This window comes from Thermobia domestica, chromosome 4 (genome assembly GCF_964235325.1).
Source record: "Thermobia domestica chromosome 4, izTheDome1.hap1.1, whole genome shotgun sequence".
NCBI classification, from domain to species: Eukaryota; Metazoa; Arthropoda; class Insecta; order Zygentoma; family Lepismatidae; genus Thermobia; species Thermobia domestica.
The window spans coordinates 303,175,491-303,398,390 of NC_137457.1; the positions used below are offsets into that span (position 1 = coordinate 303,175,491).

General features: G+C 35.8%; 3 protein-coding genes and 2 non-coding genes across 8 annotated transcripts; 4 read left to right on the top strand and 1 right to left on the bottom strand.

Moving 5' to 3' along the window:
• Nucleotides 1-21,475: 21,475 nt before the first annotated feature.
• On the top strand, nucleotides 21,476-82,135 carry Faf2 (Fas-associated factor 2). The gene is made up of 8 exons (XM_081756402.1): nucleotides 21,476-21,791; nucleotides 42,009-42,327; nucleotides 46,171-46,357; nucleotides 49,610-49,783; nucleotides 57,159-57,254; nucleotides 62,603-62,774; nucleotides 72,839-72,982; nucleotides 77,937-82,135. Exons 1-8 carry the CDS (start codon nucleotides 21,735-21,737, stop codon nucleotides 78,114-78,116), a joined length of 1,329 nt encoding a protein of 442 aa, XP_081612528.1. The 5' UTR covers nucleotides 21,476-21,734; the 3' UTR covers nucleotides 78,117-82,135.
• Nucleotides 82,136-92,379: 10,244 nt separating this feature from the next.
• On the top strand, nucleotides 92,380-157,871 carry LOC145684268 (serine/threonine-protein kinase RIO3). 4 transcript variants are annotated; one of them, XM_081756404.1, is made up of 12 exons: nucleotides 92,380-92,534; nucleotides 99,684-99,819; nucleotides 101,147-101,340; nucleotides 105,282-105,394; nucleotides 108,529-108,708; nucleotides 110,791-111,002; nucleotides 115,486-115,612; nucleotides 117,887-117,956; nucleotides 122,138-122,283; nucleotides 124,350-124,520; nucleotides 146,265-146,369; nucleotides 156,881-157,871. In XM_081756404.1, exons 2-12 carry the CDS (start codon nucleotides 99,686-99,688, stop codon nucleotides 157,082-157,084), a joined length of 1,656 nt encoding a protein of 551 aa, XP_081612530.1. In that variant the 5' UTR covers nucleotides 92,380-92,534; nucleotides 99,684-99,685; the 3' UTR covers nucleotides 157,085-157,871. The 4 variants fall into 4 exon arrangements, with proteins under 4 accessions (XP_081612530.1, XP_081612531.1, XP_081612532.1 ...); XM_081756405.1 differs by lacking the exon at nucleotides 92,380-92,534 and adding an exon at nucleotides 92,579-92,865; XM_081756406.1 differs by lacking the exon at nucleotides 92,380-92,534 and adding an exon at nucleotides 92,579-92,755.
• A 19,508-nt stretch (nucleotides 157,872-177,379) lies between these two features.
• LOC145683547 (uncharacterized) lies at nucleotides 177,380-186,062 on the bottom strand. Its single transcript, XM_081754889.1, has 2 exons — nucleotides 185,951-186,062; nucleotides 177,380-180,302 (listed from the first exon to the last, which is right to left on the bottom strand). The coding sequence occupies exons 1-2, from the start codon at nucleotides 185,999-186,001 to the stop codon at nucleotides 179,127-179,129; spliced, it is 1,227 nt and encodes a 408-aa protein (XP_081611015.1). The 5' UTR covers nucleotides 186,002-186,062; the 3' UTR covers nucleotides 177,380-179,126.
• A 7,077-nt stretch (nucleotides 186,063-193,139) lies between these two features.
• TRNAQ-UUG (transfer RNA glutamine (anticodon UUG)) lies at nucleotides 193,140-193,211 on the top strand. The gene has a single exon. It is a non-coding gene; the product is annotated as a tRNA-Gln (tRNA).
• Nucleotides 193,212-198,686: 5,475 nt separating this feature from the next.
• Nucleotides 198,687-198,758, top strand: TRNAQ-UUG (transfer RNA glutamine (anticodon UUG)). The gene has a single exon. It is a non-coding gene; the product is annotated as a tRNA-Gln (tRNA).
• The last annotated feature ends 24,142 nt before the right edge of the window (nucleotides 198,759-222,900 follow it).

Genomic DNA, 222,900 nt, shown 5'->3' on the forward strand with positions numbered 1-222,900 from the left:
AAGGAGCAACGTCTGGTGAATACGGCGGGTGGGGTAAAACTTCCCATCCGACATTTTCTAAATAGGTTTTGACCGGTTTTACGACATGTGGGCGAGCGTTATCATGTTGAACAATAAGTTTATCATGTCTGTTCTCCCATTCTGGTCGTGTTCTAGCCAGAGCTTGCTTCAAACGCATTAATTGTCGTCGATAACGTTCTCCATTCATAGTTTCACCCGGTTGCAGCAGCTCATAGTACACCACACCTTTCATATCCCACCATATGCACAGCATAACCTTTGCACAGTGAATATCTCGTTTTGGTTGTGATGGACCTGGTTCACCTGGTTTCACCCAGGCCTTTTTTCGTTTAGGGTTCTCGTAATGGATCCACTTCTCATCACCCGTAATAATTCGATGCAGAAACCCCTTTCTGCTCTGTCGTTGAAGCAGCAATTCGCAAATGGTTTTTCGTCTTTCAACGTCTCTGTCTTTCAATTCATGTGGAACCCAATGTGACATTTTTTGAATCATTCCCATGGCTTTCAAGCGTTTGGAGACTGTTGTTTGATCAACGCCTAATGCTGCTGCAAGTTGTTCCTGCGTTTGACACGAATCCTGCTCGAGCAATGCTGTCAATTCTTCGTCTTGAAATTTTTTTGGCTGTCCAGCTCGCTCTTGGTCTGCCAAGCCGAAATCACCACTTCTAAACCGTGCAAACCACTTCTGACACGTTCGCTCAGCTAGAGCATGGTCACCATACACTTCCACCAAAATACGATGACTTTCAGTCGCACTTTTCTGCATGTTAAAGTAATGCAGCAGGACACCCCGCAAAAACACTTTATCAGGCACAAATTGCGCCATGTTCACTTAACTACAAACTGGTGTTGTTGACGCTTTAATCCACTGCCCTATACTACGAACGATACGCGATGACAGGGGTTTGCAACACATGTGTGGATACACGGAACTGTGGGACGCTCCGTTCGTTGCGCCATCTCTTGTCCACCCGCACGAATTAATTCCTAGACCAAATACTTTTATACCTCATACTGCATGTACTGAAACAGTTGTATCAGGTCAGTAATTGTGAGAATTTCCCCCACCAGTTAGTGCTGGCTAACTGGTACTTTACTGTCTTCCTAGCTGCTCCCCATTTCATCTTCTAGTCTCTGTAATGTAGTAACAACTTTTTACTGTTCAACTTTGTGATCTGCTATTTCTTTACTTCTAAGAAATGTAAATTGTGTATTTTTGGGCCTTTAGACTTATGCAAATAATATTATTCGTTTGAGTTTGCAGATTTTAAATTTGATGATCTATTTTTTAAAACGAATTTCTTGTATAATTTGTTTGGCTTTGGGCAGTTCTCTGAGTGCTTAATTTCAGACAAATTTCTGCTAGATGGATAATTATACTCAGAATTAAAACTTCAAATGCAGTATAGAGTGATTAACTGGTAAGAGCAGGCCCGTATTTTGGTAAGTGCTATTCTGTGCTCGAGCACAAGGCGGCAGAATTTTAGATTCTTTCTTTAAGATTCACAATAAGTGATATTTAAGATTAGCAACCCGCATAGTTCCGATGCACCACTGATGGTAGGGGTTTATTATTACTAATGGTAAATTTTTATCGCCATGGTCATGAAAATTTGAACAAAAAGGTCATGAAAAGTTATGAAAAAGTCATGAATTTACTTTCTGGTATTCCAGTAGACACCCTGTTATTCCTTTAGTATGCCCTCAGGCTTTTTAAAAACATTTTCTTTCTCTAGATCCAAACAAACGCGAATATAACTTTTACAGAGTGTCTACTGATACTGGAAATACTTGAATTATACTGGAATTTAATTTTGATACTGGAAATACAGGAAATATACTGGAATTTTGATCCACATACTGGAAAACTCATGAAACTCATAATTTGTCAACGATATTTTTTTGTAATTGTTTTAATAGTCTTAGAAACAATTTTGTATTCATTGAGATAGTAAATTTTCCCAAAGCAAGAGTTGTGTATATATTTTGTAATTAGACATTTAAAGCAATTGGTAGAGTGAAGGGGTGTGAGGGGAGTTGGGAGACCCTTTAAAAAATGTTAAAAAAAATTATTTGTATTTAAAAATTAAGGGAAACTAAATTTATTAAAAATAAAATTATCCTTTTGATGATAAAACAGTTACAAACCTGAAATCATCGTCATTATTCCTAAAGAACTTTTAAAAATCATTGTATTAAGTACTGAAATTTTGCTGATAGTTATACTGAATATACTGGAAGTATACTGGAATTTTGAAAATGAAACTCAGTAGACACCCTGTTTTAACACGCTTCAACTTTTTCTGTCGTAGAAGATTTATGCTTCATAACAGACAGCATTTTATATCTACATTTACAAATATGTGACAGCTTCTGTAAAAATAACATGGAACAAAAACGTTTAGAAAAATAATTTGGTTATCTACTTCCGTGAGCGAACAATTTGATGGCTTTGCCAAAAGAAATCTTGAGGTTAGTCTTCAGAAGAATCCGAACGTTGTCGAATTTGTAAAATCTACAGTTTCACTCCTTCGAGTGAATACGAACTCGTGGAAAGAAGCTTTAAAATCTGTTTGTTTTATCTTCAGATGGAAATAAGCGTACATTTAACGTAATAAAATACAATAGTTATGTTTTTCCTTAATTATATAGAAAAAATATTAATATAGGTATGTAGCCTAGAGATTAAGTAGTGTATATTAAGCAAGGAAGCTGTTCCTTAAAGTCCTAACCTTGACTGTCATAATAATGGGAACACTGAAGAAAATGCAACCTACCTAATATGGCGTGTCAGCACCGTCACCCACCAGAGCAGCTTTGGTAATGGAATTGAGGGCCTAATATATATTTGTACAGGCAAGTGAATTTCAACCTTATGAACCAAATCAATACGATGATGGCAAAACATGCTATGTACTTTTTGGTTATTTTCTGTTTTTCATTCTGGTAGTTGATTACACTGAGATCTACCTAGTCTATCCATAAATTCTGTCACATACTTTTTTGTGAATATATGAAATACGGTTTGAGATCTTTCAATTTTCTTTTAATATGTTATAACCACATACATCATTTACAATTGGCACCTATCAAACTTCAAAATGTCCACCATTGGCACGCACACAGGCTTTGAGTCTCCTTGGGCCAGTCATCTATTGCAGTATGGAGGGTATCAATCGGAAAATCCGCCACTGCAGCCACCAAGGAACGCTTCAAACTTTCAAGTGAAGGGTGTCTTTTCTTGCAGACCATGTTTCTAACACTGCCCAGAGTTTGTAGTCCAGAGGGTTTAAATCGGGGCTACCAGAAGGCCACTCAGCACTGGAGATGAAATCTAGTACATTGGCCTCCAACCACTGTTGTGTCATCCTTGCCTTATGAGCTGGCGCAGAATCCTGCTGGAAGGTCCAGTGATCTTTGTTAAACATGGTGTCACTCAAGTCCTTCACAATAGGCTCCAGAACAGTTTCCAAATATACCCTGGCACTTGTTTTTACACCTTGCTCACAAAAGTGAAGTCTGGTGTGGCCTTCATAGCTCACCCCCCACCAAACCATGACTGAGGAGGGGTGATGACCTCTCTGAACCTTAGGAACTCTCCCACGAGCTTCTCGAGAGCTTGCTGCATATATCCTATAATTTTGGCGTTTAAAGCTCTTTTAAATGGTAAAGATTTTCTCGTCGATAAAGAGGATTTGCCGATGTCCATTGTTGGCGTACCGCTGTAGGAGCTGTCTTGCTTTCAGTTTCCTCTGCTGCTTCAGCTGTGGTGTCAAGAAATGCCCCGTGCTCCACCGATAAGCTCTGACCTTGAGGTCTTCAGAAAGTAACCTGGACATTGATCTTGGGGCCATGTTGAGCTCCCGTGCCATGATCTTCTGCTTCCGGAGTGGATTTCGCCGCACACGAGCAGCCACTGCTTTATCAGCTGCCACTGTTCTCACACTGCGAGGACGACCATCCCTTGACCGGTCTCAGTAAACCGCTGGATTGTCCGGTAAACAAATCTTTTGCTGATTTTCATATGTTTCAGCAGTTTGAAAATCTCACTTGATGAATTTCCACCCTTATGCAAGGCAATCACTGCAACTCTATTTTCGTACTCACCCCACTCCATGCTTAAGCGAAGCAGATCCACCCGTTCTCTTTCCCTGTTCGACACACACTAGCCAGGGCTGACCTTGAGCTAAATTGTACCTTGCCACCTGCACAACAGGTTCTACAGTCAAAGCCAAAAGTTTGTGACAGTATTTATGGCTAGACTAGGTATATTCTGGAAAAAGTATATAATGACTTGATTAAAAAGTGTCTATTTAGCTATATATACATGTGGTAATTTTAAATGTTCACATAATCACTGGTAGTAATGTATCCTGTGAGCTTAACCGCAAAACCCATGGAATATCAGAAAACTGGTTTCTACAGCTAGCTCTGAAGACCATAATCTCTTTCTAGACTATTCCTCGTGACATACCGAATACAGTGCCCACCGTATATACACTTGTGCCAACTATCTGCCTACCTCAATTTTGCCTAGGGGCCGTGGTGGCTCAGCGCTCGAGCGTTCACCTCTGGTGCATTGTGTCCTTGGTTCGATCCCAGCTCGCGCCATGTAAGCTTTGTGGTGGACAAACACTGTGCACATGGGTTTTCTCGGAGTTCCCCCGTTTCCCCCCACTTTCTTCTACCATTTCATTCATTTCTCATCATTACCGTCTCCTTTAACCTAGCCGGCATAACCACAAAACCCATGTGCACGTAAAACTTAAGGATTTTTTTTTTTTTTTTTTTTGTGAAACTGAGATTTACATCACTACCGTCTGCCCGCTTCAACACATGCTTTCGTTGTACCCTACTTGACGTACTATAACAATAATGTATCACATTACCAGGGCCGGCGCGAGGGGGGTCGAGCCGTGCTACCGCCCAGGGCGGCAAAATTTCAAAAAAAGAAAAGAATACTATCAAAATATAATGCCCATGTGGAAAAATAAAATTGTGTTCATCTGAGAATGTAATTGAACATACAGGGTCAGTCCTTAAAGTAGTAGGACTGAGTCAATTAAAAATAAGATATTGACAGAAATAACACGCTTAATATTTTCGAAATATGATCCTCCTACATCCACCCACCGCTGCCAGCGGGATTTCCAGTTTTCATACGCTTCCTGGAAGGCGGAAACTGGAATGCTGTTCAGCTGCCTCGTCACGGCCTGTTGTAATGCTTCCACCGAGCCGTGATGATGCCCTTTCAGGGTGGTTTTGAGGCTGGGAAGAGGAAAAGGTCTGGTGGGGCAAGGTCGGGACTGTAGGGTGGCTGAGGCAAGGTTGGAATGTTATGTTGGGCCAGATACACCACCATTCGGAAGGCTGTGTGGCTCGGCGCATTGTCATGATGCAGTTGCCAGGAGTTGGCGATGGCTGGGCGGACGCGTTTCCTCAGCCGTTCCAGGACCTGGAGATAAAAAAACTGCATTGACAGTCTGTCCGTGTGGAACAAATTCCCTGTGGATCACTCCTTGTGAATCGAAAAAGCAAATGAGCATGCTTTTCACTTTTGATTTCGTCATGCGCGCCTTATTGGGGCGTGGGGAATTTCGGGTGTGCCATTCCGCGCTTTGACGTTTGGTCGCAGGGTCAATCAAACGTCCACGTCTCGTTCTCAGTCACCACATTGTCTAACAAGTTTGGATTTTCACTGACCTCTTCGAGAAGGTCCTGGCAGATCCGTTTGCGAACGTCCTTTTGCTCGCCTGTCAGCACTCGCGGCACCAACTTTGCACAAATTTTCCTCATTTGCAATTGTTCGTGCACAATTTCGTAAACTTGGGCTTTAGCAATGCCAAGTTCATCGGCAATCATGCGAACAGTTAATCTTTGGTCACTGTCCAGCAAATTCTTCACTCTTGCAGCATTTTCCTCCGTTTTGGAGCTCGAAGGTCATCCTGACCGTGCAGCGTCTTCAACTTCTTCTCTCCCCTCCGTAAACAGCTTGTGCCACTCAAACATACTCGATCTTCCAATGGCGTTATCACCGTGCGCCGTCTTGATCATTTCATGAGTCTCTTTCCCAGTTTTACCGAGCTTCACGCAAAATTTGATGACGTAATGCTGTTCCAAAAGATTGGCCATGACGCAGCGTGACGAGGGTCACTCGCAGAGGTTACGATGACGAGCGATCTTTACCCTGCTATGGCTGGCAGCCGACTGGCGCTGCTTCCTGTCTTTCCTTAAACCCACCTCAACTAACAACAGGTGGAGTAACCGCCGTCAATCTGTAAAAAGAAAAGAAAAAAATCAGTCCTACTACTTTAAGGACTGACCCTGTACTTCACTCACATTCAAGAAAATACTCACTCAAGAAATTCAGAGCATTCCCCCTCATTTTCAATTATCAAACTACTAGCCACAGGTATCTTGTTCTATATTTCCCTTGCAGCCGCGTAGATAAGATTTTCATCTAGGATGGATAATATTATCAAGGTGTCTTTTATATTTTTTTTTCTATTCAGCAATGTTCTAACACTCCACTCCAAGTATGCAAAAGGTACACTCCCACTTGAGACAGGCCTTTCTAGCCTACAGCATCTAGAGACATTTAGGTTCTAGCAGCGAGTTCTTAACCAATTTACAAATTGTTCATTCCGCATATAGGAAATCGTACAGCATATTTTTTTAACCGTCGGTTCACAGGTAACTGTCACAAGTACACATTATATAATTGCGAAACTGAGTTCAGAAAGTGCTTAAATTATTCGGAAAGTAAGAATGCTGTTTTCTGTTTTTGTTGCAAATTATTTTCCACAAGTAAAATATCTTTCACAGTTGGTGGCTATAACAATTGGACCCACATTTCTGAAGCTTTGACTAGTCAGGATAGGTCTCCTATTCACCCTGAGTCGCAAAGAAGGTGGATGCAGTTTTCGGTAAGAGTGGTCTACAATCGATGCAGAACATTAGAAAATGTTAAGATGCCGAAGCATAACATTGGAAGAACGTAATAGAACGACTAGTTGCAATAATACAGTTTTTAGGTGAACAATGTCTACCGTTACGCAGAACATCAGATAAACTTTACACAAGTTATAATGGTGATTTTCTAAACTGGTAGAACTCTTTGCAAAGTTTGACAGCGTCATGGTCGAATACATTAAAAGAACAATGGGAGGACAAAATAAATACCACCATTACTTAGGAAAAGATGTCCAAAATAAGATTATTCAAATTCTTAGCGAACAAATGGAAAGTAAAGTAAAGTCTTTGTTGAGAGCTGAAAAATATTATAGTATGATACTAGACTGTACGCTAGATATTTCTGGTACAGAGCAAATGACAATCGTTCGTTTAGTGAAAATTGCATACAGTAATGGAGAATACCTTTTAAAAATTTCCCTTGGTTTCGTACCGGGAACAGACACCACTGACAGAAGGAATAATTAAACAGCCAGAGGAAATGAAAATTCCTATCAAAGACGAGAGGGTCCAAGGATATGACAATGGTTCCAATATGAAAGGCAAACATTCAGGCATTCAGAAGAGAATTTTAGAAATAAATTCCCGAGTCTTCTATGTTCCTTGCAGCAGTCATTCACTAAACCTTATCGTTAACGATACAGCCACAGCATCTCAGTACACTGTTTCATTTTTGTATAGTTGAAAAAGTTTATTTTCTTCTGCGTCAGTTCAACGTTGGGCCATACTAAAGATACATATTAGCAGCCTCACTTAAAACCATTAAGCACCACAAGATGGGAGAGCCAAATTGATGCTCTGACTCCACTTATATATCAAATAGGGAAGGTTTATGATGATTTATTCAAATAAGTAACGACAATAGAACAGATAGAATGATCGCCTATGATGCTCTGTGTATAGCAAACTATTTGCGTGACTTTCCTTTTCTTTGCTCACTCGTTATCTGGTATGACTATTTACTCCACATAAATATAAGCAAAAGTCTCCAAAGCATTGATTCTCATGTGTGGAATGCAGTCAGGTTTCTTTAAAATATACTCTGAGTACTTTGAGAGGAGCAGAAAGGATGCAAAGTTTCAATCTTACTTAGTTGATGCGATGGAGTTGTCATCAGCATTGGATATGGATGGTCCACGGATACAGTGGAAGTTCGAAGTCGAAAGGAGAAGAGACAGTTTCAGTACGAGGCAGAAGATGAAGCTATTGAAGATCCACAAACAAGACACAAGATCGATTTTTATTACAAAGTTGTAGACATGATTGTGTTAGCTTTAAGAGAAAGGTTTGAGCAACTTAAACTTCACAGCGAGTATTTTGATCGACAACGAGTATTGAAGATATAAGTAATTTCAAAGATATGCCACCTGAACTTGTGTCTGAAAAGTGTACTAAACTCATAAGCATTTTAAACACATGAAGATTCGAAAGATTAGCCCCAGATTTGAAAGACGAACTGAAAGTGTTATCCGCTATAATTGAGCCTAAAAGTTCATCAAAAGAGACTTTAAAATTAATTAAGGAACATGACTTTGCTCCCAATGAAAATGTTGCACTTAGGATTTTGTTAACAGCGGCAAGTGGAGAAAGAAGTTTTTCGAAACTTAACCTTATTAAGAACTATCTATGTTTTCCCACGTCTGAAACAAACTGAGTGGTCTAGCGATGATATATCAATAGAACACGAATTGGCTGAAACATTAGACTACGCGAATATGATAAAGGAATTTGCCCATATCAAAGCAAGAAAAGTTTCTTCCAATTAGGGTATGTTAAATTTATGTATCTCTATTGTGTTTTAGTACATTATAAGACTTAGGCTAATCACTTAATTTTGCCGTAATGTCTGATTCACTATATTATCTTCATGCTCCATACGCTATTGGAAACACCTTTTGATATAAAATATTGAGAGTGGTGACTAAAACATATATTTATTTTACTTTCTGTAAGCGCTGCTTAGATCACAGATATACAGCGAAATCAAGCATACTAAATATTGTGTCATGTATGGAGTCGTTTAAATATTACGTAAGCATTCGAGAGAGGTAGTTCACTTTTTTTGTTTACTTTTCAATTTCATATATGTTTTTAAATGGGGCATCTTACTTCTTCGTGACACTTGAACGTCTTCTGTTAAAATAAAGTTTGCGGATTAAAGGGGGCGGCATGTGCAAGTACCACTCAGGGCGGCAAAACTGTTAGCGCCGGCCCTGCACATTACTAACAAAGAGTAGGTACTATATACGAATGCACAGTGTTAACGCCGCACACATCTCAAGTGTTGTAAAAAAAAAAAAAAAAATAGAAGTCAATTCATGCTAAGTGATCGAGAAAAAAGGAAAATTGACTCACTCGCTGTAAACACTGACTCGGGATTGTAGATCAAACAAAAGGACAACAGTCTCCTGCATGAGTTGACAGTTAAAACAAGAATAAATATCATTGAATATGATATAGCAAGTAGCAAGAGCAATGAGTACTTACGGACTTTTTGTCAAGTGTACATTTTTAGTTTTCTCGCCTTCTGCTGATAGAGGCATTCTTCACTAGTGCTGCTGTGGGTGTTGTAAGACAGTGAGTCACAAGTAGAGGAAAGAAACAAGCTTGAGAACCTTGACTAGACTAACCATTCATCCTACTCTATTTTACGTCACAACAACGAATTTCCAGTTGAATTTGTGAACAAAACACCTCCTTGAGTATATCATTCCTTAATACTTTGATCCCCTTCCGCTCAAAAACACAAAACGCGCTTTGTTGTGTGTTATTGTATACTAAAGTAGTAACTATTCCCAAAATTTCAGTTTCTTATTTTATTTATTTATTTATTTATTTATTATCTAGGCCCATTGTAGATATTGGACAGTAAAATATGCCAAATTGGCATAATTCCCTAACTTTACGATTTTTTTCCAGGTCTTTGGGAGCAGCTACAGATCTGCAAATTTTTGAGTATAAAGTTATGACCCCGGACTACATGCACACACAAATTCAGACCTCTACGTCAGTTGCTTCCTCTTCCCAAACATGTCTTCAATGTCCAAAAATGTTGCTACTATAGGCCCTGATTTAACCCCTTTTAAGTGGTTTTAGGCAAAAATGTTAATAGATCGAAGTTTTAGCTCTGCACAAGTTGGAGAAGTCCAGATATTTTCAGTTTGGTAGGACAAGTACGTGCTGAGATATTGAAGATAACGTAAACGCCTGAAATCGAGAAAACGCAAGATGGCGGCAGCTGCTACGTCGCCATGCGATGTTGAAAAGAATAATTAATTGTGGTTTTGAAGTACTTTTATATAGGATAAACTTTTTTTTTGGGGGGGGGAAGGTTGAGCGGCACATGCTTGATCACTTAGAATGGATTGACCCATAGATCTTTTCATTATTTTGATAACCATATTAATCTGCATTGCGGTTTCGATAATCTGTTGTGCCTTCATCGGATAGTGTATCTGACGAATGCTGTGACAAATTGCCGAAAATTTAACACAAATTATCATTAATATGTACATAGTTCTTTGCTTATGTTTTATTTATTCTTAGAATGTTCGTAAAGTGAGACCTCGCAGAATATGGAGGTATCCTTAAATCTATTTATAAAGAATTTTACTCACTTTTTTTTCTTTTACACACTTGAAACATAATAATAAATCTTAAGTAATATCAGTTCATATACAACCAACGACGAAATTGTTATCCTTGCAATTTTCGAAATCGCGAGGAAAGGTCCAGGAAGCGAGTTCTGAGATTTCATTGAATGAGATTAGGTATACACATACACGTGGATTAGCGAAATACGTATTTTGCCAAATTCTCTTTGAGATTTTTTGTCTGGATAATGGCTTGATATTCAATATATACTTCTTATTCAATATATCAAGAACTGATTTACTTTTTTTTTTTTTTTTTTTTTTTTTGCTTGCTTGTGAAAACACTTATGCTTGAGTAAAAAATATATAAGATTATTCCTTATTTGTTGGCAGTCATTTACGAGGAGGGCTATATAACTTTCCGGATTCTGCAAATTATTACTTCAAGCACAAGTGTATCCTCTTCATACTGAATTTTCAGATTCTTTGCGTCCCAAAGACAATCGCAGTCATTCGACGATTAGAAGTTGAACAGTTTGTATCAAAGTCAAAAGTAGCAACTTGATGCGCGTTTGATTACTTGGTACTGTAATTTATAAGTAGAAAAAAAAAACCTTAAAAATATTCTTACTCGAAAAATCTTTTTGGACGTAGATGTCTAGATCAGAGGTCCCAACTTCGTTTATCTGACGTCACTCATTGTAAGCCGAAAATCCATCATACTCCACGGGAAGAATACATTTAATTTTGGGCATAAAGGGCTGAATTTGGATTTAAACTGCATCGGAAGTGTCACTGTTCATCTCAGCGACCCCGAAAACTAGGGGTTCGACATTAATATCAGTCATTTTCATATATCTCCCCCTCCCCTAAGTTCTACCGTCAAAGTGAATGATAAAAATCGGGAAGAGGAGACATTTAAAAATGATAGTAAATGACCAATATTAGTGCCGAATTCATAGTTATTAGGGTCGCTGAGATGAACAGTGCCAATTCCGATGCTGTTTAAATCAAAATTCAGCCCAACAACTTGCGGAAGGGAGATATTTAAAATTGATTGAAAATGGCCGATATTAGTGCCGAATCCAAAATTATCGGGGTTGCTGAGATGAACAGTGACACTTCCGATCCCGTTTAAACCAAATTCAGACTTGCTCTTTATGTCCAAAATGAAATCTATTCTCCCCGTGCGAAGAACGGGTATTCTGCTAGTATATTATAGATTGTAATTATTCACTGAAAATTTCAAATTAAGAATTATATTCAGAAAGGCCGATATTTGTTAAAATAATTTTGAATCAAATAATATTTTTACTTGTAATAATTGCGAACTACAGGAACAGAACAATAAGGCAAAGTAAAATATTAACAACTACGTAAACATTACATAATCTAATTGCTGGAGAATGTTAATGTTGAATAGTGTTTTATCTGTTTAGTAGCTTGAACGCCCTTTTTTCACACGGGGAGAATAGGTTTAAGCAAAAATGAAATGAAATATTTCACGTTTACGTCCCACGATTATCCCGGCTAGGTTGATTTTGAGTTTAACGTCCGTTTCAGCAGCGAGGCTATATGGGACGGGACCTACTGATTAACGCGGAATCCGAACCACATGATCTCCAACTGGGAATCGAACCCGGGTCTCCCACGCCAAAGGCGCATACGCTAACGAAGGCGCTCTTACGCCGGTTAGTCTAAAGGAGACGGCGATGAGAAATAAATGAAATAGTGGAATGAATAAAGTGGGAGAACCCCGAGAAAACTCACGAACACAGTGTTTGTCCACTACAAACCCCCATGGCGCAAGCTGAGATCGCACGAGGGACCCCATGCACAGGAGGTGAACGCTCTACTACTGAGCCACCGTGCCCCCAGGTTTATTTAAAGTATTTTTGATCCCTTTCCTTTCGTTACATTACACATGGGCGATGAATTTGTACTTAAACTGCATCGTCAGTGTCAAAATTTACCTCATGGATTGGACACTAATATCAAACATCCTGGGAGGCGCGGTGGATTAGTGGTAGAGCGTTTACCTCCGATGCTTGGGGTCTCTGGTTCAATCCCAGCTCACGCCGTGTGGACTTTGTGGTGGACAAACACCATGCTCGTGGGTTTTCTCGGGGTTCTTCCGTTTCCTCCCACTTTCTTCATTCTGCCATTTCACTCATTTCTCATCATCACCGTCTCCTTTAGCCTAACCGACATAAGCGTGGGACGTAAAAATTAAAGATTTCATTTCATTTCTCAAACCTCTATTATTTTTATGTCACTCTGGGGGCCGCGGTGGCTCAGTGGTAGAGCGTTCACCTCTGGTGCTAGGGGTCCCGGGTTCGATCCCAGCCCCCGCCAAGTGAACTTTGTGGTGGACAAACACCGTGTGCATGGGTTTTCTCGGGGTTCTCCCGTTTCCTCCCACTTTCTTCATTCCACCATTTTCATTCATTACTCATCATCACCGTCTCCTTTAGCCTAACCGGCATAACCGTGGGACGTAAAACTCAAAGTCATTTCATTTTATGTCACTCTCTTCCCACCCCAGCCGATATCGATGGATATGAACTTTGACTTCAACGGCGTCCAGAGTCTTAGTAATAATCTCAGCAACCCCAAAAACTATGGATTAGACTCCAAGATCGTTCATTTTCGATTATTTTTACATATCATGCCCTCACGCCTTCTTTTCCCCTTGTCGAAAATGTACTAAAACTTAGCTTAGACCAGGGTCACTCATGTGTCAAAATACCTTCAAAATCTTGTGTAGCAGTCTAGAAGTTTGTCGTTACACATATTTTTACGTCTTATACCCTTTACCCCTTTGTCGAAAATATGCTTAAAAGATGAAGTAGGCTAAGCTACACCCATGTACCAAAAATAATCAAAATCGACGCAGTTAGAAGTTCACGGACAAACATTGTTACATTAAGTGAATAATTTATACAGTGTTGGGTAAGTTACTTCCAAAAATGTAACGCGTTACAAGTTACTTTACTTTCTCTTAAAATGTAAGGCGTGACTTTCCCCCAAAAAGTAACTGTTACTTTACTTCGAAAGTAACGCGTTACTTTTAGGTCCGAAACTTTAAATATGTGAAAAAATTATAACTTCAATTTTCCGTACTATTATTACTACTGCTATAATAATAATAATAATAATAATAATTATTATTATTATTATTATTATTATTATTATTATTTTATTATTATTATTATTATTATTATTATTATAACAACACTATATAAATATGAAAGGTAGGCGGTTTGTATTTGAATACTAAAAAATTAGTTGATTGTCAACCTCAGTAGTCGTGAAGTCTAGGAGTCAAGGACATTGTTAACGAGCTTCTGAATTTGGCCTTAGGGTCTAGGTTGAGTATTGGGGCTCAAGCCAAACACTGTTAAAAGTTATAGGGCACTGGCCAAATATCTTCAAAAGTGCTCGGCCCGGGTTTAGAATTGTCAACGACTCGAGCAGCTCGTCTCACAGCTCATTCAATATTGACCCGAACCGAGAAGTGAGCCGAGCCAATAGCTCACCCAACCGACTCGGCTCAGTTGAGCCGAACCGAGCAAATGGCTCATCCCTACCAAGCCAGCTCGAGCCGATGTTTCACCCCAATCGAGGCAGCTCGAGCCATCTTCTCAGTTGAGCCGAGCAGAGCTGAACTTATTATAAAAAAATATCTTGTGGTCTCGCTATCGAGACGAGTTGAGATGCGAGCAGTCAGTGTCCCCTCTCGTTAGCAACAGTAAAAGTATTCCATATTACTGCTTAGCTTACATTTCTTATGGCTTTCGCTTTCCAGTGTAATCAGGCCATGATTTCAAGACGAGTTATTTATAAAACTCGACTAGAGTTGAAACTCAACGCGAAAAACTGAATCGGCTCGGAACTCGACTCGAGAATATTACCTTTGATTTGACTCGAAACTCGACTTGAATTCGAGTCGAGTCGAGTTTTAGCTTGACTCGTGCTCATCCCTATGCGTTAGAAAATGGTTGCTTATTATTATTCTGCTAAACAAATTATATAATAATAACAATGTTGCTATGTAAAATTAAAAATACAGAATATAAACAAACATTAGACTACAACTAATAATATGAGAGCACATGAACTGGGGTGAATCAAAACTTGCCAGTAACTCTAAAATCGATAAAGCTAGTTTCAAACTCTATAATCAACGGGACTCTAGGATAAGCAAACTGATCTGAAAGAACTCCAATATTGCATACCATCAGCAAACTATTTTCTAGTAATAAAGTAGGCTTATTCATCAGAACAGAGTTTATTTATATTAACCCCTTACTGTATATCGTTAATTATGGTACCCTAGTTGTTGATAAATATTTTCCGCCGGGGCACTTCAGACACTTTATTTTTAAATTTTGTCCAATATCATCAGCTCTTAAGAAAAAATACCGGTATTCTTTCACATGTTCGAACGGTAAAATATTTTCGTTCCCCATCTTTATAAAAACAACACCAATCAAAGTAAAATAGACTACCGGTATCAATGCACTCATAGTTCACTCACTGAATGTATTGATTTGGAGCTGTCAAAATCTGCGACAAAAGCTTCCAGGTGCTTGCAATCAGTACACGTGATTTCCCTAAGGCTGTCCTCATCTTCGAAAAACAGCAAGTGGCACTACGAACTTATCTGTTTTTCTGTGTTCGTGACTGTCGGTCACTGACATACGTAGTTCACGCTCGATTGTTTCATTCTGAGAAATTCACTTACAGGAAAGAAACATTTGTTTCCGAAAAAAATATACATATATTGTAGTTACTCATCCGAAATGTAACGCGAAAAAAGTAACGCAAATTAGGTACGTACGTTACTTAAAAATTTGTAACGCGTTACCGTTACAGTTACGTACTTTGGAAAAAAATGTAACGCGTTACTAGGAAACGTTACTTAAAAAGTAACGCGTTACTTGTGTTGCGTTACTTCCCAAGACTGAATTTATATACCAAGTTTCAAGATTCCAGTTTCCCGTGGCGTGAAAAATCCCACATTTTGTGACCAGAAATGTACAAATAATAATAATAATAATAATAATAATAATAATAATAATAATAATAATAATAATTCACGTATACTAATTGTACTCTGTATATGGTTGAAGTGAGACAATTTGAACTACTGCTTCTTCAAGTGTTCTCTTTTTCACTTAATTCGTTAGGGAACACAAATATGGTCTTTTTCCGTCTATGTAACATAAATCTAGTAAACCCTAACCAAAAGGCAGTACCGTGCCGTAGGGGGGGAGAGCAGGGCGCCGAAGTAAGAGGCACAAAATTCGGGAGGAGGAAAAGGAAATTTTACATATATATATATATATATATATATATATATATATATATATATATATATATATATATATATATATATATATAATGGAAGGAAAAAGAAATAAAAAGTGCTCAAAATCAAGGAAAAGCAGGGTTTATTTTTGAAAAGTTTCGTACTTTCGTGCCAACTGGTGGTGGCGCTTCGTTGCTGGTCTGTTGACCTCATTCATATGCACGAAGGGGGAAGCGCCATCGTATATTCTCGTCCCGACCCGTTACCCGAATTGACTGACCCGATCTGACACGGTTGAATAGACCCGACAACCCGACCCGAGCTGACCCGACAACCCGACTCGAGTTGACCCGGCCCGACCCGAGCTGACCCGATTCGAGTCGGGTCGGGTCGGGTCAACCCGATCCGTTTGAGAGCACTATGGTCACGACACTGGGTGAACGCCAAAATGCACTCCTATTGGGAATTAAACCCGGACCACGTGTACCGAAGTCGTACACGTTAACCACTAGCTAGATCAAGCGGGGGATTTGTATATGCATCTTAATGAATATTTGGCACTTTTGAGGTTTGGTTATTTCTTTTTATAACTGATACCAATGTCCGACGTGGGAGAAATTTATTTTTTTCTTGCTTTAGTTCTATGTGACGAAATTTTTCTTCAATGTCAGTGTTCTCACCTGCTCGGACGGCAGGGGGTCTTCTCGGAAGGCAGTAGCAAGAGTCTCTTGGCGGAGACAAAAGGAAATCGTTTAACTACAATGATAAGGGTTGAGGAAACAGGAGAACACCTGTGATTTTTTCCAAGCCTTCAACTTTCATTCCAAAATAGGTTCTTATGATTCCGGGACCCGTGCTACTTTGATTTTTCTTTCTCGGTAATTAAAACGTATTTTACAGTATATATCGTTGCACGTAAGAAGATACATAATATGAATTTTGTAATTTAAAATTTAAAAATACAGTATGATATTTAATTATAAAGTACTAATTTTATTTCATCACTTTCAGCCCAACAAATGAAATTCAAACAATTCGTTCCCTGGGTCTTGGTAATCAATACTGCGTCTTATTCTTTGTCTTGCAGTCAAGTCTTGGTCCTGCATTTCATAGTCTTGGAGGTCTTTCATGCTATACAAGAGCCAAGAATGCTCGCCTCATCGGTACAAATGAAGACCAAGTGTGATTTTGATTATGGTCTTTCATACTATACGGAAAGCAAGAAAATACGCTCATCGCTACTTGGTGATAACCAAAACAAGACCAAGAATAAGATTACTATGCAATTCGTCTTGCACTAGCACTAGCTGCAAGTGTTCAAAATAGATTTATAGTTTCTATAAAATCAATTGAAAATTGCTATTTTTAATTAGGCAGCTAGTGAAAAATAGCAGTTTTCGACTCCAGCCGAGTTTAAGCTCAACCTAAACTCAGTTGACCAAAGTGAACTGACCCGACCCGACAACCCAACCCGAGCTGACCCGACTGACCCGACCCGATAACCCAACCCGAGCTGACTCGATTGACCCGACCCGACAAGCCGACCCGACCCGACAACCCGACCCGTTTGAGAGCACTAGTCACAAATCTAACGTTGCCTTATTCACTTTCGTGGCTAGGAACTATATTAGGGTCTATAATAAAGGTTGGCACGGAATATTTCATTTATGAATTTTTTTAAAATAAACCTTTCCAATGAAATGAAATTGAAGGTCACATTGATCAACTGTAAGTACCAATGTTCCTATAATTTACCGGTTAAAAAAAAACTCCGCATGCAACAGGGCCGTAACTTGTGGGAGGGGGCAATGGGCAACTGCACTTCCCAGGGAAGCTCCCCGCCGTTCGAGGTGGGGCCACTTTAAGACAAAATTATTTTTGTCCGTATCCGATGTAAACATGAAATTATAAAGAAGCATCAAACAGGTTCACTACATAAACAAAACAGCACACAAAATGTAAATGAAACAAAAATGAGTCATTGGCCCAGTTCATCAAAAAAAAAAATCTACTATTAGGGGCCCTAGAAATAACATTTATTCGTATGGTTTTGAGATTTGTCAATATTGTCCCCTTAATTAATTTGTCATGTATGAAAAGGGCCTTGGATGTAACTAACAAACCCGCAAACCTTGCCGTGCGGAAGGGCCCACAGGTGCCGGAGAGTATATAAGGAATAAGAGGAAGATGGATTAGGGGCCCAAGAATTAGAGAAATAACTTTTCGAGGGAGCCCAAATACGTGTATTAATGCTTACCCCCCAGAAAAATCTAAGTTACGGCGCTGGGTTTCCGCCCCTCAAAGGCTGCGCCCCTAGGCACGTGCCTAGTGTGCCTAGTGGTAAATCCGCCACTGCATATATCGAATTGGTATGGAAATGAATAAGAGAAAATAATTTATTTTTTAAACATATTGGGCCTTATGCAGAGTCGCTTTGACGTATGATTAGCGTCAGACTAAAGGCCTGACTACTGCAGGAAACATGTTAGTCGAACTCTTTAGTATGGCACTAATAACGCGTCAAAACGACTCTGCATAAGGCCCATTAAGTTGAAAAACTTAAAAGAAATTTAAATAACTAGTCATGCATGCCGATCCTGTGGGACGAGCAAAGATGTTTTAAAAGAGGATTTGTCCCCATAACTCGGTGAAGCTGAAAAATAAGCGAGACAAACCTGATTGGCTGCTCTCTTCTCCGCCAGTAATGCTCGCTGAAAACATTAGGTTTTCCGCATGCCAACATGTAGTGTTCATTGTATTTATTATTATTTAAATATTCGCTTTGACGTTGGGGGCGCGGTGGTTCAGTGGTAGATTGTTCACCTTTAGTACTTGGGGTCCCTGGTTCGATCACAGCTCGCACCGTGTGGACTTTGTGGTGGACAAACACTGTGCTCGTGGGTTTTCTCGGGGTTCTCCCGTTTCCTCCCATTTTCTTCATTCCACCATTTCCCTCATCTCCTCCTTTAGCATAACCGTTGGACGTAAAACTTAAAGATTTCATTTCATTTCATTTCGCTTTAACGTTCAAAATGGCTACATGTGCAGCTTACGGTTAGTGTTCATTACCTTCAATGGGGCTTGCGTTCTTATTCCCGTTGAGGCTCGTGCTCACTTGGGCTAGGACTCATCCTCCAATGAGATTCACACTCACTAGCCTGAGTGCTGGGAGCTAGCGCTAATTTCATTTGGGTTCACGTTTATTGGGTTTGAGCTCACTACACTTAGTAAAGCTCGGGCTCACTAATTTGAACTACAGTCGGGTCACTATCACTACCATCAATGTAGTCGTGTTCGACGACGTCAGTGAGACTTGCAATGATTTGCCCTCGAGTTCATTACCCTTCAATCGGGCAAGCGTTTATTATTCCCGTTAAGGCTCGCTCTTATTCCAGCTCCGCGCTCACATCTTCAATGAGGCTCGCGCTTACTCGGTCTTGGTCTCACACCCTTCAGTGAAGCTCACTCTCATTAGGCTCCTTGGTGATTGCGCAGCCTTATCTCTTTCGAGCACGCGACTAGCTAGGCTCAGGGTCACTAATCTTAATTAGATTCGTGTGTTCAATCGCGTGGGCTCATTTCCGTCAACTGGACTCGAGCTCACTCATTAATGGGGCTTAAATTCACTGACACTAGTGTGCACTAATGTAGACTCGGGTTCATTACTTTTAGTGGGGCTCGCGCTATTTATTCTCGTTGAAGTTCGTGTTTATTTGGCACCGGGCTCATATCCTTTAATGAAGCTAGCACTAACTGGGTTCCTAGGAGCTCGCGCTCTCTGATCTCTGGGCGCGCGCTTACTTGGGCTCGGACTTCTATACTCAGTGGGACTCGAACACACTGGCATTAGTGGGGCTTGTACTCATTTGTGCTTGGGCTCACATCCTTCATTCAGGCTCGTGCTTAGTCGAGTTCTGGCTCAGATCCTTCAATGAGACTTGCAGTCATTAGTCTCCTGGCACTTGCGTTTACTAATTTTGTTCGGGTACATTTTCATTTGAGTTCGGGATTTTTACCCCTCATTGGGGATTTGCTAATTTCAATTGTATTCCCGCGAACTAAACCCAAAATATAGTAGAAACATATCTGAAAACAAGAACATTTATTTGTGTAAGCAATCTCAACCTAAAATCTAAAGCCCAAACAATGAAGAAACACAATGCAAAGAAAAACAAACAATGCATTGCGGGTTCTGTGACTTCTTTTGAGATCTGCAATTAGAACTAACACTAACATTTTCTATCAATATTCAAAAAACTATAAAAATGAGTGAATTTTAACATTAATATGTATTTATTATAATATAGCAATTTACTCTTCGTATTTGTAGTGTTAGAATTAGTAATATTTTCCTCTCTGTGCAGTTTTAAAAAACAAATGGAATTATGATAGAAGATGTTCGGAGCATACAAAAAGTACATGCTAAAGGCAGAAGATTCGATTTCCTCTCTTCCGCGTGACGTCTCACTTCCAGCGACCAATACCAGTTCGAATCGCATATTTAGAAGCCCCTTTGTCCTTTGTGTGATCTGTCCATTAGGCGTTTTGTCCAAAATGATAGTTGGAAGATTTGTCTGGGTGATTTGTCCATTTTCGCGTATGAGGCATTTTTTTTTCCATGGGTAATTTGACCAAAATGATAGTTGGAGAATTGGCCAATTGTCGAATTTGGTAATTTGACCATTGGGGAATTTGCCGATTGGGGAAAAGTCTTGGTCTCACATCTTTCAGTGTAACGTTGAATGATTTATGCCCTATATGCTAAGGGAGACGGATGATTAAGGCAAGCCAATGGTGATCAAAGAATTGGCAGAATGAGAAAGTGGGAGAAAACGGGAAGGTGTAGTTTTATTATATGGATCCACAGATTGTAAAATGTACGGAAAAAATTGGGGAAGTTTGTAATTTGCCAATTTTATGTCGAGAACAGAACCCAACGAACCCCTGCGGGGCTTCTAAGCCATTTATACTACTACTGCTACTCCTACTTATACTATGGATCTGTGTAGTAAAACTACACGAACGGGAGTACCCAGAGATAGCCCACGGACACGATTGTCCACCACTAACTTTCTTGGCCGGGGATCGAACCACAGACCCACACCCCCGAAGTAAGCGCTGTACCACCGAACACCGTGCTCGTTTTCTTTAGGTTAGCGTGACTTTTTAGCCTCCCATTGTGTATCCATATTGTAAGTCTGACCAACGTTTGGCGTAATAAGAGATGTAAAAAGTCTCAAGATGCCTTTAGAGGAAGCATTATTCTGTAGTAGAAAATTACTTGTATCAGAAAAAACGCAAATGTGTATCATTTTCTTGTTGCCGACAGCTCATCTATCTGCAAGTGCAGGGTATAGATTATTAAAAATTTGGAGTTAAATATGGACATAGGGAAAAGAACAGCAATATCTGTTCTTTTCTCGATTATGTGGACCAATTAAATTTTCGAAATGTATACATATATACTCTAATTTCTATATAATCTTTCCAAATTATAAAATAGCTTTGTTATGTGCAGTCTAAGGTTGTATAATATCTTTGATCACAGCTGTATTAACTTGTTTTTCTGGCATCTGGCACCTCTTGCAGTGAATTGTCGAAAAAGTGTTTTGTAGAAAGTCGTAGAGGAAGTTGCGCTGGTTGCGCAAATTTGATTATATGTGTCGTGTAAACAGTAAACAGATAGTGTAGGAATATTTAGTGTAAAAGTAACACTATATTTGTGAAACTATAATTATGTTATTGGATGTATTACGTCCGTCTTGAGTGTAGCTTCAACATGTTATGATTTTTTCTTGTATTTAGTAGATTGAGTTGGAATAATAGAAATCATTATGGCGGACAACCTGGATTTGACTGCCGAACAGACTGAAATTTTGCTACAATTTCAGGTAAGCAAGTTACGTTAGAGGCTTGGAAGACAGGAATGCCTTTGATTATTTGTTGTAACTCTTTTGTGATCATTATTCTGTTTCTGTTCATGTATTTGTAAGCGATAACAAAGTTTCACCTATTGTCAGAGTGTAGAAGGAAGTAAGAACCTAACGTCATAATTAATAGCAAATTTTGAAAGTACAGTTCAAATCTCAGTACTGTAGTTGGTTTTAAAGATGAACTTCGTTGATAGAAGCCCAGTTTATGGTACTATGCATAAAGTTGGTGTTATGTAAGTTTAAATATCAGTATTTAAATTAATGAATTACGACTTCGGTGTCACACCATTTTATGGGCGCACAGTTTTGTAAATTTCACGAAAAAAATATGAATTCTGATTTCGAAAGAGAAACATAAGAAATCAGTATATGTATATCTAATCTGTAACAGATGTAAAATGTAAGAATATGTGGGCTGGTGTAGTTTTGGTGCACCACATCTTGGAAGATTTATGGGTAAAATTCAATACTTTGCATGAAAAGACATGTTTATAAAGAACAAATTGCTGTAGACGACAGTATTAAATACAAAGTAATACAGCAGCATTTTAGGTTTATAAGTGTAGAGTTATTAGTATAAAATCATTACAAGTGCTTTGCGACGGATAAAATGAGTGAATGCATATGAAAGATGACTCGATTAGATGCTATTTTCCACCGGCGGTATATTTCTGCACGCTATACAGAACCTGTATTTTATGTTTACAAGTAGGACGTTACTCGTATGAAATTGTGACAAACGCTGTAGAAACACGTATCATTGCCAAGGCCAACTTCTTTCTACTACCCTAGCTTGCGCGCATATTCATCACTGTTGACGCGAACCTATGTTTTATATTATAAGTGGAACGTTAGTAGTATGAAACCATGACAGATGCTATTGAAACTCGTATCACTGCCAAAGAACACTTTTTTCTGCTATCCTTTCTTGCGCGCATACTCCACATTGCTGACACGCCTGCTCCCTTTAGGCGCACCTGTACGGGCCCACCGGCTTGGCCCTGTCCTGACTCGGATACGTAGCATTCGTGCATTTTAGTGTCCACCTAATCCCTGTTCAGCGTAAGCTCAAAACTCCGATAAACGTATCCTTCCGCTTGTCACAAAGACGATTGGCTACTGATGCATCACTCCCATTCCCCACAGGAATGAGCAAATTGTACACGTGTATTTTGACAATACTGTCTCTTGTTGGCAGATACTTAGGGCAGCAGCAGAAAAGAAAAATTAAAACAAAAAAGTTTAAATTTAGATGGTAAGCGATACCTCTTAGGGGGTCAATAAGAAGGAAGTTAGTGAAAAAGTATTTTTCAACAATTCTTTCTAGTGGTGCGCCAAAAGTAAACTTGTACGTAATTACTTACGATTCTGTTAATATCTCTTAGTTACTCCTCTTTCATTTCCCTATTTGGATTGTAATTGTATTTCACAAATATTTTTTAATTTTCTGCTTTCTTCAATCTTTCTTAAGTGTCATATAGGCCTATATTGTGTTACTGTGCAAAAGTAATGCATTTCAACTGTTCAGTATATTCAGAACTAATGAGAGCAATGTTTCAATGGAATTATAAACTTGTTCCCCTACCTTATCAGTGAGGGAGGAGTTGCATTAATAGGTGCAGATTGTTTTTAGGAAGTCTAAGTATAAATGCAGCCTGTGGACGTATGACATAAAACACAAACCAACTTAAAAACAAACAGTGTTTTGCTAGGTGGCCACTAAAAAACATGAATATTATCTAATCGAGGCTTATGGGCTGCGCGGGTGCATCTGATGGAAACAAGCGCGTCAGCGACGGTGAGTAAACGCATCAACTACGATAGTAGAAAAACACTTCATATGGTATAAAAATAAATGCTTATGTGTAGGAATGTAGCGATACCACTTTTTCACCGATACCCGATACCGCCACCGATACTTTTGGACACATTTCTTATATATTATCAGGAATTTTCAGAATAATGCAATGATCAACATTATAATAAGGTATATTAGATATAAGGCCAATTGTGACATATAAAGACATAAAGCAGAACTTATCTTAGGTTCCACACAAAGATTATAATTTCTCTAAATTTAATCTTAAACAACGAAGATCTAAGAAAAGATTTGATTCCCTGCGCATGAACATCTTAAAATTCTGTCTGGAAAATTGTGAGATTTGGCCAGTGGCCAGCGGTCACTATTTGGTACCAAAATGTTCATCGTTCTCGTAGGTATTGATCAGTGATGGAAATTTTCGGAAAATTTTCCGATTCATAAAAACATACTCCATTTATTCCCACATCGTTGTTTAGCCGTGATGTAAAGTGCAAAATTTTCTGCTATATTTTTTCGGAAAATTTTCCGTTCTAAATGAATATCAGTGATCAAGTAACAATTCCTCATTAATCATAAAATTGATTGAATTCATGTGTAGAAATGTTAAAAAGTAAAAGAGCGTTTAAAGACTGAAATTTTTTATGGTTCAGACCAGGGTTGATATGTTTAAAACGAGGGCTGTTGTTTTATTCAGTTTGTTTTAAACGTTTTAAAAAAATTGTTTTAAACGTGTTTTTTTTCGATGCTGGTTGGACATGTTTAAAACAACTAAAATATCAGATTGAAGAAGCTAATTTAATTTTCTAACAAACAACCCATCCTCCGCAGGATTTGTGCATGGAGTAAATTACAAGCAGAGTTATATTCTTATTATAACAGCAATTACTGAACGAAATTCTGCACAGCAATGTGCGTATAACTAAACCAACAGAAATTCAAGTGAAGTATTTCAACATTTCTTAATTTCCAAGAATAACGGAGGTTAAACACACTATACACTATTCTAAGATACAAATTCACAAATTCAAAACTTGGGTATTTTTGATCACTATCATTTCCATAATAATGAAGAGTTTTCACATCATAAGCTAGAAGAAATACTCTGACAAATACAATACAACTCATAGAAAAGAGCAGTGACTAGCCTACAAGGAGCAAATGACATTTTAACTAAACAGTTTTCAAGATACATCTCTATCTGCAACATGGGTAGCTAATAATGATTAGTGTCTACGGCATAACAACACAATTAACTCTAGACACCCGCCAGGAATTTTAACAAAACAGTAGACTCTCATGTTCGGGGCTCTGGTGCCCTCCCTAATTATCACTGAGTCATGGGTTATACACCATTGGAAAGCTTATAGACCACAAATTCCAACGAGGTAACATTCGTGAAATTCCCGCCGTATTCGTAGAAAAAGAACAGACATAAAAAAATCATTAAAAATATGAAAATATTGACTTTGGGGGGCCCTGGCAATCCTTGAAGTCTCCCTACGCTGACAAAATGATGCTAATGTGTAGGCCACATACTTGTGACAATAATATAAGAAATGGTAGCCATTGCTGTCATTGCGTAATGAATTCGTTTTATGTAGGAAATATTTAAAAAAATATACGCAGAAAAACATTCATTGAATTAGAAATTCTCTTCTCTCCCCCATTATAGTATCACGTCCATATGCAAATCATTTTTGCTGCACACATCACGTATAGGAACAATAATTATGCTTCTAGACCACTTCAGTGAAATATATCTTGTGTTATATGGGACCGTCCCGAAAATAAATGTAAATTAACCAAATTTGATTGACCCCCTCTTCCTCTATAAACAACAAGTACACATACAGGTTACTATCATGTAGGGGACTACTTCATTGCTTCACATACCAATTTTTAGGGATTTACCACCAGGGTTGGCTGGTTTAAACCAAGGTTTAAACCAGCTGGTTTTTTCAAAAAAAAAAAAAAAAACAACTGGTTTAAACCAAAAGCAAAAAAATGTTCGTAAAAGTGTAAGTGTTTGTAAAATCTTGATGAACACACATTTGTGGGTTATCACGTTTCACTCCCGTATATTATTCGTATTATATTCAGACCTAAATTCCCTATTCATTACTCAAAAAGATTATACTACAAAAGCAACTTTTTTTTACAAGTTTATAAATGTTTATTTTGTGATTTTTTTGTAGTTGTTATTATTGTTATGTAATTGCAATCGAAGAAAAATTCTAAATATTGTCACGTTTCAATGTTTACTATTGATAAAATACATCGAAAATGCCGTACTTTTTTTTTGTGTGTGTATGTGTGTGAGGGGGTCATACAGACCCCACGAGAGGCATTTAGTGAAATAAGTATCTTTGGTATCTATTTATGTATAAATGAGTCTGAGCCAAAGTGGACTCAAATAATTCGTATCTTTATTCACTTTTCTTATTGATATGCAGATTAAGTCGGTGTATTTCTTTAATTTGGACCAATAAAAGTCGTTGTTAACTAACTTGAACTAAATTAGTTCTTCTGTACTCCGTAGTACTTTGAAATTGTTCATATGTAATTCTGTGTAATGGTTTCACTTGTGCAACTGTTTATCTTTTTGTCCTTCTGAAATGACTCTTGACAGTTATATTAAGAAGCATGTAAAGATCAGTACAACGTATTTTTTATCAGATTTCCTTCGTGAGTGAGTCGGCAGAAGTATCGCATTTGTGGCCAATTAGTCCTGGATCTGAGTTCAAATGGAGGACAATTTCTCTCGGATGTAACTCTAGAAGCGGTTTTTATTCCGCTTTAAGCTTATGTGACCCCTTCCAGCATAACCCGGTTGTTGCATAATAACATCGAGGCGAAACAAACTTATTTCTGTCCATGTATGATATGAATATATGGAGCAAATCATTTAAACCATAAAAACCTGGTTTAAACCAAAGAAACCTGGTTTAAACAAAAAAAACCGGTTTTTTAAATAAAAACCATGATTTTTGCCAACCCTGTTTACCACAAAGGGGGAGAAATACCCTCCAAAACCTGATGAAAATTAAAAAAAAAACTTCATCCTCCCTCTCTCGGCCGTACATACGTACCTCCTATATACATAAAATGCAACTGACGGAAAGCTTCATCCCTGAAAAATACTTTGGTACCAAATCATCGTTCTAGCTTAATTAAGGACTGAGCTATTGATGTTTGTTGTAAAAATAAATGTAATTTACGTAAAAAAAAAAAAAAAAAAAGAAAAAAAGCCTACTTCATTACTTCACGTAACAATTTTTATGAATCTATCCCCCAAGAGGGGGATTGGCCCCCAAAAAACTGTTGAGAAACAAAACAAAACAAACAAACAAACAAAAAAAACACGATATTTACCCTCCTCCCACATACATAAAATGCACATCAGCAAAGTGGCATCTTTCAGGAATAAATTGGTACCAAAACCATCTTCCAGCTTAATTTGAGGTTTAAGACTGAGCCATTGAGGTTTAAAGCCTTGATAGAACGTAACACAAAGAAACTAAACTACATATTCTGTGAACGGAGATCGGGAAAATCCCGATTTCTTTCTCCGGAATTGAACATTTGGGCGGATCGAGATTAGGGAAGTTCCCGAAATTTGATCTAGCTGTTGAATATAGATGACAAACAATACCTAAGAGTGTAAAAATGTACTATATTTGCCTATTTAGATTATTGTTTTAAACAAAATAAACATTTTAAACACGTTTTTTTTTGGTTTAAAACAAAGTACTTTGTTTTAAACTTTTTAAACAAAAAAAACGTTTTAAACATAAAAAACGTTCTTTTTGATTTTTTTTTAAAAAAATCATGTTTTTTTCAACCCTGGTTCAGACGATTTCCAGTACTATGTAGAAACAAGGTAAACAATTTCTCATGAATCGAAAAATTTTTGAGTCGAAAACTTTCATTGTTTTGAAGCATAAGTTAAAACAACTTTTTGTAAATCGGAATGGTTTATTCCTCTGTAGAAACAAGTGAAAGGAAATTTCATGGATCGGAGAATTTTTATTGCGATGTAGAAACAAGTGGTCATAAGCCGGGCAATTGTGAATATTATGTATAGTGATTTTAGGTGGAAAATTTTCCACTATATAAACTGCACACTGAGCTATAAAATTGAATTCCTGTAGAGGAAAGTTAGACAGCAACAAATTATGATTTTCCAATTAGCTTTCGAGAACCAAAAAAATTTCTAATATTATGTATAAAAATGTATTAGAAGTAATAACGATTCGATAGAACATGTACATATATATAAAGAAATATGTTTTTTTATTTTGTAAATTAAAATGAAATTGTTGCTTTTTACGTTTCTTTTATTATTTTATTGAAAGAACAACTACACAAGTCAGTTCCTTATTAGTTATATTTCACTCTCTCTTCTGAACGAATATATGAATAAATAAGTTTATTTCCACAAAATGGTCAGTATGAGTTACTTAAACCCGAATTTTGGGTAGTCAAAAATTTACAGTAGGCACTTTATATTATTTCTACTTATTCATAAATGTTGCAGTATGTAAATCTGGGAAAGTAATAAAGCTATGAAAAAACTTCGTCTTACGTGTATTAAACTGACGAAATATAATTTTGTGAGATCAAAGGTGGTTTCTGAGGTAAGAACGCATTGAAGTTTCCGAAACATTTTTAAAGAAATGATGAATCGTTAGATTTTCACTTCATGAAACTTTTTAAGACAATATTTATTACCAATAAATTTTACGGCTAAACAACGATGTAGAAATATGTGGATTATGTTTTTACAGGGTTTAAAAAACCCGGGTTTTTCTGAAAAAGCCCAACCCACCTGGGCCCATATGGGTTTTTTCGGGTTTTATTGGGTTTTTCCGGGTTTAATTGGGTTTTATCAAAATATTTCAATGTCTTTGGGATAAAAGTGTTAAAATGTGATGTATATTTCAAGATTATCATTATCACAACTTGCAACAATTTTCTATTCACTGCTGTTTTGAAAAAATGGCCGCCATTTTGAAATTTTACGTGGGATCATCGCCAAAATTTATACAGCTAATTTAGAGTATCTCGTGCTTTTACTCTAAAAATTTCGACTTAAAAGACCGAAAATTGCGCTTTGTAGCGTGCATATCTGCTATTTTGAAAAAAATACGTCACCATTTTGAAATTTTACGTTGGTATGCCGCCAAAATCTATACAGGAAATTTAGTGTGTCTCGTGCTTCTAGTCTGAAAATTTACACTTCAAAAAAAACAGAAGTGATTACCTGTAGTATGTGTGGTACAAGCAGACGAACGAACAAATACAGATTGAATCATCCCAGAAGCCTCAGTGATGTTTGCCAAATATGAACACCAAATATATTAATTTAACAGCGTAAAATAAATTGCTTTTATTGTTGAAGTTCACTTTCGATACCTTGTGCGTTCAATTACGGGAATTTCCCGAGCACTTGTTGCAAGAGGGATCTTTCCAGAAAATTAATTTAAGACCATTAAGAAAGATATAATTCATATTTTATAAAATAAACTAGCTTTTGGCCCCCCAGACCCCCGAATTTGCCCGGCCTACGGCCTTGCATTTCTTATCTATCGCCCTTTGCATCAACAGTGAATTTCGTGAACTTGCTCTTCATATTTCCTGAATCTGCCAATCCGGGGGCATCGTTCCCCACACACTGTCTTTGCTCGGCCTACGGCCTCGCATCTCTTTAACCCACAATTCTATCATTTCTTTTCCTATTTCAACTATTTAAAAGATAAGATTTTGTATACCAAGAAAACGCCTATTTAAATAACAAGGGAATTTCTTCATCACCCTTTATACCCCTAAAAATATTTAAAATATTCACTTTTGGCTATTTTCCTGTCGGTTAGTCCTGGAATGCTATAATCATGCCAAATTTCATCATTCTAATCATGCCGGAAGGGCCTAAACATTTTGGGGTGTAGAAGACGTCCCATACAAATAACATGGGAAAGATTTTTCAGTTCCCCATAAAACCACTCTATGGTTGGAATTTTTTATTTCTGATGTTCACTTAGGTAACGCTTACGAAAACGTACAAGCATACCGAATTTCAAGATTTTATTCCAATTTTAAGTACCTAAAACATGAGATTATAAGTTTAAAAAAAGGCCCATTTAAATAACATGGGGAAATTCTTCATCCAATCTTTAGACCCCCTCAAAATTAAAAATATTCACTTTTGGCAATTTTTCTGTCGGTTAGTCCCGGAAAGCTACCATCATGCCAAATTTAATCATTGTAGCCCTACAGGAAGTGCTCAGTAATTTGTCAGCTCATGTAGTTTTATATATAGTTAGGGTGTTTCAGAATGTCTTAAATGAAATTAAGTATCTTCCACCATAAAATACATAGTTTTATTGTTGAAGTATTCAGTTCCGATGCTTTGTGCGTTCAATTGGGGGAATTTCCCGAGAACTTTCGGGACGTTTTTTTTTTTCATCCTCCCTCGAAAATGCAGCTCCCTTTACTGTACATCGAGACTTCCATTAGTACGAAAGTTCGAATTCAACACTTGAAATAGAAAGCGGTACGTAGTTTGGAACTCTGAGTATCGAGTTTCTTAAACTTGGAGAAGTTTTACGCTTTTGTTGGTGTTGATTCTACAGAATGCTTATTTGAAGAGTACCTACAAATAACTGCACTAAACTGTTGTTGTTGGAAAACTAAACTTTACTTAAGAATACTTGTGTTACCATCAAAGGTAAGAAATAATACTAATAGTTTTACTAATGTACTACATGTTTACTGGTAGTACCGGCATCTATGGCTTTAAACGCGTCAAACGTATGAGGGACGCCCTCGGCGTCGCCGAGTTGGCGAGCACACTATTCACGGAAAGTATTTTCTAAAATATAAAATTGCATAATTTTTTCTTTCAAATAGGCTATAAGCATAATCCATACATTAATTTGTTACTTAATTATCTCAGTCTAAGGTAAGGTTTCTTTATTCTTTCAGTGCAGTCAGAACTTTATAAAGGTCTTATGTTGAATGTTGTGTACCTTAACGGGAAAGCATTCAATTCGTTCAAGGAAAGTCCAAAATCTGATAAAAATTACTTTCAATGTGATCACCTTGGTTGTATCAATAATATATTAACAAAAAGCTCAAAAACCCAGGTGGGTCCAACCCGAAAAAACCCAAAACCCGGTGGGTTTTTTCGGGCTGGGCCCACTTGGGCAAACCCTGTGTTTTTATGAATCGGAAAATATTCATTACTTTTAATAAATTTAAATTTTAAATAATAGAATGGGATATTTGTACTCTACGAACTCGATGTATGTTCTCCGCACTTTACACACACAGAGAGAGAGAGAGTTGTATTGAGTTGATTTTGAGTTTAACGCTTTCAGCAGCGCGGCTATATGAGACGGGACCAACTGATTAACGTAGAATCCGAATAACATGATCTCCCGCCGGAAATCGAAGCCAGGTCTCCTATGCTAACCGCTTAGCAACGAAGGAGCTCGCAGAGAGAGAGAGAGAGAAACACTATGTAAATTTTTACCCCCCAACTTGAAATATTAGAAAATTTTCCGGTTCCCGAAAGCTAATTGAAAAATTATGTTTTCTTGCTGACCAACTTTTCTCTACAGAAATTCAATTTTGTAGCTTAATGTGCAGTTAAATATAGTGGAAAATTTTCCACCTAACATCACTACACATGCCCGGCTTATGAAAAGTTTTTCCACTTGTTTCTACATCGCAATGAAAATTTTCCGATCCATGAAAATTCTTTTCACTTGTTTGTACAGAGCAATAAAACTCTCCGATTCACAGAAAGTTGTTTTAGTTTTTGCTTCAAAATGATGAAAATTATCTGATTCATTTAAAATTGTGTCACTTATTCCTACATAGTACTGCAAATTTTCTGAGCCATGAAAATTTTCAGATTCTTTAAACGATCTTTCACTTTTTATTATTTCTATACATGAATTCAATCAATTTTATAGTTACTGAGGAATTAATACTTCATTACTGATATTTTTTTTAGAACGGAAAATATTCCGGAAAATTTTCCACCTCACATCACTAGTATTGATCAACACCAATATCATCTCTCTATGACTTCCATTTCCCAAGATATTCTCCAAAAAAAAGTTCCGATTTCGGGAGATTTAAGAAGCCATATCTTGGGAACCGTAAGTCATAGAGAAATGATATTGGTGTCCACAATACCTAAGAGGAGGGTGAACATTTTGTTAACAAATAGTAACCGGTTTCCACTGGTTATATCTTCATTTTCAATATATATACGGTGATAAAAAGCAGTGTTGCCAACAACTTCTGAAGTAAATAAGCTAGATTGTCTTCAGAAATAAGCTTTTTTACGCAAAAAAAATTGCTAGATTTTGAACTGCTAACCTATAACCCACATTGTAGATTTTAAACCCCCTTTTTGTGTGTAGGATTATAAGTGAGTTATAGTAAAATATGAAATGTTGAATTCTATTTGCAGAAGACTAACAAGCAACAATGACTTTAAATTACAATAAAATCCATCAACTCATCTGATTTGTGATCAATAACCATATTATCAGTTTAATTGAAATAAGTCGTCATCGATGACATCGCAGCTAGCCGAGGCGCTGGAACTGGATGCACCATCGTTGGATTGTGGATTGGTTGTTTATGTAGCCTGCCATTGTCCGAATTTTCATTTTCTCGGCAGGTCATAGTTCTTGTAAACACTTCTTATTTCTCCATACATCCACATGAATCATCATGATTGCATTGAGAGTTTTGAAGCTAATTAGGTATCCTATTTGTTTCCTTAATAAAGAAAAACAATCTTCGTAGCTTGAAGAAACGAACTGCTTACTAAATTTGTATTAGAAAACTTTCATTCTTGTAATGAAATGTGAAAATTAAAATAATTAAAAGTAGCAAATAATGGGGCCATTACGGGAGCGACGTTGAAATTTTGAGTCCATAAATATTTATTAAATAGTTGTAAATCTGTGGGTGGGGAAAGAGAAGAAAAATGAAAAAAAAAATGTTTGTTGCGTAATAAAATACCCTCTGTTTAGAGAAATCAATTAATACAATGATATAGAATGACAAATAGGCTAATTTTTAGAAAATAATTAGCTGAACCTGTGCTCTCTACACAGCTCATCATTCACATATGAATGAGCATGAATATCCTTGTTATTCCTCACATCTGTACATGTCCCTTTACAGACACAAGTGAAAGACATCTTCGTAAAAATTGGTAAGAGATACCATAAAGGGGAGATTTTTTCGATTACTTTTTCAATATCTCGGACCGTTTGCAAGATTTGAGCCTACTTCCGGTTGGAGTTTTTAATTCATGTATGATCAGTGTTTTGTCTTTCTTGCATGCAGTATGTAATAAGCAAATACATTACACACACAATTAATTATAATGTCAGTGATATATGGTGTTCATTGGGCAAAAGATTCAACTTACAGTGGAGAAATAGTTATCCTTAGTTTTTCATTATCATTAGACCTTGAAAGAAACACCTGAGATGTATGCAACCCCGTATACAATTATGTGGTGTTTGAATGTATAATGCGTAGGATATGATGATTTAGTTTTTTTTCTAATTTCAACACTTCCAGTGTACCCGTAAAAATGTAATAAAGAAATAATTGCCATGTTTTTTTAAATATCCAATTAGAACTGGACAATCTACATATAATTTGCAATGGATCAGTGAAAACATAATCTTTCTAGAGCGTGTAGTTTACGAGATCTCATTGTCGAAAGGATTGGCCACAAATATATAAACGTCGACAAACGTATAGTTTAAAAGGACTCCAAAGATGACAGCACAATTCATTTGCAATGATTTTGGAAAAGGATTATTAAAATACAAAGGCTTTGAACAATAATTTAAACAACATAAACTTTTTGATAAAGGTCTATTTAAAAGGTCACACAATTTAAAACATTTGTCGTTGTTGAACGTGAAATTACAAATAATCGTAAATCAAAGATTTGGAATCCAAAGTTATAGGTTGGAGCTCAGGCGCTTTTCTTATTGTAGCATTTTAATAGCTAGATACTTTATTTTGAAAGAAAAAGAATTTTTACAAGTAATTTAATGGTTAATAAAAAAAAAAGGCAAAAGAGTTTCATAAAATAAGCTATATTTGAGGCTATAAGCATTTCGTAAATTTGTATGGCTAAATGCCTCTCCAAATAGGTTAAATTGGCAGCACTGATAAAAAGTGAGAGCTCAATGTAGCTAATTCAACACATCCCCTAATACGCAGGTTCAAAATATGTAAGTGTATTATCTATGTATTTAATCAAATACATTTAATATAAAATTTCATGTAAATTTCGAAAAAAAAATAATTATTTTTCAGTTCGTCCTGGCAATGCTCTTCAAGCATTCTCAAATGTTTCTTTGTTGTTTTCTGTTCAAAGAAAAAGGCCAACGAAAAGGGCTTTGCTACGTCTGCGAAAAGGGCATTGTTGTGTCTGCTAGTGAAAAAAGAGACTTTTTTTCTTTCACCACCAATTTGTAACTGCGGAATATCATAAATGCTGTAGGCAAAACAAGAAAAAGGTAGAAGTTGATTCTTATTAATCTTTTTTTTTTTTAATCAATATTCCTTAGTATTAGAAAGAAGAAAAGACAATTTAGAAACTGTCGGTTTTTGTGCAATTAAAGAATAACTTGTGCACTTTTTTTTATTTTTTTGCGAAATGTTCTTTCAGTTAATTTCAAAGCGGCTGACTAACATATCGGACCCTTGTAAGTAGAAAAGAAAGTACGCTGGAATTATTCCGCTCCAAAAGGTTAATTTTTGGGCCATTTCCGTGGCAATTAAAACCAATTCATGTTCTTTCTTAACTCCACGGGAAGACAAATAACCAATACGTACACATGCATAAAGAAATCGATTGTACAAATATTAATAATTTAGATCGACTTTAAGTCTAAAAGATATCGATTAAATATAAGTGTCACTATTAATATTAAACAAATTGAGAATAGTTCGGAAAATTTATCGGTAAATATCGGTGTCCATTTGCCGATACCGATATATCGGTACATCCCTAATTACGTGTGGCACGTATTTATTTTACATCCATGATCACTTTGTAGGGTACCTTCACATAGCACTTTGCTTCGTGTCTTATGAAGTACTACGGGGTTAAGTGCCACAGATGGCGGACCCATCATACAAAATTTACAGGAAAACAAACACAATCAAACGAAATATCAGCTTGTAAGTAACAAAATAGGTACCAGTAATAAATGTCATCAGTGTGGGTTGATTAATTAGATTAAAAAAAAAAAAAAAAAAAAAAAAACAGTTCTGGAATGTATGAGTTCGTGTATTGATGTGATGTTAGATAATCAGGTAAAAGAGCATATAGTTTCGCAGTGTTTCAAACCGACTGTCTTATTAAATAACCTATTATGTGTATACGGTACTGTGGTAAAGGAGGGAAATACAAAAACCTAAAGTAGAAGCTCAGAAAAGTGGACTTGCATCTGAACCAAATGTGCAACTGAAATGGGGCAAAATTTTGCATGCTGTTTCATTTTATGGGTGCACAGATTTGTAAAGGCACGGAATAAATACGTCCGAAGGAACAAGCGTATCACCGACGATGGGTATTCGTGTTAGCGAAGATAGTGCAAACACACCGGTTTCTCGTTAGGTGACGTCATAGGTTCGGTTTTGTATGTACAGAGTGTATTGGTATACAGCCTTTCCCCTCATACCTATTCCGTCTATCAAAACAAAACTTGGTATAATCATTGTGGTTTTACCCGGGGTCACTCCAGAGGTGGCCAAAATTGATGGGAGGGATTTTTTTGTGGGAATTTTCCCAATATTCCCTGTTCAAGTACGTTATGGGACCCAATACATAGCAGCTCTGGAAAGCTTGTTTCATGCTGAAGAGAATGAACTATAAACCATTAATAGTGTTGATGCAATAGCTATTTCACTGCGAGTCTACGATTTTCTTTATACTAACAGGGTTAATAGGCCCTAGGGACTTACTCCGTTTTCCGTGTCACCTAATTGTTTGTGCATGAACATATCTTTGTTATGTTTATCGAATGGACTAGGTTTGATTCAGATGTCCGGGTGACACGTCCATTCCTTGTGAGTTAAGTAATAGTTTGGATTTGACTACACTATATGTAGTTCTTCAGATATAAAGCGTACAAGAAAATTTTTGATTCAAATATTTGGTCTAGGAATTAATTCGTGCGGTTTTACAAAAGATGGCGTAACTAGTTTATTGTCCCATAGTTTCGTTGATCCAAACATGCGTTGAAAACTACTGTCATTGCGCATCTTGTTTTGTATATGTCAGTTGGTTGAAGCGGAAACAACATTTTTTATTCAACTGAAAATGGCGCATTTTGTGCCTGATAAAGTGTTTTTGCGGAGTTCTTCATTACTTTAGCGTGAAAAAAAGTGCTACCGAAAGTCATCGTATTTTGGTGGAAGTGTATGATGACCATACTTTAGCTAAGCGAACGTGTCAGAAGTGGTTTGCACGGTTTAAAAGTGGTGATTTCGGCTTGTTGAAAGACCAAGAGCGACCTGGACAGCCAAAAAAATTTGATGACGCCGTTTTCCGTTTTCTTACGGACTTACCAGCAGACGCATCTGCCCCTAACTCTGCGATAATCTCTCTCCTTTTTTTTTTTTTTTTTTTTTTTTTTGTTTGTTTATCTCATCTCTCTTTTCGTTTTGTATACCCAAGTGCTATGGGGTGGGGCTTTTATGACCTAAGTCCTAAAGGGCTTATCTCAGGTCTTAGTTTTCTTTTTGTTATGTTGGTATTCTTTACTCTGGAAATAAAAGAGAAAGAAAATTTTAATACATACATACATAACATAAATACAACAACACAAGATGTCTATTCCAAATTTTGCAGCGGTCCCGGGTTCGATTCCCGGTGGGAGCTCAGTTGAAAAGTGTAAAAAGCTTTTTCAGGTCAGCCACCCTGAATGAAATTTTCCTGGGTTTTCCTCATTCATACCAGGCAAATATCGGGATGGTACCTAACTTGTAGGTCCCAGGCCGCTTCCTTCTCTTTCCCCGGATAGTATGCTCACCGAGGGACGTTATCCCTCATACGTGACGGGCTAAATGTCCACAGATGCCGAAAACAGAGAAATTCAATTTTTCCACCATTAGATATAGGGTGTGATAGACTGCAACCACATCTCGATAGGTTTGAGCATGTTTATTGCAGTACAAATTCCTGAGGAGAGAAAACTTTCTACATTCTTCACAGTTATAGGAACGTCCGCTTGCGATCAATTAAGGAATATTTGGTTACTAGCTTTACCTGTCAACAAAGACTTATGATGAAATTAGAAAGGATATGAAAGAACATTATGCCACGAAGATTAACATCATACCTAAACGATACCAGTTCCACTCCATAAAACAAAAACATCTTAACTAGGCGCAAAACATTTCCATCAGACGCATTGCCGGCGGAATCCAAAAAGTATGGTCGCCAGTATCTCTAACGTACAAAATATGAGAACACCGCCTCGCCCCGCCTTTGGTTTGACAAAGAGATTACATCAGGGCATAAAATTTCAAAACCAGACAATTAGATTCAGGATAATTAATTTTGAATTAGACAATTCATATACATGTTAAAAAAATATCTTAAGACTTCACTGAAGTACCAGTAGTCGATTGCAGTTTTCGGATCAAGTCCTTAAGTGAAGGGCCATTGGTGGAAATCGTCAGCAAATCATCCAGTATGTCAGTCTTCAGTGAATTCCTGGAGGCAGTCTTAACTTTAAGACTGATTAAGCCTCTCTTACATGAAGCAGTACTCACCGGTAAAACTGCACAAAATATGACAATTGGAAGCGAATTTGGGTATCTCGTAATGAGAGGAGGGGCAAATACAACGTTGTGAAGACTTCAGTTTTCATGTCCGTTTTGAAGACTTCACATTCCGTGTTTTCTCTTATTCAGTGGCAATTATTTTCGTGCGAAACAGAAATTGCGCAGCTCTGTGAATTTAGGCAGAAACCATTCCTCCTGAACCTGATCGCCAGGTCTAAATTTCTAGTCGCCAATGGCAACCTTTCCCCCCCCCCCGACGGAAATTTTGCGCCCCATCATAAAACATAGTCCCAAAACAAAAATTTCATTGCCCCTCAAAAGAACAATATCAGAACTACAACCGCCTACCAATGTAGAAACTGTATATTTGAACGAATACCCAACTGGCTGGTGAACTGGACTAGTTTATTTTTATTAACTAACGTCAGTGCTAAAACCCCCCGTCTTTGATGGAAGTGATACCTAGTATTGATCCTGCTTAGCTATGGGGAACAAAGTGTGCAACCACATATTCATTTACAACTTAATGTTCATCACACTTTTAATAATGTAGTATTATAGTGTTTTCGGTGCTAGTAATCAGTGTTACCAATGTTTTTTAGTCTGAGCTCCATCAAAAAATAATCTCTAAGATTATTTTTCCCTACCTGGGGGTGCATTATCTCCTCGTATTAGAAGTATCCCGTATTAGTAAACAAAACCACGAGCTTCGGTGCAAACACCAGCAATAAGACGACGGATGCCATCACCGGTGGAACACGAAGATATACGAAGAGGACCCCTTCAACCCGTCCACACTCTCCGAACACTGGCTGTATAAATGGACACCTCGAGGTAGAAGTGATCAGTTGTTAACTGGTAATTTCCTACCTATCTCTAGCTGCAACTGCAAAAGACATTCCCCTTTCTTCTCTCCAAGCCGCAACCGATTGGAGAGGTTCTTCTAATCCTACTGTGTGCTGCAACGGACAAGAGATATCCTCACCTATCTCCGAGCTGCAACGGGCAAGAGGTTCTTTTGGATCCAGCTACAGTACTGGGTGCAGTTGTACTTAACTTAGAGAAAAGAACTTTTAAGAGACAAATAGAAAATTACGTACTTGTGATCTACTTCTCGGCTGTATAAACTCCGCTGTATATCTCCGAGCTGCAACGGGCAAGAGGTTCTTTTGGATCCAGCTACAGTACTGGGTCCAGTTGTACTTAACTTAGAGAAAAGAACTTTTAAGAGACAAATAGAAAATTACGTACTTGTGATCTACTTCTCGGCTGTATAAACTGACGATAAACTGTATAAATATCTTTCATAATAAAAGGTGAGGGGTGGAGAAATATGTACCGTTACCGATATTACAGTATGTATATATCGTTATAGTAACAAATGATCCTATGAAAAAAAGAGAAAAAAGGAAATTACAATAATATATCATAAAGCAAAACTCCACCGTTTAAAATAATAAATTTATAAGATCACCAGAAGTAAAGCGACTAGGATTTCCATTCGTGCTTGAAGTCAAATCCCAGGAGGTGAAAAAAGAAAGAAAAAAAGGTTAGAACAATGCATATTTAACTTGGATCAATAAAAGACAATTAAAGTTTAGTTTCCTAATAACTAGCACCCTTATTCGTTATTGTTTTATGATATTAGCAAACTAAGCTCAAGTCCCCCAAATTATGTTCTCTCAGAGGTGACATTCGTTCGCTTGATGCGGTTATTGTGAGCCCGGAGCGTGGCAAATTCGCAAGGTTCACACAGGTTCAGGTGTACTACCTGGAAATGTTACTACGGTCGATACAGACTTAACCAAAGGCGAGCCACCACGATTCAACAAGGGAATTCTATAGTTTCATGTGTACAATGGAACATGAATGCTTAAATTGTATGTAAAGTAGGAATAATCCTTGAAATGTATGTGCAAAATTTAATAAAATTTTTTGTCCAGTAAAACCCACTGGACTGGGTTAAAAAAGATGATTATTCACAACCCTGACAGTAACACATGCGTCATCCTTGCTCAGTAATTCACGCTACGGCCGCTAGAAGTACAGTTAACCTGATTGAACAATAGTGAAATATCACGTGATAAAAAGTGCGTTACTTACTGATCTGCCTTTATATTATAAGGTCGTCACATTGTAGATAAGCTACTTGAATATCATCGGTATGGCTTCATAGGCGATAGGACAGATCCAAAGGAAAGATGGAGAAAAAAGTGAAAATGTGATATATGTTCGCAGTTATTTATATACCAAGAAATTCTATAACCAGTTTAAAAGGGATACAGCAATATACGTATATTGAAAGAATTTTAAGATGGCTGCTTTTTAGTTCATTTTATGTGAGCTGGATTAAATGTAGAATATATATTATGTGGAATCTAATATGAAATTCTGTTTTTTGTCTTTATATGTCAAATTTTGGCCTTGTATCTAATTTACCCTATTACCAGGGTTGGCAAGAACCATTTTTTAAATTTATTTATTTATTTATTTATTTTTGTTTAAACGTTTTTTAAATAATTTGCTCTATGTATTTATATTATATATGGACAGAAATAGGTTAGTTTCAGCTTTGTGTTATTATGCAACAACAGGGGGATGTTGGAAGGGGTCACATAAGCCCAAAATCGGAATCCAAACCGCTTCTCAGCTTATATCCAAGAGAAGTTGTTCATTTGGACATGAAACCGTGACTAATTGGTCATAAATGCGATATGAGTTTGCCGACTCACCACGAAGGACTCCCAATAAAAATACATTGTACTGATCTTCACATAGGCCTACTTGTTAATATAACTGTTAATTAAGTCACTTCAGAACAAAAAGATAAATAGGCCTAGTTACACAAGTAAAAACATTATACAGAATTATATATAAATCGGGAAATTCCCGCCTTAGCCATTGGGAAAATCCTGTTATTACTTAAATGTATTTGCATGTAAAATTTTAAGGTCAACGTATCATAATCAGTACGCTAAAACTGGGGTATTAAATTACAAATTTAGTATGTAGATATCATTCAATAAAATTGGAAGTACAATCCAAGCTAATGTTGGAAGCTACGTAGGGAGTTGAGAAATTTTACCAATTTCTATCAATATATAAAGCAATCTAGGCTTCTTTTTAAAACAACAGGCATTCAGGCAAGCAAAAATACATAATTTGGTTTCGATTTGTGTTTTTAGGCTTAATATCCTTATGAAATACCAAGGTTATGAAGGAAGACTCGCTTTAAGGGACACCCGAACCACTACTTCGTTTACACTTGAAAGAAGGGTTGTGGTTCGACTGAGAATTGAACACGGGACCTCTTGATTAAAAGGTGAAAAGTTGATAAAACTAATGTAGATGGTTTGATATGTGGAAATGTCAGCACGATGTTCACACAATTTAAAACGTTTTTCATTTTTTTTTTTTTTTTAAACCAGCCAACCCTGCTTATTACGATGCCCCGTAGCAGAACATGCCGCGGTCTGCGATGTGATCGCAGAAAATTTGCCGTGCCTGTGCAGATTGCCAGAGAGGGAGAAAGAGAGAGCTAGCCAACAAAAAAGTATAAAAACATACCTGTTCTGTGTAGATGTCTTAAATGTACGGACGACTCGCATAACTTCTTCAAACTTCTTTGACTTTATGAATATATTCCCATTTCAGTTTTTGATAGATTATAGACCAGGATAGATTATTTTTTGAATGCAAGCTTTTCATTAAATCTGTGCAGGACTTGGTAACCAGCTCAAGAAATAAAGGAACGTTTTTTGAATTGAAGACTCTCTTTAAAATTGCAGTAACAGATTTCTGAGACAAATACTCTGTTGCAGTAAAGCTAACGATGTTTTGTTTTGAGTATACCATTTTCTGAGGACATATCTGAAAGCTGGAGTTCAGTGGTTACTAATGTGATGGAGAAAACACCAGCAGCAAAGGATGAACTTAGTGATGATAGTGGAACAACAGACCTCCTAAATAAACTCCCATCTGGATTAAAAAAAAAAAAAAAAAAAAAAAAAAAAATCCCTAACGCTGCTCTCATTACAAAATACGGTGTATCGTATCATAAACATTTTAAATCTGCTCTTAGCAAAACTCTTTCAAAAGGTGTGACTTCACAGGTTGTAACTCGAACTAGGAGTACCGCTGAAAACTGCTTACCATGCTTCATGTAACGTTGTAGTAAAAACTTGATAGTATTATCTTATTTTTTTATTTTGGAATTCCTGCAGAAATTTTTTGACTTAACAAAAAAGCTCATCGCAGAAAGACAAAGAAAGTTCTGCCATCGGGTTACGATGTTTATCATTTTATTATTCCGAAAATTCCTGATTATGTATAAGAAATATGTCCAAAAGTATCGGTATCGGCAGTATCGGTACATTCCTAATATTAGGTTTGTTTATGGATATTTGAAGAAGTAAGTTTTACTTGGATTATTAGCTTTTATAGTATTGAGTATTTTTGATATGTTATTTTTAGCACTAACTGATATTCTTGTGTATTTCCAGGATTTGACGGGGATAGTTGATATGGAGGTATGCCGCGAGGTGCTTCAGAGGCACGGATGGGATTTAGAAGTGGCTGTTCAGAATCAGTTGAACATTAACGAAGGAATTCCATTAGTGTTCGGGGACTCGAATCACGCCCCAGCAGTGGTGAACGATCGTACTGCTCAACGTGTATTTTATTCCCCACCGTCGGAGCAATACAGAGGCATTAGCGGACTTTTTCGTTTTGTGGTTTCTCTAGTCTATCAGTTCTGTTATAATGTATTTACACGGTTCATGCAGACTGCACTTAGTTTCTTTAGAGCTGATCCCAGGCGATGTAAGTATGAGAGAGAAAGTGCTTTAAAAAAAAAAATAGTGTTTAACAGTGATAATTGCACAATTGAATTTGCTGTGGAACTTCGTATATTTATATTTTTTTTTTCTTTTAGTCGACAAAGAAGGAGATAAAAGTTGTAATCTTAAAATCCTCTGCTATAAGATTTAGTCACGGTTACCAGAAAGACTTTTGGCAGTAAGGTAAGATACTGGCAGACTTAGAGAGAGGTGGCCAAGATAAGAGATTTTACTTTAATAAAGAAAATGTCTGGCACGTTATCTTTGACTTGTTTATATTCCTTGAGTACTTCATGGGGAGTTTTTCGTTAGTTATATGTAGAACTAGGAATATTAGGTGCTGTACCTTAACATTTTTTATTAAAATGCCCAATTAGCTTGTCTTGTAAAGAGAACATGAAGTTAATAATCCTAACTCTTGTTTTAATTGTATCTTTTTACATTTTTTTTTCCAATGCAAGAACCTGTTTGCATCTTTTCTCAATGGCATGACCTATTTGGACTTTAACTCTTATAAGATCCTGGCTTTTTGAGGTAAATTTTAGACTTTCAGTTAAGTAGGTACTGCTTCATTTCTATTTATCATAGGATCATGGTTCATCTCGTTTCTTTTCACAATAGAGAAACTTTTCCAACGGTACCACTCGTTTGTCCGTATCATACACCACAAACGGGAAATTAGGGAAGATTCAGGAAATTTTCCGATGAAATTCCTTTTTTTTTTTTTTTTTTTTTGAAAACTTTGAGCACCGCAGGCCCAAATCTGTTGACATAGAGATCTCAAAAGCACTGGAAAAATACGTAGTTAGGTACACAATACGTGTGCAAAGTTTCAAATTTTGAAAACTGAAGGCGGGAAATCGTTTTTGAAAATCTCAAGGTGACTATATACATAGCACGTCCAGAAAGTAAGCTCCGTTTCAATTTATCTCCGCTACAGCGCTGCGATCGCAGTTCCGCACATGCGCGGTAGACGCTCTGTATCAAGGAGAAGAAACGTGCGCCATTTGGAGATCGCTGTCAGTCACGTACGCTTTGTTGTGCTTGTTTACAATGTCGGTGTTGATTGAAAATCCCGCCGCTTGTGAAATCAGAGCGGTGATTCGTTTTCTGAATGCGAGGAAAGTGAAACCAAGTGAAATTTATCGGCAAATTTGCGATGTTTACGGACAAAATGCGATGAGTGATTCAATGGTGAGAAGATGGGTCCGACAATTCAATGAAGGACGTAGTGACGTGCACGATGAAGAACGAAGTGGGCGTCCATCTTTGGTTACAGAAGAACTGGTTCACGCGATTGATAACAAGATCCAGGGAAACCGCAGGTTTACAATTAGTGCTCTCGGTATGGAATTTCCCCAAATCTCACGATCAACACTTCAACAATGACGACGAGCTGAAAGAAACTGTTTCCAACTGGTTGAAGACACAGGCGGCAAACTTCTATGAAGAAGGTATACAAAACCTTGTGCCACGCTATGACAAATGCCTGCAAAATTTCGGCAGCAGTTATGTGGAAAAGTAGTTTAAGAGTTGTAGAATTTTGTGCAATAAATAATTTTTCTGTATCTGTATACAATTTAATTTTATTACCAAACGGAACTTACTTTCTGGACGTGCCTCGTATATAAATATATTCTGGATCATGGCTCATACCTCGTTCTCTTCAGAATAAAGCAACCTTTCAAAGGGTACCACTCGCATGCCGATATCATACACCAGAAACGGGAAATTAGGGAAAAGCCGGGATATTTTCCGTAAAATAATCCCCTTTTTGAAACCTTTGGCCCGGGTTAACGTGGAGATATATATATATATATAAAAAAAAAAAGTATAAATGCGTATGCAAAATTTCAATCTGATATCTTGAAAGCTAAAAGCGGGAAAATTTTTGAAAATTGCCTCAAGAAGAAATGTGATTTCACGCTCCCTCTCCCCTATTTGGCGCCACAAAGTCGACCATCTGGTTCTAAGCAGGATCTAGGGCGTTCTTTGGTCCATGTCTGACTTGACCAATAAGAACATCCGCTTTAAATGCCTGTTACAGGACCTAAAGAAACGATTAGAGACAACATTGCAGTATGATACGAAAACTTACCATGGATCGTATAGGGGTTAAATTATTATTATTATTATTATTTGCTTCTTTTCCACATTTTATATCTATATTAATTAAATAAGGAACACCGATCATGTGTGGCATCATATTACTTTCGCATCAGTGCAGTCCCATTAGGCAAGAGCTATTGCATAGAAAGTAAAGGAAGCCGGTAAGATCAAACTGACGAATCATACCTATCACCAATTGGTGTTATTGAGTGTTTTCGTACACACAAATATTTACTTAATGACCAGATGAGTTGATTTGGACTTTAGCGTCCTGGTTAACGCTGAGGTTACATGAGGCGTAAACTTACAGCATAACATGGGTTCCGAACCACATGAGCTAACACCAGGAATCGAACCGTAGCCCTCTGCGTCGAAGGCGCGTACGGTAGCCGTATAGCTACGAGCCTTATTCAGTGACCTGAGATGCTTACTAAAAAAAAAAAAAAGAAAGAAAAAAAAGTTGAAATGTTATCTATTTTAACAGTTTTCTGGAGTTAAGTTGATTTTGAGTTTAACGCCCCTTAAAGCAGCGAGGCTATATGAGGTAGTTGAATATTTAGTGTTTGTAACAGTTCATGTTTTGTCATCAAACGTGTGTGAGGTTCTCTTAAAGTGTACTGTTGCAAGGAAGGAGTTTAGAACTGAGTTTAGCTGGGATAGGTTTGTAGGAGCTGCCATTGTCCAGATAGGTGAACAGTATTCCAATTTAGGAGAAATTTTTGTCTTGTAGAAAGTTGCTAAGGAAGAGATGTTCCGTATTTCTGTTAATCCGTATAGAAGTCTTAGAAGACACATCGAGTGCTTAATGATAGTGTTTATATGTTCTGTAAAAGTTAGTTTTGTGTCAAAAGTAACTCCAAGACTATTGACTCTCGTAATGTGCAAACCATTTATGTTATATGAAGTGTGTACAATATTTTCCTTTTAGGAAAATGTCATGAATTTACTCTTCTCGGGATTAACTTTTAGAAGCCATGTGTTCCACCAGGAGGAATAATATCTATGTCGTTTTGAAGTAGCTCAGAGTCTTCTATACTGTTCACTTCTCTGAACATTTTGCAGTCATCTAAATAAAAAGGCAAGAGGTATATATATATATATATATATATATATATATATATATATATAGGGTTGCAAAAGGAAACGGGAAATTTTGAATCTAGGATTAGCAGGACTTAAGCGCTAACATTTGTTCTTCAGGATCTATGCGATGTCATTGAGATAGCTTTGTCATCTAGTAATGATAGAGCTTTGAAGTGGTGCGGAGTGTGCATTTGCTGGAAGGCGGGCATTTTATATGAGGGTGATATTCTAAACTCAGTTTCTTCGAATGTTTTCCTGTAGGGAGATTTCAAAAGTAAAGTGTACAGCACATGTCCTGAAAACATAGTTGAATTGAAACAGAAAAAATGTAAGATTGAAAAAGGAATCGTTGGCATCTCGAAACATTGATACACTGAAAATTGAAGAGGTTTTCATGTGCAAAAATGGAACTTACCTTCAAGAAGAAAAGTGACATGAAAGTGTCATCGTTAATAGCATTCTCTGTACATTTCCATCATTAAATTTATTCGTGTATTTTACGCCAATTGAAATTTCCCCGTTCCTTGCGCCACCTTGTATATGTTCCGCAATTTTAAATATTTGTTGAAATATCTGGTAATATGACTATAATTATTTGTTTTCATATTCTGTGATTTGTTTTCTCTCTTTACAGATGTTACTGACCCCTTAAATGATGTATTATCTTTTATTCGAGATTATGAAGCCAAATATGGTAATCAGCACCCCGTTTTTTACCAAGGAACATATAATCAGGCACTTAGTGATGCTAAACAAGAACTGCGATTTCTTTCAGTGTACCTGCATTGTGATGACCATCAAGATACTGGCGATTTTTGCAGGTAAGGAAATTGTGTTTTAAACGATTTTGGGGAATGTGCGTGGTGTTATATATAAAGTTCTTTAACCCTAGCAAGTCCAGGAGGCCTATAAAGTGTCAACACTTTTGGAATTTAGGTATATATTGTTTATATACGTTACCTTGTACTCCATCTTTTAATTTTGTATCAATAATAGTGTACAAAAGCGTTTCTGAACCGCTGTGTCGCTACATATTGGTGTGTCACGAGATTTTCTGATTTCTTTCTCGTATTCCTGCTTAAGAGGCATATGTTTCTTTAATATTAATATGTTTCTATTCAAGAGTCTTACGTAATTTGCTTGTGATATATATGTATATCACTTAGTCGTTCCATAATAAAAAGTATATATAGTTTTATGTATTTGCTTTTTTTCATCTAGGAAAAAGCAATCACGTACAGAGGTGTCTCGAAAGCTTGAAACATACTTTGGCCTGCCCCAAAGGAATAAACACTAGTGTAGAATATTTACTTGAACTAATATATATATATATATATATATATATTTGGATTGAAGGCCTGTGGCCAATAATACAATTCTACACATTTATGACACACTCCTAATGTGAATATACACAACAACAAATACAACTGAATAGGTACACTAAAAGATTAATTAACAAATGTTTGTTTTCTTATGATGGAGTAGAGGGTGCATTGTTGTCCTCAACCTTTTTCAAAGCTTCTTCCCGTAAACGATAGAATGACTGCAAAAATCTCGCCAGAGTTGATAGCTTCTGTTTATCAATTGCATTTAGAATTTTGTTTAATTCTAAGTTTTTGTCACAGATCCTATCCCCTATCCTTCCCCTATTGCGTTCTTCCTCTAGCACCTTACATTCGAATAAAATATGTATTTCAATTTCAATCTCTCCACATAAACTACATAAATAAATTCCGTTTTCATTTTTCGGACTTTTCCACCTGTACATCCCCATTCGAAATATTGCTATGGCGCGTCTTTGGTCCCTCCCTAACTCGAGACATTTTTCTGCCCCCTCATTTGTTTTAAATTTTACATATGTTGTCAAAGATCGCTTAGTCTCGCAATCAGCTTTCAAATTTTCAGTTGCATCTGAAATTACTTTTTTTCTAATTACTTTACACATTTCTTTTGATTTCTTGTTTCATTTTTCTAATAAGTCGAACATATTTAGCTCTTGCAATAGTTTCCCTACTCCCATTATCCAAAAGTTATTACTTCTCTGTTTCATTTGAAAATCAAAGCATTGCTTCTGAATTTCCCTTCCGTTTTCTGATTCGCACAGGTATAGTCAATATTTTAGTACCCTTATTTTTATGATTGAGCTGACGGGATACCTCCCTGTATCGAGTAGGACCGCGCTGTTAGGTGCCGATTGTGGTACCCCTAATATTTGTTTAATGAACTTGGTTCCTGCTTTATTAATTATGTTATCAGCACAGTTTGTACCCCAAACTTCACATCCGTACAGTAGTATGGGCTGCAGTAGTGTATTAAATGCACGCGTGGCCAATTTGAACGGAACGTTGTTGTGTCTGTTCAAGGTTTTTCGTGTTGCGAATATGCTTTTTTCTGTGATAGCTGCCACTTTTCTCTGGTGGTCGATCCAATTTCCATTATACTATATGTTCACTCCCAGACGTTTAAAACTTTTAACTTTTTCCAACTCTTCCCCCTGATATGGCCACCTCTCTCCTTTTGCCAGTTTGTACCCCTTTTTAAATACTACTACTTTCGTTTTGTTTACGTTGAACTAATATTGGTATACGTCTGTCATTTAGTAACTGTCGAAATTTTCAATAGGAATTCTCAATCTTCTTCAGCGGCGTTTGTTTAAAGCATCTGTGGCAAACTCCTCACATCATATATCATCCATCGTTGTGGTATATAAGTGTGGAAACAACAGTTTTATCTAATAATACAAACATGTAGGAATACCTCGATATGATCAGTAACAAAAGTTGCATTCGTAAGAATTTTTCTAAACTCTTAAACGTTTCTTGACTCACTTTCCGAATGGTGCAGATGTACTGTACAGTTTTCACCTTGAGACTAGAAACTGAGCTAATCTTCTACTGAATAACGTGATGCGTTTCTCCTGGTTTTAACGTACCGAAAGTGTTCACAAACTAATACATGATGCTTTCATTTCTCATGCGATATAATTTGTTAGCATACTTTCACTAGTTCTTTTGCACAAAGCTCTAATTGGAATTCCTTTACAATATTTTTTCCGTATGCTACCCAGGATTCTCGTACTATCCTTCAGAACGGTTTCTGTCACCGTTATTTGTACTTGTCTAATTCTCCATTAGAGTTCGCTATTTCTTTATCAAATTATAATAACTTTCGAATTTCCTTATCGTTCCTGGATCAGCACTGAAAACTCAGTACTCTACTGGAACTTGGACCTAGGATCACATATTTCAGTTTGTAAGTCAGACTATTGGCTGTCATAAGTTACAATTACAGATCGGATGTTAATCAAATTGCCTACTTCTTAATGTTAGAGATATAATAAAAATGAACATTCTAATGTTCATTTCAGGGTTTTAATTTCAATTGGAGCAAAATTTGTTTTGTCTCTTTGACTCTACAGTGCATTCCGGTAGAATGTGGTAATACTTTGGGAAATTGTAGTATAGATGATTCCAAGCAGAAAAGTTCATATGAACATAGGTCCTATTCTCAATGGTTTTAGAACTACAGGTTGTAAACCATTTTTTGACACTATATTGCTTATTGTTCACCTTGTAGTTATTCTACATGAGACATAGCATATTTGAAAGGTGATGGAATGGCCTTTCCAGCGGTATGCAACATGTGGCAGTGGGGTCTTTGGAAGGCAATTATTGCTAGAAATATGAAATATTTAAGGTTATTTAAGGGAATTAAATTTCAACACTTTTTCCCTAATTTTCCTCAACAACTTTCCTTCCAGAGGCATCACTGCCACATGTTGCATACCGTTGAAAAGGCTATTTCATCACCTTTCAATCTGTCTCACCTCCGTAGAATAACTACGGAGTGAGCAGTAGCAGTGTGAGGTCAAAAATTGTTCACAACGTTTAGCTCTCAAACCGTTGAAAATAGGGCCCATCTTTATATTAACTTTTTTTTTTTCCATAGAATTACCCAAGGTATTGCCACGTTCTCCCCGAAAGAGAAAGGACGTCAGTTCCATGAATTGTTGCAGTACGCACCTCGCAGTCTGCTTGTGTATTGCTTAAAGTATTTAATTTATCTTTCAGGAATACTCTTACGTGTCCAGATGTAATTGAATTTATCAATGCCAACATGCTATTTTGGGCGTGTTCAGTGACAACGCCAGAAGGATACCGTGTGTCTCAGGCAATGAGAGAAAACGGTTACCCATTCCTGGCGGTGATTGTTCTTCGGGATACTCGGATGACAGTTGTAGGCAGGTAAGAAAAGTTTCTCTCTCTTTCTCTCTCTCTCTTTCTCTAAATTACATAAATGGATAATATAATTTAGTAATAATTTATGGAAGTAAACTGATGCATAACTACAAATAACTTAGCACACCCTTTTATACATTGATATATAGAGGTGATTTGATAAGGAACTTGGTTCGCATACTAATAGATAAGGCTAACATAAACTTTGTAGTAGTTATATTGTTTCCTTTCTATGAATAAATTATCTGTGGTCTCAAGTCATTCTGACAGTAATTTGTTGTTTTACAGTTGCTTAAACAGAAATGTTTTGAGTAATAGTGAAAAATGGGTAAAATTGGAATTCATGCCGTGATTGAATTTTTTTTTTTTTTTTTTTTTTTTCTGAAAGGGAAAACAGCGAGCGAAGGAAATTCATGAGAGGATTGTACCTACGTCCTTTCTGTGAAACTGTCCGACTTCGGGTAAACATATTTAAGCGTGGCAGAACAATTTCCTGTAGCCCCGAAATCAGCTGTGACATCCAAAATCATCGATAAAGTCCATGATTTGGTTTTAGCTGACAGACAAATGAAAATGCATGAGTTAACAGAAGCCACAAGCATCTCAATTGAACGGGTTCACTTCATTTTACATAATAAATTGCACATGGAAAGACTGCGCAAAAATTAGCCGATGCAGATTGAACTGCTTCTGCATCCTACCTTATTCACCTAATCTAGTTCCCTCGGACTACCGTCTATTGCCAAAACTTGAGAATTTCGTGACAGGACGAAAATTTGAGTGAAACGAAGGTTTCATAAATGAAATAAACTAGTATTCTGAAGCCTCGAAGAAACTCATTTCCGCGAAGCAATAGTGAAGTTTGAGAAACGTGGAGCATGTACTTTGAAAGGAACTATGTCGAAAAATAAAGTACGTAAAAAAATCTAACTGAGTTATCAACCACCCTGGATGACTGAAGTTTTTGCAGCAAGCTGGCCAGCAGTTTCGAGTTTTGAAGTGTTTTACGTGATAAAAAGTCGTGGCCAGCTTTCTGTAAACTACTTTAACCCCAACATTTTCCGTTAGAGAAAGACGTATGTTGTTGTTATAAGTTATTTCAAGCTTTCGTGACGAGAGTTTTTGACATTTCTCCTTTTTTGTCCTTTGAAATATTCGGTCGTGTGTTGAAATATTTTTAAACCGGCGATCGTTCTGCTGGTTCTGTCTCCAGTTTCTTCAGACCTATCACCCGAGGTAGAAAAAAAAAAAAAAAAAAAAAAAAAAAAAAAAAAAAAAAAAAAAAAAACAAAGAAATGAGATATGTTGTTCTGTTGGGTGAATTCATCTATTTTTCGACATCCGACTAACGAAGGGAACAGTGAACTTCTGAAAGGTTTCTAGACTATATCTTGGGAGGTGAAGCTTCGGTCAGTGCCCTGTTTACAGTAACTTTCGACTATCTAGCGTAGGAAAAAAAAATTAAAAAAAAAAAAAAAAAAATGAGACACTGTCGAAGGGGCGATTACATTCGAACGTGACATTATTGAATCATTCACATAATCGTTGATTACTGATAACTGGCCAACTCTTGTTCCCATGGTAACGATAGATACAGTACATTTAAAGGCCGCAACAAAGTGAAATTTAGCAACAGTGGAAAGTGCCAGAAATTCCTCTGTATAAGATTCCACATTATGATACAATCATTTGCATTCTCAACAGCTAATCGATGGTATACCTACAACAGATCACAAAATCATTAATAATTAAGTCTCGTTGCCATAGCAATAGTAGCAATAGCTGCAATTCGTATAAAGGCCGAAACACAGTCAAAAGTACTAACAAGGGAACTTGCCAGACATTTCTATGCACATAATATTAGTATACTATGCATACAATAATAGAATAGTATACTCAGCAGTAGACTTACAACATCTGCTACTCTGAATTTTGTATTACAGATAGACATGAATGCTAATTGTTTTAATTCACTCCTGAAAAGCAACATAACTCCTCCGTAATAAAATTAGGAAATTTTTTTGAATTAGGAAAATTAGGAAAATCTACAGGACTTTTAATACCACTGTAAAAACATAGCTTTGCCAAGGTGTCTTTATATATATGTTTATATATAAACTAGACATGTTTTTAAGAGACCCATATTTTTTTGTTTTGTCGAAAAAAAATTTTCCCGCCAAGTAATGGGCCATCAAAGACGGGGAGTACAATTTATGAATTGTAAAAGACATGGAAAATGGTCAACTTCGGAGCCTCACCATTCGGCTATGGAGACAGGTAGAGTTATAATTATTGTTGTGGTATGTACATAGGGATATAAATAAACTATATTTTATTATAGTTTGGATTGCGCATGCGTATCTTTTTGTACATAAATTAACAAATGAACGTCAATTTATCTGAAAAGTCGAAGTTTGTGAATTTTTTTTTTCGAGCACTTCCGGTTCGAATTTTAAAATTCTGTTTTCGCGGTTGGTAAGACCTAGCTACCCGCTTTCCAAAAAAAAAAAAAAAAAAAAAAATCGCTTCTGTGTGCAACCGTTTTGTCGCAGAAAATTCGGGAAATTGTAAAATTTTCAAAAATCGCCATTTTCTCGAAAACACCATCTTTTAAAATTCTGAAATTTTGTCAGATGGTTCAACTTTACATGAAAAATAAACACACCTAATACCATTCTCGACCAATGCTTCATGAATTAACTGCAGCCTTTTAAACTTAGCGAAGTTTCGTTAACTTTGGTGTCACAGTTAGCAACACTGGGAACAATTAAAATGCAATGATTTGATGATGTTTGTTATTCACATTTACTAAATAAAGAATAAAAGGTTTTCTTGACTGTTTTTTTATTATTATTTTGATCAAGAAGGCTCTCTGAAATAGTAAAATGAGCCTCCCCCTACTCTTCCATTTTCTTAAACCGAAATAATCTGAGGTGGTAATTACGATTACGAAACGCACACATTTCAAGTTCACTTACTTAAAATGGTCTTCGGAAACAAAATTTCACTAATTTTATTATTATTATTATTATTATTATTATTATTATTATTATTATTATTATTATTATTATTATTATTATTATTATTATTATTACATGGACCAAACATTTGCTTGGCTGATGTCTTCTTCACTAATAACATGTAACTGTGCAGGTGCTCCAATAGGTGTTGGCTCACTCACAACTCGTCCAGGAGTGGATCTAGGAGGAAGAAACTTTTTTATTTTATATATAAATAAAACCGATCTCAGAGTTTGGAGCTTTTAAAAGTACCTCTAAGTAGCAGTATTACCCCCCCCCCCTCCAGAAGTCCGTCCTGGATCCGCCCCTGCGTAGCACATTGTCGATAGTCACAAATGCTGAAGGTCCATGTAGAATCATAAACAGCACTTCAACTTCACGTAATTCATGATTTATTCATAATATTTCTGTTACGCACCATTGGTTATCATACATATATGTTTGTAACAAAAGTTCCTTTTTCTTAAATCTACACTTTGAATTGCAGAAGTTCGATTTTGGGGGAAGCATGAAGTTAGTTCATGGTGACCGTTACTGCTATAAGAACTTCATTTTCCGAAAGGCAAAGATGACTTCGTTGAATACCAGTTACCAGTCGCATACTTTCCCTTTTTTTATTCCGGCAGTCGTGGAATTCAGTTCCAGGCAACAAAACAAGAGTAATACCTGAAGTTTGCACTTGCACTATACTCACGAATTCTTCTACGGTTTTAGTGGGGCCGCGGTGGCTCAGTGGTAGAGCGTTCACCTCCGGTGCTTGGGGTCCCTGGTTCGATCCCAGCTCGCGCCGTGTGGGCTTAGTGGTGGACAAACACCGTGCTCGTGGGTTTTCTCGGATTATCCCGTTTCCTCCCACTTTCTGCATTCCACCATTTCATTCATTTCTCATAATCACCGTCTTCTTTAGCCTAACCGGCATAAACGTGGGACGTAAAACTTAAAAATTTCATTTCATTTTTTTTTTCTTCTGCGGTTTTAATACTGTGTATCTGTTTTTGCTTAAGGTTACGCCGCGTTGCCACATTCTTTACACCTCCCCCCTCAATACCGTCGCACAGACCCTTGCATGGCCGGTTTCACTGCAAAACCACTGCTTTATCGGACCTGTCTGCATCTCGAACATCTGAAAGCGATTTTTAAAGTGAGATGCAGCACCATCAGAAATCATTGACACGGTTTGGGAAATTGTAGACACTTATTTTCACGTAGCTTTCTCTATAAAATATATTTTCGCTTTTCTTTGAGTACTTTTAGAATCTTGTCTATGGCTTTGAGTACATGAGCCGAATCGTGTGTTTTATCGTCGTTTATTACAACAAAACTGTCAGTTGTTTCATATTCCGCTGAAAACTGTGAATTTCACTTTGCAGAATAACAGTCCAGTTTTCAGCGAAGTCCACATAAAGTAAAATAGAATTTGTATCTTGAAATTATTAGCTTTTCGGTAGCAATTAATTCTCTTTGGATTTTCTTGATGTAGTCATGAATTACAATTCTTACAGTTAAACCACCAATGTACGATACGAAAACAGAAAGTGGTACAGTTTTTTTTAACGAGATTATTGTTTTCCCATATGGCATACGTAACACTTTCATTTTCATCAGGATCAATAATTAAAGACTCCACACTTATTCCTTCCACTCCAGGACATTCACCACATTCTTGAAGACGACAGCTGTCATTTTCTACGGATCATAATACTAAAGGAAATAGGTCACTCATGACCGCTTCAATACAGGCTGCACCTTTGATTTGTAGCAACGCAGTAGCAGCTAACTTAAAATTTGCACACACACATACACACTTCCCTCGCAGGTTGCGGACTGACCCACTTTAGTCGAATACTGTAAAATTCCGAGTGACCCATTCTTATGTTGGAATTGTTCTGTTTAAAAAGTCAGTAAATTTCTTTAGAACGCGTAAGAAAACGTTTCGATTTTTTAAACTTTTTTGTCCTTTTTCGATCACTGTAATGACATCGCACTTAATTGAGACTTTGTCTGGAGCATTCCAAATCATCACTGAGGTAATAGTTCAGGCTTTTTGTAGATCATCAGAATTTATTGGATAGCCATTTCAAGTAAATTTAAAATTTGTGTGTTTCGTAATCGTAATTTCCACCTAAGATTATTTCGGTTTAAGAAAACGGAGGAGTAGGGGGAGGCTCATTTTACTATTTCAGAGAGCCTTCTTGATCAAAATAATGAAAAAAAAACAGTCAAGAAAACCTTTTATTCTTCATTTAATGAATGTGAACCACAAACATCATCAAATCATTGCACTTTTATTTTTCCCAGTGTTGCTAACTGTGACATCAAAGTTAATGAAACTTCGCTAACTTTAAAAGGCTGCAGTTAATTCATGAAGCATTGGTCGAGAATGGTATTTGGTGCGTTTATTATTCATGTAAAGTTGAACCATCTGACAAAATTCCAGAATTTTAAAAGATGGTATTTTCGAGAAAATGGCGCCCAAAAATGGCGATTTTTGAAAATTTTACAATTTCCTGAATTTTTTGCGACAAAACGGTTGCACACAGAAGCGATACATTTTTTTTTTTTTTTCGGAAAGCGGGTAACCAGGTCTTACCAACCGTGAAAACAGAATTTTAAAATTCGAACCGGAAGTGCTCGAAAAAAATTCGCAAACTCGACTTTTCAGATAAATTGACGTTCATTTGTTAATTTATGTACAAAAAGATACGCATGCGCATATAGTTTATTTATATTCCTATGTACATACCTCAACAATAATTATAATTCTACCTGTCTCCATAGCCGAATGGTGAGGCTCCGAAGTTGACCATTTTCCATGTCTTTTACAATTCATAAATTGTACTCCCCGTCTTTGATGGCCCATTACTTGGCGGGAAAATTTTTTTCGACAAAACAAAAAAAATATGGGTCTCTTAAAAACATGTCTAGTTGCTATTAAAAAAAAGTTTCATCAATATCTGAGATGGTGATGTTACATGCTCTGCCTGAATTGAAATGGAAGGCACCATATATATATATATATATATATATATATATATATATATATATATATATATATATATAAAACTAGTTTTGACTCTTGAATCTTAGGCCTTTCTTTTCGCATTTGTGTAATCATTTATTAGTGAACCGTAGAATAAATCTTAACCAATTATCTACGAATTGAGTGTATACTTTGCGTTAATGTTTGGCTTATTTTAAAATCGTATTTGTTCATACTGTACGGTGTTCTCTATTATCTGTTTCCTGCAGTTAAGTTAGAGGTTACAAGATTAATCTTAAAATTTGTACAATATTTTTAGCCTTGGACTCCCTTTTTCTATAATAAATTTTAAAATGCTCAAGGGGGGCACGGTGGCCCAGTGGTAGAGCTCTTATCACTGGTGCATGGTTCGATCCCTGGTCAGGTAAGGGTGGTGGACAACATCATGTCCATGAGTTTTGTCTGAGTACTCCCGTTTCCTATCACCCCCAGTGGGGACACTTGGTCGAAAAAGTGTAAAAGCTTTTTCAGGCCAGCCATTCTGGGCGAGGTTTTCCTGGGTTTTCCTCATTCACACAAGGCAAATGCCGGAATAGTACCTAGTATACTGGTCCCAGGCCACTTCCATCCTTCCCTTTTCTCGAATAGTGTGATCGCCGAGGGACGTCATCCATCATACGTGACGGGCCAACATGGCCATAGATGCTGAAAGCCCAGAAATCTAATTCCTAATCCCGTTTCCTTCCACATTCTCATTCCACCAATTTATCCATCATTCATTTGCCTATAATCATCCGTTAACGTATGAGTCATAATAGTGAGACGTTAAATTGAAAGATTTCATTTTAAAATATACAACATAGTACATAACAAACATTTATAAAATACTATGCTGCACCAAGAGATCAGAAAATATGAATAAGAGTGCGTTTTGATATAACAAGTGTATTTTTTAATGGTGCGAGTAGGGCAGGAAGTGAATAATTGAAGAGTAAGGGGAAAAAATAAGGAATGTCCATATATGTGCTTTATCGGGTGCTTTGTCCTATCTGTTGGTGACTTTTGGTACTATTTGACTATATATGCCATGCATGCGTAGATGTAGAAATGTCCATTTAAAAAGAGGCAAAAGATTTAATATCCCTATTCTTTTTACGCGGTTTTAAGTATTAAAACGCCGTTTTCTTGAAAATGAGTTATGTGACATTCCTTCTTTTATTCCCTTACCCTTCAATTATGGAACTGCCTTATCGTGTCCTTCCTTCATATTAGACCGGATATTTGGGAGTCTGTTGTGTTCATTGAATCATTACTATCATGCAGAGAGAGTATAGTGACGTAAGGCTGATTTTATTTATTTATTTATTTATTTTCATTTCAGATTGGAAGGTCCAATGGAGCCTTATCAATTGATACAGCGTTTACGTACAATTATTGCAGATAATGAAGTTTCTTTAACAGCTGCGCGAGCGGAGAGGTAAGCAGTCTCTGAGTTTTATTGTTATGCATGTGATACACCTACTCACACTGGTACGTGTTCCATTATGAAAGATTGGAAGTTCGGTGTAGTGAGGAAAAACTCCCAGAGTGAAATACAGGATTATACCATTCTCGACATACATATGAATAATTGGTAAATAGATGATCAAGCTGTGCTTAAAATTGCATGAATTGTCAATCAGATTATGCAGTACGAATGTATATGTTATTTATTTGACTTTCAATCCAGTTCCTTCTAACCTTTTAACAGCCTTTATTAAAAGATATTTTACATTCGAACATATTCATTAAGTATTATTATCTTCCAATATTCATCATACGCCCATAATCGTATGATTTTTTTCATTACATTAAAAACAATTCATATTGCATCATATTAACAAATTAACGTTAGATTTTTAGAAGCTATTTCCAAAGTTAGCATTAAACGTCTGATATAGTCATAATTAAAAACATAAATTATTGTTTCTCACCCATCATCTTAACTGCATATCAACGACAAAGAATTAATATGATTGCTCCAGCTCAACATAATATCGATTTCCGAATCTATATGCACATGACTTATCCATTCTTTGAAACAGATCTTGAAACCGTTTCTCAATATTTTAAATTTGCATTAAAAAAAAAAAGGGATTTTACTCATACAAATACTAATACAATTGGATTTTTCAGACATGTTAATCCGAGGCTTTGCTTAATTTATAGCCACATTTTTCTTACCTAAATTACTGATCCAAAACATAAACTTATTTTCCGTATTTAACAAGCTGTAAAAACCGTGTATGAAATAAACTTTCAAGGAAATATTTTAATCTATCTTCCAACTTCTAAACTTCAATTATATTTTTATCTGCTTTTTTTTATTGTGATTCGAAAAAGTTTCTCATTTAAGATTTAGATCTTAGGGTACAGACTAGAAATCAAATTGCCACTTGTTCAAATATCAAGTAATGCGCTGAAGTGTAAGTACAGATTAACGGCGCATTACATGTATTTATGCGTAGAGTAGAAATGAATAGTTAATGCACGTAGGATCGTAAAGTTTGACAGACAGGCCCTATTACTTTTGATATAAACATTTTTCAACTATGATACAAATATAATAAAAGTTTCATTGTGTTTTCTCTTCAATAAAAATAGTAACGCATTTAAGAATGAAGTTGTTGCACCCAAGCTTTCAACCTGCTGTACACTATAGGCTAGAGTTGTGCATAATTAAAAGCTCTCTAATTGTTTACATTTAAATTTATTGGGCCTTACGCAGAGTCATTTTGACGTATGATTAGCGTCATACTAAAGGCCTGACTACTGCAGGAAACGTGTTAGTCGAACTCTTTAGTATGGCACTAATCACGCGGCGGCAACACAAATATTAATGCTAAATCTAGATATGGTTATTGTCCTTGTCTTTTACTAATAAATAGCAAAGCAGTTTGGCTTTAGTATCATTACTATCCAGTTTTAAATTGATAACTTGAAACAGTATAGTTTAATCCTGCATCACAATATACAGAGTTGTTACAAATGATTCACCCGATTTCATAAATTCACTGTATTTTTATTATTTGACATATTGTCTCAAACCTTTGCAAGCGTGTTGATTTTTTTTTTCTGATTTTTGCTATGAGAGCATAGAAGTGATCATTTATTCAAGATAGCGACAGGCACAAAGAAAGCTTATGTTGTGATCGAATTTTTCACATTCTGTTCTAACAGTGCAGCAACTTTTCCGAACGAAGTTCAACGAAGATCTACCACCTGCCAAGTCAATTCGACGATGGTATACATAGTTTACAGTTTCAGGATGAATCTGTATAAGGGAAAATCAAGTGGTTGGTCTACAGTGACTGAAGAAATGGTTGAGCGCGTGCGATACTGCTTGATTTGCTCTTACAGAGGCATCCTGAAGTTGTAAACTGTGTGTACCATTACCGAATGGACTTGGCAGTTGGTGGATCTTTTTTGAACTTCGTTCGGTTGCACTGTTCGGACAGACTGATGTGAATGAAACTTGACCTCAACGTAAGCTTTCTCTGCGCCTGTCGTTGTCTTGAATAAATGCTCACTGCTTCGCTCTCGTAGTAGAAATCAGAAGCGAACCTGTAACACAAAAGTATTTTCTGTGTTTTTCAATACGTCTGCAAAGTTTCGTTGCTATTCAGTACAGCGTTTTAGAACATTTGAATTGTTATTTAGTATTTTAAAGTAAGTCTAAATAACTGTCAGAAATGGATATATTTTATGGAGTTGTATTCAAGTCAGACTAATTTTGCGAAAGCAACTTTGCTGTGTTACATTGTGTTATCTTATGTTTTATATGAATGCAATTTCTAATCAGATAATTGAGGCGTATAGTTTCTAAATCCGCCATCTCCAATTTAAAAAAAAAAAGATAGATAAGTAGATTTAGTGGTATTCCTTTTCATGCCCGACACGATGAGAGAGATTTTTGTCATTTGGTAGTTATAATTAATGTCCAGTAAGCAGGAAAGTATTCCTAAAAAGAAAATTTTATCTCACATAATCTCTGAGTTATCAGTTTTTCCTGTTATATCTCAAAACATTTTATGATGGAGATGGCGGATTTAGAAACTATACGCCTCAATTGTATTGTGTATCAACAGGATCAATTAATTTGTAATTTTCGCTAGAATTCACCTCGCTTCTCTCCACAAAATCGCTACGTATTAGGAACTTAGTATTGTCATTTTCATGTTCAGTAGGGTCGATTTAGTTAAAGTGGTCGGTCTAATGGTAAGGACTCCATGTGGTACACAAAACCTGTATTTGTTGGCTAGTGTAATTACACTAGATAGACGTCCATTTCCATGTAGTCTTTATATCAGCAGAGTTTAAGAATTAGGAAAGTTTTGAAGTTGAAAATACTATCCCCATCTTCACATTTGGATGTCAAAATGATCGGTTAAGGAAATAAAATGCATTTCTTATGTATGAGCGCGTACAATCAATATGCAAACTTTAACATTTTATTTTCACCTTGGTAATTCTTTCTGAGTGCACAGAATTACCAGATTGTAAAAAAAAAGTCGGAATAAATTACAGATTGTGCAATGTCTGGAATTATTGCGTGTGTGGGATGGGGGTTACGGGAGACATTCCACTTCATATACATTTGCAGCTAAGTAAACGTTGGTCGGAACTCGAAGCACATTTCCATAATTTATATATAATACAGGGTGTTTCAAAATGAATATCGGGGTTTTAAGGTTTGGTAGTATTAATGACAATTAACTTACAATTGTAAATAACACATCAAATGAAAGAGCAACTCAAGCAGCATTGTACGCACGCATGCGCATGCATTGTTTTCTATGTCTGCCGTTAGAAAGCGCTAGTAGCAAAGATCGCGACTAGTGAACAGAAAGCTTTTTGTGTTTTTTTTCATTTTGCAAATACTGAATCTGTAGTTCCAGTGCAACCATCTGTGTCGAGAATTTTAAGGAGACGCTTATAAGTACGTCCTTATCGTTTGCAGTTGCTACAGGCTCCAAAGCCTACAGACTACGATTTACGTGCTAACTTTACAAATGAAATGTTGCTGCATGAGGATGAAGATATTCTGAGTCGTGTCGTCTTCAGTGTTGAATCGATATTTCACCGAAGTGGCGATGTGAACACTCATAATGTTCGCATCCGGGGGTCAGCAGATCTCCAGGAGATTGCACAGTTACAACGAAACTCCCCTAAATCGAATGTATTTTGTGCTATATCTCGGCGAAAAGTTTATGGCACTTTCTCATCTATCAACTCGATGTTTTCCGTGTGACGATTAGTGCTTACATTGAACACTTGTAGCAAAAACTGTTTGAGTTCCTCTTTCATTTCATGTATTATTTATAATTGTACGTTAAATGTAATGTAATAAATGCTACAAAGCATTAAAACCCTTATATTCATTTTGAAACACGTATTTTTATTGTGAATAGTTTCAAAATTTTGGAAACTAGAAATTTAAGGGAAAGGTTATGCAAATCGCGGAATTTTGTGAAATGGGATCAAATATGACAAATTGAAGTCTAATAGTGTTCACAAATTCAATGTTATTCTTTTAGTTTCTTTATTATCTCTCAGCGACAACAAATGTACAACAACAAGGACACAGCTAGGAAACACAAACCTTATTCATGTCTTTCTTTATATTAAAGATACGAGGGAGGATCAGAATCTAAGGTTACAGGGCTGATTTCGTCTATTATAGAGGAATGAGGAGTGTGCGGTAATGATAATACATGCAGTTGGCAACTGTGCAGAGTTTCAGCCATCTGCCACGTACGGTACTAGTTGAAGGTAAACGCAAATGCCGACTCGTTTGGAAAACGGGTCTTGCGAAGAAGTCTGCTCAGTTATTCGATTTCTGTGGGAGAAACATGTAACCGCGGCTAAAATTCTCCGGTGGCTGGTAGAAGATTACGGAGAGACTGTAATGTCTCGTCAGCAGAATGGTGTCGAAAGTTTGGGGCTGGTAGAGAAAACGTCACCCACCGACGAGGAGCGCAGTGGGCGACCCATGACGGCATCAACAGATTTGAACACCAACCACCCTCCCTATAGCCCGGATCTCGCTCCAAGCGACTTTCATCTGTTACCGCACTTGAATGAGCATCTAGGAGGACGTCAATTCTCTTCAGACAAAGAGGAGAAACCTTTGTGATAACGTGCCTGAACACGCAAGGAGTATTTTTAGCAGAAGGGAATCTTTAAGCTCATCCCGGTGTCTCATACACGTTTCACTGCAGGAGTTGTAACTTTACTTTCTGATCACCCCTCGTAAAATCAAAGGCAAAGGCTGTATGTGATATTAAAACAGCAGTTCGAATTTTCTTGTAAGACCATCAGCTCTTACGAAGACTTCAGCAAACGTGTGGAGTCAAAATCGAACGGAAAAGAAAAGAAATGAAATGAAATCTTTGAGTTTTACGTCCCACGGTTATGCCGGTTAGGCTAAAGGAGACGGTGATGGTGAGTAATGAATGAAATGGTGGAATGAATAAAGTGGGAGGAAACGGGAGAACCCCGAGAAAACCCACGCACACGGTGTTTGTTCACCACAAAGTTCACTTGGCGGGGACTGGGATCGAACCCGGGACCCCAAGCACCAGAGGTGAACGCTCTACCACTGATCGAACGGAAAAGAATCAAACGCACTTAGGCTAATTTATTGTTATTATATACTTATTCCGTATGTTATTTATATTTTATTTTGGGATATTTAAGAAAGTCTTTTTCAGTATTTAATCGTTTCCTATTTTAAACTTCGTATCTTTATTTTCTTAATATGGTTATTATCTATGTATGTTGCAGAAATGAGCGAACGTTTAACCAGACGTTGCGCCAACAGCAAGACGAAGCGTATATGGAATCGTTACGTGCTGATCAAGAGAAAGAAAGGAGACGACGAGAGGAAAGAGAAAGGAGGGAGACAGAGGAAAGATTACAAAGGGAGAAGGAACAAGAGGAAGTTAGAAGGAAAGAGGTAAATAGTAAACAAATCTCGCTCTTGAAATTTAATCGTACAGCCCTCCCCAATGTGTTTTGTGAAATTGGTTAATTCCTCCTTTTGTCATGTATTAGTTGAAGTTACTGTTCTTCGCACGGAGAGAATTAGTTTATGGAAAATATTTGAATCCCCTTCCTCCCCCCCTCCCTCATTAGGATACACATTTCAAAGTGTAACTTTATTTTTTGACGTAAATTTTGAATCCCCTATTCTCCTTGGGATACGTTCTTCAATCAAAGGGATATGATAAAAACTTAGCTTAAGATTGGCTAATGTTCCAAAATGTTCCAAAATTTATTTCAAACGTAACTGTCCATAGTGGTATCACGTCAACTGTGTATCCATAATGTTATCGCAAACATAACACTGCTTTCAATGTGGCGAAAAACATATAGAAAATGGCTGTCTTAAAGCAGGAATTTTCTAAAATGCTGAGACAGGTATCCGCTTATTTTTAATTAGGAGTTTTTATATATCAAGTTTCCTCATCCAGCTTCAGAGGTTCGTAAGATATTCTTATCTATATATATATAAAATTGAAAGTGACTATGTTTGTAACTTAATAACTCTTGAACTACTAGACCGATCTCGATCAAATTTTCAACATAGATGAGGTTTGGGCTTGGATATTTTTTATCATTTCACTTTGATGGTAGAACTTAGGATATATAAAAATGATCGAAAATGACTGATAATAGTGTCGAATCCATAGTTTTCGGGGTCGCTAAGACGAACAATGACACTTCCGATGCGCTTCACTCCAAATTCAACCCCCATTAGTATTCTTAAGAGGGATGGTGACATGTAAAAATAATTAAAAGGACCGATATTAGTGTCGAGTTCATAGCTTTTGGGGGTCCCTAAGTTGATTGGTGACAGTTTTGGTGCCATTTATTGTCGAAAATGATACGTATTCTCCCCGTGCGAAGACGGGCATTCTGCTGGTTTTTGCATAAGTTTGGAACTCTTTGTCCCCTTAGGATACATCCTTTAATAAAAGTGTCATTGCATCATCCTGGCTTCGAAGTAGATGATAACGATATTCCAAAATGTATTTCAAATTGTGTAGCCATTTTCACGTGATTCGATCTCACACTGGATCACTTCCATTTTGACATATTAGATAATATTATCAGACAGGCTCATCTTCCGTAGTCAAATCTGTGTTGTAGAAGTTGTTAAAAGTTCGTCATTCATAGGTAATAATTTAATTTTCAATATAAAAGTAAGGTAATGTACATTTAACCCTTAGATTCATGGTATGAAAATTATACATAAATGCATATGCAGGGCCTCCGAGGCCCTGTAGATTTTTCAATGGAAAAAATACGCTTTTAAATCATTTCACCTAAATAACATGCTATGGCGTTTGTAATAATGTATTTTATTAGAACTATAGTCTATTATATATATATATAAAGCTTTTGAACTCTAACTATGCAGCATGTATACCAAGAGCTTTAGTGATTTGATTAATATTGGGATTATAAGCCTTTTATGAGCCTTTATAAGCCTTTATTTATATTATCACTATAATGACTTAAGTAACATTAGTTCCTATATCACAATACATAAACTTTTCTAAGCATGTGCCGTCCAGTTTGCAAAGTTCAGTAGTTCAGGAAACACTGTTCACTTATGAGAAGCATGAGTTACAAACTAACTTACTGTGTTGCTTACAAACGTTTTTTCCACACTTGGAGCATGTCAAGGTACTTTTTCTGTGAAGATCGTAAGGACAGAATCCGCATCTCCTCCTTTTCGGTTCTTGAGCTCTGACTTCTTCGGTTGGCTTGGAAACTCCACATCTTTTCAAGGCATCTTGAACTGACTTTGGGAGATTAGGTATTGGAAGTCTCGAGGTTTCACTAATTCTTTTGCGAGTTCTCTAAGAAAAAGACGACGTTTGTCTTTTCTGTTAGGAAAATAGCCTGTATGTTGAGCGGAGAAGACAACATAACTGTTCAAAGCTGCAACATCCATCATATTCGTCCATAATACAAAAGGCCACCTTCGACTTTGTCTTTTGGAAGTATAGCAACGAACTTTCTGGGCCATTCCGTCGACACCTACCTTTGTTGAGCTATAGAAACTTATTATTTCCGGTTTCTTCTTCGGATGGTCTTCAACAATGAATTTGTCATGATGCATTGTACTAAGCATAATTACTGATGTGTTCCTTTTGGGTACGTAACTTAAAAGAGTGAGGTCATTTTTGAAGGCGAAAATTGAAGATCTTACTTCTCTTGAGGGGGATGCTTTCAGCTCCTTCGGGATATCAGGTTTGTTTTGTCTTATTGTTCCCACTATTGTGATTCCTTGCTGAAGCACATCCTCTGCAAGACTAACACTGGTAAAATAATTATCCATTGTTACGTTTCTTGAAGAGTTTTTCACGGTTTGAGTGAGTTCTTTGACAATATTTGCTCCCAAATTTCTTTGAACTGGCTCATTTGGTTTCCTGCCTGTATACACACACCCATCAACAGCGTATGATGATTTGGCATCGCACAACCAAAAGATCTTTATGCCATATTTAGGTTTTTTCGGCATATATTGAATGAAACTACACTTTCCGCGAAATGGCACTAATTGTTCATCAATCGTTACAAACTCACTGGTAATAATTATTGTCCGTTTACTGTAGCTTGGCACTGTTTTGACACAAAACCTGGCCAGCGAATCTTAGCAGTCCTTCCCCTACTTTCCCCTTATAGCAGTGGTAACAGTGGCACTAACTCATCAATTTTAGCACTAATTGGGTTTGGTATTTTCAAGTTGCGTAAATTTCGAAAGAGTTTACTTTTTCTCTAATCAGGACCGTAACTTGTGTGGGGCAGGGGAGGGGCAATTGCCCCCAGGGAGGTTCCCCGCCGTTCGAAGAGGCCCATTTGGAGACAAAATTTTCTTAATCCATATACAATACAAACTTGAAATTATAAATGAAGCATCAAACAGTTTCACTACATTACATAAAGCAGCGCGCAAAAGGTAAATAAAACAAAAGTGAGCCGTGGTCCACTTCAGTAAGAAACGTCTATTATTAGGGGCCCTAGAAATAATATTTATTCGTATGGCTTTGAGATTTGTCAATATTGTCCCCTTAATTAATTTGTCATGTATGGAACAGGCCCAGGGGCGTAAGTAACGGCCCCGCAGACCTTGCCGTGAGGGAGGGCCCACAGGCTCCGGGGGGCATAAATAGTGAGAAAGATAGAAGTAGGGGGCCCAAGAATGAGAAAAACAACTTTTTCTAGGAGGCCCAAATACACGTATTAATGCTTTCCCCCCCCCAGAAAAAATCTAAGTTACGGCACTGTCTCTAATGTGAATTTATTGATACCGTTCTGCTAATAGTTAACTATATCATGTTGGTCTCTTTAAACCTTGGGCCGTGGAGAGAAACAATCTTCAGGAGGATAGTATTCAAATTTTAAGAAGGTGGGGAAAGGAGAGCGAGGATGAGAAAGATGAGAAGAAAGAAAGAAAGAGAATGAAAGAAACACTTCTACATTTACTTCATAATGAATTTAAGCACATATAAACGAAAAAGGGATATCGGAACCCACCACCATAATGTTTGTGGAAGTGTTGGCAACATAATATTCTGAAGGAATATATTTCCCGCCAATTCTGGGCCCTCAGTGTTTTGCCCAATTCTGGCCTTACAGCAGTGGCGGGATCCAGGGGGCGATCGTGGCGATTGCCCCCCAGGAAAGGAAACGTTCTCATTTTATATATTTAAATAAAACCCAATCCCAGAGTTTGGAGCTCTTAAAAGTAGCTCTAAGTAGCAGTATTAAAACCCACCGTCCCCCCAGAAGTCCGTCCTGGATCCGCCCCTGCCTTACAGAAGCTACCATCTAGGCATTCACCTCGTGGGACTGAGGAAAACCTTAATAAGGAATACCGGCCAGAGCCGGGTTCATGCCCTCGCTCAATCTACCTATTTTAATGCCTTTTTTTGTGTTGCAGTGTCTGGTAAGGGCACCCAAACAGGGCAAATGTGTACAGCTTTAAAATGTTTAAATGTTAAAATTCGCTTTATACTGTACTTTGAACACGTAATTCAATGTGTATTATATTCTTCTTACAGGAGCATGGTTTATTTCCTAATACTTTAAGTCTATGGTTGTTAGTATTTATAATTATTGCATCATACTAATCCTTCGCAAATCTCGTTCAATTAGTATGAAATTCTAGACTTAGCAGTTTGCAACATTGCAAACCTTCACCAACAGGCAATATGTGGCGAGAATATTTTTACCATACTCGCATCGAAATTCCCAGCCCTTGTTTACAATCAGTACAATATGTTTCTGTCGCCTTATCATGAAAACAACGTTGTCCAGCGAACCTAACGGTCTCCGCCCGCTCTGTTTATTGTTTACAACACAAACTGCCATCTTCCAATATTGCCAGGCGTACAAGGTTTTCGCACACTTTCGAACAAGAACACTTGTACGAAATTGAGTGTGCATTATATGTAAGATTGTATTACATAATAACTAACTCGATTTGTCATAAGTTAATAACTCAGTCATGTCAAAAGCAGCAATTTATGTAGTAATAGCACTGGGTCCAAGACTGTGCAGAAGTAGGTACATTCGGTTCGGCGATTCATGTGCCTGGCAACCATGAATTAACCATGTAGGGGTGAGAAGCAAGGTTTTCACGCTCGCACTACAATTGTTGTTTGTAAACAATTTTCCATCCTAGAGTGAACGGACAATACTTTTCTGCAATTATGAAGAAAAAGATTCCACACATAACTAATTGGTGCAATCTTGTCCGTTTGCAGACGAACACTTCGTGTACGCTTGTCGTCAAATCTTAGTGCTTTACGGATATCTTCAAACCGGTTGACAGATGTTGTTGCTTTGTAAAGAGGATTAGACCTCTCGTCCAGGAATAGCTCACGAATAGGCACATCCTAACTCTTTTCAACTCCTGCTTGTAACAGAATACCGAAAAACGCATTCATTTCTTCAACGGAAACGTTCTTCCACTGCTTCCCCTTTTCCGTTGCTAATCTTCTCCCTTCCAAATTAGTGCAATGTATAATTTCTTCTATTATTGAATGGGTTATGAAACAATCCCATGCGTCTTTGGGACACGATGTTTTCACTTTCCTTGAAACACCGGGGGTACACTTTACAATATTATGAGCCCAGGTACGTGAAGTAGACGGAGCGTTCTTCTTCCATACTGTTCCATTTACACTAATGAAGGTATCATCTTTCTGTGTTTGTTGTATGCACTCACTGTCACTACAATACTCTGAACCTGATGAAGAATAGTCCTGATCACTTTCCTCACGAGCACTAATAGGCTGAGCAGTACTAGAACAATCCTCAACTTCAGAGTCGGTCGCTCTACTATCGGATATCACTGTCTCTTCGTCAAGACACATACGCACAAAACTGCTGAAGTCTTCGTCTGATGCTTTCCTTTTCTGAGTAGAGGCCATTGTAGCACCAAGTGTAATACGAAACACAAGAATCTTCACCTTACAACGGCAACACAAATACATTCCTAAAGTACCAAAACCTTCGGTAATTTATAAGTGCCAAATAAAACAACAAAACTCATAATTACATCAATATCTATTACATTCTCCAAAATTGATACAATTTACTAAACACAAGTTGGATACAATTTACTAAACACATTTTATTTCTTTGCGAATTTACAATGTAAAATGTATAAAAGCACCCAGTTATTCAATGCCAGGTCTGAAAATATTATAGAAAGATATATTTTACGTCAAAATTTTGAAAATAATGCAATGCGAACGCAATCTGGTCAAGGGCCTCGCAGGCCCTGCATATGCATTGATAGGGTATAAATGAAAAAATGCAAATTACTAAAAATCGTTGACAGCTAATGGGTACAGAAAGACAATACAAAATGTACATCCTCAATCCGAAGATTACGCAAAGCCACAGCCTTTTACACAATAAAATATTTCAAAGGCTAAGGAAACAAAACTACATAGGGCCTCGGAGGCCCTGCTTATGCATCCAAGGGTTAAAATAATGTTCTGTTTTGACACAGTGGTGAGTACTGTCCATTTTTATTACTATCTTGTGAATGCGTTTTCTGGAAGCACTTTAATACACCATTTTATAGCATTCAATACTCAGATATCCTAGGAGAAATTGTCCTTGGAAGCGTGCTTTGAGGTGAAAAATAGCCAAAAGTAACAGAGAGAGGAGTGAGACTCGGTGCTCTGTTGTTTAGGATATAAGAACTGATATTTATTTCCAGAAAACTAACACATGTATGATCTAATAAAAGTGCCAACGTCCTAGCTGCACTGGAGTACCGATCATTGTGAGACCAGCAAAGTCAAGGAGTGCTGGGTGCGGTCCGAGGAAAGATGGATGAGCATTCGTAATCACAAGATTGTGTTGGCATTACGGCGTCCACCCAGCGTCGTGAGGACAGTTGGGGAGCTATTAAAAAAAGAAGTAGCGAAGTCCAGTCTAGAAAGCCAGCATTAACGGTGAGCGGGAGGCGATGTGCTAACCACACATCAGTCCAAAGGCGTGAGTGCCACAAGTCGCCTTGTAGATCTTGGCCTTTTACGGGTTGTGGTGCCAGGAGTTAACTTATGATCTAATTAAAACTAAATGACAGCCTTGTTGCATTTCTAGCCTCATGGTGTATGTTAAGGCGAGCAAAAAAAATTCAGTGAGCGGATACTGCACAGCTATGTCAATAGCTAGGAAGTCGCACGCTCAATGCAGGGTCTCCAATTTTTTACTCGTGTGGTACCTTAAAGGTGTAAAAATTGAACCTAAAGAAAGAACAAAAATAGTTCGCATTAAACACTATGGAAAAGTTACAAGAATATGTTACATCAAATATATTATGCACAATATTAATTCTTAGTCAGCGTAATAATTTGATATGGCTGGAGAAAAAAATCCATATTTCCAAAATAATAATTAGACATGTCTTACATCATTAATAAGTGTTATTGATGTATTTACTTATTTATACATTTTTAAGGTTAATGCGGACTTGTAAGATTAATTTGCGCCTGAGTATTAAACTCAATACCATGCCCTTTTCCAAATTACTGCAATTTTTTTAAAAGAAATTTAAATTTCGAATTTTCGTTGACAGTTGTTAACATTGTCAAACCGTAAAGTAATATAGTAAGTGTAAGGGTACGGTTTCCAGTCATAAATAAAAACATCTTGCGAGCTTCTTCGTGGCTAAGCGGTTAGCGTACACGCCTTTGGCGTGGGAGACCTGGGTTCGATTCCCGGCAGGAGCTCATGTGGTTCGATTCCACGTTAATCAGTAGGTCCCGTCTCATATAGCTTCCTGCTGAAAGGGACGTTAAACTCAAAATCAACTCAACTTAACTCAAAAACATCTTGCTGCTCTCCACAATACCCATCGTAAATAGTTTTGGTTCTTCAGTAGTTGGTACGATGGTGAAGGTATTAGTGATACTAGTCCAACTTTGTCGAAAATACCCATTTAGATTCCTTCATTGACATAAAAAAAAAGTCTTGTGTCCCTGTCTTTCTATGAATGATTAAATTTTTTAGTCGGTCTTACTCTATTGGAGTTACGCTTTGTTGTATCTTTCAGGTGTTTTGAAAGGTCCAGCATTGGGGCATCGTTTTATTTGACATTCCGAATACCGTATTTGTGCGAATATAGGCCGCACTCTTCCTAAATTTTGGCTTGAAAGATCATGGTGCGGCCTATAATCGAGATTATTTTTTTCTCAGATAATAAATCGTCAATTTCAAAATGGCATGTACACTCATGTCCAAAATTATTGTTGCATGTTTATAAATATGTTGTTGTAGGAATATAATTTGATAACGAATTCGCCCGTATTTCTTATAATGTTAGTATGTGTATAATTGGCAAAGACATGTATGTGGCAAATATCATATCACAAGAGCAGTAAATAAGAACAATAGAACGAAAGTAAAACTTGCTTGTCCATTTAACAACATTTTGTTTTACTCATTTTAATTTTCATATTTATAATTCTTTTCCTGTGAAATTCACCACAAATATATATTTCCCGATTATGCACATAGTAACAGTATTAAAAGTACCCTGCAAAATCATTATCAAATTATATTCTTATAAAAAGACAGTTATAGATACGCGACAATCATTTTGGACATGAGTGTACATGTCTCTTCTGGGTTAAAATTAATACCATTATAAGTCACTGCAGTTATTTTTGAAAACCATCAAAGACTTAAGAAGAAAATAGCAGAAAAACTTCCTTGTTGGCAAAAATTGCCACCTTCATTGGGTACCGGTAACATCTTACATTGACACAAAGCCAACACTTGTACACTTAATACTTTTATTAACAGGAATACGTATCTTTCTTATACGGTATATTTATATACAGTACCTGTTCTTGAGAAAAGAAAAGCAACTTTGTTTCGCAAAACTGCGTCAGCTTGTTTGTACCCACCCAAATCAAGCACAATTACTTCCCACCATCTCAGCATCACCAGTGTCTGATTCTTCACCCTCGCTAGACGATCCAGAATGCTACTTAGTCATTATCACAAAGAAGGTCATCTTCAGTCCCATCAAGATTATTGGAAATTCCAGTTTTTTTTAACTTTGCATTAACAAGTTCTTCCAATAATACCGCCAAGCAGCTAAAATCCAACGGCACACTTCTGACACAGAGGCACGTTGCAAACTGCCTCATGGCGTCGAAGTAGCTCTGTTCTTGATGTAATTTCTATAGAATTATCTTACACTGGAATTGAATGGATGACTGTTACACACAAGTTTGTCGTAAATTTAGTGGTGCGGCCTATTTTCGAGATGTACTTTTTCTATAATCTTGTGTCAAAAGTTTAGGTGCAGCCTATATTCGCACGCGGCCTACATTCGTTTAAATACGGTATGTTCTTTTAGTTTCACATCATTGAACCTTTCAAAATACCTAAAAGATACAAAGCATAACATTGATAAAGTAAAATTGATTCCAAAAATCTTCACCATTAATTGAATTCGGACATGAAAACTTTAGACGAAAGTTGCAGTAACGTCATTGAAATCGTCATCGTTGTCACAAAACACTGAAGAAGCAGCACAAAAGTGTGTACTTTGTAGAAAGCAAGAAATTTTATTTACTACTGTAAACATTTGAAGGGTATGAGGCAAGAATATGGTAACCAACAAATTTTCAATTGATGACTTATGCAGCACCAGATAGAGAGCAACGCATACCGCTTCGTTTAATCTTATCCGTTTAATCCTTCATTTATAGTCTTAATGTGAAAAATCAGCTTTCCGACTTTGAAAATGAATTGTGCAACAGAAAACCTCTTATTTCTTAAAATAACATTGTGGGTTACGATGTTGTTGCCTCACACCCTTCATTTAATTCCCTTATATTCTGTCTCCATCAAAATCTTCCTTTAACTAAGGTTTGACAATGTTAACAGCTCTCAGCACAATTTCGACTTTAGTCATGATTTTTTCAACAATCTATATTAGTTTAGAAGAGAAGGCAAGTACCATTTGAGTTTATTGATAAGATTGCTTCTGTTGAACATGTAACCGATCCTGATCCGATGTCAGTGCCTGGGTCGATTTGTTTGAATCCATTTATCAAAAGCTATCTTCTCCCTACTGTGTTGACGTAGTATGTGCCGCAGGTAATCATACTTTCTATCCTACTTTTGGTGTTACGTTCCATTTTGACCAGCCTCTAAATTTTTCTGACTGTTTACCACAGCTTGTTACCGTTCGCATATCTTAGTGTGACGTACCTAAAACCCAGAGACTATCACGCATCGTAGACAGACTCCTAATCCGAAATCGTTAAAGCTAAATCCTGAGCATTTGGTTTCAAATTATTTATTTATTTATTTATTTATTTATTTATTTATTTCCAAGTTGTGTGAGGTAAATTGTATTTATGTCCACCATGTATGTGAGTAATTCTCTTTTTGTGAGTGTTTAATCTTATTATACTAATTCAAATCTTGTAAGAAATTAATTTTAATTTTTCTTCCTTCAAACAGGAAATTCGGCGGTTGAAGATTGAGTCTGTGAATAGAGTACCAAGTGAACCACCAGCTTCAAATCCCGACGCTGTTCATGTAGTAATAAAATTGCCCACTGGCCAACGTCTTGAAAGACGATTTTTGCAGACAGACACTCTAGAGGTGCGTAATTAAAATAGTTAACAACTAAATAAAAGAAAGAAGAAACAAAGAAAAAACTTGAGAAGGGATGGAAGTTCTTTTAGAGAAGAACGGCCACTTTTGGAGGCCAAACAGACATTTTTGCCTTCTTGCATTATGCGAGGTGTGTTAGCATTTTTTTTTTTTTTTTCGGCGAATTTTATTATTTTTGCAAATCAAAGTTATCTGCAGAATAGCCCACTTGGGCGGCTATATAGCGATGAAGGCATTGTATTCAGGACTCGCAGCAGTCGTGGAAGCTTGTGTTGGAGTATCTTACAGCTCGTCGGTTACACTCTTCTGGAAATTATCCAAAATACTAAATTGCGTCCTTTCCAATGTCTTTTGAGCAAGGGGAATAAAAAGAAGTCACAGGGACTGAGATCCAGCGAATAGAGGGCTAAGAAACCACAGTTTTTTTTCTTTCTTTCTTTTTTTCTTTCAGAAATTTATTGAATGGAGACTGTTCCCGTGTGACATAGTGCGTTTTCGTGGTGCTGCATCCAAGTGCGTGCAATGGTTGATCGCGCACGTACCACTTTTTTCTGAGTCTTTTCAACTACTTCCTGATAACAAGTTCGATTGACAGTTTGTTCTAATGGCACACATTCCTTGTGGACGATCATCCGACTGTGACGAAAAACAAATGAGCATCAGTCACGAAGTTTGTCGTCAGATTGTTCCCTATAAGGCCTGTGCCAATTTTTGTTAGTCACAGTAGCAGTGCGCCAAGCTTTACACAAAATTTGCTGCTATAATGCTTCTCAGATTTTTGCCAGTCCATTTTCGTAATGCCCTGACAAGAAAGCTTCACTTTAAAAGTTCTCAACAATCGTGTGGCAACTGAAGTAAGTTCGAACTTGTACTGAATCAACAGCAAGGGTTTTACTTAACTGCCGTGCGAAGGTGGAGCCAACAGCGTTCTCGGTTCGTACAGTGTTTCTAGTCTCATTACGTTTCCAGCACACCACGTATTCTACAATTATTATAAAGACTACAGTAAGATACTCGTGAGTCTTAGGTTGGACCTGGTGTTCGCTAGCTGAATAGGTTTACAAAGTTGCATTGCCTTCTTCATCTGGAAGATTAAGTTAAGCAATCCAGGTTGTCATTAATATAAAATCTCGAAAATTTAATACTTTTTATCTTTTGCAATTAAAACTATACGTAGTTCAGGCATTATTTTGCACTAGCTCCCAAGTTTTCGGTTTGAAGAGTAAATTGTATGTACATATCAAGCAACTTCCATTTTTAATACATTGTGAGCAAGTTATTCATCATCGAAGATTAACTACAATTAACGATTGATTTTTAATTAACAGCATCTTCATAAAGTAGCTAAGTAAGGAGTAAGCAAGATGCCTATGAACTAATACAAAATTGTAAGTTTCCATAAAAACCTTATGCAAACGTTTTTCCACAGAAATAACACTTGAGTTTATAATGCACAGATGACGTTTATTACCTTCAATTCTAGATACTAGCGACGGTTCTTGTAATAAAACATGAACACCGAATTAAAAACTCTTTAACCATTATTTCTACCAGGAAGAATATTTTGCAAACATGTAAATCTTCGAGTAACGACTTTTTTAAGTAGCCCCTGATGATGGCGAGAATTTTTCACAAAAACTGTCTGAGACTACTTTTCGCTTATATGCTTCAGGTGACTGTTGGACTAACTAAGTAACTCTATGGCCTATGGAACCCGGAGATACAATGCCACGTTCACTAAAGCTGTCCATTAACTTCTGTCCTTAGCCAACTGGATTCAGTTTCTACTTCCTATTTGTGTGGGATCCATTTTAATATTGTCTTCCCATCTGCACCTAGTCTTCCTAATGGACATTTTCCGCAGTCAAAACTTTGAAAGCGTTTCTACTGTCTTCCATTCTCGCTACCTGTCCATCTGAGCCTCCTAGACTTGATGACCTTAACAATGTTTGGTAAACGATATACATTATGCAGAGTTTTAATCTCAAATACTTTCAGTCTACGTTCTTCCCTTAAAGTAAGCGACCATCTTTCGCAACCATACAGCATAACAGGCATGATTATCGTTTATATATTTTAAGCTTCAAGTTCGCGACGGCAAAAAATGTTGAACTGAATTTCTTCATGGATATGATTTTGGCCTGTTAATTGATCCCAGGTATTTAAAAGTATCTACTTTATCGACAGTAATAATTTTATTCTTTGATGCATTCATAATTTGCACTATTATGATCCCAGGGCTCATAGCGAGTCACTTTTTTTTTTTTTTTTACTAAAAGTTACTTTTTTTTTTAAAGTTCTGAGTTACTTTTTTTTTCCAATTTGTCACTAAAAGTTACTTTTTTGGGGAGGTAAAGTGGCTTTTTTGTAAGATTTATGTTTTACATTGGCAGTTTTCTAAGAAAAATATAAAAATTAATGGAAAAAGGCAGACACTTGTTAGTCATTACTCTTCTGAAAGCTTCAGTACTTGCTGCCACATGTGAAACAGTCAGCTTTATTCTCACTTCAGCTTTTATTCTTTCTAAAGCACAGTAAATGGTTGGTGGATGCTTAAGTGCTCAAGGTGGGGTTGAGAACTCTTCTGTATCTATTCTTTCTTTTATCATAATAATCTTTTAGTTTTCTCTCGTAATAGATAACGCTTCTCTCAACGTTATGTATGTGTGTATTTGTGTGGCTCATGTTCGTCTTGTGTTATGCTTCTTGTATGATCATCTTAAGAGTAGGTGATGAGAATTTGAATATTTCATGACTTTGAGAACTCGCAATGCTAAGTTAAATATAATGTCTGGGATGAAGAAATTCGGAAATAGGCCAGAACTGGTTCCACTTACTCAGAAGCTTCTTACATCTGCTAAGTCGGCTTACCGTAACTACAAAGCATACTTAGAAAACCTAAGAAAGGAGGAAGCTCGAAGAAGTAAAGAAGAAAAGATGAAACAAAACAACAAACAATGAGAGAGGTGCTAGAGAAATTGACAAAGGAAAAAAGGGCATGATGGGATTTTGGTCACTTTTTCGTGTGCTTTTGGTCACATTTCAACTATTTACAAGAGACCGGACCACTATGAGCCCTGATACCACAAATTCCGTGCTCTCGGTCGACATTTAATTTCTTCATGGATATGATTTTGGCCTGTTAATTGATCTTAGGTGTTTGAAAGTATCTACTGTATCGAGAGTAATAATTTAATTCTTTGATGCATTCATAATTTGCACAATTACGATCCCAATGAACTTCCATATATTTAGTTTTTTCTTCATTTGCTTCTAAACTGATGTCCCTGCAAGCGTTTAATAAAGCCTCTAAATTTCTTTCGATTGTTCTCCTATCATCTCCTGTCAGATTTACATCATCAGCATACGCCATAACTTTGTAAGTACCATCAGCTCTAAGCCCTGGTTGCCATCTTTGATTATCCTTATGGCGTACTCCAAAACAAAGTTGAATAATAATGGCAACTGTTGGACTTCTGTTATTAATATGTATCCCATTATTAGATTTCCGAACTATGTAGTACATAAATATGTGAAACTTTACAGTACGGATATGTCCGTCCATCTGTCTACAGGTGACAAAACAAGACTGATGAGATACAGTAAGGAACGCTTGTCTGGAATTAATTCATCGTCCCAAGAATATGTTTCGTCTCCTTTCTCGACTTTCTTCGAACTGGAAGTGCTAGAAATCGACCATTTCGGTTTTTTTTTTTTTTTTTTTTTTGTGTGTGTGTGTGTAACATTAATCATAAAACAAAAACGGTAATAGATAGCGAGAAGTGATTTTCTGCAGTTGATTAGACGTCTCAACAACAACTCATTTCATCTCCATCTAAAACCGGAAGTGGTAGAAATCCACTAAAACCAGAAATTTTTGTTGGCAGTTGTCCAAGCTTTGAGTAGACCAATACTACGAGCCACTACGTCTGTGCAGTGTTAAACGGGTATTATTCTGCACTCGAGAAGACTATAAGTAATTGCAAAATATTTCCGCCTATATTTTCAGGAAAAAAACGATAGAACTTTTTTTTTTTTTTTTTTTTATGAGAGAAAGAGTCTATATGAATTGTGAGATCAAATTTTCATTGTACATCAATTATATTCATGTTAAACAAGTATAATTTTATTGACAAAGTGTACAAATGTATGTTAGGAAGTTTTGGGGCGGAACTGAACCCAGTGGACTTCCCCCCCCCCCCTTCCCCCGTGAATATGCTCCTGGCTACAATTTTCGCTTTCACTTGATTTACATGGTGCAAAAATGTTAAAAGATAGCGACAAGCGTTTTTTTTTTTTTTTTTTAATCGATTAGCGTTCCTCATTCTCCCTCAACTCTACTAAAACGGGAATTGTATAGAAATAAACTATTTTCTGGTTATAACGTTGCTCGCCATAGAGCAAAAATGGTAATTTATAGTTAGAAGTACTTTTCTGCTACTAGTTACCCGTTTCAAGAACAGATTCTATCTACACCTTAATTTCCCTACTAAAACCGGAAGGGATACACTCCCAATTTCAATATTAATTTTCAAAGAGGAAAAAGAGAAGAGATACCTGATATGGCTTCAAAATGGCTTCAGCGACCCAAGAACAAGTTTTATCTCCGATCTTATCTCTAGTAAAGGCGGAAGTTGCATATCCACTACTTCTGGTTTCAGTATTAATTTTTAAAAAAGCAAAAAAACAAGCGATACGTAGAAGTGGCTTTTTATATGGTTTAAGCGACCCAAGAACAAGTTTTATCTCTGAACTTATATGTCTTTAGCACAACTGGAAGTTATATATCTGCGACTTCCGGTTTCAGTATCAAAATCTTATAGTATGTAAGTCTATTGTAGTTTCATAATGTACAAAGTAATGTTCGTAACGTTTAGCGTAAGTCCCTGTGAACTTGTTATTGTGCTAGGATAACTTGCTTATGTGTTTATTTGTGTTCCAGGACATCTATCATTATGTGTTCTGTCATCCCGACTCTCCAGATGTGTTTGAAATCGCAACGAATTTCCCCAAGCGGATTCTTCAGTGTAAACCATCAGCGGAGAGGCCCCAAGTGCTGACACTTCGAGAAGCCGGCTTCCAAAGGGGTGAAGTCCTCTTTGTATATGATTTGGAAGCCTGAGATAGCTCCCTAATGTGGTGACTTATTCGTCTAAACAATAAATAACGATAAATAAATAAATAAATAGAAACGGTTGTGATCAGGTAAACAAAACAAACGCATATAGGGAAAAAAAGGCATGTTTCACGTAAGAAATTCAGTCACCAGTGTTCCCTTACGATGAAACAGTGCGTTTTGTTAGTTCTTGTTTCCTACTTTACTGTACACTTACTTAGAAAACAATGTGGTAACTAAAATGACGATGATTCTACGTTAAAAATCATTAACAGCGGGACTTCTTATCACTCAAGAAAAGTGGGTGAGTGCAAAATTTGTTCCTTTTTTGCAGTGTCCTGCAAACGAACCCGTGTGTACAGGTGTTGTATAAAAGTTTCTTGATAAAGAAAGAATCGTTAAAAAAAATGTTACTAATTTGGCTAAAGAATAATAATTGGACTTTTATTTGTAATTTAGAGCAAAGTCTGTGGATGTAGTGTGTGTTCGAAAAAAAAAAAAGAAAATTTTCGTATGTTATTTTTTAACATGAAATATTCTCTCAGGAATAAGTGGAAACTTGCTGTCCATGATAGCATGTGCAATTTCATTAAAAAAGAGAAAAAAACTTTCCAACAATCAAGCATTTATTTTTTCTTTTTTGCTAGAAATCCTGTTTTTATATATATATATTATATGTTCACATACATACATACATACATAGTACACACATAGGAAACTAACCAACGTAATTTTTCTTTTGAAATCTTGAATGTCAGTAAAATTACCAGATGAATAATATTAGATACTATTATTGCATTTCAGTGCGTGTGTGTGTTTGTCTTTTTTTGTTCCTTTTTTTTTTTTTTTTTTTTTAATTCATGCCTTAGCGTTTAACTTATGTCATGAAACAATTATTGAAGGAAAAGGTATCAGAAAAATAAATACCTTTACTGAATTAGAAAGGTTTCAAATGTATTTGGTGCACAAAAATGGTTTTAACATCATAATTTTTTTTATTATTGATAATTATTACGGTTTCAAGTGTTAGTTTTTTTCGTTTTTTTCTGCCACACCGTAGAAGTCTTTTTTTGTGTGATAAAAATTATATTGGTTATTTGCGAAATCCAATTAGTGTACAGTTTTCCATTCAAAACGGTCGCAAGTTTTTTTTTTTTTTATATATTTTATTTTATTTTTTAGTTATTGCAGCGAAGCTATTCAACAAATGAGGTGTAATACTGTGCAAATCATAACATCATTACTTATAATTAACCCTTTGATGTATACTGGGTAAGTTCCCACGAAATCAGCAGGCTTTCACCAAACAGAAATCCAAACTAATGAATTTGAGTGAGAGTTTGTCTTATTCCCTAGTTTGATGCGTTAATAGTAAAATATTAAATTTGGAGTAAATTCACATTAATTAATTCTTAAGTGTTCTTATTTTCCCTCTAATAATGATGTTGCTTAATAAATACATTGTGTCTCCGTGTGAGAACAAAGCAAGTATATCTTCTTTCAAATCGATAGCCATGTCTTGTTTTTCGAGAAGTAATAAGTCAGAAATTCTTACGAATCATTAAAAATTCAGCAAACAAGTAACACTTAAATATAATTAAAATTGCATTTGTTTTGAGCTAATAATCGGAGGAACAGTCAGAAACACGAAACAATTAAAAATCCTATTAATACTAGGGACGGGAATATCTGCTCTGTATTTTGGAATATACTGGAAATATGGTTTACATTTTGCCACAGTCATTTTGTGTATACGTAATCTCTTGTATGTTATTGTCAGAGAAAATAGTGAATATACAGCTTTATTCTATTAAAAGCAATTTATTTATTTATTTATTTACTTAAAAAATATTTCAAAGATCAAAAGAAAGAAAAAATAGGTTTTCTCTGTCTAATTTTTCAGTACAAGATATACTGTATAAGCTAGGCATTTTTTTTTTTTTTTTTTTTGAGATCTTCATACTTGCTTAATTTGTTATTAAATTCATGACGTCATAATACATTTGAAGACGTATTCTTTGACATCACTATGTAGTATTTTCTAAGTACTAAGTAAGTTTGCGGAGTAATGTTAGTACTAAATATTTGTTTATATGCTTTCAAGGTGCATTAAACTCACAACAATCATGAGTTGTACTGTACTGTATCAGAAAAGAAAGAAGAAAAACGTCAACAAATTTTATACATCAAAGGGTTGATTACCAGTATACAAGATGGTGCGGAGCTGAGCAACACATTTCAAAGTTGAATATTGCGCAGGCCCGATAGATTGGAGTGGGTTACGGATTGGAGATTGGAAGAGCATAGGATGCCATTTTATAGGAATACCGTAACAGTTGCCATAAACATCGTTGGAGTGTTGAACAATGTGTTTTCTGTCTTCGTACTTATTAGTGTTTTCTGTGTTCGTACTTATTACAAAATGAAGTCGGTCCTTAAAGTGCAGCAATTGTTGAGACATTTCATTGTTATCTGACATTAAGCTAAAGTTCCATTGTGACTGTTGCAGTGTTCTTATGAAGTGACATCCTTCAACTTTGCGTCCCCCGGCTGCAACCCACCCCAATCTACGGCGCCTACGCAATATTCAACTTTGGAATACTAGTCGGTTCCACGCCATCCTGTACCTCTTACAATTTTTTTTTCTCCTCAATTTTTGTAATTTCATAAATGTTGGTGAAGTGATATGATTACGTTTTTATTTTATGAAGACTTTTTTTTTTTTTTAATATATAACACACGAAGGTTACTCAAGTAATGTTTTTTGTGCTTGAAAGCAACAAAACCGTATTTCAAAAGAGTAGCATAAAAAGTGGATGGAACGAATATATATTACAGCAAATTCTGTTAAGTTGGATTTCCTGCTTCATTTGACTTGAACAAACGATCGTGAAACCTTAGAGACATAGTCTTACACCATTAATTAGCCCATATTGTGGCCACTTAAGAGCCTGACTTACCATTTTTCTTCTGCTTGTTTTTCATAAGTGAAGGAAGATAATGAAATGGAACCTGTAGAATTTTTAAGTGTTGTCATCTATAGAAATTACAGTATTGCTAGAATAACATTTTCTCCAAAATCTAAGTTAAGGCAGCGACCAGAGGAACGAACTCAACTGCATTTGATTACGTATCATGTTGGTGTGGAATTCTGTGAACTACTTTTTAAATAATAGTTGTATTTAGTTTGTAATAAGCAAAATAGGTTTAACATACAGCTATTAAAATTAAATAATAATGTTATTTTAAAAAAAAGTAGTTCATAGGATACCAAAACAACATGATACATATTCAAATCCAGTTGAGTTCGTTCCTCTAGTTGCTGCCTTAACTTAGATTTTGGGGGAAATGTTATTCTGGCAACACTGTAATTTCTAGAAGAGGCAACACTGAAAATTCTTGAGGTTCATATTTTCTGCTTACGTTATCTATGATTGTGGTAAGTTTTTTTTTTTTCATTATCCTTTCACGTATGGAAAACAAACAAAAGAAAAATGGTAAGTTTTGTATTATTCTTTGTAACTCAGGCTCTTAAGTATAAATTAAGGATATTTTATAGGAAAGCATGGTGGCTTCTCTTAGGTTTCATTATTCAGGATTGCCAGCTTGGACTGAATAGATTAACTGTTTATTCATGGTGTTGAAACAAGAAAGAAGAGAGAGAACAACTAAAAAGTAAAGAGTGCCTTGTGCTAGAAAGGCTCGAAAGAGCTCACTGCCATTATTAATAAAAGATAAAAGATTAAAAGGGAGGAATAAAAAAGACGAGAAAAGAACAATGATGACTTCCAATTGTGTTGAGCTCTTCGCCTATCAAGCAGGCTCACATATTCATGTGTGGCTTTAAAACTTTATTAATTTGAAAAAAAGAAATTTTAATAATTTAAAAGATGTGTAATTTGTAAAATAAGACTGTTGCTGTGTAAAAACAAAGAAAATAAAACAAAATTTATTTGTACATTACACTTCAAACTTATTGTATAAATGATAAGTAGTAGTAAAACTAAGAAGTATTCAGAGTAAAATTGTTGTTTTTTTATTGTTTGTTCTGTATTTAGTAGTCATTTAGTTACCATATCAGTACGAGTGCCGTCCCAACTCACGTATATTATAGACTAGTCTTGTTAAAATTCGAATAATTTTAACAGGTGTCAGTAGAACCCTTAAGTTTGTGAGATGATTTTAATGCAAAAGTTAATAAAAACTTATATACTAAAAAGATTGTATACGAGGTGCACACCTAAAGTACGTACCGTTTTGTTCTAAAGTCATATTGTGTCATTTCGGGAAAGCAACTTCGGCGTTGGAGATCTAAGTCTTTCATCTCTAAGCAGTGCAGGGTTTGTTTGCTAAGTGGCAGCAGTTGAATCACAGCGCCTGAACGAGTAAGATTCGGTTGAAGAGCAACGGGTAATACGAAATTCCTTACCGCAGCTGGCTTTTGTGTAGTCGTTATTCATTGCCAATTGTGTGTGTGTGTGTGTGGAGAAATGCTCTTGCAGAAAATACTGTTGAAAGTGGGTACGTGAGTTCAAAGCAGGGCGAACGAATGTGAAAGATGAGCAGAAGTCTGGACGTCCAAAAGCAGTATCAATTGACGCTGATATTTCCTAATACACAATAACACACTGAGCAAGGCTATGTGATAATATGTAGAAAAAACAGTATCACGTAACAGTTTCAACACAATAACGGTCTTCATCAGACTTCCACTCTAAGCCAGAAGGAGTGGAAGTCTGATGAAGACACAGTTATTGTGTTGAAACTGTTACGTGATACTGTTTTTTCTACATATTATCACATAGCCGTGCTCAGTGTGTTATTGTGTATTACTACAAAATGGAAACAAGGCCTGATAGATTTCCTGTGTTGAAAATTTCATCATGGAAGATAAACGTGTTACCAGGTAGATTTGTGATACACTGGGGCTAACAGTGGAACGAATAATTACAAACGGACTGGGCTAAGAAAAGTATCTCCTCGCTGTGTTCTACGTATGCTTAATGAGAATCAGAAAGATTCGAGAATGCGATCAATTGTTGCTAATTTGATACGCTTCAGAAGAGAGTGATGCAATTTATTGGACAGTGTTGTGACAAAGACGAATTACATTTCATTATTCAACCCAGAAGCAAAAAGGGATCGAAATGGAGGAAACACAAAGATTTACCACCCCGAGAATTACTGCCAAAATTGACTGAGAAACTATGACAAATGGCAAATGACAATTTCATCCTCCACATGGACAATGCACCGTGTACCATACTACTGATTTTGTGACCTCAATCTTGTCTGGCCACGGTATTGAACTTCGGCTACATCCATCCTGATCATTAGATTTAGTCCCGAGTGAATCCTAGTTGTTTCCAAAACTAATCTCAAGGATTCTGTTCGTGGACATCATTTTGCCAGTAGATCTTCCCTCGAAAGTGCTATTTTCTAGTATCTGAAACATATCCACATGCTACACAAAATGGACATAGCGATAGTAACTGTGTAACAATAACTGAAGATGAAATTGATGTGCGTTTTTTGAAACATTGTCACATGCGACGAAAATAATTTTTTCCGGAATACGAATATTCAAAAACTGTGGTTGAGCACGTTCCAACTTCAGAACCGGTCGTCAAACGGCCGTTTCGAGCATCAAGTTATGCTCTGTAGTGAAATTAGGAGGGGGTACTTTTGAGTTTCTTCCTAACAATCGTACCATCAATGCCGAACATTATTCCGAATAATTGGAGCAGATGTATGTTGCACTACACCAAACATGCTGCTTTGCTGAACGAAAGCGTGCCCTGCTGCAACAGGATAACAGAAAACCATATTCGGCTCGAAAAATGCAACAAGAAATGAGGAACTTCATGACATCGAACTGATGCCACACTCGACTTATAATCCTAACCTTGGACCTTCGGATTACTCTTTTTTTCGTCCGTTGCAGTACTTCCTGAAATCACTTCACCAACCAGCAAGAGCTGAAAACAGCATTGACTCCTTTGGCCTCTAAGGACAAGACGTGGTATTTACTTCGAGTAGATGAACTGGTATGTGAGTAGTTGCAGTCTTTAACAGAGAGTCTATACTTGGAATGTTGACCTACTTTCAATTTACTGTACAGTTACACTCATGTCCAAAATAATTGTCACATATCTATGACTGTCTTCTTGTAAGAATTAAATGTGATAATGATTTTGCAGGGTACTTTAATACTTATACTATGTGTATAATCGGGAAATGTATATTTGTGGTAAATTTCATAGGAAAAGAATTATACATACGAAAATTAGAATGATTAAAACAAAATATTCCTAAATGGACAAGAAAGTTATTTTCGTCTTATTTATTGCTTTTGATTTGAAATTTGCCACATACATGTCTTTGCCGATTATACACATACTAACATTATAAGAAATACAGGGCGGATTCTTTATCAAATTATATTCCTACAACAACAAATTTATAGACATGCGACAATAATTTTGGACATGAGTATACATACACGTATGTTATGTACCAGAATATTGCAAGACTTATAACCCAGCCTTGTAATAAACTTTTTAAAAGTTGGTTTAGATACGTTGGCACATGGACGAAAAAAAGAACTGAACTTAATACGTGCAAGCCAATTTTGTGAGGTTGCTAATGTTCTTCACTTATCTTCATTGTGAATAGAGCTGCTAGTTTAAGTGGAATGCGGACAGTCAGAATTAAGAACCTGTCTCATTACTTAAGCATAACTCTGGTGAAAAGATTTATAAATGAAGTTTGTTCTAAATAAAGATAAAACCTGTGGATTCAATGGTTTAATAAGATGGGCACTTTATTCCCCTTTCCTATTTATTTCACTGTTATATTTGTCAATCCTACAGCATAAAAACTTAAAAAGGGTTGTAAAGTGCATAAAGCTGTGAAAATTTCTTCGATCTGACAAAAGATAGAAGAAAAATTGTTAGATCTAAAGTGTCAATTGCCCTACAGGCAACTAATGTCGAGCTTTACTTAAACCATGTGCATTAGTTAACAATAGTTCGTCCTAAAAAATTGTAATTATATGGTTAAAATGATTAAGTACATATGAAAGAGGATTGGCTAGGATATTTCAATTGTCGAAGCATTTCTGCATGTAGGAAAATAAATTGTTTTCCCCTAAAAATTGAACAACTAGGAAAGTTTTGAATTGGTTAATAAGTATTGGCCTTTACTTCTGAAATAGTAGCAGTACTTAGGGAGCAAATGGGAGAAATAAACCTCACGCTCTTAAGAGAGATGGCGTCTGCTCAATAGAATTTCTCTCCCCAAAATAAAATTATACAGAGAATTTAATAGCGACTAAACTAGGTGCTGTGACTTACAGATGTGAAATTACCATTAAAATTATTAACATGTTTTGAAGGCAGAAGGTGAAGACCAAAATTTCGACAATTTTCGCTGCCCCCATAAGTAAATCGTGAAATTTGGAGAATACATATAAAGTGTATCTTGGACACAGAAGCTGAACTAAATTTTGTTAAATTATAATATTTGGACATTTAAAATTTTTTGAGTAGGAAAGCTTAAACCTGTGTCCGGGATTCACTTAAACGTCTTCGCAGAAAAGGATAACTTTCAGAGTGAGGGAATTAGCTAGAATTAGCTTTGAATATACAAAATAATTTATTCGACGTTCCTATTTTTGTAAAGACATGAAAGCTAGTTTGCCGTTAGGCTCTACTTTCTTTGTGAAATTTTGTGTGTTGCTAGTGAGAATAGAAAATTGGTGTTCAAAATAATGAAGGTGGTTACGTTGGATATATCGTACCCTATAATTTTGCTTGTTCAACTAGGTAATGACCAAATATTTAATGACACACATCTTCCCAACCTAAAGATGATTTCGGAAAGTGACATTCGTGAATGTGTAAAAGAACTTCAGACTTAGATCCTTAAAGAAAATCAAAATTGTTAACTTTATTAACCAAGTATAAACATTTCTTGCGAGTATCCTAAACTAATTGTGAGCCATACAAAATTGAACTAGTCGATCATGTGCCTGTGGTTGGAAAAATTTATACAATAACCCAGGTGATGCAAAACATTTTGAAGCGGAGCTGAATAAATGAATTAAATTAGGTATTGCAGAAGAGAAACCTAGTAGTTATCGAAATCCTATACATTACGTTAGAAAAAAAATATGGTGGAGCAAGGACTGTAATTGATTTAAGCCTACTAAGTAACAGTAATCTCACCTAAAATTCAGGTGGAATCAATAAATGAAATTCATCCGCAAATTCCTGGAACGAAAATTATCAGCTCCATGAACGCAATTCCAGAATATTAGAAATCCTGTTACATTTTGACTCTTGAACGTACTAGTTTAGTCTATTTTGGACGTCAACGCGTACTCTTTGTCCTTCAAAAGGGTTGGAAGTCTAGTCCAAGTGTTCCAAAATGCAATGATTTTCTATTTTGGGTTAGATAGAGACTCTTGGTGGTAATATATGTAAATTATCTTTTGTCATAGCTCTAACATAGTGGAGCATTTTGCGCATTTGGAACCAATCTTTAACATTCTCGAAATTGGAAATGTTGCTTTAAATTTTGAGAAATGTCAGTACCTGCAAACTGAAATTCTGTTTTAGGTTATGTCGTAAGTTGAGTTGAACTGAAACCTAATCCGTAACAATGAAGTGATTAAATATCTCCCAAAGCCTACAACTAAGAAACGATCCTCTCTTGGAATGTTATCGTGGAGTAGGAAATTTATTCCATAGTTTGCTGCATTAACTGTACTATTATATGAGTTGTTGGGGATGAATTAGAAATTCTGTCTAACCCCTGAATTACTAGTTATTTCAACAACTTTGGATATTGATAAGATCCTCTGGCTTCAAGTCAGCCAAATTTTTCAAATCCTTTTCATTTATTTTCGGATACCAGTCTTGAAAATTTAGCTGGTTATTTGGCACAAAACGACGAATCTGGAGAGTTGCTTGTGATTGAATATTCTAATCGGAAGCTAAAATTGTATGAAATTTCTTATTCGGTTATTCAACTAGAACTATTTGCTATGCTATTCCTATGTGAACATTCTTCGAATTACAGTGAAACCTCTACTAACGGACATATTTTGTAATCGGAAAAATACATTGACACATCTCTCTAAAGCGGACACACTCGTTTGGGATGACATATTATTCTACTGTCCCGCTGGAATCTAACCAAGCAGAAAACAAGTTCAGTAGTTTTTGCCCGCGGGTACGCATATTGTCTCAAACAAATTAAAGCGACATACTGAAAACGTATTAAGTAGTGATAAATTTAAAGTTCAGAGAATTATAATTTTATTTCCAAGTTGTGCCTAGAACATAGAGTATTGGATGGCGAAGGATAATGCAGGCACAGTAACATTTTGGTAATATTCGTGAATACATGGTTCATGCAAAAATATCTTTTTCTAACTGCATATTATTTACTAATTTTCGTAAGAAAATATTTAAACCTCTCTATAGCGGACATTCTTTCATTCCCCGCGGCTGTCCTCTTTAGAGACGTTTCACTGTATATCCTTGGATGGAAAAATCACGGTTCACTATGATGATAGCGCCGTGACATATTCGTTTACTCTTCAAAAATTTAGCGGACAACTAAAGTTTCGTTAAAATTACAAAGATCCGAATTACAGTTTTAACACATAAAAGGAACTGATAATAGAATTGCGGATATTTTAAGTAGAAACACTCCAGAAATCCCTACTGAATCAGAATAGTATAAAATGAACTATCGCGTTTGATGATTAAACTTAGTTCGAGCAAATAGTGTAATTACAAAGGTTGGATCATTACGATTCTAAGTTAAAAGACATCTGGAGGTAATAGTATTAGGCTTATTGATGATTATTTACGAAATTCAAAATAAAACCTTTGGTTGATAGTTATTTTAAAATCTTTAAAACAACGTGTGACAACACAAATACACGAAAGGGGATATTTTGGCGTAATTAAATGTGTAAAGCTTGCAAGACACTTATTCTTTTAGAAGAATAAAAAATAAACTTTTATGCAGTATTTCTAAATTGTTAAATCTGTGCTTAAACGAAGTTCTCAAATCGACTCATTGCTAGGGGAGATCTTCATATTGAAGCGAAAAAGCCTCATCAAAAGTTATATGTAGATATCGTAGGAAAACTTTCTTGTAGCTAGAGTTACTATTGTTTTATCAACAGTAGATTTTTATGCTAGGTTCATCTCTTGCGTTTAAAAATTCATATGCGACTGAAATCACTAGAGTCCTGGAGAAAGAATGCTTTTTATTTCCGTGTCCCAATCACATCATATCTGTCAAAGAACCACAGTTTGTGTCACATCATCGGAAATAATATTGCATGGAACATTGAATTCACCATATCCTTACAACCTGAAAGCCAATGGAATTGTCGAGTTTTCCCATACAGTTTTCCCAACCGTATAGTACGTGTAATGTGTAATAATAATCATAGCAAATGAAATAATATATTAAAACCTAATTGATAGAAATTCGGTTTTCTTGAATAACCTCAAGGGGAGAAACAAAGCCAAATTTGTCAAACAAAACTTTTTGATTGTTCGATTGAAATGCGAAAGAAGTTGCTAGAAAATTTTAAATAATAATTATTCGGTAAAAATGTTTTCTCTATAAAAGAAAACATTTCCCAGGCCACTTTTTCCCGGTTACATAACATTAAGCATAATATTGTACGGTGGTATGTCCATGTACAGTAGTAAGATTATGCCATGATCGTTTAGAGCACCTTTTATTATTGATCTGCGTTAATTCGATTATTTGTGATTACCTTAATTTATTTGTGTTTGTATACGTACTGTTTGTGTTTTCCTTTCAATGGTTCTTCCATTGAACAAAAATATATACCGGTATATATGAAGGAGCAAAATATGTAATAGAAGGTAGCGTGCATTAGGTACAACTTCGATAACATTTAAACAGTGTAGATAGAGACACTTATCAGGCAATACAAGAGATAGGGATAGTTATCCAGCAGTGCAGGTAACGACATCTAATAGTGCGATTACCTATTAATATTAGCCTTATATACAGATTAAAACGATTTATAATTCAGTTAAATTATTTTCCACGAAACTTCTTTTGGTGTTAGGTAGAAGGTAAGCAGTGCAACTGGCGACAACTTTAGCATGACTAAACTATTGTAATTTAGTTTGATTAATAGACCGAGACGTCTTGCGTTTTTAATTATGAGTAAGAATATCTAATTATGGCAATTACGATTATGCAACAGACAATTTCTAAATGTTTTAAGGGTTGGATATGATATTCACAGATAGCCTGACATGATTTTGTTTTTGATTGAGAAGTGTAAAGAGGGATTGTTCTGAACTAAAGGCTATTTTATACAAATGTTTCATTATATACTTAAGTATTGAGTGTTAAATTTTTCGTCGTGCTTTTGCATTAAGAAGAACAGAATATGTTAGAAAAAAGTAGAAAATATTAACTTTAGTTTATAGAATAGTAATGTTGTAGCAGTTACGGCATCTGTTGAAAATCTTTGTTTTTTTGAAAGGAGAAAAACAACTTTATAACGTACCGATAGAGACTACTAAGAAAGAAATAACAGTTGTAGAAACCGAAGTTTTAATTCTGCATTCACAAAAAAATCACTGACTTTGGTCTTGAGACAAACTGATTTAGTTTCTACTTTGCATTCCTATTTCTGGGAGATCCCTTTTAATATTGTCTTCTCATTTGCGAATAGATTCTTATTTTATTCCATTCTGGCTACATGACCTGCACGCTTGAGCCACTTTAGCCTCCTAACAACGTTAGTTAAATGGTATAAAACTATACAGTTCGTCATTGTGACTTTTCTACCATTCAACGATTCTTGTCTAGCTTGGGTTTGAATACTCGCATCAGAATTACATCACAAATATTTCCACTTTAATTCTTCTTTCAAAGTAAGCGACTTCTTTTTGCAACGTATAGCATGACAGATATAATATTCGTTGTATATATTTAAGGTACAAACTCTCACGTAATTCGTGAAGACAGAAGAGTTTGGGCTGAATTATAACATGCATTTTCTGTTTCCAGTTGCCAATTAATGTCTTCATGGACATGGTTTTTGGTTTTATCTTAAATATTTGCATGTATCCAATTTGTTGAAAGTATTGCTTGATGATTTAACGTAGTATCAGTAATTTGCTGTATTATAGTTAGTTCGATTTTTTATTAATTTAATTTTCTCTGTTTTTATTTAACTCATGTGTTGCATGCGTTTAATAAATCCTGTGCACTTCTTTCTCCCCTAGCAGATTGCCATCATTAGTAGGAACTATACTGTCCAATTCAAACCTTTTGACATTTGGTGAACGCCAATGACGCGCAAGAGCGACATATGAAATTTGTGTTACTTTTCGACATAGTCGCCGTGTAAATTTAAACACTTGTCATACCGTGGTACAAGTTTTTCTATGCCTTCGGCATACACAGTTGCCGCCAAACTGTTGAACCAATCACTAACAGCTTCCTTAAGTTCATCATCACTGCCGTAGTGGCTTCCACCCAAAAAGTCTTTCAACTTTGGGAATAGGTGGAAGTCACTGGGGGCTAAGTCTGGACTATAGGGTGGATGCTCCCAAACTTCCCACTTAAACTGCTGAAGCAAGTCCCTCGTCAATGCCGCGGAGTGAGGACGGGCATTGTCGTGGAGGAGGATGACGCCGCTGGTCAGCAATCCGCGCCTTTTGTTTTGAATCGCGCGGCGAAGTCGACGTAACGTCTGACAGTAGGCATCTGCATTTATGGTCTCACCTCTCTGCATGTAGTCAACGAGCAAAACACCCTTACGATCCCAAAAGACCGTAGCCATAACCTTTCTGGTGCTCAAAATTTGTTTGGCTTTTTTCGGCTTTTTCGGAGAATTTGAATGGTGCCATTCCATGGATTGGCGCTTTGTTTCTGGAGTGATGTGCGAAATCCACGTCTCATCTCCAGTAACAATTCGATTTAAAAGTTCATCGCCATCCTTATGGTAACGGCTGAGAAAAGTCAATGCGGCTCCCATTCGCTTGGTTTCGTGTTCCTCCGATATCAGTCGAGGCACCCACCTTGCACTAATTTCTTTGTAACCAAGTTCACCACTGACAATTTCGTACAACACAGTTCTTGAAATTTCAGGAAAGAATTCGTGCAGCCCATCAATAGTGAATCGCCTATCCTCTTGAATTTTCCGCTCAATTCTTCCTTTGAGTTCGTCAGTCACAACAGAAGGCCGACCCGAGCGTTCCTCATCGTGCACATTCGTCCGTCCGTCATTAAACATAATGCACCACTTACGAATTGATGCTTCATTCATTACATTTCCATACACCTCAGTGATTTGTCTATAAATTTCTATCGGACGCACTTTTCTTGCATTCAAAAATCTTATCACACTACGATCCTCACACTTGGCGGGATCAGTAATTGTATCGCACATTTTACAGTCGCACAGCGAAGCAATAACGGACCGTAGCGGATCGCAGCTGGTGCCAGACTGAGGCTAAAGCATGCCCAGGTCAATAACCCAGCGGCAGCGGGGGTGGGGGAACGCGCACCCGCTAGCGCAAAACGTTCTTTACTTTCCGAATGACCCTCGTACATATGCATCAAAAATGTGTGTATTTGCGACTGTGTTTATTAGTCTTTTGCCTCCTTGGAAAATTGGTGCGAACGTCTCTTGGGATGCTTTATTTTATAATAATTCCGTAATGTAGGCTATTTCAATCCTAGGAATTTATTATTTATGAGTTTGCGTCAATGCAATGCAAAATGGGCGTTTTAGTCTGCGATAATCGGTATTGCACTTATATAATTGCTTGTTCCATTTTTGTTTCATTGCGGTGCGCAAAATTTTGCGAAGACTACTACGTAATGTTATGTAATTTTGCTCCTAATCCACATCCTTCGTTTAGTGACATTTTTTTGATACGTTAAATTGTTTCCTTCTGCTCTAAAAGTAGTGCACTTTTACTATACTGATCCACAGAATGTAAAACGTACAGACAAATTTAGTTTAGACAAGTCTTTAATTTGTCTATTTTATATCGAGAACAGAACCCAACCAACCCTTGCGGTGCTTCTAAACCGGTTTTACTAGTACTACTACGTATACTATGGATCCGTATACTAAAACTGCACGCGGAAAGTCATGTACCGATCTTTTTGGATGATTTTTTAAATCCTTGCTTGACCATGTTTATGTATTATATAAAGCCTCTTAATCAATTTTGCATTTATTGCTCATAGAGATATCTAACCCGGGTTTCTTTTCTTTGTTTTACTTTTATCAGTGAAGAAGAAGAGGAAGAATCGTATAAACTATTTCAATTCCAATTATTAGTAGTATTAGTAGGTGTGACGTATACTAGCAGAAGGGAATTCGTAGAGGTAAGTTTCACAATGAGTATTTGTTTTAGGCAATGTATAAATATGTAGTTTATTGTATTCATAGAACTTTCCGTAGCAACTATTATAAGCTTATCGTAATTTAATAAGAGAAATAACGAAATGTTACTTTCTTGATATCGATATAGCTATTATATGTTTTCTTTTTGTTTTGACAATGGCAGCTGAAGGACATATTACGCGACTTGTGCAAGCGTAATCAGGTGATACTTATTTGCAAACTTGCAGAGGCTTTGTGAAGTGTCAGTGCCGCTGTTGCAGCTGACGTTTGGTGTAGTTTATAGTATTCGAAAGTATAAACAAAAGCTTATACGTAAGTCGAAAGTTACAGGTTATCCTTTTGTAAAATTGAAAGTCTAAATTGAGGATATTTATACTTGAATGCTCCGAAATTAGGTAATAGATTTGCCATTCAGTTCTCGTTACCTGAGTAGTACTGCTTTCGCTTTAAAATTAATAACATAAAAGTCATGTTAGAAACTTTATATGTGGAATGGTAAGTTTTAATTATTCGGAACATACACGTTCATTATTATTATTATTATTATTATTATTATTATTATTATTATTATTATTATTATTATTTTGTAATCTTTCTATATGATTAGAACAAATACTATATATTCTAATAATACGTACTATTGCATAACCTGAGTTAAGTTCCAAAAAAGATTCACAGACATAACCTAAGTGACATTTGATGCCAAAAATATGTGGAGCCTTTTATGAAAAGCTGGTGCATAACTTATGTAGTTCCATGTCTAATTGATGAGCTATCGGCGGTGAGAATTTACAATCTGGGACCAGACATTAATTAATGCACTCGTATTACCTTGGAAACTTGGGGTAAACTTTATAATATACGCTGTAGCTTCACTCAAGAAGTAGAAGAACCGCTTTAAAAGGGTAGTCAGGTCGGGTTAGCTTAGCTTAGCTAAAGGGAAGTTTGGACCTAGTCGGTTAAACGAGTGTAATTTGTCATGACCAACTGTAGCGGGAGTGTCAAAAGTCCACTCAAACATCCGTTTCTTAAGGGTGGAATTGCATTTCTGAGTGCAGATTTACTTTAGGAGGGCTTCATGGAAATAAATTATCTGTACTTGGTGTCCTCACAAGGGAAATCATATACCAACCTTACAGATTAGAGGGTGCATGTTAGCGCGACCGTGCGCCGAAGGCTTAAATTAAAATGATACCCATACTCCTACTAGGATGCGTGATTTAAAAATGGGCTAATCTTCCGCAGATGGTGGCCCAGGATTAGACCCATATGAACCTGTTTACTGTTTACTTGTTATTTTAATGTGCCTTATGTAGAATTACTCTTTCATTTTCGTCATTCATTCTTCACTAGATACGTAGGAGTATGTTTAGTACAAGGGGTCCAGAAGCACGTAAGAAACACAAAATTTACAGGAGAAATGAATGATGCAAGTACTTAGACGTAACATAACGTAACCAAAGCTAACCTGAGCAAACCTAAACTAACCTAATATTAGTGGAAATCAGCGAAATTCAATTTTTTTTTTTTTTGAAAATTATGCGGGACCCCTACACTAATATAACGTAAACTAAACTAAACTAACCGAATATGAACAGAAATTACCAAAATTGTAACATTTTTTTAGAGAAAAGAGCTGGACCCCTTCTGCTAAACATAGTCCGATACGCATCCACGTGTTGTGTATTCCTGCGCAAAATTAGTACCTTCCAATTGTTAAGTGTTGGAACAGCACCCTACTTAAGCACTATGTGAATATATTTTTAGAGGGGGATTGGAGGTGGTGCCCCTTATCAAATATGTGTCCCTGGAACCTCAAAAGTTAGGAAACGCATTCAAAACTACTACTTTCCTGTACTGGGTTGCCACACTAGGGAATAGTTATATTCATGAAATATGAACTCCTTTTAATTGGGAATCACTCTTACTGCGTTAGAAAGTGTTTCTTAAAATAGGAGTTGCATTAATCGTGCAGACTGACTTTAAGAGGGCTGAGTATAAGTACACCGTGTGCACATGTGACATAAGAACTGTAGTGCACAAAACACAAACCAACTTGCACTACGTGCCAAAAAATAGCATGAATGCTATCTAACCGAGTCAGGGCAGGAGCGAAGGCGGGGAAGTGCGTCCGTAGGATGCAGGCGGGTCAGCAATGGTGGGTATACACGTAAACAAGGATAGTAGTAGAATCCTTTATATGGCATAAAACAACGCCTTCTTTGTGGCACAGCTTTGCGACACTTCTTTGATCACTTTGTTCACTGCCTTCACATAGCACTTCACTTTATCATGTCTTTCTTATGAAGTACTACGCGGTAAAGAGTACACTTTCCTTTTCGTATATCTATCTCTATTATGCATGTAAGGCTATGGTTACAACGCGTCTGCTTTTTTACATTGGCCTCTGCAGCCGACTAGTCTGCCAACTGCGTGGTCACACTGCAGCCTATCCGTCGTCAGCAAGACACACTTCTTGCGAAATACAGTATGGAAGAGGAATTGCTCTATTAGAATAGTCTTAGAAACAAAATTTTGATTAACCTTTCTAAATTAAAGTATATATGGGGTTCTCAACAAAATCGAAATAAAACCTTTTTCGGAGAAATACCTAACGGTCATTGAGGCTAAATTCCATAGTTAAGTCGGTGTTGGACTATGGAAATGGGAAATACCTTGAAAAATAAATGCAGGGTGATTTACAAATAACTTTCAGGTAATATCAACTGGAAGCCCATGTTGGTGAACGGCGTAGTCATCTTGTGAAACAGCCACAAAACCCTCTCTAGAGTCCTAATCCTAAGTGAAATACAGTACCTCGAACATATTGAACAATTGTTTCGTTTGATTGTTTGAATAGTGATTTTTGTTTGATTTGTTGAAATGCTTTGCATGAAAATGAATCTCAGTTAAGCGGGAAGGTCTAGAACACAGGTCCTCCTATATAGGTTAGTAGCTAAGTTGATTCCTTTCTGTATCTAAGTTTAATATTTAATTCACGCAGTATTGCAGAGCGAGCGTTAGCGAGTGAAGGCCGGTTAGAGCCCCGCAGGGCACGTTGTTTTCTGTCTTTATTACAACTAAATAGGAAGGGGGACCTGTGTTCTAGAACCTTGCCCAGTTAAGCAGCCTCGCATTGTTGCACATGTCATGTAAAGGGAAAGGATTCTGAACGCGAATAATATAAGATCTGGCAGAATGGAATGGTATATTGTGTTGGTACTTGGAAGAGTCACTGCATACCTTATCTACTATATTAGTACTGTTATTGGTTTCTTCCCGATTTTGTTTGTCCTTGCTCAGATTTTTACCCTATCTTTCTTCCTTTGTATACAGGGTGTTTCAAAGCATCATCATTTGGGAGGGGATTCCTGACATCAAGATAAGGCGAAAAGTATATACCAACTTGGTGCACAAATGTTTTTTTTTTTTTCTTTCTTTCTTTCTTTCTTCGGAGTATAGATTGTCGAAAACATGAAAAAGATGAACTTTAGAGGTCCATAGCTTCAACACTATGAAACCTACCCTAGTTAGGTAAAGACTTCACTTAGAAACTAGTATGTACCCTATCCAAATATTCATGTTTCAGAATCCTGCGGTACTTCCGCAACAATTTTTATAGAGCTAGTTAGTGAGTACTTCAAATTATATGCTCATATCCAAACTGCGCGCATAAAAATTGTTGCGTGAGTGCCTTAGGATTCTGAAACATGTATTTTTGGATAGTGCACGTATTAGTTTTTACATGTTTTCGGCAGTCTTTAACTCCAAAAAGAAACATTTGTGTACCCAAGTTAATCTATACTTTTCGTCTTATTTTGGCGTCAGGAATCACCTCCCAAACATTGTCGGTGTTGTGTTGAAACACACTGTATATATGCACCCTTAATAGTGAATAACGTTTCTAAGAGGAGTATAATATTTTTTTTCTTTCTCCCGCAAGAAATAATTGTTATAAAGGGTTGGCTGGTTTCAACCAGCAGTTTTTTAATAACCAACTGGTTTAAACCAAAAAACGGAAATTTTCGCGCAAGTGTAAGTGTTCGTAAAATCTTGATGAACACATATTTTTGGGTTATCACGTTTCATTCCCGTATATTATTCGTATTATATTTAGACCTAAATTCACCAATCATTACTCAATGAGGTTATACTACAAAAGCAATTTTTTTATTTTATGAATGTTTCTTTCGTGATTTTTTTAAAGTTCGTTATTGTTATGCAATTGCAATCAAAGAAAAATTCTAAATATTGTTTCGTTTTAATAATGTTTACTTTTGAGAAAGTACATCAAAATGCCTTTTTTTTTTTTTTTTGGTGGAAAGAAAGGGGGGGTCATACAAAACTCACGAAAGGCATTTATTGAAATCAGAAGTATCTTTGGTATCTATTTATGTATAAATGGGTCAGAGCCAAAGTGGACTCAGATAATTCGTATCTTTATTCAGTTTTCTTACTGCTATGCAAATTAAGTCGTTGTATTTCTTTAACTTGGACTAATAAAAGCCGTAGTGAACTTAATTGGACTAAATTAGTTCTTCTGTACTCTGCGGTGTTTTGAAATTGTCTATATGTAATTCTGTATAGTGGTTTCATTTGTGCAACTGTTTATTTTTTTTTTATTTTTTTTTATTTTTTTTTTTTTTTTGTCCTACTGAAATGGTTCTTGACAATTATATTAACCAGTATGTAAAGATCAGTACTATGTATTTTTATCAAGAGTCCTTCGTGAGTGAGTCGGCAGACGTATCGTATTTGTGGCCAGTTAGTCCTGGCTTCCAGTTCAAATGGAAGGACAATTTTCTCTAGGATGTAAGCCGAGAAGCGGTTTGGATTCCGCTTCAAGTTTATGTGACCCCTTCCAGTATAACCCGGTTGTTGCATAATAACACCAAGGCGAAGCAAACTTATTTCTGTCCTTATGTGGTATAAATACATAGAGCAAATTGTTTAAACCAAGAAAACCGGGTTTGTTGTTTTTTCTGCCAACCCCGACTGGAAAGGATTAATTCACTTTATCTTATTTGCTCTCCTTTCAAGATCTCTCAAATTGTTATTCTTAGAAATGAATTGAAATTGGCTCCATGTATATTACATCTTTCCTTTTATTGTCTCCCTGCGCAGATGATGTACTCTCCTTAACTAGTTTTTTTTTTTTTTTTTTTTTTTTAATAACTTCTAGTGCTCTTTATTTTGTTTTGTATGTAATCTCCATTTGTACATATTTCATCTCTTCATTATATAATGTGATTATTAGTAGGTTAGGTAGTCTTGACCTGATTTTCGTTTTCTACTTACAAAGATAATTCAGGATCACCTATTATTTTCCCGGAGGTAAAAATCATGTTGGGCAGTGTATTAGTGATTATTTTTATCATCAACCATATTGAATAGTATCATCTATTAGATCAAAAGATCCAATATATTTCAATAAAAAATTTTCCTGTAGCCCTTATATCTGGAGAGCTATATATAATGTAACCAAACCCAAACTATCACTTAACTCGATATGATATCCTTATTCCGCAGAAAATAGGAAAACTCGAAGGGGCCCGTTCAAATATGTTTGGCCCCTTATACAAAAAATTGTTGGGCATGATCGCAATCTTATGATCCATTTTTTTTGATCATTCCTAAAATTATTGTTTAAATATTTATTTATTTTATGTAATATTACAATTTTATTTTATTTATTTATTTTTTTTTACCTATGCAAGTAATTTTTCCTTCTAAGAAATAGTCATGCTTTTCACATGCAATGAAAAATAAAACTTGAGGACGCCATAATCAAATATGAACAAATTTACCCAATATTTATTTATTTCAGAAATTGACATAGAAACATATGAAGATGTCCAAAAGAAATCGCTGGTAAAAGTTGATGTATTGTCATCTAGATCAATTAGGGGGCCGCGGTGGCTCAGTGGTAGAGCGTTCACCTCTGGTGCTAGGGGTCTCGGGTTCAAACCCTGCTCCCGCCAAGTGAACTTTGTGGTGGACAAACACCGTGTGCGTGGGTTTTCTCGGGGTTCTCCCGTTTCCTCCCACTTTCTTCATTCCACCCTTTCATTCATTACTCATTATCACCGTCTCCTTTAGCCTAACCGGCATAACCGTGGGACGTAAAACTCAAAATTTCATTTCATTTTCATCTAGATCAATTATGCTACAGAACTTTTAGGGATTAGGAGCAAAATCAGATTGAGTGAATCAATAGCATAATAAAAGAGGACAAATATATTGCAGAATGTACCATTACAAATTAGAAACTAAAGAACTGATTAACGAATTATAAAGTAACACACATGATAACTGGAACAGGAACTATTGGAATCCATAAAGAACCGTGAAATGGAACGAATGGAACTATGTTTGCCATAAATTATAATAGAAATACTACTGTATATCCTTTTATGTATTACTATACTAAATAGGAATAGTACATTATCCAGTCACACTGCCTGCCTTGTAAGTGGCTTTTATATATATATATATATATATATATATATATATATATATATATATATATATATATATACAGTGGCGGATCCAATTGGGTCTATAGCCCGCCCCCCCTTGACGCTCAGATATACACTGGATAAAATGGACTTCAATCCTGCTTTACACTAGATAAAACGGCAAAGTATGGTTCAGCCCCTCCCTTGGTCATATCCTGGATCCGCCCCTATATATATATATATATATATATATATATATAATACATCGCTATTACTGTCTGTACATTAATTCCCGATGGAGGGGGAGGGATGGCACGGTGGCTCAGTAGTAGAGCGCTTACCTGTGTTGTGAGGTTCATCTGTTTTTATCAAGGCCTTCATGAGTATGTGATGGACAACCTCGTGTCCATGAGATTTCTGGGTTCTCCCGTTTGCTTCAACTTTCTCATTCCACCGATTCTTTCAGAACCGTTCATTTGCATTAATAACTCGTCTCGTTTAGCTTAACAGGCATAACCGTGAGACGTTAAATTAAAGAACTGACCTCAGGGTGGTATCTGTGCTGAGGGTGACAATAAATTCGGGCCGAAACGTTTACAGTTGAATAATAATTTGATGTTTTTGGGTAAACACGGTTGTAATAGGTAGATTTAACATATTCTTTTCTTCTAGCCATGGACGCTGGAGCTACGGAAGTAGTGAATCCTGTGCCTCCCATATCACCATGGGGTCAACCAAGAAAACAAGAGGAACCTGTTTCTTTGGCGGATATTATGTCAGAAGAGCTTGCTAAAGACATTCAACAAAAGTAAGTTTGTCTTCTTTTTTTGGTTACACGGTGCACTATATTATACCCGCGTTTTGTTGCGATTGATTACATGTTACTTTATCAATTATGTCGTTCCGACTCAGGAAATGTACGCTAGACTCCCGAGTATTCGGCCTAGTTTTCTTTTACCGCAATTAAATGAGGAAGGCAAGGCGTAGCATTGGCAACATTGGCAAGGCATTAGAAGCGGGCGTTTTGCTACGATCCTCCTACGTGCCATCTGCAAAATACAAGTTGTGACAAGAAAAGAGCAGCGTTCTGCTTCTTGTTCATTGTACTGTACGTATTCTTTAACTTTTTCTCCAATAATTTTTTTGAAACGGCACTGCAATAGATAAACATCTATAAACTACCAGCACAGAGCCGAATTAGAAGTGAGAAGATACGTACTCTATTATAAAAGTGTGTTTTGGTATTAAAAAAACTTTGTCTTCTGGTATTGATGGGGCAAAAAAATGAGTTCATAGAACGCCGGCCTATCCGGCCTGCCGTTCCGCCACATTAGGCCATATACTCCGGAGTCTACTGTCTTGTATACAGTGTATTATAATGAGGTTGCTAGCTTTATTAAGAAATATTTTCTTAGAATAGCAGCACAGCGTTGGAAATAGTAGAGGAGAATGCAATATTAGATGTATTTGCTGATGGACGCTATTAGGATAAATATTAAATGAATCAACTGTAACCTACCTCTGTGTCCCGTGGTGATTTTTCTGATTATTAGTTGATATATATCGGTCTGCTGTGAAACCTCTCGCGACATCTACACGGCTATAGGATTCGGCTTTTATTTGTAATCGTAGTTGAAATTGTTGCCTTAGGAAATTATGAAAACGCAGTACTATTTGAAGGAGACAATACTGGTGTATTGTTCTTTCCGTCCCAACTTCTGCACTTTAGGTAGTCAATCCGTTAGAAAGAGACATCTAGTTTTTTCCTCGTTTGGATAGGAGGCCTTGCAAAAACATTAACGCTGATAGTTCAGTGAAGAAATAGAAGAAAAGTAATACATTAGAAGTTGTTTTTTAGGTAATGATAATAACGATAAAATAACATATATATAGGCAACCATATACACTTAATGTGACTATGGTTGTATAACAACACAGGGGTTGTACCTCAAAGTTTCGGAACACTTTTCATAACATTACACTGTCTGTTGTTTCTAACATTTTAAACAACTGAATTGTGTGTTTTGAGGTTGTTTATTTTTTTCTTAAAGAAAATATTTAGAATTATTCATTTTTCTTTATTGTATAGTACTTTGATTTTTGTTACTGATCAGTGTGTGGTGATTGATTTTCAGAGAGGAAGACCGATATGCAAGAGAGCTAGACTGTGATAAACTTGAAGATTTGGATATGCCGGCTGACCTCTTGGCGACCTCTCCTGACTGTGATAGTGACCATGTCATAGCACAAATGCTTCAGATGCAGTTTGATCGCGAGTATGATGACATGCTCAAGAGGACAGAGGATAAATTCAATGGATCTTCAAAAGGTATGCACTTGTAATTTTACTATTTGCGAACCAATAAGTCGACAGCATTTGTTACCATGTTTCTTATGAAATGACGAAATCTTATTTCAGTTCGTACTGCTTCCTATGTTTATATATAGGATAGATCATTAATCTTGAAATGCCGTTATATGTTTTAAACTAACAATTAGCGACAGGATGACATTGACACACTCCAAAATATCACTAGATTGACAATATTGCAAACTTAACATAAAGTTGTAAAGTTTCAGGATTTAAAAACTAATTGAATGGCTTACGGAACCGGGAGGTTCAATGTCGCATTGATTTTTGTCCTTAGCCAACCGAATCCAGTTTCTGTTTTGTATTCCTATTTCTGTGAGATTCATCTTAATAATGTCCTCCAATCTGCACCTAGGTCTTCCTAATGACCTTTTTCCGATTGGATTTCCAGACAAAATTTGAAGGCGTTCCTACTTTCTTCCATTCTAGTCAACATGACCTGCCCACCTGAGCCTCCTAGACTTGATACAAGGTTGGTAAACCGTATAAATTATGCAGTTCATCATTATGAAGTTTCCGCCATTTCTCATTCCCGTCCCACTTGGACCCGATTATTCGCCTCAGGATTTTATTCTCAAATACTTTCGATCTGCGTTCTTCCCTAGAAGCAACCATATTTCTCAATCGTGTGGCATAACAAGCATAATTGAAGACTCGTTGCAGAAAACAGTGCCACCTTGCAGTTGTTTCACTTATTTTACTTTTTTAATACGTTTATGCCTTAGTTAGATTTTCATACTTCGTTATATGCTAGGTTATATTTCTGAGCAATAATATTTTCTACTGTGTGACATTTGGGCACAATCTACTATCTTTTGTCAATACTATTACAGTAATTTTTGTTTTGGCATTTACAGGGTTTTCTACAGCTAATCTTCGATTATCGTTTTATGTATTTTAAGCTTCAAATTCTTTGACAGGCCTCGCGAAGACAAAAACTTTTGGACCGCTTATACTAACACGAGTTTCCTGCTTTCACTTGACATTTAATTTCTTCGTGGATGTGATTTTGGTCTGTTAATATTGATCCTAGATATTTGAAAGCATCCATTTTATTGCAAGTGTTATTGAATATTTTAACGTGTCCGTAACTTGCAATATTATGATCACGGCAAATTTCCATGTATTTAATTTTCTTTGTATTTACTTCTAAACCCATGTCTCTCCTTTATCAATTTTACATCATCTGCATAACCTAGTGAGTAGTTTTAACTCTAGGCCTACTTTCTACCTTTAATTTTCCTAATAGCGTATTCCAGAACTTAATTGAATAATAATGGCGACAGCGCTCTTTGTTTTAGGCCATTCTCGACGTGAGAACTCCTGGACAAGTATTTTCCTTTGGGATTCATTTGAGAATGAAATTCTGTCTTCATAAAATATTTGTCAGTTGCCAGATGTTCGTTGTCAAATCTAAGAATACATGAATTTCCTTTCATTTAAATTCCAAGAAGTAACTAGAACTGGAATGCGTTATATGTATTTTATCCAAGATTATTCGACAGTTCAATAGTAATTTTGAAATGTGAGATTATATTGATTTATTGCTCCCCAAGAGACCTCTCTACAAGGATACTTCATTGGATGGGTGAAGCATGACGTACATTCGGGATTGTTTGTGTCCGCTAAACTCCTGAGAAATGTGCTAAATAGGCGTTGAACTATACACATTATAATTATTATAATAATAAAATAAAATATTTTTTTGTCCAAGTCCTCTGAATGAGAAACTTTACAGAATAAATAAACGTATTGCTTCAAGAAGTAATGAGGCTGGCCGCCGCCAGCGCTCCAGTCGCCACCAGAGCGCTCTCAGTGGTAGTCTCGGTGGTGGGAGTTTTACCTAAGCATCATACCGCGCGGCAGTCGCTTCTGAGCTGTGAGAGAATGAGGATCGATAGTTGTGCAAAGCGTGTTTTTTTCATTTTGGTCACGGGATAAAAAGCGAAAAATGGAGCGGACGATAGACAGCGATACGCCATCAAATTCTGTGTTCACTTGGGTAAAGCTGCTTCAGAGATTCTTGCGTTGATTGAGCAGGCCTACGGAGACAGTGGCATGTCGAAAGCATAGGTTTCTCGCTGGCATATGGACTTCAAAGACGGTCGGGAGACAGTTGAGGACAAAGATTGATCTGGACGCTCTTCGACAAGTTCTTCGTATGAAAACGTGTCAAAGGTGAAAGAATTCTTGGACTCTGACCGTCGGTTGAGTCTGCGATTAATATCGGAAGAACTTAACATGTGTAAGTCAACGGTACACAACATTGTAACCGAGAATTTAAACATGAGTAAAGTTTGTGCAAAATTGGTACCAAAAGTGTTGAGTGATAAACAAAAACAACGGTGGACGAGTGCCGTGAAATGGTGGGAGTTATGGAAGGTAAAGCAGACTTTTTCCTGTTCCCCAAAGTGTAAACCGCCCTGAAATATCACCGTTTTGATGACGTTGCCGCCATCCAGAAGGGCCGTAACCAAATCTTTTAAAGACATTTGGGAAGCGGACTTTCAGGGAGCGTATGAATCATGGAAATCGCGCTGGTAGCGGTGCATCGGCGCCCAAGGGGACTATTTTGAAGAATAGTGAGGAATTGTTAAAATCGGATGAATAAATTCCTGTTTATAGACCCAGTCTTATTACTTCTTGGACAAATCCTGTATACGGATCTGTGCTTTCTCTACGTAGCAGCTATACTGTTTTGAACTGAATATGCTACTTTTGGAACCTTGCACTTTCGCTGTCTCTGAAAGTAACGCGATTACTTGACATAATAATACGTAAATTGAGACTCTCATATTGTTATGTCTACAGGACTCACATATTTTTAATTCGTACAGAAGAATTTTTTAAATCTTTTAATTCTTTCATAAAGAAATCAACGTTTTAAAAAAGTCTACAAAACCAACCAGTTTAACAAAAGGTATCTTTTCAACTTTCAACCCTTGCACTAGAAGTCCAAAACTTTTTTATAAAGTGATATGATCGTCGTGTAAATGACTTTAACCTGTTGAGCAAGGCAACATTTTTTTAAGTGGCCGAAACCGTCCAGTAAAAACCATACAAACCCAACGGAGTTGGTGTTTTCACTTTTTTTTTTTTTTTTTTTTTTTTTTTTTTTTAATAATAATATAATTTGACCAAATTTGTAGTTCACCAATTGACAAAACATCAGAGTATAACCCATGTAGATTTTGTTTCATTTGTCAGTTTATCTGTATTCAAGGGTTCATATCATTTAAATTTAACGTTACGGCTTTTACTGAGATAACCTAGGATAAAAGCATCCACACAAGATACAAGGGCTGTCCAATAAGTTATCTACCTAGACAGGAAGAGAGGAGCGGACCATAATGACCCCTGACACGCATACCAAGGCCACCCTGGGGAACCCTGCTGTGCAATTTGAGGTCAGTCGGAGGAACGCAATGGCCATGAATAGAGTGTTTGTGTTGCCCGCGTAGCGAATGTTTGTGTGACGCCGCGAACAATGGACAAATTCCTGGCTCAATTGATGACAGGAGACGAAACCTGGATCCACCATTGGTATCCTGAGAGCAAGCAGAGTCCATACATGGAAACACCTGCTCGTCGGACAACGAGGTCTAACAGGCTGTTTCCCAGTGGTTGCAGGCCATGACAAAGACTACTTTTTCTCTGGGATTTATTCACTGCCCACTACATAGCAACGGTTCGTAGACCTCCACGGACACTGCATCGAAAAACAATGAGCCTTTCTGCATTCTTTCTTGTCTAGGTAGAGAACTTATTGAACACCCCGCGTATGTTTGGTTTTACCTGTAAGCATAGTAGATACAACAAAGTGCGGTGATTTTATTTAAATAGCAGAACTTCATGAATGATACACTATCTAATTAACTTTCTTTTTTCCCATTCCACAGTGTCCATTTCCTATTCTAATTATCGCGTAATGCCTGAAAATATGTTGTATGATAGCGATTCAGACACATACGAAGAAGTGGATGACAAGAAGAGAAATTGGGACATATTTGAGGTTTGTTTTCTTTTTTAACCTTTTATTTAGTCTATGAGGGCATAATTTCTTTGTGTTAAAATATATTCAACAATAATTGGGTATTGAACGTATGGATATACATCATCATAATAATTAACAAATCACGCGTTAATGATTTTTCATTCTTTTTCCTTTTTTTAAAAAAAAAATATTTATTTATTTTTTTAAATCTTATATTTCAAGTGCCTCCTGCAGGTAGTTTTGTCAGAGCTTAGGCTGAAGACTTTCCTCTGTTTAGGACTTCACATTGTTCTTTTTAAGTAGTGATATATATATATTCATTCAATATACAGTAAAACCTGTATTCAACGGACCCTTTTATTAAACGGAGATTTTTCACTGTCCCATGAATTTACTAGCGAAAATCGTATTAAATTCCCTCTTTTAAATGGAAACCATTACGCGGCCAACGGAAATCAAAATAAGCCTCTTAACGGAAAATTTCAAGTTTCGGAGTCAGCATTTAAAAAGGCTTTAGATATTCTATGAGAGGTTAGATATATTTTTAGCAAAACTGACAGTGATGTACAAACCGAAGCACACACGACGGATATACATGCTTTAGTTGAGAATTATACGGAAAGCCTGAAAGGAGAAGAGGAGGTGGAGGAAAAAGAGAGATAAGGTATTGAGTTGGAAGAAGAGTGTAGGCTAAAGACGTATCAAGATTCTGTCAAAAGTTTAAAGGAACTGCAATATTTGCCTTACTTAGAAATGACACTGATATGCTTAGTGTAGTTCCTCAGACTAAAGTCTCTGTGGGAAGTTGAGCAGACAGTGAAAATTAAGTTGATTATTGGAAAAATTAAGTTGATTATTGGAAAAATTAAGTTAACGTATGTACAGTTTTTTTTTTTTTTTTTTGTTCATTGTAAGTTTTGCGTGAACAAATGTGTAGGAGACATAAATACTGTAAAGTGACTAAGGTACGTACAACATCTTATTTTATCTCAGTATATCTGTTATATGCATTTTTTTATTTTTATTTTTAAGATCTGCCTTTGTTAACCGGCAACCTATCCTTAACGGAAATTTTTGCGAGTCCCGTTTGATTCCGCTAAAGACAAGTTTTACTGTAGTATAGTTTAGTAAGTGCACTAACAACTAAACGAATCTTTTCTTTTTCTTCTTTTTTTTCGTATTTTTAAGTAATTCTATTCTGTAATTGTCTACCTTTCATATTACTATGTCTTCCAATTGATGGATACTCATATCCCTATATGTACAATGTTGGTAAATCAAGGTTTAAGTTTGAACCTATCTCGTTTTAAATGTTTTAAAGTTAATTCAAGATTTTTTTCAATAATTAACTAGCTGAACCTGTGCTCTCTACACAGCGCATCATTTACATATGAGCATGAATCTCCTTGTCATTCTTCACAACATCTGTACATGTCCCTTTAAAAACGCAAGTGAAAGACGTCTCGGTAAAAATGGGCAAGAATTACCATAAAATTGGGAGATTTTTGAGTATTTTATTCAATTTCTCGCACAGTTTGCAAGATTTAAGCCTATTTCCGGTTGGAGTTTCTAATTCATGTATGATCAGTGTTTTCTTTCTTCTTGCAAATTTGTGCGTAATGCAATATGTAATAAGAAGATACATTACACACACACAATTAATTATAATGTGAGTGATATATGGTGTTCACTGGACAAAACACTCCTAACAATAAAGATCCATCTTAGACCGGAGAAATGGTTATCCTTCGTTTTTCATCATTTGGTCACGAAAGAAATATCCGAGATATGCAACCCCTGTATACAAATATGTTGTGTTGGAATGTATTACTTGCAGGATATGATGCTATACTTGTTTAGAATTTAAGCAGTTCCAGTGTATCCCTAACGGCTATGTTTTATTGTAAATTTTCAATTAGAACTGAACAATTTACACAAAATTCACAATCGACCAGTGAAAACGGCATCTTTCTAGAGCATATGATTCCCGAGAACTCACTGTCGAAAGGATTGGTTACAAACATATAAACGCCCACAAACGTATACACTTAGCATTTTAATATATAGATAACTAATTTAAGAGAGTAATTTCTGATGGTGTTTTCTGAATGTAGAACGCATGCTATTGGTTCTGAATTTAGTAACTCCGAAGCTAGATAGTATGGCCATACTAAGATCAATTAAGAACTAGAAAAGTGGACTGTTCGTGAAATCTTTGAGTTTGAATTTTGCGTCGTAATACAACACCAATATTATTAAGAACGGGACCTACCGTTAACACGGACTCCTGACCATGACCGGGACCCGGTACAGTTGGCGTGTGCATAGACCGTTCCCCGCCACACTATCTCGCTTGTATAATCTTCGATAGTATCTGTGTGGGAACGTGTCAATGCAGGTTTCTTTTTAATTTTATTTTCTTTTGTTCCGTTGAGAAACGTAACGGTGAACTTCGCGTAGGTTCGCAAGGCACCTAGTTGATTATGTAAAGAAAATACGAATACTAAATTGTAATCGAGTACCTCGTGTGTATATGATTAGTGTACGCGTCTTTGGCGCTCTAAACCCGGGTTCGATTATTGCCGGTAGAAACTCCCACGTTTCGATCCCACGTTAAACTATAGGTCCACGTCTTATATAGCCTCGCTGCTGAAAGGGACGCTAAATTCCAATCCAACCACTTATTTATGTTCTGTGTATGTAGCAAACTACAGTGTTAAGTAGCAGATTGAATCCGTTGTTCATCTTTTTCTAAGACACGCATAATTCTAACGGTAATTATGTACATATTCCGTATGTGTAAGTTAGTTCAGTGGTTATGTTTTTCTTTATACATTGGACTGTTAAGGAAGAGAGCAGAAGAGGCTTTCACAAACATATTGCTGGGATAAATGCATTGGTTAAAGCATTTAGTTAATTCTTATTATAAAAGGGAAACGTCTTAATCTGTAAGTAATGCTGATTCCTAGTAGTTAACAATCGCGCTGATAGGTATCGCTGCCTGCTTAATGCCAGTAGATGGCGCTAACGTGCATTAAATTATAAATCAAGCCATTTGTAGTAATGAACACGTTAAGTGTAGATGATATCAATTGACAAACAGAATAATAATAATATTGAGGTACTGGTCTGATATATATGAATAATTACAGAAATCTGAACGAGAGTTTCCTGCTATCCCGAGATGTGGCTACAAGAAACAAGGAGAAACAATGGTAACGAAACATGATATCACAATGGCTGGCCGTCGAAATGCATGTAGAGTGATGGAATTTCCTCCTGAGTTCCAAACAGGAGATGGTGGTGGCTTCGACATGAAACTTTCTAACAAGGTAAGTGCGAATATTTTTTTTTTTTTTTTTTTAATAATTTTCTAAATTATTCATCTACGGTTTCGAAGAAAACCCTTAAATTTACAAAGCTGACCGGTTTAATAAAATCTATAAGTATTTTTCTGTTCACACAAAAGTATGACTAACTTGAACAACAACAACAACAACCAAAAAAAAAAAAAGAAAGAAAGAAAAGAAAAAAAAAACAGAGCGACTACACTTATTTTTCAAAATATTTTATGTTCTGCAGACGTAAGTAATAACATTGAAGTCGAGGTTGTACTATCAGGTTGCCGAAATGAGGAAAATCCTATACAGAGTGAATACAAAAGCAGTCCCTGGTTTAGAAAGGGTTTAATATCAAAAGTACTATTCTGCTCAAACCTTCGTAGTAGTTACAACTCAAAAGTTTCTGGTGGTGTGATTAGAATTAAAAATACATGATGTGCGCGCCACCCGTTACGCGGGAAACTCCAACCACATTTTGTGAATCTTAACCGGTATAATGGAGTTTATAGCTGCATTGATTCCTTTCTGCCCAACGTAAAACATTGAATTTATGTAACTGCTGAGAAGGTTTGAGAAGAATAGTACTTTTGCTATTAAAGTTATACCTTTTCCAAATCAGGAACTGTTTTCGTGCTCACCATATATATATATATATATATATACCTCATTCACTCATTCAGACTGCTACTTTTGAGAATTTCTCACACAAAATACACTGTACCAGTTTGTTTCTGTGCCATATTTACACCGGTTTGTGACTGTCTTTCAAGAAGACAATGTTCTGTCCGACTGATATTTGCAAGTACTGAGCAATTTTCCGCAGATAATATCTTTTCACACACAAAATAACCACTTGAACACGTGATCTGACACTTAATTCATAGTTTTTCTTCCTCATTTTATACTGCTTGCACGTTCTTCACACCATTTTACTGGTTCATACGAGTGAAAACAGTACGATCAAATACCACAGATTTGTATCCAATTTTACCCATATTCGACAGAGTTCAATAGTAGATATACAAATGTATGTGGTAGTAAACATACAAGTCCTGATGAGGATTCGTACAAACACCACTAGATATCGTTGAAACAATGCATTAGCAGACAAAGCGTGACGTTAGTTGTCTGTTCGTTACGTTATCTGTTTCTTGTAAAGCAGTTTTCCTCAACAAATGTGTGTCAATGTAAACAGGCTCACATGCAGTTTTGGATTGTTGTAAGAACAATATTGTTTATTTTATAAAACAATACCAATAAACAGGCTTTTATATTCAGTCAGGACATCAGAGTGTCGCACGTTCGTTTTGCCCTTACGTTTTAGAGAGAACGACTTATACGCTGTTGTCAATACAAAAATGGTCTGAAGACCGTGAAATGCTACTCCTATGCTATGTTAGTATTCAGGTATTTTTTAGGGACCGCGGTGGCTCAGTGGTAGAGCGTTCACGTCTGGTGACTGGGGTCCCTGGTTCGATCCCCGCCCAAGCCAAGTGAACTTTGTGGTGGACAAACACCGTGTGCGTGGGTTTTCTCGGGGTTCTTCCGTTTCCTCCCACTTTTTTCATTGCACTATTTCACTCATTTCTCATCATCACAGTCTCCTTTAGCCTAGCCGGCATGACCGTGGGACGTAAAACTCAAAGATTTCATTTCATTTCATTTTCAGATGTTTGTTAAATGCAAGGCATCAAGAAAATAATGCCAGGTATGTTCATCTTCACAAAAACGAAGAAGACTATTAAGAACAGATTTTTTCCGGCTTTTTACACCTTATTTTTTATGCTTTTAACAATTGCTGCCTCTTCACATTAACCTCCTGTGTGATACTACGTGCGACTTGGATGCTGTTGGCACTTTTACTCACAAAGAGGTGCCTATCATATAGCATGTGTTTCATTGTTGGTCAAGTCATGATATTTTCATTTTAGAAGGGATATTTATCTTTCTGACATGATAACGCAGTGTATTTTCTCGGGTAATTACATTATTTCTGTGTCGATATTAAAGAGCTTATAACTTTTCGTTTTTACTTTATTATTGTTATTTTAGAAATGCATTTTTATTTTGCAGGTGTTCAATAGTTTGAAGTTGTATTCTCAGCATGAACAGTCCAGGCGGCACAGGGTCCACGACAAGTCAGAACAAGCCACAGCAGAATTATCTGTCGATCCAAGGACTCGGCTTATTTTGTACCGTTTGTTAAATCAGGAAGTGCTGGACTGTGTGAATGGCGTTCTCAGCACTGGCAAAGAGTCGGTAGTCGTCCATGCAGATGGTGGCACGTAAGTTATATTTATTGTATTTGCGCTTTTTTTTTATTTGTCTCAACTATTTTCGCTGTCTTCCGTTATACAGTACTAGAGGCAAATACCTGGCGCCTGATAGCGTCTCGCCCTTAAATTATCACCGCTCTCGGCAGTTCGCATCAGTAAATATGGGCACATGCCCGGCACTTGATGATGCCCACTAAGGATGGCCGGTACCGGTTCCTGGTGGAACCGGTTTTCGGCTCTGAATGGATCCTGTTCCGGAACCGGATTTTAGGATCCAGGTCCGGAACCGGTTCTGAATTTATGTACGATGTCTCGTAAGGAGGAACATGTGAATGTAATCGAACAGAATTTTTTGTGTGTAAGCTACAACTGGTTTGATTTTTCGGATAAGATTTCCGAAACTAATGGTGTAATTCAAAATCACTACTGAACATAAATAGCTCGGACTCATTCCAGCTTTCACCACTCAAGTAACTTACTTTTCCTGTAGGTATTTAAGTATTTCCGATGAAAAATTACCACGGTAATATATGTACTGACAATTTCGTTTCCATTCAAATTCTAAATACATTGCAATGCAAAGGCAAATTTACAGCTACGGAAAAAAAAAGACTAGCCATTTTTTGTTGGAACCGATTTTCGGCTCTAAACAGATCCGGTCCAGGAACCGTGTTTTTCGGATCCGTCTAGAACCGGTTCTGGAAACCGGATCTCCAGGAACCGGTTTCTCGTCGAACCGGAACTTTGTGGCCATCCCTAGTGCCTACCTTAAAATTATGAGCAGACATCGGATTCTTATTCACTTATGAAATGTGCATGCCACTATGCTGTGAAATGTGTTAAAATTTACAATTAATATGCACTAAGAATACGATAAAAGAGAACACTTTGAAACATGCAGCAAAGTTGTGACAGAAGTTTTGTAGGTGAAATATAACGTCGAAAGTATACTTTTCAGAGACTTCTCTTCAGAATTTATTGTTATGATATTTACAGGTTATATACCCATTTTTTATACACATAGATTAGGAGATTAAAATGTACACAGTGATATGAGAATATGATCTTTCATTTTTCTTCACAATTGTATTTGAGAGTGACGAGCCTCACTTTTCTACATGTTTCCACTATTCAAAAAAAACATTTTTTTGTTTTTAAGGATTTACTTCTCGTAATTAGTCTTACAATATATATCATGAGACGCTTCTCTACATTTTCTAGTGTCAGTTTGTGACGTTTATACCCAGAAAATGACCTATCAACAAATGTTACTAGAGGACCAAGTTTAGTATCTATATTTTCCTGGCAAATTGGAATTTAACCCTTGAAGGTATTATTTTATGGCTTAAATTGTTTCGTAGTCGGAGCTTCTGGCGAGAACATTCGTCATTTTCTTCTCGACAAAACGCCTGAATTCACAGGAATTGTCTGGAGTTCATGCAGAACTTTATCAACTAGAGCTTAGTGAGCAGCATCCCTTCCTTGAATCTCTTGTTTCTGGATTGATGTCGAAATGACCTCTTCTATAAACTAGACATGTTTCCATTCATTCGTGCAAAAGACTATTTAGTTGCATAGATATTAAAATGGATTGAAAATACAATCCAAAACTAGATCTATTGCATGCTATAAGCTTATGTCTGAGATAAAAACTTATAGAATATGCTGAATATACTCTTAAGTACTAAACACTAAGAGTTTCGTAGTCAATAAAGGAATGTGAAGATGAAGTGTGGCGAGTGAAGCGACTATATTACTTAGTCAAAAGAAACATGGAAACGCCATAACAATATGTTTCTGAAAGACAAACAGCGTAGATGGATCAAGATTAAAGTGTCACGTAAGCGCGGTGCACAGCAATATTTTCAGGGACTTCGTGACGATCTTTTCGTCAAAATGAAGGAAGCACTACGACAAAAGAGAAGCTAACATTTGTACCATAGATCGGTCCTGAGGGACACCGACAAAGATTGACTCTCTGACTGTGTGCGATGACTTCCAAACGTGTGGCAGAAGGTTAAGGAAATGGAAGGCGATTACATTGAAGGAATGTGACAGGTGTTTTGTACATAAAGCAAAGTACGAATTATAACGACATTTCCATTACTTTTTATACAGACCTTGATGGGTAGATGGCAGTGAATGTGCTTCCATTTGGGCGCTGTCCTTACAAAGGTAAGAATTGAACAGAAAGATAAGACAGGGAAAAAATGTCTGAAGGTGAGGCATCTCGTGTACCTACCGATAGACCTCGTTGAGCTCTAGACAGTGATTTGGATGAATGCAGATATACAGAAAGGAAGAATCAAAGTGCATCCCTTTACGAGTCATCATACTTAAGTTCTGCCTTAGGCGAAAGTGGAAAAAAAGTTAAAGGAAAGTTGGATAAGGCGCTTAGATCGAATCAATCAACCCCACCTGCATAGGGTGAGATTATAAATAGTTACCACGTGAAAGTTCCGATTAAAAAAAAAAAAAAAATCATTGTACAAGCATTGTCCAATGACGTCAGTTGATGCTGAAAAGTCATTTTCGGGCTATAAGCTTATTTTAATCTTATATATAAAAGAGAACGCACAAATCCTTTGTTCCCTCATCACGCTAATACGGCTGAACCAATTTCTTTCATTTTTGGGGGGTTATTAGGATTTGGACCCTAGATGGTTTTTATCATATCACTTTAATTTTCAATTACCAGTGTCTTGAGATAATTGACCATTCAAGTGTCCATAACGTACAAATCCTTTGTTAGTTCATCATAGGTAAAAATAAACGTATTTATATGCAACCCGCATGACCGTGTCACTCGGCGGGTTAACATAAATGACAGGCGATATAATGTTAACATTTACTGCAATCTACTATGGTTTTTATCATATCACTTGAAAGCGAAAAAGTAAAAATTATCTCATTAACAAGGTTTATTGCGTTCCAGGGTGACCCCAGCGAAGCGGGGTGAACGCTGCTAGTAGAAAATAGACAGAGTTTGACGCCAGAAAACTGTGAAAAGCTCCTTGTAGTGTGCTGTAGCCAGGATGGAAGAAAGTAGGAACACTTTCAAAGTCTTAATTGAAAGACCAATCGGAAAACGACCATTAGGAAGACCTAGGCGCAGATGGGAGGACAATACCAAGATGGATCTCACAGAAATAGGAATTCAAAATAGAAACTGGATCCAGTTGGCTAAGAATTAGAAGTCAGTGGAGAGCTTTTGTAAACGCGGCATTGAGCCTCCAGATTCCATAGGCCATAGAGTTAGTTAGTTACAGTAAACACTATGAACAAGTGAATCTGCGATGAATAAGCTGTTTTTAAAGTGTATATTATTGGAGCGAAGCTTTTCCTTTCGCGACTTCTGTGTTTGTCCGGATGCCTGAGCCGTTTTTAATCAAATTTGACATGGTGATTCGAGAGCGTGCGCTGAGTGTCGTAAGGGATCGTATGTCCCGATCGGACACACCATTGAGGAATAATCACCGAATAAACAGGATGCCCATAAAGTTAACATTAGAAAAACATTTGGCGCACGAATTCTCATTGTAAACAATGGAAAATAGAATTTTCAACATTAGAAATAGTTCGAAGCCCTTTTCGTTTTGTTCTGCGAACACAAATTTTCAAAGCGATGCAGGGTAGCGAGCGAAGCTCCTCTTTACTCCACTTAGGCGTTCGTTTGTCGGGAAGCTCCTCTGAACCGTTCTTAACCAATTTCGAGGAGCACCGTGACTCAGTGGTAGAGCGTTTTACCTCTAGTGCGTAGGGCCTCTGATTCGATCTCAGGCCATGTAAGTTTGTGGTGGGATTGACATCATGTCCGTGTTTTTTTATAGGGGTACTCCCGTTTCCTCCCGCATTTTCATTCCACCAATTCTTTCAACATCATTCACTTGCCCTAATTATCCGCCTCTCATAGCGTAAAGGGCATAATCGTGGGACGTTAAACTGAAAGATTTTTTTTTTTCATTTTTAAGAAGATTTGATATAGTGATTCGAGAACATGCACTGAGTGTCATAAGGGGTCACATGTCCCGATTGGACATACCATTGAGGAGTAATCACCAAAGAACGGAATGTCCATAGACTTAATTTTGGAAAAGCATTTGGAGTGCGAATTCTCATTGTAAACCATGTAAAATAGAATTTTCAGCATTACAAATACTGCGAAGCCCTTTTCCTTTTGTTCTGCGAACACAATTTTTCAAAGCCATTATGCTTTTCGTTGATATGCCAAATTCAACTATTTTCATGTCGTGTTCGTTCACGAAGCTAATTGATGCATTAAAAAAAAAAATCTATGAATAATCAATGAAGGTCGATCGCTGTGCTCCAACTTTGAAATTATTGCATACCTAATTTTATTTACACTCCATATTTAGTAACATTTTAGTGCATATTTCCATAGTCTTCAATGCATAAAAATCTGGATTATAACCGTTCAGTATTTAAATGTGGTAATTCTTTTAATGTACTCTTTATTCATTTCTCCTTTTAGGGGAAGAGATACGGTGGTGCCAAAGGAGTGTGCTATTAAGATCTTCAAAACAACGTTGAATGAATTCAAGTCACGAGATAAATACATTAAGGATGATTATCGCTTTAAGGATAGGTTTTCAAAGTTGGTAAGTACACTATATATGTAGAACTTGGTTTAATTAAATCAATGCAATATTTAGCTTTCCGTCGTACGTAGAGAGAATATTATAAACCAGTTAAGTATGCTCCAAGAGCATTGTTGCCAAAACGAACTTAAAAAGAATGGAGAGATGGAGCGGGAAGGATAACTGTGATTGTTCGTACGTCTAAAAGTATATCTTTGTATCCACACCTTCTTCTCTTTCTCGCGAAAATTCGCGGCTCCTTAACTCTTCCGAAATTCGAACTTTTTGGCCAAATGTCTGGAAAACAGTGGCCAGTTTGTCAATGGCCACCGGTTACTATTTGGTATCAAAATGTTCACCATTCTCTTAGATATTGATCAATACCAATATGATCTCACAATGACTTACCGTTTCCGATATATAGCTCCTTAAATCTCCGGAAATCGGCCATTTTTTGGCCAATATCTCGGGAACGGTAAGATTGACGCGAAAAATTCCGTCACTTTCTCAGATAATTTTTGATCCCCTATCAAATGGAGGGCTCAAAATTGAAAAAAATCGCAAATAACAAATATATACACAGACATAGAGAATTTAGTAACGAACTTTTTAAGTTCGTTGAAAATTAAGTATTTTTGAACCTGAATCAATGTAGTTATGAATGTTGTTGAAATAGAAGTTCCATCAGCTGAGATAGATATTGAATATGTGAATTAATAAAGAACAAAGATCAATTTACAATAAGTCCGTTTGATTGAGGAGCTGTAGCTCAGTAGTAAATCGGTTTGCCTTTGGTACGAGAAGTTTCTGTTGCGATCATAGTCTGTGTGAAATTGTGATTGACATTTTAATAGGTTTATGCCCGCTTCAGTTCTTTACTCCTCCATTTTTTTCATTCATCATACCTTTTTAACATTATTGCTTGTAATTAAAAAAAAATACTTGGAAAGCTTATCCGTACCTAATTACCGTAGATTCATAGTCTGTAGGATGAACCAGTTTTGGATGACACCATACACACATTTCATGATCCATAAATTCGGAAGATTCTTTGGAGTTTTCCCGATATTAAAAAAAAAAAAAATAAAAAATAAAAATAATAATAATAATAATAATAATAATAATTTAAGCGTCCATGTCGGGATCCCAGGTGTAGCTGCACGAAAAGCATTTTTAAAAATTCCTAGGCAATATATATGATTTTTTGATTTGAGTTTAACACGATTGTTCTCCGAGGTTAAGGAAGACGATGATGTGCTGAACAAAATGGTGAAAGAGAAAAGTGGGAGGAAAAGAAAGAACCCTGAGAAAACTTCACGAACATTGTCTTTCCACCACAAAACCCGCTTGGCGCTAGCTGGGATTGAACCAGAGTGTACAGGGTGTTTAAACACTGACAACGTTTGAGAGGTTTTTCCTGTCACCAAAATAAGACAAAAAGTATAGACCAACCAACTTTGGTGCAAAAATGCTTCCTTTCGGAGTCATAGGCTGCCGAAAACATGGGGAAAAAATGAACTTTTAAAGGTCCATAGCTCCAAAACTATGGGACCTACCATAGTTGGTTGAAGATTTCACTGAGGAACCAGTAGGTGCACTATTCAAATATCCAAGTTTCAAAATCCTGTGATGCTTCCGCAACAGTTTTTATAGAAGGAATTGGTGAGTACGTCAAATTATATGCCCGTAGCCAAATAGCCTTTATAAAAATTGTTGCTTGAATACCTTAAGATTTTGAAACATGTATTTTTGGATACTGCATATACTAGTTCCTAAGTGATGTCTTGACCTGACTACAGTAAGTCCTATAGTTTTTGAGCTATGGACCTTTAAAGTTGACTTTTTCATGTTTTCGGCAGCCTATAACTCTGAAAGGAAGTATTTGTGCACCCAGGTTGGTCTGTATTTTTTGTCCTATCTTGATGACAAGAATCACGTCCCAAACGTTATTGAAGTTGTTTTGAAACACCTTGTATATTTGCTGAGTTTCAGTGAAATATATGTAGTAGGTATGAAGAAAGAAAAAAGAATTTTTTCTTCAACTTTCTCTCTCTGTTCTCTATTCTTTATGTTAAAGAATATTTTCAACTGCAGTTGACTACTAACTATGTATAATGAGTTAAAAAAATTAAGATTCCACCGGCAAAATAATTTTATCTCAAAAGACATCTCTCATGTTTAATATTTTTTTTTTCTTTTTTTTAAAGTACATTTTTCTTTTCGTAACGTCTGTAAAATAAGTTGGAAATGAAGGCAAAATCAACTTTTTCGTTCAACGTAATATTTTTATTTCAGAATCCAAGAAAAATCATTCATCTGTGGGCGGAAAAAGAAATGCATAATCTAATGAGAATGCAGAAAGTGGGTAGGTGTGTTTTTATTTTAAATTGTTTGGCAACATTTATTTGTAATCGTCCATATTTGTAAGTTCACCAAATTCTACGATATTACTGCCGTTTAACGGAAAAAAGATACCGTATATCCTTATACCACTTGATGGACCTCGTTAAGCTCAACAGAATAATATGAGTGACTCTAAATCCATATTAGCTTTCTAGAACATTTCTTAAAAACAAATAATTTTGTGAACCTAAAACCTGATGCTGTACGACCTATGAAGATTTTGATTTGATTCATTGACATATAACACAACAGGCATAGGCCTAATTACAGTGTTACATAGTACATCGTTATACAGATTATATAGGTTAATAAAGCTATGGGTAATAATTACATTTGTCTTACAAAGTTAATAGACTTCTTAAAACTACTTACATCCATTGCCAGTACATCCAGGTTGAAATTTTCTTTAACTAACCTGTTGTAGGTTGCACTAACTCTCCATATAGGAGATCTGCTTAAAACGTTTGTTTTCGCTGTCATACAAAAAAATGTATTTTTCGAAGCAGTGCGCAATTTAATGGATGGTACCTGGATACATATTTTTTCGTTAAGATCAGGACAGTCTATTTTGCCATGAAAGAGTTTGTATAAAAACAATAAATCAATATTTCTTCTCGTGAGTTCTAATGTTTTAAAATTAAAATTTTCAACAAGGTTAATGTAGCTTTCAAATTTTGGATAGAATTTTGTTTTCTTAAGGGTAAGAAGCCTTAAAAACTTATTTTGAGTACGCTCAATCAAGAATGAGTATTTCTGTATATTAGGGTTCCATATATTACTACAATATTCTAATTTCGACCTGACGTATGCATAATACAGCACAATTAAAGTTTGATCATTTTGAAAATCTTTACTGACTCGATAAATATATCCCAGATTTTTGTAGGATTATATTGATACTAAAGTTTCTCTCATTAAACTTTTCATGAGGTTACTAGCGTCATGACAGTAAACAGTGTGGTTAATAAAATATGGTCCAAAATGGTTATTAACTGTTAGGCTTGAATGTTTGTTTAATTGTAATTTTACCCAGTGATTTTATATATATGTGTGTTTGAAAACAACACCGACAACGTTTGGAAGGTGATTTCTCACATCAAGATAAGACAAAAAGTGTAGGCCAACCTGGGTGCACAGATGCTTCCTTTTGGAGTTATAGGCTGCCAAAAAGATGAAAGAATGAACTTTAAAGGTCCCTAACTCCAATGCTGGGGGGTCTACAGTATTCGGGTCAAGATTTCACTTAGGAACTGGTAAGTGCCCTATCCAGATATCCATATTTCAGAATCGTGCGGTACTTCCGCAACAATTCTTATAGAAGTAGTTGGTGAGTATTTCAAATTATCTGCTCGTAGCCAAATTCCCTCCATAAAAATTGTTGTGTGAGTACCACAGTATTCTGAAATATGTGTTTTTGGATAGCGCACATATTAGTTCCTAAGTGAAGTTTTGATCCGACTGCGTAGGTCCCATAGTGTTGGAGCTACGGACAATTAAAGTTCTTTTAATGTTTTCGGTAGCCCATAACATCCGAAATGACGGATTTCTGCACCCAAGTTGATCTAAATTTTTTGTCTTATCTTGGTGCCAGGAATTTGTTTGACTAGATTTTCCCTAGTTTTCTTCACTCACATCAGACGAAGACCGGGATGTTACCTTCTATAAGACCAGGGCCAGTTCCTTCCCAAATCCTAGACCCACCTAAAAGACTGATGCGACCCCGGAGTTGGATGTCCGAACCCTTCTTTGAGTCATTCCCTTACTTAAACCAATAGCAATCGAAACCAATGACAGCGTACCGACGTACCACCACCAATGGAAGTCCGTGTTCAACTCTGAGTGACTGAAGTGATGATCACGTTTATTTGGAATCAACATGGGGTTTCCAGGCAAAGGGACCACAATTACCAGGATATACTATGCCTCACTGCTGCGTGCGTTGAGGGATTCTATGAAATCCCAGAGCGTGGCATGCTGACAAAAGGTGTCTTGCCTCCTGGAAAACAACGCACCCGTTCATTGCTTGAATGATGGCCAGACAGATGCGCAATCCTGAGCACGAAATCACTCATAGTTCTAGTTTTCTCTTGACCGCACACTATCTTCATTCCACTTCTTCCCAACCACGTAGTCATTTCGTAGGGGCAAGTACTTCTGCGATGTTGCCAAGCTGATTTCTGAGGTGCAGTAATGGAATTTGAACCACTACACCTTACTTCACGTTCGGACCTATAACACAGCAACAGAGCAGAGATACGAGTTGTACATTACCAGGTGACCTACATAGGTATGCAGGATAACACATGCAAACTTTCATCGCTCTACGATATATGGAAGTGGGTGAGGGCAAAACTTTCTCGTGCACGTGTCGTTAGCCAACAAATTTCAAAGAAATCATACATGTGCAAATTACTCAGAAACTATTAATTTGCGACCTCCAGTTCATATAGGTAAAAATGTTCCAAAATACTTGTAGAATATCCCCTTTCAATGAATGCATCGAATTACCAGACACCCTGTATATATCATTGTTATACAGGTTATAACAATGATATATGTTTTCACGAGCTGTTAAAAACAAGAATATTGTATTTATTCTAAATATTGCATCTATTTTATATACTGACGAGTTCTATACCATTCTGTACAAACGTACATGTAATATGGTCTACAGAATGATTAATAAATCTAATCTGAAAATGTAAACTTAGGATAGAAAATACTTTGTACAGTTTGAAAATAAATTTTCATTTAATTGGATTCCTTTAAGTGATCCAGCAGTTAAAAGCAAGTTTCGATTAGAAACTCGTGTCCGCAGCATCACAGTGTAAACAACTATTGCAGACGTTTTCCCAAGGAAATTATAAACCGCCAAGATTACTTTACGTCTATTTACATTCTCAGTATTTAATAATTATTATCAAGTCATGTTCTGATTGGGTTATTTTTTTAACTTTTAATACAGTCACTAAGCGAATTAAGAGACTTGTATATAAATATGACTTCTACACAAGAAGAAAATTATCACACAACCATGATATTTTCCACTACCTGCCCATATGAACATATCGCCTAGCGATACTTTTTTTTTTCTTTCTTTACAGAAAGGGATTTCCCAGTAGTTCGAATATTGTTACAGTATTTTTATATTAGCCTATGTTTACTGTATTTACTGTATACTCCATACAGTTATGTGAACTGCGAGTCTTCTAAATTGCCTTTGTAACGGACACCTCTCATCTATCTATCTATAAATATATAAATGAAAATGGCTATGTTTGCGACTCGTACTTCTTGAATCATCCAACCGATCTCGATCAAATTACCAGCAAGATGAGGTTTGGGCCTCAGATGGATTTTATCATTTTACTTTGACGGTACAACGTAGAGGAAGGGGAGGTTATATATATATATATATATATATATATATATATATATATATATATATATATATAATATAAATAAATGAAAGTGAGTACGTTTGTGATTTAATAACTCTTGAACCACACGACAAATCTCGATCAAATTTTCACCATAGATGAGGTTTGGGCCTAGGATGGCTTTTATCATTTTACTTTGACGGTGCTTCTTAGGGGTGGGGGAAAGAGGAGATATTTAAAAAATGATCTAAAATGATCGACATTAGTGTCGAATCCATAGTTCTCGGGGTCGCTGAGATGAATAATGATACTTCCGATGCCGTTGAAATCCAAATTCAGCCCCAAAACTTGAGAAAGGGGGAGATACGTAAAAATGATCTAAAAATGACCGATATTAGTGCCGAATCTATAGTTTTCAGGGTCGCTGAGATAACAGTGACACTTCCAATGCAGTTTAAATTCAAATTAAGTTCTTTCTGTCCAAAATAAAATGTATTCTCCTCGTGCGAAGAACGGGTATTCTGCTAGTTTATAATAATCATGATCCATCGGTGTCCGTTATTGAGAAGTTTTACTGGATTTTCGATACACATGTTTTTTTCATGCAAATAACGAGTGTATAATAACATATAATGAAATATAAGATCACAATATATGGCGTTAATATTAGTAGATCAAAAATTATAATAGAAGAAAACTAGGATAGTTTTTAGGTTCCTTGTGTTCGAGTTAACAAATTTCGTGTTATTTTTTTCCGTTCTAGGAATTCCGTGTCCTGAGGTAGTGACGTTAAAGAAGCATGTACTTGTGATGTCGTTTATTGGAGTGGAACACAGGCCAGCACCCAAACTGAAGGATGTTTCTTTTAAGAAAGATGATGCTATTCAAGCCTACAATCAAGTGTACGATGTAAGTACTTATCTCTTATTCCTGCCGTTCATTTAAGATTGTGTCAAACAGAATAAAATCCAATTGATGGATAAGTTCATACTTTATCCATGAATTAATGGCATGAGTTAATTTTCTAACATGTCAGGATACACATGTTCTTAACAGGTTAAGTGCCACCTATTTCGCAACAAAAACATCCCCTATCGCCAAAATGTATTTTCTTCATGTCTGTCTGTCTGTCTGTGTGTGTGTGTGTGTGTGTATGTGTGTATGTGTGCGAGCGTCCGTCCGTCCGTCCGTTCTAAGTAATAATTCAATCATTTTAGATAATTCTGTAGTATCGGTACTATGTACTATTGATGCTTTTGTGATGATACGTTAATCTCACGCGACCCCAGACAGACTGACGCCCAGAATAGGTTTAGTGGCAACGTTAGACTAACATGTCACCACGAAAATTTTAGCCAATTCTGTCCGGATTTCCCCGTTAAAATGCGAACGCATACGTTAGTAACGAGTTTAGTATAGCGGCAACTTCTGCACGGTTTGTTGTACTTCTACTTTACGTGATTGTTGTCTCGCCTCAGTTTTGAGTGAATTGAATAATACATTAAACCTTTGGGTAATGTGAAAAGCACGATCTACTTTTGCCACTGTGGCTACAGGCATGTGGGACCACGTTGGACTCACAATTTCACAGGCCAAGGCTGTGTCTTGTACTACCAGAACGATTACAATTCACTGCAATAGGTTTTAATATAAAGAGTAAAATCAGTGAGTCACCACACGTCATAAGCTAACAAGAAGTTGTGTGAGACCAACCTGGCACCACGTGGTCGTAAGGAAATGTTTTACGTGAGACCAACGTGGTCTTACGCGGCACTTAACCTGTTAATGGTTTGCTCGCTGAACGCAAATTAAATTTTGAGTTCTCACAAAAAGTATGGAGTTTCAGAAAGTCACAAATATGCTCAACGAAACCATTGATGTACGTATTAGGTATTCCAGATATGCACATTGTGTCTGTTCACTATGTCATTAAGGCAAAAGTAGCATCATCACTGAGCACAAGTTTATCATAAATATCATCATACTCTTCAAGAAGCTCTTAAAATCTTTGCCCGTGTAGCGTAGTCACTAACGCGTCCGTGCGAGCTGTACCAGAATGGGACATTCGGTCGAAAAGGAAGCATTCGGAAGCTTTTTCAGGCCAGCTATCCATAGTGAAGTTTCTCCGGGGTTTTCCTTATTTACACCTGGCATATGCCGGGATGGTACCTAACATATAGGTCCCAGTCCACTTCCTTTCTCAGATAGTGTGCTCGTCAAGGGATGTCTTTCCTCAATACATGATGGACTTAAGATCATGAAAGCCGGTAATACTCAGAAATATGTGTAAATAAAGAAAAGAAAATATACCTCTTGAAATCGGGTACAAAACTGAAGGCAAATATCTTTGTCCTCAGGAGAGTTAAAAATAAGTTTTCCCTCATTTTTGTACTGAGAAATAATAAAGCAATGCAGCAAACAAGACATTGGTGTAATACGAGAGACATTCATACGTTATTTTGTGATGTACGACCAAGATCCTGCAGATGGCGCTCTCACAGTGCTGACAGAAATTTCGTATTAGCGGCCCATTATGCACCTTCAAGTACACGCGAAGTTGAAACAATCAATGCCCAGCTTATTGTAAGACATTGACAAAACTGAAGTATGCTATTCGCAGCAAGCGGCCTGGCCTTCTGACATCTAGCGTTCTCTTTTGGACGACAATGCGAGACCACACTGCGTGGGGATAACCCAAAACTAGCTTGCCATCGTCCGTTGGAAGAACCTCATTCATCCATCGTACAGTCCCGACCTCGCGCCCAGCGACTTCTCTCTGGCATTGAATACGGCAAAATTCGATATTTACATTTTCCTTCGTAACTTTTTCACTTCGGAAGGCACTACCAAGTAAATGAACGAAAATTTTAGACGTTCGAAAAATTCATTTAAGTACTTACAGTGTATTGGAGCTGTCTGGAAATATTATTTAAGTGCACACATTGTATTAAAACTGTTTTCTGTTTCTTTTCCAGTGCATGAAGAAGTTATATCATGAAGCTCGCTTGGTCCACGCAGATTTGTCCGAGTACAATATCCTCTGGCATGACAAGAAATGCTGGTTCATTGATGTCAGCCAGTCAGTGGAACCTACACACCCGAACGCTTTAGAGTTTTTCTACAGAGACTGTACCAACATATCAAACGTAAGTGAAGGCCAAATTAAATCTCTTTCTGTCTTTCTTCCTCTCTCTCTCTCTCTCTCTCTCTATATATATATATATATATATATATATAGGGTGTTTCAAAACAACACCGACAACGTTTGGGAGGTAATTCCTGACACCAAGATAAGATGAAAAGTACAGACCAACCTGGGTGCGCAAATGCTTCCTTTCGGAATTATAGGCTGCCGAAAACATGGAAAAATGAAATTTAAAGGTCCACAGCTCTAAAACTGTGGGACCTACCGAAGTCGGGTCAAGACTTCAGTTAGGAACTAATATGTGCTCTATCCAAAAATCCATGTTTCGGAATCCTAAGGTACTCACGCAACAATTTTTATAGAGGGGCTAGGCTTCTGGCATATAATTTGAACAACTACATCTATAAAAGTAGCATGTTGACCTAACTACGAGCGCACTTTTCCCCCCACCCCCTAACTAACAAAAACTATGAAGCCACCACTGACCATTGTACTTTAACACAGAAGGATAGCATAAAGCCCCCTAACTGCCCCAAAAATTATGAAGCCGCCACTGACCATTGAACTTTAACACAGAAGGATACCCCCAAGTGAGATTGAATATGCTTTTATGACATTTGAAATCATAAAAACTTACAATGGAATCCTACACAAAATATATTTATTGCATCTTAATCTCCAGTTTATAAGCTTTCATTTGACACTTGAATCATGAAAATCCGTTAATAATTAGCTTTAAAACTCGATGAGAAGGAATACATACAGCTTCGGAACAGGTGATCTGTCACTGATTCATTTTGAACGATTCCAGTACTAACATTAGAACACCACAACACGAGATCATAAGAAATATGTTTAAAAAAATCCGAGTTTATTTCAGCAAAACTGCCGTCGCAGAAATCCTAGGATCCATCCGAGAGGTCAGCGCTGATGTTGTTGTTGTTGTTTTCCCCCCAGATAGATCCTAGGATTTTTTGTTCAATTTCTATGTACCTTTCTTCTTTCTTTCCTTCCTTCCTTTGAGGTCTGTAAGTGAACTTGTGGCTTTCCACCCAGCCTCAGTATAGCTACCTATCTGAATACGAGTCACAACATTCACCCACACAGCTCACAATCTTATTGCATCCATCCCGTCCCATCCCTGGCGCCAGGTTCCCCTTCCTTCCCCTTCCCTTTTTGCTGTCCCAAGTAACAGAGACGCCCAGCCTTATCCCACACATGAGTCAGAGGTGAGGACACTGTAGCCATCTGTGATGAAAGACAGCCGTATAGCTCAGTTCACTTTACAGTTCCTTGAGAAATTACAAATTTATACCCCGGCCGTAGATATAAATTTGCAATTCCATGGCGAGGATTCGAACCTACGTTATCAGTTTACGAACCACAAGCTTTATGGAACTGCGCGCTAACCAACTGAGCTACGGGTTAACGCTGTATATAGGAGAGAAAATTGGTCCTTATATATGAACAAATACTTCTACAAGTAACGCCATCTATTAGCAAAGTGATAAACTAACTGATATGTAACGCCATCTATTGAGTAGGCGAGTAACTGCTTGAATATGTTCGCCTGCCCGGCAAATTTAAAACGAAAAATAAGAAAATTGTGGATATCTTGGTTCCTATAAGAGATAGAGGGTTGATATTTAATTTTTGGCAATTAGTGTTTGGCTGACCCATAAGTGTTGCCAACCTATAAAATTAAAAAATCACTAAGTCTAGTAACAAATTTGGTCCTAAGTTTGCAACACTGCAAAAAATAAAATTCATAAATTTGAAAAATAAAAAATACTAGCATAATCTACATAAAATTCTAAGACTTTTTTAAAGAATAACATTTTCCCGAAAACTCAAAAATAAACCCGTAAAAAATTCCCGAAATTTTGAATTGGCTGTAACATTGTCAAATATTAACCGATTTTCAAAATTCAAACGTCAATCAATAGAGAAATAAATTGAAATTTTTTGAATGTGTTGTAGGTTGCATAACTCTAAGGATATAATTACAAAAAACTCAAATAAATCTCTTATTTATACATGTATCTTTAAAACTCGAATGACATTCAAAAGTACTGCTTCTTCTTACGCATTGTATATATCCAAAGATCTCAGTTTTATGGCTTTATTACCATAAAACACTTAGAACATACTTAAAATTACAAGTTCGGATATTGATAATGGAATCTTCTGTTAACCTCGTTCTCAATAGGAAACAATGACTTCTTAAACTCTGTCCACTGATCGTAATTCAAACTGAATAGACAGCCGTTAATGTCAAAAACCACTTGAACTTCGGTTTGCACATTTTTCACAATTACATTAAAGTTATTAGTAAGAATGAACTTTTTTTGAGGATCCATTTCTAAACACTCCATTTTTTGGTTCTGACAACATATTTTTGTTCATTTTCATTCATTTTTGGATTTACATACAGAACTCAACAGTTGGATAGTTTTCTTTTAGACCAGTGTATTTGATTTTTATTCCATCTTTAACGATCTCATCAATCATTTTATCTGTTAAGTGTTTTGTAAATCTAGGTGGAAGAAATATCTTAAACTCTTCACATTCAACTAAAATGCTCTTCCCAAACTTAGTTTTAATCTTTTCTATTTTCACAATCTTATATTCTGTATTTAATTCTAATTCTCTTAATCCAATAACTTGTTTTTGCTCAAGACTTCCAAGCTTGTTTAAAAGTTCAATGTGACTCGCCATCGTATTTATTATATAGAAAATAAAAAATATTTAATCATTTTCGTCAATTTCGTTTGATGGAAAAACTTCCATAAAACAATCGTTAATGAAAACAGTTTGAGGGTATCTTTTCGATACCCTTATGCCCGTTGATATTTTGCTAACTAACTAAAACTCTTCTACTACTTTCTCATTCTTAGGATCATATGTAAAGTTCTTTCGCCCAATTAAAATCGCATAACAAATAGTATTAGCAGCCACAACTTCAGCAAAGTCTACAACAATCTTAATGTTTGTTCTTTCATTTACTGATACATTCTTCCTCTTACTACAATTAATCACATACATTGGTCTGTTGTCTATAAACTCTTTAGGGTCATAGTACATTTCAGTGTTGCCACATGTTATTCTCTTAAATGCAGTATAATCTTCGTACATCTTAAAGTAATCCTTGTTAGCAATATCTAAGTTTCTTGATTCTTTTGGAAATACCTCATTCCTTCCATTCTTAAGATAGATATTCTTCACCTTACAATGATCAAACTTACTTGCATCTGCTGTTTGTTTGCCACTTCTATCAGTTTGGAACATTACAACTACGAAATCAGGCATATCAAATTGTCTAGAATTAAATTGAGTAGTAACATCAAACTCCAAGAAAGAACCTACAACAGTCTTCTGAACACATTGATAAGTATGGAATGAAAACATGATTTTGGGTTCTTTAAGAATATTCAATTTTAACTTGTTTTCGTAATTAGACTCATATTCAACAATAGGCATTCTTATCTCCATACTTTTTATTGTTATTTTTCCATCGTGAGGAGCTGCTCCCGATCCAGTCCATTTGTACAAGACATCGTTATTGTTGTTAGCTTTTGTAAATGTTATTCTCAATCCGCCTTTCCACATAACCTCTTTATAATCACTTAAGAAGCCTGGAATTAATCTCAATGGATACAAAACACTAAAGTTCTTTCTTAGACCAAGTTTATCATCTGTTTCAAATCCTGCTTGTTTTAAATATTCAACTTCTGGCTTGGAAATCTTTAATGTTCCGACAGCTGTAGATGTAATTCCAGGTAGCTCGATTTTATCTATAACAACTCCATGCTTTCTAACCTCAATTTGAGAAAAGAAGAATGGGAAGAAGTTATCTACAAGTTTTATAGTATCGTTTGCACCAAATGTTCCTCCAGCTGATGCACCAACAACTTCAAAAGTCATATGACAATCTGCTTTGTGTGGGTGTATAAAACCATCCCCCACGTTGAAATCGAACTCAATATCTTTGTTAGCTTCATTCAAATTATTAAATGTTCTTGTGTTAGCTTTAAAACTCTGTAACTCATAACTCTCAATATCCATTTATTATAAAGAAAATCTTGAAACAGCGCTTTATGGTAAACACCATCAAGCTATATAAATATTAGCATTGTCGTAAAGTCGACCGAGGAAAAATTTTCTGAAACTTACAACCCCCATCCCAACTTAACCTTAGCATTCATAGCAGTACCAACCCCAAAAGCAGCTAATCGTTCACCAATTGGCGCATCACTACTAAATGCTCTTTTCCATGCTTTAGTTTCCAGTTCCTTATCTGCAATATGTCTCGACTCTGTATCTTTATTGTCTCTGTAGTATATATCGTGTTCTTTACAGGCCTCATCTAATGGGTTAATACCTCCATCACCTCTTTCTAACCTTTCTTGAAGCTTCGTAAAAGGCCCACAAAATCTGAAGCCAGGTATATGTAACTCTGGTATCCCCTTCATGTTTAAGATCTTATTCATTAGTCCTTTTCTAAGCTTCTCATCATTCCAGAATCGTGGCGGTAATGTATTTAAGATCTTAATCAAATAACCTATACCTTTTGGATCATTAGGAATAAACTGTGAAAGCTTATTATTAATCATACTCACTATACCTACTTTCTCATTGTAAAAGTTATGATTTCCAGCCCTTTCTTCTCCATCTATAACTATTAACCGATCAATTAACTTTCTCACATCATCCATCCATACATATTCTTTAGGTATCTCTGTATATTGTTTAATTCCTTCACCACTCCTTTTAGGCGTCGTGTTCTTTTTAGGAGTTGGGGGTAAAGTTGGTTTAATATAATTATCCCAAATAGGCTTGATAATATTAATGTACTTTGAACCTCTACTAGATGCTACCTTTTTATCTCGATTATATTTTTGGAAGGCAGCATCTGATTCTATAATTATTTCCTTGTACTGTTCAAAATCATCATCATCATAATCTTCAATGGTTTTATTAGTATTCATCGTTAACAATTCCCATAGACCTTCTGTTCCTTTATAAGTTTTACCATTAATTATCAAATCATCACCATTCACTTTAACTTCCAAATTTCCTATCTTGTTTATTATTTTTCCATCTTCTTCTGCAGCTCTTATTCCAAACACAGTATCATTTCTTTTACTATAATATTTCGTTGCAATCTTACCAAATGACTGTGCTGTTGTTAAAGGTTCTACTCCTTCCACTTTGTCTTTAATTTGTTTTCTCATTTGTTTTATTTCTCCCGTTATAGGTGTATCACTACTGCTTGGAGAACTATCATAAGGTATCTTTTTAGGTGTTTCTAGTAGACTAGGATCTATTGAAGCCGTCTTATGTACAACTGGAACAAGTTCAGTTATTAGATTTTTATTTTGTTCTGCTACTTCTTTGATCTCACTTCCCAAGTTTTGAATAGCATCAATTACAGGCTGTTCTTGTGTCTTAAATTTATCGTATATACCTGCTCTTTCTTTCTTCCAAGATTTGAAGCCCTTTATCAAGAACTCCTTCAGCTTAATATTCTTATCAATTTCTTTCTCATCCATTTATTGTATAGCAAACGAACAAACGTCAATGAACGTCAAAGAACGTCAATAAACGTCAATAAACGTCAAAGAACGTCAAACGTTAAAACGTAAAACGTCAATAAACATCAAACGTTTAAGAAGTGTTTTATCTTGTTCCTATACTTACCATTGTTTACCTTCCTTGTCATATCAATTACTATGAAACCATAATCTTCTTGCCAACATTTTGAACATATCTCTTTAAATTTATCATAAGACATATCTCCCCCAACAAACTCATTATACACATGTTTAAGATTAGTATCATCTTGTCTGAATATGCATAGGAAGTTGACGTTATCTCTTATAAGCTGTTTAGGTACTTTTGAATATGTTTGTGCAAGATAGAAACAGTCTAAATGTCTATGCCTACCTCTTGTAAAGTAATTTCTAACAGTATCTTGATTCTCCAAAATGTAATCGTCAAACACAACAACAGAGTATTTTTCACATTCATCAATAGGTACAATAGAATCATTACCGCTTAAGAACGTTGCTATTTGCTTCTTAAACTTTAGTTCTGCTTTCTCAAATCGATCTTTTAACTGCTCATACTTTGGCTGATTCATGCTTTTAGAATATATGTAGAAGTAATTATTGTTTAACCAACCTGGCTGTAATAAGAAGTTAAATAACAAAAAAGTTTTACCACACGCCGACGGACCCACGATAAGACAACGAACATCATCAGGTATAAGTTCTCCATTTCTTTTCTTAGATGTTGTTTCTTTTATCATCTCTTTTACATCCCAATTAATAGTTTTCTTACTCATTTATTATAGAGAAAATCGTCACCTTTTATGATTAGAGAGTACAGACCCGGTTCGTTGATGAAGGTTGTATGAGGATGTACACTTGACAAGGTCCCCGAAACGGGACCTTGATTTGTTTGTATGTAACTTTGTCTTCTTCATCTTCGTCTATGTGTTTAGTCAGTGCTTGTACGTTTACAAGACTTTCAGGTCCTTCACATGTGAAGGGCCAAGGATTAGAGACTTGACTTGTATTTACATAGCCTATCTTATATCTTTAAGTTGTTCTCTGATCTTAAGCAACGTATCTTTTATATATTCGCTATCCATTTCACCATTCAATGTTATTATCATCTCTAACTGTTCTTTAAATGAGTTAATACAAGTGACAATGGTTTTATATTCGTCTTTTCTTTTGCTTATGTTTAACTTCGAAGACAAACCTGTTATTATAGCACTTCCAGTTGCAAGAGACGTTGTTAATATCGAGTAAATTGTTACAGGTATAAAAATATTAATAAACCCAGTTGTTGCAGAAAGAATAACTGATAACGTGATCAAAGTGTAGTATGCATACTTAACAATTCGTAGTTTTCTCTTTTTCTTCTTTAAACTGCATTCTAACTTTCGAATGACATCTTCTATTAACTTGATTACTTTCTCTCTTGGAATATCTCTAGGTAAATCAAACTCATTCATTTATTATATAATAAATGGCTAAGGTATTTAAGCTAACGAGCGATACTTCTGTTTTAAAGAAGAAACTCCATTACGAATTAGACAACAAGAGCAACTATTTAAGTATAGGATTAGTTGGGTTTTACAGTACATATCTGACACCAAACATAACAACACAAAAAAACAGTTTCTCATATGGTGATAGACAAGTTTTTATACCAGAAGGACAATACAGCTTAAACAGTCTTAATGAATATTTAAAATCTCAATCCATCAACATAACATTATCAGAAGACCATTTAAGAAATAGAGTTAAAATTGAAACTGATAGTAATGATGTTACAATTGGGAGTATAGGCACTGTCCTCGGGTTTAATGTTTTTGAAGTTTTAGAAAAGAACAAAACACATATTGGAAGTAAGTTGCCAAAGTTTCATCCGTTTGATACTATAAATGTTCACTGTAATATAGCAGATGGCATGTTTGTTAAAGATACAGAATACACGCATAGAGAAACGGGGATCATAGCATCATTCAAAACAGATGCTGAGTTCAAACATAGTATTATTTACGAGCCTACTTATCCATTATTTTTCCCTATATCCAAAGATAAGGTTGATAATTTTGAGATAAGGATAACAGATGAGAATGATTCCTTAATTGATTTTGGTGGAGCAACAACAACTGTACTTTTACAAACTAAGATTTTCTCTTAGATAAATAGGAAGATGTGTTCTATCAAAGGTTGTATGTTTAGTGTTCCTTATAACGAGCTAAAGGATTTAAATATTGATCATGTATTAACAAAGAAACAACTTAACGATAAAGCCAAGAAAATTAAAGAAGGTAAAGGAATGGATTTAACTTTAACTACTGCACAAATGAAAAAGATTAAGAAAGAGCATATTGGCGGTTTTATCTTTACAATTCCAGCCATTTTAGCAGCTTTAGGAGCAGTTGGTTCATTAGCAGGTGGCGCAGCAGCGATTACTAAAACTGTACTGGATGCTAAGAAGAATAAACAAGAACTTGAAGAACAAAAAAGGCACAATATGGCTATGGAAGAAAAGCAAGGGGCGGGTAAACCAAAGAAGTCAAAAAACTAAAACCATTGACCAACTTCGATATAGAGAGGTTGGCTAAAGAATTAAAGATAAAACGATTTAGAGGTGTATTTATGAGTGATGAACTTCCACAAAAACCTTATGTAAATGAGTGCGGTGTAGTTAACCTTGATAAATCAGAAAACATTGGTACTCATTGGATATGCTATTGGAAAGATAACAACATAAAGTACGTGTTCGATTCTTATGGTGGTGTTCCTCCTAAACAACTGGCACAATATCTTGGTACCGAAAACTTGCTTTACAATGACGAACGAATACAAGACTTTAACTCAGTTATATGTGGTCATCTTTGTGTTAAGGTTTTAAATCTTCTAAATCAAGGGTATTCTTTTAGCGACGTTATGTATATGATTAAAAATGATTAAACGCTTTTATGGTTTTGTATCCATAAAAGTTTTGCTTTAAGATAAATATGGAAGCTATACATAATAGACTTTTAGATTATTTTGAGAAGCATGAGGATGAACTAGATGTGCTAGATAGATATAATTTTTATCAGTATTTTGAGCAAGTTAGTGAGATAGACTTAAAAGATAAAAACAACGTATATAATGTTATTCATCTATGGAAAATGCTAATACCAAAATTTTTGTACACGGAAGAAGAGTTGGAAAAGTTACGTCCAATAATTACCTTAAAGGACTTGTTGTCAAATTATAGCTCTAGACCATTACAATGCAGTTATTGTGGTAGTAAGTCATTACAATGCAGTTATTGTGGTAGTAAGTCATTAACAAAAGGTATGAGTAGTTACATTTGTAACGATTGCTCTGTAGAAAATGGCTGGGTTTACAGTACTTGTGAAGAAACGAAAGCTGCTTGCGTACGAAAACCATGGTATGATACTATAAAAAGATTTAAGTTACAGTTATCTCGTTTGCAAGCTTTACAGGATAGAATTATTCCCGAAGAGGTGCTCAAGGTGTTAAATGATGAACTTAGAGATATACCAAGACATTTAATATCAACAAAACATGTTTTAGAAGTACTAAAGAAAAACAAATACACAAAATATTATGATGATGTCTATTTAATACACTATCACCTTACCGATCAAAAACCATTAAAATTACAACATATAGAGGAAACACTTATAAACGACTTTGAAAACTTACACGAGGCCTTTAGGGAACTGTATCCGGAAAGAGCATTGTTTATTAACTTGAAATGTGTATTGCACTATCTGTTGAGAAAGCACGATGTTCATGTTGATATTGATTTTAAACGATCGCCTAGACAAATAGAGATGTTAAAGAAATGTTTTGAAAAACTAGGATGGGCATTTTCTGTATAATAAATGAGTATAGATATATTTGGCAATGTTAAAGATAGAAAAGGTGATGTTGATATTAGTGAGGAAAAATTAAAATTGTTGGAGAATTTAAATGATGTTGTTAGCGTAAGTCAACTTAGGTCAATAGAAGCCCAATTAGAGAACAATAGAAAACGATTTGAAGATGCATTAGAAACGTTACAAGACACATACATCAAGAAAGAAGATTTTCAAAAGATTAGGATGGATACTACTAGATTGGTTATGCAGAAAGAAACCATGCCTCTACTATACCGATTAAGAGCTAAAAACGTTAAGGAGCCAATCTTTAGAATATTTAATCTCTCTAATGGTTACAAATTTCTCTATAATGGAAAAATAATGCACATGGACTTAAGTTTGGATAAATACTTTCTAGATATATATTTGGGTGATACTTTGATTAAAGAGATACCTTTTGACTTTAAGAAGAACGATATAATTACGATTAAACCAAATAAAAATTCTGCTATGGAAGAAGGACAATTATTGTTTGTTGTAATGTACATAGAGAGAGAGCTTTCCTAAAGACGTTTGCTATATAATAAATATGGATATCTTTGGAAATGTTAAAATGACACCAGAGTTAGATAATGCAGTTGTGAGAAAAGATATTGCTATGTTGAAAGAAGAGCTTAACTTCATCAAACGGGGTTATGTTATAGAGCTTCATAGTCGATTGATATCGGAAAATGTTGAAACTCCGTTCTTTTTAATACATAATCTCTCTATCACATACAAATTTCTTTATAAAGGTAGGTTAATGCATATAGAGTCATCTTACAATACGTATTACATAGATCTATATTTAAATGATTCTCTAGTTGAAACTTTTCCATTGCACTTTAATACAAATGATAATTTGGCAATTAGACCTTCTAAAGATTCTGGCCTGAAACATGGTAAACTACTATTGCTTCTTATGCATGTAGAAAGAGAAGACGAAGATAGTGATGATGATGGTGAGAATGTTGATAGCATAATATTAAGCAGCGATAGTTATTGATTTTCTATATAATAAACAGGATGTATTGTGTTAAGTGTAAGAAAGTGACAGATACGAAGAAAGATACCATTAGAATTGAACAAACAAAGAATGGAAGATATCTAAAGAAAGGTATTTGTTCTGTATGTGGTGTTACTAAAACCCAATTCGTTAAAAAGCCTGATTGACTAGAAGAAGGTAAAGGTGTTAGAGAAGACATTGTAGAAGAAATTCACAAACCATCTAGAAAAAACTTTGACAGATTAAGCGTAGTTATAAAAGGTATCGATGATCTTTGGCAGGCTGATCTTGTAGAAATGGATAGCGGAGTATTAAAAGGCGTTTCCAAAATCAATAAAGGTTATAAGTATTTGCTAACGATTATAGATGTGTTCTCGAAATATGCGTTTGCTGTTCCTGTTAAAGATAAGAGTGGGAAGAATGTTACAGAAGCATTCGAATCCATATTAAGAACGAGAAAACCTAGTAACTTACAAACAGATCAAGGTAAAGAGTTTTACAATAAAGAGTTTAAGAAGTTGATGGAGGAAAATAAGATTAATCACTACTCAACCTATAGTGGTAAGAAAGCTTCTGTGGTTGAAAGATTCAATAGAACGCTTAAGCAGAACATGTGGAAAAGGTTCACAACACAAGGAAACTACAAATGGATAGAGATATTACCAACACTAGTTAAAGAGTATAATCATCAAATTCATAGAACAATTGGTTTAAAACCTATAGAAGTTAACAAGAAGAATGAGCGAACAATATTGGAGAAAGTGTATCAAAAAGAATATAAACGTGTTAAGCCCAAATACAAGTTAGGTGATCATGTTCGTATAAGTAAGTCGAAAGGGTTATTTGAGAAAGGATATACACCTAATTGGTCAACAGAAGTATTTGTTATTAGTGAAGTTATTCCATCTAATCCGCCTACCTATAGAATTAAAGATTTAGAAGAAGAGGATGTGCAAGGTAGATTTTACGAACCAGAACTATTAAAGACGAGGCATAAAGATGAATACTTGGTAGAAAAGGTGTTGAGAAAGAAAGGTGACAAAGTATATGTCAAATGGCTAGGGTTTGATGATTCGCATAATAGTTGGATAGATAAGAGTAATGTTGTAGTGTAAATATAAATGTTTGTCTTTTATGGTTATTATGCCATAAAAGGGTAGTTTGAACGAAATAAGGGTATCGAATACCCTCATAGCATATATTTCCAGGGTCTCTTACATAAATCAAAGCCGGTGCGGGATATCTGGCGCCGGCTAGCTGGTAACGAAAATGAAGTTAAAAATCAACATTTTCTATATAATAAATATGAGTACTATGGATAGTTCTAGTTTAAACGATATTTGCTACGAACAGATTAAAGACAATTATTGGTATGGTATCTTCGGTGATTTCAAGTTGATTATAGATAAGAGTACAGGATACTTTAACGCTACTAAGCTGTGTCAGAGTGGTGGTAAGAGGTTTGATCATTGGTTAGAAAACAAACACTCTAAGGAGCTTATTGAGTATTACAACAAACTTCGAAGTTCCCGGGGTTCTGGGGACTTCAGAAACTCATTTTACACAATAAAACTAGCTGGTAACAAAAATGAAGTTAAAAATAAAGATTTTCTATATAATAAATATGGGTACTATGGATAGTTCACTTAGTCTAAATGATATTTGCTACGAACAGATTAAAGACAACTATTGGTACGGCGTCTTTGGTGACTTCAAGTTGATTATAGATAAGAGTACAGGATATTTCAATGCTACTAAACTGTGTCAAGATGGTGGAAAAAGGTTTGATCACTGGTTAGAAAATAAAGGATCAAAAGAGCTCATAGCATACATTTCCAAATCCGGTAATCCGGGTCTAGAAATTATCAAAAAAGTAGCAGGCGGCAAAGGAGAAATATGGAATGAAATAAGAGGAACGTATGTTTGTAAAGAATTGATTCTAGATATATCACGATGGTTATCTCCAGAGTTTTACCTTAAATGCAATCAAATCATTATCGACTATTACACAAAAGACTTTAGACAATATAGAGAAAACCAAGAAGAATTGCAATCAAGAGTAGAAGAGATAGAACAACAAATGGAGCAATTACGATTGTACAATCAAGAATTAGAAAGCAAAGTTGATTATCTTAAAACAGTTGCAGCGCCATATACAGAAGATCCAGGAAAGATACATAGGCTATTCATTATCAAGAAAAACCTTACTAAAGAACAACTTGAGAATGTACTCCTTTACTATGACGAAGAAGAACGAGATCAAAAAGAAAGAATAGAACGATATAAATATTGGGTTGGAAGAGTACAAACATGCAATTACGAAAGTAGGATTAAACAACTCAAACTTAAGTATCCAAGTATGAGTATTTTGCTTAACGTCGACGATCCAAACTCTATCAACTTATACAACAGAGCTAAAGAAAGATGTGATGATAGAATAACTTGGCACGGTTCGCATATGAACACAGATTTGAGCGATATAGATCTTGTTGACAGGTTTATTCAGTTAAGAGACATTTAAGTACGAGAAACTAAAGTTACAACTGGGGGTCTACCAGCACTGGACCCCTTTCAGACATACAACTTTTATGGTATAATAGCCATAAAAGATAATTAGTTATGCATTAACCCTCTGCTGCAACAGCGAATGCTACATTCAACATATCACCTAAATTGGGATTATTATGATATTTTCTTATTATAGCTCTCCAATCTACGTAATGTCTAAACGAATATATAAAGTCTATAGATAGGTCTTGATAAGTTGAAATGTTACGCCAATGAACTCTACCTTCGAACTCTGCAATAAATTCTTCTGTTAAATTTTGAGACATTGAAATCATTTCCCAATCTACTTTGTCAGCGTAATCTCTTATAAGGTTTTCTGATAATTGTTTAGCTCCACATATGTACCACCAATTAACTCTATCTGCGTGTTCTCGTATAAAGGCTTCAGAGAGTTCGTTTTTGTAAGATATAGCATCAAAATCAACTTTATCTATAAACTCATTAATAAATTCTTCAGATAGCTTTTGATGATACGATACTTCTTTCCAATCAACTCTATCTGCAAATTCTCTTATAAAGTCTTCTGATAAGTCTTGGCTTCCTGAAATAATCTCCCAATCAACTTTATCAGCAAATTCTCTTATAAACTCTTCCGATAACTCTTTCCATAAACATATTTCACTCAAATTAACTTTCGACAGATATTTGCGTATGAAATCTTCTGTAATGTGATCATAGTTATATTCCTCCTCATAATCATCATGACCTATAGATAGCCATTGTTCATCAGTCAGTGAATCTAACATCTCTTCGGACAAGTTCATAACGTTTGCATAGAGAATGTTTTGTGTAAGAAATGAGTTGTTTTCTTTAGTGGCCTTCTTGAACAAATGATCTAACATACCTATGGACACGCTAAAATTTATTTTGTCTTCATCGTTATAACCACCAATATCTAAATATTTACATACACAATCAAATACAGGTTTGTAGGATAATATTTCCTTAGCACTAGTCATGTTTGTTTTTATTCTTAGATTTTAAAATTTATTTCATTTTTGTTGGTTTTGTATATAATAAATATGGAGAAAGAATTTGATTTATTACATGATAGACTTAACCTTATTCATGAAGATCTTAAACTTTTAGCAGCACTACTAGAGAAGCAAATACTGTTGAAGGAAAAAGAGTTATTAGTAATGCAACAAAAAACATCTGATTTGAGTAGTGATGATGAATACAAATATGGTAGTGATGATTATGATGATGATGATGAGTAAGCTTACAAAAATGATTCAGTTTTAAATGTGTATATGTGACTTTGATGGGTTAATCCCATGAAAGCCGTGTTCTAATACAACGCTTAATATGTAGACAATGGCAGGAGTGTACAATGTTAAGCGTTGTACTAGGATAAATGAAAATGAACTGAAATAACCCGGTGAAGATAAAAATTGAAGAGTAATAAAGATTTTCTATATAATAAATAGGATGAATAATTATAGTAAATTTACCGTAGTAGAGTTAAGGCGCCAATGTAAAGAGAGGGGAATCAGAAGATATTCCCGATTAAGAAAAGCAGAACTGATAGACCTTCTTAAACAATATGACGATGAACAAAGCAGGAGACAGATTAGAGATATATTCCCATTTAAACAAGAAGTAATTGAAGAACCAAGAATCAAAGTTGAATCACAACCAATCGATGTAAAACTTAAAAGCACAGCATTCAAATCAAGATTAGAAACATGGAGATTTACAACAGATTACAAACCACAAGATCCACTTGAACAATATATCACCTCAACATCGAAAGCTTTAATAAATAGATTGAACATCAGCTTAGAAAAACATGGATCGTTAAAGGCTAATCTCCTAATAAGCTGCCAATATAAGAAAGGTAAAGAGATTCAAGACATTTACTTCAACATTAATAACAAAGAGGTATTCCAATCAACCAATCTAAAAGAATTCTTAAGTGATGCTAAACAAATATTACGAGCAAGAATGGATGAGTTCCAAGCTAGAGGTTCTGGATGGGCTCTTACAAATATAAACTACTTAGAGTTAGCTCTTAATAAATATGCACCATATAGAGGATCATCATATATAGAACTACCAAATGAAATCAAAAGAAAACAAGCTGTTATCAATGTAAAGAACAAAGATGAAAAGTGTTTCTTGTATTCAATTGCCTCTGCATTGCATCCTGTTGAAAAAGACCCACAACGACCGCCAAAGTACAAGCATATCGTTATAGACTTAGAAGAAAAATTAAAAGATATTCATTTTCCTGTAAAACTAAGTGACATCCCAAAAATTGAAAGACGACTCAATATATCATTTAACGTTTATACATATAATGATAATGGAAAGTATATAGTGTACGTTTTATATCATACTAAAAACAAAAAAGACACCCATGTGAATTTATTATATATAAAAGAGCAAAATGAAGACCAAGTTAAAACACACTACTGCTGGATAAAAGACTTGAGTAGGTTAGTTAGCAGTCAAATGACAAAGTGGAGAGCCCGAAAATATTTATGTGATAGATGTTTGTTATATTTCTACTCACAAGGTGCATTAGATAGACATGAGAAAGATTGTTCTAGTCATGAAGCTGTTAAAATAGAAATGCCACCACAAAATACATACGTTGAATTTAAGAACTACCAATATACGATGAAGATGCCATTTGTGATTTATGCTGATTTCGAATGTCTGCTACATAAGGTTATGGGATGTAAACAATGTTATCCGGAAGATGAATCATATACTAAAAAATATCAGCAGCACAAACCATCTGGATTCTGTTACTATATTGTAAAAAGTGATGGAAGTAAAACAAATCCTGTTGTGTATAGAGGTAAAGGTGCAGCTAAGAAGTTCATAAGAATGTTAAAGAAAGAAGCCAAACAAATTTCGAACATATATAAAGAAAACAACGAATTACCATTAACAAAAAGTCAGAGAAAAGAGTTCAACAAATCCGAATCCTGCTCTTACTGTAAAGTAAAATATACACCAGAAAACCATAAAGTTAAACATCACGATCATATAACAGGAGAGTTTGTAGCTGCATTATGTAACAACTGTAACTTAAAAGTTAAAATGCCTAAGTTCGTACCAGTGATTATACATAACTTATCTGGATATGACTCTCACTTGTTTATAAAAGAGCTAGGATGTAATAAAGAACAAATAGAATTAATACCTAATAACGAGCAACGCTACATATCATTCAGTAAAAAAGTTGGAACTATCAAATTAAAATTCGTAGATTCATTCAGATTTATGGCATGTAGTTTAGACAAATTATCATCAAACCTAACGAGAGAACAAATGGTGCACACACAACACTTCTATCCTGATGAAGAACAATTTAACCTTGTAACAAGAAAAGGTGTTTATCCGTACGATTATGTTAACAATTGGGATAGGTTTAGAGAAAGAAAATTACCACCAAAGGAAGCATTCTACAACAAACTTAACAACACACATATAAGCGATGAGGATTATAAGCATGCAAAGAAAGTGTGGAAAACATTTAAAATTAAGAATCTCGGACAATACCATGACTTATATCTAAAAACCGATGTGTTGTTATTAGCAGATGTGTTTGAGAACTTTAGAGAAACATGTCTTAAAGCTTATGGTCTCGATCCAGCTTGGTATATGACAGCACCAGGTTTAGCTTGGGATGCAATGTTAAAGATGACAACTATAAAACTAGAGTTATTAACTGATTACGATATGGTATTAATGGTAGAGAAAGGTATAAGAGGTGGGATTAGTCAATGCTCAAAAAGATATGTGAAAGCAAACAATAAGTATATGGAAGATTACAATAAGAATAAAGAAGATTCTTACTTAATGTATCTAGATGCCAATAACTTGTATGGGTGGGCAATGAGTCAATATATGCCGTATAAGGGATTCAGATGGTTAAGTGAAGATGAGATAAGAGAAATAGATTTCACAAACATACCTGATGATTCTGATACTGGTTACATATTAGAAGTTGATCTTGAATATCCTAAAGAATTGCATGACTATCACAAAGACTACCCATTAGCACCTCAAAACATGTGTCCACCTGGTTCAAAACAATCAAAACTCTTAACAACCCTATATGACAAAGAAAAATATGTAATTCACTATCGAAACCTAAAACAATGTCTTTCACTTGGATTAAAACTTAACAAGATACACCGAGTAATAGAGTTCGAACAATCAGATTGGTTAAAGAAATATATTGATTTAAACACGCAGATGAGAACTAGAGCAACAAATGACTTTGAAAAAGACTTTTATAAGCTCATGAACAATTCAGTTTTTGGAAAGACTATGGAAAATATTAGAAAGAGATGTAAACCTATAAAAATAGAATGTGATCCAACAAGAGTAGAAAAACTAATTGCTAAACCAAATTTTAAAGATAGAATTATTTACACTGAGAATCTGTGTGCGATCATAATGAATAAAACAAAATTAACTTTCAATAAACCAATATATGTTGGAATGAGTATCTTAGATCTATCGAAATATTTAATGTACGACTTCCATTACAATGTGATGAAACCAAAATACCAAGACAAAATAGAAGTATGTTATACAGATACTGATAGCTATATATATCATATCCAAACAGAAGATGTGTACGAGGACATGAAAAACTACATTGATTACTTCGACACCAGTGACTACCCTAAAGATAACAAATATAAGATACCGCAAATCAATAAGAAAATACTTGGTAAGATGAAGGATGAGATTAAAGGTACAATCATAGAAGAGTTTGTAGGTTTAAGAAGTAAGATGTACAGTATAAAAGCACCTCAAATAGATTTAACAGATAAAGACTTTAAAGGTAAGTTCGATAAAGAAAAGTGTTGTAAGAAGGCTAAAGGTGTTAAGAAGAGTGTTGTGTATAAAGAACTTTCATTTAACGAATATAAGGACTGTTTGATTAGCCAAAAAGAATATTATAAGAAGATGAACTTGATTAGAAGTTATAAGCACGATTTGTACAGTATAGAAGTAAATAAGTTAGCATTAAGTTGTGTAGATGATAAGAGATGTGTTTTAAAGGATGGAATCAATACCCTACCATGGGGTCATTATAAGTTAGAAGAGTTGTAGTTTTAGATGTAAGATTTTAGATTGTAAGTTTTTATGATTTTAATGTCATAAAAGCATATTCAATCTCACTTTATGGATATAAAGTTTTCGCAGGCTATATAAAAATGAATTTAAATATAAAATATATATATATTTCTACAAATATGAGCAAGACGCTTTGTGAACCATGTAACAAATACTTACTAGATATAGAAAAACATAATAAGACTAAAACACATATAGAAAATAGTAAAACTAAAATTTGTAAGAAATGTAAGAAAGAAAAATATAAAGCCCAGTTTAGATATATAGAAAAAGATTCTCTTTGTCGTGAATGTCTGTACGAAACATTACCACCCTTAACATGTTTAATGTGTCAAAAAGAATTTAAAATAAACCCAAGATGTGTAAATGCTAAAAAATGTATAGAATGTAGAAAAAATAAACCAGACTTTAAATATACAATAACTAAAGGTACTCATTTAGAAGGACTACAAGATATTTTTGATTATATAATTATTAATGGAGAAATTTATGCTGTTTTATCATCACAAGAACAAGAAGAAAAAACTTTATTAAAACTACCATCCAGATACGAAAAGCACTATGATCATCTTAAAAAAAATATTAAAAATGGAAAATTACATATATATCAGAATGAATATAATCGAAATTGTTATAGAATTATATTTATTAACTCCAAGTCTTTATGTGGTAATGAGGATTGTTTAAATTGTAAATGTATATTCTAATCATTAAAACTTTATGGTTATAACATCATAAAGTCCTATTAAATCTCACTTTAACATTGTAGTTAGGGGGATACTTTGCGCTCTGTAACTTTGAATAATTAGCTGGCTCCTTCTGCGCTAGTTAAAAGTATTGAGGGAAGGTAAAGTGCGCTCGTAGTTAGGTCAACATGCTACTTATAAAAATTGTTGCGGAAGCACCGCAAGATTTTGAAACATGGATACTTGGATTAGTATATATTTAAATTTATACTAGTTCCTAAGTGAAGTCTTGACCTGACTCCTGTAGGTTCCATAGTTTCTGAGCTGTGGATCTTTAAGGTTCATATTTTCGTGTTTTCGACAGCCTATAACTCCGAAAGGAAGCATTTGTGCACCCAGGTTGGTCTATACTTTTCATCTTATCTTGGCGTCAGGAATCACCTCCCAAATGTTTCAAAACAACACCAATAACATTTGGGAGGTGATATATATAAAATATGTTTCTGAGTGACTGACTGATCGTTGCCTAGGTCAAATTGCTTAAGCTAGAAACTTGAAATATGGGCAGTACAGAAGATTTATGACGTACTAGGAAAGAAGGATTTTTGGAAATTCGATTTGAAAGGGAGTGGAGATAGATAAAGTTGCAATTATTATAAGAGTATGTCCAAATCTCAGATTTCTCTTAGGATTCGAGGTATGAAATTTGGTATTTGGACTTTTCATTTAAAATAATTAAGGATTTATTTAAGTGTTTGTTTTAGATGTTTAATCTAGATTGGAAGAAAAAGGGGTGGGGTGGCTCTCTATGATGCCCATACGTCCTAATGTTGTAAGAAAATTCTTACATTAGGAGGTATGGGCGCCCTCGTATGGGCATCATAGAGAACCACCCCATCCCTTTTTCTAATTACCGCTTTCCATTCATCAGTTAATCATCCCGTGTCCATTTTTTTTTAATGAATACATTTTAAATTTACACTGTTCATAGTTGGTTGAAAGAAGATTCTGAAAGAACAGATACTGGGTACAGTACGCTACTATAGATATATGGACGACGTACTTTTGTAAATCACAGCTGGATTTTTTTACTTGATGAATTGAATTTATTGATAGTAGTTTGAGATTTACAGTTGAGGAAGCAAAACAACTTAACTTATTTAGGTCTCAATAAAGGGAGATATAACAATAAGTTTATTACCAGTGTCCACCATAATGGAGGACACTAACGGCCTACAGCCAGTACACAATACTTACATTAAAAATCTGTCCTTTCTGCAAGTACTAAAGCAAATATTTGGAAGAATTTCTTTTTACGTGCCGTTCGACTTAGCTATTTCAAAACAGACTTTACAGGTAGAAATTGACCATTTACTGGAACTAGGTAGTATGAGTAGGTACCCAGTACCATTATTAATTAATTGGTATAACCAGGTTAAAAGGAATTTACGTTCTGATAGACCTGAAACCGACAAGAAAGAGAGAAAATGGGTAGGATTGTCTATTCGTCTTAGATTGATGACTGCAATGTATACGCAATACGTTTTCGTACAGCTTTGAGGGGCCGCGGTGGTTCAGTGGTAGAGCATTCCCTTCTGGTGCGTTGGGTCACTGATTCGATCTCAGCTCGCGCTAAGTGAAGTTTGTGGTGAACGAACACCGTGTGCGTGGGTTTTCTCGGGGTTCTCGTGTTTCCTTTGACTTTATTCATTCTACCATTCAATTTATTTCTCATCATCACAGTCTCCTTTAGCCTAGACGGCATAACCGTGGGACGTAAAACTGAAAGGTTGTCTGTACAGCTTTGAAACCTTTGGAAACCTTAGAAAAGAACATTACCCAATTTAAGAGTTTATATAGATACCAATGAAATATCGGGTATTTATGAAATAAAATACAGTTGCCATAAAATGAGTTACATAGGCAGTACCATAAGAAATGTAAAGATTCGTGTCAAGGAGCATACTTAGGGATTCAAAAGCGGAAAATCCGGTGTCCGGTCTGTCCAAACATCTGTAAGAAACACAACACAAGATTCAGAAATTTTATTAGGGACTAGAAATGAAGTAGAGAGACTTGTATTTGAAAATTTATTTATTCGTTTAAAAAAATAAATTTAGACAAGAGACGGTTAAGTAATGAATGGGATACAGTAATTACAAAATTCGTACAGCATTGGCATAACAACGAACATAATAGCACGAACTGGCAACTTTTCCCTAAAGAATAAAATCCTCCCGGGTTCGATTCCCGATGGAGGTACTCAATCGAAAAAGTGTAAAACACTTTTTCAGGCCAGCTATCCTGAATGGGGATTTCCTGGGTTTTCTCATTCATACCAAGCAAATACCGGGGTGGTACCTAACTTACAGGTCCCAGGCCGCTTTCTTCCTTTTCCTCAGGTAGTGTGCTCGCCGAAGGACGTCATCCCTTAAATGTGATGGGTTAAATGTCCTTAAATGCCGAAAGCCCAGAAATCTAAATCGTAAATCCCCTAAAGAACATAAGGGGCTTAGTCAAAATTAGGTCACGTCTAATAGCAAGCTTAACTTATTAACAAATTTAGCGATTGTGTCCAATAGGCTATACATAATAAGAATAAAATTCCTGGCAACATTGGATATGGCAAGAACTGTTTTCTTGCAATTATAGTAGAATTTATCAACAATCCTCAATAACAAATTATGTATAAATTTTAGATTTAAAAAAAAAAAAAAAAGATTATGTAGAAGATGCACTTACCTGCAGAACTAAATTGAACCTCCGAAGATGTCTGCAGGCAAATAGGTGGACGAAATACAAGGATCAATTAAAGAATCATGCAACATAAAAGTTAAAATATTTTATTGTATTATATGTACAAGTTGCGTAAAAGATCAAATCTGTAACATTTTTGTCTAAACTAACTTGTTTGTATTTCTTATGTGTTTGCAGTTCTTCAACAAGATGGGCGTACCAGATGTCAAGTCTCCAGTCGAGATGTTTACTGAAATTACGGGAATGGAAATGAGAGGCGATGGAGCTGAAATCCTGGGTCAGGTAAGTTTGCGTTAATGTAAAAAAAGGCCGTACACAATTCAAGAGGCTTTATTTAATCCTTTTCCGACTGAAATATAACTTCAAGACAATAAGCCGCTTAAATATTGAATTTAGATAAACGAAGGGTATTTTTGATTATTTAGAAAAAGAAATTTCTGTTCTATTGTTGTTTAACAATACTCAGTGGAAAAGAGACTCTGAAGTCCCGTCAGGGGATTAGGCTTCGACGTTTATATACAGGGTGATTAAAAGAAGAGGGAAATTTTGAAAGTTAAATAATTTCATGAAAACAGTTTTAAAAAGTATTTTTCATTTAATAGTAAAAATAATGCCATTTTAGAATAGATACAGTACAATTTATTTATTTTTTAAGATGGCATCTTGCAGGTGAGCTTCTTTACGCAAACATTTCTGCAGTCTCTTCGTTGTATTGTTTGGTTCGCACACGACCTGGAGGTTTCTTTTTCATTGCCGAACCAGTTTGCTCGAAATTACGTATCCATGTTTTAATTGCATGTGTTGATGGAACATGATCATGGCGTCCTAAGTTAAAATGAGGGCGGAATTCTCTTATAACGAAATACTTTGGATAGATTAATAATTACCTGCACCTTAGGCAGAAAGTGCTCATACACAAGCACTATACCTAATATAATGTTAATGTAAAAATAACAAAAGAAGAATGTTTTTAATATATGTAAAAAAAAAAATATATTATGGGATAGTATTATGTCATTAGTTGCTATGTAATTGTTTATGGATACCTAATCATCATGTCTGTGTGCATGACAGTTTGAATGAAAATATATTATAAAGTGTATCAACTAATAAACCATTTAGTACCGTTCATCAACTTTATAATTCTGATCGAAAAGGTGAGAATAATAGTATATAAAATTATTAAAGATAATTTTACATGCAAATGATTACTACCACTCAAGATTTATATATCCTCGATCGAACCAGGTTGACGACTACCCTTGGTGAGTCGTTATAAAAATTTTGGTTTACCTCACCCGGGATTTGCTGTAAATTCATATCCCGAAGCAAAGTAAGGGTGAATTTACTTTTGTAATAAAGTTAATGAATACAAATTTCACAAGACTGAGAAGTGGTAGAATAATTATAAGAAAAATGAACGGTGAGGCAATAGGAAATGAATCCAATGAGGGTGATAACGGTGAACATAGTGTAGCACCAGGAATGACATTCGAAGAACGAATCTTGCTAACCTTACAGCGGCAAGAACAATGTCGAAAGGACGATTTTGAAGCCATGAAACAAAATTTGGTCGAATTAAAGCAGACGATAGAACAGAAGATAGAACAGAAGTCTGAAGAATCCAATAAGCAATACGAGGAATTGAAGCAGACGATAGAACAGAAGTCTGAAGAATCCAATAAGCAATACGAGGAATTGAAGCAGACGATAGAACAGAAGATGGAACAGAAGTCAGATGAAACGAAACAGTCAATTGTCCAGGCGATGAATCACATCTCCTCGCAGTTCGAGGAAAAGTTAAAAAGAATATCCGAGGATTGTCGGGATAAGCACAACCACCAAATCCAAGAAATCAGTGATGTAAAAAAGGATTTAGAAGTAATAGAATCTTCTGTTCAACAGCAAAAGATTCAGGTTATCAATAATTCTAACAACATACGTGCAAATACGCAATTGATAGCTACTCTACAGGAAGAAATTAGGACGCTACATGTTAAGGACAACACATACCACAATAATATGGGTAGTGAGCTCTTGGAGTTTCCCCACTCACCAGAGATGATTTCGCCTTCACCTGTGTTTGATGAGGATATTATCTTGGAAGAAATTCATCCGAAGAGTACAGATGGGCGGAAAAGGGATGGTGCAACGACACATCACGGCATGGATAGGAATTGTCACCCAATAAGTACACGGAATGATAAAAGAAAGGTAAAGTTAAGTGTTAAGATGAGTGAAATACGGGCTATGAGTAAATTCAGTGGTAAATGTAATGAGAACGCTACTTCTTTCCTGGAAAAATTTCAGGACGAATGCAATATAATGAGTATAGATAGATCACAATATATGAAATTAATCCCTCATGTATTACTCCCACCATGTTCTTTATGGTTTAAAGCAGTACGCGATCACATCAATACATATGAGGAATTCAAAGCGGCATTGATCGCGAATTATGAAAATGACTTTTTGCTTGCAAATCGAGATGCCACCATTAGAAATCAACATTTCAATCCTCGTTTGCACAAATCTGTTGTAGAGTTTGTTGTAAATACATACAACGAATTAAAAGTCGTTAATCCCTTGCAATCGGAACCTAGAATAATAGCATCGATTCGAAATTTGCTCCCATTTAAGTTACAACAGATCTTGTTTTCTACACAGTGTATGAGTTTCAACCATTTATTAATGCTTGTCCAATGCTATGAAACTCAATACCATGCTATGAATCAACAAGCAGGAGTAGGTAAAAATAAGAATAATACAGATCATTTTGTACCTGTTCGGAATCTAAATATCAGAAGTGTGAACGATACGGAACACAACCTAAGCCGAGTAAATTCTAGCAATCAAAACGAGCAAAATAGGCAAAGTTATGTAGGGAATCCGCCTAACCTAATTAATCGTAGCAATCCTTATGTTAGACCATATAATCAAAATAGGTTTAAAAATAGACGGAATGTATGGCGAAATTCCAGGAATACAGCAAACTACGTGGATAGACGTAATTGGAGGTCAAGAGAGGGCACTTCGCATCAAGATCCAGGTATCGAAGTAATTCCTGTACAGAACAGTAATACGGGACATAATCATGATTGTGCTGTACAGTGTACTTTATTAGAACCATACACGAGTATGAATTTAAACTAATTGCGGCTGATGTGGTAGGGGTTAAACCCATATCAGCTTTAGATTCTCATGAACATTTATCTACAAATTTAAGCGATAATTCTTATGAACATTTATTTTCCAATTTACATGTTCATGTTAATGATGAAAATGATCTTTCACAGGACGTCTCTGTAAATAATTATTCGGAAATAGCAATTAATAGATGTCAGTACCAATTTATACCTGTTGTAAATCGTTGTTGGTTCGAAGATGATACTGTCAATGATGGTTTTGATATTGAAAAAAATTTTGTATTTTTAAAATCATATAGTACAGCTAAAATACCTATCAAAGTCAATGGGTTAAACACTGAAGCTTTACTTGATACAGGAGCAAATGCCTCTCTATTATCGTATTCGTTGTGGAAAGCAATTACTAGTAATTATTCGAACCCTAAGTTACAAAAGGCTGAGAATCTTATTATAGTTGATTTTACCGGTAAACATAAAAAGAGAGTAGCTGGAATTACTCGTGTGACAATAACTATTCAAGATTTTGAAATATCAATCCCTATTCTGGTAATAAAGGAACTGAACGAGAAATTAATTATGGGTTTAGATTTATTATCTCAATTGCGTGTCATGCTTGATTTTAAAAACCAAACGTTGACTATACCTGGTATACCTCAGGAAATCGTTCAGAAACTGCTTCCAAAATTAGATAATATTGCTTGTCAATATAATAATATTTCTCATGTAGTGAATAATGTTTCTGTTAGTGCAGAAAGTGGTAAATTAAATGATCAACGAATGGAAGACACACAAAATTTGGTGAATTTAAAAGACGATGTATTGTTTTCTGAACGTGTTAAATCACTCGAAAGCAGTCTTGATTTTACAGATAATACAATAAAAGCTGACTTTAAGAATATCCTATATAAACATAAAAATGTATTTTCAGAACGTCCTGGGCGTTGCAAGGATTTTGTTTATTCTTTTAAAGTTAAAACAGACAAACCCATAGTAACCAAGCCTTATATAATTCCATATAGATACAGGGAAAATGTACGTCAGCAAATTACAGATATGTTAAGAGATGGGATCATTAGGCCTTCACGAAGCGTGCATCTTAATCCATTACATGTTGTTCCAAAGAAAAATGGTTCTCTACGTGTGGTATTAGATTTGAGACGCACGAATTGTCACATTGATCTGGAACAAGTGAGGTATCCTCCAGTGGAAGAAATACTAGCTTCTTTACAAGGGAATGCTGTCTTCGGAAATTTAGGCCTAGTAATGGCATATAATCAGGTCGAACTACATGAAGATTCGAAACCGTACACAGCATTTAGTTTTGAAGGTCACTTATACGAATACAACCGTGTAGTTTTTGGGCTTATCAATGGTAGTGCGGCGTTAGCATCCTGCTTGAACAAAGTCTTGGGTCAAGACTTACGTAACAACGTGATAACTTACGCTGATGACATCTTAATAATGGGAAAAAATCCACATGAATATTTAAAGTACTTAGATATAGTTTTAGACAGATTGGAAAGTTCGGGCCTTACTGTTAACCTTCAGAAATCAAAATTTCTACAGAATTCTATAGAATTTCTTGGATACCAAATTGATGCCTCTGGTTTACAATTCAGTCAATCTAAAGTACAAGCCATAGAAGATCTGCCTGTCCCATTAAATGTGAAACAGACACGGCAAATATTAGGGCTCTTCAATTGGTTTCGCAAAGCCATCCCGCGATTTGCCGAGATAGCCCAGCCTTTATTTATGATTATAAAGAAAGGAGTACCATGGCAATGGGGTCCGATTCAAGAACACAGTTTTAATAAGTTGAAAGAGTGCGTAAAACGAAACATCCATTTGAATCACCCCCGATATGACGTTCCTTTGTATGTTCAGTGTGACGGTTCCCAACTTGGAATCTCTGCAGTACTCTGGCAACCTAATCCAACTATTCAGGAACCGGCTGTGATTCATTGCGCTAGCCGTACTTTAAAAAAAGCTGAAAAAGGATACACCACGACAGAAATCGAACTTTTGGCTGTACGTTTTGCGATACAAAAATTTGCTCCATACCTTAGCGGATGTCATTTCATAGTACTTACTGATCATAATTCATTGCGATACCTTAACAGCGTGCAGGGATATAATAACAGACTACTTCGCTGGTCGTTAGATCTTCAAGCTTATGATTTCGAAGTACGACACATTAAAGGGGTAGATAATGGACCCGTAGATACCTTATCACGTCTGTTTCCTGGAGAAGAACAACATATCTTGTCCATCAACGAATTTAAGATCTTACAGGATGAAATAGCTACAATTTCAATAGAAGATCTACGAGAACATCAAATGAATTATCATGAATATAAACAAATTATGGAACATTTATCTTCATGCAGTAAGGAATGTAATTGTCCCAAACATTGGAATTCCAGATTTAAATTGACCAACGGAATTCTACTTATTAAAGATTTTAAATTCAAAACTAGAAACAAAATTTGTATTCCACCTACGCTAACAACACGCATATTAAAGGTCTATCATGACGATTTCGGTCATTTTGGTTATGTAAAGGTATGTGCCTTGATTAATAAATCCTTTTACTGGAGGGGAATGAGAGCTCAAATCAAAAATTATATCAAGGACTGTATTGAGTGCATGCGAATTAAACATAATTACCAGGCTGTACAAAAACCAATGCTCTCAATAACGCCTGAGAGACCACATTCGTTTCTGTCAATCGATCTATATGGACCTTTACCAAGAGCAGCTACTGGAGAAACTTATTTACTAACAACCATGGATATCTTTTCACGTTATGTAGTAGCTTATCCTCTGCGTAGAGCAACTTCAGCTGCTATCATAAATAAAATCTTGAATGTATATATTCCCCATTGTGGCCCTATCGAACACATATTATGTGATAATGGTTCACAGTTCAAAAGTGATGTGTTCATCAAAGCCATGAACAAGGCTAACATTAAAATTCATTTTGTAACTCCGTACCATCCTAGTAGCTCTGTTGTAGAAAATGTACATCGCAATTTTGGTATGTTGTTTCGACACTTTTGTAAAGACAAACATGCCGAATGGATCAAGCATGTCAATCAAATCACGTACCTTTTGAATCATTCTATATCAGATACTTTAGGCGTGTCTCCTGCTAATGTACATAATGGTTCTGATTTGATTTTCCCTGTGGAACAACATTTTGATGTCAAGTTAGAAGATTCAACAATCATAGATTCTTCCAATTTAGTGAATATGGTAAAAATCCGAAGACATAACAAATTTTTGAAACGTAATTCTCAAGTAGAATCTTTGCAAGAAGGAAAATATCGGATTAAGGTCAATGACTTAGTTTTTGTTAAACAACATCCACAAAGTAATATGTTGTTAAAGAAGATTTATAAATTTTGTGACATTTTCTCAGGTCCTTATTTATGTTTTAAGGAAATAAATCCTAAAGTTTTTGAATTGTTGAACGCTAAAACGGGTATGTCAATTGGACTTCGTAATATAGATGAGTTAAAGGTTTGGAAACCTACTCAGTATACAAAAGAAAAATAGATGCATCTAGTGAAAGAATTAGTTGCGCCTGACATTCTTGCTCAAATAAATAGGAATGAAGAAGACTGAAAAAAAAAAAATATATATAACTAAAGGGTGTCTTCTGTTTATGTAAAAATAGATTTATTTTCTTCCTTTTGGTCCTTCGAACGTAGGTTATGTTTAATTTTTTGATTTTTATTCAATTTAATTTTCTTTGATTTTCATTAACTAACGATAAGTTTCCAATGATTTTAATTTTTTTCTATTAACGTGAAGGATTATAATTTAATTCATGATTGATTAAACACAGAAATTGTTTTCATTATATTAATTTGTGTTGAAACTTTATTGTCAAAAATAAGTATTAATGAAATGAAAGATTTGTTATAAATGTATCTATATATATGAAATGAAGATACATACGAGGTGCGATCAAAATGTGAAAGGCATAAGTAGTGTAAGACCATTATTGTAAACGGACCAGTGGTTCTTGAAGATAAAAGCCAAGCTTGCTTATGACTTTTATATTCAGTCCAATTGTCGGGCGACATTTTATATAACGAAATACTTTGGATAGATTAATAATTACCTGCACCTTAGGCAGAAAGTGCTCATACACAAGCACTATACCTAATATAATGTTAATGTAAAAATAACAAAAGAAGAATGTTTTTAATATATGTAAAAAAAAAATATATATTATGGGATAGTATTATGTCATTAGTTGCTATGTAATTGTTTATGGATACCTAATCATCATGTCTGTGTGCATGACAGTTTGAATGAAAATATATTATAAAGTGTATCAACTAATAAACCATTTAGTACCGTTCATCAACTTTATAATTCTGATCGAAAAGGTGAGAATAATAGTATATAAAATTATTAAAGATAATTTTACATGCAAATGATTACTACCACTCAAGATTTATATATCCTCGATCGAACCAGGTTGACGACTACCCTTGGTGAGTCGTTATACTCTGCGTGCCAACACTGTCATTGTTCTTGTAAAACGCTTTGAGCGCGAAAGCACGTTGCTCACCCCTCCAAGCATTCATAACAACTAAATGGCAGGGTGTCGTTGACAGGCTGTGGCTGGCGTATGGTATTCAGTGTTACCAAACGCCCACTGTCACCAACATAAATTTCAGAATTTCCCGTTTCCTTGAATCACCCTGTATTTATTTGGAAAAGTACTGAGCAAAAGAAATTAAAAATGTAATTAATTACAATAAGTATTTTAAATATACGTGTACAAAGCTGTCTTCATTCTCCTACAAATTAGATACATATTGATGATATTGTACGAAAGATGGAAATGTCCAAAGGCTATAGTGAATTATGAGTTGAATAGATATTATAAAAACTATCGCAATTTCTAAAAAATGTTCTATGAGTATTAACTAACAGTGTAAGCCTTCTAAACTTAATTATTATAAGTTCATAGGTTCAAATATTCATAAGTTAGGTGGGTTATACATAGCAAGAGGGATTCTAATTAAATTAGGAGAAATACTATTGGAAGAACAAATCTCAGCTCGTGCCAATGGCTTGTGTGGTAGACAAATACCGTTTCCTGTGGATTCTGCCATTTTAGTCACTCTCATAATCACTATTTTCTTTAGCCTATTCTACATAACGTGGACCGTAAAACTGAAAGATTTCATTTCATTACATGGATGAGATCTCCGTTACAGACATTCGTATGAAATCCCGTTGTTGAACCCTCGTGTTTTTTTTTTTTTTTGGGGGGGGGAGGGGGGGGGGTTCTTCTTGTTGAAACAAGCATTGGGCCATCGTCATTTGTGCATACTCTATAGTCCTTGGAAAGTTTGTCAAGAGGATTGGAACAGGCTTGATCAAACTGTGCTTCAACGGAATATGAAAAAAAGGTGCGGGGCGATTGTTAGCGGAAATCATCTGCACATCAAACGCAGCCGCTTGCGATGTCGCGATATTTCTGAAGCTGGTAAGGGTGCGGAATTCTATTCCATAAACCTAAAACGACGTTTTGTGCATAAATTAATTAACGCAAGCATAGGCGGTCAAATAAAACATTGTATTATATTCTTCGTTCATACAGCACAACACTTAGTCAGAAATGTACTCGCCTCCGTTGTTAATGAACATTTGCCAGCGATGTGGAAGGAGTTCGATGCTATAAAACTGCTGCTGTGTCTGTGAGTTGAAGCAATCAGGATGCAGTTTTCAAGAGCGGCTTCATGGGGAAACATTTTCCTGAGTGTGGATAAAGAGAAAACAAATATGGTGGAAATTTGTAGGTGTAAAGTCAATGGAAAAGAGGAAGTGAGGGGATAGTTTCTGAGACGAGTTCTACAATAACTACTTTGGTCAGTTTGGCCGAAAATTTTGTTGTGCTTCCAATTTTTTACATCTTATACATAGAATGCAAATTACGCACGATAGTTGAGTGGTCATCATTCATAACTTGTGTTAAATTCCTCGTTGTGTGGCGGGGGGGTTTCGTGAAGATCATATAAGCAATCCTCGTCAACTTGTCTTGACCTGGAACACGTGGTAAGTCAAATCTTGCCGTTCTTTTAGTTAATTAGCATCGTACATATCACAAATTATTTTTGCCCCTCGTGCTGCATTTGATCCTCGGTTAAACTTGAAGAGCAGACTGAGGCGAAAATATTAAGCTTTGTTCACTTGACACTCCAGTTTATTTTGACTTCAAAATATACAAAAAATGTGTGCAGAAGTAGAAAACACAGTGTGTTCATCAACATGAAAGAACAAACGAGACATTAACAGTGCAATAACGGACAAAGAATCCTTTGCAACGTACGAGGGAGGATCAGAAACTAAGGTTACAAGGCCTATATTTGTGGAGTTTCGTCTTTTATAAATGAATGTAGTATGTGCGGTAATTTTAATAGATGGAGTTGGTAACTGTGCAGAGTTTGTTATGCACCACGAACGGCGCTAGCTGTAGGTAAACATAAATGGCAACTCGTTTGGAAAACGGATCTCCGCTCAGTTATTCTATTTCTGTGGGCGAAACATGTAATTTTCGCTGCTGAAATTTACCGGCAGCTGGTAGAGGTTTATGGAGAGACCGTAATGTCTCGCCAGATGTCGCACAGTGGTATCAAAAGTTTGCGGCTGGTAGAGAATACATCACAGACGAAGGAACGTAAACAGACCACCATCGCTGTTGAAGCAGTTTCGCTGGGATATCATCGATCACCCTTCTTACAGCCCAGACCTCGCTTCAAGGGACTTTCACCTGTTCCCGCACTTGAAGAAGCACCTAAGAGGCCGTCGCTTAGCTTCAAACAAGGAGGTGAAACACTTCGTGACAACGTGACTGAACACGCAAGAACAGGATTTGTACCAGGGAGAAATCTTGAAATTCATCTCACGATGCAATAAGTGCCTCAACCGGAGACTATGTTGAAAAATAACCTAATGTATGTGCTATCTGTTGGTCATATCGGTTGTATGAAATAATTTATACACGTTTCATACAGTTTGTAATTTTACTTTCTGATCATTCCTCGTATTATTACCAACCCATAAACAAAACACTACCAATTTATGCAGAGACTCAGTGCTTTTTAAATCAGAAGATCCAATGTATTTAAATCAAAAATTTTCTTGTACGCCTTATATCTGGAGAACTACATACAGTGTAGCCAAACCAAAACTATTTCTTAACTCAGTATGATGTGCGTATTTCGTAGAAAATACGAAAACTCGATTTAGGTAGGGGCCGTTCAAAAAATTTTGTAGCCCCTGATCCAAGATCCAATATATTTCATTCAACCAAAAAAATTTTTTTACACCTTATATCTGGAGAACTACATAGAGTGTAGCCAAACCCAAACTATCACTTAACTCATTATGTTGTGCTTATTCCGTAGAAAATATGAAAACTCGATTTAGGGGCCGCTGAAAAATTTTGTGGCACCTGATCGAAAAATTAATTATTGGTCAATATCGCAATCTTTTTATTTATTTATTTATTTTTTTTTATTTATTTATTTTTTTTTTGATCTTTCCTAAAATTCTTGTTAAAGTTTTTATTGTTTTCTCAGCTGTGTTACAAATAATGACTAATTATTTCTTTTGTTCTAGATCCAGGACTTCGATCGAAACAAGGAGCTTCTAACCCACGAGCAGCATGAAAAGTTATATCCGTTTGACTATTGTTGGGAACACTCAGAGAAGGAGAAACCACAAAGACACCGCCCAAGACCTCAGCACAAGAAACACAGCGGAGATTTTCGTCGAGGACGAAAAGATTCTGAGAGCGAGAAGAAGCATAACAAAGTTATGTGATAATGGGCTCACGGTTCTTCCAATAACTATTTAGCTTTGTATCCTATGGATAAATAAAAAAAAAAAAAAAAAAAAAGAAGGAAAAATCAATAGAACTCTAACCATATTGAGAAGAGAGGATGGAGTTCTAAAAGTGCACAGAAGTAATACAGCAGCTACAAATCGATGAAAATATGATTCAGTAATTAAAAGTTACATATTTGGAACAAAGCAAGCAATGTTTTAACATTAAAAGAAAAAAAAATGGTATCAACTTTTTTTTTTCTCCCGTATTTCGTGTCTTGAATGAAATTCTCTCTTGTATCTGGTACTTAACTTCAGTGCAGATAAAATAGATTTGTTTAAATGTGTGTGTGTGTATATAAATATGCCAAAGAGTAAAGCTTAAAAAAAAATATACAAAACTAAAAATAAAATGTCAAATAAAAAAATCGTGTGTGTGTGTGTGTATATATATATATAAATATATATTTGTGTGTGTGTGTGTGTTCAGACATACGAAAAACATATCCAAAATAAAATAATGAAAAGAAATCTGTGATTAGATTGTTTTCTTACATTAATGGCATTTTGTTGATAGTTATACAGGGTTTACTGTAAATATAAATAAAAACATGGGCATCATCAAGACATTTTGTGTCCCAAAATTAATGTTGTAATTACGGTAGCACATTGATTTATAATACGGTTAAATTATAGCCTGAAATTAAAATTCCTTAAACATAAAAAAGAGAATTTTAATAGCACGGTATTTTCGAGGGGCACGGTGGCTCAGTGGTAGAGCGTTCATCTCTGGTGCGTGGGGTCCCTTGTTCTGGTTCGATCCCAGCTCTCGTCAAATGGGCTTTGTGGTGGATAAACACCGTGCTCGTGGGTTTTCTCGAGGTTCTTCCATTTCCTCCCACTTTATTCGTTCCATTACATGTAACCGAAGCTGATTGACAAAGGTGATAACAAGCCATCTTGGCCTACATTCTACTGCCAAAGAAATAGATATTCCATAAATAGTGAGCATCAAAAAAAAAAAATTTTTTTTCGAACAAAGGAGGCCGCGATTTTCCCTTCAACAATGGAAGAAAAAATTGATTTGCTCTTGATAATATTAGATACTGTTTTACGGACATATATTTAGAAGATCTTTAAACCAAACACATTGACTTTCATAACAAGAAATGAAAAATAATACGGTATATCCAAGTTAACTTCAAGGTAACTATATGTAGTTGCTTGGTACGATCGGGCCATACTTGGAACTAACTATTGTATATATAGTTACTTGGTAATCAGAAGGTTAACTGCAGTCATATGTGAGATTCCTAGCTTCTTGTGCAATCTTTCTGAAACAGAGTAGCAACCGCGCTTCTTAAAAGCCGAAATGAACTAGGCTTTTTGAAGAAAGTATGATGCACAGTTTATATGCTTATCACTGTTTTGATTTAATGTCCTTCTGAAAGTAAAAGTTGGAATGAATTTCCTAATAACTGTAATTCACTTCTTCTCCTGTTGTAGAAACTAAACGCAACATATTCGTGAAAAGTTTACAAATATCATGAAATTTGGCTAAATAGTAGCATCCTCGCTTTGAGTATGAGAGATCCAAGTTTCTTTTCCGATGGGAGTGTATGCGATTTGGATGTAAATCCGTGTCTTATATAGTCTTAGTAGAGGAAAAATACTTTAAACTATTAATCACAATTTAAGGCAGTGTTGCTGAATTTATAATATTTCTAACTTCGTTCTGGCAGTAACAATAGATAGATAACCCAAATTGATCTACCCTCTGTCCAAATTAGGAAAGGTGCTGGTGAACTTTTAGCGCACCACATTTTGGAAGATTTACAGGTAAAATTCAATACTTTGCATGAAAATACTTGTTTTGTAAAATACTAATTTCTGCAGGCGACAGAATTAAACGAATTAATAAGCTGTATTTTAGGTTTACAGTTGTGTACGGTTACTAGTGTAAAATCATTCCAAGTGCTTTACGACGGATAAAATAAGTGAGTGCATATGAAAGATGTCTCTATTAAATGCTAATTTCCACCTGCGGTATGTTTCCCCACAACGTAAAGAACCTGTATTTTATATTTACAAGTGGAGCGTTACTAGTATGAAATCATGACAAGTGCTATTAAAACTCGTATCATTGCCACAACTCACTTTTTTCATTACGCTCGCTTACCCACATACATACCATCGCTGACGCGCCTGCTCCCTTCGGACGGGCCCACCAGCTTCGCGCTGCCTTGACTCGGTTAGATATCATTCGTGCTTTTTGTGGCCACCTAGCACAGATTCGTTTGTGTTTTTTGCACTGTAGTTTTTATGCTACGCATCCAAAATCCGTATTTATACGCAAATCGTAAAAGAATTCTAAATTTTTAACAATTACTTCTGGTTATTGTTAAAAAACCCTTGAATTTTATCTATGTCAAGTGAGATATTTTCATGTCGGCCAGCGGAAATCTTTTAGGCGACAACAGGAAGGAAATTAGTGAAAGAATTATAATGTTTTCAACAATTCTTTCTAGTGGTGCGCCAAAAATAAACCAGTACGTTAGAAAGTTCAGAGTTTTATCATCTTTTCCTAATGGGCAAAATAATATGGTGGGGAAAGGATTGTTGTGTCAAATCTTTTTATATCATAATATGTGCTCCCGCATACTGCATCCATTTCAAGTTGCTGTGTGATTCCTAGCCCACATAAATAATAAGTTCTGTTTTTATAATGTCTGTGTTGCATAAAAATATGAAGCAAAATCGGTCAGTCGATAGCACTATGTTCATATGAATTGCAAGAGAGGAAAATAGTATTGTTCCGGAAACAAACAAAATGTTGTAATTTCTTTTATAGAACGCATTGTATGATAAACTAAACAATAATATTCAGGTTATCATTTATGATTACTCTGTATAACTACAAAGGAAGGGCAGTCAAAAAGTACCAGGAAGATTGTTATTCTGGCATTTGTGATGCGATTACAATGAACTTCGGTTATTACTGTCCTTAGGTTGCCTAATTCTGAATTTAACAAGGTGAACACTCTGAACAGGCAGGGTGCGAGTATTGTAGCTGAACGGAAAAATGTCTGGTGATCAGTTGGCGCAATTTTACAGATCGAGCAACGCGTAAACATTAAGTTCATGTGCAAATTGGGGAAAACCTGATTCAGAGAGTCTGATAGCCTTAACAGCAGTTTATCACCATCAGATGTTCGGCTTCTCAAAGCTAAAAAATGGATCTTTTTCCTTTCGCCAACGTAGAAGAGATCAAATCTAACGCGACGATTGAACTTCGAAAGATAACAAAAGAGGACTTTTCGTCGTTTTCACCAATCGCAGCAGGGGCGGATCCAGAACCGACTTCTGGGGGGCCGGTGGGTTGTCATACTGCTACTTTTGAGGACTCCAAAACTTTAGGATGGGTTTTATTTATATATATAAAATAAGAAAATTTTCTTTTCTGGGGGGGGGGGGGCGATCGCCCCTCCCCCTGGATCCGCCCCTGAATCGCAATAGCAATTTAACAAGTGTAAGAGAGAGAGTCTGTCTGTCTGTCTGTTTGTTTGTTTGTCTGTCTGTCTGTTTGTTTGTTTTCCGAAGGTGCCTACTTGGAAGGCGATTAAGTAAATATGTACTTATATTGTGATAATAAAGAGCTACAACAGAATTCCGGAAACGTTTTGACTGCCCTTCTTCGTATTATTTCATTACATAATTTTTCACATAGAACTTACATTATGATTTTGTATATATTAGAACAGTATATCGTGAGATAAATAGCTTTACTTTTTAGTGTTGTAGCTTATCTTTCACTTAACAAAAACACGTGTGAAAGGGATTTTTTTTTTTTTTTTGTTTGTTTAATTGTGGATTTCTCTTCAAAGTCTATGACCAATACAAACATTTTTTCACATAGTAACCTAAGACAATAACTGAGCATAATACTGTTGGAATTAATATTTCTTAAGAGAAAATAAATGTTCTAAATTTTTGAGTGTGAAAAATACCTATAAAAGAAAATTTTTAAAAAAATGAAATATACAAAAGAAAATTTATTTACAAAAAAATATTTTTGTTTACTGAGTATTATTTTGACAAGTTACCTTATGTATATTCTCCTAATAGTAAAAAGTAGCAAACTAAACCCTACGAAATTCTTAAAACTTGTTTACTTTTAAGAAATTAATATAATTAATATCATGATAGCTTGAAAGTATCCTTTACAAAATGTTTTCTTTTTTTTAAAAAAATAAACTTTTATATGGATCTTTTCTCCAAAATCTCTACTTTGGATATACGAAATGTAATTATGTACTGTAACAATAGACTAGTTTTTTCTAAAACGGTGTTATTCCTATACATTCTTGTTCTAACCTAAGCTCTTGTCGCGCTATACTTAACTGTGAGGACAAGAAATTGAACAGTGAGTGATTCTCCAGACATTCTAGTTCTGGAAGTGATTTAGTGGTGTGTTCATATTTTTAATTTTCTTCTTGAATGTATGTAGAATAATATCGGGTTAGCCTAAATGATTCATCGGGTTTCAAAGCACTGTTTAATGACAAGTAAACGGCGTACAAAGACGAGTGTTACATGAGAAGGTAGATACACTCACCAAGTTTAAAAGAAAAAATGGAAGATGGCAGGCTTATGACATCACTCTATAAGATGGCGGCAATGCCGGAGAAGAATTTTTGTGTGTTAGAATATGCAAAGTGTTCGTCGGTCGGACAGTGTTCGGTTACAAGAGTCAAGCATGCATTTGTATGCAAATATGAAAAAGCTACACCTGCTTACCAAAGTATTTTGTGTTGGTTTTGCCAGTTTCGTGATACTAGTTGTCTGTGTGAAGGAAAAAGCACGAGGCGATCACGTGTCCCAGAGGAAATCTTGTAGTGCGTGAGACAGAGCTTTGTGCACAATCCACAAAAAATCTGGAGTCACGTGTTCTATCAGTTGCAAACGGTAGGGTTTGAAATGCAAACACCACCGCCAAACATTCAGCTTTTTTTTTTTCTTTTTTTTCGGAATGCCCAGTTCATGGCTTGCATGAACGGTTGAACGTTCGTAACCGACGCATATTCTAACACACAAGGAACTCTTCTTCTGCATTGCCGCCATCTTGTAGAGTGCCATCACAGATCTGCCATCTAGTGTGCACCCGAACCACGAGGCGGTAAATATATCTATCTTTCATGTATAACTCGTCTTTGTACCTCATATACTTGCCATTAAACAGTGCTTTGAAACCCAATGAATCATTTAGGCTAAACTTGTAACAGTAGGCCAACCTTGTATATTAGTAGTTCATGTTATTTAAAGACTGGATCTTGTAGTGCACATGCTAAAAGTATATTCCTATGCAGCTGTGTAGTTAATCAGATTATATATATATATATATATATATATATATATATATATATATATATATATATATATATATATATATATATATATAGTAAAACTTCTGAATAACGGACACCGATGATAATTTTTCCGTACATGACAAGTTATGCATGTTTAGATTACTCAGCTCATGTAGTAATTGTATGCAGTATACAGTAAACACGCTAATAATCAATGTAAATATAGGTTAATATAAAAATACTGTATCAGTGTTCAAATTGTTGGGTGATGAAGGGGATATCCACTTCTGTAAATCAATAAAAATATTGGAGGAAGTGTTTTATGTGGGCTGCAAAGTCATTGCATGAGTGGTAATTTTCTTCCCAAGCACACGTCATCCTCCTGTAAAAATTCCTTTAATTAGCACACTAACTGTAATAAAAATGGTTGAATAAGAACATCATTTTATTATTAAATACTGCAAATTTATTCTGAACATGGAAACGAATTTTAAGCTTAGTTTTGCAGTGCGGTGATTCAACATATAATCTATTTATAACAAAGACATTTTGTGGGTAAGGGGATTTTCTGTCTACTGTGCTGCATCACATATTTATGTTCAAATTACAGAAAGTATTTTCTGTACTGAATGTGTATGAAAAGAGAAAATTCATGTTCGTTATGAAGAGGTTACTATACCGTTGGAAGGAAGACTGTTCTGTGTGCGTAAGACGGAGAGATTTGCCCCGTAATATTACGTACATTTTTGCCGTGACAGAGCTGTATTATGAAGGTGTCCCCAATTGGAGGTTTTACTGTATATATATATATATAATAACCATATCTTCCAGTAGCCAGTGAAAGAAATTAGATCGATTTCTGGTTTTGTTTTGTTTAGTTTAAGTTAAAGTTTCATTCCACACTACAGCATGGTAGATGGATGTTCTAATTGACAAGAAAGATGCTATGAAAATAAATGTACTTTAACAATGAAAAATTTGTAAAAATGATACAATGATATCGGTGGTACCGTAGTGTCTCCTGTGTGACGCCAAGCACATTGATGATAATGTAAGTCCTACGATAAGCGATAGAATAAATGCTTCAGCGATGCTCATGATGTAAAACAAGTTACTGTATAGTAACATAGTAAAAATATTGTAAAAGTTTTTGAAGTATGTTGGTTTTTTCCAAGACTTTTTCGTGGACTACAGGTTCGGGATTTTTGTTCTTTCGTTGTGTCCTGTACTTCTTGTTCTTAATTACACATACTAATACAGAAGTTTATGTACAAGAAAAAAAGTAAAATTAAAGGAATTTGAATTGTATCAGCAACAAACAACAATCACACAGTTCAGTCAGTCTTATTTTACCTTCCCATGTCCCATCTCCTTCTCATGTTTTCTACTGCTTCTCTAACTATAATGGAAATACGAGGTGTGTTCAGGAAGTATCGAATTACCCGCGTAAAGTAATGAAGAGTGGCAGACTTTCGTCAGTGTAGATGCAGAGGGGACATTATTGCATAGTCGTGATTTTTTTTCCCACCCGCAGAAAGCATCACTCGGCCAGCGGTCGTCGGATTTCAGTTTTTGACAGAAAAACTTGAGCAGCGATAATGCATCAAATTTTGCCAGAAGCTTGGCGACACCCAAGTGGAAACCATTCGCAAGATTCAACAGGCTTTCAGGAACGATGCTGACCGATGCTGTGAGCACCTAACGCATAAAGGAATGGTGCAACCGCTTCAAAGATAGCCGCACATCAATGGACAGTGAACCCCGTTTAGGTAGGCCCTCAACAATCCGGAATGACAGTGTCATTATGCAAGTGTGGACTGTGGTCTTGTAGAACCGTCGTATCGCAATCCGAGAAATTGCGAACGATATAGGGGTAAGCATTGCATCGGTACATTCAATTTTGAACGAGAATTTGAGCATGAAAAGTGTGTCCGTGATATTTTGTACCGAAGCTGCTAACAATGGAGCAGAAGCAATGTCGTCTGGACATCGCACACGACATGCTGAACAATGCAAACAGTGACCTCAACTTTCTGGACACCTTGATCACAGGTGATGAAACATGGATTTATGGGTACGATCCGATTCGAGTCCAGACATTATGCGGAATGCCACGGCATGGTTGCTCACCATTCCGAAAACTGCGTTTTAAAATGTTTCCAACAATGATGGGAGCACTGGGAGGTGTGTGTACATCACCAAGGAGATTACTTTGAAGGGAATTAGCGTTTCGGATTTCAAAATCAATATATTTTTGCCAACCGAAGGTTCGATACTTCTTGAACACACTTCGTATACTGCTAATATTCAAAGAGTGAACATGGATGTTTAGGTTTTTCGGCGAAGTTACAAGAAGCGATACAACTACAGTCATGCAATGTAGCCCCCCCCCCCTTCCAAAAAAAAAAGTACGTATTCAGTACATTTCAAAAGGTTACGGATAAACAAGTTATTTATCATACAGCCAGAGCCGGCTGTACCATATGTGCAACACGTACATTTGCACGGGACGGTAAAATCTGTCATAACTATATTTAAAATAAATATTTCTTGTTGGAAAGAGACTTTATGATGATGGTAGTTAAATTTACTTAAGCTGATACTAAATTCGTAAATCATATTTAGGACACATTAGTTTAAGGTCACATGGACAGTGCTAAAGCAAATGGTCAAGAAATTCCAGCATTAATTGCTTAATTGTTGTCAAACACCAGAACTCAATCCTCGAGCATCTGTTCCATTTAGTTAGTTATCACAGTTTTCATATGAAAACTCGTATTGTCTTTGTCACAAAAGTTCCTTATCATTGAGGTGGAAACGTTTCTTTTAGCAGACGTAGAAGGAAAATCTAGAAAGATAACAGTTAGTTGCATTGGAATTGCAAACTAATATATTTTGATAGAAGCTCGATATTGAATTCTATAAAAAGGATTTCCTCTTGCAGGTGTGTTTGCTTTCACTAACATAATAGAATATTATTTAAAGAATAAAACAGACAGAACGAGATTGTATTTATAGTGTTTACGCCTTTCTGAGTGCGAATGCTTTCCCTCCTCTTAGTTGCTCATGATGAGGGTTGATTACTTAAAATCGTGGTTTTTAAGATTTGTTCTTTCTGGAAAAACGGGGCGGCATGCAGCCTTGCTATTGGCAACAATATTTTCAATTTTTATTTCACCAGTGTTTTCGTTTGCAACTTACAGCCTTAAGTCATGTATCACATGATCTTATTTCGCGAAATTTTTGCTTGAAGATAGCAAATTGTGTTGAGTGTGTGTGTATCCATTTACCGTTGAAATCGATTATTTCTGCCCTATAGTCATTCTTAGTCTCTACAGTTTTCTAAATAAATGTCCTGTCCAGGTTTCTGGAACACCGTGTATGTCTTATTACTTTGACTCGACAAAATCTATGTGGTCTACCTCGGAATCTTATATACGACAAGAAAGAATCAAAGTTTATGCATAACCTTTTGAAATATCCTGTATGGACTGTATTGAATAGTCTGAGAAGTTGGTTTTTATATACAGTAGATGCATACACACATATATATATAATATACAGTGGCGTATTTACGATTTTGTTTCGGGAGGGGCTTTGCTAACTTTCGGGGGGGCTTTGCCTGGAAATGTGAAAATTCTGCAAGATACTTCATTTACTTTACTATACCAAGTAAGATTTCGGGGGGGGGGGCTTAAACTCGGGAGCCAGCCCCCTAAATACGCCTCTGTATATATATCATCCTCTTGCAAAGGACTAGCTCGGAAGAGTAACGCTCCCGGAAGTAGAAACGAGAAACACAGTTCTGATTGGTTGGCGTTATCCACTTCTTGCCACGTTGCATTAAAATTGCAGAAATCAAACGCTTCCTGCTGTCGGCCTTGGTGGCCGAGTGGGCTAGCGCTAGAGGCTAGTAATAACAGTCTCTTTTGGCGTAAGTTCAAACCCGGCCCGAGGAAAGTTTTTTTAAACATTTTTTTTTACATTTTTATAACATTAAATTAAAATAATATGAAAATAAGACTTAAAAAAGTGATTTGTTTACTTTTGTGCAGATAAGTAGTTGTAGTACTTATCCCTTGTACTCCATGCTATAGGGATCGTTTTGTTCCCCTTGTACTTCATGATGTAAATTTTGTGACCAACTTAAAACAACTGGCTAGGATAGCGCGTAAAACAGCTGGCTAGAGTAGCGCGCGGAAAAAAACGTATTTCCGGGAGTATTACTCTCCCGAGCGGGTCGTTCTTGCAAAGTCGTTTTGAAGTATGATTAGCGTCATACTAAGGGCCGGACTACTGCAGGAAACGTTAGTCGAACTCTTTAGTATAGCACTAATCACGCGTCAGAACGACTCTGTATAAGGTCCTATGTGTTTTTCCTGAGACTGTATTGCAATGCTGGTGCCCATATGAAGATTATTTTATTGTTGTTCGTATAAAGAAATACATTTTTCAAATTCTTGTCAAGTTAAGAAAATGTATAGTTTATTTCAATTTATTAAATACAGAAATACATCTTTAAATAATAAATGACTGTTTAATAGATATTACTGTACTTTGTAACCATACAAAAGAATAATAACTTTTCTTTTTAAAAGAAACTAGAAGTGAAACCAAAAATGCTTAAGTCAAATTTACATGTATAGAATGTCCACAAATTTTCACATAAAGTCATCCTCATGTTTATATCTGAAGGTAGGGAACTTAATGTAAAACTTCTAAAAGTTTTCTTGGATCAGTACACCTTTTATCAAGCAGAGAATCCGACAAGTTGTTAGTTTAGTTATTTCATCCAATGAATCGTTCAATCAATCGATTCGTAGGGAACTGGTTCCTCGAAACAATTCATTAAATATTACTAGGAACCAGTTCCTCAACTAACCTAACCTAACCATCAATAGTAAATCATCACGCGACTCCATACCGGTAACGAATCTACAAGAACAGATACGTTCTCAAAACCGGTTCCAAATCACTGAATCGAATAAAATGAAGGAAATGACCAAAGTAAAAACTTGTCAAAGTTCTATTTTTTAAAGGAAAATTTCTCATTGGAACTACACTTTTTATAATATTTATCATATGTACATATAATAAAATTATATGATAATATTACAATCTGTCAATCTGTGCATGTATTACCTGCCGCAAATAAAACGTACATCTGCCGTGATCCGTACGAAATCCCTGCATTGGAAACCAGTCTCCAACCAATAATTTGATGATGGGTGCTTTTATATTTCACTGGACCAGTCTTGGGAAGTAACGCGTTACATTTTCGCAAAGTAACTGTAACGGTAACGCGTTACAAATTTTTAAGTAACGTACCTAGTTTGCGTTACTTTTTTTTTCGCGTTACATTTCGGATGAGTAACTACAATATATGTATATTTTTTTTCGGAAACGAATGTTTCTTTCCTGTAAGTGAAATTCTCAGAATGGAGCAATGTAACATGGACTATGTGAGTCATCGACACACAGAGAAACAGATAAGATCTTAGTACCACTTGCTGTTTTTGGAAGATCACGTGTAGGCTACTGATTGCAAGCACCTGGAAGATTTTGTCATAGATTTTGACAGCTCCAAATCAATACATCTAGTGAGTGAACTATGAGTGTAATGGTACCGATAGTCTATTTTACTTCGATTGGTGTTGTTTTCATCAAGATAGAGAACGAAAATATTTTACCGTTCGAACATGAAAGAACACTTTTTTTCTTAAAAGCTGAGGATGATGATGGACAGAATTTAACAATAAATGTCTGAAGTACACAGGCGGAAAATATTTATCAACAGCTAGGGTACCATAATTAATGATATACATTAAGGGGTTAGTATGAATAAACTGTGTTCTGATGAGCAGGCCTACTTTATTACTAGAAAATAGTTTGTTGATAATATGTAATATTAGAGCTCTTTCAGATCAGTTTGTGTATCCTAGAGTCCCGTTGATTATAGAGTTTGAAACTAGCTTTAAAAAGCATGTATCGATTTTAGAGTTACTGGCAAGTTTTGATTCACCTCCAGTTCATGTGTTCTCATTTTATTAGTTGTAGTGTAATGCTTCTCTACATTCTGTATTTTTCATTTTACATAACATTGTTATTATTATATAATTAGCTTAGCAGAATAATAATAAGCAGCCATTTTTCTATCGCATAGGGATAGGACGAGTCGAGCTAAAACTCGACTCGAATTCAAGTCGAGTCAAAGGTAATTTTCTCGAGTCGAGTTCCAAGCCGATTCACTGTTTTTGACGTCGGGTTGAGTTTGATAAATAGCTCGTTCGTTCAGCTCGTTTTAACTCGTTGTGAAATTAAGGCATGATTACGCTGAATAGCGAAAGCCATCAAAAATGTAAGCAGTAATATGGAATACTTTTAGTGTTGCTCACAGAGGAAACACTGTTCACATCTCATATAGTCTTGATAACGAGGCCACAAGAGATTTTTATAACGAGCTCAGTTTGGCTCGGCTCAACTCAGCCAATGGCTCGAACCGGCTCGCTTGGGTGAACCATCAGCTCGAGCCGGCTTGGTTGGGATGAGCCATCTGCTCGGTTCGGCTCGATAGTGAATGAGCTGTTCGGGTTGACAATTCTAAACCCGGGCCGAACAGTTTTGAACATATTTAGCCAGCTCCCTATAACTTTTAACAGTGTTTGGCTCGAGCTCGAATACTCAACCCAAATTCAGAAACTCGTGAACAATGTCCTTGACTCCTAGACTTCACGACTTCCGAGGTTGACAATCGACTAGCTTTTTAGTATTCAGATACAAACCGCCTATCTTTCATGTTTACGCACAGTGCTGTTATACAGGGGTGCCCACAAGGGGGGGCTATGACGCAAACTGCGTCATTGAAATATTTGGGGGGGTTAAAATCTATATAAATATGTTTGATGAGGGGGGGTAACATTAATCGAAAAGAAGATTTTTTCATGGAAGAACACCTACGGATAGACAATTGGGGGGGGGTGCGTCATAGACATAAGGGGGGGTGGGCACCACTGTGTTATATATAATAATAATTGTAATAATAATAATAAAATAAGTAGTAGTAGTAGTATTGCTAATAATTATATTCTCTATGTTGGATACTTGAAGTAGTTTCAAGTAATCTCTTCAAGTAACTCGCTCGTACCCATCCCTACGAGTAATGCAGTATGACATTTTAGTCAGTGTTTCATTATATGAAAATGTTCATATAGCTGTCAAGTAAGAATTTGTTCTTGCATTTACATAAAGCGATTAAGAACTGCAATAGTAATAATAATAATAATATTAAAGGGTCTACTGATACTGGAAATACTTGAATTATACTGGAATTTTGATCCACATACTGGAAAAATCATGAAACTGGTAATTTGTCAAAAATACTTTTTCGTAATTATTTTAATAGCGTTAGAAACAATTTTATGTCCACTGAGATTGTATTTTTTTTTTCATTTAGGGGATAAGAGATGGTGCTGTAAGCTCTAAGTATTGGGGAGCTTTGCTCTCAGTTTTTTAATTCAATTTTTACTATTTACATTTCAATATTTTTGACAATTTTGTTATTTGTTACAATTTTAATATAGTGCGATTCATTTTCAATATGTTCATGCACCGCTTATCCTTCCTTATTACACTGACACTGTGAAAAACAATTATAATTAAAACAGGCTAATTCGGCCATTTTGGTACGAGCCATCTTAATTAATAATTTTTATTTCAAACAATTTTCATTTAAAACAACATTAGTGAAACAGTCCACAGGGCTCTAAGGCCGGGACTTCCTTTATATAAATCTCCCATAAGGGAGGTAACTGGAACTGGAAATTTTTCCAAGACAAGAGTTGTATACATTTTGTAATTTAGCCATTTAAAGCAATGGGTGGAGTAGAGCGCTGTGAGGGAAGTTGCGAGACACTTTAAAAATGTTTTAAAAAAACATTGTATTTCAACAAAAAAAAAAAAAAAAAAAAAAAAATGAAGGTTAACTAAATTTATTGAAATATTCTTTTGATTGTAAAACAATTACAAACCTGAAATCATCAAGAGTGTGATTATTCCTAAAGAACTTAAAAAAAAAATCATTGTATTAGGTACAGGAATTTTGCTTTATAGTTATATTGAATATACTGGAATTTTGAAAATGAAACTCAGTATACACCTGTAATAATAATAATAATAATAATAATAATAATAATAATAATAATAATAATAATAATAATAATAATAATAATAATAATAATAATAATAATACGGAAAATTGAAGTAATAAGATTTTCTTCACATTTTCAAAGTTTCGGACCTAAGAGTAACGCGTTACTTTCGAAGTAAGGTAACAGTTACTCTTTTGGGGCAAGCAACGCGTTACATTTTAAGGGAAAGTAAAGTAACTTGTAACGCGTTACATTTTTACAAGTAACTTATCCAACACTGCACTGAACTACTTAGTTAAGAAATCAGAAGTTTGTGGATTTGGCGTTCCTTCCAGTATCGAGTTACATGAGACATGGGCCTATATTTTAATGCGGAATCTGAATCATATGAGCTCCACCGGGAATCGAAGCCGGGCCTCGTTCCAAAGGCGCGTACTCTACAGGTAACCATATAGTCACGAGAATAATTATCATAGGTATTCTGCCATTATTGGCAGGTCACTGCAACTAAGAATCTTCCTGCTCTACGGTCTTCCGCTAATTTCTTCATCTTCAAGTACAATTTTTCTGTTTTTGATATCGTCCATCAATTCTAGCCCCCCTTCACCCTCTCTTTCCTGCCACCATACCCTCTATCACGTCCCTCATGATACAGTTCCTTCTTGGCCAATGTCCCAACCAGTTTCTCTTCCTCTTCTTAATAATATCTAAAATTGTTATTTCCTCCCTCAACATTTATAACATCCTCTCATTCGTCTTCCGCTCGACCGAGATAATTTTCTTCATTCTTCTTCACACCCACATTTCGAAAGCTTCCAGTTGTTTTTCACGATTTTTGCGTAATATTCATGTTTCTGACCCATCTACATAGTTATGTTATTCTAATTTTTTAACAACCCGGTTATATATATATATATATATATATATATATATATATATATATATATATATATATATATATATATATATATATATATATACTAGCAGCGTTCACCCCGCTTCGCTGCGGTCACCCCGGAACGCAATAAACTTTGTTACTTAGATAATTTTTACTTTTTCGCTTTCAAGTGATATGATAAAAACCATAGAAGATTGCAGTAAATGTTAACATTATATCGCCTGTCATTTATGTTAACCCGCCCCGCTTCGCTGCGGTCACCCCGGAACGCAATAAACTTTGTTACTTAGATAATTTTTACTTTTTCGCTTTCAAGTGATATGATAAAAACCATAGTAGATTGCACTAATGTTAACATTATATCGCCTGTCATTTATGTTAACCCGCCGAGTGACACGGTCATGCGGGTTGCATATAAATACGTTTATTTTTACCTATGATGAACTAACAAAGGATTTGTACGTTATGGACACTTGAATGGTCAATTATCTCAAGACACTGGTAATTAAAAATTAAAGTGATATGATAAAAACCATCTAGGGTCCAAATCCTAATAACCCCCCAAAAATGAAAGAAATTGGTTCAGCCGTATTAGCGTGATGAGGGAACAAAGGATTTGTACGTTCTCTTTTATATATAAGACTAGCAGCGTTCACCCCGCTTCGCTGCGGTCACCCCGGAACGCAATAAACTTTGTTACTTAGATAATTTTTACTTTTTCGCTTTCAAGTGATATGATAAAAACCATAGTAGATTGCAGTAAATGTTAACATTATATCGCCTGTCATTTATGTTAACCCGCCGAGTGACACGGTCATGCGGGTTGCATATAAATACGTTTATTTTTACCTATGATGAACTAACAAAGGATTTGTACGTTATGGACACTTGAATGGTCAATTATCTCAAGACACTGGTAATTGAAAATTAAAGTGATATGATAAAAACCATCTAGGGTCCAAATCCTAATAACCCCCCAAAAATGAAAGAAATTGGTTCAGCCGTATTAGCGTGATGAGGGAACAAAGGATTTGTGCGTTCTCTTTTATATATAAGATATATTTAGAGAGAGAGAGAGAGAGAGAGAGTAGATGGTAATATTGATAAATAAGTATCTCTTTTAGGAAACAAATCGTACAAAGTTGACTGAAGCAAATTTTTTACTGGATACCACAAGTGACAAGAAGTGACCTACACAGCATCCAAATACAAAGCGGTGTGACGAAATTAGGCACTACTGCGAATATCTTGGAAACAAATAACCCAAGATAGATGGCTGTCAAAAAGTTTGAAAAGACCTTAATCCAGTAATGGATCGACAATTATTGATAAAGATATGTATACGTTTCAAATATGAATAAAACCCTCACCGCTACACTCATGTGATCCAAGTTCACGTTCTTGATATCTGAGCGTTTGAGATTAAGAAATAAAACCACCTTATACTTTGTTCTGGGGGAATCAGATGTTTAATCTTTTAGCTGTAAGCATTTCTAAAAAACAAAGATAGTTAAACTAAAATTTCTAAAAACAAAGATAGTTAAACTAAAATTTCTAAAAAAACAAAGATAGTTAAACTAAAATTTCTAGAAACAAAGATAGTTAAACTAAAATTTCTAAAAACAAAGATAGTTAAACTAAAATTTACTGTTCCTGGATATACGAGTTGGGTAAAATTTACTGTTACGTCTGGGACCACTAGCTAGCGAACCAGTGCGAACTGGCTGAATAGCACCACTGCATCTACAGTACAATTCTGCACACGAAGCATTTTATGAGTCATGAGAAAGCTCATATAAATTTATGTATAAGGAATTAGATTTTAAGGGTGGCGAACGTGTAGTCTACAGTATATTACGTCGCGCACCATAGAATGAAGGATAAAGTGTATATTTAAAATGTAAACCCTTTTAATATTAAAATATGTAGCCGCATAATTAAAAAGCACGATGAAGATATTCCTTTGTAATTTCTCTACGTTCCGGTATAAGCCACAAATGTTTTTCGGATGAATCTAGTAGGTAATAAATAACCCCAAACCAAGAAGTATAACGGCATGCACCTTAGAAACCCACTTATTGGGAAATTGTATTTTGAGCAAATAAGGTACCAGTCCGTTTTAGATTCACGATGGGTACCTCTGCTTTATGATACTTATCAATGTAATCTCGTATTTCAACTCCATTGCTAGTAACGTCAACAGGCACTATTAGTTTCTTGCATTATAACATTTCGTGGAAGCTGGTTGATTGGAATATAGCGATCATTTCCAATGAGATGGGACCTAATGTTTTAAAATAGGATTAGGACCACTCCTTCGGTTTGTATCCCCAACGGGAATCAAGCCCGGGACTATGAGCACAGATTGTCGTATTGCATAGTAGGTAAGACAAATGACTTCGTTTTATCTATACTTTATGTGTAACCTCTGTTAAGCACACCTTTCTGAAACAAATTAACACTTGTTCATTTTAGTTTTCTCTAATCCTTTAATTCAGGGTTTCTCAGGCTGGAGGTCGCGAGAGAGTTTCATGAGGGTCACGAAGATAAGCGGAAGATGAATGAACTGACCAAATTTGGTTTTAATCCATTCGCTTTTAGAGAAGTTATTGTATTCGGTATATGCAAGAAATGGATTCTACTATTATAGAAATAGATGGATATCGTGAGATCTCTGCAATAGGTATATTAAAAATCCAACACAAGCTTATTACAAAATAGAAATTATAAGGGGGTCGCTGGCAAGAGGATGTGACAAAGCAGGGGTTGTGGTAGAAATTAGGTTAGAAACCACTGGTTTAATCTAATTATTCTGTAACTCGTGGTGAAAGAGCCATTTAGGGGGAAGTAAAGTCTGTTTGGTGGATTCTTGAATAAAGAGGTAAGAAAAAGACTCGAAATGTTTCGTGTGGAGTATAGTACTCATGATGAGACACAAAAGTGACGAAAAATATAGGAAGCTTTCAAAATGTGGATGTGAAGAAAAGTGGAGAGAATTAGTTGCATCGAACGGAAAACGAATAAGAATATATTATAAATATTAGGATAGAAGAGAACAATTTCAGATGTAAAAATGATGAGAAACTGGTTGGGACATTGGCTGAGTAGGAACTATATCACGAGAGGCCTGCTAGAAGGTATGGTAGCAGGAAAGAGAATGAGGATGCTACAGTTGATGAACGATATCAAAACAGAGAAATCATACTTGAAGACAAAAGAAAGAAAGAAAAAAAGATTAGCTGAAGATCGTGCAGAATGGAAGCTTCCCAGTTGTAGCAAGTGACCTGCCAATAATGGCAGAATACCTATGATGGTTATGATGTTTGGCAATTGCACGACTATTTAATAGTATATCGTCGATCCAATGCCAAAACCGCGAATGTGCTAACTTTGACTTTGAGTTATAAGCATTTTAATATTCAACTTAACCACGACAAATCAGTATATAGACTTAGGTACATGTTTTAGGAATTGACGATAACTTCTAATACTCATATTTCACAAATGGGACTTTGTTATTGGAATCTGTGTGCCCCAAATAACATGAAACTGCACTTAGGTGAAAATAGCAAAATTTGCACATTCGCGGTTTTGGCATTGGACCAAATGTACGTATATTTATTTTCTTAATTGTTGTTGCATACTTTTTTTTTAAAAATATTATATTATGTAACTGTTGTTTAAATATACCTTTTTCCAGACTGACTTAGAGCAGCCAATATACATAACATAGTTGCATTGTGAAACATGGGTTGATAAATTGGAAATAGATTACTTTAATATAAGAGAATATGTATCAGTACATGTGAATAGAGATAGGACTGGAGGAGGTGTAGCAATATATATCCATAACTCTTGGCAATTTAATATCTTAAATAAAATTGAAAAAGAACACAGCATTTTAGGGATTGAAGTAAAAAAAGATAACATAAATATGATTGTAATATGTATATATAATCCCAGTAACAAAAGTAGTCCACTAATGATGGAAGATCTTGAAAAAATATTGTCACTATATTCTAATAGAAAAATAATATTAACCGGAGATTTAAACGTTAATATAATTAATTATGTAGATACTTATAGAGTACCTTTACTTGAGTTAATGATGTCCTATGGTTTGTTACTATGTAATACAAAGTACCCTACTAGATCTGGTAACACAAATGAGTCACTTTTAGATCATATGTATTCTAACAATTATGAATTACAGCATGTTGTATGTACCATTGAAAATGATATTAGTGATCATAGGGTATTAGTAACAATTATTAAAGGATGGAAAACTGAGCATAGAGGAAAACATGAAAAGTCAGAAGAGCGGGTTTCGCACCAGATTGACCATAATAAAGCTAAAAAAAAAATTTTGAAACGCAAAACTTTAATAATGATGATAATGATGTAAATAAGCATTACAACAATTTTATTTCATTCTTAAATAATGGAATAACAACTTCCACTTCGGTTAAAAAGAAAACAATCTCAAACACTAAACACTATACACCAGTAGCACCTTGGGTCAGTAAAGAATTACTTAAATTAATCAGTAGACGAGATATCCTCTTCTCAAAAACCAGGAGAAATCCTAGTAATGAAATATTAAAAGAATATATCTTTTATAGAAATAAAGTAACAGAAGAAAAGAGAAAACTCAAAAACATATATTACCAAAATAAATTTAATAATTCGTTAGATAATCCTAAAAAGTTTTGGAAAAACGTGAATGAAGTAATAAGAAATACAAACGATTTCCCTAACAAACATTTCACAATAAAAATCGAAGGTAAAATAGTTCCTCCGGAACATGTAGCAGACATTTTTAATGATTTCTTTGTCACTGTTGGTTCAAATCTTGCTAAAAGTATTAACGATTCAAGTCCTATCAAATATATGAAAGAGCCAATAAATAACAATTCGTTTTTCCTAAGCCCAATCACAGCCTACGAAATTCGAAAGATAATAGGAATGTTGAAACCAAAATATAGTGCAGCTAAAGACAAAATAAACAATAAATTTATGATTAATTACAAGGATCAATTAAGCACATACATTGCTTATCTTGTAAATCATTCATTCACAACGGGAACAATGTCCACTAATTGTAAAATAGCTAAAGTAATTCCAGTTCATAAAAACGGAAACGTTGAAGACCTAAATAACTATAGACCTATATCAATTTTGCCTGTGCTCTCAAAAATAATTAAAAAATGCGTAAAATTTAGATTAGAAAATTACTTAAAATCTGTCAATTTCTTTTACGAACACCAGTATGGGTTTAGGGAAGCTTCCTCAACACAATCAGCAGTTTTAGACATTAGTGTTAAGATAGAAGAGGCTTTAGATAAAGGACAGGCATCAGCAGGTTTGTTTATTGACCTTCGCAAAGCCTTTGATACAGTTAAACATGACATTCTGCTTAACAAACTTAGTCAATTAGGAATTAGAGGACTTGCATTGCAATGGTTTAAAAGTTATTTAAATGGACGAAAACAATATGTTGAGGTAAACGATTTCACAAGTGCAGAACAGACAATTACATGTGGGGTACCACAAGGTTCCTGTTTGGGGCCTCTCCTATTTTTAATATATATAAATGATGTGGCAAATATCAAATTAAATGGTACGTTAGTATTATTCGCTGACGATATGTATGTATCATACACAGCGGAAAATAAAAATACACTAGAAAATATAATACAGCAGGATCTAAAACAACTGCAGGATTGGTTGAATTGCAATAAACTTTCACTAAATGTAGAAAAAAACGTATATATAAGTTTCCACAAGAAAACAGATATTCATGTAGACCATAATATAAATATTTATTTGCAAGGTCAACAAATAAGAAGAGTCACTGAAACTGAATACCTAGGAATAATAATTAATCAGCATCTTGAATGGGGACCACACATAAAACTTTTGTGTAGAAAAATCTTACCAATAATAGGAGTGCTTAATAGATTTAGAAATATATTATCGCCGAACCTTAAAAAAAATATCTACTATGCTTATGTACACTCTCATCTAACTTACATGAACATATTATGGGGACGTTCGAACAAAAGTGCACTGCATCCACTACAAATTTTGCAGAATAGGGCATTGCGTACCCTCTACAATCTACCACGCTTAAACCCAAATGTAAATACCTATAGCACGTCTAAAGTATTACCAATAGATTATTTAGCTAAAGAATCAACTATGTATTATATGTTTAATGTTATGAATAATAATATACATCATAATATAATAGTAAATAGAAATAGTCACTTTCACAATTATGAGACAAGACATAAAGAACAAATACATGCGGAATCTTATTCTTCAAAAACATACGGAACAGAAGGGATTAAGAACTATCTCATAAAATCATTCAATGAAATTCCAACGGAATACAAACAGTTGAAATCAAAATCTTTATTCAAAAAACGGATAAGAGAGTTATTATGGCAAAAACTAAGAACATGAAGTGTAATTATATAAGGAACAGCATTTAAAAAAGTAGCAAGTAAATGGAAGGATAGACTCAACAGATATTGCATTACTTTTATTCTTGTTTATGTATATTATGTATCAGCCATTTAAATTTGTATATCAATATGTATAAGCAATGTAACTGTATTGCCCCTTAAAGTGAGTCCAAGACTCGTTGGGGCCTGTAGTCTGAAATTAAAATATATATATATATATATATATACATATTGTTTATGATGAGCACTATTTCTTCTTTCATGAGCGAATGAGATCGAAGTTTGTGCTGCGGTGAATCAAAGGTGTGGAAGAAAATATGTTGAAAAAGTTCTTGAGTAAATCCTATTTCAATCTGGGTAATTTGATTAGGGATTAGTATAGTTGACTTACAATAAGAATATATATTTAAAATTTACCTTGTATTTCACTGATATTATTTCATAGAGTTCACAAAAATGTAAGGGAAATATATTTTTGAAACCCTTATTGTCGTAGAACAAACAAGTTATTTTATTATCTCTTTGCCTGAGGATGCAATAGATAGAGATTTTGCAGACGCATGTGCAGAAACGATATTTTATGTCTGTTCAGACCCTTATACTTAGACAGGGTGTCTATCGGTCACGAAAGTCACGAAAGTCATGAAAAAGTCACGAAATCAGAAAACGATCATGAAAGTCAAGAAATTTAGCTTTCGGGTCACGATTTTTTTATCTGTACAAATATAAGCAGAGACTGGAAAATTTTGTTCTATAAAATTTCAAAATTCACCACCAAAAATGGTCTTTATGATAGGCTTTAGACGCTACTGATTCGCAAGCAAAATATTCTATCGTATGCATGAAAATTCGGCCTAATTTGCACCCGAATTCGCTCTTGAGAATGTTAGGAAATTTTATGGTCTGGTAAAGAAAAGGTCACGATAAAGTCACTAAAGTTCATTTTGGAATTTTAGTAGACACCCTGTTAGAGTTTACTAACAAAGAATCGTTAAAGGAAATCAATATGAGTATAACCGTTAGGGGTAGATATAACCGTCTTAAGATGAATATGCACGGATCTGAATAGAATATGTACATGAAAAATGGTGACTGGAATACTATTAACAGAAATGTGAAAATCAGAGCAAGCTCCAAGTATAAGAAGTAAAAAAAAGATCAATTTCCAAAACCCTTGAAAAAACCACCAAAATCATTCGTCATAAAACCTTTCTCCTCATTGCCAGATTTGCCAGATCCAAGCAGTCTATTTTTCACGATGTTCGTGAGTAACTTTCGACCAATTTTTAACAATGGGAAAACAGCTTTCCCTCCATTTGTAAATAGAGAATTGTCATTGTCATGAGAACGGGAGTTAACAAAGCCATCGCGTCCAGATTCATGAAAGTTCGTATGTTGGTTTTTGACAGGGATGTCATATGGAAGAGGATCGTCTCTGGTAGGTGCCTCGCGAATAGTAAATTCTTTGGTCGATAGAGTAGATTCTCCGTTGGCAATCGCTTCTTCTTGTTGGCGAATCACTTCTTGAAGAAGGTCAAGCTCCGAAGATAATCGATCTAAAATTCCACTATCTTCAGAGATAGAGGGATAATCACGGATAGTGTCTGTATTTGAATAGAAAGGACGTTTTGGAATCACCAAATCATCAGTCATTTCCCCACTGTCAATAAGCACACGTATATTTTCATCACCTATGTTGGGAATAACTAAATCGTCGACCAGGACTTTAAAATTGCCTGCAGTATCACTGTAAATTAGCCCAGGAGATGGTCGTTCAGCGCGTTCTCTTTCTAACAAAAGCTTATCCATCAATTCAACCGCTAGTGGACTATTGAACATTTCATCTTTATGTGTCATTTCCTGATGTTTGACGTTATCTTTTAAAAGAGGAGTTTTATCCAAATTAGATGATTTTTTCTGTTCTAAAGGATCATCGTGAAAGCGGAAAACATTGAATTTTGCTTTTTGGAGGGCTTCCTTAATCATGTCAACGGGTAAGCGGGAATTATCATTATCATATTCATCAATTATTTCAAGCTGAAATGGCGATCTGTTTGGAGAATGATCTTTGTCCTCTGCGGAAAATTCCATTTGAATGATTGGATTATCACTATCAGAGGTCTTTCCCGTTGTGCTAGGACGAGCGCCATTTTGAAAAGATATTTTATCTTCCTCAAATGGCAGGAAACGAAATCCGAAGCTTTCTTTCTTTTGGTCTTCTCCATTATGAAATGCGCTGCTGGTTCTTACAATTTCTGGTGGTGGTCGATCTCGTGGTAGATCATGATTGGCCAATTTATCGTGGACAAATGACTCATCACTGACTACTATGTTCTAGAAAAGAAAAGAGAAAAAAAATATATTTTAGTATTCAATCTGAGACTTACCATAAATTTTATAGAAATGCAAGGCCGACCGGTTAAAATGAAAGGCACAACATGAAAGCTAGGCTAATTATATAAACTGCATCAGACTTCTTTTCAAATATTCTATATTTATTTCTATACTAAAGGCTTGAATCCTTGACTCTACTCGATTGTCCCACAGGCCAGCCTGACCCAGTGGCGTATTTAGGGAAGGGGGCTTCCGGGCTTAAGCCCCCCCGAAATCTTACTTACTATAGTAAAGTATTCTTGCAGAATTTTCACATTTTCAGGCAAAGCCCCCCCGAAAATTAGCAAAGCCCCTCCCGAAACAAAATCGTAAATACGCCATTGGCCTGACCCAATGAAGTGTGCGTGCAGTCTCATTCCAGGTAGCAGAAAATGTTTGAAGTAATGTTGTGATGACAAGAATATAAAGTTGTTTTTAAGTTTACCATGCAGAGTTTGTAATCCTGTATCAAGTAATATTCAAAGAGACTATTTACCATCCGACAAGCTTATCACAAGGTTGTCTTGTAAGATTAAATAAAGCTTTTGACATTATTGTTATCTTAAGCTTATTTACAGCTTGCAGCTCAAGCTTACTACATGTTTGATATCAGTATTGTTTATGTCAAGCTGATGACAGGGGCGGATCCAGAACGGACTTCTGGGGGGGGGGAGTTGTACTACTGTTACTTAGAGCTACTTTTAAGAGCTCTGGAATGAGTTTTATTTACATATAAAATAAGAAAGTTTCCTCTTCTGAAGGGGGGGGGGGGGCAATCGCTGATGAGTGTAAGTTCAAATCCAACAGCAATGCTATATGGATATGATTTAACATGAAACCTCAATGCAGTGTGTCGCGAAATTTTAGAATTTAAAATAAATCTTGTCATTCAGAAGACTTATAAGTACACATCGGATTTTCATGCACTTAAAATTCATGAAATATGCATGCAATTATGCAGTTAAATGTGTTAAAATATGCATTAGCAATACAATAAAAGAGAATACTTTGAAACATGCATCGAAGTTGTGATAGAAGTTTCGTAGCTGAAATGTAAAATGCAAAGTGTATTTTATGGTTCAGGGACTTCTCTACAGAATTTGTTTTTATGATAGTTACAGTTTATATACGATTAACCTTTTAAAACACATCAGATTAAAATGAACACAGTAATATGAGAACACAATTTCTAGTTTTTTTTTTTTTTTTTTTTCAATTGTATTTTAGAGTGCATTTACTTTACACGAAATAATATAGAAGCCTCACTTTTCTACATGTTTCCATGTACAAAAATTAGATTTTCGATTTTTAAGATTTATTAGCCTTATAGTATATCGGGAAATGCTTCTCTATATTTTCTAGTGTCAGTGTTTGACGTTCGTAGCCAGAAAACGGCCTGTTAACGTCAACAGATGTTACCGGGCAACATTTATAGAGGGGAGCAAGATTAATATCCATATTTTCAGGCAAATTGGAATATAACCCTTAAATTGGGCGCAAAATTTCAAAGTCAGACGCACTCGCCAATCCAAAAATGATAGTCGCCACGGCCTTCGGTTTGACAAAGAAAGAGATTACTTCAGAGCATAAAATTAAAAACAACAACAAAAAAAAAAAAAAAAAAAACAGACAATTAGATTCAGGATAATCAATTTTAAATTGCATAATTCATATACACGTTAAAAAATATCTTATATCTTTCTGTTGAGGGTGGGAAAGGAGGGGCGGATTACAACGTTGTGAAAACTTCACTTTCCGTGTTCATTCTGAAGACTTCATATTCTGTGTATTCTCCCCTTAATGACAATTATTTTCGTGCGAAACAGAAACTGCCCTGTGAGTTTAGGCAGAAACCATTCCTACTGAACACTGGTCGCCAGCTCTACATTTCTAGTGGCCAACTAGAACTAAGCATTCACCGAGCAACATTCCTCGCGTCTCTTGTTCCTGAATTTATTTTGACACAATATTACAATGAGTCTTTATTATTATTATCAAATTTGTTAATATCTTGACAATTGAAAGCATCTGCTTTGCTGATCAATTGCTAACAATATTAGTCCTCCATATTAGGTATTCCTCCATCTTCCCATGCAAAAAGCCTTTCTATTACATACACATTTAAATGCATTAAAAATACAATCTAAAATTAGATTTATTGCATGCTATAAGCGTATATCTGAAATAAAAACCTACAGAATATGCTTAATATGCTCTTAGGCATTAATATAGGCTTTAACATTTAAAATATGCATTTATATACTTCAAATTCCAACTGTATTATTGTTGTTAGAAGCACCTACCAAGTTTAACACAGATGCATATAAGCAAACAAAATATGCATTTGCATAAACATCCGATGTCTACTTATAAGTCTAAAATTATTGGGACATACTTATTTTTACCAAGTCCAAATCAATTTTGAGACTATTATACTAGTCAACAACCACAACAATGCTCAATTTTATAAAGATAGCCTAGAAAGTTCTGTCGCTTTTTCACCCACCACCTTCGAACATCGATATGTTACATAAGACACACCTGGAAGATCAAAAATAGTATCCACCAGCAGGACCATGGATCTGCCAACGATCTGGAAGGCCATGGATTCCATTGTGTTAGAACTTGGTGGGTCGTGAAGCGAAGAAGGTATCAAGTGCATTTTGCACCTCTACTAGAGATTTGAACTGGCGTCCTCTAAGGTGTTCGTCCAAGAAATGGAACAGGTGATAATTGGACAGTGCAATGTCCGGGGAGTATGGGAGATGCAATAGTGTTTCCCCCAAGGCGTAAAATGGTGTCCCGGGTCGTCCTGCCCAAATGAGACTTAGCGTTCTTCTGTAACAAGAGGACCCCTTTGCGATTCAGAACTCCAGAGTTTTGAGTTTTTCTTGAACACGGCTCAACTGCTGACAGTACACAGTTGCATTGATGTCCTGACCATTTGGTAGCAGTTCCCGATGCACGATGCCGCGAGCAGTCCACCAAACACAAAGGAAGACTTTCTCCTGGTGCAGTGCTGGTTTCGGCTGTTTTGGAACCGGTTTATGGGATACTAACCAATGACGATGGCGCCGTGGAGCTTCATACAGGACCCACTTCTCATCACATGTCGACACCCTGCCCAGAAATGGCTCCTTCCTTACACGAGACAGCAAAGAAACACAGGTGTCTGCTCGCGTTGGCTTCTGGCCCGGAGTCAAATCATGGGGGAGTCATTGACCCAACTTGTAGTGCTTCCCAATTTGATTGAGGTTCTGCCGAATGGTTTCTCCACTCACACTGAATTGTAGTCCCAGTTCCTCACATGTCTGGTCACTGTTCGCCTCAATATTGCTGCCTGAAGATCTTCATTTTGTACGTGTGTTGGTCTTGCGACACATTGTGCGTCTTCAAATATTTCGTCACCTTCCTGAAACTTGTTAGACCACCGCTGCATTGCCCGCGTAGTCACGACACCCTCAACAAAGTCCTGGCATATCTTCCGCCCCTCTGCAGTGGTGTTTGACCCCAGTTTGAATTCGTACAGCATACACACCCTTATGACGCTCTGTGGAGGTCCCATGTTCACTCTGTCCTTACGAAAATTCACGGTGTTATTGAACTGCCACAACCAGTTAGTATATTGGATATACGCACACGAACTGACCTTCGCCTTATCTCCATTCGCATTTAACTTACGGTGTGAGTGCCACTTGAACACAGACCTCCACGAAAAGCGATAGATCTTTCTTGGTTACTTTTATATAATTTTTGTGTTATTCCTTGCCAGTAGTACCTACATAATTTCACATTAGGCGAATATTAAATTCAACATTCATTTACATTTTAGCTTGAGATTCCACATTTAAATTTCATTGCCAGAGGTTATTAGGCGAAACTTAATATCACTGTTCGGAAACCATACCCCTTTGACGAACCCTATTATTGAGATCGTCTTCCGCCACATATTTCAACTCTTGGCTTGCCATGTATATCGGTAAGTCTTTCTTTTAAAATGTATGTAACTATTATTTGTGCACACAGCATTCACTTAAATGTTCCCGTCATAATTCTTAATCATTTGACGACGAATTGGCTGCTGAATTTATCCTTCCGGTTGCAGAAATCGAATTACAGTATATAATGCAGTGCACAATTGGCGGTCGCTCCTATTGTAATCAATGAGGTTTCGCGCTTGCCACTTCACAATGGTATGTTAGATGAATTGTCTTTAATCAACCAGAGTTGCAAACCATACGATAATTTAAGTTTTAATGCTATATACGATAGTGAACTTGCGATTATAGATGGAATATCCGATAACATTAGAACGCACTTTTTTTTTTTTTTGCAGTTTTTGAATGTGCAAATAATTTGTAGATGTGCATTAAATAATTATAAAATACACACACTGCGATTTTTTTAAAACAGTCATTCCTGCTAAAAATAAACTAAAATAACGATTTTAGAATTGGCGAATGGCAACCCTGCATCCATTCTTTAAATTCAATTACGTTTATGAGGGGATGGAATGTTTTTGTTACTCAGAGTAGTGTTAATAAGGATTTAAAAATGAAGAGAACAGTGACACCGATTTGGAGTTCGAAACTGTAGATTACTAGATGAGTGTATTATACAGGTGTATATTATTGGTATTATACTTGTTTCTACAATTTTCATGTGCATAACGAATATACGATAATTTTAAAGACGCAAATCGATAATTTTGTTTCCTGAGGTTTTCAACTCTGCAATCAACAAATTTGGTTAATCCGCGTTCCGACATTTTACTTGTTCTCCTTAGTGTAGTCAATTTGGGGATTTTGTCTCTAAACGTAGCGATTTGGTAATATATTTTAGAGACAACATTTGTGTTTCGTTTAACAGGATTCGCATTGTTAAACAATGGATTTGGCAAACTTTTGAAATGTCGTACAGCGAACAAACTAGCATTATTTCAATTAAAATTAAGGTTTCTAGTGACTTTTCGCAGTATATTTAGTGACATTATTGTTAATGTTGTTGGCAACACTGGTCTCCACAGTTGACTTACCGGACGTTGAAAAAAAATTGAAGGGGCGGATTCCAAAAGAGCCTAAATCAATTTCTGTCAATTTTGAAATATTAGTTCTATTAAGTACTATTTCAGTATCTCCGTATATTGAACACGGTTTCATGCCAAAACTCCATAAGTCAAATTAATTGTAGGCAAAAGAAAACAACGTTGTTTTCCAAAATGTCCTTAGTCAGCGGTAATCTTTGAAGTTATTTTCTGACTCATGCCTAAAAACACTTATAAAACTCTTGTTGTAGATGATTATTTCACAGTTATGTTACGAAGAGTAGGCAATTACAAGTTTGTTTTATGTAGATTACTTTTCTTTTACAGAAATGGAATGATGTTAACACACACAAAATATTCGTCTCCTGGAAAACTTACTTTTTGATTTAGGCTCTTTTGGAATTTAGCTCTTCAATTGTTCATCCTCGTTATGTTTATCTTGAAAGTTTTCTTAATACTTGATTTAACTGCTGGAACTTATAGTAAACTACATTAACAATGTACTGGAACTGTGCTGGTACTTCTAGCAACTGCATTAACACATTTACAAAACTAGATTACTTACTAGAATGTGTGTAAACAATAATATAATGGAACTCCAAATTTTCACTGCCATCCCACTAGACAATCACACAACTGAACATAACAGAAAAGCCCTACTCCATCAGATATCTCTGCTAAATATCCTTTGTAAGTTCCTCCTTCCGATAGAATGTTTGATTTCTCTTCATACTCAAGACTAAACATTATTATCATTGAATCTAAAGAATGTCTTTGGATTTAATCAACATGGAACAAAGAGAAAGAAGATTTTAGTTGGACAACATGTATTGTTTATTTATAATCTGAAACTAGTGTTCTAAATAACATTGTTTGTATGATGTCATCACCTCATTCTTCAAACGTTATGAACTTCGCTGATGGTTTGAAAACAAGAACAGTGTCCTTGATGGTCAAATTATAGGATAGGCTAAAGGATACTTGTTGTTGCGAAATAGAAATCTTTCAGTTTTACGTCTCATAATTGTATCTTGTATGCTGAAGGATACGGATTATAAATTAGGGTAAATTTCAAGAAAAATTTGGAAAACCAAAAATGGATCAAAAGATTGCGATCTTGGCCAATAATTAGTTTTTCGATCAGGGGAAACAAAATTTTTCAACGGCCCTAAATCGAGTTTTCGCTTTTTTTCTTTTCTTTTTTCTTTTCTTTTTTTCTTTTTTTTTTAACGGAATAAGCACATCATACTGAGTTAACTGATAGTTTAAGTTTGGCTACACCATATGTAGTTATTCAGGCATAAGCCGTACAAGAAATATGTTGGATCTTTTGATTCAAATTATTAAGAGGAATTGATGGAATGATGATGTGGAAGGAGAAATGAAAATGAAATTAAATATTTCAGTTTAACGTCCCACGTTTACTCTTTAGGCTAAGGGAGACGATGATCATGGCAAATGAATGATGATTTAATAATTGGTGAAATAAGAAAATGGGATAAAATAGGAGTACACTGACAAAACCCACGACCACGATGTTGTCCACCAAAAACTTACTTGATCGGGGATCGAACCAAGGACTCCACACTTTAGAGGTAAGCGCTCTATCACTTTTTTTTTGTTTGTTTTAAAGATCAACTGATCATTCCCCAGTTTTCTGAGCAACCGAGTTTTCCCAACCTCTTTTTTCCATTATTTTGCCTGCAATAGACCCCTTTTTCCCCAGTACAAACCAACCTCATGTCAGTTTTTTTTTAAATTCTTTTACTTACAATAATATACGTCGAGCATAAGATTTTGTAATATTCCAATATAATAACGAACTCGTGAACCAAATTTGAAGCATTTTCCACGATTAGTTCAGGAAATAAAATGTTTTGAACTTTTAAAATCGTTTCCTGAAAAATTAAAAAAAAAAAGCATGCCCCCTTTTTCCCCTGGACTCTTCAATTCCTATGGTAAACTCTTCTGAAGCTAATTCATTAAGCCAGATGGCAGTAGCGTCATTTCAGATTTGGCTTGGGGGGGGGGAAAGACCCCTTGATATAAGTAAAATTTCACGTTTTTCACTGATTTATTACTACTATATTGATAAAATCTATATACATCTCAAACTCAGGAGGGGGAATGCCCCTGCCTGCCCCTCCTAAATGACGCCCCTGCCAGATGGTCACTGCATTCTCTTACTCTTCATCACTTCCAAAATGTTTACCGTCCAGAAACTCTTTCGGTTTAGGAATCGTAGTGCCTTTGGGCACGAAATCCATCAAAGGAAGATCTTTATGATCCCAAAAGACGGTTGCCATGTCCTTTCACATTGAAAGAGTCTGAATTTTTTTTTTTTTTTTTTTTTTTTTTTGTTAGTGATGAAGGATGATGCCACTCAAGTGATTGGCGCTTGCTCTCTGGGGTGATGTGAGACACCCAGATCTCATCACTAAGTTACAATCCGATTAAGAAAGGAGTCTCTATCTGTATGCTATTGTGTCAAGAATTTAAATACGTTTGAACGCAGTGACTACCTGGCTGAATCAACTGGCGGCAGAAGAGTGTAACATGGCAATGCTGAAGTTTATGAAGAGATACGATCACGGGCCTCCTGACGGGCGGGGGGGGGGGAACCAGGGGGACGCGGTCCCACTAATATTTTGAAGTACAAAATATTCAATATTTTATTCTAATTTAATTTATTTATTAACGACAGAATAACATAGACCTATAAATAATAATTATTATATGTATTTAGAATATAATATTCAGGCTGTGAAACCATTATAACAGAGTTCATGATATACCTCAGGGTGTCAGTGAAGGTAAGCAGAAAGGTAACAAATGGACTCGAAGATAATAAACAGGTTGGCATAGGTGGCACCCTTTAAATAACTTTCTTTGATGTCCCCCACCCCCCAACTTTACATGCCAGGGACACCAGTGGATACGACAAATGTTTAAATGAAGGTGGTGATTATACAGAGAAATGAAGGAAGTCTCAAGCAGTGGCGGATCCAGGGGGCTATCAGGGCAATTGCCCCCCGCCAGAAGAGAAAACCATATGTATAAATAAAACCCATCTCAGAGTTTGGAGCTCTTAAAAGTAGCTCTAAGTAGCAGTATTACAACCCCCCCCAGAAGTCCATCCTGGATCCGACCCTGGTCTCAGGTATGTAATAGAATTAGTTTTTCCAATAAATATTGTATTTTTGACTTTGTATAACTAAATGGTCTTTATTTTCTGGGTGACCTTCGTATTTTAAAAGTAGGACGCCCATCTATTCAAACACGGGGAAATAAGTGTTGTAGTAGACATTACCTCAAACAAACAACATACACTTATTAAGTCCATGAAGGTCTATCCAGTATCGTATTTAACAGCATTATGGTCTCCTGGTGAAACCAGGAGCGTCTTTTCAGATTTTGCTTTCGGAGGGGGCAACACTCCTTGATATAAATAAAATTCACGGATTTACTATTATTCTATTGATAAAATCTATATAAATCCAATCTTAGGGGGGACAATTGAAGGGTAAGGGAAAAAAACAAGGAATGTCACAAAACTGTATTTCCGAGAAAACGACGTTTTAATATTGAAGACCGCGTACAAAATGAATAGGGTTATAGTGCTGCCAAAATGTCTTGAGCCGTGACAAGAATGCGAACTAAAGCTCACTCCCTCGACACATACCTACGAGTTGAGCTAATAAGGGTTCAGGTGTTGCTAAGCAAGAGAGCCTTAGCGAATGGGAGTGGAATTGGTTCAGCCGACAGCAGCGCTCGGAAGGGAAGACCAAGTGTCAAGTCAATGTGGTATATCTTTAGTGAAATCTTTTGCCCCTTCCCTTGGATATATCTACATCTACGCATGCATGGCATATACAGTCAAATAGTACCAAGAGTCACCAACAGATAGGGCAAAGCACATTGCCCTTCCCTGCCCCCTAAATGACGCCCCTGCGAGAAACGAGCGTGCAAGAAGGGCCTCTACGACCAACCAGTCACATGAACAAATACTATAAAAGGCACTATGAAGAAGTGATTTTAAAATCAACCCACGGATACTAAATCAGAGACAATCTACAGTGTCCATTTGTAACACAAGAACATTACAGCAAATATTATTTTATATTTTAGTATAGTTGAGCACAATGGTTCTCAACCTTTTTTTGACAGATGACAAACTCTACTGAACATTCACGGAACATGCTTATTTGATTTTTTTAAACTTTATAATACAATAAATTATTATTGTGGTTGACTAATTTTCTACTGTCTTCCTTGCTGGTTTAGTGAAGTGGTTCTCAACCGATGTGTCGCGACACATTGGTGTGTCACGAAGTCCCTGAAGTGGTGTTGCGAAATTTAGAATTTAAAAATCATAAAGAATTAAATAATAATTAGTTAAAGTCGAGACAGGCTGTACCAATCAACACCTCCAGCGATATCAATAATGCTCAGTGTTTTTATAATAGAGTCATTATAAAAACTAATTGGTTTTACTATTATAATAGATATTATTATATTATTATTATTATTAAAAATATCACACAAGTGTGTCATAATGTCCCGGATGTTCAGTAAAATGTGTCCTCAGTCATAAAAGGTTGAGAACCACTGATCTAGTGGCTAGTGAGTGCGCTTTGGGTACGTGGTCCTGAGCTCGATTCCCGTTTGGGACAGCATAACATTGAATTTCACAATAATACTTTCATTAATCATATGTCTTCTTTTTTGGCTAAAGGACATAGCCGTCCCGTTGGACGTTAAAACTATATATAATTTCACATAAGTTCCTCTACAGTAGTGACTCTATGTAGTATTCAGCAGGCCCGCAACTAGAGGGGGGCCAGGGGGCCTGATCCCCCTAAACTTTTCATGGCTCCTCCAGACTTCAATACAAAATGCTATTATTATTAGAAAAATCACAATTTAGATACTTGTAAGAGAATTTCTAATGACTTGCCCCCCCACAATCTTATTCATGTCCCCCCCCCAAACCTCTGTGGCTGGTTGCAGGCCTTGTACTCTGCCTTGTTATTTCGTCAGTCAAGTGTTTGTTGTTGGTACAGTCTGTCTCAAAAGTAATTTTAACTAATTATAAAATGTTTCATTATTATTTAACTTCTAAAATTTGGCAACGCATCGTATGGAACTGGTTGGGGACCATTGTGTGTAGTAGTATTTATTTAGGCAAGCTACTGTACTTGCCATACACAAATTAGCGTGGGTCTCCCGGCAAGTGGTCATCGGGTCAATGCGTTAAGATGAGAATGGTCTGATACAGTAACGACGCCAGCTTTAGTTTCTTTTGGGGGTCAAGCGGAAGGGCAGATATATTTGGGGGGGGGGGGCAGTCATTTTTGTGTATACCGAAAATAATAGATATTACTTGACCTACATTACAATGCAGCAATTCTGGGGGAACAGCAAGTGGCGCATCCAGACGTTAAAAATTGGGGAAGGGTGCAGCCAGAACCGAGACTATGCTAGATATATCATGAGTTTACTATAAACTCTCAAAAATGTATAAATAATAGCTTAAATTACTTTTATCACTCGAAAAACTGGTCGGCCTAGTCCTGCCCGGCTCCGGGCTAAGATCTGCTACTGTAATCCTCCGTCGTGTACGATTCTACGGGATTCGGAAAAAGTCTCGGAACGGTCCAATATCTTGCGACGTCTAAAGATCAGCAAAACAAAAATAACACGTGTTAAATAGTTTTGAAAAACGCAACCCCTTATCCCCAACACCTTCGGGGGTACCGAGGATAACTTCAAAATTTTAAATGGGAACCCCTATTTCTTATTGCACATTTGGATTCTCCAGAAAAAGCGACAGTGATTTGACCCAAAATTGAAAACAGTGTCTCCGCAGATGGCACTTGAATCGACACACAAAAAATGGTGGTGCAGCAAAACGTTACGAAAATGCCAATTGTCCGTCCCGTGCCCTGTGGCGGTACCGTTAGCGTATTGAATTGCGGAGTCAGAGCAGGGGCGTCATTTAGGGGGACAGAGAGGGACATTTTCCCCCTGAGTTTGAGATTTATATAGATTTTATCAATAGAATAGTAGTAAGTTAGTGAAAAACGCGAAATTTTACTTATATCAAGGGGTCTTGCCCCCCCAGCCAAATCTGAAATGACGCTACTGAGTCAGAGGTTCTGAATTCGACCCCCGTTTCCTGTAATCTTTTTTCTTTTATTTCCCAAAATAAATTCCATACGTTTTAACTTCAATTAGTACTTTTTTGAAGTTACATAGAATACAAATTTCGATAATTGTTTTGCAAACTAGTTTTATGAAGTAGTTCTTAGTAATAGGGTTATTAGGGTTAAAGTTCATAGGGTTATTTGCAACAACAACAAAAGAACATTTTTATCGCCATTTGTATTTTCTTGCAAATTAACAAATATGGACAAATACATTATTTTTATCGAAGTTAAAATGTATGGATTCATTATTAGGGTATAAAAATTCACATAAAGATATTACTCCACGGGGAATCAAACTCACGACCTCTGATACCGCAGTCCAGTACGCTAACCGTATGGCCACAGAGCATAATAAAGAAAAGTTACAATTTCATAATGTTTAGGCGCCCCCTTGTGTGTGTGTGTGTGTGTGTGTGTGTGTGTGTGTGTGTGTGTGTGTCGATTCAAGTGCCATACATGAAGGCACTGTTCACAATTTTGGGTCGTCACTGTCACTTTTTTTTTTTTTTTTTGAGAATCCAAATGTGCAAAAAATGGGTTTCATTTAAAATTTTAAAGTTACCCCATACCCCGAAGGGGAGGGGGGGTTGCGTTTGGTATCACTGGATAGCTATTTCAAAACTATTTAACATGTGTTATTTTTGTTTTGCTGATCTTTATACTTCACGAGATATTGAACCGTTCCGGGACTTTTCCACCCTGTATACTATCCTTATGACGGATATTTTTTTTAAATAACAAAAATAAATAAATAAATAAATAAATAAATAAATAAATAAACAAATAAATAAAATGCAGCACGATGAAAAATTACTGTTATTTAAAACAGGCAGTGCCATACGCAGAATTTCGTTAAGGGGTGGTTCATGTGCTCAATTTCACTTCCCCGATTCCCGGCGGGAGCTCATAAAGTTAGGATTCCACGTTAATCAGTAGGTCCCGTCTCATATAGCCTCGCTGCTAAAATGGACGTTAAAATAAACTCAACTCAATTTCGCTTCCTTTCAAGACAATCTTATTTTTATATAATAAATATTTATTTATATATACATATGTATCTTCTTTTGGTAAATGTTTATATTTTCATAGTATCTTCTTCAAGGGAGATGGTTAAACCCTGAACTTCTTAGATACGCCACTGAGAATATGACTTACGGGGGAAAATATATGAAATAAACCTTTTTAACGTTAATTTGAAAGTATAGGCCTACATTAAAGTACTTCTTATAATAAATATCTGCTAATAATATAAATGATGAAGGATTTTCTTTTCTGCAATTGGTGAAAATCTCATCTCAATCTCGTATCGTCTTAAACTATTGTGATTAAGAAATAGCCACTATACTGGAAACACTGCTTGCAATCTGTCCTGTCAACTACAACTGTTGGAGCGGGCATTCATCTCTCTTGCTCGCTTACCATGCCAACGCGGCAACCTAACTTTCTCACGCAACCTTGATGAAACACGCGTACGCACACGAACGCCATCTATTTCCAATTCTCATGAACTTTCTCCACTCTTACTATAGCATTTGCAGTCGTTCTGGTCCCATGGTGTAATGGTTAGCACTCTGGACTTTGAATCCAGCGATCCGAGTTCAAATCTCGGTGGGACCTTAAGAGTTTTTTTTTTTTAGTGAGAATGTAGAATAGAATGTTTAATATATTGTAGTAGAAATACATATTACAATTATTTGTATTTGTAAGATTTCTTTTAAAACTTCAAAATATATATACCGTCAACGTTGATTACTTCAATTCCACTGTTTGATTCGACCACTAGCAGTAAGGTATGTCCTACGCACGAGAATAATAAGACTTAATTGATATAAATGCGGAAATTTGAATCTTGTAAAAATTCCATTCTTTCCTTCCCCCTTTAGAAGCGGACATTAAAAAAAAGATAAAATAAATAAACCTGATACATATATGTATTCCTTAATAAAGTGTGTACGTATTCCTTAATAAAGTGTGTATGTATTCCTTAATAAAGAGTGTATGTATTTCTTAATAAAGCAAATCCTCAAATTGGGTCCTTTTTTGTCTGACGAAAGAATGGGAAATTTGAATATTTCAGTTTAACGTACGTCAGTAAAGGTATTTCAGTAACGTATTTCAGTAAAACTTAAATATTTCATTTTAATTTTTTACTCTTTCTTTAGAAGCGAAATTTCCCTAAACTCTGTAACACGTGTTCGGTAGAGGTCCCTCGTGGCTGTACAATTACCATAAGAGGCTTGAATAAGATATCTGGGTTCGTTTATCGGTGCGAGATCATATGGTTCGGATCCCACGTTAAGCTGTAGATTCACTGGTACTGAAAGGGACACTAAACTCGAAACAAACAAACCGATGTAGTCGGCTATTTTTAATGAGGAGTTTATAAATCGAGTTTCGTCTTCCTAACTTTGAGAAATTTGTGATATATCTAATTCTTAGCCAAAAATTTTTAAACCTCCTTTACCAAGAGTGGATAACTTAACGAAATGTGCAATATTTACCGGACCTTTACGCCTCTTACGATCTGTATTTCAAAATGTTCTTTCTTATTCCTCGCTTTCATGACAAAAGAAATTTTCTGTCAAAATTGCATGTTTCTAGCAATGGCGGATTTAGCCCGGGGCCTAGGCCCCTCCCAGTTTTTTGAGTGACAAAAATAATTGAAGTATTATTTATATATTTTTAAAAGTTTCATAATAAGTGCTGCCTTTTAGTCTTTATTGGATTTTTTTTTTTTGAAACGTTAGATATTTCTAGTTCTTGTTAACGAAGTGCGTAAGAGGATTTCAAATTAAAGTCATTTGCGAACTTCTGATATACCTAATCATAATCTGGATTCTGGGGGGCTGCCCCCCCTCTTAGTTTTTACATTCTAGATCGCACTCTCATTTCTAGTTATGGACTGGTCATAGATTAATGGGTGACTTTTACTCTTTTATATACAACTATAGTTATAAGAAGTCGATGCTTTATGGAGATTTGTTAAACACCAATACATCCATTTAAATATTCCTAAAAATTTCGCAAAAAGTACTTTGTATATTTCACGAAGAAAATTTAGTGATATAAACGAATTAAATAATCCATAATATTACAATTTATATATATATATATATATATATATATATATATATATATATATATATATATATATATATATATATATATATATATATATATTAAAAAATAAGTTCTATATTATTCCTACTGAAGCCAGTGAGTTGTTTCTATAACAAAAAAAAAAAAAAAAAGGACCAACTAAATTAATTTATTCCTCCTGATGTCTGACTTCAACTTTCTCGTAGACGCCGGAACCTACAGTAAAGGTTTAATATGACATGTAGAAAAATTACACAAATGATATTTAGGTATGTATTCATGAGAAAGGAAGCTAAAAAATATTTTACTTGTTACTCCACACTTGAGACTACTAGCATGCAGCCAAGAGGCCTCATTCCATACAGATCTTCGTAAAATTTGCGGTACGCAAAGAAATACAATAATAATACGCGTAATAATAACCAGTTATAACCACTACAACGACTATCACACAACTAAAACACAAATTTTACGTTACGATCACGCAAAATGATACGGAATTAGGCCCAGGGCTAGGCTCAAGAAGCTCGAGCTGAAGACGAAATATCGTGCTTATTAAAATCAAATTAAATAAATACTAGGAGTACCCTTGGTGGGCCCTATGTAGACTTTTGGTCCATCATGACCAGCTAATTGCAAAATTGAAGTAGGAAAATACGTTTACCCAACGTAGTTTAAAGTTTATGCTAGCTAACCAGACTCTCTTGGAGGCATGATTGGCTAATTGCAAAATTGAAGTTGAAAAATGCGTTGCCCTAAAGTAGTTTAAAGTGCATGCTGGTCAGCCAAAGACTCTCGGTCAGTATTATTGACTAATTGCAAAATTAAAGTTGAAAATACGTTGGTTCAGCGTAGTTTAAAGTGTATGCTGACCAACCAGACTCTTGGTTGTTATGGTTGACTAATTATAAAATTGAAGTTGAAAAAGAAATGACCCAACGTAGTTTAAAGTGTATGCTGGCTAACCAAAGACTTTTGGCTGGCATGATTGGCAAATTACAAAATTGAAGTTGAAAAAGACATGGCCCAACGTAGTTTAAAGCGTATCCTTGCCTCTATGTAGTATTCAGCAGGCCCGCAACTAGAGGGGGGCCAGGGGGCCTGATCCCCCTAAACTTTTCATGGCTCCTCCAGACTTCAATACAAAATGCTATTATTATTAGAAAAATCACAATTTAGATACTTGTAAGAGAATTTCTAATGACTTGCCCCCCCACAATCTTATTCATGTCCCCCCCCCAAACCTCTGTGGCTGGTTGCAGGCCTTGTACTCTGCCTTGTTATTTCGTCAGTCAAGTGTTTGTTGTTGGTACAGTCTGTCTCAAAAGTAATTTTAACTAATTATAAAATGTTTCATTATTATTTAACTTCTAAAATTTGGCAACGCATCGTATGGAACTGGTTGGGGACCATTGTGTGTAGTAGTATTTATTTAGGCAAGCTACTGTACTTGCCATACACAAATTAGCGTGGGTCTCCCGGCAAGTGGTCATCGGGTCAATGCGTTAAGATGAGAATGGTCTGATACAGTAACGACGCCAGCTTTAGTTTCTTTTGGGGGTCAAGCGGAAGGGCAGATATATTTGGGGGGGGGCAGTCATTTTTGTGTATACCGAAAATAATAGATATTACTTGACCTACATTACAATGCAGCAATTCTGGGGGAACAGCAAGTGGCGCATCCAGACGTTAAAAATTGGGGAAGGGTGCAGCCAGAACCGAGACTATGCTAGATATATCATGAGTTTACTATAAACTCTCAAAAATGTATAAATAATAGCTTAAATTACTTTTATCACTCGAAAAACTGGTCGGCCTAGTCCTGCCCGGCTCCGGGCTAAGATCTGCTACTGTAATCCTCCGTCGTGTACGATTCTACGGGATTCGGAAAAAGTCTCGGAACGGTCCAATATCTTGCGACGTCTAAAGATCAGCAAAACAAAAATAACACGTGTTAAATAGTTTTGAAAAACGCAACCCCTTATCCCCAACACCTTCGGGGGTACCGAGGATAACTTCAAAATTTTAAATGGGAACCCCTATTTCTTATTGCACATTTGGATTCTCCAGAAAAAGCGACAGTGATTTGACCCAAAATTGAAAACAGTGTCTCCGCAGATGGCACTTGAATCGACACACAAAAAATGGTGGTGCAGCAAAACGTTACGAAAATGCCAATTGTCCGTCCCGTGCCCTGTGGCGGTACCGTTAGCGTATTGAATTGCGGAGTCAGAGCAGGGGCGTCATTTAGGGAGACAGAGAGGGACATTTTCCCCCTGAGTTTGAGATTTATATAGATTTTATCAATAGAATAGTAGTAAGTTAGTGAAAAACGCGAAATTTTACTTATATCAAGGGGTCTTGCCCCCCCAGCCAAATCTGAAATGACGCTACTGAGTCAGAGGTTCTGAATTCGACCCCCGTTTCCTGTAATCTTTTTTCTTTTATTTCCCAAAATAAATTCCATACGTTTTAACTTCAATTAGTACTTTTTTGAAGTTACATAGAATACAAATTTCGATAATTGTTTTGCAAACTAGTTTTATGAAGTAGTTCTTAGTAATAGGGTTATTAGGGTTAAAGTTCATAGGGTTATTTGCAACAACAACAAAAGAACATTTTTATCGCCATTTGTATTTTCTTGCAAATTAACAAATATGGACAAATACATTATTTTTATCGAAGTTAAAATGTATGGATTCATTATTAGGGTATAAAAATTCACATAAAGATATTACTCCACGGGGAATCAAACTCACGACCTCTGATACCGCAGTCCAGTACGCTAACCGTATGGCCACAGAGCATAATAAAGAAAAGTTACAATTTCATAATGTTTAGGCGCCCCCTTGTGTGTGTGTGTGTGTGTGTGTGTGTGTGTGTGTGTGTGTCGATTCAAGTGCCATACATGAAGGCACTGTTCACAATTTTGGGTCGTCACTGTCACTTTTTTTTTTTTTGAGAATCCAAATGTGCAAAAAATGGGTTTCATTTAAAATTTTAAAGTTACCCCATACCCCGAAGGGGAGGGGGGGTTGCGTTTGGTATCACTGGATAGCTATTTCAAAACTATTTAACATGTGTTATTTTTGTTTTGCTGATCTTTATACTTCACGAGATATTGAACCGTTCCGGGACTTTTCCACCCTGTATACTATCCTTATGACGGATATTTTTTTTAAATAACAAAAATAAATAAATAAATAAATAAATAAATAAATAAATAAACAAATAAATAAAATGCAGCACGATGAAAAATTACTGTTATTTAAAACAGGCAGTGCCATACGCAGAATTTCGTTAAGGGGTGGTTCATGTGCTCAATTTCACTTCCCCGATTCCCGGCGGGAGCTCATAAAGTTAGGATTCCACGTTAATCAGTAGGTCCCGTCTCATATAGCCTCGCTGCTAAAATGGACGTTAAAATAAACTCAACTCAATTTCGCTTCCTTTCAAGACAATCTTATTTTTATATAATAAATATTTATTTATATATACATATGTATCTTCTTTTGGTAAATGTTTATATTTTCATAGTATCTTCTTCAAGGGAGATGGTTAAACCCTGAACTTCTTAGATACGCCACTGAGAATATGACTTACGGGGGAAAATATATGAAATAAACCTTTTTAACGTTAATTTGAAAGTATAGGCCTACATTAAAGTACTTCTTATAATAAATATCTGCTAATAATATAAATGATGAAGGATTTTCTTTTCTGCAATTGGTGAAAATCTCATCTCAATCTCGTATCGTCTTAAACTATTGTGATTAAGAAATAGCCACTATACTGGAAACACTGCTTGCAATCTGTCCTGTCAACTACAACTGTTGGAGCGGGCATTCATCTCTCTTGCTCGCTTACCATGCCAACGCGGCAACCTAACTTTCTCACGCAACCTTGATGAAACACGCGTACGCACACGAACGCCATCTATTTCCAATTCTCATGAACTTTCTCCACTCTTACTATAGCATTTGCAGTCGTTCTGGTCCCATGGTGTAATGGTTAGCACTCTGGACTTTGAATCCAGCGATCCGAGTTCAAATCTCGGTGGGACCTTAAGAGTTTTTTTTTTTTAGTGAGAATGTAGAATAGAATGTTTAATATATTGTAGTAGAAATACATATTACAATTATTTGTATTTGTAAGATTTCTTTTAAAACTTCAAAATATATATACCGTCAACGTTGATTACTTCAATTCCACTGTTTGATTCGACCACTAGCAGTAAGGTATGTCCTACGCACGAGAATAATAAGACTTAATTGATATAAATGCGGAAATTTGAATCTTGTAAAAATTCCATTCTTTCCTTCCCCCTTTAGAAGCGGACATTAAAAAAAAGATAAAATAAATAAACCTGATACATATATGTATTCCTTAATAAAGTGTGTACGTATTCCTTAATAAAGTGTGTATGTATTCCTTAATAAAGAGTGTATGTATTTCTTAATAAAGCAAATCCTCAAATTGGGTCCTTTTTTGTCTGACGAAAGAATGGGAAATTTGAATATTTCAGTTTAACGTACGTCAGTAAAGGTATTTCAGTAACGTATTTCAGTAAAACTTAAATATTTCATTTTAATTTTTTACTCTTTCTTTAGAAGCGAAATTTCCCTAAACTCTGTAACACGTGTTCGGTAGAGGTCCCTCGTGGCTGTACAATTACCATAAGAGGCTTGAATAAGATATCTGGGTTCGTTTATCGGTGCGAGATCATATGGTTCGGATCCCACGTTAAGCTGTAGATTCACTGGTACTGAAAGGGACACTAAACTCGAAACAAACAAACCGATGTAGTCGGCTATTTTTAATGAGGAGTTTATAAATCGAGTTTCGTCTTCCTAACTTTGAGAAATTTGTGATATATCTAATTCTTAGCCAAAAATTTTTAAACCTCCTTTACCAAGAGTGGATAACTTAACGAAATGTGCAATATTTACCGGACCTTTACGCCTCTTACGATCTGTATTTCAAAATGTTCTTTCTTATTCCTCGCTTTCATGACAAAAGAAATTTTCTGTCAAAATTGCATGTTTCTAGCAATGGCGGATTTAGCCCGGGGCCTAGGCCCCTCCCAGTTTTTTGAGTGACAAAAATAATTGAAGTATTATTTATATATTTTTAAAAGTTTCATAATAAGTGCTGCCTTTTAGTCTTTATTGGATTTTTTTTTTTTGAAACGTTAGATATTTCTAGTTCTTGTTAACGAAGTGCGTAAGAGGATTTCAAATTAAAGTCATTTGCGAACTTCTGATATACCTAATCATAATCTGGATTCTGGGGGGCTGCCCCCCCTCTTAGTTTTTACATTCTAGATCGCACTCTCATTTCTAGTTATGGACTGGTCATAGATTAATGGGTGACTTTTACTCTTTTATATACAACTATAGTTATAAGAAGTCGATGCTTTATGGAGATTTGTTAAACACCAATACATCCATTTAAATATTCCTAAAAATTTCGCAAAAAGTACTTTGTATATTTCACGAAGAAAATTTAGTGATATAAACGAATTAAATAATCCATAATATTACAATTTATATATATATATATATATATATATATATATATATATATATATATATATATATATATATATATATATATATATATATATTAAAAAATAAGTTCTATATTATTCCTACTGAAGCCAGTGAGTTGTTTCTATAACAAAAAAAAAAAAAAAAAGGACCAACTAAATTAATTTATTCCTCCTGATGTCTGACTTCAACTTTCTCGTAGACGCCGGAACCTACAGTAAAGGTTTAATATGACATGTAGAAAAATTACACAAATGATATTTAGGTATGTATTCATGAGAAAGGAAGCTAAAAAATATTTTACTTGTTACTCCACACTTGAGACTACTAGCATGCAGCCAAGAGGCCTCATTCCATACAGATCTTCGTAAAATTTGCGGTACGCAAAGAAATACAATAATAATACGCGTAATAATAACCAGTTATAACCACTACAACGACTATCACACAACTAAAACACAAATTTTACGTTACGATCACGCAAAATGATACGGAATTAGGCCCAGGGCTAGGCTCAAGAAGCTCGAGCTGAAGACGAAATATCGTGCTTATTAAAATCAAATTAAATAAATACTAGGAGTACCCTTGGTGGGCCCTATGTAGACTTTTGGTCCATCATGACCAGCTAATTGCAAAATTGAAGTAGGAAAATACGTTTACCCAACGTAGTTTAAAGTTTATGCTAGCTAACCAGACTCTCTTGGAGGCATGATTGGCTAATTGCAAAATTGAAGTTGAAAAATGCGTTGCCCTAAAGTAGTTTAAAGTGCATGCTGGTCAGCCAAAGACTCTCGGTCAGTATTATTGACTAATTGCAAAATTAAAGTTGAAAATACGTTGGTTCAGCGTAGTTTAAAGTGTATGCTGACCAACCAGACTCTTGGTTGTTATGGTTGACTAATTATAAAATTGAAGTTGAAAAAGAAATGACCCAACGTAGTTTAAAGTGTATGCTGGCTAACCAAAGACTTTTGGCTGGCATGATTGGCAAATTACAAAATTGAAGTTGAAAAAGACATGGCCCAACGTAGTTTAAAGCGTATCCTTGCCAACCGAAGACTCTTGGTCGGCATGATTCGCTAATTACAAAATTGAAGTGGAAACACATTTACCCAACGTAGTTTAAAGTTTATGCTAGCCAACCAGACTCTCTTGGTGGCATGATTGGCTAATTACAAAATCTAAGTCCCAAAAGACATGGGCACAATGTAGTTTAAAGTGTATGCTGGCTAACCATGGGCTCTTGGTCGCCATGATTGGCTAATTGTAAAATTGAAGTTGAAAACTGTGTTGACCCAACGTAGTTTAAAGTGTATGCTGGCCAACCAAAAAATTACCGTCATTTATTCAGCGTTTCAACCTTGCACTCTTAATTGCTGTTTCACTATACTTCTTATGTAGATTTTATGTTGGCAATTAATTAGTGGGCAAATGCTCGGTAAAGCAACCAGCTATAACAAAGGACCAACATTGACGATAGGCGAGCCTACCATTTCTCACTGTGGGACATAGTGTCTCTTATGCAAGGGTAAAAGAGATTTCCTAGTTATCTCTTTTCTTATCTTTTAACAAACATTACAGCCTGAAATGTAATTATTGTAAGATAACGTTTACAAGATCTAGTCCCACTACACAAATATATTAATTAGTTTAACATCTGTCTTCAATACCGAGATTTTATAGCGTGGGAGCTATAATGCAATATATCTAATGAGCAAACACTCGTGGAAATCTAATGTCAATCTTCCTTGGAATTTGAAATTTATAACATTTTCCACTTATACAAGATTTCTAAGATGAAGGAAGCCTTACACAGATGAAGTTGAGAAACGGAATCATGTTATTGACTTAGTTTAATTTAAAACAAAACAAATAAAGAGCGAGCGAGCGAGAGAGAGAGAGAGAGAGAGAGGAAAAGAGGAACTTGCCACGATCCCAACTAAATTTACTTCAAAATCGTGAGTAAATGAGAAGTTAATTAAATTACTAGAGAGATCACACATCTACCTCTTCCAGTAGAGCTCCTCCGTGGCTAAGCGGTTAGCGTACGCGCCTTTGGCGTGGGAGGCCCGGGTTCGATTCCCGGCGGGAGCTCATGTGGTTCGGATTCCACGTTAATCAGTAGGTCCACGTCTCATATAGCCTCGCTGCTGAACGGGACGTTAAACTCAAAATCAACTCAACTCAACTACCTCTTCCAGTACAATTCATATATATTTCATCACTAGTAGGTCACTTATAAACTTAAGTTTCCATACAGTATGATGTTTAGGGAAATCTTGACGTAGTAATTATACCTTTAATGCTATCCATCAATATACAGGGTGATACAAAAAAGCGGGACTTTTTTTATCAATAAGACCAAGAGTTATGGAAGAAAAAAAATATTGATAGTAATAGAAACCTTAAAATTTGCCATTTAAGAAACATTCATGGAATTTATCAATTCTTAAAAATAACGTTCTTTAGATGCCGTCCTCCTGTACGAATGGATTCTTGAAATCTGCTTTTGAGACTCGTCATTGACCGCTGCGACATCTCAGCTGGAATACTGTGAATTTCATCCTAAATTCTGTATTTTAACTCATCCAGAGTTATTAATCCAAGTTTTTATTGTGTGTTTTGATGGAACAGCAATATGACGTCTTAAGTTGTAAAAACGTCGGAACTTCCTCTGCGCAACTTCCGAACTATCATTGTTTTAATAAAACATTTTTATGGCTAACGCACGCTACTGCCCGTTCCACTGAGCCATTGTCCCTAAAATGGCAAGGTGTTTACTTGCTCAAGATCATTGGCCTGCAGTGCTGCCACCTGCTCACGGCTGCCAATAATACGCATTTCAAAAATTCCCGTTATTCTCTGTCAACCTGTATTATTTCTCTACCTTCTTTGTTTTTCTTCCACGATACTTTCTACACATCATTAAGAGTACAGTTTCTTCTCCAATGGTGTCTTAATAGTTTTAAAATTTATTTCCAATTCTAAACATTTATCCCTATTATTGCCAATGCTCCTCACTAGTTCGTTGCTCCAGGTTTTTTACGTTCTATTGAACATATAAATTTCGGAGAACACAAGAACTTTTGACATCTTTTCATAAAGCCGACGTTTTCACTGTTTAGAATGTAAAGCAATAATCTGAGTCTTTGTTGTAAGTGTTCATTCAGTAATCTCACGGTATGCTTCTCATTATTATCATTAAGGTTGATCACTAGATGTTCTCCGTGCTATGCTAAACGCTGCGTGAATAGTGTGACGCTTCCATATAGTGTCGAGTGTTTACGGATGCCAGATAATAAAGCAAGTAATCATTTAATTCTACTTGAGTACTTACTGGAGAAATTAATTTTCGACCCTTACCGGAATTCACAGATAACTTCGCTTCTTGAACTGCAACGCTAGAATCTAGGAATTTTGTTATTGTGACTTACAGTAAACTTGCAAATTTGGCAACAATGCATTATGGCGTTCTGCGCAAGTTTCTTCTCAAAATCTATTTCCTTAAATGTAAATTAATATTTAAATAAAATGTGAAACATAACAGGAGAAACAGTCAAACAATACATCTATTTTATTATAAGATTGTTACTTTAAAATACTTTACACATACAAATAAACATTTCATAAAACTGAGCACGTCTAGTAAGATCTAACAGCAAGTGCCATCTTGTGTACTCATTGTAAAACGTATCAATGTTTTCCTTTATTTGTTACCTTTTTCGATATCAGCAGACACAACCAAATCAATCAGTGTCTTGTGTTATAGCTGAAACCTAACTTCATCTTGTAGTACAATGTTTGTAATATGTAATGTTTCATTGCGCAGTACTTAAGAGAATGAGCTAAAATATGTACTGACTTCCGGGTGGTGATCCACCTTAACTTCCGGCTCGAAAGGTTACTAGTGTCTTCAGCATTAAGTTTCTTACATTAGCATTGCTCACTGGCTCTGTCTCTGACGGATCAAGTTTTTCAAAGTTCTTTGTTTTCTCAAACTTTTCACAATAGAATACGTATATTTCTTACTGCATCGAAGAAAGGCCGATAAACTTTCCTATTACTCTATCTCATGCATTCCTGAGCTTACGTTTCGATATTTTTCGACTATGTTGTGACATATTTTAAATAAAATTATGCGCATTGTTGAGGACACAATAAATAGACATTAATATTAGAGGAGAACGAGGAAGGACTGAGACGTAGGACATTGTCAAATATGTACGGATAACGAATGAAAACTTAAAATTTTGACACTTACAGTATTTGGTAAGAATTGATTGATTCGGCGAAGGATCTTTTTGATGGTCATAAATTTCGCGTTTGAAACACCTCAAGTCATGTGCTAACTTGAAAGCATTCTTTTAACAACCCCTCAGCATATTCTATAATTTGATAGAACACCAAATTTCCAATTCCTAGATATTAAGCTTCTTTGTTTATGGCAAAAAACTTGATTGGAATATGAAACGCAAACCGTTGAGAACAGGAAAATAACTTGAAACATGTTTAATGCAGTAATTCCAACAACGGTTGATTAAACAATCATATATATATATATATATATATATATATATATATATATATATATATATATATATATATATATATATATAAAATAGATTATTATATATATATTTTAGATTTTTCTAACACGAGAGGCAAATAAATGCACAATTTTAATAAATTATTCATAAACTTATTGTTATACATTTAATGGTTAATTAAAAGCGTTTGTGTGAAAATTGCTCATTTCAACAATAAACTCATTTTAAATTAAAATTTATAATACTCCACTGCTATGTAAACAACATAAACACAAACCCACTGGAGGAAGTTTGTTTTAAAAAAAACTATGATGTATACATCTGATTTTCATTTCGCTGATGTTAGTTTGAAGATCCAAGCACACCGGCAACCGTAGAGAGAAGGCAGATCGTAATGTCTGTAAAGGACATGCTGCTAATCCTCTTAAAGGTTCAATGTTATTTAGTGTAATTGTGTGTAGATTCTAATTTGTGACTGCGTCGATATCAGTGAACCCCTTTTGTTAAATGTATTGACTTCGAACGTGGATCTATAGTTTAGGTCAGTGTTTCTTCCAAACATGTTTTTAGGGGGGCACTGTCCCCCTGGAGCTCTGAGAGTGCCCCCCGGGAGGAGACCAAAATAATACGTCTATAATATAATAATATATAGAATAGTACCAGCAGTGATCCCCGGAATACGAAGTGTGCCCCCTCCCCGGAACATAGTTTCTGAAAGAAACACTGGTTTAGATACGATGGTATTCTCAAAATTTTGCAGTCTGATACTAAAATATTGCACAACTGGTAATATACCGTTTATGATATGTAGTGCCATCTATAGAAGAAATAATGTATCAATTTGAACTATCAAGTTGCATCAGGTTGTTTATAGGCAACAAATGTGAACCAGTCGCTGTGTGTAGAGCTTGCCTATTGCACGGAAATGTTCCAGTCCACACAGTTGTTGTTGGGAAAACTGCAGTGCTAAATCTGAGCTGTGTGGAGGCTGCGATTGGAACTGAATCTCCCCGAAGTCACAGTCTTTCACTGCAGCATTGGTAACGACAGCCGTGTGAACTGGAGCATGTAAGCAAGTTCAACGTACATCTTATTCAAATATCTGTATCTAACGAAATGCCACATTTAGACGATTGAAACTGATACGTTATATCTTCCGCTGGCCGCTATATGTCATGAAAGGCTCATTGCCAGTGGCATTAGATCGGAAACTTGTGGAAAATAAACTCACACGACAGGGGGAGGGAGTAATTCCACAGAATTACCGTTTTCGTTGGTCGTGACGTGTCAAAGTCCACCTGTACTATACACGATATGAGACACAAGGTTCCCGTACATGCACCCATCACAGATAACATAATGGTCGTTCGGTCCCTCCTAATTGACAGGACAACGATCGCCAGTGAAACCAGACCAAATGTAACTCAGCAAATGAGTTCAAAAAACACCAAACAATCGATTGTTTGATTAAATCTAAGTTTCCACTTCCACTCCCAGAGCTATAGTCCTGCTATTCGACAAGAGCAACTTTGATGGAGTTGGTAAGAGCTGCAGAAGCGAGGCGAATTTAGGGCGGTGGTGTTCAGAGCTGATGTCCGTGTGAATATTCGTACCTAAATATGCAGGCGAGCAGAAAAGTTCAACATGTGTTCGTACTCTCCACACATTATCACACCAGCTATTCTGGTATAAGAGCAGTAAGTTAAACACGTATTTCACTCACCTCTAGTCTTCATTTAGGTGAGTAACACTAGTATGTCACACGTTCGTCACGTCGTCAATCTTGTTCTCCGATTTTATCTGGACACTTGGTGCGGGTTCCCATAATTTCAGCAAAGAAATGCATGTCTCCAATACCAACAGGGCAATCCAGTTTGCTTTATGTAAATAGAGTATAACCTTGGTCTGTTAGATATCTGGACCTAGTCCATATCGAACACAGTTAGTGCATGTTGGGACCGCAGCTGAGTGCCAGTAGGCTACGGCGCCGCTTAGGTTTTTCAATAGATCTATCTACAGTGAGTGTGACATACCATATCCCAGACCAGGGATGTCTCTATAATATAACCACAAAGTCATATTCTTCCCAATTAATACGAAAAAGAAATATGTGGACATTTATTTTTGTATACGAATGAGACACGACCCAATACAAATTTTAGTTATTTTATTATGGAGTGTGCAACTCTGATTGATGATCACGAGAGACTGCAACATACAGTACCATAACTCATGATGCTTGATGTTACCCTCTGCTGACGTGTTCTTGCTTGGCTTCTTTTAACATTTGCCTATGAGGTTGCTAGTCATCTATTAGGGAATTAGAGTTCCCCGTGGATATATGGTAATCGTTACTTGACCTCGGAGCGGATAACCCAGGTTCAGTTCCCGTGGGAGTTCATTTGGTTCAGATCCCACGTTAAGCTGTATATTCACGTCTCATAAAACCTCGGTGCTAAAAGGAACTCTGAATTTTAACTAAACTAACCAACCAACGTTTTACGGGATGTCTTTGCTAAGGCACATTGGTCGTAAAAGCTTCGCCACTGTTGTAATTAACAAAGCGACCTCTGGTGTCATTGATCTGAACCGTTTTGCGATGCAGAATTGAATTCTTAAATCTTCAGTAATAATAATAATAATAATAATAATAATAATAATAATAATAATAATAATAATAATAATAATAATAATAATAATAATAATAATAATAATAATAATAATCCCTAGTACCAGAGATAAATTGCAAACCGCTTGCTGTAAGCTTAAATTGGAAGTCGGCCAAGCTGCATCCAGCTTGATTGGAAAACTTGCAAGCATTCCGCAAGCTGGATTCCAGTAACAAAGTTACATTGGGGCAATCTTGCATTCAGTGTTCCATTCAAACTTGACGTAAGCGTTTTACAAGTTAAGTCAAGCCAAATCAATAGTCAATGAACGGCCAGTGATTCTATGACGCTCTGCGAAGAGTCTAAAACATTGCTTGGTACAATAAAAGACAGATTTTATGAAAGCATACGTTTCAAGTGCAAGCGTAGAAAGCCAAAAGTCAAGCACTCGCAAGCTGGCGGAAAGCCTTCTTGCTTCTAGGGATAATAATATTACGAGTTGTAATATTAGTATAAATGTATGTATGGGTATAGGGATATTCCAGTATAACATCTGAAGTAATTTCAACCAAACTTGGTACACTTAAACCTTATAATCCGGAAAAAATACTGTCGGGCAAGATATTATTGTATCCTTAAGAATTTGTAAGTAATCGAAAACGACCGACACTAGCGTTGAATCCATGGTTCTCAGGATCGCTGGGATGAATAGTGACGATCCTATGCCTCGAAAAGATACTCTTGTTACCCTTAATAGTGGAAAGTAGTGACATGTAAAAATAATCGAAAGCGACTAATATTAGCACCGTGTCCATAATTTTCGAGGTCTCTGACAGGAATAGTGAGATTCGTGATGCTGTTTTAAGTTCAACCCCATCAGCTTGGGGGTGAGAAGGGGTGAAAAGTAGCATATCCAAAAACGATTTTATTTGTTTATTTGTGATTACATCACGAGAAAACAGGTGACCTGTTTGAAATGAATTTTAGAACATAGTACCTACATCAAGCTGGATTCTTATCATTTCACTTGATTAAAGGACATATCCTAAGTAAATAAGGTCGTTAAAAAGATTTATGCCAAGAATAGATTATCATAAGCATATTCACTATTATATTTTCATTGGAATGTGTATCATAAGGGGAGGAGGGATGGTTATGCTTTCCATATACTGATTCTTCGCATGTGAAGAACGGGTATTTCAAATACTACTACTACTACTACTACTATTACTACTACTACTACTACTACTACTACTACTACTACTACTACTACTACTACTAATAATAATAATAATAATAATAATAATAATAATAATAATAATCTTCAGTCATTTACATTTATTTCCAGAAAACCTTCTAAATACCATTGCAGTGCATTACAATGTTTTAAATCAATTCTTACTCAATAGTTATTCAGCATTTATACAGCATTTAAATTAACATCTCTTTGTTACAACATATGGATACAAAATAATGTGGTTAATTTGTGTCAGTAGCTTGCGCCTCCATTGCTCTCTCTTTACGCTCCCGGGTTCGCAACCACTGCTCTGTACAATGCTAAACATCACATGACGGTGGCCAGTAGTGCCAACCTGGGATCTTATAAAAATCCCATCTCGAAAAGCAGAAATTCCCATTTTACTCTTAAATTTCCTACGCGATATACTCAGGGCCGGCTCGTCCATATAGACTGCCTAGGGCGGAGTGGCAGGCTTTTTTTGCGTGCGGTTTATCAACATTAGCCAAAATGTATACTCATGTCCAAAATTATTGTCGCATGTCTATAAATATGTTGTTCTAGGAATATAATTTTATAACGAATTCGCCCGGTATTTCTTATAATGTTAGTGTGTGGATAATCGGCAAAGACATGTATATGGCAAATTTCATGTCAAAAGAGCAGTAAATGAGAACAATAAAACAAAAATAAAACTTTCTTCTCCATTTAGCAAGATTTTGTTTTACTCATTCTAATTTTCGTATTTATAATTCTTTTCCTATGAAATTTACCACAAATATACATTTCCCGATTATACATAGTATCAGTATTAAAAGTGCCCTGCAACATCATTATCAAATTATATTCTTACAAGAAGACAGTTATAGATATGCGACAATCATTTTGGACTTGAGTGTACTTGCGCCAGCACCTTACACATTTAGGAAGAGGAAGTTAATGTAAAGTGTGATCACCCAAGATCCTACTGCTCACCTGTATGGAACATGTTTTCACTGTTCATTCAATGACCAAAGAAGATCTCCTTCATTATCTGAATATCCAGACGCTGGACGTTCGCAGAAATGTCACTGACCTAAAGTTTCTACATAAGGTAGTCAATGGAAACTTACGGTCTGAAGCCCTACTTCAAGAATTATCCCTTCACATTTCTACCCGTGTAGCACTAAATATCTACCTCTTCCACCCTTCCCGCCCTAGATTGTCGATTATTCAAAGATCCTTCTTTCACAGAGCACCAAATTTATATAATCAGATAACTGACGTGGATATGTGGATATTTTTTAAGCTACTCAGCTTTTGACAGAATAATTACACAAATTCAAAATAACTAAAAATGAATTAAGAATCTTCATCTTTTTTGGGGCTTAACTATCTTTTGTTTTATATTTACAATGGACATAGACACGGTTTACATTACAATAGAACTTTAATTTCCTGTTGCCCTGTGGTTATATTAGTAAACTTTCATTCCAAATGCCACAGCAATAAAAATGTTTTTTAAAAAATAATTGGCTTATAAATTACTTATTAATACCATAGAGACAGGCATTCGGGGTAAGTTTTATTTTATTTAATGCTTAAACAAATGATAACAATGTGATGATGTGGTGAAAATGTCAGGAGTAACAAGGCTTGGTTTGGGTTTGTGGGAGAAGGAGATTATGGGGGCGCAGACATGTCTTTCGTCTAGGGTATAAAATATCCTAGAGCCGCCCCTGGATATACTAATTACAAAGTTTCCAAAAATTATAAAATATGAAAATTGTACCTACTGTATGTCAATTCCTTTCTTTAATATTTGAGTTAATTATTCGTAAATTCTGGTCTTCTAAATTCCTAATATGTATATCGAGTTCTTGCTCCGTTTTAACTTTGGAACATGAAGTGTGGTGTGTGTGTGTGAAAGAGAGAGAGAGGGGGAAAAGTGAAAGATGGAAACCAGGATAGGGAAATGTCAAGAAAGAGAGAGAGAAGGGGACGAATATAAATATGAAACATACTTATAATTGCAGTGTATCATATATAACACACACACACACTGTTTATTCGAATTATCGCAGGGGATGCTTTGTAAGTTCTCCATCATAAGATAAATCTGTTTGCAGCCATTATTTTATGCGAAAACATCATACTACCTGATGGGAAATCGAACCAAGATTTTCCATTTGGAAGTCTTCCACACTACCACTATACCACCGATTGCTTTAGCCAAACTTTGTTTAACAAATGGTGTAGTGTTTCTTTCTGAGAACGATAACACGAAAAGTGTATACTGCAGATTAATTATGGCTTTGGAATGTCCTGGTAATTCCCTTGCAATTTCCCAACAAGCATTCGCAAATCGTTTCTATCATGATACAGGTGTTAGCTTCCAGATTCTTATGTACTGCTTGTCCAGTATAATAAGCCGATTCTTCACAATCACTTTGTAAAAAAAATTGGCTTTGGGGTGAACAAGATTTGAGCCTATGTTAGATAGCTGTATTATTCATAGGGCCATTACGTTACCTATCGAGCGACCTGAAAATACAAACCAAATATTACTTAATTTAGCCCTGATCTTTGTAACGAACCAAAGTGCACAACAAAATTCATTTATTCGACGGCCTAGAGATAAATTAATGACCACTAATAAAGGAAAAACATACAATCCAGGAAAAAAATACAGAAATAAAACATATTTTGCAGTAATTTCACCATGTAAGTTGAAAAGTACGTTGTTAATAATAATAATAATAATAATAATAATAATAATAATAATAATAATAATAATAATAATAATAATAAATGTTCACATTCACTGTAGTTATCTATTATTATTATTATTATTATTATTATTATTATTATTATTATTATTATTATTATTATTATTATTATTATTATCAATTACCAGCTTCGTTGGGTTAAATTGAGAGAAAATAGTAATATGTTCCGTTACTTAGTCACTGTTTAGTATTACTAAAACGCTCTTTGATATCGGTCATTTTCGATGAGTTTTCTATATTCCCTCCCCACCCTACGTTGTGGGGAACGGCATCTGCAGTGTCATTGTTCATCTCAGCGAGCTGGAAAACTATGAATTCGACACTGATATTGGTTATTTCGATCATTTTAATATACCTCCCCCTTTTCCAAGTTGCGGGGCTGAAATTGGATTTAAACAACATGAGATGTGTCACTGTTTATCTCAGTGACTCCAAAAATTATATTTTCGCCACTAATACTCGTCATTTTTCGTTCTTTTTTAAATGTCTCTTTCCCTCCCCATCTCTTAAGTTACACCGTCAAAGTGATATGACAGAAACTATCTCATGTTCGTACTTCACCTAGGTTGAAAATTTGATTGAGATTTGTTTGGTGGTTAAAGAGTCATTAAGTTTTATTTATTTTTATATATCTCCCTCTCCCATTTCCCTTCCCAAATTCTCCCGTGAAAGTGAAATGATAAAAATCATCTGATGTCCGAACCTCACATATCTTAAAAATTTGATCGAGATTGACCCTTTGTTTCACGAGTTTTCAAGTTTATTTATTCTTTTTTAACTCCTTCCTCTAATCAACCCTAAGTTAAATCGTCAAAGGAAATAGATAAATATCATCTTAGGCCCGAACTTCATCTATGTTGAAAATGTAATCGAGATTGGTCGGGTGGTTCAAGAGTGATGAAGTCACAAGGAGTCGCTTTCATTTTCATATATATATATATATATATATATATATATATATATATATATATATATATATATATATATATATATATATATATATATATATATATATATATATATATCCCTCTCTCCTACGTTGCACCGTCAAATTGAAATGATAAAATTCGTCTCCAAGATCCAAACCTTATTTATGTTTAAAGTTTGATAGAGATCAATCTGGCGGTTCAAGAGTTATTACGTTTATTCATTTTTATATATCAACTCTCCTCCTCTCCTCTTTCCCCTAAGTTCTACCGTTAAAATGAAATGGTAAAAAAGCTTCCCAGGCCCGAAACTTATCAATGTTGAAAATTTGATCGAGATCGGTTGGGTGGTTCAAGAGATTAGGAGCCACAAACATAGTTACTTTCAATTTTATAATATAGGTTATTATTATTATTATTATTATTATTATTATTATTATTATTATTATTATTATTATTATTATTATTATTATTATTATTATTATTATTATTATTAGCCGTTTCGTTCCAAAGATCAGGGCTAAACTAAGTAATATTTGGATTGTAATTTCAGGTGTCCCGATAGTGTAGGGGTAACATAGTGGCCTTATGAATAATACAGCTATCTAGCATGGGTTCAAATCCTGTTCACGCCAGAGCTAATTTTTAATAAGTAATTATGAATAATCGACTTATACTGGACAAGCAATTTGTTAGAATGCGGACGCAAACACCTGTATAATGATAGAGGTGATTTACGAATGCTGGTTGGGAAATTGCAAGGGAATTACCAGGACATTCCAAGGACATCATTGACCTGCAGTATACACTTTTCGTGTTATCGTTCTCAGAAAGAAACACTACACCATTTGTTAAACAAAGTTTGGCTAAAGCAATCGATGGTGTAGTGGTAGCGTGGTAGACTTCCAAATGGAAAATCTTGGTTCGATTTCCCATCAGGTAGTATGATTTTTTCGCATAAAATAATGGCTGCAAAAAGAGATTTATCTTCTGATGGAGAACTTACAAAGCATCACTGGTGATAATTCGAGTAAACAGTGTGTGTGTGTGTTACATATCATACACTGCAGTGATAAGTATGTTTCATATTTATATTCGTCCCCTTCTCTCTCTCTTTCCTGACATTTCCCTATGCTGTCTTTGCATCTTTCACTTTCACCCTCTCTCTCTTTCACACACACACACACACACTTCATGTTCCAAAGTGAAAACGGAGCAAGAGCTCGATATACCTGGTCTGGTTGGACTTTTAATATAGGGTATTTCTGAGAGAAATTTAGTAGTAAAATGCCACTCATTCAATTTTCTATTTCTTTCTTTCTTTTTCTTTCTTTTCGTTTTTTTTTATTGTTTGCATTAGTAGTCTGAAATGGAGGATATGACCAATGCTAGCTACTGGATATATTAGAATGTGTTTTTGGTCAGTACATCCCATGAACACTATCGAATTTTCAATCGAACCACGCGGAAACAAAGCATGTGTGTTAAACTTTTGACATTATCCTAGATGTGTCTCGGAGATATACAGTTCTACTGGAAATTGAGTATGCTATCCATTATGAATGTGACATAATGAATGATTAAACCATCCTCTATATATTCGAATAGTTCTGAAAAAATATATGAAAACAAACGTTATTTCTATATTACTGTTGGATTTCTGGAAATGGAACTTTATAATATTGGAATCTCTTTTTACTACGTTTGAATTCCACAGTTTTATCTGTTCTCCCTTTTCTTTTTCTTTTTCTTCTTTTCTCTCTCTCTCTCTCTCTCTCTCTCTCTGCCTCATTTTTGAATCTCTGTGTAATAGACATCCATTGGTTTCAACTTTTCATTGTGTGTGTTTCAGTTTCTCCCTACATCAATATATGAATCTTGTTTCGTCTCGGTTTTGTTATTTCATTTTATCGAAACTAATACATGTGTAGTTTGAAATTAGAATTGCGCTTATGTTGATAGCTAATTTTAGTATGGGAGAGAAGAAAGGAGGAGAGAGAGGGGTCTCTTTACCAGACACGATTATGGGATAAGAAGGTGTATATTGGGTGGCCTAGCTGCACGGCGTTAGCTGTCGCAATTTTTTTGATGCGTAGTGTACCAAAATGTTTATTATACCTTTTATGTTAGTTGTGATCTCTCTGATTTTATTTATATTATATCTTACAGTAACTCCGTTTCTATGTCGACACTCAACATATCGTCATGGTTACCAAAACTAACAAATACATACACGAAAACATTGATTTTTAAAATATGATTATTTTTATGTCTTCTTCTTCTTATACCATAGAAATAGCTGACTACTACATATTTATAGATATATCACATATTGCCCAGAAAAAGTTTAAAATAATATAACATATCGTTGTAGTAGTACACAATATCACATATGAATCTTTTGTTTAAAGATTAGATTGACAAAACATTGCTGTGACAAAACAGAACATGAGCAGTGTAGTTTCCTTTTCTTTACCTGGGTGAACGGTGGCTCAGTGGTAGAGCGTTCACCTTCGTGCTTGGGGTCCCTGGTTCGATCGCAGCTCGTGTCGTGTAGACTTTGTGGTGCACGAACAACGTGCTCGTAGGTTTTTCGGGGTTCTCCAGTTTCCTCCCACTTTTTCATTCCCCTTTTTCCTTCATTTCCTATCACCGTCTCCTTTAGCCTAACCGGCATAACTGTGGGACGTAAAACTGAGATTTCATTTCATTTTCATTTTCCTTTACCATATAGCTATTTTTTTTCTCTTTCTGAATCAGATAATGGTACTTACCGACCTCATGTTGTACACAGGATACGTACTGATAAAACACGAAAACTTACCACTAACAATAAACTGAGCACGAAATACCACTAACATGAAATTATTTTATTTTAGCTTAAAGTAAAAAATAAAAAAAGTAAAGTAACTTTAGCTTAAAGTAGCGAGTTACGCTAAAGGAGACGGGTAATTAACGAATGTGTATAGCTGTGAAATTATCTTTTGTGCTCTCGGGAATCGAACCTGAGAGCACCTGCACCAAAGTCACACTCATTAGCCGCTAGACCAGCGGGGAGGTGAGTATTTCGCTTTCACCAATAATGGTCTCTCTTTTAATTTGATTGAAGGGTAAAGATCACGTCAACATTATGCAGTTACTTAACGTGCATAACTGACCTGTTTTGCCGCGTTGTGTTTTATGGTATTAGCACTGTCCACCCTACCATAAACAATTGCATGATGTTTATGAATGTAATATGAGATATGCAAATAGATGGGTCGAAATATTAATATTTAGCTGACACCATCGTGAAATCAGGTTCCGACAAGAAATATATATATTTTAAATAATTTATTTTTCATACCTAAGTATATTTCAATTTTGTGTATTTTATACCAGTTTTTGCCACTCTGTGTAGTATATGTACGTGTTACACGTACGATAGAACTAGCCCTGGTTACAATCAGGCAGAAAAAGAACAAAGTCGCGTGTATAATTTCTCATAATTATACTTCTAAAAAAAAAAAGTATAGTTTTAGGTTTCACGAAGCCTAGTGTTGAATTTAGTTGAACGTATTGTTACACAAGTTCTTTATCATATTCTAATGTTTGTGAACATTACTAGAGCAAAAGGAAATTATGAGAATTCGTCCAAAGTCACAGGATTTGTTGGACAAGGTATGGATACAAATGATTAGAATTTCAGTGCGAAGAAGACTGAGTGATCCCAGCAGTGTCCTCGGTTCGTTAAGCAGAGTAGTGCCGTGAGAAGACGGTACAGTACTCAGGTAGTAGAATGTGGAAAGAGAACAGGTGATGTGTGGTGGTCAACCATCACTATGTCTTGTCGAAGTCAATGGGCACAATATACGTAAAAATATGAGTGAGTTTGAACGGGAATGCATGGTCAGCCTACGGAAAGGCAGCTTTCCGTACTGCGAAATTAATGCGCGGATATGGCACAAAAATGAAAGTGCACGCATTGCAAGAATGCTCACAGACAGGTTTTGGGCGCAGATTGGATGCCCCCCCCCCCCAAAAAAAAATAGGAGGAGGGCCATACATAATATTTCATTGAAAATTGAAAGGTAGAATTTAATTTTCTTTTTATAATGATGTTTTCAAGAACGTTACATTGTACAAAATGTAGTCAATCAAGCAATTTATCTTGGTTTTGTCACAACCAACTCCGGACTCCGGTTTTTTGGGGGGGCGGTAAGTTTTGGTGTAATTGCGCCAAAACACTTAGTGATGGATATCACTGAGTTCATGGAAATAATGGACTGAAAAGATCAACGACTGGTTAATGGACCACGTAATGTGATCACAGAATGAACAATAAGCTTCCGCATGGCCGAGATAACGACTTCCACAGTGATAGCTCGACGCAGGAAGATTAGTGTGGACTTATCTGGACTGACGATTCAACGGTGTCTGCTGAATACTGAACTGGCGGGACACATACCTTTTTCGCCACCGTCCATTGGCCCAGTGACCGAGGATGGCAGATGATCATGTTTCCAGACGAATCCCGTTAAAACGTGTCCTTGAGTAATGACTAAATACGCAGTAGACACTGTCATGGTGAGCGCAAATTTGGTCGCGTATTGTTGAACGTCATAGTGGTCGAATGGCAGATGTGAGGAGTGAGGAGCCATTGGGTACAACACGCAATCTCGGCTGCTAATCATTGAAGGTAATATTAGCAGCGACATCTACAGCGAAGTTCTAGAGGTCGAGGTCAGTTCTTCTGTCCAGACACCTTAAGACGACATATTTCAACAGAATGAAATCCAATCGTATGTATCCCAGAATGTGTAAACCTTCTTCAAAGAAAGGACACTGTTGGTTCTCTGGTCTTTACAATCACTGACATATCGCCCATCGAACGTGTGAACTATGGTTGTACCTCGCCTTGTCCGTCACAGTCCTTCATCAGACAGTGGCAACACCTTGTGGACGCACATACAAGCAGCATGGCAGGCAGTTTCTCAAGAGCACACCCAACGTGTGTTTAATTTGATGCAACTACGTACAGAGATTCTGATTGCAGCACGTGAAGGTTTCGCGCTATACTTTCTTATCAATGTTTGAGGCATTGAACAGTTCTAAACTTGTAATAATTTCTATATAGACATGAAAGGAATTAATTCCATTCACACGTTTTATTATGTGATACATTTCGTGTGTTACAATCTTTCATAAACAGCTGTGCATATTTAACAAAATATTTGTTTCAGCCATAAAAATAGACAAATCTTTTGTAATCAGGAATAAAAACTCAACTTTTAACGTTAAGACGTTTAGAATTTATCTCTATTTGGAGAACATTGTGAACGAAAATTATATATATATATATATATATACAGGGTGTTTCAGATAAAACGTCCAGTGCTTATAAATCCGAAACGGCTGAGAATAAAAAGAAAACAAAAACTGAGATAGGAAAATGTCATAGGGCGCATCACATGGTGTTGTTGTGGTGACTCCCAGGGCCCTCCTTCAAGGGGGCCCAGGGGCCAAATTCAAATTTTCAAATAGGAACATGTATTGATTCATACCTCATTCAATAGTACTTGAAAAATGAAACAACTTTTGTAGGAAACAATTTTCGATTTGGGCCACCGTTTTTAAATGGCCGCAAAAAGTGGGTCCTATATCAGATAAAACGTCCAGTGCTTATAAATGCGAAATGGCTGAGAATAAAAAGATAAAACAAAAACTGAGATAGAAAATGTCATAGGGAGCATCACATGGTGTTGTCGTGGTGACCCATAGGGCCCTCCTCCAAGGGGGCCCAGGGGCCAACTTCAAATTTTCAAATGGGAACATGTATTGAATCATACCTCATTCAATAGTCCTTGAAATACAAAACAACTTTTGTAGGAAACAATTTTCGATTTGGGGCACCGTTTGCAAAATGGCCGCAAAAAGTCCTGTATTAGTTTGAAGTTGGCACCTAGGCCCCCTTCACTGAGTTTCCTGAGGGTCACCACAACAACACCACTTGATATGCTTTATCATCTTTTCTATCTCAGTTTTTGTTTCATCTCTCTATTATCAGCCGTTTCTGATTTAGGCCTATAAGCACTGGACGTTTTATCTGATACAGAACCCACTTTTTGCAGCCATTTTGAAAACGATGGCCCAAATCGAAAATGGTTTCCTACAAAAGTTGTTTCGTTTTTCAAGTACTATTGAATGAAGTATGATTCAATACGTGTTCCCATTTGAAAATTTGAAGTTGGCCGCTGGGCCCCCTTGAAGGAGAGCCCTGGGGGTCTCCACAACAACACCATGTGATGTGCCCTATGACATTTTCCTATCTCAGTTTTTGTTTCATCTTTTTATTCTCAGCCGTTTCGGATTTATAAGCACTGGACGTTTTATCTGATATAGGACCCACTTTTTGCGGCCATTTAAAAACGGTGGCCCAAATCGAAAATTGTTTCCTACAAAAGTTGTTTCGTTTTTCAAGTACTATTGAATGAGGTATGATTCAATGCATGTTCCTATTTGAAAATTAGAAGTTGGCCCCTGGGCCCCCTTGAAGGAGGGCCCTGGGAGTCACCACAACAACACCATGTGATGCGCCCTATGACATTTTCCTATCTCAGTTTTTGTTTCGTCTTTTTATTCTCAGCCGTTTCGGATTTATAAGCACTGGACGTTTTATCTGAAACACCCTGTATATATATATATATATATATATATATATATATATATATATATATATATATATTGAAGTAGTCCCGGAACTTCTTGAATGCATTGTGTACGTATCCTAATCCGTACCAGGACTATCGCAGCAATGCCTTGTAGAACTGCTTTGACTGTGTTTGATGTTGATAATCGATTGGTAGCTGCTGTACTGATTTGTCTTGTTTTGTATTGTGCTATAACCACATTTGTGTTTTGTGTTTTTTAAAGGAATGTTACAACCTTATTAGCTATAGCGACCATTGCACTAGGAATTGTTATAAGGTAATGAAATTGTAATAAACAATAATTGGTTTCCACTGAAAGACGTGGTCACGACTGTAGCCGTAATCAAAATGGCGCAGGTATGTAACCCGAATTCATCTTCGTTAAACAATATTGTTATCAGGGGCGAATCCAGGGGGAAAGTGATCGGGGTGATCGCCCTCTCAGAAGAGGAAATTATCTTATTTTATATATATATATATATATATATATATATATATATATATATATATATATATATATATATATATATATATATATATATATATATATATATATATATATATATAAATAAAACTCATCCCAAAGTTTGGAGCCCTTAAAAGTAGCAGTATGACAACCCACCGCACCCCCCCAGAAGTCGGTCCTGGATCCGCCCCTGATTGTTATACAGTAAAGTTATTGTAAATAAGAAAAATAGTGACATGTTCACACACTTCAAATTTTGTATTCAAAATAAAAATAATCTAAAAAAAGTACTTGTATTAAATAAAACATTGTATTAAACACGAGTCCGAGACAGTTCTTTATATTCTGACGCCATATTGCCTTCCAATTTCCTACTGATTTTGACGGGTGCATTTGATTGATTATACAGATAAAGCGCACAGCAATGTTGTTAATTGCTAAGTAACAAATATATCATGCTACATTAATGGTATGAGATAGTGAAGTGAAAGTTATAATAGGGATTTTGGGTGAGAGTGGAGAAAGTCAAGCAAGGGCGCCCATCAGGGGGGGGGGCAAGGTGGTACGCCTCCCCTAGAGGAAATTGTACTTCGGAAAATCGAAAACCCAATAGATTTTTTTAGAATAGTTACCGCAAAATATGAAACTATATTTGAAATGTCGCTTATATTTGCCCCCCTCTGGAAACCACAACATGGGCACCCTTGAAGTCAAGGTGTGTCGAACAATTGAGGCGGCATCCGGAAAAAGAACACGTAGGCCTACAGTGTTAAGAATACTCTGTGAAAATTTCAGTTCAATATCTCAACGCATGAGATCAGTAGCACAATTTTTGTAAACACAGTTTCAAAACAGTTGTTCTTGTAGAATCATAACATAACCTACTGATACAATATTCTTGTAGTCTGTGCCTTAAATGTTCATTATTAATTGACTATAGTGATGAATATAACTGAGCCAGTTGAAAAGAAGAGACGATTGATGCACAGATATATATGTATAAATAAGAAACGAGAAAGTTCAAAAATTGGTAAACTTCGAGGTGAAGAATATGTTACATACAAAGGTAACGTAATTCCATCAAAAGCTTTCACATTGGTTAGTGAGTTGAGTTGATATTAGTTTAGCGTCCCTTTCAGCAGCGAGGCTATATGAGACGTGGACCTACTGATTAACGTGGAATCCGAACCACATGAGCTCCCGCCGGGAATCGAACCCGGGTCTCCCACGCCAAAGGCGCATACGCTAACCGCTTAGCCACGAGGGAGCTACATTGGTTAGTGAGTGTTGTGTAATTAGATGTTATGAACAGTTTTCATTTCAAGACTAGTATTACTTATTTGACTCATTCTACAATGGGCAACACAAGTAGTGATGAGCGCAAGAGTCTTGGTCTTGCAGTTTTTGCAAGAGTCTTGCATGTAAGACCAAGACCAAGACCAGGAATCCCGATGCAAGACCAAGACCAAGACCGAGAGTCTTGCACAAGTACCGGTACTACCTGATTTTTTTATAGAATGTAAAAAGGAAGGGGGAAAATCATTACATCTTCTACTTAAACTTCTTGGCTTCAGTAAAAATGCCGCTGGAGTGAATGTGTTCCCAGTAGTTTATACAATCCATGTCAGTCGATCTGTTCCTGTAGCATATACCTACAGTATGTCGTTTCCTAAATTGGTTCGCGTTTTCTGCAGTTATTACTCGTTTTCAAGCCACACAGGTGTCATCTTGCTCCATGTAAGCATTTTTGGTGGACAAACACCGGGTGCGTCGGTTTTTCTAGGGGTTTTCCTGTTTCCTCCTACTTTCTTCATCCCACCATTTCATTCATTTCTCATCATCACCATCTCCCTTAGCCTCGGTGCATATTCGTGGGACGTTAAACTAGATATTTCATTTCATTTCAAAACATATTAGTGGTGTTGTTCTTCTAGGTATACGGCATATCGAGGATCGATATAACATTATACAACAATAACTAATCCATATTTACAAGAGAGAGTGATTTTGTGCAGTTATTTCAAATAATTTGGAGTTTGATGCCGTTATTTTATATTTCTAATATAGGTCAAAAATATTTGTGTAAATTGAGTTTACGCAAAAGACATAGACAGTTGAGTCGTTTTCAGTTTTCACTCAAATTATTCTTAAATATCAACAGGTTTGATTATAATCATTATTATTTTAATTTTTCTTTCCCTTGTTTGACCAATATTGCTAAACGTATCATCATCAATACCATTATAGCTATTTTGCCATTATTTACAGGTCACTTGCTGCAACTAATAATCTTTGATGTACGGTGGTCCTCAGCTAGTCTCTTCGTCTTGATATAGCAATTTTTTGTTTTAATAACTTCCTTCAACTACAGTCTCGTTCGCCCTCTTCCTCTCTTTCCTTCCACCATACTCTAGAATGTCCATTATAATACAGTTCCTCTTCAGCCAAAGTCCCAACCTGTTCCTCTACCTCCTCTTAATTACATCTAAAATGTTTATTTTCCCCTCTTCTGCCAAAGATGTTATAAATAGAGGATCTGCCCATATGTGTCGTCATCCTATTAAATCGATGAAGCCAAAAAAACAACCGTGCATCGGCAAGTCTGATTGGCTACTCTCGTTTCCACCATCGTCTGATTGGCTACTTTTGTTTCCACCATGATTGTTGGCTCAAAACATTGCGATCCTATTGGGCGGAGTGGGCATAGTAGGGGTGGCGAAACTGTGACGTATGGCTTCCAGATTTTGTTGTAAGGGCAGATCCTCTATTTTATAAGATCTTTGTCTTCTGCTACTATTTCTAAAACTTCATTCTTTTTCGGCACAATTCAGCTAATTCTCTTTTTTCTTTTCATGTCCACGTATCGAAGGCTTCCAACTTTTTTTTATTGCTTTTGCGAAATCAGTAAAAAATCAATAAAACAAAATCTCAATATTTAATTGGAAGTTTGTTCATTATAAAGATTAGCTTATCGTGGTTGAAAAAAATCTGATGCCTTTAGAGAGTAAAAATAGTTTTCCAATCCATGGCATTTCAGTAATCTGTTCCGTCATAATTTTGTTTGATGCGTCTCAGGGGTAGCATCCGCAGTTTGGGAACCAGTGGTGTATTGGATCTGTTAAAAATTTAAACAGATTACGAAACGTTGCGATTTATCTTATAAGTAGTGAAAAGTGGGCACCCATTAAAAAATAAAGTCATCGCCTATGTTGACACTATTATCATACATACACGAAGGTAAACTATATTACATTTAGAAACATACATTGTATTTCCGTTATTATTGGCGCATTGTAGAATTTATTATCCCTTATATCCAGAGTAAAATTTGTCTGTGAAAAACATAAGATCTCTTAAAAGCAAGACTTGCAAGACCCTTGCAAGCAAGACCAAGACCAAGACTAAGACTGAGTGTG

Excerpts from the sequence above, each read along its gene's own strand:
- Faf2 (XM_081756402.1), top strand. The coding sequence starts at position 21,735 with ATGGCGGACAACCTGGATTTGACTGCCGAACAGACTGAAATTTTGCTA. Across the intron at positions 46,358-49,609 it reads GATACTGGCGATTTTTGCAG|GAATACTCTTACGTGTCCAG; the intron begins GTAAGGAAATTG and ends TTTATCTTTCAG. Across the intron at positions 72,983-77,936 it reads TGCAGACAGACACTCTAGAG|GACATCTATCATTATGTGTT; the intron begins GTGCGTAATTAA and ends TTTGTGTTCCAG.
- LOC145683547 (XM_081754889.1), bottom strand. The coding sequence starts at position 186,001 with ATGGCAGTGAAAATTTGGAGTTCCATTATATTATTGTTTACACACATT. Across the intron at positions 180,303-185,950 it reads TATTGTTTACACACATTCTA|AACATAGTAGTCAGTGATGA; the intron begins GTAAGTAATCTA and ends TTTCTTTTCTAG.
- LOC145684268 (XM_081756403.1), top strand. Across the intron at positions 117,957-122,137 it reads AATGAGAATGCAGAAAGTGG|GAATTCCGTGTCCTGAGGTA; the intron begins GTAGGTGTGTTT and ends TTTCCGTTCTAG. Across the intron at positions 124,521-146,264 it reads ACTGTACCAACATATCAAAC|TTCTTCAACAAGATGGGCGT; the intron begins GTAAGTGAAGGC and ends ATGTGTTTGCAG.